This window comes from Misgurnus anguillicaudatus, chromosome 19 (genome assembly GCF_027580225.2).
Source record: "Misgurnus anguillicaudatus chromosome 19, ASM2758022v2, whole genome shotgun sequence".
In the NCBI taxonomy this organism is placed as follows: domain Eukaryota; kingdom Metazoa; phylum Chordata; class Actinopteri; order Cypriniformes; family Cobitidae; genus Misgurnus; species Misgurnus anguillicaudatus.
Window position 1 is genome coordinate 2,620,752 of NC_073355.2, and position 250,474 is coordinate 2,871,225.

Here is a 250,474-nt window from a genome sequence, read left to right on the forward strand (position 1 = left end):
AAGAAATGCTTCAAAGCCATTGAGAAAAACTGTAAAACGCACCATACACCTGTACAGGGTGCTTCATCCCTGTGTGACACATTTTAAGACATTAACTACATAAAGTAGGAGAGGGTTGTCCAGTTCGAAAGGAACATTTGATCAAAAGTTCGAGCAAATATCTCAGGCCACTGTGCTTTGCTTGAATTTGCCGCTTGCCCCACTGCTGCTCTATCCATGTCGAAATCCTATTGGTCACTGATTTGGACCAATCAGGATGTGGAATGTCCCAGCTCAAGCGCGTTATCTTTTGTGAAACTGCCCAATGAGCGCATGTGTTTACTCTCTCAGCGTTGAGACGCGAGATCGGCGACGGGCGAGAGGATCGCCGTGTGAAGACGCGATCTGTGACTTCAGTGGCCTATAGCAGCCCGAGACCGGCGAGCGACAAATGCTACAAGCGACAAATGCTACAAGCGTACGACCGGAAACTAGGACTCAGCCATTGAAATATGTTTTTTAATTACGCGGCATCGTTTTAAATATTTTCTTGATTTTTAATCAAAATTATTTATTGTTATGCAAGGATAAATCATACCAGTAAGTAATACATTTATTTTTTTCTGTCATGGTTGTGATTACCTTACGAACAATTCAAAGAAAACCCTTAGACAAAAATTATATTCATTGTGATAAAAACAGCACAGATAATAAATAACAAAAGGGGACTCAAAATCTGAAACAGTAACAAATTAATCTGTGTAGTTAGTCAACGTGCCATAGCCTGCGTTTAATTTAAATCCTCAAAAATGTCCTGTATCTTTGTTCAATAAGTCATTTGTAAAAGTAAACATTCTGAGCTAAAGGCATTTTATTTCGTTATCTCAACAATGACTTAAATTACTAAATATATTTTAAAATAAAATCTGTAACAACATACGTGCAAATCACATATGAATTAAAACGAGTATTACTATAGCAGTGTTTGCTGTCCTTAAAATGTTTCTAAGAGGTGCAAATTAAGTATTTCTTTATAGTTTATTTTACGATTTTGTCTCTCGTGATCTTTCTTTGCTGCCCCTCGATTGAAGACGAATGAAACATGCCACATCCAAATGTAAAAATATTGTGTTGATTATTATATTCAGATCAGTATTTTTTCAAAACGTATTTGTAATGGCCAACAGTGATTAATTCGAACAAATCTGGAAGATAAGGAGTTTTATCCTTCTTGGTGTCCGCCAGGGTGTTATCTCACCCGAATACGTTCCGACATGAATTACCAACCCATGAATATTACGCTATTTTTATTTGTGAGCTTCTGTCTTCGACGAACACAAGATTGTCGGTTGAGTTATGGCTTTAAAGACACATTAAGGCAGGCATTCCCGAGCATTTTAATTAATGCATTGTCATGCACGAGACAAAAGCAACTGGCTTCTTTGCCTCTAGATTATGCAAATATTGACGACATTCAAGCGATTCGACGTTCTGTATAAAGCCTTAAAGCATTCAATTGCATGTAAATACTTGGATGAAAACAAAGCATTCAGTGTGGGACTGAATGTGAGCTGCAAATGGACGGCTGGTTTTGTACGGTAATGGCTGACAGACACCATGCAGTCCTTGCGGGGAGACAAAAGCTGCTAGCTGTAAGGCTCGTGTAGCATGGCCTGCTTCTCCAGCAACATGTGAAATAAAAACATAAAAAATCCTCACTTAATTAGCTTTAGTTGTTACTATATTTTCTCAAATGTGTGCAATTGATAATATTTTGCGTGCATTCATTAGTAAAAATATTTAAATAAATACTGTATAGAGTGTCACTGCATTATTCCCTAAACAAGGTAGTGTGAACCAGAGATGGCACAAAAGGCTTGTAAACATTCATGTATGATGAAAAGAATAAATACTGGCACATTATTAGCAGAAACTAATTGGATTGGATTTAAATGTAGCATTAAATAAATGCTAAAACAGGTCAATCAAAAAAAAAAAAAAAAAAAAACTAGCAATTTTTTTGCATGCACTAGCAGTGCCTTTCAAAGAAGGCCTAGACTGAATTCGACTTCATACAAGACTTATTTTTGTTACTGTAACAATTTAGGTATATTTATTGTAGATATTTTTTCTGTTGTTGTATATAAATAGCTGAATAGATTTTTTTAAAAGTGACCTGACGGTTTATTATTCAAAGCATTGCTATGGTCTTACTATATAGTATGTCAAATATATTATCCTTTAATAACATATAAGAACACAATATTATTAATGATTAAATATGCTTAAATGTTAAATACAAATTAATTAGTTTCATTTACAAATATTTTCCACATCGTGTTTATAATAGGATTCATCTTTAAACATTTTGTATTTACTTGTTATTCTATCTACAAAGGCAAGGATAAGCACTGTGATGCATGTCCTTGCAAAACGTTGTCTGTTTTTCTGTGTGTTTATAATGGTGTGCATCTTCATGCGGTTGCCACAGAGAGGTATAGATTTTTCAATCACGTCTATTTTCTATTTCACACCAAATTAACCGCATCTTAACAAAACAATATATTCTCATGAAATTGTGAATCAAAACGAAGTTTACATTTGTATCGCGGTTTTTCTTTCCTTTTACATGCTATGTCAGCTGTAGGCTAAGTTAATGGTTTGTTAGACTGATACATAATATCGTTTCTTTTGTCTTTGTAGAAAAGATGATTGTGAAGCTCATCATGAACGGGAGAGGCGAGCTTCAGCTTCACACGGACACTAACGGATTACAGTATACAGGTTTCATCTGATTTCCGCTGGATTTTGGATTATAAAGGTATGGAGGCTCGTGATTTCTCCGCTCAAGCACACCTCCTTTCCGAGCGGGCCACGCTGGTGCCTCGCGCCGCCTCTCGCATTTCTTCCGGCGGCCACGGCCCCGTGCAGCACGCGCCTCACTTTCCACCCGGGAAATATTATCCGTCTCACTTGCCGATGACGGCGCACTCAGGTCTGTCGCGTTTCTACCCTATACACTTACATAAAAATTACATACAATCATATAGAAGAGCGAGTTATTTATATGTTGGACACATTACAGAAAATTACCTTATTCAAAATTACGAATCAGTTAGTGGTGTTGATATTTTATATATGGATTTGAACCATTTTAATCTCCAAAGAAGCTTATAGCACAAGAACCAAAACACTGCAAATTTGTACTCGATAGATAGATAGATAGTCATTTCTTTTGAGTCTACCCTATTTAAATCTAAATGACTTTTTATTGTTAAATGTGTTTAACATTTAGTCCTATTGCCTGACTATTATTGAGCAATATTTCTATTTGCTATTTTTATATTGTTTTTACACAATACAAATGTACATAAATGTATGTCATGCTAAATGTGCAATATCAGACAATGCAAATAAATTCAGAAAAACTGAATTTTAACATTTATAAAAATTTTCCCCCTTATATTTGTTAAGATAAGAGCAAATGTTTCCCTTGACCTATATTTAGATTTTTTTGTAGAAATACATCAACATAAGTTTTTTTTTTCAAATCCATGATGAATCTGGATTTTTAATTATAACACAATCAAAGTGAAACCACACAGTTTTATTTAAAGTTTAATAAAAAGAAAATATTATCCTATTTAATGATAAGTATCTACAGTTTAACATAATTCCAATAGTCTTAATCACACTTACTGACAGTTGTAGGCCTATATGTGTTTATTTGGTCTTTGTTAGCTATTTAGGTTCATGTTAGCTTAATGGTACAGGTGTGCTATAACTGGATAATATGACATGTCTTTTGGTCACACACTCAGCTTGCACCACCATGCAAACCTGCCCTTACCTGTCATCACAGTTCAATGATTGAGACAGGTGAGGTATTGTTTCTCCAGATAAAATTTACCCACCTCAGTGTTTTATAGCTTTGTCTGGAACATTACCGTCTCATCCAGGTCTACTGTTTGATTCATGTGGTGCTTTTTCACTGTATTATTACCTTTAACCACCACTACACCATTATTTTATATATGAGGATGAAATGATAAAAACAGTTTAACATCGTTTGTGATTGATGATAAGTTGTGTGCCTACACGCCTCTTTTTACTTATCAGGGATTTTGACTATTTCAATCAATTATATATATATATATATATATATATATATATATATATATATATATATATATATATATATATATATATAAGCAAAACATTACCTTAGATCAATGGTGCTTTTTTTGCCCTGGGGACCCACAGCGCAGTATTTGACGCACCCAGTTGAGTCCATGGATTTCTCTGTTGATTTTAATCAAGTGGATTAAAGGAATTGGATTTAAGAACCACAACAAAATACCAATGAAAACCTGCATTAAAGAGCTAGATATTTCTCAACACTTACTTTATTAGATATGCACTGATATATCGCCAAGTAATCTGTATCAGTCAATTAAAGCAATTTATCCACACTATCAGCTGATATTTTAAAACAGCTGTTAGTCATGGCTGATATATCCTGTCCATCAAAAAAAAAAAAAAAAAAACAGGAAAACTTGACTTTTTATTTAATTATGTAAAAAAATATCAAAAATGCACTATGCTCATACAAATCATGCTTGACAGTCACAAAACCAATCTGTCTTGTTAAGTAAAAAGATGTGAATGGGATGTGTGCTGTGTTTGTGGAAGTCTCTCCAGGGTGTTGCTTTCCTTACGGCCTCACAAGAATTCTTTACACGCAACATGACTATTTCAGACAAATGATATAGAAATGCATTCAGATACAGGTTTAGTACAAGATCTTCTGTGGTGTTTTTCAGTAGGTTTGTTGTTCAGTCGCACTTGGAGTCTTGTAGTGACGGACGCTGCTGTCTTAACCACCCTTAGCATTGTAACAGTGATGTTCCTCAAAGGCTTAATAAACATGTCTAAGAAATCTTGATTGTCCCTTTTGGTTTGATTAAAGATGCACTTTCGCAAATTTATGCTGTGTATTTTCCTACCTTACTGGAGATTAAATGAATCTCAGATAAGAATCTCAGCTATTTTTTGTTTTTAACTCGATTTTAAAGTTTGTGTTATGGCTGTAAATGATACTGCAAATCATAGCTTTGTTGAGAGGTGTGCACATGCTTTTCTAATCAATTAATTTCACAATTTTGGCATGGCAGACAATAAATAAAAACAGCCCAAACCTTATCTAGAGAGCCAATTAGAATAGAGATTTAAACATTTTTCACCCCTGTTTCTTCTGTTCTTCAGACCATGTCTTATTTTGGGGTGGAGTGCACCTTCCTTCCTGCAACCCCCATCACAACACACACACACAGATTGCAGATCTGTGTTTTACAGCATGTTGCCGAAAGATAAAAACACAACCCTCCTCCTCTTTTATTGTGTTCGATGGGCCGAATGTCCCCGCATTCTGACATCCTGTCTGGGTATCTCCGTAACCTCTCTGTGTGCTGACTGCCTCTTACACATGTGTTTTATTTTCCAGAGGGAAATAAATAACTTTACTGCAGGATTTTATTGAAGAAGTCATTACGTGAATATCTCAAAAGGGAGATCCAGGTGTAGTGGTGTTATGAAAGTATGTTTGGTGTTTATGACAGACCTGATGAAGGGATTTTATAGGGAGATATGAGGTTGCGGCTGATTGTAAAACTATGAGATCTGAATTTAGGGCCTACATCAAAGGCTTTGCTGATATTGACAGAGGTTTGTGTGTGTGTGTGTGTGTGTGTGTGTGTGTGTGTGTTTTGTTATCTGTAGTTTGAGAACAAAATTAAGCTACTCTTCACAAGTGAGCTTAAATCTGACAAGATTTAAAACATCTATAGAGAAATTTTCATAAAAAATTAATTGATAAAATAAATAATGTTTTTGTAATGATAATGTGTAGTTTAGGTTAATCAAAAGTAATTATTGCTTTTCAGAAAAAAAAACAATAGACACCTGTTTTATGTCCTAATTTAAATAGATAAGTAGACGCATGTTTGTGGTACTCAGCCGTAGTCTTCATCCGAGGAAGATCACATTTCCTTTCATGAAACTCATAGCAAGGAAAAAGATAGGGCAACATGAGCAGAAGAGATGTTTAAAAAATTGCAGGTGAAGATCTCTCTCTCTCTCTCTCTCTCTCTCTCTCTCTCTCTCTCTCTCTCTCTCTCTCTCTCTCTCTCTCTCTCTCTGTGTGTGTGTGTGTGTGTACAGTACTTGTCTGTCTCTCTCTTGTCAGGCCAATCGCCACGTCATGTAGCTGCCTTGCATGTGACAGATGCTATTACTAAACATTATTAACGGCTCAAGCAGAAAATCCAGATTACTTGTTTTTAATTTCAATTGTATTATTCAGTAATCTTTCAGAGAAAGGCATGTTGTGTTTTGGACAAAGGTGGATTGTGGGTCTGTGCTTTGTGGGAAGCCCTGAAGCCACTACTGACCTCAGTCATGTGTCTTTTACTGGTAATTATTAACAGTAAACACATTCACCCTAACCCAATGCAGTAAAACAGTTATAAACAAAAGGCCAATAAAAGCTTAAAGGAATACTCCACTTTCATTAAAAAATCCTGATAATTTACTCAACCCCATGTCATCCAAGATGTTTATGTGTTTATGAAATTAAGTTTTTTTTTTGTGGAAAACATTCCAGGATTTTTCTCAATTTAATAGACTTCTATTGGACTTCAACAGTTCACAGTTTGCACTTTTAAACCACAACTTCTAGTCTTCCAGTAGCCATGTGATGCGCCAGCGCGACCTTCAGTATTGTGTAAGCATGTCGAAAGGTCGCGCATTACTATCGTTTCACTTGATAAGACCCTTATGCCTCGTTTGGGATCATTTAGAGCCCTTTGAAGCTGCCTTGAACCTGCAATTTTAAACTGCATTGAAACTGTGAACTGTTGAGGTCCAATTTAGTCTATTAAAATGAGAAAAATTCTGTAATGCTTTCCAAAAAAATGTAATTGCTTCTTAACTAAACAAAGAAAGACATAAACAACTTGTTTACATGGGGGTGAGTAAATTATCAGGATTTTTTTATGAACGTGGAGTATTCCTTTAAAGGCGGGGTGCATAATTTTTGAAAAACACTTTGGAAAAGGGAGTCGGGCCAAGTACCAAAACACACTTGTAGCCAATCAGCAGTAAGGGGCGTGTCTACTAACCGACATCGTTGCCTGGGTTGTGTATGTGTGGTGCTGGTCTATCAAAAGAAGGTCCAGATTCTATTGGGGTTAAAGAGCACCTATTTTGTTGCCAAAACAATGTTATTTGGTGTATTTTTGTATAATACAATGTGTTCACATGGTTTATGGTTCAAAACACATTATTTTCCACATACTGTACATAACGTATTTTTGTAACTGCAGATTTCAGATGTACTTGAGTAAAATTAGAGATACCCAGCTAAATATTACTCTAGTAAATGTAGAAGTACTTGCTTTAAAATTTTACTTGAGTAAAAGTACAAAAGTATTTGCCTCAAAATGTACTTAAGTATAAAAGTACTGTGATTTATTATGTCTGTATCATTTTTGTCACAAAACTCTTGCTGAACTCAAATTACGTGAAAAGACTCTCTTGGCTCACCAATCTATTAATAGAATGACATTAATCAGACACTGATGTCTATTAAAATTATCATAAGCCTAAAAATTTCCTTTAGAACCAAATGAAATAACAGGATTTGATAGCAGTAAGTCTCATTTCAAGATTTATTTGTTAGAAGTTTAAGTGTAAAAAAAAGTTGAATTCAGCACAGGTTCACAGGAGTTTTTTTTTTACTACCTGGAGGTTGAAGGAGCCTCTTCAGGTTTCCTTTCATTGATGCTGTAATAACAACATACCTTTAAATGTGGCTACCATGCTTTCTCTGCAAAAGGAAATATTCAAAACGTTAAATACATATCTAGAAATCAGTCTCTCTTTCTTCGACAAATTAAATAAGTGTTACAGAATACAATTTAATAAACATTTCATGTGCTTAGCATGTCAAATGTATACTGTAATACATTTTGAAATGTATTTATTTTCCATATAGGCTTAGATCACAGTCTTTAGAAGCAAAACTTTTGAAAATAACAATCTCAGTTAATAAGGAGGAGCACTCCAATCCACCTGCCGGTTTAAGCATCATACACTGCATGGCTCGTCAAAATGTAATAAAGCAATAAAACCCAAGAAGCAGTGGGTTGCCAGTGCATTTTATAACAGCTAAGGGGCGTTGTTAGGCACGACACGAAGCGGAGTGCCTAGACCCCCCATGGCTGTTATCAAATGCACTGGTATCCCCACTGCTTCGCGGGGGTTTATTGTGTTTATAAAACGGTTACTTCATATGCATAGCAGGGTTTCACACAATGAAACACAAATAAGTTGTAATTATATTAGTACAAATATTGCTCTTCCGCCAAACAAAGTAGTTCCTCAGAATCAAGTGTGGCTGCAACAGAGCGCAATTCTCAAGCAACACAGACGCAGCAAAGACACAATGAAAATATAATTAAAGACTGTGGTGTTTATTTATATATATCAACATTCATCTAAAATATACATTAACATTTATATCGTGCAACTGTTGAAGTGATGATCAAATATGGAAGCATGCTTAACTCTTTCCCCTTCAGTGTTTTTTTTTTTAAGTTGCCCGACCCAGTTTTAGCTTAATGCAGAAAACTATCTTCTTTAAATAAACATAAAATATCAAATGAAAGAACAGACCATCCGCTTTCCAACAACAACAAAAAAAGGTTTCATCCTACCTTCATTTGTTTTCTTATCAGTTATCACCTCTCAAATTTTCAAAAGCGGAGATAATTCCATTTTTGTGAAGAACTTTTGTAAGAGATCAGATTCAGAGCCATCAAAACTCACACGTTATGCTAAATCCACCACAACGCTGTTATGTTGAGTAAATGCGTCAGTGTTTAAGTTGGGTAAGATTGCCATCTAGTGGACAATAGCGGAAATATCCAATTAAGACAAAAACAACCCAGAGAACGTTTTCTCTTTATTGACAAAATGACTCAACAATATCTATGACATTTATCTGGATATCGCCATAATTGTGCAAATGTAGAAAAATTTAAATATGATTAAAGAGTGTGGTGTTTATTTTCATAAATCAGTACGCAGCAACAGTGGCGCAGTGATACTTGTGATGCGGTCTGAACCGTGGGTTTACCGGGGTACTTTATCACGGCTTAGAACGCGTTTCAACCAATCAGAATGAAGAAACAGAACGAGCCGTTTTATAATTTATATTTTACAACAGTGCTAAGCGTGATTGATTGTCATTTCACAATATCTGATCACTGAGCTACAAATACAATGAACTTGAGGGACAGGTTCGGTGTTTTGCACTTGGAGCCCGGTTTTCAGATTGTTTATGGTGAAATAGAACGGTTTTGACTGAAATTTCGACATATGCGGCTGCCCTGAGAATTTTCGGGTGTTTGTGTTTCACCTCCCACCTCTACAATGGGTTTAATGGTGCACTGGAACAATCCTTCCTAAAATGCATTAAACTTTCGTTTACAAAGACGTAAAACTCACAGAGTGGTCAGGGGTGTTCACTGATATGCTCACACAAAAATCGCTGCAAAATACTCTTTCCAACAGCTGTTTTAACATTCGTTGTTAACTTGTGGACCCATTTTTCCAAACGCCTCACACCCGTACATTCTTCCGCTTAGAGCTTGATTAATAGACCCTCCAGCCCAGGTGGTGGCGCTAATCCGCCATTGCCAATTGCAAGAATAGAAACAAAGTTCCCAGCGCGGAGTAATACGGTACATCACAGCACATCTAATACAAGTCAATGGAGTTGGCAAAAACTACGATAAAACCTGTTGGAATGCGTATTTTGCAGCGATTTTTGTGTGAGCATACCAGTGAACACCCCTGACCACTCGGTGAGTTTCACGTCTTTGTAAACGAAAGAAAAACAATCTGAAAACAGGGCTTTAAGTGTAAAATACCGAACATGTCCTTTAAGTTAAACAGCTAACTATACAGCTAAAAATAGCTCCAGCCTGCATAGCTAACTTACTGTCGGGTTGTGCAGTAGTATCTTACCAGTCAGCCTAGCTAACTTAGTGAACATAAAAAGTTCATTCATGTTAACGTTGTATATTATCCAACACAATTGAACTACTGTTATTGAACTACATTATGAATGCAGTTTCACTCTCCAAAAACGATACGCTGGCTGGCTGCTACAATGACGCTTCATGAACCGTGTATTCGCGTTAAAGTATAACATTACTGGGGCAACCAAAACGAAGTGCGTGCTTTACACTGATTGGTGGCTTGACGCATCACTCTTGCATATCATGCAGTCTGCTCAGTTATTTTTTTTATCTACTTAAAAAATAATAATAAAAGGAACGACTCAAAGTAAGATATTTTTCCGATTTCTCAAAGTAAGATATTTTTCTTTAAAATGTAGTAAAGTAAAAGTTTCCCAAAATAAAAGTACTTGAGTAAAGTACAGATATGCGAAAAAAAAACCTACTTAAGTACAGTAACGAATTACATTTACTTCGTTACTGTCTACCACTGCCAGATTTCACTCTCTTCCTGAAACGCAGGGATTTGAAAAGCTCTGTGTCTCTGATTGGCCAGCTAATCTGTATGTTGTGATTGGTCTGAATACCTCTGACGTAAGCTGTAAATGTGGAATTATGATAATGTCAGTCTTGTCCAATCCCAGGAAGTAAACTGTTGCCTACAATCCGTGTGTTTGTTGTAGTCCAAGAAACGTCTCGATTACGTATGTAACCCTCGTTCCCTGTCCTAGTGACCGATTGAAAGGGAAAGAGATTTACATTAGAGACGATAAATTGTGTCATTGTTTACTTTGGGGTTTATGCCTTTTGCATATTGTTAACATGTACTTATACACACTTACACACCAAAGGAAACGTAAATTGTCAATCGGATGGTTGGTGCTTTTTAAAAATATAAAATTGGCTAATGGCAATATGCTCAGTCACCAAATTTTCAGCCTGGCCAATATAACAGTAGTGATATCAAAAAAAAAAAAAGATAATGTAAGTAATAAAATGTAAAAATGAAATGCATGTTCTGGGCTCAATAAAAGTGAATCTTTATGGACAGCATCTGTGGTCTGGATGGAAAGCCGTATTGCACTTTGGCATGACATTTTTTTAATTGCACATGTTGACAAAGGTAGAAGGTCATTGTGAACAGATCATCAATATTGCTTCAGTATATAGTGAATATAAAGAACAATAGGATTCTCTGCCTCATTTTTGCTTTAACCACTAGAGTACACTGCAACCTCTCTCTCTCTCTCTCTCTCTCTCTCTCTCTCTCTCTCTCTCCACTAGTAGGGGAAGAGTGTTCTTTTTGTGGGCTACAAGAAACAATTTTTCATTTGTTTCTTAATTGTTTAAGACTCCAACCACTGTTTTATTTATTAGAAGAGTATTGTCAGTCTCTGGGGGAGGTTTTTACTCTTATGTGTTTTATCTATTGTCCCAAGTACAAAAGAAGTAGTATGCCAGTTCATGTTTTAATCAATTTTGTGTTTGGTCAGGCAAAAATGGCAATTTGGGTGTCTCGGAAAAGAAAACTACTTGGGGCAGGATCAACTGATGTTATTCAGGTCTTTAGGGGATTATTGAAATCTCGTATCAACATAGAGTATGCCTATTACAGACTTGTTGACGACTTGGAAACTTTCAATCTTAAATGGTGTATAAATCAATGTGTTTGTGAAATTGACTATGATTGCTGTTTACAAATCAATGTTTAAAGTGATGCATGTTTCTTCTAAAGAGGTGTGTATATTTTTTTGTTCCTTTCTTGTTTTTCCTTTTCCTTTTTTTCCTCTTTTTTAACTGCTGTGTTCTGATTAGATTTTGAATTTTTCTAATACTGTTTATAAATAAAGAGATTATAAAGTCAACTAACTCTCTCTCTCTCTCTCTCTCTCTCTCTCTCTCTCTCTCTCTCTCTCTCTCTCTCTCTCTCTCTCTGTGTTTACATTATCAAATCAGAAACATAGAGATGCAGACAGAGTTCTTACTTCTTTTCTAATATTGTTGCAGTTGTTGTCAAACCATTTTTTATTTACATTGTTTGTTTTTTGTTAGTGGTTTTAGGTTAGACAAAGCTTGCAGATATTGCAAATATTTGGTTAATTCTGTCTATTGCTACATTGACGTCTGCACTGTTATGTAGGAATGGTGTAGCTACAAAGTCATTTAATAGGTTTTGGATTTTTGGTTTTCAAATTACTCTTCGTTATGTATCTTCACTATTTTGTTTCCATCTATATGTGTGTTTAAGGCTATAGAGGTGGGTTTTTTATATCTCTGGGTTAGGTTTTAATCTGTTAAGGTGATTTTACTATGGTCTGACAGTGGGGTCAGTGAATGCTCCAAGAGAGTTTGGATTTAGGTTGTTAATGAAATAATCTACTGTGCTGTTTCTCAGCATTGAACTATAGGTGTATCTACCGGACAAATCTCTTCGCACTCTGCCTCTGTCTTTCTCTTTCTCAATATGTCAGAAATCCGTAGCAACTGCTTAGCATCATCCTCTCAGAACACCTTAGCAACTACATAGCAGCAACATAGCATAGCATGTAGCATATAAGTCTGGGCCATCATGACTCTCGTTGTCTACTGAAGACATTGAACCTCCTTGGATCTGTTTGAAAAGCACATCAGTCAGTAAAGAAAATGGTAAAGCGGTTAGTGAGAGGGATTTGTATTGTATAACATCTATCTAATATTAAAGAGACAGCTGCAGTCCAGGAGTTAATCCTATGCTATGAGGCTGGAGTGAGGATGATTCAGGGTGGATTTATTGCTCTGTGGGTGTGTATGGTGGCAGGAGTGGGTCTGCCTATACAGATCACACACTGGGACAGGTGCTTTCATAACGTAGCTGTCGTTCCAGGCACAGAGTCCACTGTATACAGCAAGAGCCCACGTGTTAACACACAATCTCTCTCTCTCTCTCTCTCTCTCTCTCTCTCTCTGTTTCTTTTTTAGAGTAACAAACAATGGGGTGCCAGTAAAAAACAACAACAATAACAGTCAAAATCAGTTTTATATACAATACAATATAATCAGTGCTTTAAGTGGCCCAAAAGAGATTTTTAAAAAAAAATTCTTGCTGACTCAACTCCTATATTGAAGGGGTTTTATATTCAGCAGTCAACAGACGACCTTGTAAAAAATAATAAATCCTTTTAAACGTTTGTGGATTTGCTTGAGCTAGAAATAGCTACTGAACATAAATAAAATGTGCAAAAGGATTTTGAAAAAATACCATTAGAAAGAGCTACTGTAGAGTTTTTGAACAAAAAATAAAATGTGCAAAAGGTAGATATGTGAGTAAAATTCATAGCATGGTTAAATGCTAAAACTAGTTGTTCAGACAGAAATAGCTTGAAAAAAAAAACTTTAAAATGACACCAAGACCATGTCTATGGGTTCAACAATAACAAAATACTGACCATTTGAAACTCGAAAGTCATTTATTTTGTCCCACTGTTTTCCATTTTGCGGGTGGTAAAACTACTGTGCACGTCGTTCAAATTTATTGAAATTTCGTTTACTTGTAGTTTAGCAATTAAACTAAATGTATATTACAATTTCAAGAATGTTTTCTTCAAATCGCCTGAGGAAATCCAAAGTTGCGTCAAGGGGAACCAAACTGACAGCCACGACAGTGGAGATTATCACGTACCTACAAAAGGGTATTGAATAATTGCGTCTGACCTGCAGCTATCATTCTGGCTTGGTGGGATGTCAGCCAGCGAGTCCTCTGATTCTGACCTTGTTTTTTACTACTCAGAGTCTAAAACAAGGTGGGCATATTAAAGGCAGAGTGCACAATGTTTGAAAAACACTTTGGAAAAGGAGACGGGCCGACTACCAAAACACACTTGTAGCCAATCAGCATTAGTGAGCACACAAACACACCAGGCTTGTGCACAATTCAGAATTTCAGAATTGGCCTCCATTCAATTCATGAATTGGAATTTGAATTGAATTGACTCCGCCCTACAGGAAGTTGAATTTGAATTGGAATTGGAATGGCAGGAAGTGGAATTAAATTCATGGCAATTCAAAGAAATTCCACAAACAAAACAGAAAGAATCTCACATACATTCAGTGTTAGGAAAGTTACTTTGGAAAATTGTTTGGAAACCATTTTAAATACTTGGTTAAAGTAAAACATTCTGGAAAATGAAGTCATGTTCCATCGTGTTACACAAAATTACAATTACAAAAAAAATAAAAAAAGTTTTGAACATTTATGGCTGGGGGAAAACATTTTCTGTATATGTAATCTGTACAAGTAGTTCAAACTAATATAATTTATAGATTATGTAATGCAATCATATCTGACATATACTGAAAGCTTTATTTTTAACACTTTACTTACTGTATAATATGTATGTGAATTTCTTTGAATTTCTATGGAATTGCAATTCTGCTTCCTTTATTTCAAATTCGAATTGTAATTCTAGACAGTGGCGGCTGGTGCTAAAAAAAATGGGGGGGGGGGGGGGCGCAAACACACTAAAAATCAAACTTTTACTGTAGTAATGCAGTACTCTTAATAGCCATTTATCAGGTGATGAGTATCATTAGCATTTAATGCTGAAAATGTTACAGTTGAAATCAAACCACGAAAATAAATGTAATATGAATCTGTAATTAACTAATATCAAGGTAATCATTCACACGCACGCACGCACACACACACACACACAGAGAGAGAGAGAGAGGTTGCGATAGACATTTTCAATCATTTTTTTTGAAAAACAGCGTTGTAAAGAGTCCTTCACAGTCATTTATTATCCGTCATTTCATGTTTTAATTATTTTCATTTTTTGTTCACATGTCCATTTCTAATCATAAACTTACAAGACGAGCATACAAGTCAAATGTGTTTATTCATTTGTTTAGAGAACAGATAAACGGAGACCGTGCATCACTTTACCATCACACGAAGCAGATGAATTAATGTTTTTTTTTCTCACACTGACAGCGGAGGCAATAAAACACGGAGCTTTATGCTAAACAGGCAAATATGAACAAATCAAATAACAAAATACTACTGCGATTAAAATATCAATAAACATGTAAAAATCTGAATTGAACTAAACTCATCTGAAACCATCTTATGTAATAAACGCATGAAGGCAGAATAATGCAGACTCTTGTCATTAGATTTTGTATCTTTACCTTAGACAGGCGTCTTGTGCAGCGCTCCTGTAGTGTTCAACTTCAGCAGCCATGCGCAGACCAATCAGTGTATGACATCAAAATATCGCGAGAATATCTAGAAACCAGGGCGTCATTTGAGCAACACACTGCCACCAACTGGACATACATAGGAATTACATTCTCAGGTTGAGTTGTATGGGCATCTGCCAAAATGGCGCTCATATTTTTCTTTATCCTGCTTAAATTTTCTCCGTCAAAGACTTTTCGTTTAACGCGACTGAACACACACAAAAAGAGACACTAAAGTTGCCTAATCACAGGCTCGTACGTTTCTTTTTGCTTTTATAGCAATAGCACAAGCACATTTTCCCCTCACAACAGACTAAGTAACTGTTACATACAGTCCATCAGCTCAATATACGGTTCGTGAAGTTTCCTTAAAAACAGTGGTTTTCTCGTGGGTGCTTTTTAAACACTACAACAACAAAACTAACAACAAAGTTGACCAAGCCACGTAATATACCGGATTATATTAGCAGCACTCGCTCTCATTATGTCCACGCAACACAAGCTAAAACGTGCCACAAAAGTTCATGTAAGTCTTCTTGAGTTTTATTTTTTCCCTGTTTGCTGTTTTAAAGTCTGAATGCGTGATAGACGTGCACGACATGATATCCAGCTAGCCAACTCCGTTTGCCATGAGAAGTGGTGGAGAACACAGACTGCCATCAATTGACTCCGTTGGTCGATCTGGTCCAAGCTTCTTAATCCTTTATTTATTCATCAATTAAATACCTTGTATAGGGTGATTTTGTAAGGATAAAAGCATATTTTCCTTCATCTCAAGATATTTCACTTGCTTTCACCGATCTGTACTGTAGCTATCAGTTAACACAGCAATCTCCAACGCGGTTATGAGACTCTTCGAACCATCCAATCACAGGAGGTAAAAAAACATTAAAAGCAATATTGATTTGCTTTCAACATAAGTGGGAGTGTTTGGGACGCACAGTCCTGCGCCCCAGGGCGGATCCGAAACCAGCCACTTAGAGCTCAGCCTCAGGTCACATGTTTTTACCATTTTTCCTGACCTACATAGACACTCATTAGGGGTGCGCCCCAGACACACAAACATGACACACACACAACGAACTTAGTTTTGATTTTTAATTGTTTTAAATAAATTATAACATGACTAACAGTGAAATAGTACAACTAAATTAATTTATTTTGTATTAATTTGCACTATATATTTAACTTTTTGGTAACATGTTAAAGTAGCTTTCCTCTCTGGCCAGCTTTAAGGGGGCGGCGCCCCAGCGCCCCCTAGTGACCAGCCGCCACTGATTCTAGATCCTGTTTTTGACATCAATTCAAATTCAATTCAAATTCAAGAATTGAATTGGAATTTAGGAGTCATTCTCAATTCAATTCTGAATTGTGCACAAGCCTGCAAGAAGCATGTCAAAAGGCTCTGCAACTGCTTGCAGAGCTGCACAGATCCGACTAACAACTTTAATTAAAGTATCGTGAGATCAGACATTGAGATCAGCTTGTTATGCTTTTGAATGGCTCTCACGGCACAATGATGTCACTCGCCATCTGGTCTGTGCACCGCCAGATGGCGTTAAGAGCAAGGGGGCCCCCTAGTGGTTCGGGGCCCTATGCACCTTGCGTACTCTGCGTGTAGGGAGGACTGGCTCTGTGTGGCATAAACAAAAAAGGTGTAGGGTTAGGGCTGGACAATAGTTCAATATCGATATATTTCACGGTATAATTTTTCCCAATAACGATGATATGGTTTCTGAACACATTTCCGATATTTCAATATACATTACAGCGTCCCGTGGCAATTCACATCTAAAAACACATATAAAACTTGGGTCAATGAGCTTACTTCCAGAGTGCGTGGCATCTTTTGCAGGTAAGCAATGGAATGCCTGATCGGATTTTAATTGTTCATATGTACCTTGCGTCAAATCATATCATTGTTATTATTCAATCAATTACTGTGGTTGGGACTTTGGAGTGTTTGTCCAGAGAAAAGCTGTCACTCAGAAGTATGAGAAGGAGGTGCGGTGTTTGTTTGCGTCAAGTCACAGCTTTCAATGCAACACAAACTGAACTAAGAAAAGGAAAATAAGGTTCCCGGGATAAAAAAGGGAAATATAAGTAACGTGCAATTGATAAAAAGTATGTATGCAGCTATGACATTCATCTCATTATGAGTATAATATGTATAAAATGGAGTATACTAGTATCTAATATATCATTACATGGCTTGCTATGGAATTACAAATAGAGCTTTAACATACATGTGTCTGTACCAACTATCTTATGTAACATTAAATACCCTACTACCATTCAAATGTTTGAGTCTCTTTCACTAAGGCTATTTATTAATATTTTTCCACATATTACTATAATAACAAATTGATTGTACTGATCAAAATCACGGAACTATGACAGTTAATACTGTGACTGAAGAATTAGTTATTTGAATTATCCATTAGTCTGAGACCCCTGAATTACAGCGTTTATCACTGACTGATATTCAGGTAAGCCTTAATAATATTGAAGGTGAGCCTTAAAGTCTTGTGTTTATTTGACAGTGAGTTTACATTTAATTTTGTATGAAGGCTAAATACAAATTAAAGATGAACATCAATTTATTTATACCATTATTATTTTTTTTATATTATATTGTTATAGAAGGAGGCTTCATTGACTTGGCAAATTTCATCTAGATTTATTTCAGACATTCAGTGTGGACATTGTAGTTATCCCAAGACATTTTAACATTCATACCAAATTATCCAGGTTATCAGATTTATACCGTATCGACAGAAATTTAGAAGTATACCGGTGATAGAAATTTTGGCGATATTGTCCAGTCCTCCTAGGGAGGGTCTTCTCAATAATTCCACACTGACTTCCTGTTTCTGTTAAAATGAAATCACCACACATCAAATAATGCTGTGCGTTTCAAGACACTTCAGTGGGCCCTCAAGTATTTCTGTTTTTACATTGTGACATCCTTTCCATAACAATTAAGCACTAATACCCAATGGGGGGACACATTGACACATTATTATCATAGAACAGGGAATAAATTCACATGAATGATCTTGAACAGACTTTAGTTACCTTAAAAAGGAACATTTTACAAGACTTTTTAAAGATGTCAAATAAATCGTTGGTGTCCCCAGAGTATGTATGTGTGGTTTTAACTTGAAATACCATATAGATAATTTATTATAGCATGGTAAAATTGCTACTTTGTATGTGTGATCGTGAGCGTGTCGTGTTTGGGTTTGTGTTTTGAATGCAAATGAGTTGATCTCTGCACCAAATTGCAGTGCCACATAAGATCGCCTTCTGACATCACAAGGGATCCAGATTTCAATTACTTATTTTTTCACATGCTTACAGAGAATGGTTTACCAGAACTAAGTTACTGGATTGATCTTTTCGCCATTTTCTAGGTTGATAGAAGCACTGGGGACCCAATTATATTGAATTTCAATTCAATTCAATGTTATTTATATAGCGCTTTTCACAAGTGTTAATTGTTGCAAAGCAGCTTTACATGAGAAGATGTAGAGGAGAACACAGAAAATCAATAGATAATATAAGAAGTAGAATATAGCGGCTAAGGTTAAACCGTACAAGCGAGCGTATTAATAATGTAACGTATACAGTAAAGTGCTAAGTTAAGCCAAAGTTGTATATACTTGTATATATATATATATATATATATATATATATATATATATATATATAGATAGATAGATAGATAGATAGATAGATAGATAGATAGATAGATACAGTAGGGATAGGAGGCGGGTAAGCAGATTAAACTGGTTTAGCCAGTGGTCGTTGGTCGGGCATCGGCTGGTCATCACGTTGAAGGACAGCCAGTAGATCAGTGGTGCGATGACCTTCACAGCAACAGGAACTGGGTCTGTTTGTCTCATTGTCCTGGGGGTCTAGGATGAGACAGGGAGACAAAAACAGAGTTAGGGTAGGGGCCGTTCGCATGTAATGCAAGTGTCATACATTATAGTGGTTTAAGTCAGCTCGGTTCCAGACAGGCTAACTATTGCGGCAATAGCATATTACCCATATGAGGTATGTGAGTGCTTTGTTCTAGACCAAATAACAACTGCGGGAAAAGTACATTTACTGGACATTTTGTGTGAATGCTTTGTTAAAGAAGAATGTCTTAGGTTTAGATTTAAATTGATTAAAATTATAGCACTTAAACATGGACAAAGTCAGATTTTCATGACATGCCCCATTAAGAAAATATAATTTATTTTTCTTTCTTATTGTTTATTTTTCTTTCTTTCTTTATTCAAATTTTTTCTAATTACTTTTACGATTTTGGGTGAAATATGACCCGGACACATGTTATGTAATATGGGAAAAACATATGGTTACCTGTGCATGTCTTGCTCTTATTGGTGGCTCAGCTGAAAGAGACCACCCAGCTTTAGACTGCAGGGCATCTTTGATGTGGCACAGGGGAAACGTGTGGGCCATGGATATGAAACCTTGTTAAAACACACTCGCAACACTTTTACAGCCATCACAGTGGCGTCTGCGGAAAAAGTCAAAGACTTGTGTTACAAACGGAAATTGACTATGCAACACTTCACACACATGTTCAGATCCTAAGAAACAAAGAAATAAGCGTCCTGTCTGTACATGAACATTCTACTGTCGCTGAACTGAAAGTTAGGAGAGACATTAACTGTTTTTCCATGGAACCTCCAGTAAATTTAGACCTGTAAACGTGGCATATTATTGCTCACTCCTGCATGGGAAACCAACGGATTGAGCAACAGCGGTCGAAACAAATCAGATCCGTAAAAATTCCCCAAGCCTTTCCCAAACTGGGGAGTCATGTGATATTGTTTGGGTGGAAATGAGGGGCTTGTTATGGGAACTCTGTTCATATTGAATATGATGACTGAAACCCAGCGCGGTTCAAACAGATGGCAGCTCTTTCAATTGATCAGAGAGAGGCAGATCTCTGTGTTTCAGCTAAGATGGCCTGTACCACCTACACTGCGGCAGTCGTGCTTCCTGCTTAAGGTCTTGCATGTGAGAAAAATGCCATTCAGTTGGCCAATCAGGCAGAAATCTGTTCTTGAGCGAGCATGAGAGTTATCTAACAAAACTTTTACCCTGCACGTATAAGCCACTCTTTGAAGGAAAAATTACACAAGCATATAAGAGCAGCTGTCTGTCTGCCATTGATGATTCCTAGCTTCTCTATTCTAATTCACCTCATTTCATTGAGCTTTTTATAGCTCTTATCTGTCTTAAGGAAGCCAGAAAGCCCAGTTTTATCCTTGTTTAGGGTAATACCACAAGACTCTGATCAGACAAGTTTTCTTAAAAAAAGTGTTTTGTAACAGTATGTTCACTTAAACTGGAGCGTAACAGAATGTAACAGAGTTAAAGGGTCTCATGTTTTCTAAAGTTAACTTTTGATATATCATTCTAAAATAGCCAGGTGTTATGCAGATGTTCTTTTTTTTACATTTAAGAAAGTTGTATTGAGTTAAAATGCAGCCTGTAACTTGGACAGTTGTGGTCTGCAGTCCAGAGCTGCTCTGAACTCGAGTCCAGGACCTCAAGATACACAAGCAGATCAAGGGCTTCGTAAAACATCAGTTTGTTTCAAACATTAAATCATTAAAGTAACTCATTAAAATAAACAAATCAACTAAATGAAATATCTGAGGCGTATTAAATGATTGTGACGGCTGAAGGATATCTTTATTTAATGTAATAAAGTACAAATTGTTTTTAAGTAACCATTGAAGGAAATAGTTGGTTAATGAAACTAACGCCATAAATTATTTTCACATTTTACCTGTGAATATTGTTATAAAAACATCTGCATAACACCTTGGCACTAGTGCTTTATAAATAAAATAATAATACAATTATTGTGTTTGTGAAAGTCTTATATTGTTGTAGCTCACCCAGAGGTGGGAGTAAGTCACACATGTGCAAGTCACAAGTAAGTCTCAAGTCTTAACCTTCAAGTCTCAAGCAAGTCCGAGTAAATTTTTGTGAGAGACATGTCAAGTCAAGTCCCGGCTTTATGTCAAGCAATTCAAGTCAAGTCGAAGCTTGGGTCAAGCAAGTCACTGGCAAGACATATAAATGTTGGATGATTTAACTAAATATATAAAACAAAGTTAAATCTACAGTAGTTATGTGAGTTGGTAAGCCCTTGGTGAGACGCAAAAAGGAAAAACCCAGTAATTTGAGAGGCTGAATGGGAAATGGTTAGTAGAATGAAAGGAGACATTAAAGGGGCCATGGCGTGAAAATGTTAGCATTGCCACCCTGCAGGTGTGAGCAAAAATAGGTCATGGAAATTTGGCTTTCTTTATGATGTCATAAGGATATCTTATTAGAATAATACCGCCCCCTTAATGTACACTATCCAACCACAGCACTGCAATTTAGTGCAGAGAGAAAGAAAGAGAGAAACAATTATTCACAGCACAATTGAGTTTCAATTGCATCAAACCACCATCATTGTGATCAGTGTTGGCACTTCATCAGCTCATTTGCATTTTAAAAGACACACCCAAAACGACAAATTTTTGCTCAAACCTACAAAGCGGCAATGCTAACATTTTCACGATATGACCCCTTTAAGTCATATGACTAAGTGTTAAACCTGCGCGAAAGCTTTAGTTTAATAGTACTCGTTTCAAAGCTTTTATCAGTGCTTGTTTAATGATTCGGCTCGATGGGCCAGGGTGGAAACCGAAGCAAAAAATGTTAGATGTCTCGTCCTGTTGTGTGTGAAGTGAAAAGTGTGGGCCAATATCCCTAAAGTCTCAGGTAGAGAGGAATTACTCCTTGGGCAAGTAGTGGCGGGGCAGAAAGACTTGTGGTATGACAATACTCGAAACCGGACGTGACGACACATGGGCGGGGCCAAATACTGCAAAAAATCTGTCACGGGACAGAGGTGAGGGACTGCTATTATAGGATCTTCTTCACACTGATTGGTTGGATCACATGGCCTTACTTTTCCCGAACTTAGTTAAATACAGTGGGGAAAATAAGTATTTGACACATCAGCATTTTTATCAGTAAGAGGATTTCTAAGTGGGCTATTGACACAAAAATTCCACCAGGTGTGGCCATCAAGCCAAATACTGAATTCATAAGTTAAGTCATAATAAATACAGTGAAATGACACAGGAAATAAGTATTGAACACATGAAGAGAACAAGGTGCAAAATGGCATAGAAAGCCAGGACATTACCTGAAATCTATCTGTATTGAGAGAGAAACCCTGCCCCCTATCAGTACTAATTGATATCAGTACTAATTGATATCAGCTGCTTTAGTCCTAATTGATGGCCTCTAAGGCTATGTTTACACGTGGACGGCTATTTTCATAAACGGACATTTCAACCTCTAAAAATAATATCGTGCACACATGTCAGTTTTCAGAAAAGTGTTTATTTACACGTACCCGTGCATATTTGCCGTCAAGAGACGCTCAAGCCCACGTAAGCCAATCACCGGCAGCGCTGGTGGTGACGTGAACTGGTTTTTCATGTTGGAGGGAGGAGTTGTTGCAGTAGGTGATTGATGACGTCAACATACCGCGAGAGCGAGTTGAGGAATCACACGTAGAGGTCTAATTTCGAATCGCTCTCGCGGTACTTTGACATCATCCGTCTGTCGCTTCTTGCAGCGCCGCATGAAGTCAAACACGCGTAAAATTGCTGACCTCCGAGCACTCGTCTCTGCTCCTCGACGTAATAGAGCAGCTGTATTTGCAAATACAAACACACAAAACGAGTTTGCACGAACATAAATGTGATCTTGGAAGCGTTCAGAGTAGCAGTCACATGTAAACATAGGTCGCACTTTTGACGTAGGTGCGAGCTCTGGCGCATACTCTGTGACGTTGCCTGCTTAAACATCCGTTTGTCTCAGTGTACATGCAACCGTGCAACCAAAGATTTTCAGGATCTCCACTCTGGCCGGAGTTTTTAGAAACAATCGGTTTCAGAGGCGAGTTCTCCGTTTGCGTGTAAACGAGGGGCACAAACGAAGGTAAATCTCTCAGTTTTTAAAAAAAACCATGTACGTGTAAACAGAGCCTAAAGGCTTCTCATTACCCAGGAGGCACACAGGAAAGACTTACTGATGGGTAAAAGTAAAGAACTCTCCTTTAAGATCTTCTTAATCTTCTGGATAAAAATCTGCCGCCATCTACTAGACACCTGAAAATGAAAAGAGGGTGGCCATTTCAGCAAGACAATGATCCCAAACACAAGGCCAAGGAAACAATGAAGTGGTTTCAAAAAAGGAAAGAAGAGTTGGTTAAATGGCACAGTCAATCACCTGATTTAAATCCCATAGAAAATATATGGAGAGAACTGAAGATCAAATTTTATAAAAGAGGCACAAGGAAACTTCAAGATTTAAAGACCATTTCTGTGGAAGAATGGGCCAGAATCACTCCTGAGCGATGCAGACGACTGGTCTCTTCATACAAGAGGCGTCTAGAAGCTTTAATCACCAACAAAGGCTTTTCTACAAAGTATTAAATAAAGTGTGTTCAAAAATTATTCCCTGTGTCATTTCACTTTATTTATTATGACTCAACTTCAATTCTTTGGATGAATTCAATATTTGGCTTGATTTGAATTTTTTGTCAATAGCCCACTTAGAAATCCCTTTACTGATTAAAATGCTGATGTGTCAAATACTTATTTTCCCCGCAGTAAATAAATTCATATGACATTGTTTTTAAAAAACTGATAAGCACGCCGCAATCAAATGTGCTGCAACATCATGCTCTAAATGCAAATGTAATTTTTGGGCACTGCAAGGCTGTTTTTTGAAAAGCAAGTGATATACTCGATATGATTTTCCACATTGATTTATATTAACAAAACTTATCAACAAAACATCAATTTACATAAACACAATTCGTTTTAAAGTAGACAAACAAACAAATACATTGAACTTGAAAATTAAGTCTGACCCACTCCATTTCATGTCTATCTTAATAAGGTTATTAAATTAACAAATTACCGTTAATCTTACAACCTGTCTTACTGGTAAATTGGGAGCACTGATTTACCGGAAAGGTTCTGTTCACACATGACATGTTAACTGCAATTTACCAGTAAATTACCAGTAAAGACTGTATGTGTGAAAGGGACTAATGTCATGTGTTTAGTCTTCATCGTGTATAGTGTTTTCACCTGTGTGTAATCATCACCTCATTAACCTGATTGTCTCCACCTGTAGTCCTGTGTATAAATTCCCTTCTTGAGTTTCAGTCTTTGTCGGTTATTGTCTATTGTGTATGCACGTTCCTGTTATGTTCCTGAGTTTTTATTAAAGTTATGTCATTTTGTAATCTGTCTTTCGTATCTTCATCCTAATCAGTGACAGAATAACCGACCGAAAAGTTTATGTTAGCGTGTTTTCGTCTAGTGTTGTATTTTGTTTACGCCTTACAGCATGTTTAGTTTTTTCATTTTGGGCATTACTACACCACTTCCAGAGACCAGAGAACCACCCTCTACCATAGACCTTGTGACCACCACGGGCAGGGAGCCCAGCAGCACGATCGGAGAGCCAGAGCAATCTGCTACTGAGCCCAGCGTCGGCAACCCGGAAACTTCCCCCGACCAGGTGTGTGAGCCGAGGTCTACGTGGATCGACAGAGTCAGTGTGGGGGTCGAGGAGATCTCCGCCTACATTTTCACTGCTGAGGGTGAGCATTCACTGGTTCCTGGACATAAGACTGTGTTGTTGGACTGTGACATGAGCGATTTCCCCTTCCTATTATCCCTGCTGGTTCTGTCCGGCTCCTTCTTCTTCGATGTATTGGTTCCGTCCAATTTTTATCGCCGGTCCCGCCCGGCCTCCCTCTCTCTCCTCCCTTTCCACTATTGTCGTCCAGTTCAGCAGCCATGTACCATCTGGCACAGAGACACCCCTCAGCTCACCCTCAGCACGTCAGCAGCGCTGGTTCGTGTAAGCCGAGGTGCGCCTCTCTGCCAGCTGTTTCAGGGGAGTTCTCCTGTTCTCCTCCTCCGTCCCTCAAGACCCAGAGGTCATCTCGGCCCATCGGACCAGCGGCCTCACCTCATGTCTCTCATCCCTCACTTTCGTCGAGTCTCGCCCCTCCATAGGCTCCACCAGGCTCCCTCACCCACTTGGCTCCGCCCTGGCCACTCGTCGTCCCGCCCTCGCCTAAGGATTTCCCTCGCTCCCCATGTATCACTCCATACATCCCGTCAGCTCTCTTGGGCTTCTCCTGTCTCCCGACGTCACCTGGGGGTTTGGTTGCTCTGGGTCCACCACGGAGGTCCGGGGCCTCTTCTCCACCATCGGTCAGGAGACCCATCAGGTCCGCCCTGTCCCTCCGGATTCTCGGTTTTCCCAGGCTCTCGGTCCGTGCGGCTCCGCCCTGGATCCCTCCCAGTTGGTTTCTCCTATGGTCATATCTGGTCTCTGGGACCTACACCTGACTCCTCCCTGTCGTCAGTTGTTTGGACTTTGTTATTTGTCCCCTCCCTCCCACCTCTTCTATGTTTTTGTTACGGCTCGAGTCGCGCCTTGGGGGGAGGGGAGTACTGTAAGGATTGTCAATGTCATGTGTTTAGGCTTCATCGTGTATAGTGTTTTCACCTGTGTGTAATCATCACCTCATTAACCTGATTGTCTCCACATGTAGTCCTGTGTATAAATTCAGTCTTTGTCGGTTATTGTCTATTGTGTATGCACGTTCCTGTTATGTTCCTGAGTTTTTATTAAAGTTATGTCATTTTGTAATCCGTCTTTTGTATCTTCATCCTAATCAGTAACAGATGCGCTGTCACATTAAAACCAGCTGGTCATTTACATAAGACTCTGTCTACGTTCATTTACACTGCAGCGCAATCCTGCAGTTCTTAAACTAAAACAGGTTGTGCAGCATTTACGAACGACTACGTTTATGAGGGTCGAAAGCGGTGCTGAGTCTAAATGAAAGGCGTAAACGTGGCAAAAGTAATGCATTTTAAAAGGTAAATGCATTAAAGCTCCTCTGTGTAGGATCTACTTCCATCTAGCGGTGAAATTCTTTATGACAACCAACTGCATATTACTTTCTAGCCCCCCCCCCATTCGGAACGCGTTTTAACTCGTACGATGGCCGTGTCATGCCAAGGTTAACATGGCTTCCAGTAGCTACAAAGCAAAAGCAATGAACAATTTGCAATGTCCTTTGCCTGTGATCCGTCAAAGCACACAGATTTATGTTAGACATGGAAAAAAGTCTGATTTTCATGATATGTCCACTTAAAATCACATACAAAAAGCAACCATAAACGTAGCTTAGACACTTCTTTTTCATCAACGCGAGGAAATATATCCCAGGGGCTGTTACACTTGGTATTAAGATGTGTTTTTGTCGATCGGATCACAAGTGGACGAGAGAGACACATCACGTTTACACTTGGTATTTTAATCCGTCTATTTTTGTCCATTTTCGACCGCTTCTTTTCTTCAGATTACTGAGGGGATGGTCTATGGTCGAGTCGGACCTCTCCTGTCATTTAAACATAAGCCGGAGTAATGATGGGTTTAAATAGAAGCAAACTAATATTATGTCAGAGTCCAATGCTTATGTTTTAAGTAAACATGTTACATGTCCGTGTATATGTAGGAGCTTTCTCTGATATTGGTGAAATAAGATTGCTCAACTTTCACACGCTTGTAAAATGAAACAAAAGACGTGCAGATCAGCGGCGTTAGTTTTATCAATGAAAGGCTAAAAATAGGGCTGCCACCGTGTGTTTGTGCTAGAGGTCAAAAAAGATGAAAAACATTTATCTCAGTACATCTGATTACATAAATGGGCGGAGAGACGGCGTGTGGCTGTTCGAACACATTAAACCACATGCGATTTTACACTAACAAGTGTTATGTATAACCATGCTACAGTTAGCCAAGGAACTATAAAACTTCAAGTTTACAACATAGACTGTATAGATGTAAACAAATATGCTGAATTACCTGTGGTGAAGATAGAAAGTAGCAACTTCAGTGTCAATTGAGCCCCATCTTGGAAAACTAACATTACTCCAATATTGACTTTGGTCTTGTTGTTTTTCCTGTCGCGTTGTCGTTTTAAATCCCCTTTGGCTTCCTTGGCGACGTGTTTTAATGTCCTCGAAAATAGGTCTTCAACAGGCTTTCAAATTTGCCTCAAATCAAAGCATTAGATTGCGGGATCATCACAGTGTGCAGTTGTCGTTGAATCCGAAGGATTCAGTCTACATACGTCATCAAGCCTGGTTTATTTAAATTAACTGAGCATTACATTTGCAAGTCATAAGCATGCATTCAATTTACAATTACTAAGAATAATTGTCAGCTTTATAATTGTTAATATTCTGAAATAAGACTGTCTTGATGACGTATACCCCCTACACATGCAACATTGGGAGGCTTCAGCTTGCGGCCAGCGTGAGTGTAGTCTGAAAGCGAAAGGCGGAGCTTGAATTTCAGGAATGTCCCTCGTCTGCAAATGTATTTCAAAGATGGAGGCCCAACATGGATTCAGCCAGTCGAGCGACTCGACCGTATGTATTTTAAATAGCAGATTCTACACTTATGAGAATACTTTGATTAGTGGGTGGAAGTAATTACACATGAATGAGCACATACTTTTGAATGAAAACATGGGTTTTTGCTAAAAATTAACTCATAAAAGTACACAGTGTAGCTTTAATGTAAACATTGCCTTATTATAATAATATCCCCTCTTAATCTGCACTATTCAACCATGGCACTGCCATTTAGTTCAAAAGTCAACTCATTTGCATTTAATAGGACACACTCAAAAATGGCCAGTTTTTGCTAAAACCTACAAAGTAGCAATTTTAATGTGATATAATAAGTTATCTATATGGTATTTTGAGCTAGAACGTAACATACGTACTCTGGGGACACCAAAGATTTATTGGACATCTTAAAAAAGTCTAGTGAAATGTCCCTTTAAAACATACTGGGCTCTATCATACACCCGGCGCAATGCAGCGCAATGCACAACAGAAGTGTCTTTTGCTAGTTTCAACCTGGCGCAACTATAATTATCACGTTTAGTGTCACGTTATTTAAATTGTAAATTAATTTGCGCCCACTTTTGTGCCCATGGGCGTTCTGGTCTGAAAACGAGGTGTGTTCAGGCGCATTGTTGGCGGGTTGCTATTTTTAGGCAACTAAAATAGACTACGCCATTGACCAACAAAAACCTGGTCTAAAGTCAATGGCACAATATGTTTTTTATTATTTAAAGAGCGCAGTAAATTATGCGGCTATAAACGAGACGACAACGTGGGTTTGCTTATCACATACATGAATCCGCAGCAGCACAAAAACACTTTTAAATATGAAAGATTAAAGGATTGAATGTAAATGATTATTATTGAGTCTCTTGGACCAACCTGATCTCACGAATTTCCGTGGCATAGTCACGAAATTTTGTGCTCATTTTTCCGTGGCATTCTCACGGATCTCCGCATTTTTCCGTGGCCCTGCTACGGACTGTCTTTTTCGTGGAATTCTCACGGATTGGTTACTCAACTGTTTTGTCCTATTTTCTTACCATTTTCGCTTCGGTTTAGGGTTAGATTTACATGAAATGACATCCCAACCCAAACCCAACTCTAACCCCAACGCCAGGCAACAATTGTTTAAAGTTTAGAAAATATAAAAGAATAAAGCAGAAAAAATAGTATAAACCAATACTTAAAGTGACATATTAACGCAAACACCAAATCTAACCCTAAACCGAAGCGAAAATGGTTTGAAAATAGGAAAAAGCAGTTGAGTAACCAATCCGTGAGAATGCCACGAAAAAGACAGTCCGTAGCAGGGCCACGGAAAAATGCGGAGATCCGTGAGAATGCCACGGAAAAATGAGCACAAAATTCCGTGACTATCCCACGGAACTTTGTGAGATCATGTTGCTTGGACATAAATGAGGACTAATTATGAGATGTTAGAAGGCGCAAAAAGCAGCTTCACTTGTAGCCTGGTAAGTAAATAAATGCTTTGCTTTAAACAAATGCATCTATTTTTAAATGTTTTTAAATGCTCCCTTACGGATTTTTTGTACATGATGACACTGTACCTGTGGATATGATGAGATGAGAAACATTTTAAGTAATGTTTTGTAAAAATCCCATGGCACTGTTTAAGTGCTGAAACACTTCAGCTCTCCGCGTGTTTGTTACAAAGTCCGTCATCTAAATAGGGATTAGACATAGCGCCACCGCAACTGGCTTTTAAATGGTTTATTGCATGTTACACCTAAAACACACCCATTACTCATTAGGAAAATATGAACAACCCTTTTCGACGGTGCGCTCGGCGCACAAACCATTTTTCCCATCGTTAAATTAGCAAAAGTGTCATTGGACACGCCCATTTAGACCATCCGCTGTGCGCTTTAGACAATGCGCTTAGATAGTTAAAATAGGGCCCACTGTGTTTGTCCTTAACCCCTCGCCAAGGCATTTTTACTCAGATTCCCATTTTTCTCTCAACAAATGTTTCCTGTGAGATGCAGGTGGATGTGAATACACATACAGCCACTAATCTTTTTCACTTGACTCTGTTTTATTCATTTAGTTTGGACTTGTTTGCGATGTACCTGTTCACACCCTTATTCATTAACTATTTGTGTAAGACAAATGTGTGTAAAATGTTGTCATGTAAGTTGAGTGGTGGCAAAGACATGGGTCTTAGCTGCTCTCTGAAACCATTTTCCGTATCAGAGCCACTGCACAAGGCCCTGTGGGGGAAGAAATACGATTTTCTCTCAGTTGTGCCAATGAGGGGCATCATGGGAAAGAGGAACAGATTGGATTTTAGGGAAATGGGCTGACACAGCTGTAGGCTGCTCTTTGTTTGTGTGCGTGTGTTTGTGTGTGACTATGATAAAGAGATAAAAAGGTAAATAGTGTGTCGCTGTGACTAAATTGGGTCTAGGGCTATAAAGAAAAAGGGGAATAAAGCAAAACTCAAAAGGACAAATAATAAAGTAACGGCATTCCCTAACCAGTCACAGCTTTTAAAGAAAGTAATTTCTGCCAGTTGCTTAGTTTTCTTGTTGTGTTGCATTGTGTTGGTACCGGTGACCGCATTGAAATCTAATTGGTCTAAAATCATGCACATATGCTCACACAAATGGACATAAACCATAATTTTATATAGATTATCCTGAAAAGTGTAAACATTGTTTTCTTCTTACTAGCTGAGTTTCCATCCAAACGATGACGGTGGTTTGAAAACATTAAATAAAACAAGGCATGCTTAGAAAATGGAGACAGGACTCCATTTAGTTGCGATTTGGCAAGGTATAAATTTACTAGCAGTGCAGCTGTAATTGTCAAACTGAATGCTGTGCACAGAAGAAGGAATGCAGAATTTTTGATGCAGGCACTAGCAGCAAGGGCATTGAGATGATGTCAAATCCCATATATGGTAAAGACAACTTCAGCTGATACAGCTAGACGATCAGTCACATGGGTTTAAGGTTCGCTATGTCAGAATTTATTCAGCAAATGTGTATCCATCATCCCATTTAATCTTTTTTGCATAAGTTAAAAACCACCTCAACTGGTACATTGTAAATGATACCAGGATCAATGAACTTTCTTTTTACATTACACTTTAAAACATTTTGGTGTAAAAATAATCCAGTATCAACTGGACTGTAGTTGAATATTTGCATTCAGTGTAATACAGTAATACAGTGAGTTTCAATATGTGCTTGCAGTGCAAACTGTTTTACTGACTACAACAGGAATGTTCTAGTTTTGTGACGCTGTGTTGCTCATTCTCAGTCTGTTAGCTGGTGGTGAATAGTGGATTTTAATAAAGTGAGAGTGGGATGAAAAAATAACAGGAGGTGTTTGGAAAGAAAACACTGTGTAGCAGGAGTCTGCTCCTTTCAGAGCCAAATGGCAGAAGTCTGGTGTGAATTGCGGCTCCTGTGAGGTAATGTGTGTAGTAAAGCTTTTGAGAGGCTGTGAGTGAATTGGTGGCCGGCTCTGACCGATGTCTGTCGGCCACATCTCAGACATTAGACTTTATTTGCAGGAATGAAAGATTTGCTGTTAACTCACTTTGAAAAAAATGTTCTTCACCTACCGCTAAACAAAAATGGATGCTGTCTAGTGACAAGCTCTAAAAATGACAAAAAAACCCCTCTGTAAATATATTTTCTATGACTTTCATGTGCACTGTATTTCAATTTCTAAAGCCACATGAAAGCTTTGTGGAAATGCAAATCCCTATTCATCTGAAATGTTGCCTTCCAATCAAGTTGAATCTCATTCACACTTCCAGAAAGAGAAAGAAGCTGGATTAATTTCCTCTATTTTGAATGTCCAAAATAGAAACGACTCTGGTTGCCATGGTAACAAGCCATGACTCAGCATCCTCAGACTCCCACTGGCTCCGCCCCTTTCATTTATCTATTCCCACAGTGTCCACTCCCCTTCCTGTTGCTCCTTTACTTTATTCTTATAACACTCAAACCAAGCTCAGACGCGCGTTGGCCTGGTTTTCCTCATGGGAGTTTATATTGTCTGAAAGCCTAGGTACGATTCGCTCCGGCTCTGTTATTTATTGTGCCCATAAAACGCATCCTCTGCAGAGCTTGACATTCAGAAAACCATCCGTTAGCTGTCTTTTAGCTGGATACCAGCCTAGACTATCCTGACTGCTGGGACAGGAGCTCTGAGGTTTGAGTCCTTGACCGTGAGCAAACAGTGTGTAGACAGAGCACTAAAAATGATTGATCATTATAAAACCAAAGAGCAGTGTCTCACAGATGCTGAAGTATCGGGTATAGACGCTTTTAATGGAGAATGTTTATTTAAGTCCTTTAAAACATTCTTTCAATTTCAGTTCAGTCTCTACATGCACCGTCTCCTGTCAAAAAAGCCAATATTTACTCATGTTGTTGTTTGTCTTTCTTTTTCAAAATGCAGTGTTAAGCTTAATGTCACCATTGTTTGTGGATACATAAAGGGGACCAATTCAAAGTAACATGAAAGTGGTAACACTTTACAATAAGGGTGCACTAATAATCATGAATTCATGCTTAACTAATGCACAGATAATACTGAATTAATTAATTAATTAATAGTATTACTAATGATTATCTAAGCTATTCATTAGCTATTCATTAATGATTGCCTCATTAGCAACTAATGAAGAGTCTGTCTGGTTAATATATTAGTTCATATATGAATTATTATTAATTAAATATGTAATTGTGGATTAATTCCATCATCACTTATTTTATGAACTAATAGTTTTAATTAATTTGTTAATTACCACAATGATCCAAAGCCTTATATTTCGACTTTCAGATAATACAGGTAAACTAATATGCATTAATACATTATTAATTACAGCATTAGTAGTGTTAATTAATACTATTACTAAATAATGAGTTAATAATGATGTGCCTCAACAAGTAAAGTCACAACATAATGAATGATATATTTGCAAACCATTAGCTAATGATTAATTAATAATTAAAGACCATCACTAGAGTTTATAAAAGCTATTTATTAAACACTGGTTTCCAAAAACATTGCCAGAAACACATGTCCATAACACACTAACTTTACATTTGAACACAACATTAAAACATTTAACTCTTTCACCGCCAGCGTTTTTTAAAAAAAGTTGCCAGCCAGCGCCAGCGTTTTTCATGATTTTCACAAAATTTTAATGCCTTCCAGAAAATGTTCTTCTTCAAATATATAAACATACAATATACCAAATGAAAGAACAGACCCTCTGCTTTCAAACAAACAAAAAAACGTTTCATCCTACCTTCAGTAGTTCTTTTGTAATCAGCTTTTGAATATGGGTAGGTTTCTGCAAAAACACCACATTTTGAGCAAAAATCATTGGCGGGGAAGTGTTTTCTCTTGATTGACGAGATATCTCGTCAATGGCGGGAAAAGAGTTAAAAAGTAATAATATAAAATGAAATAATATAAAAAGAACACAGTTATCCGTATTAATCTGGCACCCGTGCTAATACATAACACAAATGTACATTTGTTAGTCCAACCGTTTCAGTCTGTCAGTCGTACAAGTGAATGGTAACAAACTCTGATGGACAAAGAAACATGCACAGACGGATCCAGGTTGAGCCCGGCGGCTCGTGACGGCGCATCAGTGTCCTGGGACACTGGACGATCGATTTGTGTGAGGGGCCAAACAGTGTTTATATAAAAAATTTTTTACCTCTATCCATTTTTTACATTATCCAGAGCAACACGTGCATTCACTTCACCGTCTTGTTCATCTAATGTTTAATGGCTGGTTGCGAAACAACTTCATAGGTGCATACCGCCCCCTACTGTACTGGGTGCACGGCATGAGGGCGCTTATAAACTATACGGGGCTCCCGATGCAGTGGGTGGCGGAGTGCACCTGTGGGGTTGTTTCGCAGCCCGCCATTGAACATTGGATGAATGAAACGGTGATGTGAAAAATAAATAAAACGGAGATGTGAAGGCAAGTGTTGCTCTGGGAATATTATTGTATTAGGTTAAAAATTATATAGATACTGTTCGTTTTTTAGCACAGACCGATCGTTTAGTGTCTTAGGACATCAATGTGTCTTCCCGAGCCGCAGGGTTTAATTTGGATTTGTCTGTGCATGTGTGCATGTTTTTTTGTCTACCAGAGTCTGTTACCATCCACTTGTACGACTGACAGTCTGAAATGGTTGGATTTCAAAATGTACATTTGTGTTATGTATTAGCACAGATATCTGTGAGGTATCTGAAAGTGTTGTCTAATTTTGATCAGTGTTCTTTTTGTATTATTTCATTTTATATTATTTTTAAAATGTTTTAATGTTGTGTGTTATGGAAATGTGTTTTTGGAAAACACCAGTGTTTAATAAATAGCTTTATAAACTCCAGTGATGGTCATCAATCATTAACAAATCATTAGCCAATGGCCTGGAAATATACCATTATGCTGCGACTCTACCCGTTGAGGCACATCATTAACTCATTATTTAGTAATAGTATTAATTAACACACTACTAATGCTGTAATTAATATGTATTAATGCATGTTAGTTTACCTGTATTATAAGGCTTTGGCTCATTGTGGTAATTAATAAATTAATTAACACTATTAGTTCATAAAATAAGTGATGATGGAATTAATCCACAATTACATATTTAATTAATAATAATTCATATATGAACTAATATATTAACCAGACAGACTCTTCATTAGTTGCTAATGAGGCAATCATTAATGAATAGCTAATGAATAGCTTAGATAATCATTAGTAATACATTAATTCAGTATTATCTGTGCATTAGTTAAGCATGAATTCATGATTATTAGTGCACCCTTATTGTAAAGTGTTACCATGAAAGTTGTCTATATAACTCTATATAATTAATTATTTGCTTTTTAATTGGTTAGGGGAAGTATGAGAACCAGTGATGATCAGTATGTGTGTTCCCTGGAAATCAAACCCCCAACCTTTTATGCTGCTAATGCAGTGGCAACCACTTGAGGTACAGTAACAGGTGATATCAAATGTGCCTCTTCAAATCTTGCACAAGCTTTGATATAAATGCTGCTCTTACTAATTTGAGTTATTGAGGTTTAGTTTGATCTCCATCATACTAGCACGATCAAGTAAACAACTGAGGCTTAAAAAGTTCCATTAGTTTTGGTTGAAGCTATGTGTCAGTTCTGTGTATGTTAGAGGGGAAATGTTCGCCACCCAACCCTCTTTGATTTGAGTTTAAGTGGTTATCCACCAAGCCAAAGAACAAACACAACTGCCACCTCATACACACACAGTGTTTTCCACTTCCTTTGTTCTTATCTTCTTTTTTAACTTTTTCTTCCACATCCATTCTTTTTCTTTTTTCCTTCCCAGTCTTTTATCAACACCCACGAACGGACCACATCCACTGGACTTACTTGACAGGAACACACTGTCAGAAGCACGTGCAAGCGATCTCTCCTCTTTCATGTTTCTTTTGCCCTGGACCAGCTCCAGCAGAGTCATTCTAGTACCAGTCAGACTGTGGGACCGCTGTCTGTCTGACCCCCTCCGATTTCCACACTCACCCACACAATAACTCTCACACACACACTCATCAGGCTTTCTCCCCAAGGGTCCCACCACTTCCTGGTCTCCACGTCCCTCCAGTGTTGTGAAACAGCATTGCCGTCCCAGTTGTCTGCAAACCAATAGGAATGTTTGGCTACCAGTTGATCTAATGTTTTCAAGATGGCTTTGACTCTTAAATGGAAATTCCCCCACTTTAGTAGCCATTTGAAATTCTTGCTCCTTTTATACAGCAAGGAAGTGTTTTCTGAGTCACAGATTTAGAACCAGTGGTAAGTCTCACACTAGCTCAGGAGTTAGTAGGACCTGTTGGTACTCACAGATCACACAAGGTGTTGAGACTCTTCTTATGTTACTCTGGAGTTCTGCTTTTTTGAACTCTACATCTGACATCTGTTATATTTAGAAGATAAAGAACGGAGGCCTCGGGCGACCTTCACGGGATGTTTTTACTGGGTAAGTCAAAGTGAAACTTTCTTCCTCACAGCTGAAAGAGTTTTTGCTTCTATTCTGACAGCCCGCTGCTCAGCGATCGCTGTAACCTGTGGTGTGCGGTTCACGAGGAATGATGTGCTTACAGAATTGGTGTAGCAGTTTATTTTGGACCCATCGCTCTAACTAAGCTTTCCAGCTTCACTCCATTATTGCCAGAAAGGCTGATGAAGTCATTAATCCTATTGAATTAGACACTAAACTATTTTGTTAGTTAGTTTATGGGTGTGCAGGAGAAATATCTAATTCAATAACGTGTCTTGTGGTGACAGCAACAAAAGCATGGGGATGATCCATGTCTAAAAGAATGTGCCTCTGCCAATGATACGATTTCATGGTAAATATGAGCAATCCCAGCATCGAGTCCAAATTGGCCACATCATCTACAAGTGTCGTATTTTCGCCATCTACACTGACCTAAGATCTGTTCCTAAACTCTTAAGTCTTCACTCCTCTATGAGAAGGAAAACTGCTCAGCTGACATGAGATCAGTGTGAAAGGTTGCAGCTTCGCCCACAGAGCGTCTGGTTTGGATGAAGCAACAGCAGCAGCATCAGATGCCTCCCTATGAGCTGACAACGAGCCTCCACTAATGGCTGATGGAGCTGTGTTGTGCACTGCGACGTCGCATGACATTTGACATGTACATTTCAGATTGACCCCACTGGTTAGCACACATGTGTGGGTGCATGTCATCTGTGTGGGTGCATCGGAGCATAATGTCATCTTTTTAAAAAAATCCCTAATAGGATTAATCTTCAATGCAATCAGTAAGAATGCGCGTGACCCGATTTTCTTGCTTTAGTTACAGCAAGTAACAAGCAGCGGCTTAGCCGAACAGAGTCCCATCTTCGTTTTAATTACCTGCTAAATAAACAGTGCTTAGTCGTATCTGGCCAGTGCTTCTAACCCATTAGCTCAGTAGCTCCTAGAAGACGACGTAAACATGTTAAAAGTAGAGACATCAATAACAGAGCCATTACAAACTGGCATGGGGTTTAATTTTGGCTGACAGAGACTGACTCAGTTCTCCTTCTGACCACAGACTGATTAACCTGGAAACATCTTAACAACAGCTCATGCAACAGCTCAAGCTTATTTTAAAACAACTTTAAGGGGAAAATCTAGGTAACACTTTATTTTACGACCCGCAAAGTACCGCGTAATTAAACCGAATTTACAGCGTACCTATTTGTAACAACAGAGTACCTCTACAGTATGTACTTGTAGGTATAAGGGAACAATATTTTAAGTTTGGGGTAATAAGGGGGTAAGAATATATGGAAATTATAAATTATTTATTCTCTAAGTATTTCATAACTACAGGGTACCTATTGTAATATTATGTGGTATGTATGACTTACGTCTATGGGTAATATGGTTTATTGTTTTTTTTTTCCTATTTGCTACTTACCTGATAAAAGTGTATTGTATAACCTACAGTTGATGTCTACAAGCCACGTCCGCAAATAAAATATAACAGCACAATAAAAATAATAGCAACTTGTACCTCTTTGATCTGTATATGTGTACAGGAGTTACCAGGTAACTCTTATATTTGCAGGCTGTAAATTAAAGTAGTGCTTATTCCCCGCTTGTTCTGTGTTTGTACCAGGTAACTCTTACCTTTGCGGGCTGTAAATTAAAGTGGCGCTTGTTACAGCCTTGTTCTGTGTGTTTACCAGGTAACTCTTATATTTGCGGGCTGTAAAATAAAGTGGTGCTTTGTTCACCTCTTGTTATAAATGTTATAGGGTAAATACCATAAACATACAGAATATTGTTATTTTATTTTAAAACAACTTATTTCAAAACATCTTTAAAACATTAAGCCAACACTTAATTTTTATTAACACAAAACCTTTATTTCAAATAAAAAGTCATGACAATTTTTTCGTTGTTTTTGCGGCTTGGCTTCCTCTGTTGGTGTTCTTGTCCACTCGGATGTTGAGTTGATGTCGTCTCACAAATGCTGTTCTGCATTACATATAAAAAACATAAATGAAAGCCTTGACAAAAAACTGAGTTTTCTGAGCCCGTTATTAACTTTAGGCTAACTTATGTGCTAGCTAACCTGATGCTACAGTTAGCTGGCAACTTTCTTGAACATTGTTTGAAATGCGTTAGTCATGTATTAACAAAACCAGTTACATTATTCAGCATGCGGATCCTGCTCACATCACTCGCAGCCGTACTCCACAGTGTAGAAAGTTTCAAAAACCTCTTAAAGAAATTTCACCTCAGGATCGCGTTCCAGCAAACCTCCTGCAGACGGCCGCGCGCTCTACATCTGCGCAGTAGCCTACGCATGTAGTCGTCTTTTGCTTTAGCGGGAGCTGATATCTGCTGTTGTTTCATTCTGGTTTGCCATTGCATAAATTATATTTGGCTAAAGTACTTGTGTTTACACATGTTGCAAAGTTTTATTCTGCCAATGATAACACCTATTAAAAATAAACAAATAGCGTGCTGCTTTGTGGTCATTATTGTGTTATTTGAAATAAAAGAGTTTCAGAGTCAAAATTGCAAAGCACCACATTAAATATGTCCGCAAATGTTAGAGTTTCCTGGTAAATAGGGAATAAGTTGCTATTTTTATTGTACTTACCTTAAAAAAAGATAACCACATTAAATCAGCTGGACTTTTGTTATTAAAATCAAGTATAGGCTACTAAAATAAAAGTGATGTGCTGCTATATTTATTTGCCGATGTGGCTCATAGACATCGACTGTATACAACATTCAGTAGTCAATATGAAAAATTCACAATAAAATCATAAAAAAATAAAACATAATTTCCCAATAGACTTGACTAAGTCATACATACCACGTAATATTACAATAGGTACCCTGTAGTTATAAAATACTTGGAGTATAAATAATTTATAATTCTTCATATACTTAACCCCATATTACCCCAAACTTAACATATTGTTCCCTTATACCTACAAGTACTTACTGTAGAGGTACCCTGTTGTTACAAGTACGTAGGTAGGCTGTAAATTCGGTTTAATTACGCGGTACTTTGTGGGTCGTAAAATAAAGTGTTACCAAGATCTATGTCCAGTTTGAAATCTTTTCTCTACCTCATGCCTTGATAATGCCCACAGATAACTGGTTAGATACTGTGGAGTACAGAAACAGATCACGGGTTGCTATGTGAAGTTTGTTCAGTTAGTCCTTCTTCTGTGAAGGTCACTCGAGTTTCCCTCTGCCTCCAGCTTTGTGAGGTTTATAGGGTCATGGGACAAAACAACACTTTTTGTGATCAGACTCGATCGTTTCTGACATTGGTGTGGCCGAGCTTTGCTCTGTTGTATTGAAGGCATGCACTCTGAAGGAGGTGTCTGTTTCCTCTTAACTTCAGACTTAAGATGACCATGTGTTTGAAATCCTGCCTGTTCAGTTTTCTGTGTTTCTGACGTGTGTATGGAAGTAAAACATGAGTTTATAATTTGTTTTGTAATCACTGCATGTCAAATGTACTTTTTAAATAATGATGTAGTGTCCAAGGTCAAGACTACAGGGTTTTTGATGTCAGAGTGAAGATATGGGAAAATCACTGATTTATCAAGTCATGTTAAATCAGTGTTTTTACAAATTTTTTTGGAGCCACATTGAAAAACGTGGAAAGTTCTGGAGAGCATCGATGTAAATCTGAGATTAAACTGAAGCAGAATGTATCTTAGATTCTTTGTGAATTTAGTTGATGAGGAGAGTACCACTTCAGAGCAGGGCATTGACTGAAGTGTGTGCACTCAGCCGTAAGATGAGATTTCTGTCTGGCTTGACGTTCCCCAGCTCAGCCCTTACGAAAATTAATTCAATTCAATTCAATTTTATTTATATAGCGCTTTTCACAATTTGGTAATTGTATCAAAGCAGCTTTACATAATAGATGCAGTGAAAAGCACAGAAAATCGACAGATAGCACAACATAATACACGATAGCACAAGCAGCTAAATTTGCTGCGGCTATAAATCAACATTATAAGCAAACGTATTACTAATGTAACGTATAGAAGTTAAGCCCAAAAAGGCTGCCTCCCCGGGTTGGTTTTATTGTGGTAAAAGTGTAGTAACCATGTTTCTTTGGTGTATTGATAACTATCAGCACAACTATGGTTGTACTACACTAACCATGGTTTAACTATGGTTTTTGAAAAATAACCATGGTTATTTTGTGGTTACTATGGTTTTACTACTGTAACCATGTTTTTTTTGGTGTGTAAAAATGTCCCAGGTGCTAAACTATATTATATGTGTGTGTGAGTTGGATGAGTGGTGTCCACTGTTGCTCCAAGAGAATGATTTATTCTGGCAGACATTACCCGATGACCAAACATGCTTTCAGGGCACAGGTCAGTCAAGTTTGATATGTTATCTACAAAGTTACCCAATAACATGTCTCTGCCTCAGATGGCACATCCACACACCATCCAAATTAATTTCACTGGTAGAGTTGCAGGAACTTTGCCAAAACAGCCAACTCTAATTTCATTGGCTTTCTTTGGTCAATTTGAAAGGTTTCTAAGGGCACATCTTATAATCGTATCACTGCGGAAATAATGTTTCTAAGGATGTTGCAATGAACACTTACAAGGAATTGTTATATTTTCTTTTGATGTACAGTAGTAAACAAAAAAAATTTTAAGCACACCTTAATATTTTTGTTGTACATGCTGTTGAAAATAATCAAATTTGGTCCAGGTTTTTTTTTTTAAATAAATTGGGTTATATTCAATTTACATAACACTGAAAAAAGATTTCCATAAAAAGTTATTTTCTGGTATTCAAGGATAAGCTACAATATAGACAAACCTTTATGCCAATAATCAGATGTTCGACCATGTAGAACAAGCTCCAAAACAAAGCCAAGAGTTTTTAAACAAGAGGTCCATTAAAATACAATCCATTGTCAGCATGCCTGTCCACACCACTAACTGCTTCTTTCTCTCTCCACAAAGGCAGTGGACTAATGGGCAATTCCTCGGCATCTTTCATGGGGACGTTCCTGGCCAGCAGTCTAGGCTCTCCTCCCTCGCATCCACCACACCCCTCCAGGCCTCCGTCCTCTCCCTCCTCACCTCCTTACCGCGGAGGTCCACACTCCAGCACTTCGCAGATTTGGTTCCCCCACTCACATGAAGGTAAGATAGTTCATTATCATTCACCTGATCATCTGTCTGCTCTGTCTGTGTGTCTATCTGTATGTTTCCGTCTCCAGATGTTGTTCTCATCAAGTCTATGTTGTTCCTGTCTTTTTCCTGCCCTGGTGGTTATAACAGTGCAGAAAAAGGGGCAAAGGTTTAGCCAAAGAATCTTGTGGTCTGTGATATGCATCAACAAGAATTTATGTGATTAGCTTACCCATATGTGCTGAACAACATTCACAGGACAAAAGCTAAATGGTCAACAGTGGTTGCAGCTGTCATAAATCCAGTGTGGCTTTTCCCGCCCGCCTTATACTAGCTTGGCCGGAATCTGTGCCACACCCCAACCCCCAGCCTGCCAAACCAACAGCTGTCCTTTTCAAGTACTGACTCTAGATGTTTACAGATGACAGACTAGAACAACCCCAAAGAGAGAGGAACAGATAAAGAGGAGCACAGGAGATGCCCAGACATGCACAATGCCACACGGCACTCATTCACACATAAGTCCCCTCTGGGCCACGTCTAAATGTGCCAAACACTCATAAAGCATTAGGAGCTCCTCCAGTGTGTTGTTGGTTTAATCTGCAAGCTCTGGGATTCTGAGATTTGCATTATCCTCATGCCAGTTATCACTATACCCCAGATATTTTTTTTAATCTTTCTTTTCTATGCTGTGCTTCTGGTACAGTTGAAGTATTCCCTTGGAAGTTTACCTTTAGAGTAAAAGGACTAGAGCGGTATACGTTGTTTTTTTTGCCTAAAGTTTGGTTGATTTTGCAGCTTCTTCTGACCGAGAACCAGAACGGACCAGACCAAGATACAAACTGAATGATTTGTAGAAGGTTTATTGTTCTTCTAGAACTGTCAGCTTAACTGATAAAAATGGGGTGCTCTGAATCCTGGAAATTGATAACTTGTCATTTTGAAAAAGTACCTGTTGCCATTTTTGCATGCTTACATGAAACAGACAGTCCATAGATTGTCCTAAAATCATCAGAGCCCACCATACGGCTTTGTGACTGTGTTTTTGGCCAAAGGATAGACTTTCCCAAATAAGCTAAACAGTACTAACAAAAGTTCTGTAATGGCTATGTTACTAAGTAATACGGCTGATTATGAGTGGGATTATTATAGCTGGCTCTTATCTCTATTGCATTTTAATGGTCCAGAACGCAATGTGAATGTGATTGAATCCTGACTTGCCATCACCAGCATTATGCTCTCTTCTCTTTAAGATAATTGTCTTTTCACCAGTTTGCATAAAAAGCAAATGATCAAATGAGCACAATTACCCAGCCCATTCTCTGCACCCTATGGGACAGAGTCTCCTGCTGGCAGATGTGTATCTCCTGAAATTACCTACGTCTTAAAATCCTAAAATCCCCTGTACCAATTATTAACACCATCTTTGAAAAGCTGATTAACATTTGATTCATTAGTTAGTTTTCCATTCACATATGTTTTTGCACATTTTGGCATATCACATAATAATCCTCTCCTGTCTTGTCCTCTACTCCCTTTGGCTTTGCTCTTCATTGCTCCGAGTCTGCATTTCATTTCTCTCAGCTGTCCTGTCCTCTCCACTCATCTTCTCTGCCCCTCATTGCTCTCCTCTCCTCTGCTCCTCATTGCTCTCCTCTTTACCTTTAGAGAGAGAGGACTAGTTCTTTTAAGGTGAATGTTGTTTTTTCTGCCTAAAGTAGATTTCCTCCCCAAACTAAAATTCCTAGATATATACCTAATTGGGGATGTTTATCCTTGAACTTTTTATATTTTTATATGCAATGCATGCATCACTAGGGTATCACATACAATTATGTTGCTCATGTACAATTATGTTGTTCATATACAATTAACTTGTATATGGGGTTGCTCTCCCAATAGTATCGGAAGACCAGGAGAATATTTGTCAGTAAAAGGTTCAAGGTCCTTACATAAAAAATACAACCAATAAACGATTTCGCATTTATTAACTCCTTTTCCACCAAAGTTACATATACCGGAGCTTTTTAATCCAGGGTTAATTGTAGTGAAACTTACCTCATTGTCAGTTTAATCAAACTGCTCGTTTTTTCTCTGTATTGATTGTTTATTCACAGCTCTGTAGAAGAATGCGCTTGTGCGCTCCTGCATGGTTCTTCTATTCAGGGTAACACAGCATTCCACCGGCCCTGCATACATTATAGGATGGTCTCCGCGGATGGACGAAGTTACTCGCACTTTGCTCCGCACCGCGTGCCTCTGCTGATTGTGCACGCGTCTCAACAAACAGAAGGCGTTCATAGTTGACATGCTCGCTGTTGCGCTGTTCTTTAAACCAACAGGGGGTGACTTGATCGAGTGCAAAAAACCAACACAAAGTAAAGGATAGAAGTCGTCATTTGCTGGAACATTGCATGTAACATCAAAGCATGATATATAAACATGAGAACATGAATAAAACAACAACAATCTCTTAAATATGTCTGTATTAAACATTATCATTTCATTTACGTTTTTACTTAACAAACAATGCAGAAATCTTAAGGTTTGTATTTTATTCCTGATCCAGTGGTACATTCTATACAAATACAAGACAATAATTTCTGAATCATATGTAAAATAATTTGTGTTTTTAAATGGCAAGTTTCTGTAAGTGTGTCAGATAAATAGTATGCATTGTTTTAGTATTGTTTATAACACTGATCTTTTGACTACGTTGTCGTGATCTCTACCGCAGTAGGGATCTCAGTTCGCATTTATCCTATTATTACCATAATTTTTCTCTCCGTTACAGAAGCAATTTCATCGCCACTCGCATTACCACTGTAAGCTAACCCACTTTCAACAGGCCCACCTAATAATTATACAATGTTTTATTCGTTAAAGGCGCACAAGAGGATGTTTCCGCTGACCGAGAATCCAAAGACCGTTACTTAGTTTTTTAAATAAGCGCATGCGTAAGAACAACGACTCGATTACGTTATTCTGACAATTTTCTCCTCTTCTCAGCGACTTAAAAAGTCTTTCTTTTACGTCCTCCTTCGGGTTTCTTCTCTTCCATGGTGCAAATTCGAGAAGGAAAGCAGGAGCGACAATGAAAACAAACCGAAACTAAAGACGGAGTTTCATGCGCTATGCGCATACGTCACTCGTGTAAAGTTACTGGAGCGGGCACGTCTCTCACAAGGAACGTAATGGCAGTAATTGACAAGCCAGAGGGCCAATCATTGACGCGATGATTGCGTCAACGATTGGCTGATGTTTTTAAGGCCCTACCCTATGCACAGATGACATATTAATATTATTACTTTCAGTGCACCGAATAAATAGTCTTTTATCATTTAGTAAAGACAGTTTCAAGTAATATTGCAAAAATGTATTAAACAAACATCCTCTTTTCCACCTTTAATGTTATTGCCTTGTCTTTGCTTTCAAAATAATTTTAAAGTTTATTATAACATCTAAAGAAACGTGGTTTGGTTGATGCTCTACAGCAGAGGTCCCCAACCACCGGGTCGCGACCCAGTACTGTGTCGTGGACAAGTTGCCACCGGGTCGCAAGAACATCCCGAAAAAAATTTGTATAATAGCCACGTAATAGCTTAATCGGGTATTTTGTACTTTAAGAGCCGACTTCAAATAACATCAATCATTTCCACTTTTGTACAGATCCACGCTCTCTCTCTTTTTCTCCGCCTCTCTCTCTCTCTATCAGCGCATCAGCGATCACTCACATTGCTGTCATTAGAGTTTGAGCATACAGTAGGCTACTTCTAACGATCAAAGAATTGCGGAGGTATGACTTAATGAATCATTTGCAAATGTACGTCGCAATGGTGTACATATGCGGAGACGTTCAACTGTTTGACAGCGCAAATGACTGAAAAGTAATTATTTTATTCTTCTTTAAAACAACTTCAGAATTATCCATCGATCGTAGCACCATGATCAAAATAAACTATTAGGCTAATAATATTTTAACGGCTACACATTTAACGTAGGTTTGAAAGGAACTTGTCAATCATCATTAATCATGGTGAACGTGAGTCTCCGTGCCTCTGCGCCCAGCCGCAATTCTTCTGGCATCTCTCCTCCTTCACTGCATTTTTTTTCTCTTCTGTTCCTTGGAATTGGGTCTCGGGCCCGACCAAGACTCGAGCTGCCTTCGAGAACAGCAAGCCAAGTTCATTTAGGTTCCATTAATTATTAAGACTAAATGGGCAGGCAAACTAGTAAAAACAATGAAAGTAAAAAACAATCCGCCAAAATATGGTTTTACACGTCTATAAAAAATATACTATAGCCTAAATAAAGCAATTATTAATTTTCCTAATGCATGGTTGTTATCTTTACTTCCGTTTAAAACCTACATTTCGAAAAGGAGGATTTTCAGCATGTTTGAACACCAACTCAGCGACCCCAATCTCACCCCCCAGTCCGCGAAATTTTTTTAAAGCTGAAACCGGTCCGTGGTGAAAAAAAGGTTGGGGACCCCTGCTCTACAGGGCTTTAAACCAGATTTCTTCCCAATTGGTTCGTTCCGAACAGTATTTGAATGTTTACGGTTTTCGGTTCAACCCTAAAATTGATGTTCCTGAACCGGTTAGAACAAAAAATAAAGTTCCCGAACCGTTTAATAACGTTCCATGTCAGCTGTGGGACATACAAATAAGTAGGCTGATCATCAGGACATTAAACTAAAATTATTAGTCTACATATTAGTCTCTATCTTGTCATCAAACATTAAAAGGCTACATTATGTAAGCAGCATAACTGTCATTCTGACGTGCCTACATTTGTTGAGTGCACTTAAACACGCGCACAGACGGAGGACGAATTCCAAATGGCGCTTCAGGAAGAAGATGCAGCATAAACAGTCGCTCCACATAAAGTGAATATTACATTTCAGTGCTTTATTCACCAAATGTATTTTAATGGACTACAGCATGAGACACAGTAGCGCAACTCTCTTACAAGTTTATACATCATTAGAGACTTGGGCTTGAGTAGGCTACTTGATGGTGGCCTTCTCATTTCTCAGATGAGTGAACGACAACCGAAAGTGAACTTCACCGAGTCAAATTGCACAGAAATTTTGTAGAAGAACAAAAAAAAAACGTTATTATCCGGTTACCATTATTTTAAATAAATGATTCTGTTCCGGAACATATATTTTTTGAAGGAGGGAACGGAGACGTCACGTCGTGACCGACGAATTGGGAACTCACTTAGAGAGACCAATCTGCTTCGAGTACTACTAAAACGCCAATGAACTTGGCATTGAGATATTTGCATAATGCTGGTGCCGCCCCGCCAGGTGCCTTTATAAGCAGCAGGTGCAAATAGGGAAATTAGCTTCTTTTAGCTGAGAAAGCCGGGAGAATGTGACCGGCCGACAGCAGGGAGCAGCACCTGTGGCGACGGAACGTGACGTCTCTGTTCCCTCCTTCAGGGAACAATTTACATCCGTAACCGAGACGTTCCCTTTCAGTCGGTCACTACGACGTCACGTCGTGACCGACGAATTGGGAATCCCTACCAAAACGCCACTAGGGGCTGACCTCTTCCAGTGTCTGCAAAAAAACCCTCGAAATTCCCTTAAGGAAATGGAGAAATAGGATAAGGCAGAAAGGCCGGGCACTAGATGTTCCTTTAACCCCACAGAGTGCCAGCGACTGGGAAGCGCCCTACCTGAGTGGGATAGGAACGCTGCGGAAGCCACCGCCCCTCTTAAGGGCTAATGGTGGACTAAATAAACAGTAATAAGGACAGCCGTGGCTGTGTAAGCAAAGCAGTGCTCTGCTAAGGGAAACGTGGGCTGGTAGGATTAACCCCACAGAATAATACTCACAAAGGAACCCGAAGCCTAAGCCAAACACGTAGGTTCGTAAGAATACAGCTAGTGAAAGGCTGACAGCCAATGCTCCGCAACAAAGGCTGCCAAGGCAGCGGAGGAAGAGCAATTCAAACCATTACGCATTTTTGCTCTGATGGCCTTCCATACTGAAAACTCAATTTGGAGCCTCAGTCGGAGGCTGCAAGCCGACCTGCAAGTCTGCTCTCTGTGCCCTCCCTGGTGAGGAAAGAACACGAGAGGATACAGGCTCGATACGAACACTGTAAAATCTAATGAACGTATTAGGTGTCGCCCAACCAGCAGCTCTACAGATGTCTGTCAGCGAGGAACCACGACCGAGAGCCCAAGATGAGGCAACACTCCGTGTGGAGTGCGCTTTCAAATTAAAGGGGCAAGGAATACCCTGAAGATTATAAGCCAGGGCGATAGTATCAACTATCCAATGAGACATCCTCTGCCTAGTGACAGCTTTCCCTTTCTGCTGGCCACCATAACAAACAAAGAGCTGGTCTGAGGTCCTGAGGCTTTGCGTGCAATCCACGTCAGTGTTGTTTTCGTCAACGATGACGATAACGAAATGATTTCGTTGACGCACATATTTTTTATTACGCTAACGCGACGATGACTAGCTAAAAATGTCTCTAAGGTGACGAAAACATGACGAGACGCTTTCGAGTTTTCGTTGACGAAACGAGACGGAACGAAAATGATTATAAGTCTGACGTTCATAATGCATGTCATTTCTGCCTATTTTGCGTGAAATCTGTCTGTTTTTAGCTCAAAAGTATCAGCAATGCTGCCGCTTTCTATCCTTGTTTTGGGTCAACACAGTCTCGCTCACGCTCACGCCCACCACCCGGCTGCCGCCATGCCGCGCACGCGCAACAGATTTCAAACAACAACACACCTGCGGCTGTGGCGAGTTCGAAGGACCATAGCGGTGACACCAATAAACGGAAACGACGAGTTGATTTATGGACATACTTTCAGTATAATCCATCAGACAGAAAAACGGAATGCATATTGGGAGACGACGGTAAATGTGGCCACAAACTAGGTGGGAAGAATACCAATCTCAAGCGGCACCTGAAGGCTCATCACGCTAATATTTTTTAAAGGTAACTAACAAGTCACGCTGTTAACATCATATTATTATCATATATATTCAATTAATCGGCTTGTGACACATTTCATGGTAAGCTTAAGGTTTTAGATGTATCTCATCTGCTTGTCAAACCTAAGCCCATTTCCAATACTTTTTGTGGTGTATTTAAATAAGGCAAGGCACGCGTTTCTCAACTTTATAAGCGAGGTGTCAGCGTAACACACAAACTCAACATGATGGTATATTAGGCTAAACTTTTTTCTTCATAACTTTTTGTTATGACGTGCACAGAAGGCACACCGACTAAAACAACGACAAGCCCTCAGGGACAACCTTAATGCACATTTTAATTGTATTAAATACACCAACTTTTTAACCTAAATTCATTGGTTAAAAAATACTTTTTTTAACTAAAATTGACTTAAACTTGACTAAAACCTTTTTGCGTTTTCGTTGACTAAAACTTGACTAAAACCTTTTTGCGTTTTTGTCGACTAAAGCTTGACTAAAACTATACATTTTACAAGTGACTAAAATGTGACTAAAACTAAAAGCATTTTCGTCCAAAAGACTAAGACTAAAACGAAAACTAAAAGGGCTGCCAAAAACAACACTGATCCACGTAGAGTCGCAGTGCGCATACGGGGCACAACAAAGCCATGGTTGGGTCTGCCTCCTCCGGGGGCAATGCTTGCAAGCTCACCACCTGATCTCTGAAAGGAGTGGTGGGAACTTTGGGCACGTAGCCTGGTCTGGGTCTCTGCACGCAGTACATGTGCATCGGACGCTTTCACTGTGGTGAAACGTACGCCCGAGAATTTGGGTGTGTGCCGGTTGAATTGAATTTCGTAACCGAGGCGGATTGTGCGTAAAACCCAACGAGACGGGCTGGGAAGCTGAAGCCAAGCCCCCAGGGACTGCACGAGAGGAATTAACGGCACTACCGGTGTACCCGTGGTGGGGCAGCGAAGCAAGACAGGTGGGACTGCCGGTGCGTATGTGTGTGTGTGACACTGACCTGAGCCCGCTGAGGGTGATGGTCGTCTGGTCTCCTCAGCGGAGAGCGCAGACTCCGAAGGGGGTGCTGGTGGTCTGGTCTCCGCAGTGGAGAGCTCCAACACGCTGGTGATAGAGGAGAGGGAGGAAGAGCATCTGACTGCCCGCTCACATCTCTCTCGATCCTCTGGAGACCTGGAGAAGGAATAGGAATGCACTCCTTTTGTGGTTTTGTGGGTGCAGGCTGAGAAGCCGGAGGAACAGAAACAAAACGAAACCAAAGATTTTCCACCCGCCCCTCTACCGGTGGAAGGAGCGGTGCCACCACCGTCTCCCGCAGAGTGATCCCATCCAAATCCAGGTCGCCCGTCTCGGGGCCGCTTCGATTTCCGTTTGCCACGGGAAGCGGGCGGGGCGGGCTGCCGACGGCTGTTCCCCCTCCGTGGCCTAGAAGATGTTCTAGCGGGGGGGCCGGAGGGCGCCCTCGGTGAGGAGCAGACGGGGCAGCCGGCGCTGGAGGGCGAGATGCAGGTCGCTTGTGCCGGGGCATGATCTGAGCGATCGCCTCTGTCTGCTTCTGGGCGGCGGAGAACTGCTGGGCGAAAGACTCCACCGACTCACCGAAAAGACCAGCCTGGGACACTGGAGCATCTAAGAACTTGTTCTTCTCCGCATCCGACATGTCTGCTAGACATAGCCATAAGTGGCGTTCCTGGACCACCATCGTGGAAATAGCACGACCAATCGCCTGCGCTGTCACCTTCGTAGCGCGGAGAGCCAGATCAGTGGCAGCCCGGAGCTCCGATAGCACAGGCGAGTCGTGTCCTCCCTTGTGCAGATCTCTCAAGGCCTTCGCTTGGTGGACCTGCAGCAACGCCATAGCGTGCAGGGCTGAAGCCGCCTCTCCACATGCCTGGTGGGCAGCACCCGTTAAACCGGAGGACTGTCTGCAAGCACGGGAGGGTTGGGCGATCCTTCCAAGAGGGAGCGGTGGCCGGACACAGCTGATTCGCGACCGCACGCTCCACGGGAGGGATCCCCGTATAACCCTTACCGGCTCCACTGGTGAGGGAGGTGAGGGGGGAGGGCTGAAACGGCCGTAATCTGGAAGAAAACGGCGACTTCCAGGTTCTAGTCAGCTCCTCGTGCACCTCGGGGAAGAATGGCACCGGCGGAGAGGGTTGTGAAACCCTGGCAGCTCCAAAGAACCAATCATCCAGGCGGGACGGTTCGGGCTGAGGGGGGTTAACCCACTCTAACCCTACGGTCTCCGCAAATATCTCAATGCCAAGTTCATTGGCGTTTTAGTAGTACTCGAAGCAGATTGGTCTTTCTAAGCGAGTTCCCAATTCGTCGGTCACGACGTGACGTCGTAGTGACCGACTGAAAGGGAACTATTGAATTATAATTAAATAACTCCTCTCTAGTCAAGATACATAATAGTAAGTTAAAATGACTTGTAAATCTCAGATGATTAAACAAATAAATTAAGGCAGCAAAGAGTATTTACAGTGTGGATTTATGGTTACCAGTTTTCCACATGTTTTAGGGCCCTGCAATGTTCTGCATGTGCCATTTGAGTGCAGTGAGCCTTATTCATCTTTTATTTTTTGCTGATTTGAAGAAACTTTGCAGGTTTTTTGGCCTGTGGATATCCTGCAGCTGCAATATTGTCCCATTCAAATAATAAGGGCTCTAAATGTGCTAAGTGAGCTGATGTCTGTCACTTACTGCAGACTGCCATCATCTCTGAGATCTTTCCACAGTGTTATCGGCATTAATGTCAGCACAAAGCCATAAAATATGTTTCATCTAGTCCACTTGCACAGCACCTTACCTTGTCCTAGCACAGCAGTGTCCACTCATCTGTTATGAGAGGTCTTTGCTTAACGCTGAATATCCCTCCACTATCAGACACAGCCAAGACATCAGTGTGAAATGGGATTATCATGCCAAGTGTCACACACAAAACACAAAGACATCAGAGAAACTAGCTGAAGACTTATTTGCATAGCGCATGCTTGTATATCACTCCCTTTTTTGAACCCCACAAAAATAACATATTTTTCTAAGATTGCTTTTTAATGCTGACATGCAGTCAGAATAAAAATGGTTATCACCATTCTCTGTTCATCTAAACAAAACCGAGTCTCCATATGATGGTACGAATGTTTATATTCTTTATATACCTTTTAATGAATTAATTAATTAAAACCGGGTCATAAGAACCATGGGCGGTGCTAGAGGTGGGCTAGCGGGGCTTGAGCCCCGGATCTATTTTGTAAAGCCCCGATTGTTATAATATGCGTGTCACTAATTTTAATCTGTTCGAATATTTTCTATTACAGCCGAACTGTAAATCTCTCGTCAAGAACTGTCAACTTGCTTGTTTGATTATTTATGTAAACGGTTAAAAACGCGTGTTATAGACCTCTCTTTTCCCTTCCAAAGTGCGTGAGAGGTGGCTCGTCTTTGCTACTGTACGCAACCATGAGCGCGCTCTCCGTGACGGCGAGTAAACTGAATGCGTGATCAGATTTAAATTGCTCATATGCACCTCACGTCAATCATATCATTGCCACCATGCAATCAGTTAATCTTGTCGGGACTTTGGAGTTTTCGTCTAGAGATGATCTGTTACTCTGTCTGTGGGGTTACTCAGCTGTTACTCAAAGTGCTGCGCGGGGTTAGTTCACGCCAAGTCACAGCTTATAGCAACGCCTCATATACTGTAGAGATGGAGATGTAACACATACTAAACCACAGATTAAAAAAAGAGTCATCAGTGCCCAGGTTAAGAAAAGAGGAAAGATGAGGAGAAAGGTGCAAAAAAAGACTGTATGCTATGAAGCTCACTCATCTCAAATATTATATATAAGAAAAGTATATAACATAAATGTTGCTTGCTGTGTCTATGTTTAAGTTATACATAGAGCAGTAGCCTTATATTCATTTTTACAGAGATTGAACATAACCTAGTCAAGTCTGTAACTTAAATCCTAAATAAAACAGAAACACTACCTAGTTGCAGAAAATGTATATTTATTAATACATACATACTCAGGAATTAAATGTGTTAGTTCAGTGCCAAGTTTTAAAAAGCTATTTAAGATAAGGTTAAGAAAAAGTTTATACTGATAAATATACAGTGCAATATAAACAGTGCTTTCTGTGGTAAATAATAGAAAAATATGTAATTTACAGAAATATTGTGTATTTTATGTTAAAATAGCTTTGCAGCCCCGCAACGAAATGTCAATCTTGGGTTTGAGATCCAGGAACATATCCTGGATGAAATTTTTATTTATCCTGGCTGAATTAAGAGATGTGTGAAAGGGGGAAAATATGACATTAAAAAGAAATCCAACAAGAAAAATTAAGATGTGTATATTAAAGTGAGAACAGTTGTGGATCAAATAAAGGAACAATGAATTAAGTGGAGAGTAAAAAAGAGCCAGTATGTTAAAAAAACTGTTGGCCCCCCTTTGACTTACATTAGTCAAAGTCATAGGGGAGTAGTGTTAGGGTTACCAATATTTTTCAAAATATATTATTTTGTGTTCTGCAGAAGTCAGACAGGTTTAAAATGACAAGAAGTGGAGTAGAAGATGACAGAATTTAAATTTTGAACATTGTTATTTTAATGAGCACTATTAAAAAGTTAATCTGGCAAAAATAATACCACTTAGAAAATGTTTATCATGTTTTAGCTATTAAAAGTGTATTTTTGACACATGCTTGGATGTCTTTGGGCTAAGCCCCGGATATCCACTGACCCTAGAACCGCCCCTGATAAGAACTGCAATCAATTTCTATTCTTTTACCCCTAGAAATGTAAAAATATAGCCTGGGTGCCAGCCGATCTTAGCCCCGCCCACGACATTTTGAGAACGGGAAGATCGGTCTGGGGTTTCTGCGTTGAGGACCTACTATGCTAGACCCAAAGCTGGTCGAACCAGTCAAATTGTCAGGGCGGGCTTTATACGATGATAGACAGATGATCAACAGTAACGTAATGAACCACGTCACCAAAGAGCGCGTGTGTTTAATCTGTTTAACGAAATGGCTGCTGCTGGAGAATTCAGATGTGTGGATTCTGACATTGAGTCTGTTCTAAAAGATATCGACAGAGCATTGATTTTAAAAGAGGAACAGAGAAACGCGAGCAGGGCTTGTGTTTTTTTTTTCCGTCCTCCCTACGGGATTCGGCACAAGTTGGTCGCAACTGAAATTGGTATCACGGCGATGCAACTCGCCGTGCATGACGAGATGGATATAATTAGCGGTCGTTGCCAGCTTCTTTTCGGAAGCCCGGAAGTGTGGTTGCTGAATAAGTGGAGGGACATGCTAGGCTCCAATATTTTCAAGCCAACGTAATGGGTATCGTCGTGGATGAAGTTCACTTAACGTACAAATGGTAAGAGATAGTCTTACTCTATGACTTAGTAAATACTTAATGTTGTGATATAAATGAAATGTTGTAAACATAGTAGGTGTTGATGTACGTTCGCTAACTCAGACTTAGTATAATCACAATGTTAGTGTCATTGTAGCGAAAAGGTCAGGCTGCAAAAGATGTAATTTCAACATACGTCACACACTCCGTTGCTCTGATTGGTCGTAGGTCTATCCAATTGAGTGCAGAGGCATTTTTCAGGGGAGACACACCTCATAATAATAGCTCTATGGAGCGGTATCAGACTCAAATTCTGACTAGAATTGAGTATGACAACGTCAGGCTAGTAAAATATGCTTGGTGTATCACAATAATGCTCCCTGCTCTCTGTAAAGAAATGTCAGCAAAGTTAATATGCAGAATTTTTAGTTATTGACTTTAAACCCAATAACAGAACTCAGACATGAAATACGAGATGTGCAGCGAGCACACTGACCATCTCTTTTCAGATCTTTACTATTTTGTCTCCATCTATTATTCTCTGTAGCACTGTTTGTGCCACTTCACCTTGATAGATGATAAATATACAGTATTGCTATTTCTGGAGGCTGTGGGTCTCAAGGAGATTTGTATAGAAAGAAGTTGCACTGGGTTAACTGGCTAACTATTTTCACTTCACTTTTTCAGGAATGTAACATTCAACGTAATGGGCTATTGTAGGGAGGATGTGCAAAAGTTATGGTTCAGCTCTTTAAAAGAGAAATTTACATGCATGTCAACATTCACGATGAGAAATGTTGCAAACTGGACTGACGTAGATATCAGTTAAGTTAGCTCATCACTGCGCTGAAGCGAAGATCATTCAGCAGCATAAAAGAATATCACGTCACATGCTCATTTGAGCTTATAATAAACAAAAATGCCCCCGCATCATCCCAACAAGATATAACGTTCAGCTCCACAAAACGGAGGTTTCAAATGCATATTAACAATCACGATGAGAAATGTCTGAAAACTGGATTAAAGCAGACAAAGGGAGCTCGTCAAATATCCACTCTTAAGCTAAGATCATTCACCAGCATAGAACAGCGCGTCACGTGCTCCTTTATAGTCTTATCATAAACAAAAATGCACGCAAGAGGTTTCTGGAGAGAGAAATAATAAATAATATGCAAACTTCAGATGCCGGCAAATCATTGGCAGTGTGAATGGACAAAAAATCAAACGATCCCAGAAAAATTCATGATGCATCTTCCATGTATTTTCCGGAATATCTGTGTGAAAAGAGCTTTAAAAATTAACAACATTAACATTTTATCACAACAGTGAATGTTACATTTTCAAAGACTTTTGATTTTAAAAGGTGTTTGGTTTTCTTGTAAATGCCTTCCACATTGCCTTGTTGTGTTTGTGGTAGATGTTGAAAAGTCCAGACAGCTAAAGTAAAGTTGATCGGTTGATCATCCTTGTCTTATATCACTGCAAGCTCTTTTTGCTCATTGTTTACTGTAATATCTATTACCTCAGACTGGGAATGTGTTGAGATTAGCACAGGGGGAACCATATGTTTGGGACACAACATTTATCCATTACACAAATCCCTGAGATTGAAACTTAAATTGTTGTTTGTATAGTAAACCCAAATATGATAACAAATATGAGATCCAAAGCTTGTGGTTATTGGTGAATATGGAATGGTGGCTGTACTAGAACAGGGGGATTAAAGGAGTGATATGACCCGATTTCATGTTTTCCTTTGTTTCCTTGAGTTTTAAAAGATGTCTGTGCACATAAAAGATATGTAAAGTTGCAAAAATTAAAGTTTCAAATAAAAAAGAGCTCTTTTTAAAACGGCTTGTTCAAACACGCCCATGCAGTTAGACGTCATACTGGTTTGAACATTTGCATTACACCGCTCTAATGTACATGCAAAGATAGAGGGTGTAACTTTCAATTGTTAATAATAATAATAATAATAATAAACGTTATTTTCTATAGCGCCTTTAAAGGTAACATCTCAAAGCGCTGCACAAGGGAATAAAGAAACAGACAATTATACAAACAATACATAAAACAAGTCAAATATAAAACCACACAAAATAAGAACGTACTGTCAGGATAAGTGCGTTAAAAGAGAGTTCAATTTTAAATAAAAGCTACCCTAAAGAAATAAGCTTTAAGGGAGGATTTAAAAGCACTAAGGGATTCTGCTTGCCTAATTGGAGCAGGCAAGGAATTCCAAAGCCTTTGAGCGACAGCTGAAAATGTCCTATCACCCATAGATTTTAAACGGGTATTAGGAACTAGCAAAAGGCCAGTTCAGAGGAGCGCAAAGCACGCACAGGTGTGTAGGCAACTAAAAGCTCAGTGAGATAGTGAGGAGCCAAATCATTTAAAGCTTTATATGTAAGCATGAGAACTTTAAAGTCCACCCAAAATCTGACACGGAGCCAATGTAAAGACTCCAAGACTGCAGTGATGTGATCCCTCATCCTGGCTCCAGTCAGTTTTCGGGCAGGTGAATTTTGGACCAGCTGTAGTTTATTTAGAGTAGCGTTTGGGACCCCTATCAATAAAGCATTACAATAATCAATGCGAGAAAACACAAAGATATTGATCAGTTTTTCAGCAACCGGAAGTGACAGCATCGGACGCAATTTAGCAATACTTTTAAGATGAAAAAAGATGTCTTAACATTGTTGTTGCCGCCATGTCGAGTAGACGCTGTGTTTTCCCCATGCAAAAGGCAAACTACTTTGTTTGGCCTTCCAATTGTGTAAACATTAAGAAACCAGGGTTTAGGTTTTTAGAACAGTACAGCCCAAATGTTCGATTGTGTGCTGCACGTGTTACGAAAGGACTACTTTCTAAACATGGGGGACTACAAAGGCTGGAAGTAAACAAATGCTTTGTCTTAAAAGTGGAACAATTCAAACTTTGCAACTATATTATGGTTCTGCTGACTGAAATCCTGTAAGTAGCCGATGTTTTCATATTTAATGAATTTCCAACTAATGATTCAAATGCGAGTTTTGTGGAGTGCAGATTAGCGCTCGTTTGTCGTTTCTATGGTCACAAATCCAGACATGTTTTTTTTTTTAGTGTCCTTACCTTACCAATCTGTTATGTTTTGCTCACATTGTGCTCGTAAAGTTGATTGATCAGCTTAGTCATCTGTTTTTCTGTGTCAGATTCAGGCTCGTATTGATAAGGTAGTAAATACAATAGTATATCTTGGCTGTCACTATTGCTTTGGGAGCCCATCTTTCAAAACATGGTAAAGAACATCACATTTCCGTTTACGTAACTCGGCCAATCACAACACACTGGATAGCTGGCCAATCGGTTCACACCCATTTACACCCCGCTTTTTCAGAACGCTTTGTGCAAAACCACCTGTTACAGATGGGCAGAACTTAGAGGTGGGCCCTTTAAATCTAGACCAAACCGCTTATGGCCAAAGCAAATGTGGCTCAGTCATTGTCTTCAAGTTATCAGAGGTTTCTACTCTGTCTGCTGTCCTCACCTTAATTTCTTTTTCTCAGCAGTCCCAGGGTACCCTCGCTTCTCAGGGAGTCTAGCCCATACCTTTCTTCCCATAAGCCATTTGGATCACCATGCCAACAGTGGGGTCCTCTATGGACAGCACAGATTCTATGATACACAAAAAGGTGGGTTAAATGACAAGTGAAAATTCAGGAGCATGTATCTAAAATGGCTTTCGTATTGATTGCCATGTTGTAAAAGTTTCATATGCCTCCACATCTGAAATTGTAGTAGACACATATATTTACCCTCTTATAGTGGATGAAAATAAATATATAGCGGGAAGGAAATTATTGCTTTTGCCGAACATATTAGGATTTATGTAATACATTGTCATTATCATTTCCTACAAAATATTGCTTTTATTTCAATAATTATAATTATACAGTTACAGTTATAAAAAAATTATACAGTGTGTGTTCCCCATAAAGTTAGAGTCAAATTTACCCCAAAGTCAGCAGCCTTTTAATGGTATGCTGTCATGTTAATTGCAGATAAATATGGTCAGTCTTCACCTGATCCGAGTTTTCACAAGAACCCATTTGTCAGTGTTTCTCTCAGTGTTTTAAATGTCCGTATACCCTACAGTTCAGTGTTTTCAATCCTGTTCCTGGGGACCCCCACTGCTCTGTGCATTTTGTATGTCTCTCTTACCTGAGACATTTAGCTCAGTTTATGGAGCTCTCACCTAGTGAGCTAATGATCAGAGTCAGGTGTGTTAAATTAGGCAGACATGCAAAATGTGCATACCAGTGGATCACCAGGAACATGATTAAAAACCACTGCTCTAGTTTACAGGAAATCATGTGTTATATAATTAACAATCCTATTTGTTCAACTTCACAGAGAATTTCTATATAAGAAGCCTTCCATCTCAGCCCTCACTAATCTCCGCCAATCAGAACATTCAGCCCATGTCAAGGGCAGGACCAGGACAACCCCAGGGCTCATGTAGCAGAGACCGAGATGTAGGCAGTGGAGTTAGCCTCCACAAGGGGCTTAAAGACACTAGCATAGACAGAGGTGTGGTTACAGACTCAAAGGATAAAGACAGGCCAAGTAATAAACAGGATTCTAAAGACCGCCATCACCACAGTCACCACCAACTACCCCATCATCACCCCAACCAACCTCTGCTGCACCTACAACACTCAGTCAGTATGGAAGAGATGAACGGACACAAAACCACTCTGCCTTTGGGGTACAAGGATCATTCACAGAGCATGGCAAAGCCTCTTAGTGCCTGTCTGCTTAATGGTAAGATACAGAATGGGGACCATGAGACTAGGGCAAAAGGCTCAATGGCTACTTGTGGGGGGGATGGAGCAGGTAGAGGTAATGTAGGGTCCAATGGTGTCCAAAGCAGACACATCAGAGGCAGCAGTAATGGGCGCTGCAGCAAAGAGGCAGTAAGTGGTGAGATGCGCATCAGTGAGCAGCCTCCTACAGACTGTCTGGAGCGGAGTCAGTCACTGCAACATTCTTTGCCCTACTCAGTGCCTCCTTCATTGTCCATGGGCCCATCTGGTGGAGGGGGCCATCCAGGGGGCTTCCACTGTCTGCAGTTCCATCCGGGTGACCCCCATCACTCACTCCACAACCACCATTCACACCATCACTCAGAAGTTTTCTGCCCTCCGCCAGCAGCCTCTGTGGGACCCCATTCCTTACATAATAAAGGGATCAATAACGGTGGATGCAGAGACCCCAAGAGAACTGGAGCCACATTTTTACCATCTGATTGTCACATTGGGGAGAAAACTGGAGACCCTTTCCAGGTGGGCTCTGAGTGCCAAAGGCTTGGGGGTGGAGGAAATAGTGTCAAAGAAAATGGCATGGAAAAGACTGGCAATGGAGGGAATCACAGAAACTGGCCCAGAAAACCACAGCAACCTCCAAACCAGCAACAGCCTCCTTATAGAAAAGCAGAAAAAGCCCCAGACTGGATGCACAGCCACCACCACCATCAGCAGCATCAACATCAGCAGGGCCATTCCCAGCAACACCAGACTGTGCGTTCCCACAGTGCCGATTGCATCAACAATATAGAAACAGAAATTCCCTTAACAAATCAGTCGATTAGCAATTCACAGCCCTACAGGGACTGCTCACACTCAAGGCCTCCAACTATTCCCTCACCTCTTGCAGGAAAGAACATGGTTCAGCATGCAAGTGGAGGACACGGAAATTGCTCCATGCAGCGAGATGGACAAAAGGTTGCCCGTATTCGCCACCAACAACACATTAGAGCTGGCCCAGATACTGCTGTTGCAGACCTAACGCCAGCTAATGGGAACCAGGACATGAAAAGAAAGATGGAAATGTCACCTTATGGATACAACAACAATGCGCAGCATCACCCACATCAACAGTCTGCAGTTGTACCATGGCCCATGCAACCACATCATATGCACCCTGAAGAGGACCAGCAAAAGGCTTACATGGAATCCAACAGTGCTGCCAACAACAGACCGCCTACACAGCAACATCACCACCACCAGACAGCAGGAATGGGTCACCCTCCTCTTCCCCATCAACCAGCTCCTTCCCAAAACCAACAGGAGGTCACAAGTTTGCAAGTACAAAACAGTGCCATGAAGAATCTTTTGAAGTATAGTAATCAGCAACCACTTCTCCTGTCCCAGAAGAGCCCGTTTGGAGGGCTAGGAAGCCTCAAAACAGGGTCAAATGGCACCACCTGCTCTCTTCAGGGAGGCAAGCAAACTCTACTTTCAAGGAAAGGGCAAAGCCACGAAAGTGAGCGAGCTGAATGTGGGGGACGGGGCAGAGAGATAGGAGAGTCGCCACATGTAGAGGGGGAAGTGCGACAGCCTCCAGTAGGGATTGCAGTTGCTGTGGCAAGACAGAAACACCCACAATGCCAAACCTCACTGAGCCATCCCAACAGCCAGCAGGGGCGGGTTCACCTCACCATGAAAGGTAAGCCAGACCTGTGATCTGTCAGGGCCTATTGAAACAAACACTGGGCTGAAGTATAGTAAACTTTTGTTTATGCATGACCTCTTGAAGACTTTATTGATGATAAAATAGCAGAGCTTGTCAAGACTGAAAGTGAAAACAGCTATCAGCAAATTCAGGGGTATGAATGAAAAGCTGTTTTCACTTTCAACCACAGAAAACTTTCGTTTTTTACCACAGACACAAGTACCACAGAGTCAGTTATATGAAATGAGAGGAAAGTTAATGTAAGGTTGTTAACCATGTTGTAGGCACTCTACGTTCCATGTACCCATCAGATTCACAAGGAGAGAATGAAAGGAAAAGAACAAGTATAGAGCACATTGGGCATCGGTGCTCAGACAGAGATAGAGATACATATATAAGGTGAATGAGCCACCCCTTCACACATTTTTAATTGACTTGTCACACTCGCTTAACCTCTGACCTTTTACGTGCCCCCCATTTGGATTTGCAGGGATAACAAGGAAACGGTGGAATTTGCGCACATGCATCCCTCTAACAGTTGCCATGGAGACCTCACCTCTCATATTATGGTGCCAGGTGGCACTTCAATGCAACCAAGCCAGTTAGGAGACCCGACTGCTCATACTCACTCTGCTCACCACCACTGGATGCCACACACAGGAAATCCCTCCCTCTGGATGACGGGTCACTCTTATAGTAAGTGTCAACTGTGGTATATTTGAATAATGTACAGCAGTGTGGTTATCTTTTGTTTAGACTTTGATTGCTTCCAGCATTTGGTCAATAAACATATTTGCACAGCTACAGTTGGTAAAAATGGCAACTTTATTCTTGAATGCTTAAAGTATATGTTTACATTTAAAAGTTCACATATAAAAGAAAATTTCATTACTGTTTATTTCTCTAATAAATTAATTCTCTAAAGTTGTTCAAACCTCCCCAGTCTTTCTGAAATAAAAAAAAGTAAAAAATAAGACATGTTTTGTCAAGTGTGGTAACCCATACTCGAAATGTAACCTTATTAGGAAACAAAACTTTGTTGCTTTGCTTTTTTTGTTTTCATGTTTACAATAAGAATACATTTTACTTACTCTTTTCAAACCTTAAAAGAGGATGCAAATGCCTTATTAAATAACTCCCATAACGCCATAAATTCGTAATATCCTAGGGCAGGGCTGCTCAGACTCGGTCCTGGAGGGCCGGTGTCCTGCAGAGTTTAGCTCCAACTTGGGCACCCCTGTTCCAGAGACATACAAATTGGTTTTGGTGAAAAATCACAGATCATCTGTTAATTGATTTAACATTTTTGCACACATTTTTTCAATATTTTATGCTTTTGTGTCATTTTGAAGCTTAAGAGGCTCACAATCCACTGTAAATTTGAAAACTCAAAACATTACTTTCTAAAAAAACAAAAAGGCCACAGGGATTTGAATGCCCCAAATGTGAGTAAATAATGACACATTTACATTTTTGTGTAAACTAACTCTTTAAAACCCTTTTGTGAACCTGGCACTATTAAGCCACAATAAGACACAAAGACTGAATTTAAAATATGGTAACATGCAACAATTCAATATACTGTAAGTGCTAGTTTCACTAGAAAGATTACGAAACTAACAGCTTTTTACCTCTCATTCGCATACATTTTATCATTTCTTTTGACAATTTTAATGCTTGCAACACCGAGTAGAGTTAAGATTTCAATCATACAGTATTGTTCAAAATAATAGCAGTACAATGTGACTAACCAGAATAATTTTTATTGCTACGTTGCAAACAAGTTACCAGTAGGTTCAGTAGATCTCAGAAAACAAATGAGACCCAGCATTCATTATATGCACGCTCTTAAGGCTGTGCAATTGGGCAATTAGTTGAATTAGTTGAAAGGTGTGTGTTCAAAAAAATAGCAGTGTGGCATTCAATCACTGAGGTCATCAATTTTGTGAAGAAACAGGTGTGAATCAGGTGGCCCCTATTTAAGGATGAAGCATTGTTGAACATGCATTTGAAAGCTGAGGAAAATGGGCCGTTCAAGACATTGTTCAGAAGAACAGCATACTTCGATTAAAAAGTTGATTGGAGAGGGGAAAACCTATAAAGAGGTGCAAAAAATGATAGGCTGTTCAGCTAAAATGATCTCCAATGCCTTAAAATGGAGAGCAAAACCAGAGAGACGTGGAAGAAAACGGAAGACAACCATCCAAATGGATAGAAGAATAACCAGAATGGCAAAGGCTCAGCCAATGATCACTTCCAGGATGATCAAAGACAGTCTGGAGTTACCTGTAAGTACTGTGACAGTTAGAAGACATCTGTGTGAAGCTAATCTATTTTCAAGAATCCCTCGCAAAGTCCCTCTGTTAAAAAAAAGGCATGTGCAGAAGAGGTTACAATTTGCCAAAGAACACATCAACTGGCCTAAAGAGAAATGGAGGAACATTTTGTGGACTGATGAGAGTAAAATTGTTCTTTTTGGGTCCAAGGGCCACAGGCAGTTTGTGAGACGACCCCCAAACTCTGAATTCAAGCCACAGTACACAGTGAAGACAGTGAAGCATGAAGGTGCAAGCATCATGATATGGGCATGTTTCTCCTACTATGGTGTTGGCCTATTTATCGCATACCAGGGATCATGGATCAGTTTGCATATGTTAAAATACTTGAAGAGGTCATGTTGCCCTATGCTGAAGAGGACATGCCCTTGAAATGGTTGTTTCAACAAGACAATGACCCAAAACACACTAGTAAACGGGCAAAGTCTTGGTTCCAAAGCAACAAAATTAATGTTATGGAGTGGCCAGCCCAATCTCCAGACCTCAATCCAATTGAGAACTTGTGGGGTGATATCAAAAATGCTGTTTCTGAAGCAAAACCAAGAAATGTGAATGAATTGTGGAATGTTGTTAAAGAATCATGGAGTGGAATAACAGCTGAGAGGTGCCACAAGTTGGTTGACTCCATGCCACACAGATGTCAAGCAGTTTTAAAAAACTGTGGTCATACAACACAATATTAGTTTGGTGATTCACAGGATTGCTAAATCCCAGAAAAAAAAATGTTTGTACAAAATAGTTTTGAGTTTGTACAGTCAAAGGTAGACATTGCTATTTTTTTAACACACCCCTTTCAACTGATTGCCCAATTGCACGGCCTTGGGGGCGTGCGTGTCGTGGGTGCTGGGTCTTGTTTGTTTTCTGGGGGTGTACTGAACCTGCTGGTGACTTGTTTGCCACGTAGCAATAAAAAATATACTAAAAACCTTGATTATTCTTGTTAGTCACATTGTACTGCTATTATTTTGAACAATACTGTATTTATATTGTTGTGTTGTTCTTTCTGAGTCTTATAGTATGTTCAGTCTGATTTACTCATTCCTGTAGCTTAATTGGTAGAGCCTTGCGCTATCAGCTTAAAAGCCATGCATTTTATTCCCAGGGAGCAAACGTAATGATAAAATTTACACCTTGCTTTGGATAAAAGCATCTTAATGCATCAATATAAATGTATTTACTTACTCAGATTGGACATGCGTTCGTGTTTTAATAATCTTTGCTCTCTCTCTTGTGTTTTGTAGGCATTGGGCATACAGCACTGCATCAGAACCTCCCACCTGGGTTTTCTGCAGCAATGCCTTCCCCGCTACAGCCGGTTCTGCCCCTGCCCCAGGATCCATCTGCCCAACTGGTGGTGCTGCCCAGTGAACCTGCCGCCCATCCAGCCACCCACCTTGGTATACCACACAGATATCTGCATGTTATCCTCTTTACCTCATATATCATTCGTTTTTTTTTTTTTGACCTGCTGCACATGACCCATTTGTCAGATTTAGCATTCATTCGTTTTGTGAAACACACAGCAGCTCTCAAAGGGTTGGTTGCTCAGGATTTCACTGTAAGACTGCCAGGGCTGCGCAGTTGTGCTGTATAACAATGATTCCACTTTGGTTTCAAGGTCATTGGTTCAAAACTAGCACAAAACTTTTTATACCTAACAGCTAAGAAGTACACGATAATTCCTATAGACCAGAGGTGCCCAAACTAGGACCCATGGTCAAAGTTGGCCAGCAATAACTTTTAATTTGGCCCGTCATGCCACATTAGATAAGGATAAAGGATAAACGTCATTGACGCTAGGGCTGTCACGGTTGTTATAAACACTGTGATGGTGAAGTACGACCTGCGGTGGTCAAGTGCAGCTTGATGTGGTGTGCACGTCACAAACTATGAAAAATATAAAGTCTTGCCCAGCAAGATGTCTTCAAGTTCATGTGAAAGCAAACAGCCAGCAGACTCAGAGTTAAGTGCGCTTTTGCAAGGGGAGGCAACTGATATCAGTGATGGGGGCGGAGCTTGAGGGCAGAACAATGAGGCAAGATATTTTCTCTTGGTCAGTCAAGGTTGTGAAAAGTATCAATCTGCGCTACCAGTACACCATCAGAATGCATTTTTAGCGAGGGGCAACCTTCCGATCTCTCTAATGAAGCCAATATGGAAGTGATTTAAACTGCAATTCATCAACTGGCTGCTAGAGACAGGCTCCAAAAGGGAGTCAATTTTCATAGACCTTCATGTAAAAATGCAGTCCACCTAGGCGTGGGTGGTTTAAGCAAATAGTCACCTCAGCTTCACCCACCTCCCGCCTCTGTGCGCGTGACGTGCGGCCAATATGGCGATGGCAGGCACCGCCTACTTTAAGCTTCAGAAACGATCTTCAGAGACCTATAGGTGATGTCACGAACACTATGTCTATCTTTTTTTTACAGTCTATGGTTTTTAGCTTGGCTGGAAATATTATAACCCCAAAAAGGTTCCTCACTTGTTGTTTCATGGATGGATGTGCTACAATAAACACACACACAGGTACTGATCCCATGGGTGCTCTGGGGCTCAGCTTGAGCACCCTCCTCTTCAAAGCATTTGGGCTCTCAAGAGTGCCTGGCATTGCTAAGTAACCTAAGCATTGCTTGACGTTGTGATGAGCACCCACATGAACACGCATGCTTGTTAAGAAACTTATATCTGATTCTCGTTTACATTTTTATATTTTAAAATAAATTTAAGCATTATATTTAAGACCTATTTGCATCAATGTGTGCACACATACGTGCATATGCATACCCCACACCCACATTATATAACCAAATGTTCATATTTCTAATTCAACATTTCTAAAATGTAACGTTTTTTGTTTTATTTGTACATAACAATTTTTTTTATTAAATTAAAATCAAGGAATTAAAGTGAATAAAAGAATATTTTAAAATGATTGGCAATTTTTTTTTTTTACAACATTTACCTTTGAAAATAAAACTGCATTAGTTATGCATAAACAGAGTTATGTTTGCTTATTTCTTAAAAAAAAAAAAATTAGGAAAATCAGGGCAACTTTTTAATATAACACAGCAATATTTACTTTCGGCCCGCGACCCTCAGCAGTGTTGCCAGATTGGGCGGGTCCCCCAATGCTTATTATTTACCAAAAAATCAAAGTGTGCATGTATTTCATCTGACGTTACTAAACACACGCCCACTGCATGTGTTTGTGTTGAAGCCACACCCATGACGAGTCCGCGTTTAGCCAATCACAAGTGATAGCAGCCAGCCAGCTCTCTCAGTCTCAGCGGGAAATCAAGATGTCGAAGTGGGAAAATGTATAAAAAGTTACAGATAGGAGTGGGAGAGTGACCCGGGCCTGAAGCAATGTATATAATGCTTTTTAAAATCGGAAAATAGCACTGCAAATTCTGCAACACACGGACTCCGGAGGTCGCATTTACGTCATCCCAACTGTCTTGTTTCAGAATATGAACAATTATGAAGTTGAGTTTTATTCTTAGTTAATAGTAAATTGTTGTAAAATGCTTATAACTTGCGAATGTAATGGTCAGTTAACTAAAATAAACCAGGCTTGATGACGTATGCACCCTGCATATGCGACCTCCGCAGGCTGCAGCCGGAGTGAGAAACGGACATCAATTACATGTGGTTGAGCTGTGGATGAATTATCGGAGCATTTCAGGTGAACAAAACCAAATGTTCGGCTGTCATTAAGTCAATTCTGGCACCATGAACTTCAGCCAGACTGTACATAGTTCTGAAAAGTTTAGATGTTAATAGTGTTCTTCAGCTTCCTTGCAAGTTCAACCAACAGCCTATTATTGTTCTGCATTTACTGCATAAGGTAAGCCTATATACAATCTCTCTCTCACACACACCTATTTATCAGGAGTAAAAATACATTATTAATAATCATATAAATAGATAAAAAACAGACATTGTTGAAATTGTTATTAACGAATATGGTATTTGAATAATCATAAAACCACTTAAATATATGCTGTAAAAGTGCATTGTGCGTGTGGGCGAGGGGGCATAATGTAGCTGTTGTGAACAAGTTATGTCATTTCAGTGTGTGGTTCTGTTCTGGTGTCGCTAGCTATAGTATGGTGCATTAATTGTGGAAGTAAAAATAACTAAATGCTAATCAAATTAAACCAAAATGTTGATTTAAATATTTTGGGCGGTTTTTTGTGCGTTTGGGCGGGTTTTGGAACAGTTTTGGGCTGGAAACCATCAACTCTATCTGGCATCACTGGCCCTCAGTCAGGTTTGATTTTTGTCTCTTGGTTGGAAAACGTTTGGGCATCCCTGCTTTAGACCACCTACTTCACCTTCATATGGTCTAGGAAAGGATGCTCCCAGTCCCACCACAGTCAACTTAAAACAATAGTCGTATGTGCTCTAAAATACATTTCAGTAGAAATAGTTTCTAGCCATATATGCCTACACAGCCTCTGCTCAGCAAACAGGCTGTGAAATCCAATTATCTTCATGTCTTGGATGGCACGCTTCCTTCCGTGCTCCACAGGAATTCCAGCTGAAAGGGGAAGTGCATCCTCAAAAGCTTTCCCCTGGGAAACATTAGCTAAGCAGGGTTAATGTTCCAGAGCAAAGGTCTGTGATGTGTCAGACATGCACATTTATGAGAGCTGTGTGAAACACGAAGAGTAGAAAAACACATTTGGTTTGTGGAGGCTGGGGCTGTAGATGTGTCATACTGGATGTGCAAGCCTGCCTTTGATGCTGCCAGGGGAACCGCAGGAGTTTGTCTTTGACATGGGAACTAAGATCTCATTAAGACTACATTTAGCAGCATCAGCCCACTGTGGATTTAAAAGAAGGGAATTTTTGGTGCGGAGGTGGATACAAACTCCTAGCTTCTCATGCTATCATTAATTTTAATGGGATCTGCTTTTATTATGGTCCCTCCCATGCACTCATTGTAGGCTGTTTATATAATCATGTACATTATGCATGTCTTAGTGTTGCACCCACAATGTTTCACCAACTTACTAGCGATTAGTGAAGTTGATTAGTTTTAAGTGGTGACACTTTGAGGGATATGAAATTCAAGAACAACTTTGGGAATGAGTTTAGTGTGTTGTCTTCTCCCATTTAAAACACTGCTACTATAGCAAATAGATTAATGATGGGAAATATACATGCAAACTTGCAAAGTCAAAAAGATTGTTCAAAAGCTGCTAGGCAGCTACTTGTTCAGGCAACCGTCCAACTAGTCAGTTGTGTAGATAATACTAGATGTTTAATTACTCTTTGGAGCATCAGGATCACTAGATGAGAGCTTAAAGGAATAGTCTACTCATTTTCAATATTAAAATATGTTATTACCTTAACTAAGAATTGTTGATACATCCCTCTATCATCTTCGACTCGCCTGAAAAGTTCGTTCCCCTTCTCCCTCTCATAATGGGAGAGGGAGGGTGTTACTGTGCCGAGTCGAAGCACTCCCAAAAGTGCTATTACGCCATAAAATGTAGCTCCTCTTTTAAATCCGCTTAGAAAAGCGCTACGTTTTATTTTGTACCACCAAACTTGCTCGTATAACTACTCGTCTTAAATAGGAAAAACGTTGATGTGTTTGGTCACTTCTAACTTTATCTCCAAATGGCACCACTGAATGAATGGGGCCAAGCCAAACGCCATCGAAGCGTCGCAGCGCGCCCCAGCGCCCACGCGCACGCACACAGACGACAGAGGGATGTATCAACAATTCTTAGTTAAGGTAAAAACATATTTTAATATTGAAAATGAGTAGACTATTCCTTTAATAACCTTATTTTTGCGAAAACCTACATTTATTCAATTGTTTTGCCTGTCACAATTAGCCTGTGCGCATTCCGACAAATTTTCCCTGTCACACATGGGGAGAATTCCAATTGTAATCACAGCCGTGATGATATAGAGCTATATCACACGACTCCGAGAGCGATATTGCTTTTATACAACAGTTCGACGGCACACGTTTGAAAAACGAAAACTAGAAAACAACAACGGAGTTATTTTAAAAGCCTCTTTGTTTGAGAACTACTTCTTCCGCCACGGATTTGAGGGCGTCCAGAATGACAGGTAAAACTTTCGGCTGCTTTGAAGCTCATAACAACTCAATGGACGGAAAAGCCGTTACTTTATATTACCGTTTCTTGGTCACAAAGTGTAGTTTTAAGATTAGTTCAGTCGAGAATGTATATGTATCATATTTAAATCTGCAGTCGATTAGTAAAGATAGCGCCTGTTTGAATGTTTGCTTAGTGAGATTCGGTACGAATGAGAACCAAAGCATGAGCGGACGTCAGTGTTCACTCGCCCCGCTGACCACCGCCCTCTCTGGGCTACATCTCTGACAGAGATACCCTGGCTCTCATGTTGGCCTTGTTTGTTTATGATCGTCAAAATGAAATCAAATCAGCAGTATTTGGTGTCATGATCAAACTATTACTTGTTTTTTTATTCATATTTATTGTCTTTTGTGTTGTTATTGTTTTGGCGCGAGGTAAAAGTTAATAAAACTATACTTGTATAACGTTACTATTGCTTTCTCATTTATTCTTAACGCGATACGAGCACTCGATTATTATTATTAAACTTTGTTCTTGTCAGTACTATATAAAACGTTTTTTTATAAGTGTCAGAAAGATGTTTTTGCATGCTGCTTATAAATAACGTTATACCAGTGGCGATATCTCATAACATGTTTTAATAGTCACGTCACGATAAAGTAAATGATCAATGTCCACATTTAAAAGCTGCGGTGCTTACCTGGAGTTCCACGGTGTTTCGCGTTCTGATAAGAAATATAGCTCCAGAAAAAAAACGTGTTTATATTCCTCTTTCCAAGTGTTAATCGTCCACACGATGTGACAAGACATTTCTCCCATTAACTTTAACGTAACATCCAAGAGCGCTGATCTTTGACGGAATAATAACTTCCGATTGGGGATTCACAGACTGATTTATGAGTTAGTAAACTAATGAGACACACGGAGAGTGATTCAAAACAGGGCGTCTGTGTTTTTCCATTCAGAGATGAGCCTGCTTAGGACCTCCATTCACTAGGTGGCGGAATGATACGAAAGGTGAAGCGGTTACAGTGCCGATATCAGCACAATATCGCATAGCTCTTAGCCAATCAGATTCGAGAACCAGAAAGAACTGTTGTATAAATATATATATATATATATATATATATATATATATATGAAGAGTTTGGTTCCAAAACGCGATAAACGGCATTTTTGAAAAAAATGAGTTTCTGCCAAAATCAGTATTATATCAGGTCAGTAGTTAAAAGTAAATTCTTAATTTTACGCAAAATCCAATATCCGCCGTGTTATTCTGTCATCTTTTCTCACTTTTTTCCCAAAATGCGATAAACGCCACTGCTCCTTTTTTACAGAACGCAATAAATCCATTTCTGATATTACAGCCCACCAGTCACGCAATGTAAACAAACAATGGCGGACGCGCTGAGTACACGGAGTCCTAGTTTTCCTCATCTACTTTGTACTTCGTGATCAACAAACAAAACAAAATAATACTTTAATTGCATCGCTAAACCTGTGATGGTTTTCTGTGATGGGAAAGAAACGTAAGTCATCAGCATCTAATATTTTCCCTGAGAGGCACTCGGGAGACGGGTGCTTGTTCTCCCGACAGCATCAAGCTTCTCATGCTAACACATTGACCCCAGAGGATCTTATGAAAAACTTTACATAATTTTACTCAAAGTCAACGAAAATCGAGCAGGACCAAAAACATTTTACAGATGATCTCTGTGAAAGACGTTAAGCGACGACGTAACCGCAATGACAGTGATCTTAATATGACAAAGTAAGTGTTTTGATTAATGACATTAATGTTTATATTTTTAATTAGTGTGTACAACTAGTCAACTAAATGAATATAACATGGCAAAGATGAATGCACATTTATATAGGCTATTGATTCAATAGATTTATAGCATTTAGAATAAAAACTTGTCATGGATTTATTGCATTTTGTGGAAAAAATAATCCGTTTTTATAATAAATCTTTGAAAATCAACTTATGGATTTGCATTTTTTATGTTTTTATAACCTAAAGATGCTATGTGAAAGTTTGTAACAGAAAATAGTTGTTTTCATCTTGTCACTTTCTTGGTATAGAAAACACGTTTTTACCAAAATTTGTCAAAATGGATTTATTGCGTTTTGGAACCAAACTCTTCATATATATATATATATATATATATATATATATATATATATATATATATATATATATATATATATATATATATATATATATATATATATATATATATATTCGGTTCGTACCTCGGTTGGCGGAGCGTCTAACTCTTGTGGAACACCACTTGCCATCCTCGCTATCGCTGCTCACTATCTGACTGGCCACGGTTCGATTCACTTTCGGTACAATGGAGGGAAAAGCAAAACAAAAATGAAGAAGGCATTTTTTTAGTACTTAAGATAATCTTAAAAACATAGGTGTCCTATCAGTGTTATTTTGAGATGTCATGAAAATGAACTGAAAGGCATTTAACATACTATCTCGTATTTCAAAAATGTATACCACTTTAAGTAATCTTGTAGTCATCTTTATACAAATATAGGTTTAAATGTATTACAAGTGTTACCTAAATACATTTTAAAATTACATTTTGGCCTTATTTCATATTAATGTACTAAAGAACAAAAAAATAGGCTTGTAGGATGAATTAATAAGTGTGTACGACTTCACGAGGCGCTGCAAGAAACGACAAGTGGATGACGTCAGAGTAAGGCGAGAGCGATTTGAAATCAGCCTCCTCAGCAAGATTTCTCGCGGTACTCTGACGCTGATGGCGCTGCGTAAAGTTAAGCACACTTTAAAAAAGCAGCTGAACTCGACAGAACTGCGCCTCGTCCATTAATTGTATATTAGCAGGACAATTTATCTCCTACTTCTCAGCGTGAGAAATACAAGGTGTGGCGGCGTGTGAACTGAATGAAATGCGTGTGTGTCATGGTGAATGGGTGAGACTTGAGAGCCCCGATTAGATGTATTTCCACTGACATACCTAACAACTGCTGAACAACGCCGACGCACAGTCCTCGTCTTTTCCACCACTCTCTCGCCTGTACTATTGTAACTGACTGGAAAACTGAAGTTTTGCCAAACATGCGATCTTAAAGAGGCTGGTGGAGCGTCTAACTCTTGTGGAACACCACTTGCCATCCTCGCTATCGCTGCTCACTATCTGACTGGACCGGCGTCGACCTGACAAAAAACTGCAGAGTGCCAGAATGTAGACGGGGTCTGATAGAGCGCATACACAGGCGGAGCTCGGCTGCATCGGCGCCAATCAGAGCTTCAGAGCTAAAGCGGGGCAACAGATTAGCTGTCCATAAAGAACCCGCGGATCTAACAGTAGTTCCGCATTACATTAATTATTTTGCACGCAATTTTTTTTTATTTTCATACCGTGTATTCTCCGTTTAAATTCATGCACCGAACCGTGACCCCCGTACCGATTCTATCTATCTATCTATCTATCTATCTATCTATCTATCCGTCTGTCTATCTGTTTATCTGTCTATCTATCTATCTATCTAACTATCTATCTATCTATCTATCTATATATATATATATATACGTGCCATTCTTCCCTGGCCAGGATTTCGGTACGTCTTCCGGAAGTCGTACTTGTTGACAGCATACGCCTTTCAGTTAAAAACATAAGACATGCAATCGTAGTTTCATTCTTACCTTAAAATGTAACTGCTGCTTTTCTGTAATAATAACTAGATGAGGTTAAAGTTTGTGAACAAACTTTATGTTGGCTTGAGAAAGCCTAGTCTGAGAGTAATAGATGGAGCTGCAGTTGGGGCAGATGGGTTTATTTGGGGCAGAATTGGGCAGACAGGGCAGAATGGGGCAGATGGGGCCTTTGGGGCAGATGGGGCATTTAGGGTAGTTGGGGCATTTGGGGCAGAATTGGGTAGTTGGGGCAGATGGGGCATTAAGGGCAGATGGGGCAGAATGGGGCATTTGGGGAAGAATGGGGCATTTGGGGCAGAATTGGGCAGTTGGGGCAGATGGGGCATTCAGGGCAGTTGGGGCACTTAGGGCAGTTGGGGCAGAAATGGGTGTTTGGTAGCCTGACGTTTCATACTCAATTCTAGTCAGAATTTGAGTCTGATACCGCTCCATTGAGCTATAATTATGAGGCGTGTCTCAACCGAAAAATGCCTCTGCACTCAATTGGATAGACCTACGAGCAATCAGAGCAACGGAGTGTGTGACGTATGTTGAAATTACGTCTTTGCAGCCTGACCGCTAGTTATTTCGCTACAATGACACTAACATTGTGATTATACTGAGTTAGCGAATGTACATCAACACCTATTATGTTTACAACATTTCGTTTATACCACAACATGAAGTATTTACTAAGTCAGAGTAAGACTATCCCTTACCATTTGTACGTTACGTGAACTTCATCCACGACGATATGAAAATATTGGAGCCTAGCATGTCCCTCCACTTATTCAGCAACCACGATTCCGGGCTTCCAAAAAGAAGCTGGCAACGACCGCTAATTATATCCATCTCGTCGTGCACGCTGAGTTGCATCGCCGTGATAACGTTAGCCATTTCAGTGGCGACCAACTTTTGCCGAATAGGAAGGACGGCAAAAACATCAACAAATGCCCTGCTCGCGTTTCTCTGTTCCTCTTTTAAAATCAATGTTCTGTCGATATCTTTTAGAACAGACTCAAGGTCAGAATCCACACATCTGAACTCCACAGCGGCAGCCATTCAACACACGCGCTCTTTGGTGACGTGGTTCATTACGTTACTGTTGATTATCTGTCCATCATCGTATAAAGCCCGCCCTGACAATTTGATTGGTTCGACCAGCATTTGTCCTAGCATAGTAGCTCCTCAACGCAGAAACCCCAGACCGGTCTTCCCGTTTTGAAAATCTTGTGGGCGGGGCTAAGATCGGCTGGCACCCAGGCTAGGTGTTTGGGGCAGACGGGGCAGAATTGGGCAGTTGGGGCAAAATGGGGCATTTAGGGCAGAATGGGGCAGATGAGGCATTTGGGGAAGAATTGGGCAGGTGGGGCAGATGGGGCATTTGGGGCAGAATGGTGCATTTAGGGCAGATGGGGCAGAATTAGGCAGTTGGGGCTGAAGGGGCATTTGGGGCAGAATAGGGCATTTGGAGAAGAATGGAGCAGTTGGGGTAGAATTGGGCAGTTGGGGCAGATGGGGCATTTGGGTCAGAATAGGGCAGTTGGGATAGTTGGAACAGAATGGGGCAGAGTGGGCAAATGAGGCATTTGGGGCAGTTGGACAGATGGGGCAGTTGGGACATTTATGTTTGTGTGAGTATGTTTGTGTGTATAATATTGTGTGTGTGTGTGTGTGTGTGTGTGTTTTTGTGTCAGTATGTTATATATATAATTTTGTGTTTGTGTGTGTAATTGTGTGTCTGTGTGTAGTTGTGTGTCTGTGTGTGGTTGTGTGTCTGTGTGTGTGTGTGTGTGTGTGTGTGTGTGTGTGTGTGTGCATGTCTGTGTTTTTGTGACAGTATGTTATATATAATTTTGTGTTTGTGTGTGTAATTGTGTGTCTGTGTGTAGTTGTGTGTCTGTGTGTAGTTGTGTGTGGTTGTGTGTGTGTGTGTAATTGTGTGTCTGTGTGTAGTTGTGTGTCTGTGTGTAGTTGTGTGTCTGTGTGTAGTTGTGTGTGGTTGTGTGTCTGTGTGTGGTGGTGTGTGTGTGTGTGCATGTCTGTGTTTTTGTGACAGTATGTTATATATAATTTTGTTTTGTGTGTGTGTAATTGTGTGTCTGTGTGTAGTTGTGTGTGTGTGTGTGTGTGTAGTTGTGTGTGGTTGTGTGTGTGTGTGTGTGTGTGTGTGTGTGTGTGTGTGTGTGTGTGTGTGTGTGTGTGTGTGTGTGTGTGTGTGTGTGTGTGTGTGTGTGTGTGTGTATCACGTTGTGGGGACCAATTGTTTTTGTGACCTTGTGGGGGCATTTTGATGTCCCCATGAGGAAACATGCTTATAAATCAAACAGAATGATGTTTATTGAGAATGTGAAGTATCAGAAAGTTTTGTGTGATGGTTGGGGTTAGGGATTGTGGTAGGTAAGGGGAATAGAATATACAGTTTGTGTGGTATAAAATGCATTACGTCTATGGAATGTCCCCACAAAACATGGAAACTAGAATGTGTGTGTGTGTGTGTGTGTGTGTCTTTCTCAAGCCAACATAATAATAAAAAAAAAGTTTAAGTGCAACAACTGTATGTTGGCTTTCTCAAGCCAACATGATAATAATCCTCTATGACGTATGCGGTTGACAAATATGACTTCTGGAATACGCACCAGAAATCCTGGCCAGGACACGTCCGGGAAGAATGGCACGTATGGTCACCCTAATATATGAAGCTGAGTCTGAAGCTCTATTTCTTTTCTTGGAATCTTCCGTCAAGGGTTTTTGATGCTTCTTCCCCGGCTCTGCCATTTGCAACAATCACTAGCCGTGTTTCACTCGCCTGCCTCTGTTTTGTTTGCCGTAAAGTGATCCTGCTACTCGTGATATCTGAGACTTTGCGAGACTGAAGGACACCGGGTCGGATACAGCAAACTTGCAAGTGGGGTATTCTTCCGATGGTAGGGGCAGGGGGAGAGAGTCTTCATTCATCCGGTAATGAGTTATTTAACCATATACCGATTTACGAAGATGATTAATTAACATAAAAATGCTGCCTTGTGTCCCTTTAATGTACTCACCTTTGACGTTCGCTCTGCTCTGTGCCTTGGCTGCGGAAATTCTTAATGAACTTGAAAAGGCGCTAAAACGCAGACTAAAAGACTGGGTGGAGCCAAAGCCTGCCGCTAGGCTTGAGACCATCGCAGTGCGGGCTAAGTCCCCCAAGGCCCCCTTGATGCTGGGCCTGCCTTTAACCCACAATAGTGTTTAATGTGCAGAAGCAATAATTGATATGTGAGACCCATATAATAACAATCTGTTTTCTAACATGGCTTTTCTTATTCCCAAATTATAAACTAACACATGGCTGTCATCTTCAACTCTCTAGATGTCATGGAGCAGCCTGGTCTGTGGCCTCCAGTGTACAGGGCCCAAGGGGCTCACTCCCATATGCAGCATCGTGCTGTGTATCCTCGCTCACAGTTTCTACGGCAACAGGAGCTTTATGCTCTTCAGCAACACCAGCAGCTGCAGCATCAGCAACACTCCAGCCATCAGCCACCAACACACAGAGCAGAAAACAATGTGGAGCTACAGCACAGAGCTGGCCACAGTCAGGTAACACACACACACACTCACACAACCATTCATATACATATTAGTGCTGTCAATCACTGAACAAATTCAGTTACTTTGTGCATTTTAAGGAAAATGCACTCAGTGATACACCCTGAATTTTAAGGGAATACTATAACATTTAAGGTTACATCCTCAAATCCGTGGCGGAAGAAGTAGTTCTCAAACAAAGAGGCTTTTAAAATGACTCCGTTGTTGTTTTCTTGTTTTCGTTTTTCAAACGTGTGCCGTCGAACTGTTGTATAAAAGCAATATCGCTCTCGGAGTCGTGTGATATAGCTCTATATCATCACGGCTGTGATGGCCTAACTAGAAAACAACAACGGAGTCATTTTAAAAGCCTCTTTGTTTGAGAACTACTTCTTCCGCCACGGATTTGAGGGCTGCCAGAATGACAGGTAACACTTTCGGCTGCTTTGAATCTTATATTAACTCAATGGACGGATTCGCCGTTTTTAAATATTAAAATTTCTTGGTCACAAAGTGTAGTTTTAAGATTAGTTCAGTCGAGAATATATGGGGCGGTTTCCCGGACAGGGATTAGACTAGTCCTAGACTTAAACACTTTTAAGAGCTCTCCAAACTGAAAACAACTTTCACTTACAGATCTTAAAATACATCAGGGCCCTTTGTTTTACTTCAAGATGCACACAGGTAATGTTTTTAGTAAGGCATGTTGTTTAAAACTAGTTATATTTCCTAATTAAACTAAGGCCTAGTCCTGGATTAAGCTAATCCTGGTCCGGGAAACCGCCCCCAAATGTATAATATTTAAATCTACAGTCGATTAGTAAAGATAGCGCCTGTTTGAACGTTTGCTTAGTGAAATTCGGTACGTATGAGAACCAAAGCATGAGCGGACGTCAGTGTTCACTCGCCCCGTTGACCACCGCCCTCTCTGGGCTACATCTTTGACAGGGATTCCCTGGCTCTCAAGTTGGCCTGATGATCAAAAATTAGATCAAATCACCAGTATTTGGTGTCATGATGAAACTATTACTTGTTTTCTTATTCATATTTAGTGTCTTTTGTGTTGTTATTGTTTTGGCGCGAGGTAAAAGTTAATAAAAATATACTTCTATAATGTTACTGTTGGTTTACCATTTCATCTTAAAGGGAAATTCCGCCCTAAAACGGAATTTAGGGTGTTTTTTTGTTGTTAACGAGTCAAACTTTCATTTAAAAGCATATTTATGACTGAAGAGCAACATTTAAGATATTTAAGATGTTCGTTTTCTGGTAAACTGGCCTTTGAATGGGAGTGAATAGGGCATGTCGCATGAGTGCACAAAATCTCTATTTTTACAACACTAAGAAGGCTCGACACAACGTGATACTTTACTCGAAGTATCACGTGGGTCTCTACACATGAACGCGAGCATTGAGAACATTGTTTGTGTACACAGATTTTAGTAAAAGCGAAAAGTTTGGAACAACTTACCGTGCTGTTAAACTGCGTCCCGCCGCCATATTGCCAGTCATGAGCAATCGATTTCAGAATGCGATTGAATGGACTCCATAGGACGCTACTTTTTCAACTACAGGGTCAATATTGTTTTTCACTTGAGACAAAACAACAAATTATCCGTGCATTTATATGGAACTATGCTTTAGGAGCTATCCATCTTTACTCTCCTTCCTCCTTATGTCGCATTCTGAGATCGATTGCTCATGACTGGCAATATGGCGGCGGGACGCAGTTTAACAGCACGGTAAGTTGTTCCAAACTTTTCGCTTTTACTAAAATCTGTGTACACAAACAATGTTCTCAATGCTCGCGTTCATGTGTAGAGACCCACGTGATACTTCGAGTAAAGTATCACGTTGTGTCGAGCCTTCTTAGTGTTGTAAAAATAGAGATTTTGTGCACTCATGCAACATGCCCTATTCACTCCCATCCACAGGCCAGTCCACCAGAAAACGAACATCCCAAACATCCTAAATGTTGCTCTTCAGTCACAAATATGCTTCCAAATGAAAGCCCGACTCGCCAACAACGAAAAAACACCCCAAACTCCGCCCTAGGGCGGAATTTCCCTTTAACGCGATACGAGCACTCGGTTATTATTAGACTTCGTTCTTGTCAGTACTATATAAAACTGTTTTTTATAAGTGTCAGAGAGATGTTTTTGCATGCTGCTTATAAATATACCAGTGGCGATATCTCATAACATGTTTTAATAGTCACGTCGCGATTAAATAAATTATCAATGTCCACATTTAAAGGCTGCTGTGCTTACCTGCAGTTCTCCAGTGTTTTCGCGTTCTGATCAGAGTGTTTAAGTTACATTCCTCTTTCCAAGTGTTAATCGTCCACACGATGTGACAAGACATTAATCCCATTAAGTTTAACGTAACATCCAAGAGCGCTGATCTTTGACGGAATAATAACTTCCGATTGGGGATTCACCGACTGATTTATGAGCTAGTGAACAAATGAGACACACGGAGAGTGTTTAAAAACAGGGCGTCTGTGTTTTTCCATTCAGAGATGAGCCTGTTTAGGACCTCCATTCACTAGGTGGCGGAATGATACGAAAGGTGAAGCGGTTACTGTGCCGTTATCAGTACAATATCGTATAGCTCTTAGCCAATCAGATTCGAGAACCAGAAAGAACTGTTGTATAAATATATATATATGTATTTTTTTATTCAGATTGTCTGTCATACAGAAAGGAGATTTAATTTAAATATACAACACACACAAGTCAAGTACAGTCATTTAATTTTTTTATGCTTGGTGTATACATAAAAATGCACTTTATTTAAAAATCTACAGTATTTGTATCTTTCTCTAGTTGTTAAATTTTTCTTGAAATGTAAAAAATTATTTATGGTATCTGCATGTCTGAAGGAACACAATATAATTATGTGATGGTATGCTCTTGGCATTTTGTTGTAATGGGTTAAAACTCTTTTTTTTGCCTGTGATCCCAGAGAAGATTGTTAGTGTCCTGCAGACAAATTTGTTCACCACACAAGTAGGCTTGTACTGTAGACTTACAGTATAATGTGCTTATACCTCAGGCCTCTCTTCAAGTGATCATCACCCTGAAACCATTCATGAAACTCTTTTTATCTATCAACACCTAACACTACACTGTTAAAAAATTCTGTAGAAATGATAGTATTACTGTCAGCTGTTTGCAAGTAACGTGCTGTAGATTTAAATGTATGTTATTTACTGGCAACAGTTTGTTCAAAGTTAAATGAACATTAAACATTAACAAGTCTTTATCTTTACAGAATAAAACTTTACAATAACAGCCTCATGCAAAGCATTATGGGAACCAAAATAGGAAGGAAACAACAGAAAAGGGTTCATGAGGATTTATGGTTCCACACCCCTCCCCCTCTTCCCCGGGAAACTCGAACAATCACAAACGTATATAAGCAGTATGTAAATTTATTATGAAAAATGTAAAAAATAGGAGATTTACAGAATTGCGCCATACTGTAAATAATATGTAATCATGTAAACCATAAAAAATAACAGTAGTCTGATTACAAGTATTTTAAAATGTAGTTTAATCTAACTACAAGTACTTGATTTTTGAAATCTGATTACATAATCCAGATTACATGTAATCCGTTACTACCCAGCTCTGGCGCTGACATATGTGCCTTCATCAACCAGATGTATTTACACTTGTACAGCTTCGTCTGAAATGCGTCCCAGACCACCTCCTTAAGTGGTTTGAGTGATCAGATTCAAATCCATCTCGAAAACGTTTCAGAGGGTATTTACACTTGGTCTTTATACGATCGAATAGCTGTCCAATCAGAAAAAAAGCATAAAGTTAGCAAGAGTAAAAAAGGCCCATAGTTTCTCAATAGCAGTCAAGAGGTGTGTCTCTCTTTTGCATAGTTGTTTGGCAAAGCATATGTCACAGACAAACACATACACACATATGCGCAAACCAGATCCATGATTTACCAAGAGGAGCGCACGTATGTGTGTGTGTGTGTTCATCTTGATGCGCTGCACAGAGCTGATTGGCACTTTTTCTGACAAAGCTCTGCACCGTTACGTGCCACATCTCTGTATATTAGAGCAAATATGTAAAGCCTCTAAAGAAAAGCAATGATTTTGGTTTTGGAGCTTTTACATAGTACTGGAGAGCATGTGCTTAAATTTCTCTGTGGAACAATAATAGGGGAGTAAAAAAGCCATGAGTCCAAAAAAGTCCCTGTTAAACCACAACTGCTCCCTATGCTGCATAACTTCCCTTGAAAGCCCTGAGGTCTTGTTACATTTTAGAAACAAAGAACAAAATTTGGTCTGACTCAAGCATGTTACTTTTCTTTCACAAAATAAAATGGAGCTATTACATTTTAAATTGATGCCTGGTTCAGCAAATGTAATGCTAAATTACAATGGCATTTATGTCTGCCTTGGAAGTCTTTAGAATATTAGTCAATTTCCTTAATTACCCAAATTTTCCAGATCTCATTATCCTGATGGATTCCCCCCTCCTAATTCCACAATTTTTCAATGCTCAGGTGCAGAAGAAACCAGAGGAACACAGCATGGAGCTAGAAGACATGCTGTCTGACGCCAGGCCCCTTAAACCTGCCAGGTGCTATGCTTACAGCACCTCACCCCCCCGGGCCTCAACTGCCCACTTGTCACCCTGCTGCCAGTCTCCTTGTATGCGTCCTCACCCTAAAAGCACATCGTCTACCCCCTGCTCCGCCCCTAGTCCCGTGGCTGCAACACCCCACTCTCCTGCCATCAACCCTTCTCTATCACAGGTGCCCAAAGTTGCAGAGTCAAAGGATAAGGGGGTGGAAGGGCAGCCGCCACAGGACTACCCTCAGTCTATAGAGCCAGGTGAGGGATCTTTGCATGCTGTGTGTCTACACATTATACTTGTTGACAAGAAGTTTTGTCTTGGTTGTGTCATGTGAAGAGGCGAACAGGATTTTCTATGCTTGGACTTTTCTCTGTGCTTCTTTCTTGAAGCTGAGTTGCGTGCTTGCAAAAACACATAAGGCACATGTTGAATCTCATGCACAAACAATCAGAATGTTTTTATATGCTGTGGCTCTGTGTGGGTGTCTGTATAAGCAAAAGCACGACTGGCTAAGCTGCTAATACATGCAGAAAATGGCTGCCAGCTCAGCTCCTGAGCTTCGTCACATCTGTAATGATGGAGAAACACCTCATCCAGACTCTCCACCCCATACCTACTACACCCTCTTTATCATCATTAACACCTCACTAACTGTTATAAAGTGCCAGAAGACACAGCAGTGCCAGAAATAGTCCCTGTTTTACCTTAGAGTCACCCCTATAACAGCTGCATTTCCGAAAGTCAAACTAACATCTAATGTAGTGATGCTGTCACTTTTCGTCACTTTTCGTCTTGTTCAGACGAAAAGTGCAAAGCTTATTTATGTTGTCACCTTTAGGTTATCAAAAGTGTAAAACCATGCCAAATGTAATTTTATATGCAGATTTTTAGTGCTTAATTTGTGATACATTTATGTTTTGTTTGTGTTTGCTGTCACAGATTTGCATCCTGGATACACCTATCCAGACATTGGCATGGAATACAGGAATGGACCCAACCCTCAGGAAATTCAGTTGGCAGAGCCTGCTAATCTGGTAACTGTTCAAGTTGAATCAGTTGTGCATGCCCCTCCATCTATCTCCACCTTAGGAGAAGGCCTGGAATGCCATGCAATTGTGAGGCCACTTCAAGAGACACAAGACTCAACAATTGGAAAAGATGCAGTTAGTCTTGTTGAAAAGCAACCAGAATTTGCACATGGCGAGGAGGATGTGGAGAAAGTCGTGGCAGTGGGTTGTTGTAAACCTGTAGATCAGAAAAAGGATCACGCCGAACTGCTCCTTTGCACAGTCGTTGAAGCTTCGATCAATGAACTTGGACAAGGGCCTGTCTATTTATCTGAAGAAGTAATACATCAAGATGATATTAAGGTAACCTACAAGGAAGAAGTGGGTAAAGATGTACCTCCTAAGGAGAGAGAAAAGACCCTGGAGGCTCAGGGAGCTCCACTACTAGAACAACTTTGTGTCTCAGATTGTGTCTCCTTGCGTTCACCAAACCAGCTGTCAAACACCACCAACCAATCAGAAGTTGCAGTAATGAAAGAGAAAGAAGAGCAAAACAGCTCTCAGAGTCTTGTGTCAAGCTACTGGAGTTTGGAGCTCCTGATTGCTGCAGCCTTCTGTGGAGATTGTCCTCCTCCATCTCCAGCCTCCTCTTCCTCACAGCAGAGATGCAATGCTCCACTCAACTCTTATCATGGCATGGAATTGCTAAGTGAGCTGGCTGATCTTGAACGGCAACAGTACCACCAAAGTAATGGTAAAACTCAAGGTAGGATGCAATAGAAGTCTGGAAAAATCAAACTGTAAACATAAACACTAAATCTAGTTTCATATTGCACACAAAACTTGAAAAGCACAAAAAATCTGAAGAATGCAAGTTCACATCAGATAGCTCAAAGCAGTATTCAACTTCCTGGAGTCCAAGTTTTATGTATAACCTACAGCATTTCAAAAGTTAAGATTATAAATCATCTGAGAATATTAAGAACACTTGTTATGTGATATCTAGGGATGGGAATTGATAAGAATTTAACGATTCTGATTCCATTATCAATGTGATATCGATCCGATTCCTTATCGATTCTCATTGAGTGAAGGGAATAAGTACAAATTTGTATGTTTGTATTAACTCGCTTTAATATCTGATCAGAAGACAGAGAACAGAGTATACGCAAATTATGTGTAACAACCTCAGAACAAACTAAGGGTGCATCTCTTACCCCTTCCCCTTACCCCTTCACCTCGGTTTTGCGCGTTCATGTGAGGCAAAGTGGTGTCTCAATTCTCAGTTTGATCAAGAGCTAGGGCCAAGGCGTAGGGATACATAGCCCTTGAAACGAAGTGTGATAAGGAGCACACTTGAAAGAGAGGGGTAAACGTTAAAGTGACACCATGTAATTTTTCAACCTTCATAATACATTTTCAAGACCCTTGTGATAGTACCTCGACTTTAAATAGGTTGAATGACATGTCTACCATAGCCTGACGGGGTCTGTATCACTTTTACTCGTATTTTAAAACTTAGGGTTTCTGGTAGTAACCAGAGCACAAAAAAAACTACAAAATTTGACTGCTTTACGGCATACGTCACTTCCTCCACACAATTTGTTTTTAACGTGAATTTTGCTGGAGGCTTACTTAAGGAATGTAGAGAGCGGCTTTTAATATGTGACTCTGTGGCACAGTCTTTAGTGTCACGGATCTATGACACGGGCGACCCGGGTTCGATTCCCCTTTAAGGCAATTTTTTTATATAAACTCTTGATTCATACATAAATGCGATGATCTTTATAAATGACTGCAATTATCTTGCATATAGTTCCCTGTATTCACATGAGGTGGTCGCGTATTTACCTTTCTTTTACTGTGTCTTTGATATTTACATTACAATCCAGGATGCAATAGCAGTCAAACTTGCTCAAACTCACACAGTGTAAAACCAAACCCTATTCATTCACCAATCAGATTCGAGCGTTTCTCTCTTCTCTCTTCCTCATTTGCTGCGTTCCGCTGTCACTCGCGTGACGTATTACAAAGCGGCAGCCTTTAGGTCTGCTTGGACCACATCCGTTTACTTGGATTTGGAGCGACAATTTTCACACAAAAGAGAGGAAAAACGAGCGCCATTGCGGAAAATCCTGGTGGCGAGGGAGAGAGAGAGACGATGCAACAATATTTGTTCGGGAAAAGGCAAGGAAATACTTCTGGTCGTTTCTCAATTGGAAGGCTGCAGCCTCCGGAGGTCAAATATGCAGGCTGAATACGTCATCAAGCCTGGTGTATTAAGGTAAACTGAGCATTACATTCGCAAGTCATGAGCATACTGCAACAATTTATGATTAACTAAGTATAATAGTCAACTTTGTAATTGTTTATATTGTGAAATAAGACTGTCTTGATGACGTATACAGCTTAGAAATACGACATCTGGAGGCTGCAACCTTCAGATTGAGAAATGGCTTCTGCCACGACGAGTTCCTCATCAGAAAGTTGTAACATGACTGCGTTTCTCCCTGTTCTCTCAAAATGTTGATCGTTTAGCGTTTTAAATGTTTAGTTTTTAGTTTAGTTTTAAGGTTGGCCAGTTCCTTTCCTTTGCGACAGTGCTGCGGCGCTTGTGGGCTCTAGGGGCGCTAGAAGTGAAAAATACATGTCTAGCACCCCCTAGTGGCCAAAAAGTTTCATGGTGTGCCTTTAACGTAGGAATATCTCAGGAGAGCCGGCATCAAGACGTTTTATTGATGAACGTCGAACTGTCAAGAAGTCACACAAATGAAAGTAACGTTATTTTCTGCAATTTAATTGAGATTATATTATGACACTCAAATTTTATGATACTTTTAATAAAATGTTAAAGCGGTTTTAATTGTAATGTTTTTGTTTTGAATCGCTAGTTAAGGCGCTAGCTAGCAGCTAAGTTATGCGCTATTTGTTGAGCTCCGCTCAGGCAATCGATACCACAACCTGAGACCACGGGCATCTTCTTTGTTTGTCAACGCTTGTCTGTTTACCTAGCAGCCAGTTAGCGCAAGGGAAGGTGACACAAACGGTAATCGATTGGTGTCTACTTTTTTAGACGAACGATCTGTCTTACCCCTTTCCCCTTTACTTGGTTTCGAGGGGCAAGGGGAAGATGAAGACAAAGGGGAAGGGGTAAGACAGAGAAATGAGATTGGCCCTTAGTAGGTGAGCTACTTCTTAAAGTAAAGTCCAGGGACCTATAGCCTAGGGCAGTGTTTCTCGACCAGTAAATATGTGATAGGACTAGGAATTAATAAAACAGAACTAGACTGACATAAAACATGCAACTTTTGGTCATGCATGCATTTGTTATTTCCTTTTGAAAAGACATGATGCTGGACAAAATACAGCAAATACAGCAAATTAACCTACCGAAATGCAGAGGCAACTACTGTGACAAACGGATGCAAACCCTTTACCACAAACTTAGTCACTGCTCGGCAGAGGTGGACACTACTTGAGTATTTTAGTTTCATTTTCCAAGCATCTGTGCTTTATCAGAGTGTTGTCTTGGGATTTACTTTACTAAAAAATGTTCACATTCTAAAGCATAGAATCATACTGTGTATTCCTTTTATATTGCATATTAAAATTGATTTAATACATAATTACATAAAAATTGTGTACTTTAACTTTTCTTTAGTAAAAGTACAAAAGTACTTTTTACTTAAGTAAAAGTAAAAAAATACTAGATTTCTAATGTACTTAAATATTAAATATAAACCAAAAACTTAAAATTATGAAGTGTATTGGATTAAAAATTATGATAATATGCTTCGGAATGTATGTTTAAAAAAAAAAAACGGATAAAATACAAATACTTGAAAATGTACTTTTAAGTAGAAATACTTAAGTAGTGTCCGCCTCTACTGCTCAGTGAAATTTGTTTATCCTCGCCTCGGTCATTTTATTCCTCCCTACCTCTGTAAACGGAGAAGCTAGAGGTGGTGGTGCACGAGAGATACTTTTGCAGCCACATTAACACATTACCTCGGCATAAATAACAGATTGCGTACCGTTAGCTCTGCTGGTGCTTGACTCGCTGGTGTTGTTGTGTAATAGTGTATCAAACATGCGACACAGTCTTGCAACCTCCTGCAATGCGACCGTATTGTCATATTTTCGCGTGAAATATAAGTTATTGATTCAATTCAATTCAATTCAATTTTATTTATATAGCGCTTTTCACAATTGGTGATTGTTTCAAAGCAGCTTTACATTAATAGAAGCAGTGGAAAGCACAGAAAAACGACAGATAGCACAACATAATACACGATAGCACAAGCAGCTAAATTTGCTGCGGCTATGAATCAACATTATAAGCGTGCGTATTGCTAATGTAACGTAAAGGAGAGGGTGCTAAGTTAAGCCCAAGAAGGCTGCCTCCCCGGGTTGAAAAACCCCCTAGGAGAAAAAAAAACCCAGGCTCAGCCGGGGAAGTAAAAAAAAAGTCCTAGGAGGGAAAAACCCTTGGGAGATATATTTATATATACATTGAAACGATTAAGGAGATTAGGCGGAGGTTAAGCGGGTTCTGCCGGTGGTCGTTGGTCATGCATCAGCTGGGCATCACGTTGAAGGTCTGCCGGTGGGTCAGAGGTGTGCCGACTTTCACATTTACCAGAACTGGGTCTGTTTGTCTCATTGTCCTCGGAGACAAGGACGAGACACGAAGAAAGAAAATCAAAACCCAATTAGCGTAGGGGCCATTCATATGTATACACATGTACATATACACAAACATATATATATATATATATATATATATATATATATATATATATATATATATATATATATATATATATATATATATATATATATATATATATATATATATATATATATATATACATACATACATACACACACATGTACATATACGTATTGAAGATACAACGTCATCCCAGTGACAGACTCTGCACAGTGTGCAGAGGTTTAGGGAGAACGAGAAAAATGCACGGGACGGCGAATGTTTTTGGAAATGGATGCAGTGACACCCTTTTAAGGACTGAAGTCCCGCCCCCGACTAGTGGGCTTAACACCACAAATCTATACCCACCGAGCTTTATTGAAATCCGGACGAGCAAGGGAGTAAAGGGGAGACGGGGACGTGACTGCGCCAGCCATCTCCCTGATGCCTGTCTGGGCTTCACAGTACTCCCCTACTCGACTCAGAAACCTCAGGAGGAGGGCCGAGCAAGTGATAACATAATGCCATACATAACTTTCAATCACTCCTCTGCGCTTGGCAATTAATGGCCCGATTCGGGGTTTTATTGGTCTAGTAGTTTTGGCCTTGTATTGTGGTTTGTATGTGCACAGAGTAGCGTTTCTTTTCCTTATATGTAGCCTTTTCTATTTTATACATTACATTTGTTTTTGAAAGTTTATGCCCGGCTCATGGTTTGCTGCACATATGTAAACGAGTAAGGAGAGATTAAACATTTTTCTTAAGAATATTAATAGCATTTACCATGCTTTGAAGTGTTGACATTATGAGGATTTAGTTTATTTATTTATTAGGTTGTACAAGCTATCGATTGTGAGATGAGTACCATTACTAAAACAATTATGTGAATGACTTGTTAAAGAGAAAAGTTTTAAGTCTAGATTTAAAGGTATCTATTGTGTCTGTTTCTCGGACAACGGTTGGTAAATCATTCCAGAGCTTAGGGGCTAAGTAGGAAAATGATCTTCCACCTTTAGACACTTTTGATATTTTAGGGATAACTAAGAGACCAGAATTTTGCGAAGGCAGTGCACGTGGTGGATTGTATTCTGATAGTAATTCTCTAAGATATAAGGGTGCTAGGCCATTTAAGGCTTTGTAGGTGATAAGTGATATTTTAAATTGTATGCGATAATTAACTGGTAGCCAGTGTAAAGATGCCAGAATTGGACTTATGTGGTCATACTTCTTAGGGCGAGTAAGCACTCTTGCAGAAGCGTTTTGAACTAGCTGCAGCTTGTTTACCTGATTTGCATGGCATCCCCCAAGTAGCGAGTTACAATAGTCTATTCTAGAGGTCAATAATGGATAAGCTTCTCTGCGTCAGATGTAGACAGTATATGGCGTATTTTTGAGATATTTCTAAGATGGAAGAATGCTGTGCGGCAGACGTTGCCGATATGACTATCGAAGGATAAGTTGCTGTCGAACATCACACCTAACATAAGTTCCTAACCATGGAAAATGGCACCACAGTGCAGCCATCTATGTGCAACTTGTAATAAGACATATTATGTTTGTAGCGATTCGGTTCAATAATAAGTATCTCTGTCTTATTGGAGTTGAGCTTAAGAAAGTTATGTGCCATCCAGTCACTAACATCGCTAATGCAGTCTGTTAGCTTAGAAAACGTGTGGGTTTCGCTGGGATGTGAGGAGATGTAAAGCTGGGTATCATCCGCATAGCAGTGAAAACTTATGTTATGTTTCCTGATAATGTCTCCTAGGGGTAACATATATAACGAGAACAGGATAGGACCTAAAACTGATCCCTGCGGTACACCGTATTTAACCAGGGAGTGATATGACTCTTCCTCGTTTACATAAACAAAGTGATAGCGATTGGTTAGATACGACCTAAACCAGGCTAACGCCTGACCACTGATACCAACATAGTTTTCTAGTCTATTAAGTAAGATTGTGTGATCTATTGTGTCAAAGGCTGCGCTAAGGTCTAGTAATATAAGGATTGAGATTTCACCACGATCGGATGTTAACAGGAGGTCATTTGTAACTCTAAGCAGCGCTGTCTCTGTGCTATGGTGGGGCCTGAATCCTGATTGGAACTTTTCATACGTACTATTATTTGTCAAGAATGTGCGTAACTGGCTTGCCACTACCTTTTCTAATATTTTCGAAAGAAAAGGGAGATTTGAGATTTGAGAAAGTTATTAAGCTCTCCCTGATCAAGCTGTGGTTTTTTAATCAGCGGTTTAATAACTGCTAGCTTGAAAGCTGTTGGAAAGTATCCTATTTCTAGCGATGAGTTAAAGATATGTAGTACCGAGTTTGACACTACAGGGAATACCTCTTTAAGTAGTATTGTGGGAACGGGGTCTAATATACAGGACGATGATTTGGATGATGTGACTAGTTTAGAGAGCTCATCTATTGTAGTAGGTTTAAATGAATCAAGATGTTCATATGGTAATCTAGTGTTTAGTGAACTAATGGGTAGAGTGATGGCTGCTTGGGTAGTTACGATGTTTTCCCTAATAGCCGTAATTTTGTTAGAAAAGAAGTTCATGAAATCGTTACTATTGTGTTGAAGTTTACTATTGGTTTCTGTTTGTTCTTTGTTTCTTGTCAGTTTTGCAACTGTGCTAAAGAGGAAATGAGGGTTGTTATGATTTTCTTTAATAAGCGTACTGAGATAGGTAGATCTGGCCGTTTTTATAGCCTGTCTGTAGTGTTTAACACTCTCTTTCCATGCTGCACGCCATACCTCTAACTTTGTGCTTCTATAATTTCTTTCCATTTTTCTAGCTGCCTTTTTAAGAGCTGCGGTGTGATGGTCATACTATGGAGCTGGCGGTTTTTCTTTGATTTTCTTTTTTCGAATGGGAGCAACGGCATCCATTGTGTTAGAACAGACATTGTTCAGGTTTTCTATTACAGTATCTAGATCGTCACAGTTATCTGCTACATGTTTCATTTGAGACAGGTCTGGAAGAGTGCTAATAAAGCTATCTTTAGTGGTGGAAATTATTGTTCTGGCTAGTCGGTAGCATGTTGTGGATTGAGTGATCCTATCTAGAAGTACAGTGTATGACACAAGGTAATGGTCAGAAACTGCATCACTCTGAGGTGATATTTCGATGTCATTAATATTGAGTCTGAGTGACAGAATTAAGTCTAATGTGTGTTTACGAGTATGCGTGGGCCCTGACACGTTTTGTTTGAGAGAATTTAGAACATCCATAAACGCACGTCCTAATGCATCTTTTGAGTTATCCACATGAATATTAAAATCACCAACGATAAGAGCTTTATCTACAGTGACTACAAGCTCAGACAGGAAATTTGCTATTTCTTTAAGGAAATCTGCATGGTGGCCCGGAGGTCTATAGATTGTAGCTAAGACAAAAGAAAGCTGTTTGTTGTTACGATCAGTTATTTCCATATTTAATAACATTAGTTCAAATGAATTAAATTTTAGTTCAGATTTTTGGTTAACTTTAAAAATGTTGTTGTATATTGTATTTACACCACTCCCTCTCCCCTTTAATCGAGGTTCGTGTTTATAATAATAGCCTTGTGGGGTGGATTCGTTTAAACTAATGTAGTCATCTGCTTTAAGCCAGGTTTCTGTTAAACAGAGTGCATCTAAGTTTTGGTCATTAATTATTTCATTAACAATAGGTTCTTTATTGGTAAGCGATCTAATGTTAAGAAGGCCGAATTTTAACATTCGAGGTTCATCTGGTAATGTATTGTTTTCTAATTTTATGTTAATCAAATTTGTACGTGATGTGGCAAGCGGTGCTCTGTATTTGCTTGTTCGGGGAACAGATACAGTTGAAATGTGTTGATATTCTGGTAAGATCGACTCGAAGTGCTGGGATATATGTGATCTTGACATATCATGCCAGCTAACAGACGGACGGTTAAGCTGATCCGTCTGTTTCCTGACCTGGGCCCTGGATAGTCAGACTATATCAGAATTAAGACTATTAATCAGATTTCTGGTGAGTATAGCACTTCCTTCTGATGTCGGATGAAGGCCATCTCGGGTTAGGAGGAATGGTCTCCCCCAGAAATGCTTCCAATTGTCTATAAACCCTACATTGTGCTAAGGGCACCACTTTGACATCCAGCCATTGAGAGACACTAATCTACTATGTGTTTCATCTCCCCGGTAGGCGGGGAGGGGACCAGAGCATATTACATTGTCTGACATTGTTTTTGCAATTTCACACAGCTCCTTAATAGTATCTTTGGTGATTTCCAACTGTCGGAGTCTGGTGTCATTTTTGCAGGCGTGAATAACAATCTTAGAAAAGTTCCGGTTGGCATTAGCCAGCACTTTAAGTTTGGATCTAATGTCAGATGTTCTGGCTCCCGGTATACAGTCGACTATGGTGTTTGGTGCCTCAATGTTAGTGTTCCTGAGTATAGAATCTTCAATGACCAGGGCACTTTTAACAGGTGTTTCAGCTGGTGTACTCCTTAGGGGTTTGAATCTGTTAGAAATTACCGTAACGTTATGGGTCTTAGATGGACGCCGTATATGACTATGCCGCCTGACAGTCACCCAGTTAGACCGCCGACTTGACTCTGATGTCGGAACCGAGCCATGTGTATTTTGATAAACACTATGCGCGCTCGATACAGTATTTGTAATGTTTACATTAGCATCTGATGTCGGAACCGAGCCATTAGTCTTTTCGCTCGATACAGTATTTACAACAGTAACATTAGCGGTTTTGCTATCCTCAACTAGCGTTCGGATGCGTGATTCTAGTTCAGCAACCTTCTCAATTAATCTTAATACTTCAATACACTTAGTGCATGTAAACCCCTCTATGCTAACAGCAGAAGCTAAACTATACATGTGGCAAGTAGTACATGTTACAATAACAAGCGGAGTCTTACCGCTTTCATGCTGGGCGATGGCGTCTTCATTTACCCGAACGCGCTCCGCGGAGCTGCATCGCGTGGGGTGTTCGGTTGTGGTACGCCTCAGTCGCCTGCGAACGTCTGGGTCCAGGGTGATGTGGGGCATGCTGAATCTGCGAAGGCCGGGCAGCGGCTCCTCCACAGCTTCCCAATCGCTTTCATGTTGGGCAATGGTGTCTCCGTTTACTCGTTCCCGCTCCGTGAAGCTGCATCGCGTGGAGTGCTCGTTTGTTGCACGCCTCGGTCGCTTGTGGACGTCCGGAGACAGGGTGAAGTGGGCGCAGTAGCTCGCGTTGGATCTGCTCAAACCGATCAACTCCTACACAGCTTCCCGCTCAGGCGAGGACAGGTCAGAAAAGCATATATCAGGTGAATCCGCCATTAGATCGGAAAATGCTAGCTCAACTGTTTCGGTGTTTCACGAAGCCTCGCTCTGCCCACCACTAAATATAACCAAACTTTGGATCGTTCTGCTTCGATGCAGTGTTTGCTGCGTTCTACACACACACACACACACACCCACACATATATACACACGTTTCTTTTATCATAAACTCTTTCGACGCATGTGCAGCATGAATTCGCGTCCCTTGGAAGAGAAATCACAGACCGCCTTTGTGACACATAGTACTAAAGTGTTTTACTCACATAAGCTGCGCCATTCTGTTCCGGATCCAATATTGTTGGAGTAGCATTGCTGTTTAATCGCAGTCTCTCTTCAAATCCAGCATTCTTCTGAACATTTAAACACGAAGCAAATTTTATGCTTCCCTCGTTTGATAGGAATGATGTCTCTCGACAAAAACAATGGCCCGAATACGGCACGGTTGACGTTCAGCCATCCTTGCTGTAACTTGTTAAAAACTCACTGAACTACATGTATTATGTGGGCGCGGCCTCAAGTTGGAGAGCTCATGAATGGTAATGACCTCGATCAATTCAACGTCACACTGATCCACTTTTCTAATTGACCTGATTTCTCCGCTTATTTCTTTTCAGTGGCTAGAGCTGACAAAGGAGGTAGAAGTTAATTTTCACATTCACAACACAAACACATGTGGACCTACAGGCCCGGTACTAGGCTTGCTGGACTTAAAAGTCTGTCGATTTTTGCGTGTGAAGTTTTTCTCAAACGCGAGCTGAATGAGCTGACGAATGACGATGACAAAACCGCTAAAATGTGATTTTATAACTGCACGCTATGCTCAGCTGTTACAATACTGTATATTTACTGTATAACCATCTTATATCATTTATATCTACTATATAGTATGCCACAACCAAACTGCATATTCAAATTTTAATAAACAGAACTACGTCTAAAACAAACACATTAAATGCTGCTGGAGACTTGCCATTGGCTGTTGTATTTGAATGAATAAATAATGAGGTGAGTCTAAGAAAGGATAAGGGGCTATTTTGGGCATGTTTTACTATAAAAAAAGTTTTAATTTAATATGTGTTGGGTTATTACGTTTATGTAATACTAAATTGCAATGTTTCTGATATATATTTTAAAGATGCGTTTTATTTTTTAGTTACCGTCATAGAGAACAGTAGTACTTTTTCTGTGACTAAAATACTGCTGAAAAAACCGCCAAGGCTTGAATAAGCTAAACAGACGATAGTGGGTGGGAGCTGTAAACGCTAGCGCTTGCCTAAAGGAGATATTTTTTGTTTAAAGAGACTCCGTTATTTTAAGGTTGGCTGGACATTTTTTTGGGGGGGCAGAAGGAAAATCTGGGGGGCAATGTAGACCCGGCCCTGTGGACCTAACACATACAAAAAATACAAGTAAAAATGGTTTTATGGTTTAAAGCTTTTTAAGTTTTTTTTTAATGTTCCTGATTTAGGGGCGAATCACACATGACACGTTTATGGCAGTGGCAGGTGCCTTTTTTAAATGATTTTCTATGAGCAGTGAGCGTTATGCGAGCTGTTTTTCTGCACCGAACACCTTGCGTTGTGGCCGCCTCCCATGACATGAGCTTTTACAGGAGCACTCAGAGCGGAAATGCGTCCCACGTCATTTCGGTTTTTTCCATTGTCCAATCAACTAAGGGGAAAGGCGGGCCTTTCATTGTGGTGACAGAAGTCACTGCACTCACTTACTGTCTCCTGCGTGTTTGTGTACCTCTCACCCTCGATCAAGGTCAGAGCAAGCATCCTCTTTTTAAAGTCTCTGCTAATATCACAGTTAACAGCAAAAGAGTGCTTATGCTTCAATATTTGATTGACAGGATAGCTGCCTCGGTGGTTGCCTAGCAATATAAAAAACACGCCACACTGCTCTTTTTTAAAGTGACCAAAAAAGCCAGTGCGGCGTGCCTTGCATTTCCAGGCATTTAAACCCTTTTGGTGTGATCAGCCCCTTAATCATGTAAAATGACCTAAAATGTTAACTCTTTCCCCGCCATTGGTGAGTTATCTCGTCAATTAAGAGAAAACATTACCCTTTTCTGACCAGTTTTGACAGTAATATGTAATCCAGGAGGTTGGACTCTTACCCAATTTATAACATAACTGAGGCAAAAATGAATTTCATTAATTTTAAACTCCATGTATGTTTTAATAATCGTTCTGAATCTGATCTCTAACAAAATTCCTTTTAAAAAAATTCAATTATTTCAGCTTTTTGCTCAATATTTGGTAAATTTGGAAAAAAACTACCCAAATTCAAGAGGTTATAAAAAGAGAACAATTGAAGATAGGATGAATCTTTTTATTCCAGTTTTGTTTGTTTGTTTGGAGGCAGAGGGTGTGTTCTTTCATTTGATATATTTGTATATACTATATTTGTATATATATTTGTGATTGTTTAAACAGTACTGTGCAAAAGTCTTACTGTGGGTTCACACCAGATATGAGTTCAACGATTTGAGCGAGTAGATTACATACAAAGTAAATGCAAAGATGTGATCAGACGCATCCTCGCGTGGGGCAATGCGAATGATGCGATATGGGCGGCGTGTTTGCCGTGAAAACACGTGCTTTTCGACAAACGCATCTTCACCCAAGTTGAAAATATTCAACTCGAGCGAAAAATGTGCATGACACGAAGTTAAATCCTGCCAGTAATCTAGAGCGAGTAACGCGATGTCCCGCGTTTGGTGTGTATGTAGCATTAGGCCACCACCACCAGACTTGTTGTTTAGAAGTTTTAATGTCCATCCATAGTTGTTTTAGAAGTTTTAATGTCCATTCATATTTATTTTTCAATCTATTTTATTAAGATACAAACAGAAAATACAGGAAACATGTAAAAAAAATATATCAATATATATATAGAAGAAAATTTTTCTTTAAGGCAATTTGTGAAACTTTTGTGAAAATCACGAAAAATGCTGGCAGGCAACTTTAAAAAAAAAGACTGGCGGGGAATTAGTCAATTTAGTCAAAAATTGATCTATCTATTCTATATCTTCTATTCTATCTCATAGATAAATTAACATAATAGTGAAAAACATAAAATAGCATTTAATTTCAAACTTTACTATCTAAATACTAAATCTAGAAAACTACTACACTGCCTCAGAGTTGTATAGTACTTAAGCATTTTTACTTTCTACATAAAAGTAAATTTTCAATTATTCGTATTTTATTAGTGTTTTTCTTTGGAAAACAAACATTCCAAAACATATTATCATAATTTTTACTCCACTACATTTCATAATTTCAAGTTTTTGGTTTATATTTAATATTTAAGTACATTAAACATCTAGTAATTTTTTGTACTTTTACTTAAGTAAATTTTTTTTTCGTACTTTTAAGTAAAAGTACACAATTTTTAAAGTAAAAGTACACAATTTTCATGTAATTAGGCATTAAATCAATTTTAATATGCAATATATAATGAATACACAGTATGATTTTATGCTTTAGAATGTAGTGAACATTTTTTAGTAAAGAAAAGTAAATTTTTTCCCAAGACAAACACTCTGATAAAGCATAGATGCTTGGAAAATGTAACTAAAATAATTAAGTATTATACACCTCTGCACTGCTTAGGTAGTTCCCTTTCAGTCAGTCACTATGACGTCACGTCGTGACCGACGAATTGGGAATTGGGAACCGCTTCGCGGGTGACCTATCTGCTTCGAGAAACCTTTAAAACGCCAATGAACTTGGCATGCAGATAATTGCATCTGCCGGCGCCGCCCCGCCGCACAGGTATTTAATGAGCGGCAGGTGCAGTTATCAAATCAGCTTTTTAGCTTTGAAAGCTGGCAGACTAAACTGCTCACGAGAAGCTGCTCTCTTACCTTTTGGAATAGATCTGTGCGTGCTAGTTGGTTGGGCGAAGGCACCACAGCGGGGCTCGCGTAGTGTTTCCACCACCTTTGATCTTCATGATCGCTCGTTCATCAACTACACATCTGAAAGAGTGATTTCCCTAAAAGAGCTGCAGTTGAACTCGCGTCTTTTTAAAGACAGCCGTTCACTGCTCACGGGCATTAAGCGTCTTTTTAAAGATGTCTTTCCATCCGTGTTCGACTTCTGGATGCTGCAAATATATGGGTCCTCGTGATGGACACGATCGTTGTCTCTCGTGTCTGGGTCTCCAGCACGCTGAGGCGGCTTTCGTGGAAGGGACATGCTCCGCTTGCGAGAGCTTGACTCTTGCGGATCTGCGGGGTCTTGTGGCGTTTCTCCGGGAACTCAGCCACCGGATCCGCAACCATCTGAGGTTCCGATGGAGACGGAGAGCGCGCGTTCTGCGTTGCTTTCTACCTCCGTCGGGCCTCCCGAGGATTCTATATCTGTCGTAACATCGGAGGGGGCACCGTCATTTTCGGACGTTGATCCGGATCCTCTCCCTCCTTCGGGAAGGGTTGCGGTTCCTGATCTCGACCCGGAGATGACAGCCATGCTCGGTCGGGCTGCGGAGGCGGTCGGGTTGGAGTGGAGAGCTCCTACCCCTCCCGTACTGTCCCGCCTAGATGATTGGTACTTTGTGGCTGCACGGGCTTCACAGTCTTCCCCACCGGTACCTTTCTTTCCCAAGGTGCATGATGAGCTGACTCTGACGTGGAAAACCCTGTTTTCCTCCCGGAACCGTCCGCATTAGCCATCACCCCTCACCTCCCTCGATGGCGGGGCTGCTAAAGGGTATGCCGGTATCCCGACAGTGGAGCGTTCGGTAGTTGTGTCCTGCCGGCGTTTCCTACTGGAAGGGCCATCCTACCCTTCTCTCGCAAGTCTGCAGACATCCGTCAGCCCTGACGGAGTCTGCGTACCAGGCTTGTGGGGAGGCAGCCTCAGCCATACATTTGTTGCAGGTTCATCAGGCTAAGGCTCCAAAGGACCTGCACGAGGAAGGTCACGATTCGACGGTCTTTAAAGACCTGCGTGCGGCTACGGATCTGGCGCTACGTGCCACCAAGACCACCGCACAAGCCGTCGGTCATGCTATGTCCACCTTGGCGGGCCAGGAGCGCCACCTCTGGCTGTGCCTGGCGGACATGAGAGATGCCGACAAGACCCGGCTCTTGAATGCTCCGGTCTCCCAGGCCGGCCTGTTCGGCGAGGCAGTAGAAGATTTTGCACAGCAAGTCTCAGCCACCCAGAAGCAGACTGAGGCTCTTGCCAACATCATGCCGCGTCGGAATAAGCCAACACCTGCCCCGTCGACGTCGGCACCTCAGTCTGCCCCTCGCCGAGGGCGTCCTGCAGCGGTGGCCGCCTCTGTTCCTCATCGGGGCCATCCTAGGAAGCAAGGAACCGGCCGTCAGCAGCCCACCCCACCCGCTCAGCCCGCTAAGCCTGGTGGAAAGCATAAATCTAAGCGGCCCTGAGACGGGCGACCTGGAGGTGGAGGGGATTGCTCTTCGGGAGATGGTGAATGCACCACACCCCCCCCCCGGAGGAGGATCGGGTGGGGAATCTTTGGTTTTCATTAATTTCCGTTCCGCCGGCTTTTCAGCCGGCACCCACAAAACCACAAAAAGAGCGAATTCCTTTTCCTCCTCCAGGTCTTCAGAGGCAGTCGGGGTGACTGATGGGCTCATAACCCTACGTCCTCCCTCTCCTCTCTCACCAGCGGATGTGTCGAACGCACTGAGACTTCTTCATCAGAGTCTTCCCCGCGCAGCCATCCATCAGCGGAGTCAGGTGAGTGCTCATTCACACAATACACATGTCAATGCAGCCCAAGAGAGCGCGTCATCGAGCACTGCTGTTCCGCTTGCCGCGGGTACTACGATTGTGCCGTTACTTCCCCTCGCCCGGTATCTGGAAGCTTGGCAGCAACTTCCCCGTCCGTCACGTTGGCTTTTACGCACGATCCGTCTCAGCTATTCGATACAATTCGCCCGGTGACCTCCCAAATTTACGAGCATTTGTTTCACTATAGTGAAACCCGACGATGCGCACGTAATACTTATTGGCGAAAGACACGGTTCCTCCAGCCGAGATGAGGTCAGGGTTTTACAGCCCTTACTTTATCGTACCCAAGAAAAGCGGCGGGTTGCGACCGATCCTGGATCTGCGCATTCTGAATCGAGCACTTCACAAGATACCATTCAAAATGCTTACGCAGAAAAGCATATTTCTATGCATTCGCCCACAGGATTGGTTTGCAGCCATCGACCTGAAGGACGCGTACTTTCATGTCTCAATACTTCCCGCGACACAGGCCGTTTCTCCGCTTTGCGTTCGAGGGTCGAGCATATCAGTACAAAGTCTTACCATTCGGGCTCTCTCCCTGCGTCTTCACGAAAGTCGCAGAGGGGGCTTTAAAGCCCCTCAGAGAGAGCGGTGTTCACATCTTGGCATATCTCGATGATTGGCTCATTATAGCACAGTCGCGTCAAATGCTTTGCACTCACCTAGATCGGGTGCTCAAACACCTCACCCGTCTCGGTCTTCAGGTCAACCGAGAAAAGACCAAACTGTGCCCTACACAGAAGATCTCTTTTCTTGGCATGGAATTGGATTCGGTTAATCTTACAGCACGTCTCACGGAGGCGCGCGTTCAGTCGATTCTGGCTTGCTTGAATACGTTCTCGGGCAAGACTGCGGTCCCTCTGAAATAATTTCAGAAACTCCTGGGGCATATGGCAGCAGCCGTGGCTGTGACACCGCTCGGTTTGCTGCATATGAGACCGCTTCAGCATTGGCTTCACGACCGAGTCCCGAGGAGAGCGTGGCTCACCGTCTTTCACCGTGTTACGATCACGATATTTAACTGGTAGCCAGTGTAAAGATGCCAGAATTGGGCTTATGTGGTCGTACTTTTTAGATCGAGTAAGTACCCTTGCGGAAGCGTTTTGAACTAGCTGAAGCTTGTTTACTTGATTTGCATGGCATCCCCCGAGTAGCGAGTTACAATAGTCTATTCTAGAGGTCATAAAAGCATGGATAAGCTTCTCTGCGTCAGATGTAGACAGTATATGGCGTATTTTCGAGATATTTCTAAGATGGAAGAATGCTGTGCGGCAGACGTTGGCGATATGACTATCGAAGGATAAGTTGCTGTCGAACATCACACCTAAGTTCCTAACCGTGGAAGATGGCACCACAGTGCAGCCATCTATGTGCAACTTGTAATCTGACATATTATGTTTGTAGCGATTCGGTTCAATAATAAGTATCTCTGTCTTATTGGAGTTCAGCTTAAGAAAGTTATGTGCCATCCAGTCACTAACATCGCTAAGGCAGTCTGTTAGCTTAGAAAACGTGTGTGTTTCGCTGGGATGTGAGGAGATGTAAAGCTGGGTATCATCCGCATAGCAGTGAAAACTTATGTTATGTTTCCTGATAATGTCTCCTAGAGGTAACATGTATAACGAGAACAGGATAGGACCTAAAACCGATCCCTGCGGTACACCGTATTTAACCAGGGAGTGATATGACTCTTCCTCGTTTACATAAACAAAGTGATAGTGATTGGTTAGATACGACCTAAACCAGGCTAGCGCCTGACCACTGATACCAACATAGTTTTCTAGTCTATTGAGTAAGATTGTATGATCTATTGTGTCAAAGGCTGCACTAAGGTCTAATAATATAAGAATTGAGATTTCACCACGATCGGATGTTAATAGGAGGTCATTTGTAACTCTAAGCAACGCTGTCTCTGTGCTATGGTGGGGCCTGAATCCTGATTGGAACTTTTCATATGTACTATTATTTGTCAAGAATGTGCGTAACTGGTAGGGATGTCCCGATCGGGTTTTTTTGCCCTCGAGTCCGAGTCCGAGTCATTTTATTTTGAGTATCTGCCGATACCGAGTCCCGATCCGATACTTCTATAATACATAAAAAAGAATAAAGAAGAGCGAAAAAAAACAGAACCAGGATGTTCCTTATGTCATGCCGCACGCATTGCTGTTTCTGTGTGGAGTCAAAAGAGTCTAACTCTGTGCCAGCGCATAACTACCCCTCAAACCCTCCCTCCCAACAAAGCCTCCCCACAAAAAATCCCAATTTAACCCCTGTACATATACTATATATATTCTAATTATTTTTAACACATCTAAAGTTATGCGCTGGCACAGAGTTAGACTCTTTTGACTCCACACAGAAACAGCAATGCGAGGGGCATGACATAAGGAACATTCTGGATCTGTTTTTTCGCTCTTCTTTATTCTTTTTTATGTATTATAGAAGTATCGGATCGGGACTCGGTATCGGCAGATACTCAAAATAAAATGACTCGGACTCGGACTCGAGGGCAAAAAAACCCGATCGGGACATCCCTAATTGCGTGTGTTACCTCCAGTAGTTGTAGATTGTCTTCCCCATTGATACAGGACATTTTTGGGACAAGTTGATTTGTTGCTTTGTCTTACTAAAGAGCAATGGCGCTTTCATTTTGAACCATTTACATTATTTTGTTCAAATGCTTCCCTCGTTTTAATACTAGTAGTGTTTGATAGCGAAAGCCAATTTATTAAACTAGCTTTAAATAAATAAAAAAATACTTATCAAATTTAAATTGGTTTGGATTGTTTTCTGTCAGGCTTACATATTTTATTTGTTAAAAGCATCTCTCTTGAGAGATACTGTATCCCACCAAGCAAAATGTTAAAGAAGAACAACCTGATATCTGGAAATTAATATAATAAGTATTCCTGTCCTGTATTATATTTTATTAAAGGAGAGGAGCAATGGATTTTCGACCTACAGAGTCTTGCTACTTTGGCAACAGCCCGTGCCCTTGAATTGGACTCAGGGGAGAACAGCACTAAAGATGCTGAGAAGCAGTATCCCTCTCGAAGAACTCTCAACCTACGCCGAAAATGCAGCTGGACACCACGGCATGAACCGGTATCACATACGTGTTTTTTGTACTTATAGATTAATAATTGGAAGAAACGCATTAGCTGAGAGCTGTAATCTTTTTCTTGGGCCCCTTTACACAACAGTATGTGAGTTTTAATGTGCAATGTTTAGTCGTCTTTGTGGATTTCTAAAACATGCTGATCTTTTTGACAGTGTTTGTCATGTGTACGTGAAATTTTTCAGTTTTCACAATATTGTTGTCATGTAAACATGGCCCAAGACTGGAACCATTGACCTAAGGAAGGGGGGCTTTTTGTTTGTTTGCTCAAGGTTTGTCCAGTGAAAGGTGCTATTGACAGTATGGATGGACAGGAGCTGGCCATGAGGATGAGGCTTGCAGAGCTGCAACAACAATATAAAGAGAAACAGAAAGAACTGGCCAAACTTCAGCGAAAACATGATCACCAGTAAGCACCAGTTTAGAGACGATGTTTACCATCACTATAACTCATTTAACCCTTTATGCAGACCTCAACACATGAGATTTCACAATGTTGTTGCACCTACTTAATGTTCATTTCTGCTGTTTCCATTTGTGTCCACACAAATAAACTATTTGTTGATGAAACTGATGCAAAAACAAAAGTCATTTGATTTTCTCAGAGCCCTGATAACATTTGTATCCCAAACTATGACAGCATCTTTAGCACACACCTAAACCAACTTTGACAGAGCTGACAAATATCGCATTATTTACTCACCACTTTCTGCGTGTTGATCCAAAAAGTAAATTCCTAAAGCTGTCACTATTTCTTATAACGCGTGGTCTGGTTTCATATGTTACAGTACTGATTAATCTGCAGGTTATTTAGTGCTCTAACATATCCTGAAGTTTCACTTCTCTTTGCACTGTCGGTTGCTTTTGAAACATTTGATAAAACTGAAATTTAAAATGAAAATGTAATTTCATTAGTTTTTACAAAGAAAAATGAAAAAATATGTTTGCAGTTACATATTAACGAGGTCATAGTCATGTATATTTAATACAAACAAATGTAACACAAAAATCTATCTTGTTTTGTTGTGTTACTTTGACCCACCTGTGTGTTACTTCCGTCCCTGCTGACAGGGTCAAGAGTAACAATGCTCTCCCTATGTTTAAAGTGAAATTATACTGAAATTGTTTTACATTTGTTCAAAATTCCACCTGATATTGATAGACCACACTTGTGAGTTATTGAGCACAGCAAAAATATATCTCTCTCTATAACATTAGCTTTTAAAATAAAATTTTAATGAAAAATGGTACTTTCATCCACACTCTCCCCTACGTACTAAATGCAAAGCACCATTTTTTAAATTCTGGATGCAAAAACGTAGAGGTGAAGATGGTCAGTTTCAATCATTTCAATGACGTGTTTTTTTTTACTTTCTTTGTTTTAACCCTTATAGGGCTTTTCACACCTGAAATTGTTAACCCTGGGTTATTCTAAACCCAGGGTTAACGGAATCCTGGGTTATTTTTTTCATGTTTCACACTGTTCAAACTTAACCAGGGGTTAAGAGATAACCCTGGGTATTCAATATTTGCACGTTTCACACTGTGCATTCCTAAACCCTGGGTCAGGAGTCTCCAACCCAGTTTCAACACACCTGTCTGTAATTATCAAGCCTTGATTAGCTACTTCAGCTGTGTTTAATTAGGGTCATAACATTCTAACCCTGCTTCGTTTCACACTGCATGCGTTTGGCACCACAATGTGGGGTTAACACCACAAATGCGGTGCTAACCCTGCTCCGGAGCAGGGTTTCATAACCCTGGGTAAAAAGCGGTGCTAACACCGCTTTCAAATTACAGGTGTGAAACGCTCCTTAACCCAGGGTTAAAAGCGGGGTTTAGAATGAAGATAACCCAGGGTTAAGCGCAGTGTGAAAACCCCTTATGTGTTGTTGGGGATGTTTTCATCCACTAGAGGGTTTTTTTTAACTCTTAATTTGGCCACAACTGTAATGATTCTGTCTGTGTTTTGCCCTGTGTTTCTGTCTGCTGTTTTCCCCATTGTTGATTGTTTGCTCCGCCCACTTGTTAGTTACCATGGACACTCATTAGACTCATTTATTCACTCTCGTGTGTTGTCATAGTTACTCATTGTCTCTGCTTTGTGATTGGTTCTTGTTTTACATATATACACTGTTTTTTCACTTCCCTTTTGCTAGTTGTAGGTTAATGTTGTTTCAGTTTAGCTCTGTGTTTTGCCTGCCTGTCTGTTTAACTGTTTCTTGTTTTATATTAAATTTACTTTAAACTGCACTTGGATCCTCACTTGTCTCTGCCTCATCACAACAGAACAACTAGCCACTATGGATCCCGCAGACATTCTTTTTTGTTTATGCCAGGAAGATTCCCCAATTGAGGAATATGTGGAGGTGTTTTTGGTAGTGATGGGCAGAGCGAGGCTTCGTAAAACACTGAAACAGTTGAATCAATTGTGTCGAGGCTTCGAAACATAGTTCGAAACCGCCTCCACAGTGACACCTAGTGGTCATTTGCACGTATAGCCATAGCGCAGCCTTGACAAGGTTTTAGACGATCACTGACAAATTGTATCCCACATGTTGATTGATTGACACAAGTGATCGGATGGGAGAGTGGATAGTGTCGTCGACTCTCATACAATAACCCTTTGGATCGAACCCTGGGAAACGCATTACTTTTACCGTCGTCACAATGAAGTTACATATTTTTTTGTTGTTGTTTTAACATCTGTTTGACAACTACATGAGCTTTTAGGCTCATCATTGTCAATAACTATAAGCTGGTCTATTTAATAAATAAATTGAATAGAGATAAATACCACATAAACAATAAGAAATTAATAAAATATATCAAGCCACCATGTCACATATAAATATCTGCTGTGTGTGGAAGGATTTAGCCTACTTCTTTTTTACAGATAATTTCTCCAGCCTTTGAAAAACTCCTCTCACAAAACCCACAAGGTCAATATGCGTTTATTTCACTTTTATACAGATGTGCGATTGTGTTGTCTGTTCCCGACCGTGCCAATCAAACGCTGATTCGGCTGACCACACCTGATGAAACACTTAGTGAAACACTTCGAGGCTTCGTTTGGTCATCACGTGACATGGGTGTTTTAAATCACGCTTCGGATCAGTGTTTTGACACATCTGCGCTTCGGGATCTCGCAAAGCTTCGGAACGACTGTTTTGGTCAGCCATCCCTTGTTTTTGGACCTCGCTAACCGAGTGGATTTTGGGGATAAAGCACTAAAGGACATTTTCCGCCAGGGTCTGGAGGACAATATCAAGTATTTAATGCCTGATACCCGTGAAGTGGGGTCTTTCGTGGACTATGTTAACTTTGCGTTATTGTTGGGCGGGTCCTCTCTCACCATGACCAGGGTTGAGGTGGACGCCGCTCCTAAATATTTTGTGGGGGGGGGCAGTAGGCATCGGGGTCCGTGGGATGCCGAACCAGAGCAGCCATGGACGCCCGAATGCACCACGCTAAGCCTGTCAAGTCCAGTCCTGTCTTCGCCAAGTCCCGAGCCTGTTCGCATGATGGCTGATTCACCGGAGACGTCTGATTCACCTGATTCACCAGAAACGTCTGATTCGTCTGATTCACCTGGGCCGTCTGATTCACCTGGGCCGTCTGATTCACCTGGGCCATCTGATTCACCTGATCCGCCTCGGCCGTCAGTTCTGTCTGCACCGCCCTGGCTTCCTGCTCTACCTTCACCGCCCTGGCTTCCTGCTCTACCTGCACCGCCCTGGCTTCCTGCTCTACCTGCACCGCCCTGCTTCCTGCTCTACCTGCACCGCCCTGGCTTCCTGCTCTACCTGCACCGCCCTGGCCACCTGCTCTACCTGCACCGCCATGGCCACCTGCTCTACCTGCACCGCCATGGCCACCTGCTCTACCTGCACTGCCCTGGCCACCTGCTCTGCTGACTTCACTCGATCCTCCGCCACATGAACTTTACCCACCCTCCCACCCCTGTTGCACCTGGACTATTTCATTCCAGCTCAGGGAGCGTCTGGAAGCCGCTCTTGGGGGGGGGGGGTTCTGTAATGATTCTGTCTGTGTTTTGCCCTGTGTTTCTGTCTGCTGTTTTCCCCATTGTTGATTGTTTGCTCCGCCCACTTGTTAGTTACCATGGACACTCATTAGACTCATTTATTCCCTCTCGTGTGTTGTCATATTTACTCATTGTCTCTGCTTTGTGATTGGTTCTTGTTTTACATATATACACTGTTTGTTCACTTCCCTGTTGCTAGTTGTTGGTTAATGTTGTTTCAGTTTTGCTCTGTGTTTTGCCTGCCTGTCTGTTTCTTGTTTTATATTAAATTTACTTTAAACTGCACTTGGATCCTCACTCGTCTCTGCCTCATCACAACAACAACCTTTTCTCTGTTTTATCAAATTGAATGATTTTTGGTGACAAATCTTATATTTACATATATTTTAATAAAATGCTTTGAAATGTAAAAAAAACTCAACGATATAGACCATTTCAAGAGATGTAAAACAACACTGGTCCAGAAGCACTTCCTGTTTCCGTTTTTTAACACTAGATAAACGTTGGGATAAAATAAACCAACAGAACATATAAACCTGAATTAACTGAAGTTAAACAAACATCTTAAAGATAATAATATATGTCAAATAAAAAAATAACCGTCACAAACTGTAACAGGAAGTGTCTCTGGACCAGTGTTGTTTACATCATTTGAACTGGTCTATACCGTGGGCAAATTTACTACCCCTTCGGGTTGTTAGTGGATGAAAACATCCACTAAATTCAACGGTTCTAAAAATGTATCAGATGAATATTTTGTCCAAATTTAATTTTTTTTCATAAATCTGTTAATAAACCTCAGTACTGATCAAAACTACCAACTTTTCACAAAAATGTCATGATTTTAACTCTTTAATTGCCAAGTTTATAAGTGGTGTCACTGATTCGGGAAAAAACACACACCAAATCACAGATTTTCAATATAGAAAGTGATAAACTGGATTTTTGTTTACCTTTTTCACAGTCTTGGACATGTCAAAAATTGGTAAAAACATTGGCTTTGAAACATTTTTAGTTTTTGTGTAGCATCAGTTTTAATTTTTTTCTCCCTCATTTATTGTTAGTGGCTGTTTTTGCCCCATTGACTTCTATTATAACCACATTTTTTGATTGCAGAGCTGTGACACCTTTTTATCATGCATTTTTGAATGTTGGTGTTTTTTCCTTTTGCTAAGATGTCAAATTTGTAATTTTTACAGTTTATCACCATGTGGCACTATTAACCCTTTAGTAGCTCTGTGCAAAAACAAAGCTTAATTTCTGACTTGTACATTGAGTTATATGGAGTATAACTCCATAATAAAAGCATATTATTGTGTGTGTGTGTGTGTGTGTGTACCTGGTAATTATCACGTAAGATAGGAATACCAGTGTTTTTGTGACCTTGTGGGGACATTTTGATGTCCCCATGAGGAAACAAGCTTATAAATCAAACAGAATGATGTTTCTTGAAAATGTGAAGTAGTAGAAGGGTTTCTGTGATGGTTGGGGTTAGGGAATGGGGTAGGTTAGGGGACTAGAATATACAGTTTGTACGGTATAAAATGCATTACGCCTATGGAATGTCCCCACAAAACATGGAAACCAGAATGTGTGTGTGTGTGTGTGTGTGTGTGTTTGCGTGCAAAAAAGATTTTCTGTAAAAATCTTCTCTGCATCGGATTTATGAACATCATTTATTATGAACACAAAAACAACTTCAAATAAATTGAACAATGAAGCAAGAGTAGAGAATGGATGGAGAACTAAACAATCAAACTAACTTTTAGTGTGTATGTGTGCAGGTGTGTGTGTTCAGTATTTCCAGCAGGACCTGCAGCACACCACCCGGTGCTCTCCACAAGTGTGTCCACCACAACAGATGCACGTGCTGACATGTTTGTTCTTTGCACCAATTGCATGTTCCCCTCTTCACTCCTGAGCTGCTGGTGCCTGCTGGTGTCTGTGGATTTGTGTCTGGAGAGACAGCTGCAGGAGACTGAATCTCTCTCACCAGTTCAGTAGCAACTGGTGTGGAAGGGTGATGCTCTCTCCTCAATACGGACTACCGGCACATCCGGGAACTTGACTGTAAATTTCGTCATCGCCCCTTTTTGGGTGATAGAAAAGCAGCCCTTCCATTGGCTTCCATTCAAAATAGCGGAACAAAGCAACATTTTTACACAGGCGGCAGGTGTAAATAACTTATGAAATCACTCAGATTAAACATGTCGAGTATTTATCTGTCCACCCTGCCTGCCAAAGAGCCCGAAAGATACATTAACACATTTAATTTGGTCAATATAAAAACATGTCCCTTTCATTCTCACAGCGTCAAATTTGTGTAACAACGCCATCCAGTGATTGCTGGAAATATCGCTAAGCCAGTTAGTTGTATGACTCGACGGAAAAGTGCACTCATTACTCTAAATATAAAGACATAATTAATAAATACGAAGTAACTTTCAAATACGAAGTAAAATCATTCACTTGCTTCCCTGTTGACTCGATGAGGTACGAGTAAATGTCCGGGTAAGACACCTCTGGCCAATGGGCCAGTGGGCGTGAACCTGTTCAGAGACATTCTATGACGTTGCGCCGGTTGTGCGTATATTGCTGCAGAGATTTTCCCAGGTCTTCTAGGAAAGCCTTCTCCTAAACAGCTTTTCACCTCCCTCGTGCATGAGTTGCTGTCCCTCCAGACAAACTTGCAGAGAGCACCAAGTGATATGCTGCAAGTCCTGTTGGAATGACTAAACACTTATGTGTTCATAATAATGATGTTCATAAATCTAATGTCTAATGCAGAGAAGATTTTTACAGAATATCTCTTTTTCATGCACATACACACACATACGCACGCACATGACGCACACACACACACGCACGCACGCACACACACACACACACACACACAAATATGCTTTTATTATGGAGTTATACTCCATAAAACACAATGTAAAAGCCAGAATTAAGCTTTGTTTTTGCACAGGGCTACTAAAGGGTTAAAAGTGCCACATGGTGATCAACAGTAAAAATGACTAATTTGACCTCTTAGCAAAAGGAAAAAACACCAACATTCAAAAATGCATGATAAAAAGGTGTCATAGCTCTGCAATCAAAAATTTGGTTATAATGGAAGTCAATGGGGCAAAAACGGCCACTAACAATAAATGAGGGAGAAAAAAATCAAAACTGATGCCACACAAAAACCAAAAATGCCCCAAAGCCAACGTCCCCACCAATCCCCGGCATACCCAAGACCGCGAAAAGGGTTTTAAAAAATCCGGTTTACAATCACCTCCTACATTGAAAATCTGTCGTTTTGTGTGTGTTTTTCCCCAAATCAGTGACACCACCCACAAACTTGGCAATTAAAGAGCCAAAATCATTGAATTCTGCGAAGATTTGTCAGTTCTGATCAGTACTGAGGCTAATCAACAAATCCATGTATAAAAAATTTGGAAAAAATATTTATCCGATACATTTTTATAGCCGTTGAATTTAGTGGATGTTTTCATCCACTAACAACACGAAAGGTAGTAAATTTGAACAATGCACAAGGGTTAATAGTGCTTTTTGAAACTTGACAGTATCACTATGAACTGTTTTTTTAAATTAAAAAACACTAAAGAAAGAAATTTGGAACATCAATACATTGGCTATTTCTTAAACCATAATTTCTTTTAGGAAAGAAGAGAATCCTCGTAGTCCTGCACGTCGAGGTCCCGGCAGACCACGCAAACGAAAATTGGCTCCTGGCCTCAGTTCCGGAGTCCTTACAGAACCTCAGAAAAAACTCAAGTAAGTCACTGGTGGCCTGTTCTCTCACACACACACACACACACACACACACACACACACACACACACACACACACACACACACACACACACACACACACAGCCGATGACTCCTCAAACCATAAGGTTATGAGGGACTCATTTGACCTTGTGAGGAAGACCAGTTACACCCACTGATATATATAAACGACTGTATTGCGCAAAGAACGCTAATGTAACAGCGTGAGGTGAAGCCAGTGCAGAGTTCAAGCGGCCATCTTGGTAAACCCAACTGGCAGAGGGCGTCATTGACTTACATTCAAAATCATGATATAAATTAACCCGCTTTACAGCGTATCAGTCACACACAGTGGCGGTTCTACACGGAGGCCAAGGGTGGCCCGTGCCTCTGTAGACATGTCCCTGGCCACCCCTGTGGACACCCCGTGCTGACCAAATAAAAAAGTATACATTTATTTAGATTTTACACGCGAGCGCAAAAAGCGGAACTAATGCGATGCAACGTTCTACACGGCCAAATTAGAGCGCCGCACCCAACCACTGCAGATGCCTGCGGGTGCTGCTCGGCAAGTGTCTCAATTCGTTCCCAATCTCCCGATGTTGTGAATGTGTATGCAGGTTTGGGCACTGGTAAGGACTCTAGCTCACTTGACATTGGGACACGGACACTGTTCACTTATTCTCCTGTGACGTGGCTGCTTAAGCGCGTTGTCATCATTCACAGCTGTTACTCATTAACGAACGGCAAAACCAACATCTCGCTAACTTTTTAAATAGTACATAGTAAACTGTCTAGCAATGTGTGTTTATATTTAAACTAAAACAAACGTTTTCTTTATAAAGTTTGCATTTCATAAAGTTTATTGAGTAGGCTCCCGTGATTTTCTGTTGGAGGGCTTTAGAAAAGGTCACATGATTTCCGTAAGAGAACATAGTGATCATCGATGCTCACTGGTTTTTGCGTTGCATGGAATTTTTAGGTAACTAACGTTTGGCGTAAAGGCAGACTCCCTAATCACAGTGCCCTGACCAGGGGCGTAGCACAAGGTCCCGGGCCCTATGCATAGGCAGTCCTGATGCCCCCCCCCCATTTTTCCATTTTAGTTTTCTAATCACTACAAGAACAAACTGTATAATAATCAAACAAGACTTGATTCAGTCATATTTTATTTTGCTGAATGAACAAGACATTACATTTTTACATTACTTTTTATTATGATACATTACATTTATTTTTATTATGCTTTATTACATTAAGGCATAAATTAAATTTAAAATATGCCATTTCAGTTTTGTACATTAACAAAAAGCTCCATTTATAATAGAGTTTATAAAGACGAACAAAACTTGTGTCACTAGTCATTTTTATTTGGAGAAAAAAAGCAAAACGAAACAAATGCTATTTCCTAATTAAACTAAGGCCTAGTCCTGTCTTAAACTAATTCCTGTAACCACCCCTGTAATCTTTAAATATAATTTTTTGCCATTTTTTATGTGCCCCTCTAGTAAAACACTGGCCCCTCCTTGGCCCCCCTAGTGAAATTTGTCTAGAACCGCCACTGGTCACACAAGATTCATTTTTAGGATATGTGTACGTAAATTAATTGTTAATTCTGGTGTTATTTGCAATGTTTATGTTTTAATCGGGCAGAATAATGGAATTCTAAAAAAAAACGTTAAAGTGTGTCTGCTGCTTTCTGTTGATGACACGGGTATAAATAAAGTTTTGTTTGACATTCAGCTACATGGTCAGCATTATTTCTTTAAACAAGTTTACGTAACTTGTAAGTTCAGCTAACCTAATTACAAAACCAGCAAATTATTGCATGCACATACGGTACAAAGTATGATTATTTATTTAGATTTCAGAATGAGCATGTTTGTCATTAATACTAAATATGCTGCGGTCGGCCGCTGATCTGATACTGTAATTAAGATGAATGTATAATAACTGATTAAAAAGCAAAATGTACAATTTTCAGTAAATAATATACATGCTTAGGACGTTTGCGTTGTAATAATGTACAGGGTAACTTCAGATATAAAAACGAAGACTAGTAAAGTGATGTTTTATCATTGAAATCTGATAACGTCCATTGATTTGATAGAATGTTTGGGTATACCAATATGGCGACGCGGTGGCTTCACAATTGTGAAGTCATGCACAATCCAGTCATTTATATAGATCAGTGGTTACACCTTATCAATTTCAATTGGGTCAATTCCCTCTGTCTAAATTGTGTTACATGAATTTGGCAGCAAATAGCGGGTGATCATGTCCACATATACTGTATTCTGTCCAGTGTTTCTGTGGGCATGGCCTGAGTGTGTGAACTAGTACAGTATCTTAAATTTGTCAAAAAATATTGTGTGTGTGTGTGTGTGTGTGTGTGTGAGTGTCTGTTGATACACATACTTGTGTGCTAATGGCCTGAGGTCTTCAGCGGGCTGTAAATGTAATTGGAGCTCTGCAAATACTCCTCTGATCTTCTCCATTGCCAGGAATGTGACAGATTCCTGTTTGTTAACACGGGGGTCAATGTGGGCGAGAAGAAGAGGAGGTTACTTTACACACACCCAAATAAATGTTTATGTGTTTATGTTTGTCATATAAGCAGCCATCTGCCTTCTGAATGCCTGATTCTCTTCTGAATTCAGAGCTCATGCATGTAATTACACATTATTATAGCTATAATCAACTATATGTACTTACAAGTAAAAAGCCCATGCAATAGTGGACCATAGTGATGAGCAGGGGACAGTTTATTTCAGATAGTGATACAATGGTCATTTAATGTATATAACCGTGCTTAATGATTAGGGCTGCAACTAACAATTATTTTCACAATTGATTAATCTGACAAGAATTTTTTAACGAATCGACTAATCGGTTAAAAACATAAATTAACTTAATTAGATTTTTCACTCATTTTAACTAAAAAGGCAGTAAATTAGGTTATTCACGAAGTGTACTTTTAAAAGGGCAAAAGCCACACACTACTATAGAGATTTACTAATATAATCTTTGATTTTGAATTTTCAAGCCTTAAATTAAAAAAAAAAAAAAAACGTTTTTGCAGCTTTTAAATAGTTAAACATCTTTATGTCAAAATAATAATAAACCAAACAAATCAAGTCTTCAGGGATGTGCTGGTGAAGAAATATTGCCACAGATTAATAAACAAATTTTAATCTTTAACTTTAGACCTTTTTGGGGTTTTTTCACGGACACAGATTAGACTAGTCCTGGACCAAAACAAATGTAAGAGCTGTCCAAACTGAAAACAACTTGCACTGACATATCTTAAAATACATCAGTGCCCTTTGTTTTGCCTCAAAATGCACACCAGTAATGTTTTTTCTAAGGGATCTTTGTTAAAACTAGTTATATTTTCCTAGTCCTGGTTTAAACTAATCCCTGTCCGGAAAACCATTCCAAAAATAATTAACATTATTCATTATTATTAAAACAAATAAGTCATTATGATTTGAAAGTGATATACATATGTTGCTACAGTAATTAAAACCTGGATTTCCCCCTTACTTTAAAACAGATATATACAATTTAAGATTTATTTATAAAAACCCAACAACAATTACACAAATACAAACTCACTTATATTAAAGGAAATTAAACCTTTATTAACCAGTGTTCGTTTGCGCTTTTGTCATCTTCCATCATTGTCCTGTCAGGGTTGCCAGATCTGCAAAACAAACAAAACGAGCCCAATGGCCACTCAAAATGAGTCCAATAGCATCCCAATGATTATTCACAGCCCAAATACCAACAACTAATGAACCAAATCCTTCATCTCTAGCCAGCAGAAAAACATCAACCTGCGGAAATAGTTTAAAAGTAGTTTAATTCAGAAGTCAGCCGAAAGGCAGAGGACCTGGCAATGCTTCGGTCTGAGCAATGCTGCCTTGCCTTTAAAGAAGCTGGTTGCGCAGTGAGAAGAAGAAGATAAACCTGATCAACGTGCAGCTCGTGTTGTATGAAGAAACAGCGCCCAACTTTAATTATAAGCGCACAGTTCAAACTGTATGAATCCGACTGTGGTGCGGGAGCATGTGATGTCACAGACCAACTAATGACAAACAATTTAATTATTGATTATTTTGTCAATTTTATCTATTAGTTGTTGCAGCCCATTATTATATTCCTCTTCAAAGATGAGTGCTTCACAAAGGGTTAATTTTGAATTGTTGCCGATTGAGAGCGTTTAAATCAGTTACTTGTGAGCTACTATGCTGTCTATGTAGGGAGTGGAGAGCTCAGTAGGTTTTATATCGTTCATATACCAAGAACATGTAAGATAATCCTTTACTGTATGTAACCTTTAGTGAAGCTGCTCAGTCAAATGTAATTAAAACCTAAATATCTTTTGATTCTTATATCACTTAACACCAGACTGTAGGATTTGTGTTCTTCTGCTGTAGTTGTATGCTTTGTGATAGTGTGTTGTTATTACCCACTGAAAAAAATGATTCATTGAATTTAACCAATTTTTCCAAGGCAAGTGGCTGCAACCAATCTATCCAAGCTACATTTAAACAAAAGTTTTATATTTTATATTACGTTACTAATCTTTTTTGTTTAAATGTAGCTTAACCAAACCGACTGCAACCACTTACCTTAAAAAATTATTAAATTCAATGAATCATTTTTTTCAGTGCATTGAATAATGATCTGCTGTTAACAGATGGTTTTACTTGTTCATTGTGTTTCTTCTGAGATGATATGTAAAAGACATGTATGTGTCACATTGTGTATGTGCTGCTTTCCATTTAGTCTCATGTGATCGAGGGCATTGGGTCAGTAGGTAACACGTGTGTGTGTGTGTGTGTGTGTGTGTGTGTGTGTGTGTTTTTGTTTCTGTTTCTGTTTGTACTTGTTTTTCCTTGCCATTATTCAAGTGTGTGTAAGAGAGACAAAGATCAGTTGAATACGATGCCGTGGAGAATAGGGTGGGGTTGTGTCACGTCGTGTTTGTCACTTCATGTTTCGCCAGGGTTTGCCTTGCGGGGAACAACACTTCATTGTGCCCGGTGTTCCCCTGCCTGTCAATCATAGACACACATTTACACACATTCCTGTGCTAAGATACAGTATATACTCTCTCATTGGTTTCTGTTTTACTAGGCACATAAAATGTATAAATATTACATATGTGAGTGTAACATAACTGAGACCTCCAATAATTCTGCCTAGCTATGAAAGAGCTGTAACATTTTTCTCTGAAATATTAGTTGGCACATCAGCTCAAACCAAATCTCAATGAGATTTTTGCAAAGACAGCATCTGGAACGATGCAATGGCAGTATACGAAGCATTGGCAATACATGTGATGCTATAGCACTTGACTTCTATTAGAAGGATTGAAGGTAATCTTAAATTTGTGTTGTCTGTGGGTCGCCCACTTAGAACTGAAGACAGACATGCTGACTCGCTCAAATGGAAAACAACAGCGAGAGCTACGATATTCACTCACAACAAAATCATTGAACACAAACACAATGCCATCGACCTCTCTGTTGTAGCAGAAATCTTTCCTGGTAGTTCATGCTGGGCTTTTATTGGCATGAAGATCACTGTGTTCTTTCATTATATTTTTTCCTGATGCTTATCAGAAGAGAAGTGACTGAGCCTCATTCTCTCTCTGATCTCTTGTTTTATACCATGACTGCCTGAGCTTTACAGATGTTTTATTTCTATGGCCGTTTCTCAGTAACTAAAAAAACAAAAAGTTTGAACTTGCATCCTTTGTACGGGACATTAAACATAGACCTGATATAATGCAAATGAAACAGCAGAGTACTTGAGGTCGTCATTTACTCGTGGAGCCCTAGCTATTCTTATTTTAATGTATTTTTGCAATGAAATAAAATGTTACATAAAACCTGTGTGTTTTCGTTTTGAACATATAAAAGTATGTGGATCAGGCGACACCTGCCTATGCTGATTAGCTATAAATAATGTATTTGATACAAGATGAAATAAAATGAAAAACACAACCACTTATTATAAAAGTACAGCAATAATAAAAAAAACATTTGTACAACATGAAATAAACACAAGGAAAAATCAAGTTAAAAGTACAAAGGCAGTGATTAGTACAGTGTTAAAATTAGATAGAAAATATAGACGTTTTCAGCAGTAACAACATAAATAAATGTCTTTCGTGGAACATAACTTCCAGTAAACTCCACAAACAATCACTAACAACAAAGTCCTTTTAGAGTACATTATTTCTGGTAAGAAGCAAAATAAACAACAAGTAGATTACCTGAGTTTAAATCAGCTAAAGCGTATCAAAAACTACACTGAGCTAACGTTACTGTGTAAAATGTGCACTATATAATCTATACAATCTTAAATACAGATCGGTTTTCAAACCTCCCTTCATATAGCGGTAATCCATGATCGCCATCTTCTCTCATGTTTAGGAAACCAAAACATTTGCTATTTTATGCAAGTCAAACAAGTTAGACAATAAAACAAACTAAGATCGGAAACTAAATTCTGCCCAGACCCTTAACCGCGACAACATGTGTGCACCTAATGAAAGCATCTATATGTGATTTAAGTTATGAAAGTTAAAACGATAATAAGTAATAACAGACTTCAAACGAAGAAGAAAAATAAATAAATAAGACCAAAAAACTGCCAGTTAGAAATATCCAAAGCGAATATTACATGTTTGACATCAGACAGCAAGATATCAGAAGGTCTTGCAGAGGTAAGGCTGCCCTCAGCGTGTACATGAGCGCTGTCCGTCCTCAAATTGCCTGTAAATTTGTAAATAGGTGCTATCTTTATTAACTGACCACAGATTTATAGTTTATACATCTATGTTCTCACCTAAACAGCTCTTAAAACTATCCTTTATGACACAGAACAAATAATACTTTAAATATTATGCAGGGTTTCTGCTCTATTGCAGTTGATGCGAAATGCCTTTTGGGAAACTTGGTTGTAAGTCCTTATGCATTCTTGATAAAAGAGGCGGATCAAAACACATCCGGGTATTTAATGTGAACCTGAAATCCGAACAGCGCTTGGGCCCCGACTGATGACCTTTCACAAATTCACAAGAACACAAGTACAGACAAGAATGCACATTGAGTAAAAGAGCTTATGTTTTTGAGTGAATCTTTTAGGTGAATGTATAATTTTATTCTGTGACAGTTTTTTCTGCCTTTTAAAGAGGACTTTTGTTATTTTGATTATTATTATTGTTTTTACTTTACAAAAATGCCAAACACAAGAAACGTCTATAACAAACATAAAAAAGCGGCTGTCGTGTTCCGCACGTAACTTCCGGTAAACTCCACTAAGAATAAATAACAACAAAGTTCTTTAAACGTAGTTTATTTATATAACAAGCAAAATAAACAACATGTAGATTACATAGGAAACCAAAACATCTGTTATTTTCGACGAGGCATTTGTTCAAGAGATCAGTTTAGCAACTAGTCAGACCATTAAAAAAAATGAAACCAGAAGTAAAGTTCGGATCCAGATGTGTATCGCGTCAGCGCACTTGCATCCGATGAAACCGTCTATATATTTGAAATATATAGTAAAATGATGCCTCCTGCTTTTTAATTTTGAAATCTATTTGAACAAATTCAATGGCTAAATAAATCTGAAGGAATCAGTTTGATATTTGATTTGCTGGATCTCTATCACTAAATCAGTATGATAATGAATTACCTTTGCTCTTAATTGATTGACAGATTAACGGGGGCGGGGTTAAGTCCTCTGACAGAGGAGCACCGGGCATGTGGAGATTCTCCGAAACAGAAAAAGAAGAAATTGTCCAGTCAAGGGTTTGGCGGTCTAAGTTCCACACAGGTCAGTATCTCTAAAGATGATCCCATATCTGCCCTTTAAATCATGTTAACTAGCAGGTTTAATGAAAGAAATAGTTCACACTTAAATTAAAATGACTCATTACGCAATTTCATGCTGTTCCAAACAAACATGCTGCTACCTTAATAAATACACACACAATAAATAAATAATGGCTTTTAAGTCAGGTTCACATAAATCGTTTCCATACAATAATAGGTCATAGTGACGTAAACGTCAGTTTCATGAACAGGTTTTGAATTATTCCAGGACTAGGCCTGTTATACTAGTTATATTAGGACATTTAACTACTGTAGTTAAGTAGTTTTAACAAACATACCTTAAAAAACAACTGGTGTGTATCTTAAAACAAAACAATGGCACTGATATATGTTAAGATATGTCAGTGCAAGATGTTTTTAAATGAAGGCAGATCAATCTTTGGTCTGGGACTAGGATAAGCCTGTCTGGGAAATTACCCTTAAGATGCCCTACAAAAGTAAAAAATGTAGTCCATATAATAAGTTTAGTTGTTTTTTGGAGCTTGATAGCTGCAGAGATGTGCTTCTCTGTACTGTATTTGTGTTATTTTTGTTGGGAGGTTTGATGTTTTGTTTCTTTGCTCTCTGCTCCTCTCAGATGAAGTCCCAGTGCTGTCGAAAGATCAGTCTCCATGATCAACACATAACACAGTTAAAGCAGAAGGCTTCAGGTGCACAAGCTTTGTCTAGACCTTCATCACAGGACAGAGAGTCTTCCTCAGTGTCTAAGAGCCTGTACTCCAAACGGACATACTCCAAACCCAGCACAGCCAATGAGTCGGAGACCTTAAGTGATACAGGTAAAAATAAATCACACTGAAGTATGCAACCATTATAGGCACTCACTTTTGAAAGTGATAAGTTGAGCTAAATGACATGGGACTAATCAGACTAGATATCTGTGTCCTTAAATCAATGGAAGCAGACGATGCCACAGAAGTTTGCCTTAATAATCTGTGGTGCTTGGGGGTTTAACCTGTGTGATGGTCAGAAATTCCCATAGCTCAACTGGTCGAGCCTCTTGTTTAAGGTGACAGGTTCGATCTCAGGGAACACACATACTAATAAAAATGTTGACTACACTGTAAGTCACTTATCCAGACTGTCTGCCAAATGTGTAAATGTTTTGTAAATTAAATATAAATTTGTAAATGTAAATACTAAATATTTAAAAACAGTGGATAAGGTACCATGTAAAAAAATAACACATAACACATAAATGAACCTGCATTTTGATTGGTGGTGACGCTCAAATGTCATGACAATACACGCAGCATGAGATTACCCTCATGAGTTTTTTTACTCCAGCTAGAGGGCGTTCACTACTATAAGTTATAATAAACTGATTGCACAAACCATCTATATCAGGGGTCTTCGACTACTCTACTTCGAGGGCCAGATTTTAAAAATGTAAAATTTTTACCTTTTATATATTTTTTTACTTTGACCTATTATATATTATGTTGTTTTTGTTACTTTTTGTTATAGGTCATATATTAAAAAATGCATTTAAAAAAAATAAATTAAACTTGTGTTTAACTTACATAAATTGTTACATTTCAAGTATTCACAACATATAGCCAGTTTTCTCCTGATGACTAAAACTGCACTTCATGTTTTTTCAAGTGTTACTGATAAAGTTTAACAGAACATGATTTATAATTTTGACTTTGCACACAGTGTTTTGATTGGGACATACATCACTTCTGGTCAAGGTGTCACATGCGGTGAAATCCCACAAGTTTTTATGCATCCAAAGTTCAAATTGTATCAGAAAATTATGCACCCGCAGATGATTATCACTTCACGCACCCCCTTTCCAATTCTCCTTCCGGTTTATCGGCCATTTGTCATATATAGTGGAAATGTAAAAATAACCACGCTGATTTTAAATCAGACAAAGATGACCAGCGGGTCGTATAAAGATGACCCACGGGCCGCCAGTTGACTAGCCCTGATATACATCTTATACATCTTTACATGGGATTTTGGGTCTCTCTTATACTCCTTTTTTACATGAATTGTTTGTCAGTTCCAGCAACTCCATTAAAATAACATTGAAATTGAAATAAGTAAACTGAGAGTGATAGTGTCTGTCTCTTTTTAAGCTACCAGTGGTGACAGTGGGCCACAGGAGTCCTGGAAGAGGCTCAAACCAGCAGCGGTTAAAAAGGGAAGGAAGAAAAGTGCTGGAAATGCAGCAGGTTTGCAGCAGTCACAACAGGGCAGAACCTTGCAGGACAGAAGACCGGAACTGGACGAGGACAGGGACACGTCTCCACCCGAGAGCGAGTCCTCTGAACAAGGTGAGTGTCAGGCAGATTGTCCCAAGTGAGAAAATAGCTTGGTGATGTGGCACAATTCTTTACAGCTTGGTCTACTTTGCTTTTTCTTTATTTAATAGAGTTTTTTTACAACCACTTTGCTACTATTTTCAGAACCTTGATTTCAATTTTCATAACTCTAGACACAAAACTCCCAACCAATTATCAAAATTCACAATTTTCAAAACTATAAGCCCTTTCTCCATATTGTTTGGATTCAATACACAGAAAACTTAGATCACTTGTTCATTCAACAAACATCACCTGTATAATATGACACAACTTAACATCAAAGTACTACTATTTCAAAAGGCAATTCACACATCACATTTCAAATGAGTGTCTATTCATTTCCTTACAATGATCTAACTATCAATTGATACAACTGCTCAGAATGATAAGTAATGGTTGCATTACACTTAATAGTTGGATGGAAACAGACAAACAATCTTCCATGTTGACTAAAAATCATGAAAGTTTCAAGATAACGAGATTCATTGTCACCAATATAGTTTATAGATGCAGGCCCTTCCCAGCTAGCAAAAAGTCGTCTATTGGACGTTGAGTAGACGTAAACCTTCAACATCTAATTTTGGTCCATTGAAGGTTGAAAATGAAAATTGAAAAGACGTCATATTCGTCCATCTTTTCAACATTCAAAACAGGTCGATCTTCAACGTCTAATTTTGGTCCATTGAAGGTTGAAAATGAAAATTGAAAAGACGTCATATTCGTCCATCTTTTCAACATTCAAATCAGGTCGATCTTCAACGTCTAATTTTGGTCCATTGAAGGTTGAAAATGAAAATTGAAAAGACGTCATATTCGTCCATCTTTTCAACGTTCAAATCAGGTCGACCTTCAACGTCTAATTTTGGTTCATATTTGTCCATCTTTTCAATGTTGAAAACAGGACCACATTAACATACCAAATAACATTTTATAAAATGAAACAAAGTTTTAAAGGGTTATAAGAACTTTAATAAAACAGCACATTTTAAATAGTGCAAACAGTCAAGTAACCAACAGATTTCACAGTCTGCAATAAACAGGTCGGTCCAGTAACAACACAGAGTGCAATAAACATATACCAACACAGATTTCAGAGTGCAGTAAACATAGGTCAGTCCAATGAGCCAGGGGTTTTCAAAGCTGTCCTGTAGGACCACCAGCACTGCACAACCTGCATGTCTCCCTCATTAGACACACCTGGTTTAAATTTTCAGCTCATTAGTAGAGACTGCAAGACTTGAACTGGGTGTGTAAGGTAACTGAATGAGGTGTGTCACAAAAGGGAAACATGCAAAATGTGCAGTACTAGTGGTCCTCCAGGACAGCTTTGAAAATCCCTGCTATGAGCAGTCCAGAGCTTTCTGTAATCTGGCGGTTGGTTGGGCTTCTCTCTGTGATGATGGGTGGAAGATTCGCACCACATTCACACACCTCTTCACTTCTTCTTCTTTCCGTTTTATGGCGGTTGGCAACTACCTTTAATGGTGCATTACCGCCACCTGGTGGGGTGGGGTAATTATAGCATGAATCCTCATTGCACCTCAATCGCAGTTTCATATTTTTTATAACTTTGACGTAATATGTAAAACTCTTTACATTTACTTAAGATAATTGTAGAAATAAGTGAAGAGTCCATGATAAATCCAAACCAGCCTTATTTATTACATAAACATCTGTAGTGTATATTCAATTTACAGCTTTCACAGCCACAGGCAACAAACCAAAACTAAACACTTCAACCCGGCAGGGGAATATAAAACAGCGCCAACAGGACTCATGCGCACTTCCATAAGTATGGTGTCTCTCAGTGTCTATAGAGTACGCAAGCGCAATCATTAACAAGAATGATCTACAATAATAATAAACATGGTTTGGTAATTTGTTTTCTCCATTGTTTTAGCATGTATAACAGATTATCAGGCTGTCTTAGATTATGAGTTGAAAACATGGTCAGTTGAAAACACAGTCAAACAGTCCAGCCAAAACTACTTAGTTGAAATCAAGTCGTAAACCAGTCCAAGGCGGACCGACTTATTTTCAACCATATTTCAACGTTGAAAGACCGTAATTGTTTACTGGTAGATTATGAGTTGAAAACATGGTCAGTTGAAAACACGTAGTCAAACAGTCCAGCCAAAACTACTTAGTTGAAATCACGTCGTAAACCAGTCCAAGGCGGACCGACTTATTTTCAACCATATTTCAAAGTTGAAAGACCGTAATTGTTTACTGGGTTGTAATTGCTTGTCCAATTCTGCCAACTGGTTACTGATGATTGAGTGCACATTGTGTGATGATGTGACCTACTGTATGTTGTGATTGTACTGTAGTGTTTTGCATCAATATATTACAAACTTTGTTCAATGATTTCACTGTCTGTACTGTACTATTCTCTCTACTGCTGCAGTACTTTTACAGAGATGTATTTTCTTGGGCTGTAACGATTCATCGTGTGTCCCATTAAAAATGCCTGTCTGAAATCGATTCTGAATCGCAAGGCTACGATTCTGTGTTTCATGCACAGCGTGTACTACGGCATTTGGTCAGTAGGAAGTCCTTATCAACTAAAATCATTATGAGTCCGAGTCGTTTATAACGTGCATTTAAAAAAGCAACACTCCTTAAATAAAAATCATTCAAAATATTCTTTATTATTATGAAAATACCTGAAACAATTTGAAGAACAGCGATATAAATATTCCTGCAGACATTTCCTGGAGTAGCATTTGTAACACTGCTTCTTCTGTGGCACAAAGGGAGTTTCTGCACGAGAGTGCCCCCTGGCTTTGGGATGTGCCAGGATTTCACCGTAACTCATTAAAATTCATTCATTGAGAAAACGCGCATTTGCACGATTAATCATTACAGCCACTGTACATGTAGTACAATAATGAAACCTGTATCACCTATTTTGTTCTACAATATTTAATGACACAGTGAAACTATCGGTTGCTTGTGTGGGGGTGATATATAGTTATGTTTCAATGGTATTTAAAAGTAAATTTGTGTTTTGAACCAATGATTGTGCAAGTGCAAGATTTTTTTAAAGATGTGAATGCACAATGCAATGTTTTGAACATTAGACAGCCTGTGTTAAAAGTGATAACCATTTGGAGTTTTGTATCTAGAGTTGTGAAAAAGGACATCAATGTTCTGAAAATAGTAGCAAGGTGATTGTAAAAAACCGTGATTGTAAAGTAACTCATCATATGGAGTACAAATGTTGACATTTTAAAATGATGGCATTTTAAAAGATATCCAATTTTTTTTCAAGATGTTGTTTTACTGCAGGCGTTTCTTTCTATTGAATCCGGCATATTATGTTTGTATGTGTATATACTGTATATATTGTGTTCAGATGTGAACAGTCATATTGACATTTGGTTTTCACCATACAGAGGAAGATGAAGAGGAAGGCAGTTATGGCAGTGAGGAAGGCAGAGACATCAAAGCTCCAGCATTCAGGAATCTGTCATTCAGTTCAGCTATCACAGGCCCCTCCCCTTTCTCTGTCGTCAAACTGGAAGCCAATCAAAAGGCAAAGATTAAGAGAGAACGACAGGAGCTTTATGGTAAATTCACTAAGAATTAACTTCCTCTGTTGAGTGCCATTTGTGCTGATTTAATGAATCACTTCATAAACTACATGAATAGAAATTAGATAAAATTACACATCCATAACTTATTGTGCTGAATGCCACAGTTTTTCTTTTTCCTGTGGTTCAGAACTACATGCTAGTTTGTAGATGATAGAGCTCTGATTATTCAGTAAAAAGTCTAATACACATAGATATAAAGAGTGACAGTGACCTAACTGAAATGTCTCAGCACCGGAAGTGAAACTTGATTACGGATGTTTTCTCTGACCACTTTTATATTTTTGTGAAAACCCCCAGGCTCTCAGCTTCACTCGGTAACAGAAGGGGACGTGAAGGTAAAGCAACGCGGCCCTTGTAGATCCGTCCCCATTACGGTCTCCAAACCTCCGGGTGTCAGACGACGACCAGGCAGGCCCAGACTGCAGGACAAACGCTGGCCTGGGATCACGGCCCGCTCGAGTCATTACAGAAAGAATATGACATTTCCCAGCAGCACTGGCGAGAGGCTGAAGAGAGCTACAAGGAGGAGCTCCATGTTAAGAGTCACGGTAAGAGACTGGGCATTTTTCTGTAAGACATTAAACCTTTGCGAAAATCATAAACAATTCTGGTGCTGACTGGCAACTTAAAAAAAAACGCTGATGGGGAAAGAGTTAAAGCAATACCCACAATGCACAGCTCTGCAAGCCACTCCTACTAATCCAGAACACCGCTCAACTCTATGCCGTTGTGTACATACATGTCACATTAGTATAAAAAAGAAAATAGAAACACTCACTTTATAGTCAGACGTCCGTTTATCCCTGCAGGCTTTGGCTGTCATTTCCAATTTAGGATTCTAAAATATGTATCCAGGACGCCACTATATACGGTATAAAGCTTGGGTGGTTGGTTCACCACACAAACGAATTGTGTTGTAGGAGCAGGCTTTATTCGGTTTCTTATTTATTTTTGAGAGTGCTTGGCCAAACGTGTAAATAATTCCAAAGAAGAAAATGCCGCACCCTACACACAAAGTCATCCACCGCACAATATGTTTACTTCACAGAGTGAAACAAACACGCCCGTACGCAAAGTAACTCTCTTCCCTGGGACCATTCACCACACAAACATCCTGACCTGATGCAGAAATTTTGTACAGAAGGCACTAGGGGTGGCACGGTTCACAAACCCTCGGTTCGGTTCGTATCACGGTTTTATGGTCACGGTTCTCGGTTCTGTACGGTTCTTGTTGTTATTCTTTTCCTTTAACTTTTTTAACACTCCAGAAATGTATTATCTTATTAATGTATTAATTATACATAATTTAGGATACAGTATTAATAAGTTATATCATGTAATCATGCACAATCTGAATTTGACTTTAAGCACATTATTGGGAGTATCTCTGAGGAATGCCAGGTGAGATTTTGATACAGCAAGAGGGAAGACATTGATGATTTCAACATGCTTTACATTTATTTGGCAAAAAAAAAGATGTGTATTGCCATCTACATGAACTTATGTGCCTTTTTAGCACATAAAGATAACTTGCATTTATCAAACTGCCAACTTCAGTGTAGCTCTAAGATTTATCACTGAGAGGCTACCTAAATATTGCATAGAGTATATGTGGACGAGAGAGAAACATAACATTTACACCTGTAGTATTTAAATCCGTCTCTTTTGTCCACTTCTGTCCTGATTACTTTGAGGGGTAATTTATGAAATAAGATTGGCAACTTTCACGCGCTAGCAAAATGAAACTACGCGGAAATCAGCCGCTTTCGTTTTATCAATGAAAGGCTAAAAATAGCGCTGTTCACCGTATGTCAGAAAAGACGTGAAACATTGTGTTCAGTACCTCAGATTAGATAAATGGGCGGAGAGAAGGCGGTCTCCTGTTCGAACACATTCAACCCATAGACTGCAGTTCTATCTATTGTTTAATTTCCGCTGTCATCATAGGTGACATGAAATAAAAAATGTTTCCACACACCAAACTTATACGACGTTGGCGCATCCTCCAACTCCGGGCAGACTTCCTTTTCTCTCCCACTTGCCATTTCTACACGCAACATGACCTGCAGCACTCACTCTCATCTCTTCTTTTCGAGCGATTTGCGAAAGGGAAACACGCTATCTGAGGTCACACACAGGGCACGAGGCTACATACATTGCGCATGCCATGAACTGTCGAATCGTGCGACGCACACACGCTCCGAACCGAGACAAGCGAACCGAACAGTTCTGATTTTTTCATGAACCGTGCCACCCCTAGAAGGCACACAGCGAGAACACAGGCACAACTAGTACATCCAAGCTCGCGCTTGTCCGGGCTCTTCTACGCAGCAGAAGCCGAGGCTCCAGCCTTCTCCCCGGGCTTCTCTGCTTTCTGTTCCTCCATCTGCCTCATCTTTTCACTCTATTGTGGCTCATTAAGGTAGCCACGAACAGCGGATTAGAGCATCAAGCTTGTGAAATCAACCTCTTTCATATCATATTGATCATATTGTGTGCTTCAGAATGTGAGGCACTGGCACTTGTGTGGAGTTGTGAACACTTTCAGCTTTACATTTACGGAAATCTGTTCACAATGATAACTGATCACAAACCTCTCAAACTCATCTGGAACAATCCATGCTCCAAACCACCCACTCAAATTGAGGGTTGGGGACTCAGATTTCAACCTTATGATTTCACTGTGAAGTACAAAAAAGGCTTAGACAAACCAGGAGACTATATGTCTCGTCACCCTGTTTCCACACATGCACCATGCAACACTCGAGCTACAAAGTTGTGGAAGAATACATCAACTTTCTTGCACAATACAGCACACCAAAAGCCATCACTATTGATCAAATCAAACAGGAAACTCTGAACAGCCCAGTCCTCCAAAAAGTGTGCTCACTCATTCGCACTAACTCCTGGGGTTCAATTACTGACACTATGGAACATGCACCAACACTACTTAAGTATTAACGCATCCACAGTGAACTAACCGCCCTGCCTAAGCATGACCTAATCCTCAGATTTTCCAGAATTGTAATTCCACCTTCGCTAGAGTACCAAATTCTTCAGTTAACCCAATGATTTCCATCAGGGCATTGTAAAAACAAAGGCCCTTCTAAGAGAGAAGTTATGGTTTCCCGACATAGACATCAAAGCTGAAGCTAACTGTCTAGCCTGCCAAGCCAACACACCTTTAACACATCCTGAGTCACAGCCAATGTCGAAACTTTCTGAAGATGCCTGGCAAGAGGTCAGTGCTGATTTCTATGGTCCTCTACAGACTGATGAATAAATGCTTGTTATCATAGATGATTACTCTCGATACCCAATAGTAGAAGTACTTCACTCCATCAACAGAAATGCTGTGATTGCTATAATGGACAAAATTTTCTCAATGTTTGGCATTCCAAAAATTGTAAAGACAGACAATGGACCCCCTTTCAAAAGCGATTGTTACAGCAAATAATGTTTTGCCGCAAGATGCCCACAAACATAACCACAGAAACACCCACTGTGTCCGATCATGATCTGAGGAAAAGGGACAGTTGTAGCCAAAGCAAAAATGAAAACATATGCTGATTCCCGCCGACATGCTTCCTCTCAAACTCTACAGATCGGTGATCAAGTACTCCACCGGCAGCCCAAACAACATTAACTCACAACACACTACAATGTTGTCCCACACACTGTGACCATGACCAAAGGGTCCATGATTATAGCAGCACGAGGTAATCATTCCATCACTCGGAACTCATTGTTCTTCAAAAGATTCCTCCCTCCTCAAAATGCTGTGAAATGTGAACGTGGTAAGGATCTTCCAAAAGTTGTGACATCAACAAGATATCCCTTTCACCGAAATAGACAGTCTCCGGCATATCTTTTAGACTACAGTTTAAAGTAGAACTTCAAAGTCTGTACTCTGTAGTTGAGGTCAAACGTGGATTAATTCAGCCCATACCATTTCAATAACAGTATTCAGAAATAATGTTAATAATGATGTCTGTTCTGTATTTAAAGTTGTTATTTCTGTGAAAGAGTGTTGTAATGTTCTCAGTAAAAATATTGTTCTGAATGCGTATGTGCTGTATGCAGACAGAAGTACAACAGATAGATGGCACTATGGTGAGTCCGCATGTTATGCAAAAGAGGTTTCAGTAAACAGAACATTGGTTCAACCATGCGTGTCTGTCTCTCTTTAATAAACTAAAACATCACACATCCTATCTATATTTTTTTCTCTGCTTATAAACTCTTAAATTTGCACATTTTGTAGTAAAAAGCTTAAATAATTGCATTTTTGTGAAGGACTTTGGTTAGAGATCAGATTCAGAATGATTATCAAAACATATACAGTGTTTAAAATGAGTAAATAACGTTTTGATTTTATGTTTCATAAATTGGGTAAGTGGATAATTGTGGTATTGCAGATTAACATAACTCATCAGGAACACTTTTTTATGCAAGATAACTCGTCAATGTCATGGAAAGAGTAAAACCAGATGACCAGAGATGTTTACATCTTTGAAATTAGTCAGGATATTACTGACAGTTTGTTGTTTTATTTCTGATACTGTAGAGAAGTTTCTGGTCGACCGGGACTCCAGACACTGATGATAACTGTGGTACGAGGAGAACCAGACTTCGAGAGGTACAAACACACACACATTCATTGAACAGTATTGGTTTCCTCTGTCTGACTAAGATGTAGTTTGATGTAAAGGTGATGATGGCACATCTGACGTTCTGTCTGGAGGTGTGAGGACAGTTCCATTCATTTTCTTCATATGATTCAGAGTTTCTGCTGTTTCTGTGGTCCAGTCTAAAGGTCGAGCGGTCAGCCGTCTGTTCGAGAGTTTCGCTGCAGATGACGGCTTTCACCTGGGTGAGGACAGCAGCTTTTCAGATGAAGATGATGAGAGGAAGCATTCATCTCACAGCAGAAATACTCCTCTAGGTAACCAGAAACAACCTCAGAAAAAGCAATTTCTGATATTAGGGATGCACAGAAATTATTTGGCCGAAAATAGTAAAAAAGCTTTTCGGTGTAAGGTCGAACAAGTGAAAAGATTGAATAAATTTTGCAGAACAATACATTTTTTAATGCCCCAATCAAATAGCAACCAGCATATAGTGAGAGTCGCACATGCTTTTAAAATGCAAACATGTCAGTCAAATCATTCAAAGTGCCCGAGAAACACAAAACATACAGCACTACAAGTTTTGTTTATCATTTAAAATCAAGACATCCTTAACAACATGCAGAGCACGAGAAAGACACCACAGCCATTATGATATGAGGGTGCTTGTCTGCTCCATGCACAAGCACGGACAGTGAGAGACTCTTTAGTGTGCCGCTGAATCGAGCAAAAACATTCTTATCATTTGCACGTGTTTCTAAGCCTTGCAAATGTTAACATTCAAGCAATTTTAAACAAAATAATGTTAAAGTGAGCTGTTTTTTCACACACTGAGACGCTTTTCAAAAAGCACGCAAACACAGAATCTCTCTGCGCTTGACAGGACACATACACACAAAATTATCTCGAAATATCACAGTCTTGGCAACTACTCTCATAAAAACAGTTAAAGTGAATGCAAACAGTTCAGTAAGAAATGTGCGTCAGTATATGGACCCGTGCTTATCCGATCTTAAAGTGACAGTAATCTCAAGAAATCTCCTTATGTTTGTGTCATTTTGTTAATTAAACAACAGAAGACAAAAGAAAAATCACTTCTGTAACTTTAAAATGATTAATTATTTATATATAGAATGAAGAAGGGTGTTATTATTTATTTGACTCTATTTTTGTACCTATAAATACTACTGATATACTTTATTTGTAACTTTGTTCTTTTGTATTTTCATTTGCTTGTACTTTCTTGATTTGTTTTTATTTTATTTCACCACCCACTTTTTTTTGTTGATTCAAAAATGATTAAATCTGTGACTCATAGGGGCAGTTTCCCGGACCAGGATTAGCTTAATCCAGGACTAGGTCTTAGTTTAATTAGGAAATATAAGTAGTTTTAACAAACATGCCTTACTAAAAACATTACCTGTGTGCATTTTGAGGTAAAACAAAGGGCCCTGATGTATTTGAAGATATGTAAGTGCAAGTTGTTTTCAGTTTGGAGAGCTCTAAAAAGTGTTTAAGTCTAGGACTAGTCTAATCCCTGTCCGCGAAACCGCCCAATAAACCATTATGTAATGTGTTTAATCACTACTATATTGCAAAATGATGCAATTTGATTGAGGTCCACCCTTTTTCACCAAGGTCCACTCCGTTTAAAATGTCTTTAAAATGTTTTTAAAATGTTAAGTTTCTTAAGAGAGAGAAAATGAATAGTGTATTTGCACTTTGTGCAGGAATAGAAGATGGGATTAATATCGTTTAGACCAGTGGTTCTCAAACTTTTTTGGCTGAAGTACCCCTTTTTATGATTTTTTCAAGCCGAGTACCCCTTAACCAGACAACAACATTTAGCTTTAAAATACAGTGAAATGAGAGTGATTGCCCCAGAGCAGGTTTATTGCTTATTAGTATTGCTTATTAGTATTCGTCACGAAACTGGTAGTATTTTTGAGGCTCTGGTTTGTTTTTTCTTTTTAGCATCCTCTTTTAAGAAGCCACCTCTCCTAACTTAAATTATTTCGCGCAGACCCTGCTCCTGATTCTGGATAGGTCTCAATAAATACTGTTAATGATCTTAGTACTGACCATATATTAACAAAAGGTTTAAACTTACAGCAGTCAGCAGTAACATTATAAGTATAAACTGCAATCTACAAGTTGAATATAGCAGTATGAAAGATCTGTCTGCTGGCCGCTGCTACTGCGGCTGGTTAGCTGTGTCAGGTTACAAGTTAGTGTGCGTCAGTCGAAGCGCGATGCGCTATTACCAGATTTGCACACATGCAATTAAACATACATTTGAACAAATATTGCATAAATATATATTTAAATAGATTGACATTCATATTAAATTTAAAATAAACCTTTGAATTTTCGATTTTGTGTGGATTACAGCTGCTTTCCCAAGGTTATTATGGAAGCTTTAATGAGGTACATTTAACCAAATAAAACTCAAACATATTTACAACATTGACAGATGTCTCTTAATTGAATATACGCACAGCAACACCACAAAAGAAAGTAAACTTTAAGTAAGAAATGATAACAGGATCCGTGTATCCTGGTTGCTGAAGCTGCTGAACTGAAACCTTAGCGCATGCGCCAGACAAGATCAACAGGTGAACTCGCACATGCATTTTTTACAATGTGCTTTAAATTAAGGATTTTTTAATGCATCTTTGTGTAGTCCTAATGTCATATAAAAATACTATCATCATGATTTACTGATTTTATTGATTTATTCCTATTATTTCCACTTTCTCTCACGTACCCCCTGCAGTACCCCAAAGTACCCCTAGGGGTACGCGTACCCCCATTTGAGAACCACTGGTTTAGACAACACTCATTTATGTGTTTGTTATAAATGTATCTGGAACAGTTTGAACAAATCAAATAACTATATAATCAGAGGAGTGACCTGGTGTAAAAAGGCCATGTTATGTAAAAAGGCAAATGTTCCTTGGTAAATAATGTGAAATTATTTAACATGTTCGGTATTTGGACTTCAGCTGAGTGTTTCATTATATTCAGCTTGGGACAAGAATTTTTTAAAAGAGAGAGGGTCTGCCTTTAAAATCCAGAACAGTGGCTGTTGGAAACTTGTTTAATTTGTTTGAGTGACAAAAATAGGCTACTGTAGATATAACAACATTGGTTCAGTTTGGGAATTTGGAGTTTGGCACAATGTTTGGCAGACCAATGGCATCCAATTCATTCATTGCTTCATTGCAAATGTGTCAGGATCCTGTCAGAATCATGTCTTGTATTATAGTCTTTGTGGCAGGGTTCTGACAGTACCATGTTTTGTGTGGGAACACGTGGCATCAGATGTTTTTACCCAGCCACGTGTTTCCCTTGTCTTGTCACTTTTTCCTGCTCTCTTACTCGTCATTGATTTCAGCTGTGCCCCTCATTAGTTCTCCCTATTTTTGTCCTTCCCTGTGTCTCAATTCGTTCCCTAGCTCCCGAAGTCGTAAATCAGTATATCGTGTACACCGGTTCGGGCATTGGTAAGGACCCTAGCTGACTTGACATTGGGACAATGTTCACTTATTTTTCTGTCACGTGGCTGCTTAAGCGCATTGTGATCATTCACAGCTGTTACTCATCAACAACCGGCAAAACCAACATATCTCTGAATTAATTTTAAACAGTACATTGTGAGCAAACGCTGTCATTATTCTCTTACATGTCCGTGCATACAATTGGAGGAATATAATTACATTTTAAATGTATATATATATATATATATATATATATATATATATATATATATATATATATATATATTTAATAAAAAAATACTATTATTTTAAATATTGAGTAGATTGTGGTTCCTTACTATGTAGTGATGTGTGTTTATATTTAAATTTAAAACAAACGTTTAAAACATTTCATAAAGTTTATTGAGTTGGATCACGTGATGTACCATTGGCGAGCTTCAGAAAAGGTCACGTGATTTCCGGCAAGGGAACATAGGGACCATCGAAGCTCACTGGTTTTTGCGTTGCATTGTGGGAATTTTTAGGGAACGAACGTTCTAGTGCACTGGACGGATTTTGCGATTGAGACAGCCAGAGGCGATTCTAGGGTTAGAGCTTTAGGTGTGCTGAGCACCCAATGAGCTCCGCTGCCACCACCCACTCTTTTTTCCTACAGAAACCAATAATATGTCTATTGTAAAATAACTATCATTTTAACATTGGTTCAACTAACTCCAAAATCCAGATTTTTTTGGAGACCTTTCAGGCATGAAAACGGGTCAGGGGTGAAAGAGAGGAGAAGAAAATTAACCCCTCTAGGGTCTGGGAGCATGCTCCCCCTTAGAATTAAAATTACATATTTTAAAGCATCAATCTGATGAGTTTTGAGATGGATTTTTTTTGCCAACCTTTTTATTTCTAATTAGTGGCGAGCTAGCACTTTTTTGCCATTAATGCCATATTAAAGGATCAGGACAAAAGGTGGGCTACAGCAGCAGTGTGGGTATGGTTTTATGTGGATATACAGTGTGTCGTTTTAAGCCTTTGTCAAAATAATAAATCTCCTAATTTATAACTTTTATGCCTACAACATATGGTAGGTTTATTAATAGTTTGTTAATTTGCAGCTTTTCTTTTAACAGTCCTTTAATTGAACCATTACCATTACTATATGTCTAAAACAAAACACTTGTGACTCCTGCACTAAGGGTTAAAAACGTTATCCCCTTCATATTAATCTATTAATGTGACAAACTAAAAAAATATTTATTGTCTAGTTTGATAGTCAGACAGTTAGTGATTTCACACATAACTTACCGGAACTGGTGGTATACAGTGATTTGTAGTTCCAAACGCCATGTTTTCATGACGACTGACCAGAAAAGACGCACGTGACATCATGTTTACATGACTCCCGATTGTTAAAATAAGTCTCGAATTAACGATAAATCATGCAATAAACTTTAACAACGGAGACACACGTATGAAACTACCCACTGAGACGCACAAAACAGCATGTGTCTTGTGGACGAACATTGTAACCGGCGCTACTTCTCTCCGTTTAAGTCTATGGACGAGTCACCCAGGTACTGTACTACTCCGCAGCCCGCGGGGCCGCCGGACTACAATAATCCGAAAATAAACACTTATTATACGTGTACCATGGTGATTCAGTATAAGACAAAAACACGGCTTGAAAGATTGATTCATGATGTACTCGCTCATTATAAACATAACGTAAACATTTTGTAAGATTTGAACAAAAAAGTTGCATCACAACACTTTTAACGGATTCTTACTCTGCGTGTGTTTCGCGCTCAGGCTAAGTGATGCAGGTACAGAGTAAAAGAAGAGGATGACACCATTTGCTAAGCGGGGAGGTTTTCATTTTCTACCTTAACATATACATTTTAAACCACAAACTCCGGAGTATGTTTTGGACATTATTTAACCTTGTCAAAGACGAACGAACATTTAAGAATAAATACATTTCTTGCTCCAAGTTTTAGGGGTGCTGAGCTCCTTTTTAGGGGTGCTGAAGCACCCCTAAAAAGGGGCTAGCCTCGCCCATGGAGACAGCCCTTAAAATGGCCGACTCCCTGATCAGTGCCCTGACTACTGAACAAGGGAGCTGATTGAGACACACGGCTTGTTTTTGCTGTTCTTTGCACGTTCGTCTTGTCGAATTTTCTGTGTCCTTGCCTGTGAGTATTTAGTGTTATCTTAGTCTAGTCTATTTAATGTTTTGAAAAGTTTATTGTTGGTTTTATGTTAAGTTTAGTGTCAGTTTAGTGTAGTGTTTACCTTGTCCTGTTTTGCCCCCTCGTGGGTTTTGTTTTTCCTGTTTTTTGTTTAATACATTTCATTATTATCGTCTACGTCTGCACTTGGGTTCGTGTCTTGTTAAAACCGTGACACAAATGTGTATTTTGATGTGTTGTTTTTGCTGCTTTGCAGCTCCTCCAAACTGTGTGCTTACCAAAGAGCTTCTGACCGATGGATTGAAAGTTCTCATCTCCAAAGAAGATGAACTTCTGTATGCTGCTCGTGTGAGATCTACAGAGTCACCAGATCTGTAAGTGTGTCACCAAAAACACAGGCGGTACATCAACATTTTGCTTTAGGATATATGGGATATGTGTCACACTAAACCGTCTGCTGTTACTTGCTGTACATCAAGACAAATATCGCACTCCTCACCTGAAACGCATTAAATATTTATTTGACCAGTAGTCTAATGTTAGGTTGTTGTCATACCACAGAAGTACATAGCACACACAAACATTTGGCAGTTTTAGGTTAATAAAGCACATTTTATCAGTACTATTAAAGGTGCCGCTGAATGTAAAACTGTATTTTCCTCGGCATAGATGAATAATCCCTTACAAAAATTAACGTCTCAGTTACATATGTAACCCTCGTTCCCTGAAGGAAGGGAACGGAGATGTCACGTCGTGACCGACGAATTGGGAACCGCTTCGCGGGTGACCTATCTGCTTTGAGAAACCTTTAAAACGCCAATGAACTTGGCATGCAGATAATTGCATCTGCTGGCGCCGCCCCGCCGCACAGGTATTTAATGAGCGACAGGTGCAGTTATCAAATCAGCTATTTTTTGCTGAGAAAGCTGGACAGAAAGAAAAGTGTCCGGCCGATATCAGCAGTGAAACAGCAAACTGTGGCGACGGGACGTGACGTCTCCGTTCCCTTCCTTCAGGGAACATGACCTACGAATTGGGAATCCCTACCAAAGCGCCACTGAAGCTGACCCTTCCAGTGCCTGCATAAACCCTCCGACTCTCCTCTTTTAGGGAACGGAAAAGGGGTCGAAGTAGAGGCCGATCACTACTTGTTCCTTAACCCACGATAGTGACTAGGCGAACTGGGACGCGAACTTGTCAGGCGGGACTAAGATCGCTGCAGAAAGAAAACCCTCTAGAGGTCTACCACTAAGGTGATGGATAAAAAGACACGAGGTCTAAAAAATACACTCTCTTAGCAACACTAGAGAGGCGCGGAACGAACTCCGCTAAGGGAAACGTGGTAAATCAGAAACTTTCCACGGAAATACTCACAAAGAAACCACTAGGGGCCGCAATGTGGGCACTAGCCTCACCCAGATTGTCAAGGGTACATCTAGTGAGAGGCTGGCAGCCGATGCTCCACAACATCAGCCACCAAGTGGTGGAGGAGACAAAAAACAGTTTTTGTAACGTTTTTGCCTTAACTGCCTTCCATACTGGTGCGGTTGTGCAGCACCGAAAAGAAAGGCTCCAAGCCAACACAGGAGCCGCTCCTCGATGTTCTCACTGATCTGACGAGAGAACTCGAGAGAATACCGGCTCAACACGAACACTGTAGAATCTAGTGAATGTATTAGGTGTCGCCCAGCCAGCAGCTCTGTAGATGTCAGTTAGAGAGGAACCACGAGCCAATGCCCAAGATGATGCTACACTTCTCGTAGAATGTGCACGCAGATTAAAACGGGCAAGAAATACCCTACTTTTCATATGCAAGGGTAATAGTGTCCACAATCCAATGGGACATCCTCTGCTTGGTGACAGCATTCCCCTTCTGCTGACAACCGTAACAAACAAAGAGCTGTTCTGAGGTTCTAAAGCTTTGCGTCCGAGTTACATACACACGTAGCGCACGCACCGGACATAATAAAGCCGCGGCTGGGTCTGCCTCCTCCGGGGCAGCACTTGCAAGTTCACCACTTGGTCTCTGAGTGGAGTAGTGGGAATTTTGGGCACGTAGCCGGGCCGGGGTCTCAGTATTAAAATGGATTCAGCGGGCCCGAACTGTAGGCACGAATCGTTGACCGAAAATGCATGAAGATCCCCTATCCTTTTTATCGAAGCCAAAGCAAGGAGTGTTAAAATTTTGAAAGTTAGAAACTTTACACTCACAGAATGCAGAGGCTCAAAGTGGATGTCCTGTAAGCTTGCAGCACCATGCACAGGTCCCAAGGAGGAATAGAGTGAGGACGAGAAGGATGCCGCCTTCGTGCGCCTCTCAAAAACTTAACAACCAGGTTGTGCTGACCCACTGTCCTACTGTTTATCGAAGCGTGGTGCGCGGATATCCCAATGATATATATTTTAATGATATAGGGAGACAGCCTTCTGTCCAAGCAAAGGAGATAAATAAGCACGAGTCTGATCAAGCATTCTCGGATGTCTTCTCGTGAGAAGCACACCAAGCAACGAACAGATTCCATTTTAGCGAGTACGCCTGTCTCGTAGACGGCGCTCGCGCTGCAGAGATGGTGTTAGATACCGAGTGTGGTAAATCACCTAAAACCTCCGCGCCCCGTCCAGAAACCACACATGGGGGTTCCACAGATTGTGGCGCGAGTGCCATAATGTGCCAGGGAATCAGCCAGGGAGGACTGACGCGAGGAGAGTGAACTCTGTAAAACCAATTCCTAGTTGTCCGATACGGCGCAACTAATAGAATGCGCTCCTCGTCCTCCCTGACTTGCACAGTGTCTGCGCAATAAAGCTTACTGGGGGGGAAAACGCCGCGGCCAGCTGTGTGCCAGTGCATTCACGCCGAGTGTTCCCTCGGATAATGAATAAAACAGGCGACAATGGGTTGTCTCTGAAACAGCAAACAGATCTAACTGCGCTCTGTCGAAACATTTCCAAATCAGCTGAACCGATCGGGGGGGAGTCGCCACTCGCCAGGGCGCGCTGCTCGTCAGAGCGCGTCTGCCGCTGTGTTCAGCGACCCCGACATGTGAATGGCACGAAGAGACCTCAGATACTTCTGACTCCAGAAGAGGAGAGACGGGCGAGATGCGACAGGTGACGAGAGCGCAGACCGCCTTGGCGATAGATATACGCTACAGCCGCAGTGTTGTCGGTGCGCACTACATCTTAAGCATCGAATCACGTTGATGAAACGGACAAGCGCAAGATATACAGTGCACAGCTCAAGGCAATTTATGCTAATGTCGCTGGAATGTCGACCAGACCCCAGAAGCGATGAGCCTGCCGTACGTGGCTCCCCACCCCGTGGTAGAGGCATCTTTGCGAACAATAGCATGCCTGGATACCTATCTCAGTGGCATCCGCACCCTGAGAAACGCTGGGTCTGACAACGGGGTGAAAGTGTGACGGCATCTCGATGTAATTATAATACTGTGAAAGCCGGCGAGCCACGCTCTCCTCGGGACTCGGTCATAAAGCCAACACTGAAGCGGTCTCATATGGAGCAGCCCGAGCAGTGTCACGGCCGCAGCTGCTACCATATGCCCCAGAAGTTTCTAAAGTTATTTCAGTGGAACCGCAACCCTGCCTTTAAATGTTGAGGCAAGCCAGAATTGACTGAACACGCGCTTCTATGAGACGTGTTGTTAAATCGACCAAATCCCGTTACATTCCAAGAAAAGAGATCCTCTGCACGGTGCAAAGTTTACTCTTTCCCCAGTTGACCTGAAGACCGAGACGAGCGAGGTGTTTAAGTACACGATCTATGTGTGTGCACAGCATCTGACGAAACTGAGCTATTATGAGCCAATACGCCAAAACGCAAACACCGCTCTCTCTCTCAGGGGCTGCATTCTCGATTCAGTACGTGCAGATCTAGGAACGGACGCAACCCGCCACTCTTCTTGGGTACAATGAAGTAAGGGCTGTAAAGCCCCGACTTTATCTTGGCTGGAGGGACCGGCTCGATCGCGTCCTTTGCCAATAGGACAGCAATCTTCCGCACGCAGTACGTGCGCATTGGCAGCCTTCACCGTGGTGAACCGAATGCCTGAATATTTGGGAGGTAGCCGGGCAAATTGAATGCATAACCGAGACGGATCGTGCGTAAAAGCCAACGCGACGGGCTGGGAAGCTCTTCCCAGGCCCCCAGATACCGAGCGAGAGGAAATTAACGGCACGATATGTGTACCCGTGACGAGCGGAGACGGGGAACTCAACGACGCATGCTCTTTGGCCGCATTGTGAGATGTTGTGTGTAATGAAACACTCACCCAAAACCGCTGATGGATGCTGAGCAAAGGCTCCTTTGTAGATGTCCCGCTCGATACATCTGCTGGCGAATGAGGAAGAGGAGAACGTAGGGTTTTGAGCCCGTCCGAAACTCCTATATGCCTCCGGGGATCTGGAGAAAGAAGAGGAATTCGCTCTTTGAGGTTAGTGGGTGCCGATTGAAGTCGGCGGAACACAAAACGAAACCAAGGATTCCCCAACTGGCCCTCCTCCGGGGTGGGGGGGAGAATGATGCGTTCACCATCTCCAGAAGAGCGATCCTCTCCATCTTCAGATCGCCCGACTCAGAGCCGCTAAGTTTCATTTTCCACCTCTGTAGCGGGCTGAGTGGGCGGGTGTACTGCTTACGACAGGTTCCTCAGAGCTGCCGGGATGAAGGAACAAAAAAAGCCGTAGCAGGACGCCCTCGGCGAAAAGCAGACCAATATACTGACGTAACGGAGGGGGCAGCTAAGCTCCGACGTGGCATGATGCCTCAGTCTGCTCTAAAGCGGCCGATCATTGTTGGACACTCTCAGCCACGTCGCAGAAATGGCTGGTCTAAAATGGAACATTAGGAGATTATTAACGACCTACTTAATGCCCGCAAGACACAACCAGAGATGGCGTTCCTGGACCACCGGGGGTGGGCATAGCACGTCCGGCGGCCTGTGGGGTGAACCCAGTCGCTCGTAGCGCCAGGTCAGAGCCACACAGGATGCTTTAGTTGCCGGACCGTGACCTCACCTGTGCAAATCCTTCAGTGCCTTAGCCTGGCGGACCTGCATCACGCCATGGCGCGCACGGCAGAGGCCGCCTCTCACAAGCCCGTGGGTCTGGGAGGGGTGGGAGGCTGGTCTCTTGTAGCAGAATAACCCTTAGCGGCCCCGCCGTCAGGAGAGGTGAGAGGTGATGGCTGAACAGTCGGTTCCGGGAGGAAAACGAGTTTTCCATGACAGTGTCAACCAACATGCACCCCGGGAAGAAAGGCACAGAAGGTTGGGGCTGTTCTTGCAGTCCTGAAGTGCCAATCATCTAGGCGGGACAGTGCGGGTGGGGGAGGAGCTCTCCGCTCCACACAGACCGTCTCCGCGCTCCCGAGCGTACATGGCCGCCACCCGTCTCTCACGGCACCTCTGGCTGTGGATGGGGGTGCTGAGAGTCACTGGACGAACCAGCTAACCGAATCAGCACCGTTTATACGGAGATAAGATTTCCGGAGTTTTGCCACCGCACCTTTAACGGGGCTCCGCAACGGAAAAAATGGGGTGATGTTCCCGGAGGTACGAAACCCGTCTCCGCCATCCAAGAGGTTCATGCTCTCTTAGGAGTATGAACCCTCCACGAATGCAGCCTCAGCATGCACTCTTGCGCACGAGAGAGAACGATCGTGGCCACCCGGGGACCCATATATTTGCCGCATCCAGAAACACGGACGGAAAGACATCTTTAAAAAGACGCTCCCGCCTCAGTGCAAGTGAAATGCTGTCTTTAAAAAGACGGAGAACACCGCAATACTCTTTTAGAGGAAACACTCTTTTAATGTGCTGATGTTGATGAAGCACACAGGGGAACGGCTACGCACACACTCAACTAAGAGTGAGAAAAAGTCAAAAAATTAAAAATAGAGGTGGAACACCCGCGAGCCTCCGCTGAAATGCCTTTGCCCAACCAAATCGAACACTCAGAGTTCTCCAAAGAGCAGAGAGTAGCTTCTCGTGAGCAGTCAGTCTGCCAGCTTTCGAAGCTAAAAAGCTGATTTGATAACTGCACCTGCCGCTCATTAAATACCTGTGCGGCGGGGCGGCGCCGGCAGATGCAATTATCTGCATGCCAAGTTCATTGGCATTTTAAAGGTTTCTCGAAGCAGATAGGTCACCCGCGAAGCGGTTCCCAATTCGTCGGTCACGACGTGACGTCGTAGTGACCGACTGAAAGGGAACCATGGTTTTATTGTGGTAAAAGTGTGGTTACCATGTTTTTTGGTGTATTGATTACTATCCGTAAAACCATGGTTTTACTACACTAACCATGGTTTAACTATGGTTTTTGAAAATGGTTAACCATGGTTAATTTTTGTAAGGGATAAGAGTTGTGTAGATGGTAATGACATATCATAAACCCCAAACAGGATTGTTTTCTCCTTCTTTTGTAAACCTCATGCATGCAAAAGACCAAACAGACCAATCTCAATATAACACCAGCTGTGACGTTCCAGTACAGATGTACACCCCAACATTAAATTACACATTAAATTATTTACAATGTTGTTACAATGCTAAAAACAAAGTTGTGACTGCTGAGTTAGCGCTATATGCTAGTTAATGCTATATACTAACATTTAGCCTGAAGTTCTACTATTGATATTACCACTCAGAAACGTCCATTTACAATCTCCAAACAATTAATTATTCCTCAAAACCTGTATCTTCATCTGATACAGACTCAAACATAAGATCTTTTTACACACACACAATTCAATTCAATTCAATTTTATTTATATAGCGCTTTTCACAATACTCAATTGTTTCAAAGCAGCTTTACATTAATAAAAGCAGTAAAAGCACAGAAAAACGACAGATAGCATAACATAATACACAATAGCATAAGCAGTCAAATTTGCTGCGGCTATGATGCGACATTATGAGCGAGCATATTACTAATGTTACGTCGAGAAGAAGAAGCTAAGTTAAGCCCAAGCAGGCTACCTCCCCGGGGTAAAAAACCCCCTAGGAGAAAAAAACAAAAACCCCGGGTTGTTTAGCCGAGGAAATAAAAATAAAAGTCCTAGGAGGGAAAAACCCTTGGGAGATATACATGTATATACACACATATTAACGGATAAGGAGCTTAAGCAGAGATTAAGCAGAGATTAAGCGGATATTAAGCGGGTCCTGCCGGTGGTTGTTGGTCAGGCATCAGCTGGGCATCACATTGAAGGACGACCAGTAGATCAGAGGTGTGCCGACTTTCACATCTACCGGAACTGGGTCTGTTTGTCCCATTGTCCTCAGGGTCAATGGGACCCAGGGACGAGACAGGGAGAGAAAAACAAAATCATATTAGCGTAGGGGCCGTTCACATGTAATGCAAGTGTCACACAGTGATGTGGTTGAATCAGCTTAGTTTCAGACAGACTAACTATTGCAGCATAATTATATTATCCACAGTTGAGGATTTTGCAAATTGGGGGCCCACTGCGACGGTATATATGGTAACTAAGGGTCACCTTCCGATTTTTAAGAGAAAATGAAACCTGTCGACCCGTTTGACTAAGGCCTGTAACCCCACTGTCGTCGTTAATGCAGGTTCAGTGGCAAACGGGTCTATATTGCATACTATTTACAAGATCACGAAAAAACGCCAACATCGCAACCTGACCATACGTGTCAACCCGTTTGACTAAGGCTGGAGGCCCCACTGTCGTCGTTAATGCAGGTTCAGTGGCAAACGGGTCTGTATGGCATACTATTCGCAATAGAAAGAAAGCGCCAAAATCACAACCCAACCATACGTGCCAACCCGTTTGACTAAGGCCAAAAGCCCCACTGTCGTCGTTAATGCAGGTTCAGTGGCAAACGGGTCTGTATGGCATACTATTTGCAATACAAAGAAAGCGCCAAAATCACAACCCAACCATACGTGCCAACCCGTTTGACTAAGGCTGGATGCCCCACTGTCGTCGTTAATGCAGGTTCAGTGGCAAACGGGTTTGTATGGCATACTATTCACAAGAACACGAAAGTTCCAAAATCGCAATCCGACTATAGGTTAAGATAAGATTTTTATTTATTTATTTGGTTGATCTGTGTTATGACCGCGAGTGCTTTGTTCCGTACAGATAACTATTTCGAGTTAAGTACTTTTACTAGACAAATTATGCGAATGCTTTGTTGAAGAGAAAAGTTTTAAGTCTAGATTTAAAATTATCGACTGTGTCTGATTCTCGGACATCGGTTGGTAAATCATTCCAGAGCTTAGGGGCTAAGTAGGAAAATGACCTTCCACTTTTAGACACTTTTGATAGTCTAGGGATAATCAAGAGACCAGAATTTTGCGACCGTAGTGTGCGTGATGGATTGTATTCTGATAGTAATTCTCTAAGAGATGAGGGTGCTAGGCCATTTAAAGCTTTGTAGGTGATTAGTGATATTTTAAATTGTATGCGATATTTAACTGGTAGCCAGTGTAAAGATGCCAGAATTGGGCTTATGTGGTCATATTTTTTAGATTGAGTAAGTACCCTTGCGGAAGCGTTTTGAACTAGCTGAAGCTTGTTTACTTGATTTGCATGGCATCCCCCGAGTAGCGAGTTACAATAGTCTATTCTAGAGGTCATAAAAGCATGGATAAGCTTCTCTGCGTCAGATGTAGACAGTATATGGCGTATTTTCGAGATATTTCTAAGATGGAAGAATGCTGTGCGGCAAACGTTGGCGATATGACTATCGAAGGATAAGTTGCTGTCGAACATCACACACACACACACACACACACACACACACACACACACACACACACACACACACACACACACACACACCTACTGAAGGAGAAACAGCCAATCAGAGCAGAGCTCAACATTATTATTCATGACCCTTTCAAATAAGGTTATAATTAGGGATGCACCGAATCCAGGATTCGGATTCGGATTCGGCCGAATACTGGGCTTTTTGATGGGGTTCGGGTTCGGCCGAATCCTAGATTTTTTTCCACCGAACCGAACCCGGCTTGCGCTACGCTGGTCGACGTCACGCGGCCGTTGATTACACACATCGGGTGCTGACGTGGAGATGAGCTTTTTCTTTCGGTGAGCCTTAGGGGCTGGACACACCAAAACTTTTAAACACGGCTGAAAACGCCTTGAGGACCCCAACTGCCAGCTGTTTTTCAGCCGAGCGCTTGGTCGCAGTGATGCTTCAGCTGTGAGCCGGTTGGTTGCTGTGGTAATGTCCCGCCCCTCCTCCACTGTAATTGGACGGCCGTGTGAAGACTGTGACATTGACGAGCGGAGCTTCTAACTCAAAGTATATAGTTTTCAGCGCGGAGCTGCTTGCTTTATTGGAAAAACGAGCGTGTCGCAACGCATCGCTTTTATTATGCATAGGCTTATGGTAATTGTCAAAATAGTTTTCCAACTTGTCATCCTGGCATAATGGACAGTTCAAATTAAATAAAATGAAAAATACACTGCTGTGGACGTTGTTTACTTTATTAATGTGCTTTACTGTGTTAATGGAATAAGGATGCGAGTAGGATTCGGTATTCGGTTTCGGATTCGGCCGAATCTTAAACGGTGGATTCGGGATTCGGCCGAACCTAAAAAATCTGGATTCGGTGCATCCCTAGTAATAATAGAACATTTCATTATAAAGGCAAATCCTAGGGTTGTAAATGGACATGTAAAACTGACTCTGGATCATTTGTGCTCTTAAAAAAAGCCACAAACCTTCAGAGATGGGACCAAGTCACACATGTGCAAGTCTGAACCTTCAAGTCTCAAGTAAGTCCCAAGTATTTTTTTTCTTGGGCAAGTCAAGTCGAGTCACAGGCTGTGTCAAGTCAAGTCCTGTAGTAGGTCAAGTCAAGTCCAAGTCAAGTCACCTTATTATTGTAATTTTACCTCCAGAATCTGATCTTAAAGGATAATTCCGGTATTTTAAACTTTGAGTCTCATTTCTGGTTTGTTTTGGATGAACTACAGTGATGGACACTGAAATTTTGACAATGGGTCGTGTCTTGACTTTTTGACTCGTTTAGAAGGGTCTCTTGACTACTTCAGAACGGAAGGCAAGGGCCATGCACAAACATGTCATTAAAACAACACTTAACATTAATTTTCAAAACTGTGCTACTCACCAAGTGGTTTTCGTTGATGATTAAAAACAATTATATCGGCACAATTTATGATTTCAATCCGTGTTATTTGCTATAGTGGAACAATTTTTTCAGATACCTCACAACCGCGTATATACTTCCGCTCTATATTTGTTAGCACACTCCCGACCACTTGATGGCGACAACCACTTTACCGTACAAGGACGCTGAACGGAACTCGGTGCCTAGCGACAGTCACAATCGAGCTCAACTTCAAACCTAAGGCTGGTCACTGAGCCATCAAATATGCTAGAATTTTCTTCTGAGAGAAACCGAGCAAAAAAGCTACAACCACATGTAAACAGACCCCTTTTCCGTTTCTGGCGGCGGAGTGATATATCAGTGAGCAATGAGTCTTCCAAGAGAAGTCAATGGAATTTAACAAAATGCCAAATAAAACACGACCGAAACTGTAATTCCCACTATTACACCACAAACCACTCGGTGAGTAGCACAGTTTTGAAAATGAATGTTAAGTGTTGTTTTAATGACATGTTTGTGCATGGCCCTTGCCTTCCATTCCCATTGTCAAAATGTTAGTGTCCATCACTGTAGTTCATCCAAAACAAACCAGAAATGAGACTCAAAGAGTTAAATACTAACACTCATACTAATTGGCTATATCACTCTGTCTCCTCTCCACTAATAAGCTGGTGTGTAGTGGGCGTTCTGGCGCAATATGGCTGCCGTCGCATCATCCAGGTGGATGCTGCACATTGGTGGTGGTTGAGGAGATTCCCCGTTCATATGTAAAGCGCTTTGAGTACTGAGAAAAGCTCTATATAAATGTAAGGAATTATTATTATTATTATTATTATAAATACCGGAATTATCCTTTAATAAAGATATATAGAATATAAATATATAAAGAAATACTCATGTTAAGTAAAATACCTCATGGAATCAAACAAAATTGTAATCTCTTCCGTTCGCGCGCCTACATTTGAAAAAAAAAACGAACTTGAGTGTGCAAAAGATGCGATATGTGAACCGGCCCTAACATTGTAGAATCCAGTCCTTTTGTCTGTGTGTGTGTTCAGGTGGCAAACTTAGAAACAGTAGCCAAGTCTCGTACCGCTCAAGGGAAGTATTTTTAAAAAATAAATCAAAATTATGTTGCCCATATTTGTCCCCAAAATGGTATGATGAGGGTTAATGGCTACTTAAGCTATTAGTACATTAGCTAACTACCAACTTACTGGGGAGAATGGCTCTTCAAATGACGGAAGAAATTGGAGGTTGTCGTCTGGCTGCTTGTGATTTTAATGTTGCATGTCTTGCAACACACTTGCAACGCATCTTTTGCCATCTTGTTGAAGCCGAAAGCGATGACCCCCGCAACCCCTCCGGCTGACATGTTGATATCTGTTCTAAGTGGACGTGGTGTGCGTATGGTACGATAGGGCATGACTGATGATAGTATCGTGATTCAGTCATGACAACGTCATTCTCAGCCTGCGCTCCAGCTGGGTCAACTTTATTTTTTAAAATAGTTTATTTTATTTTATAACTGAAAACATGATGTGATTAACACTCAAGTGATTCAAGTCATTGTGTCTCAAGTCAAGTCCCGAGTCTTTAACTTCCAAGTCCGAGTCAAGTCTCAAGTATTTTATTTTTTGTCAAGTCAAGTCACAAGTCACAAAAATAGCGACTCAAGTCGACTCGAGTCCAAGTCACCAAGTCCCCATGTCTGCAAACCTTCTATGTAGATATCAGAGAACAATTTAAAAGATTATTTACAATGCATTCTTTGGCACCTTTACAGAATAAAATATTCATTGGAATTTACCATCTCTGTCTGTCCTCTCTTGGAGGATAATTTTTACTGAATGTGTCACAGTAGATTCTGTCAATGTCTTATCCATAACAGATAAAGATTATATTAAATGGGAGTCTGGTCATGATGTTAGGAGCTCATATGGATTTCCTTAAACCGTTTGATTATATTCAGAGAGAATTATATTGACTAGACTAGATAAATGAGCAGCTGACTTCATCCACTAGTTTCCCACAATTACACAAGTCAACCTGTGACATCACTTCCTCTGAAGAGAATCAGTAGCAGCCAATGAACGTGAGCCATCTATATGGTTGACAAGGGCATCCGGACATTACACACCACTGAAAATAACTCTGTGCTTTGTTCTCTCTCTCTCTCTCTCTCTCTCTCTCTCTCTCTCTCTCTCTCTCTCTCTCTCTCTCTCCAGCTACAGTATTGTTATTGATGGGGAGAGAGGAAACCGATCCAGAGTTTACTCCCTCAAGCAGCTCCTTCAGGAAGCCGTAAGTTTCCCACTCACAGCAAACAAATCTGCCTACGCTCTGAGCTTGGCCTCTCAGGACCCACATACCACATCTGCACATCCTCCAAAAGCTTTCTTCACACCACATACGCAACTTCACACTTATTAACCCTCTGGGGTTTGAGGGTGTTTTGGAGCCCTGGAGAAAAATGTGAGCAATGTGTATGTATGCACATGTTTGTATTTTTTATTAAATGAAAACATACATAAACAATTGTTTACAACAGTGGTAGCCTAGTGGTTAAAGCGATGGCCTTATAACCCAAGAGTTGCCGGTTCAAGGTTCATGGCGGGTTGCAGTTATAAGGAAATGAGACACATAAACATTATTGGTCGCAGATGTGCGACTGGATCTAAAATTCAGTGGCACACTCTCAAATTTTGGTGGCAGTCTGGACCCCTGTTGGCAGTGTGAATGAACAAAAAAATCGAACGATCTCGGAAAAATCCAGGATGCATTTTCTCTGTATTTTCCGGAATGTCTGTGTGAAAAGGGCTTTTGTTTTTTGTCCAAAATTAGTTATTTATATTTTTGGGACATTCAAGACCTCCTTTATCATGTGGACAAGTATCCTCAGTCAATTTTGTTGTTTTTTCACAACTATCAAGAAGAATAACTTGCAACTAAAATTCACTAAAGGGAAAAACTAAAAAGCCATTTTTTTTCAGTTCCACACTCTAGCAAGTACAATACGAAAGCAATACAAACAAAAATAGATTAAATAATAAACTGAAAATCATGGTTGTAATTTGTAATTTTTAACTAAGTGCAACTCCAGCAACAGATAAACTTAAACAAAATAATATCAAAACAAAAAATGTATACTGTGTCATCCCTTCACCAATCTTGTCATGACAACCGCGAATAAACAGACTTTATACCAAATTTCCAGCGTACACCCAAAACCACGGTGACTTTGAGATTTATCAATATGGACGTTGGCGTACGACACGCTCAAATCCTACGCCTGCTCAGGAGGTGGTGTACGCACGTTTTGAGTTAGGAAATGCACAGAAAAAAATTCCTAACACAACAAAACGCACTGACAAACTAAAATAGTATATGATATATTATGACCCACTGTAAAAAAATCAACAACAGTATTTAAAAACTTAAGTGTTTTTTTTTTGCAACATGAACTTCAATGTTTAATTTGTGTAACTTTACCAAAGCATTTGATTTGTATGCATATGTATTCCTTAAGTTGCGAGCCGTTTCAGGGCAGAAATTCCGAAAATTCAAAATGCTTTTCAACGATAGGATTATGAAGTTCCCCTTCAGTCGGTCACTACGACGTCACGTCGTGACCGACGAATTAGGAACCGCTTCGCGGGTGACCTATCTACTTCGAGAACTATCAGAAACGCCAATGAACTTGGCATGCAGGTATTTGCATAATGCCGGCGCCACCCGGCCAGGTGCGTATATAAGGCGCAGGTGCATAATGCCAAATCAGCTTTTATTGCTTCGAAGCCGGCAGACATCTGCTCACGAGAAGCTATTTTGAACTGATCTTCGTAGATTCTGTCTTTGGGGAAGAAAAAGATCTCAGCTTGCCAAAGTTGGTTGGGCGAAGACACCTCAGCGGAGGCTCGCAGTGTTTTTCTCCACCCTTTCTCTCTCTCTCTCTGTCTCTTTAATTTAGGACTTGAGTTCGAGTGAGTGCGTTGCCTCTCCCTGTGTGTTTCACCAGCTTGCACAAAGAGTGATTTCCCTAAAAGAGCGGCACGTTTGAGCTTTGTGTCTTTTTAAAGACAGCCACTCATTCGTGTCACGGTCTTGGTCGTCTTTTTAAAGATGGATTTCCGTCCGTGCTCTGTTTCTGGATGCGGTGTGTTCATCGCCCCCCTGGATGGCCACGAGCGTTGTCTTTCGTGTCTGGGGCCCCAGCACGCAGAGGCAGCGTTGCGTGATAGTTCATGCCCCATCTGCGAGGGCATGACTATGGCGGATTTGCGGACACGGGTGTCGTTCCTCCGGCAACGGCACCCGCCTTCCAAGTCTGGTGCTGCTAAGGGCGCAGTTACCAGACTCGCGAAAGGATGACCTCCATATAACGGTGCTGGGTCGGTCTGCTGGTTCGTCCAGTAGCTCCCAGCGCCCTGATTCGTTGCCAGTGGAGGTCCCGATGGAGACGAGCGGCCCATGTTCTACGGTGTCCTCGCGCTCTGTCATGCCTCCACCCGACACGATGTCCAAGGTAACGTCGGAGGGGGTGTTGTCAGCCTCTGACGTCGATCCGGATCCACTCTCGCCTTTGGCCCAGGTTGCGGCTTCTGCGTTCGACCCCGAGATGGCAGCAATGCTCGCTTGGGCGGCGGAGGCGGTCGGCTTGGAGTGGACTAAACCTCCCCCACCCGAACCGTCCCGCCTCGATGATTGGTTCTTCGGGGGTGCCAGGGCTTCTCAGTCCGCGCCCCCGGTGCCTTTTCTTCTCCGAGGTGCATGAAGAGCTGACGCGGTCGTGGAAAACCCCGTTTTCCACCCGGAACTGGCCGTTTCAGCCTTCACCCCCACCTTTCTCGAGGATGGAGATGCCAAGGGGTACACTGGTATCCCGTCAGTGGAGCGGCCGGTCGCGATGCAGTTGTGTCCGGCCGGTGTCGCTTCCTCCTGGCGGGACCAGCCTACTCTCCCCTCACGGGCCTGTAAGCAGTCTTTGGCGCTGACCGGTGCTGCTTACAAGGCTTGTGGGGAGGCAGCCTCTGCCCTGCATGCCATGGCATTGCTGCAGGTTCACCAGGCTAAGGCTCTGAGGGACCTGCACGTGGGAGGTCACGACTCGGCGGAGTTCTCTGAACCGTCGGGCGTGCAATGTCTACCCTGGTAGTCCAGGAACGCCATCTCTGGTTGTGTCTGGCGGACATGAAGGATGCTGATAAGACCCGGCTCCTGAATGCTCCGGTTTCCCAGACCGGCCTGTTCGGCGAGACGGTCGAGGAGTTTGCCCAGCAATTCTCCGGGGCCAAGAAGCAGACTGAGGCCATCGCTCAGATCATGCCACGTCGGAAGCATCCTGCGCCTGCCCTGTCCACGTCGGCGCCTCAGCCTGCTCCTCGCCCAGGGCGTCCTGCGGCGGCCGCCTCCGTTCCTCCCCGGGGCTCTTCTAAGAAGCGAGGAACCGGTCGTCAGCAGCCCGCCCCGCCCGCTCAGCCCGCTTCAAAGGGCTGAAGCGGCCCTGAGACGGGCGACCTAGAGATGGAGGGGATCGCTCTTCGGGAGATGGTGAAGGCACCACTTCCCCCACCGGAGGAGGGCCGGTTGGGGAATCTTTTGTTTCATTTTTCTGTTCCGCCGACTTTTCAGTCGGCACCCACAAATTCACAGAAAGAGCGAATTCCACTTCCATCTCTAGGTCTACAGATGAGCACCGGAGACATGAGCGGGCTCATAACCCCCCCTCGTTCTCCGATTCATCAGAGGAGTACGAGAGCGACGCTCGGGCTCATAACCCCACCGCGCTCTCCAACTTCTCAGGCGGTAGGAGACAGTTTCGGGCTCATAACCCATCGTCTTCCTCCTCCTTCGCCAGACGGTGCATCGAGTGGTGTGAGGTGTCTTCAGCAGAGCCTCCCTTACTCACCCACCCAGCAACGGACTCAGGTGAGTGTTATCACACACAACACTGCTGTCGGTGCAGCCAATACGCACACACCGGCGATCACCTCCGTTGCGCCCGCCGCGGGTACACCGATCGTGCCTTTAGCCCCCCTCGCACGGTATCTGGGGGCGTGGGAACAGCTTCCCAGCCCGTCGTGTTGGCTTTTACGCACGATTCGCCTCGGCTATGCGATTCAATTTGCCCGGCGTCCCCCCAAATTCTCCGGCGTTCGGTTCACTGCGGTGAGAGCTGCCGATGCGCACGTCCTCCGTGCGGAGATCACTGTCTTATTGGAAAAGGACGCGATCGAGCCGGTCCCTCTAGCTGAGATGAGGTCGGGGTTTTACAGCCCTTACTTTATTATACCCAAGAAAAGCGGCGGCTTGCGACCGATCCTGGACCTGCGTTCGCTGAACCACGCACTTCACAGAATGCCGTTCAAGATGCTGACGCCCAAACGCATATTTCCATGCATTCGTCCAAACGATTGGTTTGCATCTATCAACCTGAAGGATGCGTACTTCCACGTATCGATTCTCCCCCGGCACAGGCCATTTCTCCGCTTTGCGTTCGAGGGGCGAGCATACCAGTACAAAGTCCTCCCATTCGGGCTCTCTCTGTCGCCCCGTGTATTCACCAAAGTAGTGGAGGGGGCTTTAAAACCACTGAGAGAGAAAGGTGTGCGCATTCTCGCGTATCTGGACGATTGGCTAATAAAAGCTCAAACACGTCAGACGCTGTGCGATCACAGAGATTTAACTTTAAAACACCTCGCTCGTTTGGGTCTTCGGGTCAACTGGGAAAAGAGCAAGCTTTGCCCCGTGCAGAGAATCTCTTTTCTCGGGATGGAACTGGACTCGATCGATTTGACAGCTCGTCTAACAGAAGGGCGTGTACAGTCGATTCTGACTTGCCTGAATACATTCAAGAGCAAGACGCGGTCCCGCTGAAACAATTTCAGAAGCTCCTGGGGCATATGGCAGCAGCCGCAGCTGTAACTCCACTCGGACTGCTTCATATGCGACCGCTTCAGCATTGGCTTCACGATCGAGTCCCGAGGAGAGCGTGGTTGCGCGGCATTCACCGTGTTATCATTACACCTGCGTGTCGTCGCACTTTCACTCCGTGGTTAGACCGTGCGTTTCTCCAAGCCGGTGTGCCTCTGAGACAGGTCTCCAGGCATGCAATAGTATGCACAGATGCTTCAGACACGGGGTGGGGGGCCACGTACGATGGGCTTGCGGCTTCTGGGGTCTGGACGACACCCCAGCTGCATTGGCACATAAACTGCCAGGAAATGTGAGCTGTATATCTTGCGCTCATCTGTTTCAGCAACGAGTTACGGGGCAAAGATGTATTAGATCGCACAGACAACACTGCGACCGTGGCGTACATCAATCGTCAAGGCGGTTTACGCTCGCGTCACCTTTCGCATCTCGCCCGTCACCTCCTCACTTGGAGTCAGAAGAATTTGAGGTCTCTTCGTGCCATTTACATTCCGGGCACGCTCAATGTAGAGGCGGATGCGCTCTCTCGGGCTGCGCGTCCCGGCGAATGGCAGCTCCAGCCCTTAGCGGTTCAGCAGCTTTGGAGACGTTTCGGCAAAGCGCAGATAGATCTGTTTGCTTCCCCAGAGACGACCCAATGTCGCCTGTTCTATTTACTAGCCGACGACTCGCTCGGCGTGGATGCATTGGCACACAGCTGGCCGCGAAACATGCGCAAATACCTCCGGTGAGCCTCATTGCGCAAACCCTATGCAAAATCCGGGAGAACGAGGAGAGTGTGCTGTTGGTGGCAGCGTATTGGACAACCAGGAGTTGGTTTCCAGAACTTTCTCTCCTCGCAACACCCCCTTCTTGGAAGATTCCCCTGAGGAAGGACCTTCTTTCTCAACAAGAGGGCACATTATGGCACCCGCGCCCCAACCTGTGGAACCTCCATGTGTGGTCTCTGGACGGGGCACGGAGGATGTGAGTGATTTACCACAAGAGGTATCTAACACTATTGCTGCTCTACGAGACAGGCTTACGCGCTTAAATGGAACCTGTTTGTCGACTGGTGTTCTTCCCAAAGTGAAAACCCCCGAGAATGCCTGATTAGTGTTGTGCTTTTGTATCTCCAGCGTCGTTTGGAGAATAGGCTGTCACCATCCACTATTAAGGTCGATATCACTGCGATATCAGCTCATCATTCACCCGTAAACGGTAGGACAGTGGGTCAGCACGACCTGGTCATTAGATTTCTCAGAGGCGCTCGAAGACTGAATCCTTCGCGTCCTCCCTCTATTCCTCCTTGGGACCTGTCCTTGGTGCTGAAATCACTCCAGGAAGCCCCATTTGAGCCTCTGCATAGTGTGAGTGTTAAATTTCTTACTATGAAAACATTAACTCTCCTTGCTTTGGCTTCTGTTAAGAGGATAGGGGATATTCATGCATTTTCGGTCGATGATTCGTGCCTTCAGTTCGGGCCAGCTGCATCCAGCGTAACACTGAAACCCAGGCCCGGCTTTGTGCCCAAAGTTCCTGCCACTCCTTTCAGAGATCAGGTGGTAAACCTGCAAGCGCTGCCTTTGGAGGAGGCAGACCCAGCCATGGCTTTGTTATGCCCTGTTCGTGCACTACATGTGTATATAGACAGGACGCAAAGTTTTAGGACCTCAGATCAGCTCTTTGTTTGTTACGGTGGTCAGCAGAAAGGAAAAGCTGTCACCAAGCAGAGGATGTCCCATTGGATTGTGGATACTATAGCCCTTGCATATCAAAAGCAGAATGTGCCTTGTCCATTTAACTTACGTGCTCACTCTACACGCAGTGTGGCATCATCTTGGGCACTGGCTCGCGGTTCCTCGCTAACAGATATTTGTAGAGCTGCAGGCTGGGCGACACCTAATACGTTCACAAAATTCTATAGTGTTCGTGTCGAGCCGGTTTCCACTCGGGTTCTTTCTACTAACTAGTTAAGAATGCAGAGGGTCGGCTCGTGTGTCGGGTTGGAGCCTCTATTTTGGTGCTGTTGATTTGCACCACTATGGAATGCCATCGGGGCAAAATCGTCACAAAAAATGTTTTTGCCTCTCCTCCACCGCCCTGATAGCTGATGTTGCGGACCATCCGCTGTCAACCTATCACTGTTGTATTCTCTGTAAACTTGTGTAGGCTAGGCGTCCACATTTGTCCCCTACGTGGGGTTCATTTGTGTGTATAGTCCATGGGGTTCTAATCCTCCACGTTTTTCCTTAGCAGAGCCTGCTCTGCATCTCTCGGCATACCATGCATTGTTCAGAGACTTTTTTGAGCAACCTGTCGGTTGTTTCATATATTTATATGTCATCCATTTAACCTTCTTAGGGGATGGCTTCCGCAGTGTTCTAGCTCCGCTCAGTTTAGACGCTTCCCCAGTTCGCTGCTTCACTATCGTGGGTTAAGGAACAGGTAGTGACCGGCCTTCTGCATTTCGCCTTAGGTTCCGCCCCTTTATGTGGAGGGCGGAGGGCTTTTGCAGGCACTGGAAGGGTTCAGCTGCAGTGGCGTTTTGGTAGGGATTCCCAATTCGTCGGTCACGACGTGACGTCGTAGTGACCGACTGAAGGGGAACGTCTCAGTTACATATGTAACCCTCGTTCCCTGAAGGAAGGGAACGGAGACGTCCCGTCGCCACAGTTTGCTGTTCCATTGCTGTTTCAGGCCGGGCACTGTTGCTCGGCTTCTCAGCAATAATATAGCTGATTTGGTATTATGCACCTGGCGGGGCGGCGCCGGCATTATGCAAATACCTGCATGCCAAGTTCATTGGCGTTTCTGATAGTTCTCGAAGTAGATAGGTCACCCGCGAAGCGGTTCCCAATTCGTCGGTCACGACGTGACGTCTCCGTTCCCTTCCTTCAGGGAACGAGGGTTACATACGTAACCGAGACGTTCTTGAGAGAGTTCTTTGCTTTTACCCATCATGAAGTCTTTCCTGTGTGCCTCCTGGGTAATAAGAAGCCTTTATAGGCCATCAATTAGGACTAAAGCAGCTGATATCAATTAGTACTGATAGTGGGCAGGGTTTCTCTCTCAATACTGACAGATTTCAGGTGATCTCCTGGCTTTCTATGTCATTTTGCACCTTGTTCTCTTTATGTGTTCAATACTTATTCCCTGTGTCATTTCACTTTATTTATTATGGCTCAACTTGTATACTTAAATGTTCAGATTTCTTTGTATGAATTCAATATTTGGCTTGATGGCTACATTTGGTGGAAATCCCCTTACTGATAAAAATGCTAATGTGTCAAATACTTATTTTCCCCACTGTATTTATGGCTAAATATTAACACTTTTGCACCTGTCATCCAAATTGACCAGGCACATTTATGTACAACACACTGATACATTTTCACCTGAGCAGATATTTGCGTAAACAAGCTTTGTTGAGATCCAGCATAACATTTGGCATAAAAATATAATCTAAATCTTCATATTGTTTAATTGCATACTTCATACTCACATACTCATATTCACATTACAGCATACAGTTTAAATACCTGTTCGAACATTTCAATGTAAATAAAAGTTGCCAATTACAACATGCTTCTAAAAAAAGTTTTGTTGTTATTACTAATGTACACAAATAAAAGTAGACCCTTCATAGTTTCAAATGATGTATTACACGTAAGTCTATGCTTATCAACAGGGCTGGACCAAAAAATTGGCCCTGGCATTTTGGCCCAGACCGGCCCACTACAAATACCACCCATCTTTGTGCAATCTTGACTACCAACTCCATATAATGATTAAGTAGAAAAGTATAAGAGTTGACACATGACATTACAATAAATACAAGCACTGTAAAAGGCTTTGCAGGTTTTAAAAATCTGCAACTTGTCTTAGCCAGTGAGTGTGCACAATGTGTAAACTAACTATTCTGACCATCTTATGATAACACTGAGACAGAGGTGGAAAGTAACGAATTACATTTACTCACGTTACTGTAATTGAGTAGTTGTGTACTTTTACTTTTTTGAGTAGTTTTTAAAATCTGTACTTTTACTTTTACTTAAGTATGTTTTGTTTAAAGTATTGTACTTCGCTACATTTTAAATCATATCCGTTACTGAGTAAAAAAATATTTTAAAAAGCAAGGTGATAAAGACGTGCAACGGATGATTGATGAAAGAAACCCCTGGTCATATTTAAGCGACCACCTTCCACTGACGCGAAGCGAGTGTTTCATTCCTATGAAAGGTAGGATTCATGCTCTTGAGTACGAAATGGCCGACCGGGTTTTTACCGCTCATTTGCACGACGCGTTTTTAATACCATGCGCATTATCTTCCGAGGTCTAGCAGCTTCGCATCAAGTCAAATACAACTTCAGAACGTCCTTGAGAGAGAGAGAGAGAGAGAGAGAGAGAGAGAGAGAGAGAGAGAGAGAGAGATTTTGATTTTTACAACACTTTATTACCAAAAACTAGGGTTAATTAAATTTTAAATCACATGATGTGCATTCTCACTCCAGAAAAGTAAAAAACAATTCATCATCGACAACAATACATAAAATTTCATTATAACACCAAACACCCTCAAATGTAATCAAATCGTTTACCATCTTATAATAATTAAAATCAGTCTGTATTCTTGATTGTACCATTTTTGAGAAAACAACCACAATGTTTTGAACCAAATTCTGTTCAATCTTCTGTTTTCTACTTATATAAATGGCCATCTTAGCCTGACCCAACACAAAGTTTAATAGCTGACACAAAAAAAAAATTCTAACAACATATTTGAAACCTAAAATAAAAACCACTGGAGAAAATACCTCATTACATTTACTAAATATGTTACCAAGCAGTAGAAACAAGGACTGCAATCTGGAACAATTGAAAGTATTCTGTCGGTAGAGTCCTCTCAGCCGGACTGAGTACTGACTGCCATTTCAATAGCATCTGTGTAATTAGGCGAACTGATCTTATTTTCAATTGCTGTGCCAGCGCTTCCACATTCATAAAATCAGGACCAGATAAATCCAGTAACTGTTCCATAGTAATAATTCTATTCACAATCAACATCCTATTGAAACCTGGAAAACAATCACTTGTAGCTAAGTCCATCCGTGATCCATGGATTAGGGCAGGGTTCCCCAAATCTTACCCTGGAGGGCCAGAGCACTGCAGAGTTTAGCTCCAACCCTAATCAAACACACCTGAGCAAGCTAATCAAGTTCTTTATGATCACTAGAAAATCACAGGTGGGTAAGTTTGATTAAGGTTGGACCTAAACTCTGTAGTGCTCCGGCCCTCCAGGGTAAGATTTGGGGAACACTGGATTAGAGGCTCCTTTAACAACCAATAAAGGGAATGTGACGTGTCACTTTTAATGTTAAAAAGACTCCATACTTTAAAAATGTTTCTGTAGAACACTGGCAAAGTAGAAATGTTAATTTGCAATGGATTCATTAAAAAAAGAGCTTTGTCTAGCCCTAGATTCTCCAATTTGTGCAAAATCACATTAGCAGCATCACACCATTTACAATCAGTAGAACCAAATAACAATCTTTGAACAAACTGCAAGCGAAAAGTTGCCAGTCTGCTTTGTAAATGTATTAACCCTTGACCCCCCTCCTCTTTGGATAAAAACAAAACACTTTGTGATACCCAGTGCAACCTATCCCAAAAAAAATCAACTAAAAGAGCTTGAATCTTTGTGAGTAAATGGAGAGGAGGGTCAATACAGTTTAATTTATGCCACAAGGAGGGTGCAACCAAATTATTAATAATTAAAATGCGCCCTCTATATGATAATACTGGCAAATAACGCTTCCATTTATCTAGACGTCCTTTAACTTTTTCAATGACACCTTCCCAGTTCTTTTGCATTGTTGTCTCATCCCCAAGATAAACACCTAAATATTTAAAACCTGCTTTTTCCCATTTTAACCCTTCCGGCAGTTTTGGTCTGTTTTCTGACCAATTGCCCAAAAGTATAGCTTCACTCTTAGCCCAATTAACATTTGCAGATGATAATTTTTTAAAAGTTTTAAGCAACTCTGACAGAACATGTATGTCAACCTGCCCATTAACCATGACCACAACATCATCCGCATAGGCTGACAAAATTACATTGCCTTTATTATTTGGCAAACAAAAACCCTTAAGCTTAGTCCTTAACTGGTGTAAGAGAGGTTCTATTGCTAGGGAATATAACATGCCGGACAGTGAACACCCTTGTCTAACACCTCTGCAAGAATTAAAAGGAGCACATAGACTTCCATTCACCTTAAGTAAACTCTGCGCTCCACCAGTGGCGGATTTAGCAAATTGGGGGCCCTAGGCGAAGGTATTTTTTACTCCAAAATGAAGATGGAAAGCAGAGGTCACACAAAGGGCAGCACTACACAAACCAATAGAGAATAAGTCAATGGGGAAAAACAGCAACGAACAGTAAATGAGGGAGAAATAATTTAAATCTGATGCTGCACAAAAACTAGCAATGCATCAAAGCCAATGCTGTTACTAATCTTTCACATACCCAAGACTGTGTTAAAAGGTTTTAAAAAATCCAGTCTACTATCACTTTATATTAAACCTATGTTTTCTTTGATGTTTTCTTCACAAACATAACAAAAGGGTTGTGAATTTTACCACAGTGTATTGTTGAGTCACTGGGTGGTATAAAAACAAAAACACTAAAACTAAGTCCAAACAAGTTTAATGCATTAACAAATTAATTACAAATACAAATAATTGTATTCTTTATATACATTAATTATTTTTTTTTACTTTACCATACTTATTATTTTAACATATATTTGCCTTACTGTAAACCATTAAACTTACAATCAACTTTGTATTACTTTGTTGTAAAAGCTTTAGGTTACTTTAACACAGACTTGAGTAAAGAAATCACATTCTTGTGCTGTAATCACTACAAAATGTCTCCATGCACTCTGAAGATATCATTTGGCCAGGACTTGTAATCTAAGGTACTGAGCACAATGTATTACGTTTTTTCTGACTTACACTGTGCAGCAGCATCGTTAATTACAACACCGGACTCTGACATCATTATAATAGTAGTTCGCTTTATTTTAAACCCGTCATTTCTCCCAAACACGAAAGCAGAGGCTCTCGCCCGCAGTCTCCATAGACCACCCCTCAAAACAATCAGGGCAGAAGCGGTCGAAGGTGGACAAAAGAGACGGATTTAGAGAGGTGATATGCACCTGAGCTGATAGAAAGGCGGGGGAGCGGGCAACAACAGGAAGAGTGACTGAATGCGTTGCAGACGTAATCGCCTGCGCATTATATTAATATAATTGTATTTAAATTTCACAGTCCAGCCAGTGCGACATTTAATAAAAAATAGTCATAGGCAGGGAAAATACTCGCAAAATGCGACTATTTACTCGCAGTCTGGAGCCCTGTAGGGTTACATTAGTTTTTTTTTGTAGTAACATTATTTACTTCACCACAAAATAATTTTTATCAATGTAGGGCTATTACTAGCCGGTTGACTTACCAAAGCCCCCTGTTCGCGTTTATATTTGTCTTTAAGTCTCTGTTCGTGTACTTTCCCAGTCCCCGTGTCACTTGTGTTTATCTTTCGCGCCGCAGCACGCAGCGTTATGGACTAGTCCATTTCATTGTGAAAGAAGGGGGTGTAAGTGTTTAGTGACAGAACATGAACTGGACATTTTAACTACTATTTCAATGTTTCAACGTATTTCTTCAGAATATTAATACAATTTACAATGCTTTTGAAATGTTCGTGATGATAAGGGTTTTATTTATTTATGTAGGCTATTTATTAGGTTGGTTTGGGGCCCCCCTAATTTGACCGCTGGTGGGGGGCCCCAGGCGGCCGCCTACCTATGCCTCTATGGTAAGACCGCCTCTGCGCTCCACTATAAAGAACTTTAATAAAATCAATTAAATTCTGATCAAAACCAAAGGCTTCTAAAACTCTCCATAAGTAACAGTGTTCAACTCTGTCAAAAGCCTTTTCTTGATCTAACGAAATTAGGCCACAATCCACATTAAATATCTTGGAGATATCAAAAATGTCACGAATCAAAGATACGTTGTCAAAAATGGACCTACCGGGAACGCAATAGGTCTGATCAGGATAAATAACTCCCTCTATCACCCCTGACAATCTATTCGCTAATGTTTTAGAAAGCAGCTTGAAATCACTGCAGAGCAACGAAACCGGTCGCCAACACCTTATCTCTGTTAGGTCACCTTTCTTAGGCAAGAGGGTCAACACTGCCCTACGGCAGCTTAAAGGCAACTGCCCCTCCCTCAAACTTTCGTTTAGTACCTCTAACAAATCATTGCCCAGTACTGTCCAAAAAGACTTATAAAAGAAAAGCCCAAATCTATCCAAATGGTTACTTCTCATCCTCTTTTTTCTGAGTTTCAGCTTTTACCTTCTGTATCTCGGTTAAGATTTCCTCCTGTTAGGAGTAATAGGTATAAACACTCATTTATTCCTACTTTTATCTCCTTGCTAAATTTGGGCAGATGGGGAGAATATGGAGGCAGGTAGTTGACTGGTCTTGTGTTGTACTGTGTATTTTTATCCTTATTGTTATTTTAAATGTACACTTTTAATGTATTGTTAATTGTTCTTTGATGTGCTGGTCTTGCTGTACAACCAATTGCCCTTAGGGGACAAAAATAAATAAATAAAGAAAGAAAGAAAGAAAGAAAAGTTAGCTGGTAAGCCATCGATTCCGGCTGCCTTTCCAGACTCAATTTCTTGGAGGGCCTTATACACCTGAGATTTTGGTTTTGGCTTCCGGTGACAATTGGGGTAAATTATCAAAAAAAAAAAAAACACTATCACTTTTAAAATTTTCCCCCAGCTCATTTTTGTATAGGTTCTTGTAAGAAGAAAATGCCCTCCTGCGAATATCAGCAGGCTCTGTCTACAACAATCCAGATTCTGAGCGCAAGGCATGTATTATCCTGCTCTGCCCATTTTTTCTCTCTAAATTAAAGAAAAATTTAGAGGGAGCATCCATTTGGTTCAAATTCTGAAACCTTGACCTGATCAGAGCCCCTTGTGTCTTAAGGCCCAGCAGTTCAGCCAACTGATCTTTCTTTTTGACTAAAGAATCTAAATAGCAACGATCCCCAGTTTTAAAATTTCAATCTCCAAGATACTCATGTTAGAATTATTCTCTCTTGTAACATTTTGCGTATATTGCCGCAATATACTGCCGCAATGATTTAAAAGAACTTTTTGCATTTCTGAAATCAGTCCAAAACACCTTAAACATTTCTTTAAAATATGTATCACTTAAAAGACTAATATTAAACTGCCAATATGCACTTTTTGGCTTGAAAGAGTTAACCACCACAGTACACTGCACCATACTATGATCTGAAAAACCCAGTGGAGAAATTATACATCTTCTAACAATACTACATTGATGTTTAAAAAAAATAAAATCGATCTAATCTTGCAAGTGAGATTACATTGTCTCGAACATGAGTCCATGTGTATTGTCTCTGTGTCCCATTTAACTTTCTCCAAATATCACATAACTCATGAGTCTCTTCAAGTTGAATTAACCGATTACGAGAAGGCATGTGTGGTTCAATATGATTTCTATCCAAATTGGATATAGTGCAGTTAAAATCACCACCCAAAATAAAATAATCATCACCACAACATCCTTGCAAAACATCACACAGTGAATTTAAAAATAACATTCTCTCTACAACTGATGTGGGGATATACACACAAATAAAAACAAAAGACATTTTGTCAAAAATGGCTTTAACTTTTAGCAGTCTACCCTTGACTACCTCTTCCACTTGGTAGGAGGCAGGAGTAAATTTTTTTGCAAAGAGAATTGCTACACCACCACTGAGTGAGGTGTTATGACTCAGAATAGACGTCCCATCCCATTCTCTTGCCCACTCAGTATCATTTTTTAAATCACTGTGCGTTTCTTGTAACATAATTACATCAATTTTTCTTTGCTTTACCAACTCAAATATTCCTGCCCTTTTTCTCATATCTCTTCCACCATTAATATTCATGGTTGCAATGTTGACCTCGCACATGGAAACAGAAAAAAAGAAAAACAACAAAAATAAACCATATAAAACATCAAATCCGAAATCAGTCCGTTAATCTTCTTCATTTCCAACATTGGCATTGTCAGAAACCAGTTTTCTGACTATCTTCTTCAAACGGTATATTTCTTTGTTAGTAAACAACCCCTCCGACATAAACATTCTAGTTTTGTCCACAAATTGTTTAATGTCAGGAAAAAATTGTTCAACTCTAACCCCTCTCTTATTTTTTGTAGCTCTGAGAAAGAGTTTAACATCGTCCACCTCATAAGTGCTATGTAAATCACTCTGTGAAAAGCTGACGCTAGAGTCAGAAGATTCACTGTCACTGTCTATTCCGTCTTCAACATGTATGTCCTCCACACCTGCTTTCTTAGCTCTGACTATTTGAGAGTCACCTGTTTTTTTCCTTTTAATGGGGACTTTAAACCCAGCCTGTTCCATTTCAATGTCCAATCCTTCAACAGGCTGCTCCGGCTGTGACAATGATAACGCGCTGATACTTTTCTCCGCATTAGAATCCGCATCAGGCAGTGTTTCTACAACTTCAACATCAGGCATTACATCCTCACTTTCAGCTGCCAAAACCCCCGCATTTTGATCCTCAAACGGCTTCACAACCTCTCTCTTCTCTGCTATACCTGCCTTTGTCACAAGTAGATTTGCGCCTGACGTTCCGGGTTGTTCAGCGTGATTTGCGCCTGACGTCCCGGGTTGTTCAGCATTATCTGCGCCCGCCGCATTTTTCCTTGGACAGGCACGAATTAAATGACCTACTTCTCCACAATGAAAACATTTCATTTTCTCCGTCGTAGCATAGATGATATAATCAAATTCGTCAACTTTCAAATGCAGCGATAACTCCAGTTCTTCCTCTTCTTGCAAAATCATATAAACAAAACGTCTAAATGAAATGACATGCTTTAAAAGAGGAGAATTACATCCAATTGGTATCATCTTGATTGGAGACACAATTTTTCCATAACGGGACAAAATTCTCACTAATGTTTCATCACTCATGAAGGGTGGTACATTAGACAGAAGAACTTTCTTTGAAGGCATAGACAGAGGAAGGACAGGTGTAAAAAGCCCGTCGATGACTAATCCAGTTTCAACTATATTGTTGGCATTCTCAATAGAACTTAGAAAGATAACCGTGGCACTGTTCATTTTTGAAGCCGACAATATATTTTCATGTCCGATAACTTCACCTATGGCCAAACAGCAGTCCTCTACGCTCACCGCGGATGCCACTTTGACACCATGGCGACGTGTAAGTTTGCTCAATAACTGTGATCGCGGGGCCGTCATGTTATCTGCCGAAAAAACACGGCTACACGCGGCCCGCACAGACAAGAAGAAAAAAAGTCCAACAGCCAAAATCCTCCAAAAAGGGTATATAAAAAAAGATAAACTCACAGGCTCTGACCACGCTCACGCCACCTCACACTACTCCCGCTCGCTCAACAGACGCTCGAGAGAGAGAGAGAGAGAGAGAGAGAGAGAGAGAGAGAGAGAGAGAGAGAGAGAGAGAGAGAGAGAGAGAGAGAGAGAGAGGTTTAACAAGACTTTATTAATTACAGAATAAAGCCAAAAATCACATCATCAAAAAAACTCAATCGAATAAATAAGTTAAAAAATTAAGAAACAACTGGCCCTCATCAATTGCACACAAAACATCATTAAAACACCAAATATCCTCAAAACACTCCTCATTGTTTGTAAGTTTATAATATACAAACTCTATATTTAATCTTCCAGCAACCAGGCTTTTGAACATTAATTCAGCATCAATACTAAGAAGATTCAGCCCTTTATTCTTTCTTGTCTTCCAAATTGCTAACTTTGCCGTTCCAATCAAGTAATTTAACAGACACGCTTTCCTTCTGATTAAGAATTTGTACATCACACCCCCAATAAACACTTCCTCTAAGAATTCCTCATCAAAAGCTTGAAACCATCCATCAAGGAAATTAAAAAGACCTCTCAACCTATTACATCTTAAGAACAAATGTTCCAAATTTTCTACCATTCCACAAAACCTACACTGTTCACCCACTGCTGGATTCAGGTGCGTCACATGTCTGTCCGTAGCTATCGCCCCGTGAATAAGCCTCCACTGCAGATCAGCCGTACGCTTCTCTATAGGAGGCTTATACAGGGCTCTCCACCTGTCCCTCACAAGGAAGTCTGGCTCCAACAAACCTGGCCACCTTGAGACTTTTTGTCTTTAAGAGAGTCCTGGTGTAAAACTTTGACTGTAGAGTAATATATTGCTTTTTTTGATGCAAACTCAAAGTATTCCAGCTCCGGAGTTCTAAAAGATAGAATTGACCCTCCATTTTCATTTTCATGCTCCGTCTTTATAAGATGAGAGTTTTTAATTTCTGGAAAACCTTGTTCGTTCGTCATGTCCATCAAATTTCCTCTCCCAACATACTCTCTGTAACTACTTGGTAATGCATTTACAATCTCCTCCATGAACTTTTCTGTCAGGCATGAAGATCTTAAGCCAGTCATTTCTTTAAGTTCCTCTAGCAATTTCCATCCATCTCTATTCAAGAGGTGCCCCAGCTTTACAATTCCATTCCTCTGTAAGCATGCACTTACAGCTACAGAGGACAAAAGTCTTGTTTGAGTCATTGGGTTAAAAAACAATGGTTCCTCTAGAACCCAGTTCCCAGGTTCATCAACCTCTCTTTCAACTTTAAAAACAGTTAGTTCTCCATGAATGCAACATTGTCCGGTAAAAATGTGAAAGCTCAGACATGTTTATCTTCTCGAGGTTCATTAAAAATAAATGTTTATCCAATCCAAGACCCCCAGTTTTTTGAAGAAATGCCTTTGCAGTCTGAGACCAAACCGAGTCCTTATGGTAGAGAAGTCTCTGTGCTGCTTGGATTCTGAAAGCGGAGATTCTGCTCCTCACATCCACCAGACCTTGGCCTCCTTCTTCAACTGGAAGATAAATTGCCGCTGCACGAATCCAGTGTTCTCCACTCCAGAAGAAATTCACAAAAGTCCTTTGTATCCTGCAGATCAACTCATCAGGTGGCTCCAATACCACCAGTCTATGCCACAAAATAGAGGCAGCCAGGTTGTTTACCACCAGAACTCTCCCTCTGTATGAAAATTGTGGTAATAGACATTTCCATTTAGACAATCGAGCATTCACCTTTTCCAGCATTCCCTCCCAATTTTTTCCCTTAAATGTTGCATTTCCTAAAAGAACACCTAAAAATGTTAACCCCTCTCTTACCCACAGTACTCCACCAGGTAATTTTGGAGGTCCTAACCCAATAATCAGCCCTTCACTTTTTCCCCAGTTCATTTTTGCTGAAGATGCATTCTCGTATTTCCTAATAATTCCTGTTAAAATATCAACATCATTCTGACTCGTGATAAAGACTGTGATATCGTCCGCATAGGCAGATAACGATACCCTACTACTACTATTTATACCAGGAAGTAAAATTCCATTCAATTCTCTCCTTATACAACACAACAATGGCTCAATAGCAAGGCTATACAATTGTCCAGAAAATGGGCATCCCTGTCTAATACCCCTTAATACCGGTATTGGTGCACTTAATCCTCCACCAGCTTTAACCGTCACATAAACATTTGAATATAACAACTTAATATAAGATATACAATTTTCTCCAAATCCAAATTGTTTTAAAACCTTAAGAAGATACACATGTTCAACCCGATCAAATGCTTTCTCTTGATCCAAACAAAGAATACCCAGATTTAAATGATTAAATTGGTTAAAATCAATTATATCCCTTAATAAAAAGAGGTTAATGAGGTAAATCACTCAACAAATCAGAAGCACTCTCAGCATCACAGTTCTCTGCATCATATAGTTCTTTGTAAAACTTAACTGCGAACATCTTTATTTCCACAGAGTCTGACGTTATAGTCCCATCGGGCCATTGAAGATGATATATTTGTTTTTGTTGGGAGCTTTTCTTTTCAAGATTGAAAAAGAAAGATGTAGGAGCATCCATGTCTTTAATGGAACAGATTCTCGCCTGTACAATTGCTCCTTTCACTTGCTCTTGTAATAATGAGCCAAGTTCTTTCTTCTTATTATTCAACAGTTCACGCTGCCCAGTTCCATTGTTATTAAAAATAGTACTTTCCATTCTTTGAATGTCTTTCTCCAAGCTTTTTACTACAGATTTCACCTTTTGTATTATGTGAACTATAATTTTGACAAAATATTCTTATATTTACTTTCCCAACATCCCACCACTGACACATGTTTTCAAAAGAATCTTTCCGCATTTTCCATTTATTCCAAAATAATTTAAAACTATTACAAAATAAAACATCTTGTAATAATTTTACATTAAAATGCCAAAAATAATTGGGTTTTGTAGTTATCTTCATGTTTAGATCAAATAAAACCAAGTGGTGATCTGAGAACCCAACAGGTAAAATAACAGCATTCATCACCTTGTTATTCCATGTTTTATCAATATAAAATCTATCTAGTCTTGCCCCACTAACTATATTCTCAGACGCTTTAAGCCATGTACTGATATTTCTTTTCCTCCAAATATCAATCAAATTAAAATCTTTTATAATTTTTGATAATACCACACTTGACTTATTATGAGGTTCTTCCCCATTCCTATCAATTATAAAATCAACAGTGCAATTCCAATCACGTCCTATGATAACACACACCTGATCTCCAATTTTTTTAACAGCATCTTTTAATTTCATAAAAACCTCCACCCGCTCAGGACCAATATTTGGTGCATAAACATTTATAAGCACAAACACAGTTCCCTTAAATTCTATATGTATTAATAATACTCTTCCCTTTACAACTTCTTCTACAACCAAAATATTTACATTTATATTTTTTGAGAATAATATGGCAACACCAGAGCTAAAATTTGTCCCATGGCTTAGCACACATTTCCCCTCCCACCATCTATCCCATTCCAACTCATTTTCTGTATTAGAATGTGTCTCTTGTAAAAAAGCAATATCCACCTTCTTAAGTCTAAATAATTCTGACACCATTGCTAACTTACTTCCATCCCTACCCCCATTTATATTTAAGGAGCTGCTCTCAAAAACTCCATAAAAAGGGAAAAATATAAAGAGAACAGAAGTAGAGTGAAAAGACAAAGAATAGCGGACACCCTGTGTGTTTTAATCATTTTGTGAAACATTTGCCTTGCTATTCCTTAACTTCGTTAAAGTCTTCCTCAACCGAAATCTTTTCTGCTTGCTTAGAACCTCATAACTAACGTTTCTCTGTAGCAAAGTCACAGACACTATAAATTTCATTATATCTGGGAAGAAATCTTTTACTTCCACAGTCTTTCCAAACGTTGTATCTAGAAAGTTATTTATTTCTTGCAGTGTATATGTGTCCTCCATAGTTTGTGAACCAATATCTGAAATTTCAGAGAGATTATCATCATCTCCCATTTCAGAATCAGTACACATTTCACCACTGTTTGCTTTGTTGACATCATCAGTCATCCCACTACCTTCCCCCATTTCAGATGCATCATTTACATTTTGTCCAATAGAACTCTCATTTTCATCCACATCATCTTTCTGATCACTATTGTCAATCAAATCAACATTAGCAACATTCATTTCCTCTGTAATCTGATCATAATTCATTTCATCAGTATTAATCTGAACCTCATTCTTATCCTGAACATCCTCAACAGCAGCACTATGTTCAGCTACCTCGTCCTGCCTATCCTGGGCCTTATGTGGGCACGCCATCCTCTTATGCCCAATATCCCCACACTCAAAGCACTTCATGCTACCAGTATTAGCGTAAACCACATACGATTTCCCCTCGTGGTCAACTCTAAACGATACATCCAACTCTGGCTGATTTAAAAACATAAACACTTACCTCCTGAATGACATCACATGTTTTAGAGCTTCATTTCAGCATCTCAATGGAATAGTTTTAATCCCACTTGCAAACTTCCAGTACCGCGCCAACGCTGTTTCAATTTCATCATTATGAATAAAAGGAGGGACATTAGACACAGTTATATGGTTGTTGCCGTTACCAGCGGTGAAATAGTAAGAAACTCTCCACCTACCACAATTCCATCGCTTATCAACCGACTTGTCATCTCTTCCTCCTTTACAAACACCACTACCGCCTTATTCATCCTCGACGCCGAAGAAATGTTTTCATATACGATTAATTCTCTGACCTCCAGTTTCACATTCTCCACTGTCACGCCATGTGCAGGCACACACCTGATGCCGACACAGGTGACGCTACCACCTCCGCAGCCGCGGGGCGAGACGCCATCTCAATGCCGCTACAAAAGTTCCAAATAAACAAAGTCTTTGCTTTCTTAGTCGAAACAAAGTATTCCTCTTCTAGTACATTTTAATTGAAATGCAGTAGAAAAAATGAAAAGGCGCAAAAAGCTCCTACACTCCCTGTGAAACCCTCACGCACACCCCAAAGGCTCCCAGCATGCACAGAGAGAGAGAGAGAGAGAGAGAGAGAGAGAGAGAGAGAGAAAAGAATAAAGGTCTGACATCAGGTACCCAGGTCAGGGAAGCTAGAAGACAATAAACGTGTCAAAAGTATATAGCCATGGCACTCATCTCATTATATGCTCATTTAAACTATATATAATTTAATAAAATGATGTATGTTACCAGCAATACATCAAATACAACCTTACTATAGTGATTGTATTTACTAGCTGCTGACCACCTTCAAAAGTGCATAACTCACATGTAAAAATCATTAAACAATTCCATAAATGTTTCTTAGTTTAAAAAAAGCTTTTTATTTTATTAACTTTTTGTTATTGCACTTTAATTGTAAACATGTTCCAGTGTGTGTGTTAAATATTTTTTGGCCCATTTTAAATGTAAAAGAAAATGTGCCTAATAAATCTGCACACCTGAATATAAGGTGGTTATTTCTCCAGCCAGCCATCATTAACAATAATGTATTACTTATAAATGCCTTATTTACAAAATTAATAGTAGTTATTAAGATTAATTTGGTTTTGAAATTAGTAAAATATGTTGTTGATAAAAACTGTGATCAAAAGTTTGATGTAGCTACCTAATAATTCTGCCCACACTGTAATTTATTGCAGTGTAAACAGCAAACAGCCATTGGTCTATCACTTGTGTTTTTTGTGTTTTATCACTTGAGTTTTATCAAGAGGATATCTAACAACAGTGTTTTAAAAGCAGTTCTGCTTACCGCATGTCCACTCAGTTTACAGTCGTCACTTATTTTGACAGACGCACACTGACACTGCATGCTTCATAAAAAGCCCGAAAGGTTGTGATTGGGCTAGCCAAATGTCAAATAAAAAATAACCAATGGGCTGCTGATTAGGTGTCTCCTTGGCCGGTCTGTCAAAAAAAGCATCTTGCGCTAACTTTTTTGCAGTATTGCCACAGCGCCTTTTAGCGCCATTAATGAATTACATAAAAACAGAAGAAAAGAAAGCAATGGGCCACGATGCGTGATGTACAAGTCTTATGGGCTGGTCAGACAAAAATAGTGTGAGATGTATCATCCCAAAAGTACGTCGGCCCCACCAGGAAATTGCTCGGTCTGCCAGATAGCCAGTCCGCCCCTGAAAATACATAACCCCCCGCCCAACCAGACCGCGGCCCACCAGGAATCTCCCGGTAATCCCGATGGCCAGTACATGCCTGATTATCAATGATGCAAAAGTATGGATTTTGCTTTGATGAGCAAAAAATCTGTCAAAACGGCCTGACAGGTGTTTGCTGAGCCTATGGTGTTAAAATCTGGAGGAACACAGATACATCCACAGCCCTCACACCTGTACACAGCACATCTACATACAGTATATTCACTTAGCCATAGCACCTTTTCTAAATATAAAATCTCTTAGCATCTCTTCAATGTAAGTTTACCTCTCTAACTGTCATAAAATCTCAGACAGTCAAAAGCCTGATTCTGTTGTTGTGCTCACTGCTCTATGTAGGTGGCGTGCAGTATGTCAGATGGTCAGTGTTTCAGGACTCACTGTTGTGTTAACAGTATGTTGTTTGATGTTTTAAAAACTCTTTCAGATGAATGGTCAATGAATATAACATTCACATTGTATACGCAGGATTCCGAATGGCATGTTGCACACTTCGTTAGCTAGGTTTTTACCCACCTATTTTTCATAAAATACGCTAAAAAAACGCTGGATGGAAACGCCAACATGCGCATAAATTCTAAAAATGTGGATTAAAAAATGTATGTGCTCAACTGAGTCTGATAAAGTTCTTATTTGAAATATAAAACATGCGCATGAACTATAACGGAAACACCTTAACAAATAAATCACGAGATGCACATCAAAAATGTATGTGACTGCGTGTTAGACGCAAAGTCCTTTACATAATAGTGCATAACTGTTTAACAGTTTGTTGAAATTAATGGGTTGACCAAGGGTTACAATTGGGTTCTGCTTCCTGTGTTTATTTTAGTGCATTACACACACACACACACACACACACACATTTTGGTTTCCATGTTTTGTGGGGACATTCCATAGACGTAATGCATTTTATACCACACAAACTGTATATTCTATTCCCCTTACCTACCCCATTCCCTAACCCCAACCATCACAGAAAACTTTCTTGTACCATAGATTTTCAATAAACATAATTTTGTTTGATTTATAAGCTTGTTTCCTCATGGGGACATCAAAATGTCCCCACAAGGTCACAAAAACACTGGTATTCCTATCTTTGTGGGGACAATTGGTCCCCACAACGTGATAATTACCAGGTACACACACACACACAAACACACACACACACACACTAGAGATGCGCGGATGGGCTATTATTTCATCTGCAACTGCATCACAAAACTCATCATCCGTCCGCCATCCATCCGCACCAACGTTTCTGACCAGTTTTCAAAACCACACCCGCCCGCCATCCGCTGACTGGCCGATGCAAGGCGCTGCTGATGACAGCCACTGCTGATGACAGCCGCGAGACTAAAGCTCTTGAATATCAGCAGTAAACTCAGTCTCCGATCGGTGCACATATGGGACAAAAATAAATAAATAAATACCCTAAATTAAACGCACAAATTACATAGTCTGCACTGGTGTCATCCTGATTTACCACTTTGTAAAACTTATTCCAGGCAACCCTTTTCTGACCTTCTATTTCCTTTGTTTTTAATTCTCATTTTTTGAGTTTGCCACGTACCTCCTTCGCCGGCGTTGATAAGAGCTGTGTGAAAATGTGTCCTCATTTCTCAGCGCTGTTAATGATAGAACGAATGGATCCTTCACAGCCGAGGCTATCCCAAACAATTAAAACCTTTATTAAATAAAAGTGTTTTAGAAAACTTTGTCTTGTCACTGTTTTAGTATTAAAGTTATGTTTTGTGTTAATATTATTCGGTTTATGTTGCGTATATTTCTAAGGTTGATTATTTGATATACTGTTGAATAGTTTAATCTACATCAATGTGTCATATTTTCTAAAATAATAAATATTTTTCTGATTACATATTTATTTTAATAAGTCAGAAATGTCTCCGCTGTTTATTGCTGACAGGCGCGGTGGGCGCTACTGGGGGCGCGTGCAACAGGTGACGCAAATTATGGGTCCTCAGAAGGTTAGACCGTCTCATTTCAGTTCTCTTCGCGAACTTCTGAGCCTGCCACCTTGAAAGACAGAGTGCTCACCTTTTAAGGTCGCATGCTTAGAAGGACACAGCTAATAACAAGCAGTCGATCCACCACCCGCCCGAATTTAATTAAAATAGTATTTTTCGTCACTTCATCCGCCCGATCCGCGGATTATCCGCGGAGTCCGCGGCTGTAACCGCCAACCGCGCATCTCTAGTTTCCATGTTTTGTGGGGACATTCCATAGACGTAATGCATTTTATACCACACAAACTGTATATTCTATTTCCCGTACCTACCCCATTCCCTAACCCCAACCATCACACAAAACTTTCTGATACTTCACATTCTCAATAAACATCATTCTGTTTGATTTATAAGCATGTTTCCTCATGGGGACATCAATTTGTCCCCACAAGGTCACAAAAGCACTGGTATTTCTATCTTTATGGGGATCTATATTGGTCCCCACAACGTGATAATTACCAGGTACACACACACACACACACACACACACACACACACACACACACACACACACACACACACACAGATTCTTCAGCAGTTTCAGCAATTGTCTTTAATTACACTGAACTTTCACTTTTTAGAGCTTTCCAATTCTCCATGTACCTCTGACACCGATACACACACAAAAACACAAATACACACACACACACACACACACACACACACACACACACACACACACACACACACACACACACACACACTAATCCTCATCCCCATAGCGAAGCTGAAAGGGGTTTGTATCTGGGTGCTCGGTTAGACCTGCAATCACAGTTGCATCATTCACAAACTCCTCATTATTCCTCAGTGAGTTGATGTTTACAGAGCCACCACTTCCGTGCCTTTCCGTGCTGGCATGAGATAAGTGTTGATTTTATTAGGGCCTCGCTGGGATTGACTTGTGCATGTCCAAAAAACACTTGTGTTGTCGTTTACTGACAGGAGCGCTTGTGTCCATGTGTTTGTCAGGTATTGGAAGTTCGTCCTGACACCAAGACTGTGCTAACAGAGGGGACAAGAGTGTGCGCTTACTGGAGCGAACGTTCACGATGCCTTTACCCAGGATATGTACGAAGGGGTGAGAGATAATTTTCTCTTTCCCTAGATTAATTTCACATTTGTTTAACTTAACTAGAACGATGAAAGATTTCACTCAATGATTCTGATTCTGTTAGGGGATGAAGGCAAACCTGGTGGTGTTATGGTGGAGTTTGATGATGGTGACAGGGGCTGGATATCTTTCTCCAATATTCGCTTCCTTCCGCCCGGTTACCAGGTTGAATGTAGGTGCCATGTTGTTTTATATAGTTTCATGTCACTAAGATTACTCAGATTTTCTATAAATGTTATAATTATGTGAGCATTATAACACAGTGTAAATCTGTGACTGTGTAGAAAAACATTTAATTAATAGTGTTTACGGTAAGGACTATACAGTATTTTGACATGAACGTTGTTCCAGGACTAAAAAAAAGATGTCATTCAGAAACAGACAAAAAACACTGCAAGTGCCCTGTATCTGCAAAGAATTCTTAGAAGAGTAACTTCATCTTTGTCTTCTGATTGTCAGACATATAGATGTTTGTTTGTCATGCAAGTGTTTCGCAAAGTTAATGTTACATCTCTCCACTATGTTAGATGCTGAGTCAAATCATGTGCTGGTCTCTGATGGACAACCTGGCAAAAGCGGCTCCATGCAAGAAAATGCATCTCTGAGTGAGAGGACACAAGGTACAGACACATCTGAAGTTCATGAGAAGCCAGTGCGAAGACCAGGTACAGTATGTTGTATAACCTTTCTTGCTCAACAAAAAAGGTCATTTCTTATTGTGTCTGTGTAATATGTTGCCTATCATGGCAAAAATCCCCTCCTAAGTACTTCATCAATTAGGTTTTGTGAGCCTTTGTGGATTCATGACAAATCTTTCAGACATCTAGAGGTATATTCATAGACATCTGAATGTTTTTATTTGTCCCAAGGGAGGCCTAAAGGCTCAGGGCTAAAGAAGTCTATCTCAAATAATGTGCTGAAGAGTTCAGCATCTGCTTTGTCCTGGACATCAGCACCTACACCCAGGAAAAGAACGGCAGTTAACTTCTTCCAACTCAGCGGCTCAACATCAAAGAAGGTCTCAAAAGGCAGGTTGGCAGAAACGTCTCCACGATCTTCTGTCACCACGGCCACACCAGCCAAAGGGCTCTTTGGCAGTAGCTCCTTTGAGGTGGACTCATTTAGTAGCATAGCAAATGGATATTCATCTTTTGGCCGGACCTCTGGGATATCGCTGGAGGGCAAGAAAGCCTTTTATGGCCAAAAGAAAAGGATTGCAGAGCCAGGGCCTTCCCGTGGTAAAAAGGCTGAATTTCCCATCAAATTGGATCACGAAGGTGTAACATCTCCAAAAACCAAGAACAGTAAAGCTCTGTTGTTGTTGGGAGCTTCAAGTTTTGGCTCCAGTGGTGTGGCTGGAATAGCCAGGACAGAAGCATATTCACACCCGGTCCTCCTGGTCAAGAACAACGGCAGAGGCAACTGCTCCCGAGTGGAGCTTGTGCCAAAAGGGACAACAGTCCAGAGGAAGCCTTCACTGTCCTCACGCATGGATGAATATGGAGACTTAAACCTTGGCTGCCGCAGAGACTGCCACAGCTCTTACTCAGACATAGATGAAGAAGAGGAAGAGGCACAGATGAGGACAGAAAGGTCAGCACTCGCTCCAGCTTTGGGAGGTTTAACCGCCGGCAGATTTCTCTCTCGTGTCTCTGTGTCGTCGTCTTCCTCGGGTTCCTCGAGCAGCTCCACCTCAGGCTCTCTCTCCAGTTCCAGTCTGTGTTCCTCTGACAATGACTCATCGTACAGCTCAGAGGATGAAGAAAGCTCCACGTTGCTGTTGCAGAGCTGTTTGACCTCGCACCACTCTCTGCTACAGACCCCTGAACCCCCTGCCGGACCTCAGCGTCACTCGTTTGTGGCCAAAGCTGTGGCTGTGTCAGGTTCCAAAAGCGGACATGCTACCCACAGTGTTAACAGCAAGCCACCAAAGAGAAAAGAGTGTCCCAGCTCTCTCTTCAAAACCTCAAAGGACATGGTTAAGAGGCAACGACTTTTGGCAGACCAGACCAGGTCCAAACTGTCACCTGTGTTGTCATCTAGGCAGCTGTGGAAATGGTCTGGAAACCCCACGCAGGTGAGTCGCTTACTACGAATGCACCAAAAGTTTGCTCTTTTTATTTGAGCATTCAGACAAATTGAGCATCGCAACACTAAAATCAAACAGTGCCTTGAGTTTAGGGAATGACCTTTTTTTACTCTCCAGTAGTGTCTAGAAAGCATGCTTACTGGGGTTGTTCGGAAATAGTTATATTTAAGTACCATGCTCTTAAAGTACCTAGTAGGATTTTAATGATGGATATAGTTAGGAATACCATGGTATCATGGCATAATACTGTTCCTGATACCATCGCTGTACCATGGTTCCAGCACAGTACTTTACTCTTACTATTAATAAATAATAAGTCTAATGTTGTGTGCAAACTTCTGAAACTCTGTGTGTGTGTGTGTGTGTGTGTGTGTGTGTGTGTGTGTGTGTGTGTGTGTGTGTGTGTGTGTTACATCAGCGGCGTGGACTGAAGGGGAAGGCCCGGAAGCTTTTCTACAAGGCCATAATGCGGGGCAAGGACATGGTTAGGGTAGGGGACTGTGCTGTGTTCCTTTCATCCAGCCAGGCTCATTTGCCTTTAATTGGTCGCATTGAGAGTTTTTGGGAGTCATGGCAAAGCCACATGGTTGTGAAGGTCAAGTGGTTCTATCATCCTGAAGAGACCAAGCTAGATAAGAGACACAGAGATGGCCAAGTAAGTTTTCAAATTCCATATGGATTTCACATGTTTGAGGATTATGCTTGATAAATATTTGAATAATTATAATAAGATGCATAAACAAGTAATAAGGGTTTTAGGGATTGGCAAAATGTGCTGTGATGGAATCACTTGGAATCAACACATTACTAAAAGTTCCATTAGTTAACATGAACTGCCATTACTTCTACAACATTTATATATCTTAATTAATGTTTATTTCAGCATGCACATTTCAAAATCTTTTCTCTCATCCTATTCAGCATGCCCTGTACCAGTCGTGCCACGAGGATGAGAATGACGTCCAGACAATCTCTCATAAATGCCAGGTGGTCACCCATGGGGAATTTGACCGTTTGACCCGTGACAGGAAGGCTGATGGAAACTGTCATGACCTGTACTACCTGGCCGGCACCTACGACCCCACCAGCGGCCAGCTGCTTAATGCAGACAGGATGTCCTTACTTTGTTAGCACTGGGCTGTCTGTGAATACTACTGAGTTATCCATTGTTCGGGGTCCCCAAATATAGGAGCTGGGGTGCAAAGGATGTAGACTACCATCACTCGATCCACTCTGGAAGTGATAGCCTATGTGTAGATGCAGCTTGTCCATGGTCCTGATTCTCTTTTGAGATTATCTAATACACAAACTGTGGATGTAACTTCAAAACGTATTCTGATCTAAGATCACCAAAGTAAAACTCTTGGTTAGGAGAACATGGCTCTTGACTGTAAAGACTTGAGCCATGTTGATGCCAGCGGTGATGTTTGGGCTGTTCCCTACATGCCACATTCACAATTCCAGGGATATTTAAGTAGATGTAAATCTAAATATATAGTTATGTAAGTTCATTTATGTACATATAGGGATTTATCAAGCCATACACTTTAGTACCTCTTGACATCCGTTCTTATTCAGGTGTATTTTACAGGTCACTTTGTGTGTGTGCATAGTTTTTTGTCATTGTTGTTTATATGTATATACAAATCTATTTTATATAAGTGTATTGTACAGGGCTTAACATGTTTGATTTATTTTTGTATAAGTAGATGATATTGTAGTTGTCTATGAGATCATGTTGGACTGAAGATATTTGCATTGCACTGCACATGGCCTGCTGATATAGTGAGCGAGAGATCGAGAGAGAAGTGCAAGAGATTTTTTGTTACACAGGGGCACATCCTTCTGTCAGATGCACTTTTTAGAGTATTTCTTCCTCAAATGTCTTACTCTCTTACTCTTATTCATTGTTGCCTAGGTTTGCAGACTCGAAACATTTCATTTGAAATCCAAGGATGGTGATGTTTTAAATTCGTTCCACAAAATCATTATTGTTATCAGTGTTTAGATTGAATCAGGGTTTGATCTAGATATAGGTGAATGACACGAAGAAATGTGTGGGTCACATTTCACCCCAAAAGCAAAAATAGGTAATGTTTCCCCACATTACTGTAATAAGAGAGTGGAAGGGAAGAAATGGCACAATGCAAATCTCGTGTTGATCCTAAAAATCGTGCTTGTTATCTTGTTGGAAAACATGCCAAAATATACATTTTTAAATAGTTACCCAAAACACTACTGTACCCGATGCATTATTTTTTTTTGTTAAATGCATCCTGCACTGTATTTATATATTGCTTTAATGTTTTGGCCATTTGAATTTTTTTAATAGCAGCACCCTTAAAAGTGTTTTTTGGTAAATGAGCCCTGAACGTTTTGTCTTAATAAAACACACTAAAAACAAAAGATGATAGATTAGTTGGCATACAGTCAAACTGTATTTCTTACTGTTAAGAGACAATCATGTCAACTCTTTTAATGGCTCACACAATCACAGCATTGTTTTGTTGTGCCAAAAATTGTCTTCATTTCTTATTATGCAATCTTCACTGTATTGTACAAGTGTTATAGTTTAATTTGTGCTAGTGTTTTGTCATAAGTGTTTATTTATTGTCAGTGTTACTGTTTAACACACAAAAAAAACTCACCAGGGGGGACATGTCTTTTATTAAGACATAATTCACTGCAGTCACGTCATAGAAAGTTGCTCTGTGGCTTGAGCTACAGTCAGACCTTCACACCTCTCAGCACTTGGATGGGCCGGCCCTGTCGGGGGAAATGCTGTCTTTCACTGACCCACCCCCTATTTTAGATTTACAGATGGACTTCCAAAATGTCTCCTTTGCCTTGTTTGACTTGAAATTTGCTTTAACGTAATGTGCATATTTTGTCTAAAAGAAAAGCATGTGCACTTACAGTATGTTTGGAATAGTCTACTATTTTTTACTATTAATAAAGTACATATACTGTGCAGATCTTCTGTAATATAGAAGACCAAGATGACCTGCTGCATTTGCCACAATACTGTATTAAACAATGCAATGCGTGCTACTTGATTTAACATATCCAGTGTGTTAAAAGAACTAGATTTACATTTATTCATTTAGTAGGCATTTCTATCCATACAATCAAGAGAGCATTTACAGTCATTTCTATACAAAACTGAATTCAACACTAGTGTTTGATCACCTGCTAAATATTACAGTAATTGAACTATTATATGTAAAACAGTATTTACTGTGCAGTATTTACCAAGTAATCAGCTAGAATATAGCATAACATTCCGAACAAAGCCCGTGTTTATGATGCGTTAGCAGTTTAACGTTGTATCTACCAGGATGATGTTTGATCTGTTAGGACATAATTAGGTTTAGTTATTTCTTAAACACTTTGTCTAAGGAAGGATTAGATTAGAGCTGTGTGTGTGTGTGCGCGCATGCGTGCGTGTGTGTGTGTGCCTTTTGTATTTTGCCTTTTACGTTTGATTGTTTTGACACAGGAGGGCACTGGATAGGGTCATGTGTGTACTTGGCATAAGTTAAGCACGCATATATTCTGTCTGTAACTCTGATGTTTAAACACAGATTCGGAATTGTTATTGGTTCAAGAATCAGTTGACTAAAGTCTTTTAGTAGAGAAGGAGAGAAGGCTGATTAGATCCTATATGAAGGTCAGAGAGGGTCTGTGGGTATTCAGGTCAATAAGAACAGGTGAATGCCCATGGCAAAGGTGCAATACTACTTTGGCTAAATATTCAAATAGCACTCAGCATTTTTAAGCTTTTTACAAAAGCTGATGGGTAATAAGAAGCGATAAGGAGGACGCAGGATCGTCTGTCCTATTAATCAACTTAATAAAGTGTTGTTTTGCTTTTTATGTAAGAAAGTCGCAAGGTCTGTATTTACTATTTTGCTTGTCCAAGAATCTATCAGATGTTCTAACGTTGTTCATGAAAAACTGTGTATCTTTATATGTTTATTTTGTTTAACTGAGTACTTTCTTACTTTCTTTCTTTGCTTTAAAAATGTTTTAAAGAATGTAAATCTGTAAAGTAAGGTTTGATTTTGAGGTAAACATTTTCCAAAAAAAAAAAAATTAATATCAACTGTAAACGTGGTTTAGTATTCAATTTTTTTATAGAGGACTTGTGAATAAATTTATTGGCATATGTCTATCGGTTTGTCTATCTGTCTACACACACACACACACACACACACACACACACACACACACACACACACACACACACACACACACACACACACACACTAGTACTGCACATTTTGCATGTTTGCCTTTTGTGACACACCTCATTCAGTTACCTTACACCCAGTTCAGGTTCTGCAGTCTCTACTAATGAGCTGAAGATTTAAACCAGATGTGTCTAATGAGGGATACATGCAAATTGTGCAGTACTAGTGGTCCTCCAGGACAGGTTTGAAAACCCCTTGGATAGATTATGTGTACCCTAAACCGAAGCAAAAATGGTTTAAAAAGAAGAAAAAGCAGTTGAGTAACCAATCTGTGAGAATGCCACAGAAAAGAAAGTCCGTGGCAGGGCCACGGAAAAATGCAGAGGTCCGTTAGAATGCCATGGAAAAGAGCAAAAAATTCGGACAATCCCACAGAACTTTGTGAGATCACGTTGGACTTTCTGTAACAGAAAATTACATCCTAACCCAACTCTTACCCTAACGTCAGGCGACAATTGTTTAAAAATCCGTGAAAATTTTTTATAAATCAATAATCAAAGTGACATCCTAACCCAAACCCAAAATCTTACCCCAAACCGACATAAAAATAGTTTAAAAATAGTAAAAACAAATCAGTAACCAATACGTGAAACTGACACGAAAAAGAAAGTCCATGGTACTGACAGAAAAATGCAGAGATTTGTGACAATGACACAGATAAATGAGCAAAATATTCTGTGACTATACCACAGAACTTTGTGAGATCATGTTGGTTAGATACTAATAACGCCACCGACACTCTTACATCCTGCTTAGACAGTTTATGCCCTCTGACATCGGACCGGCTATGGACCTTTGGCTATCTGAGGTTCTCTGTGAACATCGCTCCAGACTCAGACTGCAGAGAGGAAGTTGCGCAGATCAAAAGACCCTGCTGACCTCTGTCCCTTCCAGTCTCTTCTTGCCTCCTTCTCCATGGTTGTCTTCTCTGCTAAGACCCAATACTATCACTCAAAAATAAACAGCTCATCTGACTCTTGCACTTTCTTCAAAACCTTCTCTACTCTTCTTTGTCCGCTTGCCCCCCACCTTCATCTGACTTAACAGCTGATTATTTTGCTTCCTTTTTTGTGAAGGAAACGGATACTATCAGCAGTCAGTTCTTCTAATCGCTGCTTCTTGCACATGCTCAAACCTCTGAGGCATGCTCACTTCCCTCCTTCTCTCTTCTATCTGAAGCGGATGTTTCCAAGGTCTTCGCTTCTAACATCTGACTACCTGCCCGCTAGATCCCATACCCACCCATCTCCAACCCAATTCATCTCTTTCCACTGGTACCTTCCCTGCAGCATTTAGAGAGGCTCAGATAACCCCACTGCTGATAAAACCCACACTCTATCCTGCCATGGAACTACAGACCCGTTTCTCTTCTTCCATTCATTGCCAAGACTCTTGAACGTGTGATGTTTGACCAGCTCTCCTCTTTCTTCCCAGAAAATAACCTCCTGGATAGCAATCCTCCTGTCATCCCTCATGGCAATGGTCGTCTCTGACACAGAGCTTCTATGGTTCAAGTCGTACCTCTCAGGTAGGTCATTCAGGGTATCCTGGAGAGGTGACGTCTCCAAACCCCAATGTCTTTATACTAGGGTGCCTCAAGGCTCTGTTCTTGGGCCACTGCTCTTTTCAATATACATGACATCCCTGGGTTCTGTCATTCGAAAACATGGCTTTTCCTACCACTGCTATGCGGCTGACACTCAGGTTCACTTGTCATTCCACCTGTTGACCCCATGGTTTATGCCTCCATCTCAGCATGCCTGAGGGACATCTCACTCTGGATAAAGGATCAGCATCTCCAGCTTAACCTTGCAAAGATGGAACTGCTTGTCATATTATCGGAACCAAAGATTCATATCACCTTTTCATTCAGCTAGGTTCCTCGACCATCTTGCCTTCCAGGACAGCCAGAAACCTGGGAGTGGTCATTGATGATCAGCTTAGCTTCACGGAGCATGTTGCCAGCACCGCCCGCCTTTGTAAATTAATTCTCTACAGTATTAGGAAAATCAGAACTTTCCTAAATGAACATGCTACGCAGGTCCTAATCCAACCTCTTGTCCTGTCCAGGCTGGACTACTGCAATGCGCTACTGGCTGGACTTCGAGCCTGCAAAACCAAACCCCTACAGATGATCCAGAACGCAGCAACAAGAGTGGTCTTTAATGAGCCAAAGAGGGTGCACGTCTCTCCTCTCTTTGTCAAGTTACAATGGCTCCCTATAGCAGCTCACATTAAATTTGCATCAAAAGCTCTGCTCCTGGCCTTTAAAACCACCACTGGGTCAGCACCAGCACCCCCTTACCTTCGCGTGCTTATACAGCCTTACGTACCCTCTCGATCCCTGCACTCTGTCACCGAGCGATGGGTTGTGGTGACATTTCAAAAAAGGGGAAAAACATTAACGTGTTTCTTCTTTGAAGCTGTTCAACAACTGTGGAATGATCACGGTCATGACACGATCTGCTGACTCTGTAGCTGTCTTTAAGTATTGGCTAAAACCCATCTCTTCCGCCATTACCTCACTTCCTAATATAGGACTTACTATCTTTCTCTTTTCCTTTTTCTTAATCTCTATCTGTACATTCTTACAAAAATACCTAACCAACCCTTGGGTATGCATACAGTGTTAGACCTGATGAGACGATTTCCACTTATGTATTGCTATTTATGTGTTGCTATAATTGCTTCTATTGTTTACCTCATTTGTAAGTCGCTTTGGACAAAAGCATCATTGTCAGTTCAGCTTTATGCTGCTTAAGATTTCAACACTGAACTAATCACATTTTTCCAGACCGAATTATATTTACTATGTGTCGAAATTGTCATAAATTTCACCCTATAAAATCAAAGTCTGTGTTTTTTAACTCATGTCTGACCATCTGACTTTGTTCATGTAGTTCAGTGGTAGACAGTGTTGGCAGTGTTACTTTAAAAAAGTAATTAGTTATAAGTACTAGTTACTTCTCAAAAATAGTAACTGGGTTAGTAACTGTGTTACATCATTGTAAAAGTAACTAATTACCAGGCAAAGTAACTATTGCGTTACTTCAAATATTTAAAATAAATTGGATGCCGGGGGAAACAATAATTTATTTGATTACTTGTTACAGTAAAAATAACACCGTGAGTAACGCTATTTACTTAAAACGCCATTATTCCCATCACTGGTTGTAGAGCATTATTTTGGCAGTACAAAGTTGTGGGTTTAAACCAAAAAAACTAAAATACTAATAAAATGTATTCAAGTTGCTTTGGATATAAGTGTTTGCCAAATGCATTAATTCAAATCTATGGATTGTGCTTGTGGGAAAACCTTTCAAATGGATTAAAATACTCATGATTGTCCAGGACTGATAATAATATGATAATAAACATTGCACACTTTCTCATATATAACACATTTCATGTCGTAAAAATACTTTTTTAATCTTCCAAGCACAAAAATCAAATCAAACACATGTATGTATTTATTTTTCAGATGTTAGTTTGTATTATTCAGTACAGTTTTTGTTAAAAGTTGATTAATAGTGATACAGAGTTAAACACTGACATCTGCTGGCCAATCGCAGCTTCACTAGTTAGGGTGCCCATTCAGTCTTAATCATTAGTAGTAAACAAACTTGTCTTGCTGTCCATGAAGGGAGCTCTGAACCTGAGCTCTGAACCTTCAAAGAGAGCAAACCTGAGGCTGGGACCCAAGTTTTACTGGAGGGCACCGGTCCTGACTATTTTAGTTTCAACCCTACTTCAATATAGCTCCCTCTATTTTTTAGGTGCCCTAAACAACTTGATTAGGAGGTTTAGGTGTATTTGTTTGGGGCTGGAGCTGAAATATGCAGGACAGGTGCCCTCCAGGAACAGGGGTAGGGACACATCATATCAAAATCATTGTCATTGTGAGTCAATAACTGGACAAAACATTTTTTGTGTCATTCACCAATAACTTTTTATGACCCACCTTATCACGACTCAGTTTGAAGACCCCAGCAGTAGACTGTAGGTTCTTAGTACTGTATGATGGGATTCTTGACAGAGGTCAAGCTTGATATGTTTATCTTGTTTACTAGGTACTGTTTGCCAGTCTAAGCTACAGGGTAAAGGTTTGCATTGTAATACAGCTTTACAAATTCATTTAAACATAATTGAAGGAATCATTTGCATTTTTATAATGGACAAATTGGCTGGGTTGCAGAGACTAATTTGACTATTTAGGATTTGTTTATTCATAGGTTCTCCAAAATATTCAGATTTCTGTGGGTCTATATGGGTTTTTCACACTGAATGTGGTTGTACAGTAAAGTTACCAGATGTCCCAGTCCCGTTTTTTGGTGTTCTGTCCTGATGAAAACATTCAAAAAGGTTTTCTTCAAAGAATTGTTTAATTCATAAATATAACAAATAAGATTTTGATTATATTTGACCATTGAACTAGGAAATGACCCCGCTTTCTGGTCACCTTTTTGTGCAGTATTATTAGGGTGGCCATTCGTGCCAGTTCCGCCGGACACGTCCCGAACATGTTTTCGGGTTCGTTCTCCGGAAGTCGCGTTGGTCGACCGCATACGTCATCAAGGTTTAATATTTCGGGTTTAATTTCAGAAAAGCAACTGTTACATTTCAAGGGTAAGAATGAATCTACAATGATTGTATGTCTTAAAAAAAAAAAAATCTTAATTGTCTAATGTATTTTAACTGAAATGTGAGAACCTCGATGAAGTATGCGGTCGAGCAACGCGACTTCCGGAGAACGAACCCGAAAACATGTTCGGTACGTGTCCGGCGGAACTGGCATGAATGGCCACCCTAAGTATTATTGGATTATCAAGGGAATATTCCACAAATAAAGATAGATACAGTTAGATATGTTTAATAAACTATTATTATAAACTGTAAAATCTGCCGCATTTTGCATCCACATGGTTTCACCCATTATAAAATAACATTATCTAGATCTTTTCCACAACATAACAGAAACACAAGTAAAAAAATGTCTGCCCATAAAGTTCACCTTTGTAAATCCAAAAATGAGGGGGGTTTAGCCGTTCATGATTTTCGTCTTTATTATTGGGCCACTCATTTACAAGTTTTTGCATTATGGTTGGAACAGTCATTTGGGTATTTGAACAGTCAAGGACCTTTATCTTGATGGGGCTTTAGCTTCCTTTATGCAACTACAACAGAAATATAATCTCCCCAAAAAAAAATTTTTCAAATTTTTACAAGTAAGGAATTACTTGCGTACATATAAAGTTCCCCTAGACGAGGTCCCGCCCTCAGTCATTGATGATTGTCTTATACAGTTCAGAGGAAACAAATGTCAGCTATCTTTAATATATGGAAGATTACTAGCAGCTACTTCCCCTTATACAAAGTTGTTCAGAGAGGAATGGGAGCGAGAGATTGGAGTTGGAATGTCTGAGGAGGTTTGGCAGAGTGGCTTGGAGGATATTGATAAACAATCAGTCAACACTAGACTATGCCTTATTTAATTTAAGCTTCTACATAGATTACACTTCTCTAAAAAGAAATTACATAAGATTTTCCCCAATATCTCTCCTATCTGTGATAAATGTAAATCAGAGGAAGCTAATCTGGCTCATAGTTTTATTTTCTGTCATAAAATACAGAGATTCTGGTGTGAGGTATTTAAAGTGCTTTCAGATATTCTTAGTTTCACATTTGGTGCGATTGCCTGGTCCGAACCCGAGTTCGATTGCTCCCCCCTCCCCATGCCCCCATGGACTGTGTTCACATATTATTTTTGCATCCGAACCGCGGTACGCTTGCATCATCAAACTGCAGCCGGCACATTCTCATGTTGCTTGGCAACCGCTGTAAACGAGAAGACGACAAGCGAGATTGACGAACTGCAAGCAGAGAGATGATTTCTGAATGCCTCCGCAAAAATTGATGTCAGCGGACAGCCCGTTGTCATCGAAACGACTTTAGTATGTTTGCGGCAGACAGACGCATGTGCGTTTCTGTATTATTTCTTTGAAAACAAAACCAAAGGTTTAAAAAAATAAGAACAAAAGTCAAGCAAGCATTCTAAAAGAGTGATTCGGAGAGCTTTGTGCCTTGTTAAAGGCAGCCACTCTCTCGTATATCCGGAGCTCAGCGTCCTTTTCAGGATGGCTTTTCGTCCGTGCGATCTTGGGTGCGGAAAGTATATGGGTCCGAAGGAGATCACGAGCGTTGTCTCTCATGCTTGGGCATCGCAAGCGACCTGCATCGCGCACTCCAGCACCGGCTGCCCCGTCTGCTCCTCGCCGAGGGCGCCCTGCGGCGGCTGCCTACACCCCCCCCCCCGCTAGAACATCTTCCAAGCCACGGAGGGGGAACAGCCGTCGGCAGCCAGACCCACCAGCTTCCCGTGGCAAACGGAAGACGAAGCGGCCCTGAGACGGGCGACCTGGATTTGGATGGGATCACTCTACGGGAGACGGTGGCACCGGTAGAGGGCCGGGTGGAGAATCTTTGGTTTCGTTTTGTTTCTGTTCCGCCGGCTTCTCAGCCGGCACCCACAAAACCACAAAAAGAGTGCATTCCTATTCCTTCTCCAGGTCTCCTGAGGATCGAGAGAGACGTGAGCGGGCATTCACATGCTCATCCTCCCTCTCCTCCATCGCCAGTGGGTGTCCTGAGGAGTCCGAGCTCTCCGCTGAGGAGACCAGACCACCAGCACCATCGCCCTCAGCGGGCTCAGGTCAGTGTCACACACACACACATACTGTAGATGTTTATGCTGTCACAGCAGACGCACCGGCAGTCCCACCTGTCTCGCTTCGCTGCCCCACCACGGGTACACCGGTAGTGCCGTTAATTCCCCTCGTGCGGTCCCTGGGGGCTTGGCTTCAGATTCCAAGCCCGTCTCGTTGGGATTTACGCACGATCCGCCTCGGTTACGAAATACAATTCAATCGGCACACACCCAAATTCTCGGGCATTCGTTTCACCACGGTGAAAGCGTCCGATGCACATGTACTGCATGCAGAGGTCGAAGTCCTGCTGGCGAAGGACGCGATCAAGCCGGTCCATCGAACCGAGATGAGGTCAGGCTTTTACAGCCCGTATTTCATAGTACCCAAGAAAGGCGGTGGGTTACGACCGATCTTGGATTTGCGCGTTCTGAACAAATCTATTCAGAAGAGGTCTTTCAGAATGATAACACGGAAGCAAATATTCAATTCAATTCGCCCCCAAGATTGGTTTGCAGCAATAGACCTGAAAGACGCGTACTTTCATGTGTCCATTCTCCCTCGTCACAGACCGTTTCTCCGGTTTGCGTTCGAAGGTCGGGCATATCAGTACAAAGTTTTACCGTTCGGGCTGTCTCTCTCTCCCCGTGTGATCACAAAAGTAATGGAGGCGGTGTTAAAGCCCCTCAGAGAGAGCGATGTTCGCATATTGGCTTAGCTCGACGATTGGCTTATAATAGCGCATTCTCGGTGGACGCTTTGCGAGCACAGAGATTTAACGCTTCGGCATCTCGCCCGTTTGGGTCTTCGGGTCAACTGGGAAAAGAGCAAATTCTGTCCCACCCAGAGGATCTCTTTTCTCGGTATGGAACTGGACTCGATCGATTTATCGGCGCGTTTGACAGAAGAGCGCGTCCAGTCAATTCTGACTTGCCTCGGTTCATTTCGAGGGAAGAATGCGGTCCCGCTGAAACAATTTCAGAAGCTCTTGGGGCATATGGCAGCAGCCGCGGCTGTGACACCGCTCGGGCTGCTCCATATGAGACCGCTTCAGTGTTGGCTTCACGATCGAGTCCCAAGGAGAGCGTGGCGCGCCGGCATCCATCGTGTAACCATTACACCTGCGTGTCGCCTAACATTCCCCCCGTGGTCAGACCCCGCGTTTCTCAGGGCCGGTGTGTCCATGAGACAGGTCTCTCGGCATGCTGTTGTCAACACAGATGCGTCCGACACGGGCTGGGGAGCCACGTACGACGAGCTTACAGCTTCGGGGGTGTGGACAGCACCCCAGTTGCATTGGCACATCAATTGCCACGAGTTGTGGGCTGTATATCTGGGACTTGTATGCTTCGCTACGGAGCTGCAAGGGAAGGATGTACTAGTACGCTCCGACAACACTGCAACCGTTGCGTTCATCAACCGTCAAGGCGGTTTGCGCTCCCGTCACCTGTCGCATCTCGCTCGTCATCTCCTCCTTTGGAGTCAGAAGCAACTGAGGTTCCTTCGTGCCATTTACATACCGGGTTCGCTCAATACAGCGGCAGACGCGCTTTCGCGAGCTGCGCACCTCAGCAAATGGCGACTTCACCCCCAGACGGTTCAGCTTATTTGGAAGAAGTTCGGTCGTGAGCAGATAGATCAGTTTGCGTTGCCGGACGATACCCACTGTCGCCTGTTTTATTCACTAACCGAGGGCAGCCTTGGCGTGGATGCGTTAGCACACAGCTGGCCGCGGGGGATGCGCAAATACGCATTCCCCCAGTGAGCTTAATAGCACAGACACTGTGCAAAGTCAGGCAGGACGAGGAGAGCCTTTTACTGATCGCCCCATACTGGACGACCAGGAATTGGTTTTCAGAACTAATGCTCCTCGCGACAGCCCCTCCCTGGCGGATTCCCCTGAGGAAGGATCTTCTTTCTCAAGGAGGGGGCACATTATGGCACCCCCGCCCCGAACTGTGGGATCTCCATGTATGGTCGTTGAGCGCGCGCAAGGTTTAGGTGATTTATCGCAAGCGGTATCTAACACCATCGACGCGGCACGAGCACCGTCCACAAGACGGGCTTACGCGTTTAAAGGGAACCTTTTCGTCACCTGGTGCTCTTTGCAACACGAGGACCCCAGAGAATGCCCTATTAACATTGTGCTTTTATATCTTCAATATAGGTTAGATGGTAGGCTGTCACCCTCCACCATTAAAGTTGATATCGCCGCTATTTCTGCTCATCACTCACTTATCAACGGCAGATCAGTTGGCCAGCATGATTTGGTTATTAGATTTCTAAGAGGCGCTCGTAGGCTAAACCCCTCGCGCCCTCCTTCTATTCCTCCCTGGGACCTGTCCATGGTGCTGAGGATGTCTCATTGGATAGTTGATTCTATCGCCCTGGCTTATAATCTGCAGGGTATTCCTTGCCCCTTTAATTTGAGAGCGCACTCCACACGGAGTGTTGCCTCATCTTGGGCTCTCGCTCGTGGTTCCTCGCTAACAGACATCTTTAGAGCTGCTGGTTGGGTGACACCTAATATGTTCATTAGATTTTACAGTGTTCGTATCGAGCCTGTATCCTCTCGTGTTCTTTCCTCACCAGGGAGGGCACGGAGAGCAGACGGCTTGCAGCCTTTGACTGATGCTCCATAGCAGTGTCAGTCTGGAAGGCCATCAGAACAAAAATGCGTAATGGTTTGAACTGTTCTTCCTCCGCTGCCTTGGCAGCCTTTGTTGCAGAGCATTGGCTGTCAGCCTTTCACTAGCTGTATCCTCGCGAACCTACGTGTTTGGCTCGGGCTCCACATTGTGTCCCACCGGGTTCCTTTGTGAGTATTTTTCAGTGGGGTTAATCCTACCAGCCCACGTTTCCCTTAGCAGAGCACTGCTTTGCTTACACAGCCATGGCTGTCCTTTATTACTATATTTTCATCCACCATCAGCCCTTAAGAGGGGCGGTGGCTTCCGCAGCGTTCCTATCCCGCTCAGGTAGGGCGCTTCCCAGTCGCTGGCACTTCTGTGGGGTTAAAGGAACATCTAGTGCCCGGCCTTTCCCTCCCCCTTCAGGGAACGAGGGTTACATCCGTAACCGACACGTTCACTTACGCGATTTGGTACGATTGCGCTAACATCAGCAGCGAACCGATCTGGAGTTCACATGAACCGGACCCCAGACCACCCTTTTTAAGCGGACTTGAGTACGTTTCGCGGGTGCGCACCCGAGTTCCGACGACAGCGTTCACATCATCCAAATTTACCGATCTCTGATGTCAATCGAACCCGGGTGCACACCAAAAGTGCTAATGTGAAAACGCCCTTAATGTAAACTTGGCTCCGGACCCTTTGCTCATTATATTAGGACATTCTAATTATACATGTTCATTGAACAGTGCTCAACATAAATTTCTTACGTATTGTTTGATGACAGCCAAGAAATTGTTATTTTTGTTCTGGAAAAAGGTTAATCCCCCCACAATCAAACTATGGCTTGAGGAACTGATATCTACTCTGCACTTGGAACGAACCAGATATCTTTTAAAAGGCATCATTGGACAGTTTCACAATACTTATGTTACCCCAAAAGTAATTATATTCCTTAATCCAATATATTGTAACTTAAAGTTATGATTTGGGACCCTTTCTTATGTTACCTCAAAAGTAATTATATTAACCAGCAGCCATATCACCCTGTAGCCCAAGACAGCTTGCCCACTGAAGCTAAGCAGGGCTGAGCCTGGTCAGTACTTGGATGGGAGACCACCTGGGAAAACCAGGTTGCTGCTGGTAGTGGTGTTAGTGAGACCAGCAGGGGGTGCTCACCCTGTGGTCTGTGTGGGTCCTAACACCCCAGTATAGTGATGGGGACACTATACTGTCAAAAAAAGCACCGTCCTTCGGATGAGACGTTAAACCGAGGTCCTGACTCTCTGTGGTCATTAAAAATCCCAGGATGCCCTTCAAAAAGAGTAGGGGTGTGCCCCGGCATCCTGGCCAAACTTGCCCATTGGCCTACTAATCATCCCTCATACTAATTGGCTATATCACTCGGTCTCCTCTCCACTAATAAGCTGGTGTGTGGTGAGCGGTCTGGCGCAATATGGCTGCCGTCGCATCATCCAGGTGGATGCTGCACATTGGTGGTGGTTGAGGAGATTCCCCCGTTCATATGTAAAGCGCTTTGAGTACTGAGAACAGCGCTATATAAATGTAAGGTATTATTATTATTATTATTCCTTAATTCAATTTATTGTAGCTTAAACTTATTTTGAATGTCACTGTATTGTATATTAACAGGCTGGGGAGGGGTGTTATATATATAATATTTTATTTATTTTAGGTTTTTTCTCCTTTTTTGTACATATTAGAAAATTAATCCTAAACCATGTGATTATTGTAAGGTTTTTTGTAAGTGAATAAAAATTTTATTTGAAAAAAAGTCTGACCATTACACAGACTGTAGTGTTGACTACTTTTAACATTCGGTTTAGTTTTTAACTTACTAATTTTTTCCAAACATCTGATCCTCTGATCCCAGATGTTTATTAGTAAAGCCCTTTAAAGAGTCATAAGTAATGATGACACAAGCTGCCTGATTTCTGAAATATTTTTAGTTTCTTTATTTACAATTTTGTCATCACACATACAGTACAAGTGAAGAATTGAAATTCTCATTCTTTTATTCCTAAAGCCACCAGCATTCACCACATTTGCATGGATTTTCATTTGAATTACGATGATGAAGGCAATATACAAATACGAAAAGTACACAGGAGACTTTGTTGTCAATGAAAGGAGAGTGTGTTTAGGTCAGATCATTTGCACTTCTGAACACTGAGGACATCTGGAGTGTTGCTGTGATATCAGATATCAGGCACCCACTGACCCTCATTTACAAAACAAACATATGACAAAAACTGGGCGTACGGTTGTCTCCAAGGCTTCTTTTAATTCAATTTTATTTTATTTATATAGCGCTTTTCACATTTGTTTAATTGTTTCAAAACAGTTTTAAATTAAATGCAGGAGAAAACAGAAAAATCGGTGTACAACATAAGCAGCAGAATACAGCAGCTATGATTAAACCGTACTAGCAAGCGTAGTAATAATGTAAACACATCGTAAAAGTGACATATTTGCCAATGTATGGTAACCCATACTTGGAATGTGACCTCTGCGTTTAACCCACATGAATAGTGAACACACGCAGTGCAAGTCGTGAACACATGTCAGCGGACTCCCTAGAGGTTAAAACAATTCCTAGGAAGGAAAAACCCTTTAGAGAGAGCCAGATATGGCTGATTCTATAGAGGATATACTGTATTATAGGTACTATTTTCTACTATATATATATATATATATATATATATCTGTCTATCTATCTATCTATCTATCTATTAGGGGTGGAACGGTACACACAAGTCCCGGTTCGGTTCGTACCTCGGTTCAGGCTTCACGGTTCGATTCACTTTCGGTACAATGGAGGAAAAAAGCAAAACAAAAATGAAGAAGGCATTTTTTTAAGCTAATCTTAAAAACATAGGTGTCCTTATCAGTGTTATTTTGAGATGTCATGAATATGAACTGAAATGCATTAAACATACTATCTCGTATTTCAAAAATATATACCACTTTAAGTAATCTTGTACTCATCTTTCATACAAATAGGGGTTCAAATGTATTACAAGTGTTACCTAAATACATTTTTAAATTACATTTTTGGCCTTATTTCATATTAAATGTACTAAAGAACAAAAAATAGGCTTGTAGGATGAATTAATAGGTGTGTACGACTTCACGAGGCGCTGCAAGAAACGACAAGTGGATGACGTCAGAGTAACGCGAGAGCGATTTGAAATCAGCCTCCTCCGCAAGATTTCTCGCGGTACTCTGACGCTGATGGCGCTGCGTAAAGTTTAGCACACTTAAAAAACTGAAAGCAGCTGAACTCGACAGAACTGCCCTGCGTATGCCTGTTGTATATAGCAGGACAATTTATCTCCTACTTCTCAGCGTGAGAAATACAAAGTGTGGCATTTGAACTGACTGAAATGCGTGTTTGTCAAGGTGAATGCGTGAGACTTGAGAGCCCTGATTAGATGTATTTCCACTCACATACATAACAACTGCTGAACAACGCCGACGCACATTCCTCGTCTTTTTCACCACTCTCTCGCCTGTACTATTGTAACTGACTGGAAAACTGAAGTTTTGCCAAACTTGCGATCTTAAAGGGGCCGGCGGATCCTCACCACCATTTGCCATACTCGCTGTCGCTGCTATTTCACTCACTGGACCATGAACCTGACAAAAAACTGCAGAGTGCCAGAATGTAGATGGTCTCTGATAGAGCGCATACATAGGCGGAGCTCGGCTGCATCGGCGCCAATCAGAGCTTCAGAGCTAAAGCGGGGCAACAGATTAGCTGTCCATAAAGAACCCGCGGATCTAACAGTAGTTCCGCATTACATTAATGATTTTGCACGCAAGTTTTTTTTTTATTTTCATACCGTGTATTCTCCGTTTAAATTCATGCACCGAACCGTGACCCCCGTACCGATTCGGTTCGAAACGAATACATGTATTGTTCCATCCCTACTATCTATATATACAGTGCACAGCATAAATGAGTACACCCCCTTTGAAATTAAGATTTTTCTACATTTGTTAGTAAATATGAGACCAATTTGCTGTATTTTTACACACCAATTTTATAAAACATTAATGTTTCTTAACATAAGAGTAAAAGTCACTTACCACCTTAAGGATACGAAAAATAACACCTTTAAATCAAATGAGGTGATGCAAAAATGAGTACACCCTACAAAAATTCTTAAAAAAGCAATCTAATATTTTGTATGCCCTTCATTCTTTTTTAAAAAAACACCACTAATTCTTCTAGACATTGAATAAAGAAGTTGACAACATACAGTTACATCTTTAATTCTCTATTCTTGAACAACGACCTCTTTCAGATCCTGGATGGAGAATGACGTTCTGCTTGTCTTTTTAGAACTCCCCATCGCTCAAGTTGAACCTGGGGTTGAGGTCTGAATCACTTTTACCCTGTGCTTCTTCTTAAATGAATTAGTGACCTTAGATGTGTGTTTTGGGTCACAATCATGTTAAAAGATTGCCTGGTGACCAACGGCACAGAGTGATGGTAGCAACTTCTCTTTAAGTTTTTCACAGTACATCTGTGTAGTCATGATGCTGTCTATAAAATTCAACTCTCCAACATCTGCAGCACTCATGCAAGCCCACAGAAGAGCACTGCCACCGTGTGTGCTTTACATTTGGTACCATGCATTTTTCATTGTACTCCTCACCCTTGCCACACCATATACAGTTGAAAGAAAAAGTATGTGAACCATTTGGGCTTACTTGGATTTCTTCATAAGTTGGTCATAAAATGTGTTCTGATCTTCATCTAAGTCAGAACAATAGAGAAACACAGTCTGCTTAAACTAATACCGCACAAACATATATACATTTTCATGTTTTTATTAATTCAATTCAATTTAATTTTATTTATATAGCGCTTTTTACAATACTTAATTGTTTCAAAGCAGCTTTACATTAATAGAAGCAGTAAAAGCACAGAAAAACGACAGATAGCACAACATAATACACGAAAGCACAAGCAGTCAAATTTGCTACGGCTATGACCCGACATTATAAGCGAGCGTATTTCTAATGTAACGTCTAGAAGAGGAAGCTAAGTTAAGCCCAAGAAGGCTGCCTCCCCGAGGTAAAAAAACCCTAGGAGAAAAAAAAAACCCAGGCTGTTTAGCCGAGGAAATAAAAAAAAGTCCTAGGAGGGAAAAACCCTTGGGAGATATATGTGACCCGTCACGGAAACCAGGGACACAAGTCGGCAGCACAAGTTTCGAGAAAATGAGAAACAAAGTTTTTTTTTTCAAAATTTGTGATTTTCGTTTTATTGCAGAATCTGTTCTTCGAGATCACGAAGAAGCCTCTCCATGTGAGATATAGCAGTTTGTGTACATTTAAAAGCGTACATTTTGCGGTTGAAATAGGCTTGTTTTTCCGGAGATTCTTGCTTGCAGCGGGGGGCGTCATTGTCTGTGTGTATATTTACATACTGTATAAGCTTGTGTTTTCGCCTCCACCCCAAAGGGAACAGCGTGACTACTAAATAAGGATAGTTCGCCCAAAAATGAAAATAATGTAATTAATAACTTACCCTTATGTCGTTCTAAACTCGGAAGACCTCCATTCATCTTCGGAACACAGTTTAAGATGTTGTATCGTTAGATTTAGTCCGAGAGCTTTCTATCTCCTTCATTGAAAATCTATGTATGGTTTCCATGTCCAGAAAGGTAATAAAAACATCATCAAAGTAGTCCATGTGACATCAGTGGGTCAGTAGATTGTGTTGAAGCATCGGAAATACAGTTTGGTCCAAAAATAGCAGAATTACGACTTTATTCAGCATTGTCTTCTCTTCCGGCTCGAGCGTGAAGTCACGTGACTGTAGTGACGCGGCTGCCCTGTTCCTCAGACATGTTTGCTAAGTTTTTTTTTTCAAACTTATAGCGTGCATCTCCTCAGACTGTAGAGCTCGGGCGCACAAAACAAAAGAAAAATAAAAAAAAGCTGAGGCGGAACACTGCACTGACTTTATGCGGTGCCGCAGTCGGATGACGTCAAAATACCGTGAGAGCTCTTCAAGAAATCTTACGGAGTAGTTTAATTTCGACTCGCTCTCGCGGTACTTTGACGTCATCTCTATGTCAGTTCTTGCAGCACAGCATGAGTCCAAACACACAGAAGTTACACAGAGATCGTTGTATTCTTTATATAATTGGCTACATGCTTTGTCTATCAATATTTTCCATGAAGTTATTGGCTGATGGAGGAACGAGCGAGCGATTGGTAACATATCTAAAGGACGTCACGTTTTCGACGGCGCTGTTTGGATGATCTATTATACTACCTCACTATTTTAAATACAAACGTTGAAGGCTGGTTCATGTGTTTAACGGAGTGTAATCTCATATACCCTTACATGTTACGATGTAAATAGTCTTCAGATTGTATATTATAATGTATTACCAGACATTCATGCGAAATCTGATGTAAACAATAGACTATTTGTCTATATTTCACGGATTATACGCATTTGTGGACAAAAATGGTCATTGGATAATCTGAAACAGACTGGATTCGACTTGTGATCCCCACAAAGGTAAAAAGAGTCATGTTTATTTTTGCATGTTGTTATTTGGTCATAAAATACTACATATCATGCTAGAACAGCTGTATCTCAAAACGGCTTTACAGAGGGTATGGCTTAGCTAAATGAGATGTAAATGAGCCCTATTGTCTCCCCCAGTTGGAAAGAAGAGTCTCTTTCGTCTCGATTTTCTCGGTTTGAGTATTTCTGAGTTCCTATATTCAAATGGCCACAACTTCTTCAAATCTTATCAGATTTCCATGTGTTACACATCGTTGGAAAGCTTAGAAACTGCACTTTCAGAATCTGTGAATAACTCAAAATGCCCCAGATCCGACTTGTGTCCCTACTTTCCGTGACTGGTCACATATATGTATATACACACATATAAACGGATAAGGAGATTAAGCGGAGATTAAGCTGGTTCTGTCGGTGATCATTGGTCAGGCATCAGCTGGGCATCACGTTGAAGGACGACCAGTAGATCAGAGGTGTGCTGACTTTCACATCTACCGGAACTGGGTCTGTTTGTCTCATTGTCCTCGGGGTCGAGGACGAGACAGGGAGAGAAAAACTAAATCATATTAGCGTAGGGGCCGTTCACATGTAATGCAAGTGTCACACAGTGATGTGGTTTAATCAGCTTAGTTTCAGACATACTAACTATTGCGGCATAATTATATTATCCACAGTTGAGGATTTTGCAAATTGGGGGCCCACTGCGACGGTATATATGGTAACTAAGGGTCACCTTCCGGTCTTTAAGAGAAAATGAAACCTGTCGACCCGTTTGACTAAGGCCTGTAACCCCACTGTCGTCGTTAATGCAGGTTGGCAAACGGGTCTATATTGCATACTATTTACAAGACCACAAGAAAACCCCAACATCGCAACCTGACCATACGTGTCAACCCGTTTGACTAAGGCTGGAGGCCCCACTGTCGTCGTTAATGCAGGTTCAGTGGCAAACGGGTCTGTATGGAATACTATTCACAAGACACATGAAAGCGCCAAATCGCAACCCGACCATACGTGCCAACCCGTTTGACTAAGGCTGGAGGCCCCACTGTCGTCGTTAATGCAGGTTCAGTGGCAAACGGGTCTGTATGGCATACTATTCACAAGACACACGAAAGCACCAAAATCGCAACCCGACCATACGTGCCAACCTGTTTGACTAAGGCCGGAAGCCTCACTGTCATTGTTAATGCAGGTTCAGTGGCAAACGGGTCTGTATGGCATACTATTCGCAAGACAAAGAAAGCGCCAAAATCACAACCCAACCATACGTGCCAACCCGTTTGACTAAGGCTGGAGGCCCCACTGTCGTCGTTAATGCAGGTTCAGTGGCAAACAGGTTTGTATGGCATACTATTCACAAGACACACGAAACGCCAAAATCCCAACCCGACCATAGGTGCCAACCCGTTTGACTAAGGCCGGGAGCCCCACTGTCGTCGTTAACTCTTTATTTTTCAATCACTCCGCAAAGAGACTTAGATAACTCTGCTGATTTTTGACATACAGATATGATTTATACATCATTTAAAACGATAAAGTGTCTAGTTTTTTCTGTCCACTCCCAATAAAAACAGAATGTTGTGCTTTTCGCAAAATTAAGAAAATAAAAATGATGCACGTTTTGTTTCTCTCCCTCAGGGAAGTCCTTTCTCAAACGCGTCAGAAAAATTAACTGTAACTTAACGAATACATGTCCTAGAAACAAAAGATAAATGTCTACATAATGCTTGGAATGTCAGCTTTTAAATGATTTAAGTGAGATCGAAAACATATATTGTCATTCGGTGTAAACTGTATGAGAAGTAGGAGAGAGACCGTCTCTCTAATGTTACCTGATTATCTATAATGAGAAGAGATCGCCACACCCCCGCGCCATTGAAGTGAATGAGCAGAAACATCCATATGCATAACTTGTGCCTCCTGTAGTCAATGGATATGCAATCTACAATCCAGTCTCTCCATTCCTTGTTGTTTCATCCGATTGCACCAAAACATGACATCTAAATCCTTATTTACTTGCGTATGTGTGTCAGTATCTCCAGACGCGAGTGTTTCTTTGTTCTTCCGTCAAACATTTCACGCGAGGGGAACACAAACACACGAGTCAGGAAACTCAACGCAGTTTTTGGTATTCTCATAAAATACGCGATGGCAAACAATGCAATCCTTATTTAGTTGCGTATGTGTGTCAATATCTCCAGACGTGATTGTTTCTTTGTTCTTCCGTCAAACATTTCACGCGAGGGAAACACAAACACACGAGTCAGGAAACTCGACGCGGTTTTTGGTATTCTTATAAAATACGCAATTGCAAACAGTACAATCCTTATTTTCTTGCGTCTAAGGTTATATCTCCGCACAGCAAGTTTATTAAACACAGGATCACTCGCATTACTGCTTTCATGATCAACACGTGAGCGAGTAATGGCGGCGGCGGGTGTAAACAAACAAGTCTGTCACGCTTGTCCCTTGTTGTGTTTCTACTATAACACAAATAAGAGTCCAGACAACGATAGGCAGTTCTTCTTTAGAGTTGTTTACTGCACAAAAGTAAACCTCTCGCTGGCCAACCAAATACTAACCCTGTGTTAATTTTTACGATGGCCAAACAGTACCTTTACTATGATTACTATGGTTTTTAAAGGTATACTTGTGAAATTAGTAGAAAATATTTCTATATATTTCTATATATACACACACATTATATATATATATATATATATATATATATATATATAATTTTTTTGTTATAAATTCCCAAATAAACCTTATCATTGTAACAGTACCTTTACTATGATTACTATGGTTTTTAAAGGTATACTTCTAAATTAATAGAAAATATTTCTATATATACACACATTATATATATATATAATTTTTTTGTTATAAATTCCCAAGTAAACCTTATCATGGTTTTACTACTGAGAAAGTTACATTCCTGTTGAACATCCCCACAAGGCTCAATATGTGGCTCATTATGCAACCCTTTTGTCTCTCAGCTGTCAATCACTCATTATTCAGGAGCTTTCACGCCTCCACGCATATGGCCTTTCCCAAGCAAATGTGTCTTAGAAATTGTAAATCAATATATTCTTTCATGTGAATGAGCAGGCCAGATGATTTTCACATCATTTTGAAGAAAACCTCTAGACTACTAGATCCTGTTTTGGAAAGTCTTGGGAAAACATGTTTAGAATGAGTTTTGTGGACTTGTATCAATGACTTAAAAATGTAGCTTTTTCAAAAACCACGCATAAACATTTTTCTCTCAAAAATACAAACATGTACATACATGTTGATCATATAATATTGTAGCCCAGTTTGTGCTGAACTCAGTGTTATGAGACTTTTGCCATTTAAATGTTTTTAAGCAACTGAAAAAAGCACAAATGTCAGTGCATGTCAAAACTTCCCCAGGGCCCTAAAAACCCCTTAGACCCCAGAGGGTTAAGTAGTTTTGTGGGAACGGGGTCTAATATACAGGACGATGATTTGGATGATGTAACTGGTTTAGAGAGCTCATCTATTGTAGTAGGTTTAAATGAATCAAGATGTTCGTATGGTAGTCTAGTGTTAAGTGAACTAATGGGTAGAGTGGTGGCTGCCTGGGTAGCTACGATGTTTTCTCTAATAGCCGTAATTTTGTTAGAAAAGAAATTCATGAAGTCATTACTATTGTGTTGAAGTTACCTATTGGTTTCTGTTTGTTCTTTGTTTCTAGTCAGTTTTGCAACTGTGCTAAAGAGGAAACGAGGGTTATTATGATTCTCATTTATAAGCTTGCTAAGATAGATAGATCTGGCGGTTTTAATAGCCTGTCTGTAGTGTTTTACACTCTCTTTCCATGCTGCACGCCATACCTCTAACTTTGTGCTTCTATAATTTCTTTCCATTTTCCTAGTTGCCTTTTTGAGGGCTGCGGTGTGATGGTCATACCATGGAGCTGGCGGTTTTTCTTTGATTCTCTTTTTTCGAATGGGAGCAACGGCATCCAATGTGTTAGAACAGACATTGTCTGCTTTAAGCCAGGTTTCTGTTTAACAGAGTGCATCTATGTTTTGGTCTGTAATTATTTCATTGACAATAGGTTCTTTATTGGTAAGCGATCTAATGTTAAGAAGGCAGAATTTTAACATTCGAGGTTCATCTGTTAATGTATTGTTTTCTAATTTTATATTAATCAGATTTGTACCATATGTGGCAAGCGGTGCTCTGTATTTATTTGTTCGGGGAACAGATACAGTTGAAATGTGTTGATATTCTGGTAAGATTGACTCGAAGTGCTGGGACATAAGTGATCTTGACATATCACGGCAGCTAACATACGGACGGTTAAGCCGATCCGTCTGTTTCCTGACCTGTACCCTGGATAGTCAGACTGTATTAGAAGTAAGACTATTGGTCAGATTTATAGAGAGAATCGCCCTTCCTTCCTGAGACGGATGGAGGCCATCTCTCTTTAGCAGGTCAGGTCTCCCCCGGAAATGCTTCCAATTGTCTATAAACCCTACGTTATGCTGAGGGCACCATTTTGACATCCAGTCGTGAAGAGACAATAATCTACTGTAAGTTTCATCCCCCCGGTAGGCGGGGAGGGGACCAGAGCATATTACATTGTCTGACATTGTTTTAGCAATTTCACATATCTCTTTAATATTATCTTTGGTGATCTCTGACTGGCGGAGTCTGGTGTCATTCGTGCCGGCGTGAATAACAATTTTAGAAAGCTTACACTTAGCATTAGCCAGCACTTTAAGTTTTGATCTAATGTCTGAAGACCTGGCTCCCGGTATACAATCGACTATGGTGGCTGGTGCCTCAATGTTCGCGTTCCTAAGTATCGAATCTCCAATAACCAAGGCACTTTTAACAGACGTTTCAGTCGGTGTATTGCTTAGAATATCGAACCTGTTAGAAATTACCAGGGGGGTCTTGGGTGGGCACCGGATACGACTCTGCCGCCTGACAGTCACCCAGTTAGTCGGCCGCCTTGACTCAGATGCCGGAACCGAGCTATGTGTATTACGTTTAACACTAGGCGCACCCGAAACAGTGTTTGTAGCATTAGCGGTATTAGCGTTTGTAGAATTAGCGGTATTAGCGTTTGTAGCATTAGCGGTATTACTGTCATCAACTAGCGTTTGGATGCGCGCTTCTAGTTCTGCAATCTTCTCCGTCAGCCTTACTACTTCAATACACTTAGCACAAGTAAACCCCTCTATGCTGATGGAAGAAGCTAAACTGTACATGTGGCAAGTAATGCAGGTTACAATAACAAGCGGAGTCTTTCCGCTTTCATGTTGAGTGATGGCGTCTTCAGTCACCTGGACGCGGTCTGTGAAGCTACATCGCGAGGGAAGCTTGCTCGCAGCACGCCCCGATCGCCTGCGGACGTCTGTAGCCAGGGTGATGTGAGGCACGCTGAATCTGCGAAGGCCGGGCAGCAGCTCCTCCACGGCTTCCCGATCGTTTTTATTCTGGGCGATGGCGTCTCCGTTCCCTCGAGCGCGGTCCGTGAAGCTGCACTGCGTATGGTGTTCGCTTTTTGCACGCCCCGGTCGCTTGTGGACGTCTGGAGCCTGGGTGAACTGGGCGCTGTACGTCACATAGGATCTACGATAACCGGGTATCAACTGCTCCACAGCTTCCCGCTCAGGTGAGGACAGGTCTGAATAGCATACATTGGATGAGTCCGCCATTAGATCGGCAAGTGGTAACTAAAGCCCGTTTGTTGATGCTAGCGGGCTATATGCTAACACTGGGTGTTTATTAGTGATAAATCGTTTCACGTGGTGAACTGCTCAATAGTCGTCACGGTAAAGTATTCTTGAGATAGACTAATATGTTATATTATATAAATAGGAACAAGGTATTCAGAAAATAGGATTTGGATGATGAACTCGACGGAGCTCTGATGCACGATGCTCAAGGTGTGTTCGACTCCAACCGGAAGTAGGTCATCTATTAAACACAACATGTAAACATTCATAGTGTAGGGTGGAAAAAGTATGTGAACCTTTGTGTTTAATAACTGTTTGACCCTCCTTTGGCAGCAATAACCTCAACCAAACATTTTCTATAGTTGCAGATCAGACCTGCACAACAGTCAGGAGAAATTTTGGACCATTCCTCTTTACAAAAGTGTTTCAGTTCAGCAATTTTCTTGGGATGTCTGGTGTGAATCGCTCTCTTGTTTTCATAACCAAAAAAAAGATTGCCCTGCTCTGCCTTCGATTGGCTAGTACTCGTTGCCATCTGGGTCAGAGCCAATTAGAAGCAGGATGTGGGTAAGAAAAAACTCTGCTGCCTGTCTCCTGTGTGTATAGGGAAAGGGGAGGGACAGAGAGAACAGGCAAGACAGACTCCTACGTTTAATAACATATAGAAAATATTTGATTGACAACTTATTATGTAGCTGGGATCAAGCCCAAATTAGCAACTACACTTTAGAAACAAGCTAAAAAAAAAACGTGACCCGTGACATTACAGAAAAACAAGCCCAAAGTCGCTTATAATAAGCGGACTTGGCAACACTGCTTTAACGTACAGACATCTATTCAGCTTGCTGTTCTGTCTGCTATTGTTTAGTTGAATAACTTGCCTTTCCAGATTAAATGTCTGTTCTTCGGCTTGGATTTTGTGAAATAATTTTCTAAATAAACGCAACATATAGTCTACTGTGACTTATATATGTTATTTCGTCTTAATGACGCATTTCTGAATGATGCGGCTTATACTCCGGTGCGGCTTATAGTCTGGAAAGTACGGTAAAAGACCTAAACAACAGAACACAAGACAAAACCCTTACAGGGCTTCACAATTAAGACAAAAAATAGCAAAAGAAAGGGCCCGCAAACACTGATTTTCAAACTGCTACGGTTCCAAGACAGAAACGTCATCCTTAAAGGACAAGTTCGGTATTTTACACTTAAAGCCCTGTTTTCAGATTGTTTATGATGAAATAGAACGGTTTTGACTGAAATTTCGACATATGCGGCTGCCCTGAGAATTTTTGTGTGTTTGTTTCTCACCTCATACCTCTACAATGGGTTTAATGGTGCACTGGAACAATCCTTCCTAAAATGCATTAAACTTTCGTTTACAAAGACGTGAAACTCAGCGAGTGGTCAGGGGTGTTCACTGATATGCTCACACAAAAATCGCTGCAAAATATGCTTTCCAACAGGTGTTTTAGCATTCGTTGTTAACTTGTGGACCTATTTCTCCAAACGCCTCACACCGGTACATTCTTCCGCTTAGAGCTTAAGTAATAGACACTCCAGACCAGAACACAATCCGCCTTTCCCAATTGCAAGAATAGAAACAAAGTTCCCGGCGTGGAGTAATACCGTACCTCACAGGACATCTAATACAAGTCAATGGAGTTGGCAAAAACTACGATAAAACCTGTTGGAATGCGTATTTTGCAGCGATTTTTCTGTGAGCATACCAGTGAACACCCCTGACCACTCGGTGAGTTTCACGTCTTTGTAAACGAAAGTTTAATGCACCCTAGGAAGGATTGTTCCAGTGCACCATTAAACCCATTGTAAAGGTGGGAGGCGAAACACAAACACCCAAAACCTCTCGGGGCAGCCGCATATGTCCAAATTTCAGTCAAAACCATTCTATTTCATCATAAACAATCTGAAAACAGGGCTTTAAGTGTAAAATACCGAACTTGTCCTTTAAAGGAGCTCACGCCGCAGGCCAAATTTCTCATAAAGGCAACCTGCTTTACTTCTACCCGGATTATAGTAATCAAACCGCCACTCAAAGACGGGAGATGAACTTATCCAGGAAGAAGCTCACGCAGATAGGCATCTCCTCCTTCATGATCTACCCCTCTGTAGTAAAGGTAACGCACCACGGATCAACAACGCTCCTCCAAACACCGTCGGAAGTGGAAACGTATCTCGCTCAACAACAGGCTCTCACCACCCCTCCATCGGCACGCAACAACACCCCAGCCGAAGCGTTAATGGAAGCCAGTCTTTGATATCGAAGGGAAAGACGACATTCTTGTACGGCGCGGCTTTGTCAAGAAAGTTATGGACAAATCGCGATGCCGAAGTGAGCCCTAGCTCGGGTGATCGACTGTCACACCGGCCACGTATCCCGAATATGTCATTTCTCAGGCGGACAGGAGAGTTTGTTCCTACTCTCCGCTTACTGCCTTTCCATTTAGTACTCGTTGTTCTTTTAAAGGACAAATTCGGTATTTTACACTAAAAGCCCTGTTTTCAGATTGTTTATAATGAAATAGAACGGTTTTGACTGAAATTTGGACATATGATGCTGGCCCGAGAATTTTCAGGTGTTTCTTGCATCACCTGTTTATAGGTGCACAGGAACAATCCCCCCTAAACTGCACCAAACCTTCGTGAAACTCACCAGTGGTCAGGGGTGTTCACTGATATGCTCAACCACAAAGATCGCTGCAAAAGACGCATTCCAACAGGTTTTATCGTAGTTTTTGCCAACTCCATTGAGTTAGATGTGGTGTGAGGTACAGTATTACTCCGCGCCATAAACCCGTTTGTATTCTTGCAATTGGCAAAGGCGGATTACCGCCACCAACTAGGCTGGAGTGTTTATTATTTAAGCTCTCAGCGGAAGAATGTACGGGTGTGAGGCGTTTGGAAAAATAGGTCCACAAGTTTACAACGAAAGGTAAAACAGCTGTTGGAAAGCATCTTTTGCAGCGATGTTTGTGTGAGCATATCAGTGAACACCCCTGACCACTCGGTGAGTTTCACGTCTTTGTAAACAAAAGTTTAATGCATTTTAGTAAGGATTTTTCCAGTGCACCTATACAGCCATTATAGAGGTGGGAGGTGAAACAACAAACACCCAAAAATTCTCGGGGCAATCGCATATGTCCAAATTTCAGTGAAAACCGTTCTATTTCATTATAAACAATCTGAAAACAGGGCTTTAAGTGTAAAATACAGAACTTGTCCTTTAATGTTCCAGATGCCATAATATGTTTTTGTAAGTTCACACATTTTTGTTTTTCATTTAAAATGTATACATTGCTGTCTCTGATCTATGGCTCTTAACGTAATTTCTTGGAATGTCAATGGTTTAAATGGTGCAATCAAAAGGACAAAGTGCTTAGATTATTTAAGATCTAAAAAGGTGTCCCTTGCATTGATACAAGAATCTAATTTAAAGGCATTGCATGCAGTTTGACGTTTTTGTCAAACAGCGACCCCTAGAGTCACTGGGGAAAACTTGCAACTGTCTTAATTTCGCACCCCCACTCTGTACGTACCTGTAAGGATAGTGTTGGGCGTGAATATGCAGAGATGGACTCCGAAAATAATGACCAGGGAATGTTTCACAATTTCATACAAATATTAGGCTACTGCATGTCTACTAAACTACAGATGATGGTAATAGGATAATAAGAAGTTTATGCCAAGTGTAGAGTAGGCATATAATAATAAAGTAGCCTACCGCATTTGCTGGCTTATTACGTTTTTACAAGATTGCAGCTTAATCACAAGTAAACAGTCTATAGTCCAACGTTATGTCTACTGTATAATTTCATTTGTTATTTCATTGTAAACATTACAAAATGCATTGACAAAGTTAATTGTAATGTATACGTTGCATTATTTCATAACATTGGCCGTTATTGGTTGGCCTTAAGAAATCGAAATTAGACAAATGACTACGTACACATCACAACACAACACTTGAGTTTAGATGGCAAAAAAAAACATGTAAGAGAAACGAGTGTTTGTTAGCAAGTCTGCTAAATGCTCTTATGATCGTAAGCTAGCTAGACCCATGTTGAAGTTATTTTACTGGTCTAATTATCAACACTGGATGAATGAACAGCAAAAAAATACGCAAGCAAGCGCAACCACATACAACATAGACCGCAAACAAATTTACAAATAAGAGATTTACTTACTTGTCCATCAACAAGATCGCCAGATCAGCATCCCTTTTGCATCAAGTGCTGTCTATTAGCTCACGCCAACGAGTAAAAACCTGACCGAGTGGGACTCTTGTCCGGTTCCTAACTCGGTCAGATTCTCTTTTTCGCTTTTCTACTCTCTTCCGAACGGGTTTTCTTAGCTGTTTCCCTCATCGAGCATCACGTCTCAAATGCGCGCGTGCAGTTGTTGTTATAGGCTTGTTTGACTTCATGCAGCTCCGCAGGAACCGACAGCCGGATGACGCCAAAGCGCCGTCTCGGATCATTCTCGCGGCACTTCTACGTCATCCGACTGCCGGCTCCTGCAGCGCCGCACGAAGCCGAAAAAGCCCAACGTGTGTGACGTCGTTGCCGTAAAGCAAGTCGTGATTCTCGCAAGATTTGTCAGGGGCGGTTCTCTCAAGCTTGCATTGGTGGTTTTGCTAGCGGCGTCCTCCCCGAGCTTCAACAGAAGGATGATTCGCCGTACTATGACTTCGTTTACCATCGAAATGACTTTGAAGCTGTTATATTAAGGTAAAATAACTGCATAGTGTGTCTTTAAAAGCAGGTGACGTTAACAGATTTCAAAACAGGCATTATAAATTAATTTCCTCTTCCTCCTCCATTAATAAAACAAAGGGGGTGATGATACTTATGGCCCGTCATCTCTCTTTCCATATTCATCATACTAAGAGTGACGCGGACGGCCGTATTACGTGTGTGCTAGGTACCTGGTCCCATAATAAATATGCCTTTATTTCTGTTTACGCCCCTAATGAACACGACAATGCATTTTATCAACAACTCACCCAAATGATACTAAGTTTCAACAGCTATCACCTTATAATAGGTAGTCTCGCGTAGCCAGACCTTCAATACTGAAGGTATTGTGTTTTTCGCTGCTTTTTCTGGACAAAGCAAAGGCCGCCCACGAGCTGTTTGACCGACATGTCAAACAACTAATCCCAGTTTGTTTTGTCTAGCTTCACGTTTCGGACTCCCCACAATAACGAGCCGGCTGGAAACAAGTCAGTTATTGAAAAAAACCAGCCGCAACAGAATAGCATCCAAATAAACAGCATTACTCACCATAGAACAACGTTGTGCACTTCATCAACAGCCACACTAATGAGACGCTCCTGTTAAACATCTGTTTGAAGCACATCTCTTCACTTTGTAACACCTACAAGCAATTCAGGAGAACCGAACATTTTGACTCCACTAACTACCTCAAGCAAAACTCTTGGATGTCTTTTAGAGAGTCTATGCCGCGAACTTTGCATATTTTTTAAAATCCAATATTTAGCTGATCATGATAATTGGTCATTATTATCCACGTGAACACGACTGATTCTCTTTCTCAATGGAACATCAGAGCTTTGTTTTCCAGGGACTGAAACTAATTGCGACACTCGCGTCTCATGAAAATCTCAACCAATCAAAACGACTTCGACATTCTCACAGGGTTTCCAGAAAAGTGTACGAAAAACATCAGACGTTTAGCCAACAGTCTGTGGGTGTGATGTCTGAGGCTGAGACTATATAATAGGTGGTGACTTCAATACGGTGCATGACCCCATACTTGATAGACCTCAGTTGTCAGCATCTGATCTAACCTCTTCTAAGCTGTTTAAAGAATTTATAAAGCAAATAAGTGTATGTGACATATGGCGACTGAAAAACTACAACGTCAGAGATTTTACTTTTTTCTCAGCTCGCCACAAAACTTTTTCTCGTATTGATTACCTGCTGATATCACCTGCTTACATTCCATTTATTGATAGTACCGATATATTACCTCTCCTTCTCTCTGATCACTCCCCTGTGACCTTAAGTCTTCTTTCATACCCTCTCTTAACTGGCCTTAAAACGCTGGAGATTCAATACCTCCTTACTTAATGATCAAGAATTTCTCACACTGCTACGTGCCTCTTTAGTTGATTTTATTCAATTAAATAACGATTCAATAATTAATCCTCAATCTTTATGGGAGGTCACAAAATGTTTTATAAGAGGAAAATGCATTGCATTCTCTTTCTACTGTCAAAAAATAAGGAACAGTCGCAGAAATGAGCTTGAAAATCTAGTCCAGGTGACAGAACGAGAATTTAAAAATACTTACAGTCAGCATAAGGCAGAAGAACGTCTCGGTTACGGATGTAACCCTCGTTCCCTGAAGGAGGGAACGGAGACGTCACGTCGTGACCGACGAATTGGGAACTCGCTTAGAGAGACCAATCTGCTTCGTATACTACTAAAACGCCAATGAACTTGGCATTGAGATATTTGCATAATGCTGGCGCCGCCCCGCCAGGTGCGTATATAAGGAGCACGTGCAAATAGGGAAATCAGCTTCTGTTAGCTGAGAAAGCCGGAAAGGTGACCGGCCGTAACAGCAGGTGGCAACACCTGTGGCGACGGGACGTGACGTCTCCGTTCCCTCCTTCAGGGAACGAGGGTTACATCCGTAACCGAGACGTTCCCTTTCAGTCGGTCACTACGACGTCACGTCGTGACCGACGAATTGGGAATCCCTACCAAAACGCCACTAAGGGCTGACCTCTTCCAGTGTCTGCAAAAAGCCCTCCAAATCCCCTTAAGGGAATGGAGAAAATAGGATAAGGCAGAAAGGCCGGGCACTAGATGTTCCTTTTAACCCCACAGTAGTGCCAGCGACTGGGAAGCGCCCTATCTGAGCGGTATAGGGACGCTGCGGAAGCCCCCGCCCCGTTAAGGGCTAATGGTGGGCGAAAGTCAACCGTAGTTGAGGTATAAATGACAGCCGTGGCTGTGTAAGCAAAGCAGTGCTCTGCTAAGGGAAACGTGGGCTTGTAGGATTAACCCCACGGAATAATACTCACAAAGGAACCCGATGGGACACAATGTGGGGCGCTGGCCAAACACGTAGGTTCGTAAGAATACAGCTAGTGAAAGGCTGACAGCCAATGCTCCGCAACAAAGGCTGCCAAGGCAGTGGAGGAAGAGCATTTTTGCTCTGATGGCCTTCCATACTGAAACTCAATTTGGAGCCTCAGTCGGAGGCTGCAAGCCGACTTGCGAGTCTGCTCTCCGTGCCCTCCCTGGTGAGGAAAGGACACGAGAGGATACAGGCTCGATACGAACACTGTAAAATCTAATGAACGTATAAGGTGTGGCCCAATCAGCAGCTCTACAGATGTCTGTTAGCGAGGAACCACGAGCGATAGCCCAAAATGAGGCAACACTCCGTGTGGAGTGCGCTCTCAAATTAAAGGGGCAAGAAATACCCTGAAGATTATAAGCCAGGGCGATAGTATGAACTATCCAATGAGACATCCTCTGCTTAGTGACAGCTTTCCCTTTCTGCTGGCCACCATAACAAACAAAGAGCTGGTCTGAGGTCCTGAGGCTTTGCGTGCGGTCCACGTAGAATCGCAGCGCGCGTACGGGGCACAACAAAGCCATGGTTTGGTCTGCGTCCTCCAAGGGCAGCGCTTGCAAGCTCACCACCTTATCTCTGAAGGGAGTGGTGGGAACTTTGGGCACGTAGCCTGGTCTGGGTCTCAATGTTACACTCGAGACAGCAGGGCCAAACTAAAAGCACGAATCGTCAACAGAGAATGCATGTAAATCCCCTACTCTCTTCATGGAGGCCAATGCTAGCAGGGTCAGAGTTTTCATCGATAAAAAACTTCAGACTCGCAGACTGCAAAGGCTAAATTATGAGACCAGAAGGCTTCAGCACCATGGACAGGTCTCAGGAGTAAAGAGGGAGGGCGCGAGGGGTTTAACCTGCGAGCGCCTCTTAAAATGTAATAATTAAATCATGCTGGCCAACTGATCTGCCGTAGATAAGTGAGTGATGAGCAGAAATAGCGGCGATATCAACTTTAATGGCGGAGGGACAGCCTACCATCTAACCTATGTTAAAGATATAAAGCATAATGTTTAAGGGCATTCTCTGGGGACCTCGCGTTGCGAAGAACACCGGGTGACGAAAAGGTTTCATTAAGTGCGTAAGCCCGTCTTGTGGACGGTGCTCGAACCGCGTCGATGGTGTTAGATACCGCTTGCGATAAATCACCTAAACCTTGCGCGCGCTCAACGACCGTACATGGATATCCACAGGTCGGGGCGCGAGTGCCAAATGTACCCCTTCCTAAGAAAGAAAGTCCTTCCTCAGGGGAATCCGCCAGGGAGGGCTGTCGCGAGGAGCATTAACTATGAAAACCAATTCTTGGTCGTCCAGTACGGACGATTAATAAAAGGCTCTCCTCGTCCTGCCTGACTTTGCACAGTGTCTGCGCAATAAAGCTCACTGGAAGGAATGCGTATTTACGCACCTCCCGCGGCCAGCTGTGTGCCAACGCATCCACGCCGAGGCTGCCCTCGGTTAGTGAATAAAATAGGCGACAGTGGGTATCGTCCGGCGACGCAAACAGATCTACGCACAACCGAACTTCTTCCAAATTAGCTGGACCGTCTGGGGGTGGAGTCGCCATTCGCCGGGGGCGCAGCTCTGGAGCGCGTCACCGCTGTATTGAGCGATCCCGGGATGTAAATGGCACGAAGGGACCTCAGATGCTTCTGACTCCAAAGGAGGAGATGACGAGCGAGATGCGACAGGTGACGAGAGCGCAAAACCGCCTTAACGGTAAATAACGCAACAGTCGCAATGTTAACGGTGTCTACTAATACATCCTTCCCTCGCATCTCCATAGCGGAGCGTACAAGTCCCAGATATATAGCGCACCGCTCGCGGCAGTTGGGGTGCTATGCACACCCCAGAGACTGCAAGCCCGTCATACGTGGCTGATCAACCCGTGCTTAGGGCATCGCATGCTACAGAATGCCAGAAGACCCCTCAGAGGCATATCTTGCTATCAGAAATGCTGGGTCTACTACGGGGAAATTTAAATGACACGCAGGTGTAGTGTTTACACAATGCATGCCGGTGCGCCACGCTCTCCTCGAGACTCGATCGTAAGCCAACGCTGAAGCGGTCTCATATGACGCAGCTCGAGCAGTGTCACAGCCGCAGCATGCTGTCATATGTCCAGGAGCTTCTGAAATTGTTTCAGAGGGACCGCGTACTTCCCTCGAATTAAACCGAGGCAAGTCAGAACTGACTAGTTACGCGCTCTTGTAAAACACGCCAATTAGTCGATCGAGTCTAATTCCATACTGAGAAAAAGGATCCTCTGCACGGGGCAAAGTTGCTCTTTCCCAGACGACCTGATGACTTAAACGAGCGAGATGCCGAAGCATTAACTCTCTGTGTTCGCGCACGTCTGCCAAGAACGAGCTATTATAAGTCAACGTAAATAAAAGCAGAATGCGAACAACGCTCTCTCTCTGATATTTTAATGCCGTGACTAGCACTTTCATGGAGACACGGAGAGAGAGAGACAGCTCGAGTGGTGTACTTAATATTAATATGCCCACCCCACGACGCAGAGCGAAAAAACGGTCTAAGGCGAGGGGAGATGGACACAAAAGTACACGTCTTACAAGTCTAAGGCTGCAAACCGATCTGAATATTGAAATACGAGCCTCGGCGTTATCATCCAAAAAAAGACCACCTTTGTAGAGCCGGTGCGTAAATCAAATCGATCGTAACCCACCGCGTATTTTGGGTACTATGAGATAAAGGCTGGAAAACCCTATCATCATATCATCATCTCGGTAAGAGGGACCGGCTCGATACATCCTTCGCCAGCAGGACATCGACTTATGCACGCAGTACATGTGCATCGGACACTTTCACTATAGTGAAACGAAAGCCCGAGAATTTCGGGGTTGTGCCGGTAATTGTATTTCGTAACCGAGGCGGATCGTGCGTAAAACCCAACGAAACGGGCTGGGAACTGAAGCCAAGCACCCAGGCACCGTACGAGGAGAATTAACGACACTACCGAAGTACCTGCGGTGGGGCAGCGAAGCGAGACAGGTGAGACTGCCGGTGCGTCTGCTGTGACAGCATAAGCATCTACAGTATGTGTGTGTGACACTGACCTGAGCCCGCTGAAGGTGACGATCGTCTGGTCTCCTCTGCGGAGAGCACAGACTCCGATGAGGGTGCTGGTGGTCCGGTCTCCTCAGTGGAGGGCTCGGACTCCTCAGAACACCCGCTGGCGATAGAGGAGAGGTAGGGTGAGCTGGTGTGTGCCCGCTCACGGCTCTCTCGATCCTCTGGAGACCTGGAGAGGGAAGAGCAATGCACTCTATGTGTGGTTAAGTGGGTACCGGCTAAACAGCCGGTGGAACATATGCTAACCAAGAATTTTCCACCCGACCCTCTATCGGGGGAAGGAGCGAATCACCGTCTCCTGAAGAGTGATCCTCTGCCAATCCGGGTCGCCCGCTTACTGGCCACTTAAACTCCCAATTTCACGGGAAGCGGCTAAGCGGGCAGAGTGCTTGATGCCCGAGCTGCTGACGACCGGTTCCCCCGCGCTGCCGAGATGGGGTCCGAGGAGGGGAACGGAGGTGGTCGCCGCAGGACGCCGACGGTGAGAGGCAGACTGAGGAGCCGGCGTGGTGGTTTTTACCAAGGGCAGCTCTCCTTCGCCGGGGCATGACCTCAGAGATCGCCTCAGTCTGCGCAGCGGAGCTGTACGACTCCACGGGCTCGCCGAAGAGGCCGGTCTGTGAGACAGGAGCATTCAAGAAGTTGTTCTCGCCTGCGTCCGTCAGCCAGACACAGCCAAAGGTGGCGATCTTGAACCACTGTGGTGAACATCGCACGACTGAAGGTCGCGGCCTCCCTCGTAAATCCTTGGTGAACCTGTAGCAACGTTATTGCGTGCAGGGCTGAAGCCGCCTCTCCGCATGCCTGACGGACAGCGCCCGTAACCGGACGACTGTCTACAAACACGGGAGGGAAGGGTTGGGTGGTCCCTCCAGGAACGCAGCTGCATCGCAACCCCCCGCTCCACTGAAGGGTCCCTGCCCTTAGCGGCTCCATTGGTGAGGTAGGTGAGGGGTGAAAGCTGAAGCTGAACGGCCGGATGGCCGCAAATCACGTCAGCTCTTCGTGCCGTCGGGAAGAAAGGCACAGGAGAAGAGGACCGAGAGGCCCGAGCAGCTCCGAAATACCAATCACGTGGGCGGTACGGTTCGGGCGGAGAGGGGTTAACCTCTCCAACTCTACCGTTTCCGTCGCTCGAGCGGGCACGGCCGCCATCTCCGGAACGACTCCACTTCGGAGGAAAATTGGACACCCCTCTGATGCTGCAGAAGTGAACGGGACCAGAAGGAGGTCCAATGGATTCGGCAGAAATCGTAGAACACGACTCTGCAGTCTCCACTGGAGCCTCAACCGGCTGAGGATGAAAGGCCGGTAGGTGGAGGACGCATCCTCCGTCCTACTCAGCGTAGTGATGGGAAGAGCGTCATGCGAGCGCTTGACAGCCGCACCATGGCGGTGTCAGCACTGCAAAGGCGCGGACAGCATTCCCGTAGAAACGTCAGTCGTCTCCGCAATCCAAGAGGGTTATGCTCTCACAGAGAGAACAAAAACTCTCCACGAACGCAGCCTCAGAGTGCTTGATGCCCAAGCATGAAGACAGCGCTCGTGACCGTAACTGGAACCCTTATACCTCTCACATCCAAGATCGCACGGACGAAAAGCAATCCTGAAAAGGACGCTGATCTCCGAATATACGAGAGAGTGGCTGTCTTTAAAAAGACACAGAGCTCTCACGTATCACTCTTTTAGGGAAATCACTCTTTAGGTGCTCAGCTGATGATGCGCACAGGGAAAGGCAACGCACACACTAAACTCAAAACAAAAAATATGCAGAGCAGTGGAATACTGCGAGCGTCCGCTGTGTTAGTACTGCTTGTCAATCAACTTCAGCAACCGTTCCCAGAAGAGCAGATAGTAGCTTCTCAGTCAGATAAAGCCGGCTTTCGAAGCGAAAAAGCTGATTTCCCTATTTGCACGTGCTCCTTATATACGCACCTGGCGGGGCGGCGCCAGCATTATGCAAATATCTCAATGCCAAGTTCATTGGCGTTTTAGTAGTATACGAAGCAGATTGGTCTCTCTAAGCGAGTTCCCAATTCGTCGGTCACGACGTGACGTCGTAGTGACCGACTGAAAGGGAACTACGAGCACTTAAATCTGAGCTGAAAGGTTTACTTTTACATAGAGCAGAATTCATTATGCATCGCACAAGGCAGTCATATTATTTTAATGGTGAGAGACCAAGCAGGTTATTAGCGGCAAGGATAAAACAGATAGAATCCAAAGCAAATATCCAAGCAGTGAAGAAAAATTATGTTATATACACACAACCCGAAGATATCAATCAGATTTTCAAATCTTTTTATGAACAACTATATACCTCTAGTTCCTCCAGTAGTCCCCAACAATACATCTCTTTTCTTCAACAGCTTCAACAAGTTTGATGCAGACCATCAGGAGCTACTAAACCGTCCTATATCCCCTGAAGAGCTAAAATTGGCCCTCAACTCTATGTCAAAGAACAAAGCCCCAGGTAATGACGGAATTCCACCTGAATTATTATCATCTATCTGGGACATAGTATCACCACTTATTCTTAACTCCCTAAATTACGCGATTAAAATTAGTTCACTGCACAGAGACCAAAACACAGCTCTCATAACTCTGCTACTTAAGAAAGGGAAAGATCCCCTTGAATGTTCCAGTTACAGCCCCATTAGCCTAATTGCCACTGATGCTAAACTTCTCGCTAAAACCCTAGCTATTAGACTCAATAAATGTGTAGGTAAGGTTATTAATTATGATCAATCCGGATTTCTTAAAGACCGGTTTGCTTCTGATAATATCAGACGGCTATTTAACATCATCCATGGATCCGATTCCTATCAGGCCTCCTCTGCAGTCATCTCACTAGACGTGGAGAAGGCCTTCGATAGAATTGAATGGGGATTCTTATGGGCGGTCCTTGAACACCTAGAAGTCAGTCAGGAATTCATTAATATGGTCAAAACCCTTTATAATAACTGCTCAGCCAGTGTGCTAACTGGCTCCATAATTTTCCGCCCCTTTACTTTGGGCACCCGTCAAGGTTGTCCACTATCACCCATTCTTTTTACACTTTCAGTAGAGCCGCTAGCACAAGCAGTGCGCCAGTCCTCAATTATTCATCCCATTATTTGTGTAAATATCTCACACAAAATTTCTCACTAAGCGGATGATATTTTACTCTATGTATCTGATATATCATCATCAGTTCCTGAATGTTTAAACCTTTTTAACTTATTCTGAGCTTTATCCGGTTACAAAATTAATTGGAATAAATCCGCTTTAATGCCACTCAATGATGCAGAAAAACGAGAATGTCTCAGTCTACCATCTCAGATTCCCATAGTCCAACAATTTACATATCTGGGCATCACCATCTCATCCCCAAATTTCTAAGAATAACTATCAAACTCTGCTGAGCAAGATTATAGAAAATCTAATCAGATGGTCCCCCTTATGTTTGGCTCTTCGTGGAAGAACCATCAAAATGATGAAGTACATCAAAATGTACTTCCAAGGGTAAATTTTTTATTCTCGACCATACCAATTGCACCACCTGCATGCTTTCTCAAAGAACTTAAAACGGCTGTTAGTAAATTTTTATGGAATAAGAAAAGACCCAGAATTAGTCTTAAAACAATGCAACGTAAAAAACCTGACAGAGGTTTATCTTTTCCTGATTTTAAACTATATAAGATGGCTTTCCAGATGAGACCAATTAAAATATGGGTTAACCCTGACTCTTTAGATACATGGCGCAGTATAGAAGCAAACATTGTCCATCCGATTCGCTTACAAGATCTACCAATCTCTGCCATAACTAAAGATTTTAAGAAGAAGCTTGGACCTATCATTAAATATATATACAGACTGGTAACAAGCCATTTGTATTCAAAGCCTGGTCTGATTCCGGTTTTATACTTTAAGGGTGTTTTCACATATAGTTCATTTTAAAAGAACCAAACCCAGTTCACTTAAAGTGAACCAGAAAAGGAACTAACCGAATGTGACCTCAGTCCTTTTGGTGTTCACAATATAGTGGACTCAAAAGAGGACCCAGTTCTTTTTTTGGTCCTCTTCAGAACTGAAGTGATCTCAGACCCTTTCTTGTTCACATCACAACTGCGTTCTGTGCAGCAGTTTATTTTGATACAATAAAACCACACGCGAAACGGACCAGGACCTCATTGATTTCACATATCAAAAAGAAATCGAACCACAAAAGAACCCAAAAGCGAACCGTACTCAGACCACCTCCAGAAGTGGTCTGAGTTCGGTTCGCTTTTGGGTCCGTTTAGGGGGGTCTGAGATCACTTGGTTTGTTCACATATACATCCTGAACTGCTCTGAGAGCGTTTGGAGAGCTCAAATGAACTAGGTGTGAAAACATCCTAAATGACATTTTTAACAACAAAGGCCTTAAATCGTTCCAAGATTTAAGCACAGAGTTTTCTATACCTGGATTTTCTTTTTTGTCTATATTTAAGATTGAGATCAGCCCTTAAAGCATATGGTGTCCCCTGGTCCTCAGAGTTAAATATACACCCCTTATGGGATTGGCTAGCCCTTAAGATCCCTAACAGTGGCTTAGTATCCAAGGTCTACGACTCAGTTCTTTGTTCTCAATATTCATCTGTCTTAGCCACATATTCCTGGGAATGTGAAGACATAGCCAAACCCGGCTGGGACAATCTATGGGGAAATTGTTTCACTGCCTCTAAGAATTTGGCACACCAGATGATCCACTACAAATCTATTAATAAGGCCTATCTTACCCCAAGTGTTCTGTACAAGATGAAGTTTAGAAATGATCCCTATTGTCATATTTGTAATAACTCCATTATAGGTTCATATATACACATGTTTTGGGAATGTCCTAGTATACTTTCCCTATGGACCTATGTATCCTCCACTCTCTTGATCCTTTGGTATATGGACATACCCAAGGACCCACTACTTCTCCTGTTATTAGACGACTCTACTCTTAAGTTAAATACTAATCAAAAAAGGATACTCTTGGCGGCCAGTACGGCTGCCAAAAAGACTATTCTGAAACTATGGTTTGAACCATCCATCTCTCCAAACTTCATCTGGCTATCTTTCTTCAGAGACATTGTTCTATTAGAATGCACCACGGCCAAACTCAATGGTGCAAAGGATCGGACTATCGAAAGCTGGGAAGAAATGGCAGAAATCCTATTGGACAAATTGAAACGCTGATACCAAAGGTGCAGGGTTTACGCCCTATTTAAGTCTTGGCCGAACACAGAAACTCACCATTATTTGACTGAAGTGCGCAGTAATGTAACTCTCACTGTGTGCTGTTTTAGGCACGGCCAGCTAAGCAATGCTCGATTCCGTTATTTCAGGGAACCAGGGTTACGTGAATAACCTTATTGTTCCCTTTCAATACGGTTCACTTCGCATTGGTTCAGTAGCTGACGCTATGGGGAACATATCCCCTAATGCCATGCATAAAACGTGCCTTACTGGAGAGATGGAGAATGGGGCCCCATGGGACCCCATAGATCACAGTATCTTACTCAATAGACTAGAAAACTATGTTGGCATCAGTGGTCAGGCGTTAACCTGGTTTAGATCGTATCTAACCAATCAATATCACTTTGTTTATGTAAATGAGGAAGAGTCATATCACTCCCCCGTTAAATACGGCGTACCTCAGGGATCAGTTCTAGGCCCTATCCTATTCTCGTTATATATGTTACCTCTAGGAGACATTATCAGGAAACATAACATAAGTTTTCACTGCTATGCGGATGATACCCAGCTTTACATCTCGTCGCATCCTAGCGAAACCCACCAGTTTTCTAAGCTAACAGACTGCATTAGTGAAGTTGCCCATAGATGGCTGCATGGTGGTGCCATCTTCCACGGTTAAGAATTTAGGCATGATGTTCGACAGCAATCATATCGCCAACGTCTGCCGCACAGCATTCTTCCATCTTAGAAATATCTCAAAAATACGCCATATGCTGTCTGCATCAGACGCAGAAAAGCTTATCCATGCTTTTATGATCTCTAGAATAGACTATTGTAACTCGTTACTCGGGGGATGCCATGCAAATCAGGTAAACAAGCTACAGCTGATTCAAAACGCCGCCGCAAGAGTGCTTACTCAATCTAAAAAGTATGACCACATCAGTCCAATTCTGGCATCTTTACACTGGCTACCAGTTAAATATCGCATACAATTTAAAATATTACTAATCACCTACAAAGCCTTAAATGGCCTAGCGCCCTCGTATATTAAAGAACTACTAACAGAATACAATCCATCATGTAAACTGCGCTCACAAAATTCTGGTCACTTAATTATCCCTAGAATATCAAAAGTGTAATATACTATTGCTGCAATAGTTAGCCTGTCTGGAACCGAGCTGACCTAAACCACTATAATGTATGACACTTGCATTACATGCGAATGGCCCCTATGCTAATAGAACTCTGTTTTGTCGGGTCCTAGGGGTTTTTTTCGTCCCAGGGAGAGTCAGCCAACTTTGGCTTAACTTAGCACTTTACTGTATACGTTACATTATTAATATGCTCGCTTGTATGGTTTAACCTTAGCCGCTATATTCTACTTCTTATATTATCTATTGATTTTCTGTGTTCTCATCTACATCTTCTCATGTAAAGCTGCTTTGCAACAATTAACACTTGTGAAAAGCGCTATATAAATAAAATTGAATTGAATTGAATTGAACCAGTGTATATACAAGCTTAACATGAAGCACAGGTGTAAGCACCATATAAACATAATAACATGCTAACGGGTGAGTTCTCCGAGCGCACCATGAATGCATATAAATAAAGCATATTAGCGTACATGCCATTGAGCTTCCCAGAGTGCACTGTGGATGTATATAGATAAACATATAAAGTAAGCATACAAGTGGGTTATCCGAGCACATCGTGAATTCATACATATGTGATCAGGCTGACAGAACCTGCGATTACAAGGCAGGGACGTTTAAGCTGTAAAATCGGACAAATTTGGATGCCGAGGACCAGCCGGTCATCACAAATGTCTAAAATAGAAATCCCTGTAGACCATGCCCACGATGAAGCCATTCCGTAGAGTGAGCTTTAACACCAAGGGAGGCGTAAGCCAATGCGATGGCTTTGACAATCAATTTAGATAGCCTCTGCTTAGTGAACAGTTGATCTGACTTGCGATATACGGCAGAGCAGTTCGTGTAAATTCTCAAAGCTCTGACGGGGCAGAGTGGGTTTTGTGGTTGTTGTCCGTCCTCCGGAAAGACCTGAACTCTAAATGGCGTAGATAAAACTTTAGGTACGTATCCTGCCCTCGGTCTAAAGATCGCTTTGCTATCGTTAGGACCGAAGTCTAGACACTAAGGGGCAATAGAAAATGCGTGTAATTCGCCTGCTCATTTAACCAATGCCAGCACGAGGAGGAGAGCGGTTTTAAATGAGAGGGCTCGCAAGTACACCTGTTCGAGGGGCTCGAAGGGGGGGGGGGGGGTTGCGCAGTGCTTTCAGGACCGTGGATAGATCCCAAGATGGGGCCGTGTGTGGCGGGTTTAGTCTGCGGGCACCTTTGAGAAACATAGTGACAAAATCATGTGTGGTTCACTGCTAATACCGCCACATAGACTTTAAGCGTAGAGGGTGCACGACTGCCATCCATTAACTCCTGGAGGAAGGAGAGAATGTGTTCTACACCACAGTTTGCAGGATTTAGGCTCTTTGCTGTACACCAATCAGAGAAGATAGACCATTTCTGAGTGTAAAGGCACATTGTGGAAGGGGCCTTAGCCTCTGTTAAAGTGTTTAAAACTCATCCTGAAAGGAGTGAAGGCTGCCGTTCAGAAACCACACGTGCGGGTTCCATAATTCCGGCTGAGGATGCCAAATCTGAAGAGCGGTCTGTGACTAGGGGCTACTCGTTTCTAAAGGTTCTGAGCGTGATTGTCTGAGAACAAGGTGAATGCCACGACACAGGGGTGGTCTGCAAGCAAATTGTTGCAAATAACAGTTTTGAATTATGTTTAGAATCCAACCTGATATAACGGATATAGCGACACTGGATCCAGTGGCGCCTCGGGGGGCCAGCATGCCGTGCTGGATGTTGATGTTTGACGTCCATCTGGTTGCTTCTGAGATTAAAGCCAGCGGTGTGGGCTTCGGGCGTTGTGCCAGCAGCAGTTTTGGACAGGCGACCTGCCTGGGTGGCGATCTTGGTAGCATATAGAGCCAGGTCTGTTGCGCTGCACAGGTCTTTAAATGACACTGGGTCTGGGCCTGACTAATCCATGTCACGGAGAAGCTTTGCCTGATATATCTGCAGCCATATTGAGGGCAGAAGCGGCATGGCCGTTGGCGGCATAAGACTTGGTTGGCAGCGAGTTCGCTGGTGGCCTCGGTCAGGATGACTGGCGACGGATCTCACTGGGCTCATCTGTAGCAGGAGCGTCTTCGTCCAAAGCCCCCCAATCCTCGAGCTCAGTGGCGGATGACATCAGCTCCACCATTTAATCCAATTTGCCGAACGAGACCATGGCGCTGGCGCTCGGCAGGGGGCACTGGTCCTCTTGGGTGAATGTAATTGGTTAACGACGAGTTGAGAGCACGCTGGGAGTGAGCCGGCGTGAGTTCGTCATCTAGACACCTTTCTGGTTCACAGCTCCGCTGCATTTTAGGCGGGGGAGCACGGGAAGTGGTGCCTCTGAAGGCGGCAATGCAGGAGCGCAACACAGCGAGAGGAAAACGCTCACAGTGGGCTCAGCCGGCCTCAACGTCTCGGCGTGGGCGGGACCCAGGCAGGAGACACACTCGGAGATCTGCATGAGCCACAATGCCGAAGCGACATTATATCAACGCGCTTCTGCTCTTTTAGGGGAAAATTCGCTGTAGGAAATTCAGCTTTTTTTTATCCAGAAAGGGCATGGATTCCACTGCAAAGCTTGGTTCAACAGTAAGTAAAGGCTGCTTTTTCGGAGCAGTGAGATGATCGCGCTGAATGAGAATAAAGGTGAGCTTCTGCGTTCTACCCGGACTTATATAGGGCATAATACACCTCTTTTTGGGGGATCAAACCCATTGGTCTGTAATTTTTACAGACATTAACCAATAGGCTTCAATCGCAGAGTAAACAGGAGTTTCCCCCATAGCGTGAGCTACTGACACAATGCAAAGTGTACCGTATTGAAAGGGATCTTAACTTCTGGTCTGTTTGTTTTGTTGTCTGACTAGTGGCTAAACTGAACTCTGGAACAAAAATAACAAATGTTTTGGTTTTCTAAAGATGAGAAGAGACAGCGATCATGGATCACAGCTATGTGAAGCAAGATTTGGCAGCCAATCTGTAGTTTACAATGTATACATTCATTTTACACAGTAACTTTAGCTCAAAGCAGGGGGGACATTGTAGACACTGGGGGCTTAGCCCAAATCTAGGGGTTCCAAAGCATGGTCCTATGTGATATCTTTTCTCCATTTACGGCATCTTTATAAATTATTTTTTTATCTAAGTGTTTTCTTTATTGTCATTTTGAAACTGTAACATAACAAATTTTGACAATGACACTTTAACTTTTCTTATCCAAAAATATGTTTGCTGTAGGCTTTTTCACTTCACTAGTAGAACAATTTCTCACCTGCTTATGGAAGTGTTCTCTACAGTGTGGTTACATCACATAACTATAAAATAAACACTTTTACAGTAATAACAAAGGCACTGTAATAATAAACACTTCGAAAAATGTGTTTACTGTGGGGAGATTCAGCATAGTAATGTGCCTTTAACTTCAATCTCTCGTTCATTTTCACTGAAGTGGGGGACTGGAGAGTTTAAAGCTGAATGCCACCACCTAGCGTACTGGATTCATTTTACAAATCTGAAAAGATTCGGGGCTTTTGACAAAACATTAGAGGCTTGAGCCCCAGAAGCCACTCCCTCGATCTGCCCCTGGCTTAATGTAGTTTTTGATACACTTTAGCTATTAGAACAAATGTAATCTAATTGTTATTTGCTATATATATGCTATAGTAGAGTTTACAGGAAGTTATGTTTGTTCCACGAAAGCCCGTTTGTTTATCTTGTTACTGCTGAAACAGTCTATAAATGTCCCTACACTCACCAAGAAAAGGAAGGCTGGACGAAGCTTTCTGCACAGTGAAATCTATCATTACCGATGTTTGACCTGTACATCAGGAAGTTTTTTGCTTTCTTCAAAGGTGAAGTAGCAGCTGTCATCTCCTGCTCCGGCACCACAGAGCACAGAATCTTCATGAGACAATATGTCAGATCCTGGCCTGTTGGGTCCATACGAAGAATGGCATTAAGGAAGCAAGTAGCCTTTATAGATGGGCATGGTATGGCTCCTTGCATCTTCTTGTTCCATCACTAGGCCTGTGGTGCGGCCTGAGGCATATAGTGAAAGAACCGCTTGAATGGCACCGTGCATAGAAAGAGCGTTGAAGGTCTCAAACCTAATTTGGTTGACAGGGAAAAAATTTTTTATTAGCCACAGGTTTTACTGTAATATAAATTAAATGTTGTCAGCCTCTGCAGATATTTTGATTTGCATTAAACTTATGCATTGTTTTGACAATGGACAGCAAAAATTGGAGATTAAAATTTCAGTGTTAAATTTTTTTTTAGTTGAATTCAACACCTAAAGAGTAAATTGAACATATTTAGAGTAAATTGTTGTTCAGAGTTAATCATTTCGGTGTTAACCCAACTCCTTAGAGATGTAATTATACTCCAGCCCCATACATGTGTCCTGCAGATTGAACGGTAAGTAAAACTAAATTATTTACACTAATTTTTTAATGCTCCTGTAACTTTATCCTCTCTTTGAAACCTAAAATTGCATTTTACATCTTGTTTTCAAAGTTTGGTGGCTGTTTTATTTATCTCATAATATGACCCCATTAACACTTTTGTAAGTCAAAGAAACTCTGGCATCGTGTTAAATATTTACCTATTTTCTTGAAAGTGTTAATTTAATTATGATAAGTATGGAGCTATATAAACTCTGAAAATGTGAGAATTCATTTAACACTGGACTTTTTACTGTGTGGCGAAACGTCTCGGTTACGTTGTGACCGACGTGACCGGCTTAGAGAGACCAATCTGCTTCCTACTCTACTAAAACGGCAATGAACTTGGCATTGAGATATTTGCATAATGCTGGCGCCGCCCCGCCATGTGCGCATATAAGCCGCAGGTGCAAATGTGGAAATTAGCTTCTTTTGCTGAGAAAGCCAGAAAGTGTGACCAGCCGATAAACAGCAGGGAGCAGCCCTGTGGCGACGTGACGTGACGTCTCCGTTCCCTTCCTTCAGGGAACGAGGCAGAGCCGGCCCTAGACCTTCGGGGGCCCTAAGCACAATTTGGTTGGGGGCCCATTTGACCGAAGTAAGGCCTAAAGAAAAGAAATGACTACCTAATAGCTATACTGTACATATTATATCTACTATGTTATTTTTTTTATTTTGTCTTTTAAATTATGTTTTTTAATTATTCTATGTATATTGTATGTTAATGATCTTTTTTACGCTGCTGGTCCTGAGTACGTTCTTATGTGGCAACATGTAGCCTACAAAAAAAGACCTTGGGGTGGTCCCGGACAGGGATTATCTTAAGCCAGGACTCTGCCTTAGTTTAATTAGAAAACATAACCAATTTTTACAAACATGCCTTACTAAAAACATTATTTGTGTGCATTTTGAGGCAAAACAAAGGGCACTGGTGTATTTTAAGATATGTCAGTGCAAGCTTTTTTCCAATTTGGACAGCTCTTAGCCTACTTTTATTTTAGTCCATGACTAGTTTAATTTCTGTCAGAAAAACTGCCCCCTTGAGATCTTGATTTGAGTTCCATGTTTGATGTCTAACAGGAAAAATATAATACCACTGACTGAACTGAATAGCAGTGCAGTGCAACGAACACACCCTGATGAACTTGCTGAATAAAAAGACTGATAAAGTTATTTTCACTGACCATCAAAGAAACATCTTTAATTGACACCAGAGTTTAAGAGGCACAAACAACAGGCTACATATAATTTGAATGAAATAGAGTAAATAGAATAACATTTAAATAAAATATTATATAAAATAATAAATAGAACACTTAAATGTTTACATTTTTCAAATAAACAACATTAACCATAATATCTAAAACACCACAAACAAGATTAAAAGCTGCTAAAATTCGATATAACAACCGCTTAACTATATATTATCTCTTACGTAAATAGCATAACAAAAGTTAATAGGCTTGTTTGATATGAGCTAAATCTGCGCATAACCGATCACCGGTGATCAGCGCGATATGCGTTTTTCAACTTGTTCTTGACTTATGACATTCATATTTTTTTTATGAATTCCTTTAAACTTTTGTATTGGTGTTGGATTAGCTGTACTGTGAGCTGTTTATATTTTACACAAAAACGAATTTAGACTTAGATTACATCCCAACATTTACTAAGCAGCCTTCCAGTAATGAACAGTTCACCTTTGTTGATTCTCCTTATAAACATCTTAATGTAAATGCATTTGTTGGTATTTCAGTTGCGTCTATTTAATCCGCGATAAAATACGCGATCTCTTCCATTGCTGATGTTTGTAGTCCACAACAAAGCGAGATTCATGAAGCGTCCAGCTTGCCTACAGGTTTTTCACTTCTCACCTTACTGCAGCCGTCTGCGCTCGTCTCAATTCCAGGCAAGGCAAGCTGCTTCTCAAACAAGCCTAGTCTGACAGACAATGATCAGGTGATGAGTGACATCATAGGGTCAGTCAGGGTCAAGATTAGCGGGGAACTCGCCATAATAAAGAACTAAATAAAAACAACTGTGCTTATTATGATGCCCGATAAAGAGCGCTGTAGATCCATTTCTTTTTATTTATTTTATATTACTTTTGATGTATAATTTTTTTTTCAACCACTAGCTGGCAGTGACTCTATGGGGCCCTCTGCTGGCCACGTGGCCCTTTGCAATCGCAAGGGCTGTTTAGTGGCTGGGCCGGCTCTGGAATGAGGGTTACATACGTAACCGAGACGTTTTCCTTTCAGTCGGTCACTACGGCGTCACGTCGTGACCGACGAATTGGGAATCCCTACCAAAACGCCACTGAGGGCTGACCTCTTCCAGTGTCTGCGTAAAGCCCTCCGGTTCCACTTAAGGATAAGGAGAATTAGGTTTTGAGGCAGAATGCCGGGCACTAGATGTTCCTTTAACCCCACAGTAGTGCCAGCGACTGGGAAGCGCCCTATCTGAGCGGTATAGGGACGCTGCGGAAGCCACCCCCCGTTAAGGGCTATTGGTGGGCGAAAATCAACCGTAGTTGAGGTATAAATGACAGCCGTGGCTGTGTAAGCAAAGCAGTGCTCTGCTGAGGGAAACGTGGGCAGTAGGATTAACCCCACGGAAAAATACTCACAAAGGAACCCGGTGGGACGCAATGTGGATGCCGGAGCCAAACACAGGTTCGCGAGGATGCAGCTAGTGAGAGGCTGGCAGCGGATGCTCCGCAACATCAGGCTGCCAAGGCAGCGGAGGAAGGTAAAAAAAATTATTACGCATTTTTGCCCCGATGGCCTTCCATACTGAGCTCAGTTGTGAGCACCAGTCGGAGGCTGCAAGCCAACCTGCGAGCCTGTTCTCTGTGCTTCCCCTAGCGAGGAAAGGACACGAGAGGAGACAGGCTCGACACGAACACTAAAATCTAATGAACGTATTAGGTGTCGCCCAACCAGCAGCTCTGCAGATGTCTGTTAGCGAGGAACCACGAGCGAGTGCACAAAATGAGGCAACACTTCTAGTAGAGTGAGCTCTCAAATTAAATAGACAAGGAATGCCCTGCAGTTTATAAGCAAGGGCGATAGTATCAACTATCCAATGAGACATCCTCTGCTTAGTGCCAGCTTTCCCTCTCTGCTGACCACCGTAACAAACAAAAAGCTGATCTGAAGTCCTGAGGCTTTGTGTGCGATCTACGTAGAGGCGTAACGCTCGTACGGAACATAATAAAGCAATGGTTGGGTCTGCCTCCTCTGGGGGCAGCGCTTGCAAGCTCACCACCTTATCTCTGAAGGGAGTGGTGGGAACTTTGGGCACGTAGCCTGGTCTGGGTCTCAGTGAGACAGCAGGACCAAACTGAAGGCACGAATCGTCAACAGAGAATGCATATAAATCCCTTACTCGCCTACGGAGGCCAATGCTAGCAGGGTCAGAGTTTTCATTGACAAAAACTTCAAACTCGAAGACTGCAAAGGCTTGAACGCGGGATCTGTAGGGCTTCAGCACCATGGACAGGTCTCAGGGAGGAATAGAGGGAGGGCGCAAGGGGTTTGACCTGCGAGCGCCTCTTAAAATCTAATAACCAAATCATGCTGGCCAACTAATCTGCCATTAATAAGTGAGTGATGAGCAGAAATAGCGGCAATATCAACTTTAATGGTGGAGGGACAGCCTACGCTCCAAACGGTGTTGAAGATATGAAAGCACAATGTTAATGAGGCATTATCGGGGGTCCTCGCGTTGCGAAGAACACCAGGTGACAAAAAAGGTTCCATTTAAGCGCGTAAGCCGTCTTGTGGACGGTGCTCGTGCCGCGTCGATGGTGTTAGATACCGCTTGCGATAAATCACCTAAACCTTTCCCGCGCTCAACAACCATACATGGAGATTCCACCGGTCGGGGCGTGTGTGCCTAATGTGCCCCCTCCTTGAGAAAGAAAGTCCTTCCTCAGGGGAATCCGCCAGGGAGGGCTGTCGAGAGGAGCATTAACTCTGGAAAGGCTCTACTCATCCGGCCTGACCTACACAGCCTCTGTGCGATAAAGCTCACTGGAGGGAATGCGTATTTGCGCGTCCCCCGCGGCCAGCTGTGTGCCGACGCATCCACGCCGAGGCTGCCCTCGGTTAGTGAATAAAAACCGGCGACAGTGGGTATCGTCCGGCGACGCAAACAGATATATCTGCGCACGACCAAACTTCTTCCAAATTAGCAGAACCGTCTGGGGGTGGAGTCGCCATTCGCCGGGGCGCGCAGCTCGGGAAGCGCGTCTGCCGCTGTATTGAGCGTACCCGGGATGTAAATGGCACAAAGGGACCTCAGATGCTTCTGACTCCAAAGGAGGAGATGACGAGCGAGATGCGACAGGTGACGAGAGCGCAAAAACCGTCTTAACGGTAAATAACGCAACAGTCGCAATGTTGTCGGTGCCGGCTAATACATCCTTCCCTCGCATCTCCATAGCGGAGCGTACAAGTCCCAGATATACAGCGCACCGCTCGCGGCAGTTGGGGTGCTATGCACACCCCTGAGACTGCAAGCCCGTCATACGTGGCTGCTCATCCCGTGCTGGGGGCATCGCATGTGCAACAGAATGCCAGGAGACCCAACTCAGGGGCATATCTTGCTATCAGAAATGTTGGGTCTGACCACGGGGTAAAATAGAAATGACATGCAGGTGTAATGGTTACACGGTGTATGCCGTTGCATCTGCTTGCATCTCCAGGAGCTTCTGAAATTGTTTCAGAGGGACCGCGTACTTCCCTCGAATTAAACCGAGGCAAGTCAGAACTGACTGGTTGCGCGCTCTTGTAAAACACGCCAATTAGTCGATCGAGTCTATTTCCATACTGAGAAAAAGGATCCTCTGCACAGGGCAAAGTTGCTCTTTTCCCAGTTGACCTGATGATATAAACGAGCGAGATGCCGAAGCATTAAATCTCTGTGTTCGCGCACGTCTGCCAAGAACGAGCTATTATAAGTTGACGTAAATATAAGCAGAATGCGAACAACGCTCTCTCTCTCTGAGATTTTAATGCCGTGACTAGCACTTTCATGGAGACACGGGGAGAGAGAGACAGCTCGAATGATGTACTTAGTATTAATATACCCACCCGCAGAGCGAGATCGCACCGAGGAAAAGCTATCCTGAAAAGGACGCTGATCTCCGAATATACGAGAGAGTGGCTGTCTTTAAAAAGACACAGAGCTCTCACGTATCACTCTTTAGGGAAATTACTCTTTAGGTGCTCAGCTGATGATGCGCACAGGGAGAGACAACGCACACACTAAACTCAAACAAAAAAGATGCAGAGCAGTGGAATACTGCGAGTGTCCGCTGTGTTAGTACTGCTTGTCAATCAACTTCAGCAACCGTTCCCAGAAGAGCAGAGAGTAGCTTCTCAGTAGCAGATAATGCCGTCTTTCGAAGCGAAAAAGCTAATTTCCACATTTGCACCTGCGGCTTATATGCGCACCTGGCGGGGCGGCGCCAGCATTATGCAAATATCTCAATACCAAGTTCATTGGCGTTTTAGTAGAGTACGAAGCAGATTGGTCTCTCTAAGCGAGTTCCCAATTCGTCGGTCACGATGTGACGTCGTAGTGACCGACTGAAAGGGAACAGGCATCAATTTACTAATATCTCCAAACTGAGTTTGAGTGTCTGCTTAAATCACATTATTACCATGTTTAATTCAAATTTCAATTGCAGTTTGCATGTCATCATTGTGGCTCTGATTTGGTTAACAAAACTATGATTCATTTGTCTCTGTTTGTACACTTTGTCTCTGTTTGGACATTCAGAAACAAATGTAGCATTTTTTTTATCTGTAGTTCTGCATATATGATTGATCATATATTGAAAACAGCTCTAGAACATATTAAAGACGATCATACATCCCACAGGCTTGGCACTGCACACAGGGCATCATACTCTGCTAATCCATCTTCATGACCTAATCCATCAACCACAAGTGTAGCAGTCTCTTCATCAGCCATTCATTTAAATGAAAACTTGCTCACACAGTTGGTTGAACCTGCGTTGAATTTTCAGTATGTACTTCATCTTATTCAAGACCTATTTGTAGTTGCCTCTCTGTATTAAGATTAAATAAAAGACATCTTTACATATTTCAAGGACTCACTCTTATTTGTTTTTTGTGCTTCTCTTTTTACCTGAGCAGCTGTGAGTCTGAGAACAATACTTCTTAAACAAACTATAGCACAAAGTTCATTTGCAATTCAAGCAGTAGGGCGTGTGTGCATAAAGTATGTGCTTTGCTTCTCACAACCTAACACAACAACTCCATGGCCTAATTTTTTGTGACCCTTTTTTATTGAGTAGTCAGTTCGATATAAAGAAAACAACATATTAGGTTGTAAAACAATCCCCCTGCTCACCCACCAAGTAGGCAATGCCAAGATAATATACACATAAAAAGAAAATATACATAGAACATATACATAATACAAAATAAATTGTACATCAAAAAAAAAAGATTAAGTAATCAAAAGTAGCACACCAAGAGATATATTACAGAAAAATCTTACTCTAAAATCTTATCTTAACCGTTTGGTAACCATATTAATTTCAGTTATATTCTCTTCACTGCAAATGTAATGCATTGAATATTGTGTGAAAGTCTTGTAGACGGTATGCAGGATTGTATTGACTCCAGGAAGAGTAGTTGCTTGTGTGCAGCTAATGGAGCTCAAAATAAATAAATAAATAGGACAGTAGTTTTACAGAAGCACATCTTGATTCAGCATCTATTTCTTCTTAGTCTCTATAAAATGTTGAAATGTACATAAGTGTCCTGACACTTATAGCCTTAGGAAAATTTTTTCTAATTTTTGTAAGTTGCATTTGCTAAATGCTTGCAGTTTTTTACGATTGCCATGACAGATTTTTCAATACTTTTAACAAGTTTCCAAAACTCTTAACACAGTTAGCACTACATCCGCCTATGTAAGCTATACTATTAACACTTTTCTTGTTGCTTTAACACAAAATGGATATAATTAACACACATTTAAAAAGCTTGAGCTTCTTTTACACACAAGCTCAAACAAGATCAAAACAATAGATTTTTAATGTCAAATTTACAAATGCTTTCACACAGCATGTCAAAACAGATAACATTATGTGCTAAAACTCACTTATAGTCAATAGTAAATAGCTGTTTATATGATGAATTGAAACACAAATATATACCCTGTATTTTATTCCATTTGGAATGAAAAACAACTTATTTTACCAATGCAAATATATAAATCACAGTTGATTCTTATCCAAGAAACAGTTGATTCTTATCCAAGAAACACACTCATGTTGCATGTTGCATCTTGCAGTAATATCACGTTGTAAATCAGGGGTGCCCAACCCTGCTCCTGGAGGGCTACCGTCCTGAAGACTTCAGTTCCAACCCGGCTCCAACACACCTGTCTGTAATTAATTATCAAGCAACCCTGAACACCTTGATTAGCTGCTTCAGCTGTGTTTGATTGGGGTTGGAGCTAAAATCGGCAGGAGTAATTCTGTATGTCTACTTTATTTCATAAACTATACTCTAAGATGGATGATTTATTTTTGTCTTAAATTTCTTCAGCAAAACAAACATAAAGCATGCATTTACTAAACCCAACTAAACAAAAATATAAACAAGTTTTCAAAAGAAACTGCAGTGCAAAACTCAGGACAGACTGACACATAAAATAATGCAGTTTTTGTTTTTCCATCTTATGTTTGTATTTTTTTATGACATTGTGTTATGATTGATTGATTCTGGGACATGTTTACAGTGTTTTGGTAAATAGTGTGAGAGTTTTGTTTACAATTTGTGATTTTGAGCATGAAATTAATGATTTTGCAATTTGTGTGTTTTAGGTGTGTTGCTGCGTTAAGAGTTTTGAAAACTTGTTAAAAGTATTGAAAAATCTGTCATAACAATCGTAAAAAACTGTAAATGTAATGGTAACTCACAGATGATGTGCAGAGCATTGATGCTGAAACAATAAGAAGAACACAGACTATGATAACAATGAGTTTAATAACATTTCTTTTTCTGCTCCATTTAAGTTTAATTATTTAGTTTACTGTACAGCAGCAGCTCACGCATTGTTGGTTGCTTGGTAAAAGACCTAAGAGTTGATAGCCAAACATGATTAAGCCATTTAAAGGAACACACTGCAAAAAATGACTTTCTAAGTATTTTTGTCTTGTTTTGAGTACACATTCACTTAAATGTTATATTTTTTGTCTAAAAACTACACTTATTTTCTTAGGTATTTTGTTCATCAAGAAAATACATCTTTATTTAAGAGTTTTTAGATATTTCTACTGAAAACAAGACAAAAATGCCAGAAAGTCAGAAAGTCGTTTTTTTGCAGTCCACCCAGACTTTAAGTCCATACATACCTTTTTGATCTCTGTGCGTGCTGTAACTCTGTCTGACGCACCCAATGCTAGCCTAGCTTAGCACAAAGACTGGAAGTAAATGGCTATAGCTAGCATACTGCTCCCAATAAGTGACAAAATAACACAAACATTTTCTATTTATATGTTGTGATTTGTATAGTCACAGCGTGTACAAATAACAAGGTCATATGAGACAGAATAAAGTTCCCAGTATGTATACGGTTAAAAGATGGCTCAGAAGGTGAAGCATTGCTACTTAGGCAGAATGATTTGCTCGCAGCACCTGAGAAGCCCCGTGCTGAGGAGCAGATAGTTTGCACAAGTGTTGCGCTAATCTCTCCGCCCAAGTGGCAGTGCTTTACCTTCTGAGAATATAGTTCCCAGTATGTATACCAAACAGGGCCGTCGGACTGGGGGTAAAACCAGTACTGATTACCAGGGCCCCAAGGAAAGAGAGGGCCCTTGTAAAGTCTATAATATATTTTATTTTACCTGAATATTTTCATTTGCTAATTAAATTTCATAATGAATGTCAGATGAAATGTAAAGTGGGTGTATTGGCTGAATAATTGTTTGACTGACTACATTTTGTACAAAAAAAACAAAAAAATCTAAAGTCTCACAGTCCCACCCCTTGCTAATGCGCCAAATGGTTTAGTCCATCTGCATGCGCATTTTGTTTATGTTAGTTGAGCGACTGGTGTTAGTATAAGCTATACATTTGAGGAAGCTATAGCATGTAAGCAATAGCATTTGTTTCGTTTTGCCTTTTGTCTACAAATAAAAATGACTAGTGACAAGTTTTGTTTGTCTTTTATTATGAATGTGTCACGAATTCGGTTTGGTCGATTGGTTTGCTTTGGGTTTTTGTGTTGTGTCTGTGTGTGTTTTTATTTTGACAGCTTTCATGTGCGCGCCGTTTCACTCGGGTGCTCCTCCCTTCACTCATCATTCTCACCTGCGCCCGCACCTGATGGTAATTATTTCTTCCTCTCGGTTTGTTATTTAATTCCCCTCTTCCTGCAGTTCTCTGCGAGTCCGTTGTCTTATGTTTATCGCCATTCTAGTCTTGCCCTGTTTATTTGTTTTCTAGTCTAGTATTTTTCTTGTGCATTCTGTCGTGTTTTTGCCCGTGCTGCCTGGTGTGCTTTTTACTTTCTCTGCTTCAGGATTACGCTCTGTGTATCTCTGCTGTGTTGGACTGTGATTGACAGATCTTCAGTACTGGCGCTGTCCAGTGGTGCTTGCTGACCATACTCGCTGCTAGTTCAGAGACTCTACTGACTGTTTGCTTCCATCTGCTCTCCCTGCGGTTTACAGCGAGTTTTTCTCGTAGTGTTGGTATTGTGGATTATCTTACCATTGTAATCTACCACTACTTCTCCCTGTTTTTATACAGAGTAATCTACACGTTGGTTACGACCAGCGATCTCATCACCCTGTCTATGCGCAGCGGAGCTCGTCACAGTTAGAAGCTAGCGAGTGTCAGAGATCAAGCATCACCGCGCTGTCCATTCGCCTGTCAGTTACAGCAGAGATTTTTTCACCCTGTCATCAAGCAGCGGATACGTTCATGATTCAGCAGAGATTTTTTCACCCTGTCACCAAGCAGTGGATACGTTCATGATTCAGCAGAGATTTTTTCACCCTGTCACCAAGCAGTGGATACGTACATGATTTAGCAGAGAATTTTTCACCCTGTCACCAAGCAGCGGATTCATACATGATCTGAGCTCTCCAGCTAGACTCTTTACATATATTTCACCCTGCTCTTTTAGCAGCGGATCTCCTCTCTCTCTCTCTGTTTTTTGGTGACTTTATTAAAGACACATTGCAATTGGATCCTTGTCTGTTTGTTATTTCCTGACAGACGGACTCGCCAGAAATGGATCCAGCAGATGTGGATACGGTACGAAATGCTATCGCACAACAAGGAGCTTGGCTGGGACAGCAGGATTCCCAGCTTTCTGCCACCACTCGAGAGGTTGAAGGTCTCACTGCCAAGCTTACAGAATTAACCACCCAGATGGATCGATTGCGGCTGGAGTCTCGCCGTCCTAATGAATCAGAACCTCACATCACTAATCCTCCCACTTACGATGGTGACCCAGGTTCGTGTCGTTCCTTCCTCTCTCAATGCTCTCTTGTGTTTTCTCTGCAGCCACGAAGATTCACTGCCGAAAGTACTCGTGTGGCTTTTGTCATCACTCTTCTTACCGGAAGAGCTAGAGAGTGGGCAACGGCAGTATGGGACACTCAGTCTCCGTGTTGTCACTCATTCGAGGTCTTTAAGACGGAGATGATGAGACTTTTTGATCGGTCAGCACAGGGAGAGGCGGCTGCAGCCCGGTTGGTTCGGCTGAAGCAAGGTGACCGGACTGTCACGGATTTCTCTGTGGAGTTTCAGACATTATCTACTGTGTGTGGTTGGAACGATGCGGCTCTACGGGCACAATTTTTGGAAGGATTACGAGACGATATCCAGGATGAGATTACCGTTCACGAGATTCCTCGCACCTTGGATTCACTGGTTGAGCTGGCCCTTCGCATTGAGAGTCGTATGTTGTATCGCAGCCAGCGCCAGTCACTTCGTCATCGTGTTTTTTCTGATGAGATCGTTACTTCTGTTTCACATTCTAACCTTGTTAATCCTGCTGTCTCCACCGAACCCATGCAACTTGGCAGAATGCGGCTCACACCAAAAGAGAGAGAGAGGAGACTCAGCAATGGACTATGCCTGTATTGCGGGAGGTCTGGACATCTGGCGAGGAGCTGTCCGTTAAAAGCCAACGCCCACCGGTAGTTCCGGGAGTTCTGGTGGGCACTGCTGTGAATGAAATCTCCTCTTCTTCCTCCACGCATCTACCTGTCACGGTTTCGTTTGAGGGTACGGATTTTTTGTCGAGGGCTCTCGTGGATTCGGGAGCTGAAGGAAACTTTCTGGATGAGAGGACGGCTCGAGAGTGGGGACTTCCGTTTTGTGAACTCAGGGTACCTCTGGCAGTATGGACACTTAAGGGACAACAGACTGCACAGGTCACTCATTGCACTCCACCCGTAAGTCTTTTTGTTTCTGGTAATCACCGTGAAGAGATTGTGCTTTACCTTCTGCATGATTCATTATCTCCCATTATTTTGGGTCATGCATGGTTGGCACAGCACAATCCTCACATTGATTGGCAGCGTAATGTTATTTTGAGTTGGTCCTCTTCATGTCACGTGTCTTGTCTTGGTGCAGCTGTTTCGGGCTCTTCTTCTGTTTTTCAGGTTCCAGCGGTCGATCTTACTGGAGTCCCGGCGGAGTACGTGATCTCTCTCAGGTGTTCAGTAAAGCCCGGGCCACTTCTCTGCCTCCTCACCGGTCATACGATTGTGCTATCGATCTCCTCCCAGGCACTTTTCCGCCTAAAGGTAGACTTTATTCTCTGTCTGCTCCTGAGAGAGAGGCTATGGATAGTTACATTAATGATGCTCTTCGCGCCGGTCTCATCCGTCCCTCTACTTCTCCAGCTGGAGCAGGGTTCTTTTTTGTTAAAAAGAAAGACGGCTCTCTGCGTCCGTGCATAGATTACAGAGGGTTAAATGACATTACTGTTAAGAATAGGTATCCCCTACCTTTAATGTCTACAGCCTTTGAATTGCTGCAGGGAGCTCGTGTTTTCACCAAATTGGATTTACGCAACGCTTACCATCTTGTGCGTATTAGAGAGGGAGATGAGTGGAAGACAGCATTTAATACCCCGTCCGGACATTTTGAATATTCCGTTCTGCCGTTCGGGCTTTGTAACGCCCCTTCTGTCTTCCAGGCTCTGGTCAACGACGTATTGAGAGACATGATTAATAAATTTGTCTTTGTGTATCTCGATGATATTCTCATCTTTTCTCCCTCTTTACGGATACACACTCAACACGTTCGCAGAGTTTTACGGCGTCTGCTTGAGAATCAGTTATTTGTTAAGGCGGAGAAGTGCGATTTTCATAAGGAGTCAGTTTCGTTTTTGGGTTTAGTTATCGCCGCCGGAGAGATACGTCCTGACCCAGTTAAGATTAAGGCGGTAGCCGAGTGGCCGATTCCCGACTCACGTAAAGGGTTGCAACGATTTCTGGGTTTCGCCAATTTTTATCGGCGGTTCATCAGAAATTTCGGTCAGATTGCTAAACCGCTTACTGCCCTCACCTCCACTAAGGAGAGTTTTTTCTGGAATCACGATGCTCAGGAGGCCTTTGATAAGTTAAAGGTCTGGTTTATCTCTGCTCCTGTGCTTTCTTTTCCAGATCCTAAGGCTCAGTTTATTGTTGAGGTGGATGCATCTGATGTCGGGGTAGGCGCCGTCCTTTCTCAGTGGTCCTCTAAGGATGGGAAGGTGCACCCTTGCGCCTTTTTCTCCCATAGGTTAAATCCCACTGAACGAAACTATGACATAGGTAACCGGGAGTTGTTAGCGGTCAGACTGGCTTTGGGTGAGTGGCGTCATTGGTTGGAAGGTACCTCGGAACCCTTTCTGGTCTGGACGGATCATAAGAATCTGGAATACATCCGTTCAGCCAGGAGGTTGAACTCGCGACAGGCTCGTTGGGCTCTCTTCTTTGACCGGTTTAACTTTACCCTCTCGTACCGGCCCGGTAGTCAGAACGTTAAGCCCGATGCTCTCTCTCGTTTGTTCGAGGGTCCCGATGCTGTGAGAGCCGAAACCATCCTTCCTGAAGGAAGGGTGGTTGGAGCTCTCCGCTGGGGAGTCGAACAGCGGGTGAGGGAGGCCGGACGAGGGGTAGAAGTGCCAGAAGGGTGCCCGGCGGGTCTGTTGTGGGTTCCGGCTGCACTCCGTTCCGAGGTCATCCGGTGGTGTCATGAGTCCAAGTTTGTCTGCCATCCAGGAATTCGGAGAATGTTGCTTGCCGTCCGTCAACGTTTTTGGTGGCCCTCTATGAGTCAGGATGTCAGACAGTTTGTATTGGCCTGTCAGGTTTGCGCACGCTGTAAAACCTCTCATCAGTCACCTGTTGGTCTGCTTAATCCCCTTTCTGTTCCCTCCCGCCCTTGGTCACACATAGCCGTAGATTTTGTTACCGGCTTACCTTTATCTAAAGGCAACACCGTGGTTCTTACGGTGGTGGATCGCTTCTCCAAAGCGGTTCATTTTATTCCCCTGCCCAAGCTTCCCTCTGCCAAGGAGACGGCCCAGGTATTAATTGAACACGTTTTTCGGTTACACGGTTTGCCTACTGACGTGGTATCTGATAGGGGTCCTCAATTTATTTCCCGTTTTTGGCAAGAGTTCTGTAGACAGATCGGTGCCACTGCCAGCCTGTCTTCAGGTTATCATCCGCAGACCAACGGCCAATGTGAACGTGCTAATCAGGATCTCGGTCGAGCCCTCCGCTGTCTGACATCGCGATATCCGAATTCTTGGTGCCAACAACTTCCCTGGGTAGAATACGCTCATAATTCCCTGCCCGTTTCATCTTCCAATATGTCCCCGTTTAAAGCCTCGATTGGTTATCAGCCCCCTCTTTTTCCCTCTCAGGAACCCGATGCGGCGGTTCCGTCTGCTCTAGCTTTTGTTCGACGTTGCAAGCGCACTTGGAACAGAGCTAGGTCAGCCTTGTTATTGGCAGCGAGACAAACCAAGGCCGCGGCCGATCGTCACCGGCGACCTGCTCCTCGTTATATTTGCGGGCAGAAAGTATGGCTTTCCTCCAAGGATCTGCCTCTCCGGGAGCCTTCTCGTAAACTTGCTTCTCGGTTCCTTGGGCCATACACTATCACTAAGGTCGTTAGTCCGGTGGCGGTTAGGCTCAGATTGCCTCCTGCTCTCGGTCGGATTCACCCGGTTTTTCATGTGTCTAAGATCAAACCTGTGATTTTTTCCCACATTAACCCTGTTCCCTCTGCCCCCGCTCCTCCTGCACCCCGACTAGTGGACGGGTCTCCTGCTTACACTGTCAGGAGAGTACTAGATATGCGTCGTCGGGGCAGAGGTTTTCAATATTTAGTTGACTGGGAGGGGTATGGTCCGGAGGAGAGGTGTTGGGTACCGGCCCGGGATATTCTGGACCCTGGCCTGATCGAAGACCTCCGTCGGCGACAAGGTAAGCCCCTTCCTGGACCGCCTTGAGGCGGTCGTTGGGAGGGGGGTACTGTCACGAATTCGGTTTGGTCGATTGCTTTGCTTTGGGTTTTTGTGTTGTGTTTGTGTGTGTTTTTATTTTGACAGCTTTCATGTGCGCGCCGTTTCACTCGGGTGCTCCTCCCTTCACTCATCATTCTCACCTGCGCCCGCACCTGATGGTAATTATTTCTTCCTCTCGGTTTGTTATTTAATTCCCCTCTTCCTGCAGTTCTCTGCGAGTCCGTTGTCTTATGTTTATCGCCATTCTAGTCTTGCCCTGTTTATTTGTTTTCTAGTCTAGTATTTTTCTTGTGCATTCTGTCGTGTTTTTGCCCGTGCTGCCTGGTGTGCTTTTTACTTTCTCTGCTTCAGGATTACGCTCTGTGTATCTCTGCTGTGTTGGACTGTGATTGACAGATCTTCAGTACTGGCGCTGTCCAGTGGTGCTTGCTGACCATACTCGCTGCTAGTTCAGAGACTCTACTGACTGTTTGCTTCCATCTGCTCTCCCTGCGGTTTACAGCGAGTTTTTCTCGTAGTGTTGGTATTGTGGATTATCTTACCATTGTAATCTACCACTACTTCTCCCTGTTTTTATACAGAGTAATCTACACGTTGGTTACGACCAGCGATCTCATCACCCTGTCTACGCGCAGCGGAGCTCGTCACAGTTAGAAGCTAGCGAGTGTCAGAGATCAAGCATCACCGCGCTGTCCATTCGTCTGTCAGTTACAGCAGAGATTTTTTCACCCTGTCATCAAGCAGCGGATACGTTCATGATCAGCAGAGATCTTTTCACCCTGTCACCAAGCAGTGGATACGTACATGATCAGCAGAGATTTCTTCACCCCGTCACCAAGCAGTGGATACGTACATGATCGAACAGAGATTTTTCACCCTGTCACCAAGCAGCGGATATATTCACATCTGAGCTCTCCAGCTAGACTCTTTACATATATTTCACCCTGTTCTTCTAGCAGCGGATCTCTTCTCTCTCTCTCTGTTTTTTGGTGACTTTATTAAAAAACACATTGCAATTGGATCCTTGTCTGTTTGTTATTTCCTGACAGAATGGAGCTTTTTGTTAATGTACAAAACTAAAATGGCATATTTAAGATTTAATTTATGCCTCAAAGTAATAACGCATAATACAAATAAATGTTCTAAGCAATGTAAAAATGTAATGTCTTGTTCATTCAGCAAAATAAAATATGACTGAATCAAGTCTTGCTTGATTATCTTACAGTTTGTTTATGTAGTGATTAGAAAACTAAAATGGGGGGCCCATCAGGACTGCCTACGCATAGGGCCCGGGACCTTGTGCTACGCCCCTGATATCAAATTCCTATTATTAAAATGCTTTGTTCTCTCTGAATATTTAACTTTGGTTGTTGTAAAGTGCTTAACAAATAAAGTTGGTATGGTATGGTATGATGTTGTTTGTGTCCCAATTCAAAGGCCGCGACTTTCTAAGGATGTATTTTAAGACCAATTGCGTCACCGCAACGCGACTTGAGGCTAGTGAGGCCGTCCCAATTTAAAAGATGCTTAGAATGAAGCCTCAAAATGCGTCCTCATTTCTCAGCGCTGTTAAGGATAGAACAAATAGATCCTTAACAGCCGAGGATATCCCAAGAGTCATAGGCTAGATATTCTAAAATAAACAATTAAAACCTTTATTAAATAAAAGTGTGTATTTATCAGAAAACATTTTTCTTGTCACTGTTTTAGTATAAGTTATGTTTTGTATTCTTTTTATGATGCGTATATTTCTAAGGTTGATTAATTTAAAATACTGTTGAATAAGTTAATCTACATCAACGTGTCATATTTTCTAAAATAAATTAAGATCTTTCTGATTCCATATTTATTTTAATAAGTCAGAAATGTCTCCGCTGTGTCCTGCTGACAGGCGCGGGGGGCGCGTGCAGCAGGTGACGCCAATTATGGGTCTTCCGAAGGTTAGACCGTCTCATTTCAGTTCTCTTCATGGACTTCTGAGGCTTCCACCTTGAAAGACTGAGTGCTCTCCTTATAAGGTCGAAAGCTTATAAGGTTGCAGCCCTTGAATTGGGACACAGCTGTTGTGTCCCTTTACCCAGCATTGTGTATTTTTATTTTACTTGTAGGGATCTGTAAACAGATCTCTTACACTGTTATAGAGCATAGTGTTGGGCGATATGCCTCATTTTGAGATCGTCCTATCATCAGCCTGTGAGATCACCAATACATGATAGTATCGGGGGGCGGGGAAGTAGTTTACTCATTTTATTAATTTGTTTATTTTTGACTCATTTATGACAAGTCACTGGATTGGCGCATCATTAAAACCCAGGCGCTCTAAAATTTCCTGCGTGCCAGGGAGTGGGAACAACACACTTGCTAGTTTTAACCCTCTGCACACTTTTTAGTGCAAGGAAATGTCAGAGCCGCTCGTATTACAAGCTCATGTGCGAGCAAGAGTCCGAAACATGGGCATTAAGTCCAGGTGCGTGTGTAAAGAAATCTCTCGCGCGCAAAGTGAAGCCCATAAACCCTCCCTCATGTGAGGAAAAGCACGCAATGTGCATGTTAATGTGAAACTATGCTGTAGCGAATCAGCGGGAGGAGGAGAAAGGTGTTATTTAAAACACTATTGCTGAGTCCCAATTCGCATACTATCCGTCCTAAATAGTATTCGAAACTAGAATTAGTACGTCCCAAAACGCAGTATGTTGAAATGAGTATCCCAAAGATACCCGGATGGTCTACTATTTCCGGTTGGAATTCGAAGTGCAGATCGATCCACACTCTAATGGCTAATATTGCCCACAACCCATTGCGTGCGGGAGGGAGGAGCTTAACCACACTGACCCTCTTGCTTATTTGTAGTAATAGACGGGTTGCACGGCGACGTCACTAACTGGTTGCGCGCGCAACCGAGAGGCAGAAAGAAGAGACGTGCATTGTGTTGTATGCTAGGAGCGGTGTCTGTAAGTCAAAATGCCAAGGAATTTTTGCGTGGAAAATAGTACCAACAGAGTCAGTGCTGAGTGCCTGATGTTAACATACCAGTAGATGCGACTATTACGTTACTAGCATTATAATTATAACATTATAATTCATACATGTATCACAGTAACACTGCAAAAATAAAGACAGAAAAACAGATCCAACTAAAATCAAGTCTTATTTATATACAAACAATAAAGAACGCTTCAATAATTAAGGTTGTTGCAGTGGCGGATCAGCTCACCAATCGGGCTTTCTGCCTCCTGGATGCGCACCCTGCAATGTTTGTAAACTTGCAACCCCTCTATACTGTGGCTGTACAAATGTTAACTTTATTACTCCAACGAAAGAAACATGGTTACCACACTTTTACTATAGTAAAAACATGGTTCATTTTCATCTGAGTATTTTTGAGTCATATACATAAGTATAAAATTAACTATAAAATACGTAAAACAATAGTTATACTATAAACTTTAAATATTTTGACTTTAAAATAAGTAGTTTTCGTTACACACATTGCACATGAACGTCAGAACCAGCCGCCTCACAAACGACCTGCGTTTGGTATAACGCTCTGCTTCACTCCTCAACTTGGTAGAACACATTGTAAAATGTATTGTGAACAAAAACGATGAGAAAAAAAGATGGGAATAGTAAATAAAATAATATTTGACAGAAGTTATAAGAATGAATGAAATATTGTTAACAGTCGTGGTGTGCGTAGCTAGGCAACCACGTTTTCGTTCACGTTGCATGACGTCATCGAAGTTCGTCCCAGAACGTGCATACTCTTTTGCTACACACTCAAAAGTATGTACATTTTCCTCACAAAAACAGTACATACTTTTAGGTTGTAGTATAAGTAGGCGAATTGGGACTCAGCATATAAACCTCCGACCGAAACACTACGGGAATTTAAGGGAATTTGGGGAAATTCCCAGATTTAGCTCAAACGGAATAATAAGTACAATTAACTGTAATTAATTATACAAATGATTAAGATTTTAAACTGATTTAGCAGAATAATAATAACAACAATTAATTAGTGTATTTGTCCAGCAAATACTCATAATTGTACATTTAAGAAGTTAATTCCGTGGCCTTTAGAAAATAACATTCTTACTGCTATAAAGTATTTTTAAGCTCTTAAAGGCAGATTAAGTGACATTGATTTCATGAGCATTGAACACAGAAACAATTCAATTGTGAAATGCAAAACCGGTTTATTAAACTACGTTACACTACAAAAACATACGATACTAACTATACATACAAACAAACAAAAAACATATATGAAAGAGAAAGAATGGAAAATTAAGAGAGAGAGTAAAAGAAGGGCAATATCACTATAGACTTAACTTCTACACAAACCATCAGAACTCTGAGAAACACCTTAATTAATAAGGGGCAATAACTTTTTACAGCGAATGAACAAGCAATACTTGCGTTGGTTTTTGTGATGCGCATGTGCACGTCCAGCTGTGGGTGCGTGGAAAAGAGTTCCTGAGTTTGTGGTCACGTGACGGAGTCCTGAGGTGTCCATAGGAGTTGTTCCTTTTTAGGTTAATCCGTCGGTCTGGTTAATCTGTGGCGATTAATTTGTCCAGTTTGTTCGAAGTTTGTCCAAGTGGCAGATGCCCGAAACTAGAGGGATAGGGGTCCCACAGCAGGAAGCTGAGCTGGGAGCTCAGCTGAACGCCATGAACGGCGTGTCGTTGAGAACTGTAGGCCAACTGTGAGCTGTGAGCAGGCCTCTTAACCTGAGCTTAGATCAACCCCTTTGAAGTTCAGATGACCAATCCAAATGGGTGTTGATCGAGCGGGAAGACAAGTCTTTGTTCTCCCAAGACTTAATCTGCATGGTTTGTTTAATGCAGATATGTTTCAATAATAACTTGGATTAATCTTAAATGAGTTTGATATCAGTTAGAACTAGATAGAAAAGTTTGAAGACAGACTTTGTGTTGGCTTGACAAAGCCTGGCCTAAACGTTTAAAACAGTTTGAGAGAAACTTAAAACAAGTTTAGTTTAGTAGTCTAACTTTCCGTAAACATGATTTAACAAAACGTTAGCATGTTAACATGATTTAACACAAAGTTAGCATGATGTTAACATGAATTAGCATGAAGCTGACATGATGTTAACATGAATTAGCATGAAGCTGACATGATGCTAACATGAATTAGCATGAAGTTAGCATGATTAACATGAAGATAGCATGATGTTAGCATGATTAGCATGAAGCTAAAATGATGTTAACATAATTAGCATAAAGCTAACATGAAGTTAGCATGATGCTAACATGAATTAGCATGAAGTTAGCATGATTAACATGAAGATAGCATGATGTTAGCATGATTAGCATGAAGCTAAAATGATGTTAACATAATTAGCATAAAGCTAGCATGAAGTTAGCATGAAGCTAGCATGATGCTAACATGAATTAACATGAAGTTAGCATGATGCTTAAATGAATTAGCATTAAGTTAGCATGATGCTAACATGAATTAGCATGAAGTTAACATGATTGCTAACATGAATTACATGAAGCTAGCATGATGCTAACATGAATTAACATGAAGCTAACATGATGCTAACATGAATTAGCATGAAGCTAACATGATGCTAACATGAATTAGCATGAAGCTAGCATGAAGCTAGCATGATGCTAACATGAATTAGCATGAAGTTAGCATGATGCTAACATGAATTAGCATGAAGCTAACATGATGCTAACATGAATTAGCATGATGCAAACATGAATTAGCATGAAGCTAGCATGATGTTAACATGAATTAGCATGACGCTAGCATGATGCTAACATGAATTAGCATGAAGCTAGCATGATGTTAACATGAATTAGCATGAAGCTAGCATGATGCTAACATGAATTAGCATGAAGCTAGCATGATGTTAACATGAATTAGCATGAAGCTACCATGATGTTAACATGAATTAGCATGAAGTTAGCATGATGTTAACATGAATTAGCATGAAGCTAACATGATGTTAACATGAATTAGCATGAAGCTAGCATGATGCTAACATGAATTAGCATGAAGTTAACATGATTGCTAACATGAATAAGAATGAAGCTAGCATGATGCTAACATGAATTACATGAAGCTAGCATGATGCTAACATGAATTAACATGACGCTCGCATGATGCTAACATGAATTAGCATGAAGCTAACATGATGCTAACATGAATTAGCATGAAGCTAGCATGAATTAGCATGAAGCTAGCATGATGCTAACATGAATTAGCATGAAGTTAGCATGATGCTAACATGAATTAGCATGAAGCTAACATGATGCTAACATGAATTAGCATGATGTTAACATGAATTAGCATGAATTAGCATGAAGCTAGCATGATGCTAACATGAATTAGCATGATGCTAACATGAATTAGCATGATGCTAACATGAATTAGCATGAAATTAGCATGATGCTAACATGAATTAGCATGAAGTTAACATGATTGCTAACATGAATAAGAATGAAGCTAGCATGATGCTAACATGAATTAGCATGAAGCTAGCATGATGCTAACATGAATTAGCATGAAGCTAGCATGATGCTAACATGAATTAGCATGAAGCTACCATGATGCTAACATGAAGTTACCAAGATTTATTATGAAATAAGCATAAAGCTAGCATGAAACTAGCATGAAGCTAGTATGACTTAACATGAAGCTAGCATGAAGCTAACATTACCAAAAGACCCAACCCCCATGTCTCTATGATGTTCAGATCCAGAGATATAAGGCTTTGTTTATTATGTTGCTAGGGTGCTCATATTTGGTTGCTAGGGGCGTGGCTTAATACCTCAATAAGAATCGTAAGAGACTGATTAGATGCCTGAGTAAAATGAGCCCACCCCTATGTCTCTATGACACTCTGGTGCAAAGATATCCATCTTGGCTTTTTATAATGGTAGTCTATGGGAGATGTTGCTAGGGTACCCAAAATTGTTGCTAGGGGCGTGGCTTAATAGCTCTGGGACAACCCTGAGAGACTGATTGGATGACTGAGTAAAATGAGCCCACCCCCATGTCTCTACGACACTCTAAAGTGAAGATATTCCATCTGGGACGCTTTTATTCCCTTATATGGGCATGTTTCCTGCCCCATTATAAGTCAATGGGAGATGTTGGGGGCCCCTTACACCCCAGGGGTACAACTTACACCCCAATGTCATGTATGTTCTTACATAGCCTACCACCCTCTTCAAATTTAGTAACCCACATGTTTCCACAAAATCCTCGCTCGGACCTATGACCTGACAATTTTCTCGCAATGTTAGTCTATGGGATTTTCGCCCTATTGACTTTTCATTATTGCACTTTTGGTTACCTCTTACACCCCAGGGGTACAGTTTACACCCCAATGTGATGTATGTTCTTACAAAGCCTACCACCCTCTTTAAATGCTATGACCCACATGTTTCTACAAAATTCTCCTTTGAGGTGTTAATTTGCTTAGATTGGCGCAATAAAGACAGCCAGAGAGATTCACTGGAGTACCATTATCAAAAAACAGGTTAAGTTCAGCAGATTTAAGAGAATGATGAGTACCAAAGACCAAACATGTTTTTTTTTTCATATTCAGTTTCAAAAGGTTACTTTAAGCAAATTTTAAACTGATTTAAGATCTGTCTGTAATTTGTTTTGAAGAAGAAATGAGTTGGAGCTTGAAAAATATACAACAGCATCATCTGCATATAGATGTACTTAAATTGTTCCGTATTTATGTTTTTGCATTGTCTGACTTTAAAATATTTGGGTAGTAGTTTGGGTATTTCGATTTTCCACACACAGAAAACACTTGAGTGGTCACTAAAGCTGTCAGACAGTATGCCTGATGTACTTGTTCTATCTGGATTTGTAACTAGTATCCAGTCAAGCAAAGATGAGGAACAGCGACCAACTCTGGTTGGATCTTTTATTAACTGAGTAAAATTGGCAATTAGCCGGCTCAACAGTTGGAATGAGAAGTTCATCTGTTGAATTTGTAGAGACATGTGTTACTAACCCACCTCCCCTGGAGCCTCTAAAAAGAGCATAACCATCCATCTTTATTTCAACATCTGATATTTTTGTGTGTAACCATATTTCAGAAAGAGTGATGATATGAGACTTATGATAGGAAACCCAAACTCTCAGAAGATCAATTTTTGGTACTAGACTGTTAATATGGATTCTTTTTAGACCCTTAAATGATTCTATTGCTGAAATGTAATAAGTATGAGATGGAGCACAGGAGAGAAAGAGGACATAAAGCAGAAGACATACATTGACAAACACAGACAAACAGGACATGACATACATAAAAGTGAATAATAACCAGAGAAGATGAACTCAAAATAGCAAGCACATAAGAATCGCAATTTGCCCACTAGTAATTTCAGTGAATTACACTCACTGAGGTCTTTCGACATTGACATAGTAATGTGCGACAGAACGCCGCAGAATACGGCAAACATAGAACATGCTTGGAAAATCATTAGGTAGCGCATATTGGTGCATCAGCTGAGGATTAAATAGATACAACTAGCACTTGGCAATAGTTTAAGTGTTCTTAGAAGCATGGAGGCTAACAATATGTATTTCCGTTTAGAGTAACATGTAAGTGACCACTCTAAATAGGGTAACTCTGTTTATTTCAATATTGTTCTTTGTGAATCTACAATGGCATGGCATGGCATGATTATCCAAATTTATCATTTGAAAACCAGTCAGTTTATTGTTATAATAGCGTCATGACCTCTGGTTAGAAAAAAATATTGTAATAATTAAGCGTCACCTCTAAGGGACTAAATAAACCAGAATAAACAAACATCCATCCAAGTTCTGCAAGTTTTAAAACGTAATTATCAATTCGATTCTTATTATACACAGCAAGATTGTATCTTTTGGAGTCAGATAAACCTGCCTAAAATTACATAACCGCAAAACATCATCAGTAAGCAGCAGCCATTTGGGCCAAACGGATGGTTTCCCCCTACAACGTACGCAGTGTCATTTCACGTGAAGTATGTGATGAAATTTGCACCACACACATGCTGTACCTGAACCCTCAGGTGCATGTGGACTATACTTCAGCCTTTAGTCTATGCTCTCATTCAAGTGGGAAGTGGGACCTTTACATTTTTGGAAGGTAATGTGTCTATTGGTGGTTGAGAAACAACAGGAGGGTCAACACTAGGAATCTCATTCTTATCTTAGAAGAATGCCTCATAATCAGGGCCCTCCTCAACATTATCAGCTGTCTCATCTATGTCACTTTCAATGTCAAAAATTTGTGATTATTAAAAAAGTATAGCATGTTATAGTGACCTGAATATCACACAAAACCAACCAAAACAAATGTATGTAAAATTTTGATGTTTTGTGATAAATTGTGTATTTTTTTACATCTTAAAGAGCCTGAGGTCAAATTGACCACAAAGAAAACAGGGGCTGTTTACACATTTCAAGTTTTCAAGTTTCACTTTATTTATCCTTAGAAAGGAAATTTAGTGTGCAGCAGGATATGTAAAAGAACAAAACAACTAAAAGCACCACCAGATGCAATCAACATTGTAAACACAATAGACACACATCAACACATTAAACTACACAGAAAAAATAAAAACGTTGTAGTGTAAACATAAAGATGTAAACAGTATAAGCAAACAGACACCTGCTACCGGGTTGCCTGCAATTGAGCCGCGCCCCTTTTTTTCATCTTAAATTAAGATGTGTTTTCATTGATCGGATCACAAGTGGACGAGAGAGACAAATTACGTTTACACCTGGTATTTAAATCTCTCATTTAAGTTATGATGAGTTTATATGGACGCGAACTAATATTATGTCGGAGTCCACTGCTTGTCTTGTAAGTAAACATGCTGCACAGTGTTTTGTATGTATATGTTAGAGCTTTCTCTGATATTTCAGCGCAATTGATGAAATAGGATCGCACAACTTTCACACGCTTGCAAAATGAAACTGCGGAGATCTAGTTCTATCAATGAAAGGCTAAAAATAGCACTGTTCACCGGGCGGAGATAAGGCGGTCGCGTGTGGCTGTTTGAACACATTCAACCACATATGCGTTTACACTACAAAAGCAATCCGATCGAAAGGGGTTTCAACTACCTCTGAATGGTTGAAAGTGGGCGAAAGTGCACGAGCTCAAAACGTTTTGAACACCGTTTACACCTGGCATTAACGTCGTCCACTTGTGATCCGATCGATGAAAACACATGTTAATGCCAAGTGTAAACAGCCTCACAGATGCTTCAAAATGTGTAGAGGACATTGAAACAATATCATCGTAAATTTTAGGTTTACCCACTTGTCCTCATTAAATTAGTAAAAAGTCATTAAATCTGAAGAAAAAACGAATGTGTCAATCATGTATTTACAGACATTAAACTTTGAATGGAGTGAATTTACAATAATCACATTGAATTTTAAACCACACACTAAAACTTAAGACTGGTAAAAGAAAGGAATACAAAAAACAAACCGTAAACAATCATTAAACCCATTAAAACTTAAATATACACGTATATACATATACTGGCATCCTTAGACCAAACAGTTATTCTGGATAGTGGTTTGTATGAGTTTTTAAGAGGAAAAGCAAAAACAAAAACACGTGAAGCAGAAGTAACAGAATAATTAGTTGGGAGAATAGCGTTTTGGAATAGATCTACAAGCATCCCAGGAAACTCCATGCAGTCTAAAAAATGCTGGGTTATTTTCCACCCAACAATGGATCAAAACATCCCAGCATTTTAGGTTAAAACAACTCAGGATAGGTTAAGTTACAACCCAGGGGGCTGGGCTCATCCCTTTTTGACCCAAAGCTGGGTTGGAAAAAAACACAGCATAAAAACTAAATGTGTGTGTGTGTATATATATGTAAAACTGAAGATACATGAAAAAAGAGCTATGGCCTACGATTTCAAAGATTGTTCATTATTAATAACCTCGTTTAGATGCTGGTTATGGTTTTACAGTAAAATCCTCACAATATGAAGAGAAAAAAAGAATGAAAAAATCCACTCACTCTATTGGGTGTACAGCGGCAAAGAAGTTGACCAATGTAAGCTTTCCGGCCGGACAGCTTACATTGTCAACTGCTCTCATCTAATCCCCCCTCCACTTGAAACTCCACCTTGCACTCACATCTCCACCCCATCGCACCCCACCTCCCTCCTGCGACATGAAATTTCTGACAGTGTATGGTAGCTAGCAAAGTAGCAACAGCTCACAAATGGAGAAAAAACAAACCGACAGCAGCAAGTGGCCCCTGCTTGTCCCTATAGTCAAGGTTGGAAGAAAGAGAAAGTCTGTAGAGAAAAGAGCAGAGATTTAAAAAAAAATGTGAAGAACCCTGGACTCAAAGTTGAATTAATATAGGGTCCGGCATTGACAGTTGGAGGAAGCTTCAGGGAAATTTGGGGCTGAAAACTGACGCTGACACAGATTAATTTTTGTTGAGCAGATAAGCATTTATTTATACTTTTATGGTGTGAGGTGTTACATAAATATCTTTTTATCAGTCTGACAACATGCTCATGCTGCCGGTCGGCATTGGAATGTTAGGTGTTTAGCATCGCCTATCACGGGTCAAAGTAATTATATTTCTTGAAGTGCTTGAATATATTTCAATAGACCTAGCGAGTTTCTGTTCGAGCTGATCGGAATTTGAACACGATGCGCTGTGTTCTGCTATAACAATTATTTAAAACCTTAGCAAAACTAATAATTATTGTGCAATTAATGTGCGCTAGGTAGCACTTTTGACCAGGGTAAACGAGGGTCAGGAGGGGAAACGTATGCCAAACGTTGTTGTGAAAGTAATCTGTTCCGATGTTTACTACCAGTGATCACAGCTTGACTGAGTGACGTTGTTCAGGTCGTTTCCCGGTGGGAGGGATCAGGTAGCACAGAGGGGAGGGGTGTGTGTGTGTGGAGGGGCAAGATGAGTTTTTTAAAACTTTCCAACCATTTCAGGCTTTCCCGAACGATTTTCAACATCGTAGACTACAGCTTTAATATCTTGAAATGATTTTAAGCCTTTGTCATTGTAGATGACAAAAGGAACTTACTTAACATTTAACCCATTGTGAACAGTGAAATGGGATAAGAAATTATTAACACAGATTTTGGTCACCATTCCCCAAGTAGAAATATGTTTATATGTATGTGTTATGATAGAGCCAAAATGAAGTTTACAATATATTGTGTGGATAAACAAGAGACTCTTCAATAGCTCAGAGTCAGCGATAATATTATAATATTCAATTTTATAACTTAAAATTTGGAAAGGGCCATGGCCCATCTGTTCTGCTATGTTGTAAAGAAGATAACCTAATTTGGGGAAGTTTATCATTCCAAATATAATGAGAAAGTACTGATGTTTTTTTGCAATAGCCAGCAGGTGAAGGTAAAGGAATCATAAAGCAATAGAAGTTAACACAAGGAAGGATGTTTATTTTAACGATATTCTTGCATGGTAAGAAGTAGCAAGGTGCGTCCAATTTGCAAGATCTGAGGTGGCTCTGGCCTCAAGTTGTTATTCAAATGTTTTAAAACAACATCCTGCAGGAATGAATAGATACCTAAGTATTCGAGGATATGAACCCCTGGATTAAACCCAGAAATGCCCATGTTCACATTTTAAAATAAGTATATTTAATCAATTGAATACTGCATCATATGTAACAATTTAGGTTAGGTTAGGTTACCCAGGTGAAAAAGTAGTACACTTCCATAGTGCTTTATTTTCGCACACTAATTTTGTACTTAATATACTAAAAATTCATCTTTAGGACTTCTTAAGATGTTCTTAAGATCATCAAGTGTACATTACTGTGCTATTTTGAGACACCATAAATATGAACTAAAATGTGCTTAAAATGTATTTACGTACCACTTGTAGTAAACTTGAACCCATCTTTGTATGAAAGTTGAGTTCAAGTTTAATACAAGTGTTAACTAAATAATTTTTTAAATACAGAGATAGTATGTTAAAAGTGCATTTTAGTTCATATTCATGATGTCTCAAAATAGCACAGTGAAGTACACTTAGATAATCTTAAGAACAATTTAAGAAGTACTAAAGATGAGTTTCCCTGAAAGGAAATTTGTCTTGGGCAAAGTGCTACAATGTTGGTCTGAGCTCAAGTAGAACTCAACTGGTATACCATCTAGGCCTGGGAATTTTCCCTTGCTCATCCCGGTTTTTAACCGATTTTCCGAATTCGATAAGTGATACAGGTCTAGCTAAAAACTCAAAGGCTGCATACTCTCACAATTAGCTACTTATTTGAATCAGTAAATGCTTAACAAAGTCAAAATAAGTATGTTCTATATAGTATAAATTTGTGTAGTATGAATGAAATCTGGACATTCGCCATGTTGTCATTGTCATGTGACCTATCAGCGTCAGTTGCGTTGCATCAAGTCCTCTCCCATGGCCTTGTGGGATAGAAAAGTTTCCATCGAATGAATCTATCCAGAAGTAGCAGGTCATTGATTACTATTTTATGGGTACTGTGGATTTGGACACACTTTTTTGTCACATACTGTTTCTTGCCTACTATATAGTAGGAAAGTAGGCCTATGTGGTTTCAGACGTATCCAGAGTCTGTTTTTTAGTGGAATATTGAGAGAAGATTAAAAAAAGAAGTATACGAAGTGGGTTCCTTAATTTTTTACCAAATCGTCATTTAAGTAACTTTACATGATTTAGATGTTTAAACTAAAGTACATCAGAAAAAAAGTGAATATGAGATGTTACTGTATTACATTATTATTACTACATAAATTACCTGTATAAAAGCTCCTCATATTTCTAAATGTTATACTTTTATACAAATAAAATCAATGAGCCTGCAAATGAGTATATGGAACTGTCTAAGGATTTCCAAGCATTTGGACCTATGGTTTATTTTAAGCGTCAGATTTGCAAGAAATATTTGCAAGATATTTGTGAGTATAAGAAAGCAGGTTACCTGTAAAGTATGTGCTTAAATTTAAGAGTAAAGTAGGTGGTTATTTACAAAGTCTCCATGTGTGAAACACTAGTGACAATGTCATAAAAGCTCTTAACATAATATTTCATCCTCTACCCCCATAGATGGACATTTATTAAAACAGCACAACAATAACACACACACACACACACACACACACAATATTTATATAATGTTCACTGGCTTGTAATCTATCCCACGGAACCTTGTGAGATCATGTTGTTTTTTATGATTCACATCGCCCAAATTCATACGAATTAACCAACTCCGTTGGTTGTGAGGTCAGGCTGTATTGTACCTGTTATAGTGTGTGCATGGAAGGTACAGCCATGAGACCCGGAGAACGAATACAACAATGAACTTTTATAAGAAACAGCACATTATAATGGCCGATTTCTGCTCTCCTAATCACCCCTTCACAGTTTGAACCCTGTGAATCTTACCGTATACCGGTACTGGTCTTAGATGGCCAGCTGATATTATGTTTATTAGGCAGTACCTGACCAAGGAAAACAACCTCATATCATAACACAGCCTTCAGAAGCTTGGACTGTACAGCAAACAATATATATGACAGCTTCAGGCCTTTCTCTTCTGATCCTGACAAACCCATGGCACTGATCAATCTGGACTTATGTAAATGCAGTCTTTAGCTTTTTTGTTTGGCCAGGCAGTGTAGTTCATTATTTGAATGTCTGTATACAGACGTAAATGCACAAAGCTGAAGGTAATCCTTTATTTTCCCTAAATGACATGTATGTAATGAGGTTTGAGAATTGATTTGCCTTCTTTTCACATGAGAAGATGACATGTAAACTCCATACAAAACCCACTGTGGTTGCACTAAATTGCTGCTCTAGCTTGAAATACTTTCTGCTCAATATTAATATTCAGAAATGATTGTAAAAGTGTTTCTGTTCTCTTTCTGAAGTCACCTGATTCTGTGTGAACAAATAAAACAAGCTGCATTAGAAGGAGTGATTCCTTCTGGTTTATTTGCTCTTTTTAGGTATGAGTCCTTCAAGCAACCAAACAATGATAGTTCTGCAGAACATTCCTTGCTATAAGCGCTGTTAGCATTAACAGTTTGTTATCATTGTTTGTTAGATCATCTTCAGGTAATGAACCAAAAAGGTTTTTTTAGACAACCAGAAACCTATTGGGTGGTGACCAAAATTCTAAATAAATTAAAGCTAATGAAACTTAGCTTTTAAAACATGCAGCTCTCTATGTTGTAATAGAAATCACACCAATTCCAATTATTGTGAAAGAGACTTCATGTATTTGTGTGTCTGCATTTATCGGATCTATGTAATAGTTTCCTAGAATTAAAATAAATGCTTTGCAAATTTCCAACATTCTGGATATTTTGAATGTATAGAAAATGCTTGAAATTTGCCTTTTGCACACGGACTTCAGACTAGAAATAATGATAAATATTGTAATATGGAAATAGTTGGACTAAACAAGGGACTGCAGCATATTTAATTAGTTTGAGGAAACTCTTCACAGTTAACAATGATCTCAGTATAGAGAAAAATATACTGTATGCTCTGTTGTTAAACTTCTGAGATCTTTTCATTCTTTGGTTTACTGTTGGTTGGTTGTGCACCTGTAACAAGTTCATGAAAAAAAAATCCTGCGTGTGTGCAGTAGATGTTTTTCCCTTTAATCTTTTATTACCTTTAATTTAATTAGATTTTTAGATTATTTCTGATTTTGATCAAATTTAATATCCAGCAGTAAATGTTAAAAGTGCTTGGTAATACATTTGAGTTTCTATATTGACCATCTGCTGAAATCAAAATCAAACTCTCTATTGTAGTGTTTTGTTTTGCTTTTTTGCGTGAAAGCAAAGTTGCTGCCATTAAGTGCACCTGTATACAAAGAATCATTGAGGAAATACAAATACTGAATACAAGCATGATCAAGGTTAACACAGATGATATATATATATATGCAATGACACACAAAAGAGAGAATCTCTCCTGAATACAAATCAAATTAAATGTTTATCTTCTACTGTATGTAAAATGAGACCCCTGGTATCATATAACATAAAAGCAATGTATTTTTATTGTTTCCTTATGGACTGATGTGTCTTTGTCATTAGCCATCAGGGCTTTGCAGCACTGTATAACCAGTGGATATGTCTGGACCTGCAGATCAAATATTTACAAATGCCATTGTGTTTTATGAAACTTCTGGTATTATACTGCATAATGGATATGCCATTAACATGAAATAAGAACAATAAGACACTTTTTCACTTTTACAAAAACCAGTTAAAGGTCAAACAAGATATTTTTGTTTATTTTACATTTGTTTAATGTAAGGTTTACATATCTAAATTACAATAAAATAGTGTTGAATTTATTAATGCACATATACGTTCTACACTGTAAAAAATTTGCTGTAATTTTGCAGCTGGTTGCCAGTAACTTACTGTAGAAGATAAAGTCTGAAAATGTTTCATGTTCATTTAACTTTGAACAAAATGTTGCCAGTAAATAACATAAATGTAAAATCTACAGTAAGTTACTGGCAGCTACTTGCCAGTAATACCCATTAATACTGTAATTTCTACAGAATTTTTTTTACAGTGTATGAATTATTAGATTTTGACACAGGTGTGTTTTGACTACATGTTATATTAGAATGTGTGTTCATCTAGAAATCAAACACATGACTTTATTGATGTTAGTGACATACTCTAGGTTGCATTATACTGTAGAATATAAATATGCAGTACTTATAAGGTAACACACTTCTAATATATAACAACCTTATATCACGAAATTATGTACCTATGGGCACGTATGGACCAACGTGACAATGTCACGTTTTGCCTTGTTTGAGCGTGAGCATGTCACGCTCTGTTTGTGTCACTGTCACGTATGGGTTACTCAACTTTTTT

The 250,474-nt window shown here is 41.0% G+C and overlaps 2 protein-coding genes, 1 long non-coding RNA gene and 1 pseudogene across 7 annotated transcripts; 2 read left to right on the plus strand and 2 right to left on the minus strand.

Annotated features, from left to right (window-relative positions):
• The first annotated feature begins 313 nt into the window (after window positions 1-313).
• On the plus strand, window positions 314-176,279 carry bahcc1a (BAH domain and coiled-coil containing 1a). Of its 5 annotated transcripts, none has more exons than XM_055183741.2 (29): window positions 314-579; window positions 2,683-2,974; window positions 40,877-41,059; window positions 56,947-57,072; window positions 57,794-59,887; window positions 60,178-60,292; window positions 60,384-60,589; window positions 63,471-63,626; window positions 75,347-75,576; window positions 80,098-80,428; window positions 81,111-81,944; window positions 99,927-100,096; window positions 100,382-100,518; window positions 107,824-107,937; window positions 115,677-115,794; window positions 116,431-116,632; window positions 117,941-118,138; window positions 121,567-121,740; window positions 122,065-122,315; window positions 126,335-126,406; window positions 126,577-126,712; window positions 132,332-132,449; window positions 144,450-144,525; window positions 169,875-169,983; window positions 170,081-170,188; window positions 170,544-170,681; window positions 170,886-172,093; window positions 172,524-172,760; window positions 173,027-176,279. In XM_055183741.2, exons 2-29 carry the CDS (start codon window positions 2,803-2,805, stop codon window positions 173,234-173,236), a joined length of 8,223 nt encoding a protein of 2,740 aa, XP_055039716.2. In that variant the 5' UTR covers window positions 314-579; window positions 2,683-2,802; the 3' UTR covers window positions 173,237-176,279. The 5 variants fall into 5 exon arrangements, with proteins under 5 accessions (XP_055039716.2, XP_073712910.1, XP_073712909.1 ...); XM_073856809.1 differs by having other exon boundaries at window positions 60,205-60,292; XM_073856808.1 differs by having other exon boundaries at window positions 56,950-57,072.
• On the minus strand, window positions 19,036-35,407 carry LOC141350956 (uncharacterized). The gene is made up of 3 exons (XR_012359064.1): window positions 35,267-35,407; window positions 19,653-19,812; window positions 19,036-19,198 (listed from the first exon to the last, which is right to left on the minus strand). It is a non-coding gene; the product is annotated as an uncharacterized lncRNA (long non-coding RNA).
• Window positions 154,440-160,735, minus strand: LOC141350955 (uncharacterized). The gene is made up of 2 exons (XM_073856812.1): window positions 157,024-160,735; window positions 154,440-155,417 (listed from the first exon to the last, which is right to left on the minus strand). The coding sequence occupies exon 1, from the start codon at window positions 160,529-160,531 to the stop codon at window positions 159,275-159,277; it is 1,257 nt and encodes a 418-aa protein (XP_073712913.1). The 5' UTR covers window positions 160,532-160,735; the 3' UTR covers window positions 154,440-155,417; window positions 157,024-159,274.
• A 10,439-nt stretch (window positions 176,280-186,718) lies between the features above and the next one.
• Window positions 186,719-186,835, plus strand: LOC129436998 (5S ribosomal RNA; annotated as a pseudogene).
• Window positions 186,836-250,474: the final 63,639 nt, after the last annotated feature.

What these genes read in the sequence shown, in the direction of transcription:
- bahcc1a (XM_055183741.2), top strand. Translation starts at nt 2,803, where the DNA reads ATGGAGGCTCGTGATTTCTCCGCTCAAGCACACCTCCTTTCCGAGCGG. An exon ending in GGACACCACGGCATGAACCG is followed by an intron (nt 100,097 to 100,381) that starts GTATCACATACG and finishes TGTTTGCTCAAG; the next exon opens with GTTTGTCCAGTGAAAGGTGC. An exon ending in CAGCGAAAACATGATCACCA is followed by an intron (nt 100,519 to 107,823) that starts GTAAGCACCAGT and finishes AATTTCTTTTAG; the next exon opens with GAAAGAAGAGAATCCTCGTA.
- LOC141350955 (XM_073856812.1), bottom strand. Translation starts at nt 160,531, where the DNA reads ATGACGGCCCCGCGATCACAGTTATTGAGCAAACTTACACGTCGCCAT.